At 45.5% G+C, this 288,358-nt stretch overlaps 2 protein-coding genes and 1 long non-coding RNA gene across 4 annotated transcripts; 2 read left to right on the top strand and 1 right to left on the bottom strand.

Moving 5' to 3' along the window:
• Positions 1 to 118,589: 118,589 nt before the first annotated feature.
• Positions 118,590 to 263,118, top strand: LOC144138660 (follicle-stimulating hormone receptor-like). The gene is made up of 16 exons (XM_077671048.1): positions 118,590 to 120,060; positions 196,779 to 196,853; positions 205,542 to 205,616; positions 208,702 to 208,776; positions 209,197 to 209,271; positions 213,751 to 213,816; positions 215,773 to 215,841; positions 220,549 to 220,623; positions 228,101 to 228,347; positions 230,753 to 230,984; positions 234,601 to 234,701; positions 237,389 to 237,710; positions 242,493 to 242,580; positions 243,556 to 243,845; positions 246,107 to 246,368; positions 262,443 to 263,118. Exons 1-16 carry the CDS (start codon positions 118,790 to 118,792, stop codon positions 262,687 to 262,689), a joined length of 3,570 nt encoding a protein of 1,189 aa, XP_077527174.1. The 5' UTR covers positions 118,590 to 118,789; the 3' UTR covers positions 262,690 to 263,118.
• LOC144138661 (uncharacterized) lies at positions 198,977 to 201,239 on the top strand. Of its 2 annotated transcripts, XM_077671050.1 has the most exons (3): positions 198,977 to 199,799; positions 200,046 to 200,359; positions 201,080 to 201,239. In XM_077671050.1, the coding sequence occupies exons 2-3, from the start codon at positions 200,046 to 200,048 to the stop codon at positions 201,237 to 201,239; spliced, it is 474 nt and encodes a 157-aa protein (XP_077527176.1). In that variant the 5' UTR covers positions 198,977 to 199,799. The 2 variants fall into 2 exon arrangements, with proteins under 2 accessions (XP_077527176.1, XP_077527175.1); XM_077671049.1 differs by having other exon boundaries at positions 198,978 to 200,359.
• On the bottom strand, positions 248,211 to 258,078 carry LOC144138663 (uncharacterized). Its single transcript, XR_013315930.1, has 3 exons — positions 257,394 to 258,078; positions 250,768 to 250,852; positions 248,211 to 248,539 (listed from the first exon to the last, which is right to left on the bottom strand). It is a non-coding gene; the product is annotated as an uncharacterized LOC144138663 (long non-coding RNA).
• Positions 263,119 to 288,358: the final 25,240 nt, after the last annotated feature.

Genomic DNA, 288,358 nt, shown 5'->3' with positions numbered 1-288,358 from the left:
GTGCTTGTCCGCAAAATTATTCGATAAGAGCTTCACCAGCAGTTCCAGAAGGTGAGCCCTAATTCAGGGCACCATCCTTGTATTGAGCTCGATTCAATGCACTACCAGTGCGCCGTCCTGGACGAGCCCTCTCCTCCTGAGCAGGCTGGGTCGTGGCCTGGGCAGAGCTATAGAGATCGCTGGAATGACTACCCCGGCAACTAGAGGACCGCTCTTTTCTTCCAACATTTGGCTAGGTAGCCCTACTTTGGATAGGACAATTGCCCAACGGGCCATGGTCGGGCTACTACCGCTTCCAGAATCCTGTCACCAGCTCAAGTTCATATCACGGATCACCACGATGCCTTATGTGCTATAGCTGCGGTCTACGCGGCCACGTTTTCCGATTTTGTCAGCGGCGCCAGGCGCCAAACAATGCCCAGAAAGCCTACGAAACATTATTCCCAACACCTCGCGACATGAAGCATATACTGAATTAGATGGATCTTAATTACGAACAACCGTCGCTTTTGCAGTAAATGGGGTCTGGCGCGAGTAGTATAAGCAAAGCCGACCCGCGGTGAAGACTGTAAGGCCTTTCAACAAGAATCCCTTTTTCGAATATGGTCTTTGATTAGTAATACCCTTCTTTCCATCCCCTCTCCCCATCGCACGGCATACGCCCTCCCTGCACCAATAAAATAGTTAATCAATCAATTTCTCGAATGTTTGGAAAATTGGGAAAGTCGTGCACTATCCGAAAGAAGCCGCGCGTTGGGATCTCCATCGAGAGTCGGCGCTCGAATGGGAGTCAATTTGCTGGCTTCTAGTTCTATGACACTTATCCTTGCGAATGGGAACGCCAGGCAACTTCGAAGTTAGCATCAGCGTTCGCGGCTTTAAGTCAGGAAAGTTGGGCTGATTTTCTCGAGGCGGCTCTAGCATTCTGAATCCGGCCTCTTGTAATCATTCAGTGTGCTGCGGAACGACAAAAGCATGCATAGGTTGAAATAAAAAAAAGTCGGCGACACAGCGCTGATTATCAACATATTTTTTTGTTGAGGAAGTATGGGGTTTAGAACTCCGGCAAATCCTTCGCTCGTCTGGCAGTGAACCTATTTTTCATAAATAAACAACTGGTAACCAAGTCTTTGTTTCTTTATTGATTCCGTGTTCCGGTAATAACAAAAGAAAATTGGGGAACACATACTCACTCCAGTCAAGGTAAGGCACGTAAACCGCAAAAAAAATGGAAAGGGGCGAGCACCCAACGGCATTTTTTTCATAAACGCCAATATGTAGATGAGGAGAAAAAATCAGTGAAGTCTTTCAGGCCCCTGAAAAAGACTCCCTTCTTTGAATACGGTCAATGATTAGAAATCCTCTTCCTTTCGTTCACCTCCCCATCGCCGGGCACACGCCCTCCTTGGACCAATAAAACATTTAATCGATCAATTTCTCAAATGTTTAGGGAATTGAATGTTTAGAATGTTGAGAATGCTGGCTCAAAAGATTCATCTTTCTTGGAGTTCCACCTAGGTGCTCAATTCGACTCGCAACATGCGAGCAGCCGCCCCAGCCGCAAGCATATCCGTGCCTTCGAAAAATAAAGATGGAGGGTTTAACTATTTCGACAATCAGCGGCACCACCAGTGAGTTCTGCATCTTTTCACGCTCCGAATGCAGTGTCATGGACAAAAGTTTAGAGCAACGAAAAATAGAACGGAGGACGAAGAGTGGCGACACGAACACGCACTTCTCCGTGTCACCACTCCTCGGCCTTCGTTCTGTTTTTCCGCCGTGTAGACATTTCTTCAGTCAACTGGAGTGTCAACTAACGCAAACGTTCACATTAATTAGGCAGTGTCACAAATTCGTAGGAGGTAAGTCAGCTTCGATCAGCCTTCCGACTCGCAAATGGTGATCGGTGATCGTATATTTTCTATTGGCGCCGAATTACCGGTGGGTCGGTTATTATTCTCATAAGACCTGCCGTTATTGAATGTATTATTTACAGCAAAATTGTACACTGCTAGGAGTCGGCGTATCATATCCGGCCGCTGAGCGATTTATTTAAATCCCGAGCATCGTAAATCTCTGCGCCATACTTTCAGCATGCGGGAGAACATTCATAAAAATGTACAAACTTTGCCTAGAAACTTTAGAGCCAGTGGAAGAATTTTCTCCAACAATGAATTGATATGTAAATTTTAAGCCGACTTTAACGGTATCGGTGTAAGCTTTGTCATTGTGAATGGGTTTTACCACATTTTGTGTGAGCGTGTGCAGCGTAGCAATCTACGCGGGGAGTGTGGTTAGAATGACAGAACGAATAATTGCATACTTTATTAACAACAGGTAGAGTTGTTAGGGCACCCGCCCGGTGGAGGGGATCCCTAGTCCGGGTTCCCCAGGCTGCGGCTGGCTGCGTGGGCCCTCTGCACCATATCCAGCTGGAACTTAGGGTCCTTTCTGGTCAACCCCGCCGTCCACTGTTGTATCGAGGGGTTGGGGATTGAATGCAGGTCCGGTGTTTTTTGGCACTCCCACACCTGATGGTATAGGGTACCGGGCGCTGGCCAGTAGTTGCAGGTAGCTCAGAAACCCCTTCTTTGGATAAATGGCACAAAGAAGGGTACGGTGTGAATACGTGTTAGTTTGAAGTCGTCTCAAAGTTGTTGCTTCATCCCTTGTGAGTTGGTGGTGTGGAATGGGGAAAATGTGCCGTTTGTGTCGGTAGTCCGCCAAGATATCTGTGTAGCGCAATATAGGTGGCAGGTTAGGTAGAAGAGGTGGTGACTGCCCGTGAGAGAAACTGCCCGGCGTATGTAAGTAAGCGCGGGCAGCGGCGTGAGGCGCCTCATTCCCGTCAAGGGATTCGTGTACTGGCATCCAAACTATATAAACTTCGGGAATGCTCGGTCTTCTTAAAACAAGGTAATGTGCCGTGTAAGAAATTCGACCGTGTAAATAATTTCCGCAAGTTGCCTGAGATTGGCGGAGTATGGTGATTGTGAATTGGCAGTGATGATGGCGTGGGCTATCGTGGCTTCTCCGGCAGTATCAATCGCTGTGGTATTGAGTGTGCAGGATGGGAGTTCTTGCCCCGTTCATTCACTACACAAGTTACGTTGGCGGGATGGTGCGGATAAGGGGATGCGTCAACAGAGAAGAAGACGAAGATCTCGATGCCAGCGATCGCGCTTTCATCGGGCTCCCGCTTCAAACTGCTGAACGCCCCGCTTCTTCACAACAGAGCCCTGCCGAACTCATCACAGAGGCAAGTGATCGAGGTCTGCACATCGGGATTTGGAAATCCCGGCACAGCGGCCCGTATTTTTCGACAAACCGACAGCTACAGCCCCCCTCGGGGAAAGTTCCGGCCTAAGCCTAACTTCCAGCCATAGCACCAGCGGAGCGGCTGTTGCCGCCCGCTCTCCGCCACCATGGACTCTACCATCCCCATGGATTCTACCAACCAGAACGTCGCCTCGCATTACGTGGAGGCTGGCACCAACCCCCATCCTTGGCAGTTCCCTACTACGGCTCCTCACCAAGCTACGTCCACCACCGTGGTTCTGAAATTCCTGGATAACACCAAGCTATCTGCACTCAACTTCGCTCATCTATGCCACGCCATACTCCAAAATGCTGGCCTGACTAAACTAGAAAGGAACGATACCTTCATCAAGCTTCGAGCTTCACAGAACCTTCTTGCCATCGACACATACCGCCCCACTGCTGCACAAAAGATCATTTCAATGCAAGAAGTCCTCACCAACGGCAAGTGCCATGGAGTTCGATCTTACGTAGCAAATGACCCCTCCAATGCTCGTGGGGTAATTCATGGTATCTTCACCGACGTTCCAGACGAAACCCTGCGCGAAGAGCTTCACATTCCAGGCCGCAAGATATTAGCTTCCCAGAGACTAGGCAAGACTAATACCATATTAATCACAGTTGAAGGCCGTAACTTGCCCCGACATGCTACATTTTTCTCCGGCGTTTACCGCATCTTCCCGCAACAACCCCAGAGCAAACAGTCTCATCACTGCCACGCAATAGAACATCGCGCCGATGTTTGCCCAAACAAAAATGAGTACGTACGATGTGCGAACTGCGGCAAGCAGTTTCCCCCAAATGTAGACCCCGCAACGACCCCCCATGAATGCGAGGCTCACTGCGTAAACTGCCATGGAGAGCACCATTCTTCATCCGCAAAGTGTCAAGCACGCATCGACGCTACGACAGCTCTCCGCGCCCGCTTCCATGCCACACAGCGACGTCGCCAAGAACCCCCACCGCAACGTGACGACGCACAAGCATGGCCAATGCTCCCTACAAGTAACCGCTTTGACCTTCTGTCCCGGTCACACGAACGGAGCAAGAGCCGGGATCATTCAAAACACCGGAGCCGTAGCCATCACCGCCGTCCGGGCTCATCGAACAAGCTTCATCCACAAACGAAGAGGCATGGGCAGAACAAGGTTCACATCGAGGCCACCCAACCGGCTCGCTCCACTGTCCAAGCCGCGTCAATTTCCCAGCCCCATCAAGATCCGCTACAAGACAAGCAAGATCCGCCACAGGTGAGCGGCCCAGCTAACCCCCCCACTCCTCCCCCAATTATTAAACCCCCGATCCTCAAGATACCCACGATACACCCAATATACATAAACACAATACAAAATTTGCAACCACCATCCCCCTCAGCAATAGCACAGCAGGTGCCCGAGATCATTCAACAGTCGCTCCCAGGCCTGTTACAGCAAATACTGGCCTCCCTTATTCAACAAGCTTTCGCCCCTCTCGAGAACATGCTACAACAATTAACAGCGCGCCTCCAAGTCGTAGAAGAGGAGCTCCTTCCCCGCAAGCGCCATACCCCTACCACCGCAGAGCCAACGAACGCAGAACATGTTTAAGATGCGCCACCAATCACCTCCAACCCCTCAATCACTCACAATATGGCAATGGAACTGTAGAGGTCTCCGTCGAAAACGCAGTGCCTTACTTCAACATATGCTCATCACCAACAACAAACTGGATATTATTACCTTGCAAGAAACTAACGCAGACTTTTCCCTCCCGGGATATGATCGCTATGTTCAGCCAAGCATTATCCCAAATAGGAAAGGGACGCAACCGCTATCCAGCCCACAAACCATGACAATTACCTACGTAGACAAGACGCTCCCCACCGTCCAGCTGGATACGACGCATGTTAATACTTCTGAAAAAGATCACGTAGCTACTACTACGATGGTTGACGGTAATAACATCACTATTGTAAACTGCTATTGGCCGCCCAAACAAACAACTGCCACGCTGCCCGCCTTCCATACGATGTATAATGCAGCTCGTAGCTCAGACACGCTCCTATTGCTTGGGGATTTCAACTCTCCCCACCCCACTTGGGGCTACACTCGAACGTCCCCTTTAGGGCGTAAATTGGACGAATTTGCCAGCCTCCATCAATTCACCCTTATGAATGACACCACATCTCCCACGAGGCTCTCCCACCATCTCCCACCACATCTCCCACGAATACACCGTCCAACGGCTTCACTTAGCGATGGGAGGAAGACCACATGATATCACAGAACAGATCCGTAACGCACTGTACCCCTCTTGTAGTACCACACGCATCGACATCATTTACAGAGAAACGGCCCCAGAAGATGAGGATGAAGGAATCAACTCGGACTTTTCTTCCGGAGAACTAAACATGGCACTGCATCAACTCACTCGCAACACGGCCCCGGGACCCGATAAAATTACATACGGAATGATCCGCAACCTGCCTGACGAGAAACTTGCAGAACTTCTCGACCATATCAATCGGGCTGGGAGATCAGGAAACCTACCCCCCGAATGGAAAGAAGCTCATGTTACCCTCATTCCAAAATCAGGAAAACCACCCAACACACCCGCCAACCTCCGCCCTATTTCCATGACATCGTGTGTTGGAAAACTAATGGAGAAGATGGTGCTCGCTAGACTGGAATGGCACCTCGAAAACGATAGCCACCTGCCAGCCACAATGGTGGGATTTCGAAAGCATGTGAGCACACAGGACATTGCCAAGCGCATCCATGAGGACGTATACGCACAGCCAAGTGCAGCCGAATTACGCACCATCGTAGAGTAGATATAAAAAAAGCATTTGACAATGTGCTCCATGACGCGATACTTCTCAGCCTCAAGGAAACTAGACCGGGTATCCGTATTTTCAATTACGTTAAAAATTTTCTAACAGACCGAACCATCTGTATCTTGGGACCCGATGGCAAACTATCTCGGCCTTACCCACTTCACAGAGGCACACCACAAGGGTCCATATTATCACCAACGCTCTTCAATCTAGGGATGAAAAATCTCCCCGACAAACTGAACGCTATCCCAAATCTTCAACACGCCATATACGCTGACGACGTCACACTCTGGTGTACAAAGGGTAGCTCCGGCGAGCAGGAATACACGTTACAACAGGGTCTCGATATCATCAGCTGGCACGCCCATGACCGAGGACTCACCTGCTCAAACGAGAAATCAGAATATGTAGTTGTATTGGACAACAGAACCAAGAAAAATAACCAATATCGCAACCTAATTAAGCTGACAGTAGACAACTTGCCCATCCCTCGCCGTAGCCACATCAAGGTTCTGGGCTTCATCGTCCAATAAGACGCTAAAAGTACAGAATGGGTCAAATCCATCATTGCCCAAATTAACCAAATTCACCAAATGCTCCGCCGCGTGACGCGACACCGTCAAGGCCTCCAAGAACACGAATTACGCAAAGTAGTGGAAGCCCTCGTGTTCTCACGCGTCATGTATGCATACCCTTTTCAGCGCCTTACCAAGACACAAGCCAACAAAATCGAAACAGCCATCAGAAAATGCATCCGCATAGAAATGGGAGTGCCTCTCTACGCTCCCACAGCATTAATTAATGACGCTTCCCTCCACAACACTCTTGAAGAAAAATCCTCAGTTTATCATGAAGCTCAGCACCACCGACTAACAACTTCAATGCAAGGGCGGGAGATTCTTCGCGCCCTCGGGTATCCCACCGACCACCTCCCACACATCACGCCCTCGCCGCCACCCTAGGAAAGCATACCAAGAATCACTGTGCTACCCATAACAAAACACATGAGTCAAGCCACAGATCAAGAACGTAGAGCATCTCGCGCTCAACATCTGCCCGAACCAATCCATGACACCTACTTCATGGACGCCCGTTTTGTGAAACATACAACGACTGCGGCATCGGTTGGCCCCTACACAGCTCACGTACGGCATCACGTCAACGTCTCCTCGCCCACAGCTGCAGAGACTCAAGCCATCGCAGAAGCCATTACACTTCACCAGCATCGGACCGACCACATTACAGTCCGCACGGACAGTCAGGGAGCACTTCGGAGCTTCGCCTCGAATGACATTCCATCCCCTGTCCACACTAGCCTGACAACATACATGCACGCTCATCCTCACCTACACGTTTTCCTCGAATGGATCCCTGGCCACCAAGGCATACAGGGTAATAACCGAGCTCACGCTCTGGCCCGTTTCCCGGGCAGCCCTCAGCCGTGGCCTGAGGAATGCAATCCAAAAGAGGATAGAGCAATGCACCATAAAAGGCGCCGCGAACATCTCGGCAACCTCCGCAAAGCAAGAATGGTACTTCCCTCCCCATCTAAATTCATGACACAGAGACACGCTACATATATTAGACAGGCGCAGACATTGTCCCTCGCCTGTGATCTGTTCCTCCACTACATACAAAAGTCACCAGGCCGTCCGCACTGTCAGGTATGCGGTGGCTATCCGGACAATGAACATACATATTGGCGCTGTGTACGGGCGACCTCGTCTTCCACATTTCTTTCGACCAACCCCTTCCCCCTGATATTCCCTACTCGTGGTATAGCTGGGCCGCTCCCCCTGAAAAACCTACGGGCAGCCCTGTGGTCCCTCTTGGCTGCCCACATTGAAACTCTTTGTGCACCTCCGCCAAGCCCACCACCGTCGGAGGACCGTGGAACACCCCCTTCCTCCATGGACTGATAACTCCGCGGCTCGGACTTGAGCTGCCTAATAAAGTTTCATCTCTCTCTCTCTCCACATAACAAGTATTTAGGACGTTTGCATATCTGGCGGACGTGGCTTGTGCTCGGGAACTTTTTCTGGCCTTGTTGTACTGCCGATGCATATTTTTTGGTATTGGTGCCACTCGTATGGGCTGTCGAATCTTCAAAGGTATGTTTATTTTCTGATCTTCACCCAGTGGAGTCGTATAACCTAATCTCTGAAGAGTTGTTCGCACCGTCGTTGTTTTTTTCAGGCGCTCTCTCTGAGAAGTGGTGTGAGCGTCTTGTAATTCCTCCCAACTGTTATGTACGCCTAATTGTAGTAATTTAGATTATGTCTTCCAGGGCATCCTGAGTGCAGTATTGTAGGCTTAGCGAATAATTTTACTTAATCTGGCTTTTTCGTTCGTTTTAAGGGCCAAGGACAGTGTTCGATAGGTGATTCCACTTGGAAGTACTGCTTGTAATATTTTGAGCGTGTCAGGTTCTCTGAGGCCACATCGACGATGTGCGACGCGCTGAATTATGTGTGTCAGCTGGCTGACAGAAAACGGTTCTAACTCTTGTGTCTTATGTCACTGAAATTATCACAAAACACAAAACACAAAATATGACAATTAGGTGATAAGGCGACACTTCTATTACGCCGAGATTCGCTTTTAATAATTAGGTCAGAGTGAAATAGGAAATATTAGAGAAATACTGCCTGCTGTCAATACGTGGCCATGTACGGAAGCAGCACTGTTACTAAAAATGGCTGGAACTGTTTTTTTACCGATACTATCCGGACACAAATTATGTAACAAATAGCCACACCGACGACACTGCATTAAGCATCACAGCTTCGCTTGTCACCTTTTCTACCTAAGATTTTTTTCGGAAGGCTTTGCTGTTGATCAGATTGCGGATATTTTTGGAACGAATGAAGTCATATTTACGTATAAATTTCACCTGCAAACTTCATCCCATCAATAAAATTAGGCGTTCACGAATTCAGACTGCCAAGTTCATTTATTTTTGTAGCTCACTTTATTGTCAGCTGTTTACGATAGAGCAGCACTGCAAACAGACAAGATAAGAGCAACATTTGCTAAAAAACAGCGAACAAAGGCTCAGTTGTCTCTGCATCAGTATGACGTTTTGCTACCTTGAGTAGCAATCACTTGTTGGATTCTTGTTCGAAGGAATACATAAAGAGCCTAAGCCTAGCCTTTGTCCATCTTAATGCAATTCCTTGCTGATTAACCGCGCTCCACAAGACGAACGCTGAAGCCTTACGCCGTCCTACCTTCGACAGGGCCACCTTCATCCTTCCCCACTCAGGCTCGATGATGCTGATAGATCCTTAGGGATGTATTGAAGTTGGTGCACACCGCGGTCAATCAATAGTTTCTTGACACTTTTGTGGTAGTCGCTCTTCGGGAACGCGCCGCAATGATATCTGAATGCATCCTTGCAACAGGCGAATCTTCAATTCGTTGAACTGCACTGAGTGCATCCTCGTACAAGACGGCCCACACTTTTGCGGCGGTCCTTCCGCTTGAGGCCACTTCTCCTATGTATTAAGGCTCGTATCGAGGGCTGAAATGACGCCACACGCGACGTTTCCGGTTCCAGACGGCGGCAAACGTCGATTCGTCTGAGAAGGCGACCTGCTTCCTGTCGTCGACGATTCGGGTGCTGTGCTGTGTAGCAAACCGCAGACGTGCTATCTTCTTGTAGTTAGTCAGAAAAGGCTTTTGCACAGCGACACGGCTCCTCAGTCAAGCGTCAGCTAGCCTGCTCTTGACAGTAGACATTGAAGCAAAACCACCTACAAGTTCGGCATGCCGCTGCGATGTACCGAATGTGTTGGCGTAAGCCCTCGCGAACAATATTTCGTCTTCAATGGCACTGGGAGCTAGACGGCGAAGATCATGAGGGGCGTCAGAAATACATCTTTCGTTTCTCCAAGCCTGAATAATTGGTTTCACAGGGTTTGTTGACTCACCTGCTAACTGACGATTTCGCTCTGCCTATAAGATTTCTAACACAATTTCGCAATCCGGACACGCTCGCTGTGAGGAAGACTTGACATAAAGACAAGCTGAAAGGAGGCGAAACAAAAGCACTACAGCTTAGACGAAACACGAAACAGGTACATAAATAGTGCCGTTGTGCTTTCTTCTGCCCTTCTGTCTTGCAGTGTTGATCTGACGCTGTGACCAAATGCGAGGTGTACCCTATGAATGGTCATAGGATAGAAATGTCATTGATACTTTTTTATTCATAACGTGTTGTTTTTTTACGGCACCTGGAGGTTGTTATTTATGTAAGGCCACCAAAGCTGCTCAGTGATCTATTAGTGACGTGGTGGAACTTGTCCTGAGGTATTTCTCAGCGCGAGGCATTGTCAGAATTGGGAACAGAAACAGCAATTAAGAAAACACAACCATCCTGCGTTTGAGATATATTTCGCAATGCTCTTTCATTGTTAAACTGAAAGACATGCGCAAATGTGTTGCAGTGCATTGCAGCCAAAACTATAAAACTGGTTATCGCTCGCAATGGGGTAAGCCGTAGAAAACACTTGAGAAGTTTCACTTTACTCCACCGTCAAAGAAATGCAATGAGTCATCGGACACATGGGGTGTGCTAACGCTTCTCGGAAGAGCTCAACCCTCTCTATTTACTTCTTGAATGCCTCAAGGCAAGGCGCCAACGCTGCTGATGGCGGAGCAGCTGCGACGGCTGCTCGCACGTTTCGAATTAAACTGAGTGCTGTAGTACATCGCAACTACCAAACGCTCTGAAGTAGTTTCTGCACTAAAAACGACCTGGAGAGAGAAAAAAAAAGAGAGAGAGAGAGAGAGAGAGAGCAAGAGAGAGAGAGAGAGAGAGCAAGAGAAAGAGAGAGAGATTAAGATGTAAAATATTATTTACGGCTCCGGGATCAGAAACGCCTCAACAAATTTTTTTCTCAGGCGGCCTGAGTGGGCCTTCAGGGAAGTCGCATTGCAGGAAGTAGGAATTTAGTTTCCATTTAATACGCGACGACAAAAGTTGTCTTTTCGCATAAGGTGTCAGTTAGGTTTTCCACCATAAAACACCGTATCGCAACTTCCTCTTCTTGGTCATGTGCACTTCTTTTGTGTGCCTTGCTTGAGACGTAGCTTCTTCGCTATTTAAGAAAACGCTCAACACTTAACGATATAGACAACCCGGTCTGTCTGCATGTGTGTAACGCGTTATGTGTAAAACGTGCACCGCGCCGGAAAATGCTATCACCAAAAGCCGTATGACGTGTATTATGCTTTTGCAAAAATGTATTATCAGAAGGGCATTATGTCATGTAGCAAATTCGACTCTAATGGGCTCAGGGCATATCCGTCTTCATCTATACATAGGATACAATAGAAATGGTTATTAGCGTTGTTTTGATGAGCCCGAGGATGCAGGTCTGATTATCGGCCGCGGTGGCTGCTATTGTGATGGAGGCGGAAAGCGAGGACGCCGTGAGTCGAGATTTAGGCGCACGTTGTAAACCCCAGGGCCTCCACGATCACCTGCCGGCGCGCCGTTGCTACAGGACCGTCAACACACGAGAAGGCTAGCGAGCGGGGAAGAGATGGAGAGATCACCCAGAAAGGGCCCGTTCGGCCATTTTTGGCCGGCTCGGCCGGAAACATTACACAGGCCGGGTGGTTCCTACAAAGGCCGAAGTGAAAAATACCCGGATGTTGAGACTTAGGCGAATGATCAAGGGACCAGACATCCGATTTTTTTAGAGTATTTTTTCTCTATCCCAAATGAAAGAACATCACTGAAAGCACCTTAACGAGAAGCGGTTTTGCTGATAACGCCCTAGAATTTTTATATCGAAATTTTTAGATCTACGAGCCGTATGTGTCCACCAAAAATATTGCTGGCAACCATGACATACAGTAGCCCGGCAACATACTTTTGTCTGCACGTTTAGTGAAAAACGATATTTAAAAACATGTCCCCAGCTAAAAAAAGTGTGAATCGCAGGCTTTCTTATTCCATTAATGTCTTTTTTTCAATTCAACAGTCTATTTTGCATGAATGCGCCATCTGGTGGGATAGACGATAGGTAGAATCTGGCTTCACGTTGTGGATGTCGGAAGTTCGATTCTCCCCGGGCGCGGCGTTTGTTTTTGGCGTTGGCGTATGTGGAAACTGAAATTAAATATTTTGGCAGAACAAACACCCCTTACTCAGGCAGAATTGTAAAAGGTCCTTCACTGAGTCTGTTTACTGAACGATGCCGTTAATTCTTAGCGTGGAGGCTGAGTTAGCCACACTGACAGCAACCCAGTGACTGCGGGCGGCGTGTGTTAAAAATTTTAAAATTATGCCTAAAAATAAATGTACAATTTAAAATTGTACAAATACTCGTGTTAAAAGGTGTTCAATACGTAAATAATTGTTTCAGCAGTTGCTAGGTTTGCAGGTCCCGTGACCGGGACACATATTGTAGTGTCAGGGTTCGACACTACGAACCACCACCATTCTGATTTCAGAAAGCTTGCTGCCAAATTAAAATTATTTACGCCAATTTGTTTATAAATTGCTCATGGTTGTCGGGTTGTATAAAAAGCTGGCTTTTATATGAGCTAGAGCACATATAGGCGACAAAAGTGCTTGTCATTTTAAAGACCCGTAGGTTGTCCAAGTTATCCGTCAGCTCTGCACACGGCTTCGCTGATTGACTATTCGTGGCTGCGGCCCGCAACTTCGTGGGATTTGACGAAATTTGTCGTCGGTGTGGCGTGCAAATTTCCGGCTCGTTTCAAACTTCAACTTCCGGGCTACTCTTCGTTTACTTTATATTTTCTCTTTTGCAGCTTTTACATGTGCGAGGCCCACACTTGGATGCTCACAAATAAACCTCTGAGGCAGTGCACTTGGCCTCGAGATCACCGATGATCGACTCATTGCTCTGCTGGCATGGAGATTTCAATGTATGTTTTGGTCAAATAAATGAGATTACCAGTTTTAATTACTACACTATACTCCCATTGTGCCGAACTCATTTCAACTGAACTAGCGTATATGCCAAGCAAAATGGGATACCACGGCGAGCTGGCCAAGTTGGAAGCCATCCAATGCGATGGGTGCGCAAAACAATACAGGACAAATAAGAAATGAAAAGGACCATCGCACTTTCTGGCAATTGAAATTTTAATAATTCGACGAAAGACCTATATACTACAAAACAGCGGAACATCATCACAAAAAATTCTCTATAGCGCACACACCAAGCTCGTGTAGGCTCCGGACATTACAGGGTGGTGCGAGGATAATTGGAACACTTTTAAACATTTTCCTGAGCGAACCGCCGCTCTGTTCGCGCTCAAAGTTGACACGAAGGTCGCATTTTGCGGTCTATTTTGTCTGACACCGAGACCAACGACGGTACTTACCTGTTTATTCTGAAAAAAAAACGATTTTCGCCTGTGAGAATATGGCGGCTGATTTGGACTTGCGAGCCAGCGCAACTTGATGTTGGAACGACGGCACCACCTGGGGTATGCACAGCGAAACGCACATTTGGGATTCATGGTAGGAAGGAGCCAAATGGTGCAGCAGACGATCAGAAAATGCAGCTAGGATGCAGCCAAATGTGCTAGCAGACGATCAGAAAACTCGCCTTCACATTTTCTGATCTTCTGTTACATCGTCTGATGAGTGCATACAAGGGTATGCACTCATGACCAAGCTCGGACTGACAATGCGAGCGTGGCGCTCCTCTTAGCCAGGCGCGCAGTGAGCCACGTGGCCAGACAGTGACCAAGCTGTGGGGAGCGCATGCGCCAAGCCGCCGAGGCGGCGGCGGCGGAGCCCGTGGTACCAAGTCACGTGGTGCGGTGCCAAGACTGCGGCTGAACTGCGGTCAAATGCAGGTCGAAGGGATGGCGGCGGCGAAACTCGGCTCTGCTATTTTAGTGAAGCTTTGCTTTAAGAATAACATAATACAAGATGTCTTGTTGGAAGTGTGCTTACGGGAAGTTACGTCTGCGCTAAATCAGAACTAGAACCACAAGGGCATCGGTAATTTAAAAATAAACTCGCCGATAAAGATAGACAGAGTGCATTCAAAGCGAAGTTTCTCAAAAGGCAAGCTCATTGCAACGCAGGATTACAGATGAAGGTATCGTACGTACAGGTGGTGTTTTTAAGCCTTTCTAAAAGCGCCCGGGCATCAGTGTTCTCGCCTCTACCGAAGGTTGTAAGCTGCCCAAAGAACGGCTCAAATCTGCGTCGTTGGCATTACGCTGAGCATAACTAGTTCCTAGGCAATAAGGCCAGAACGCATTTCAAAGCGCAAGTCTGACTCGAGTTTACGTAAGCATAATTTGTTTGGCATAAGGTAAACTCGGCACAAAGAGTTCTCAGGCGAGAAGTCAGTGCATTAGGAAAAATGCAAATGTGAGTCTCTCAGAATGCAGACGTCAGCCTTTCTTTGGTTAGGTAGTTAGTAACATTGGGCAGAAGCGGAAACACCCATGCAAGGAATATTTAAGAACCGTTCTTTGCAAAGAAAATAACCGCACAGTGTATTTGTTATACGTCACTGCGTTTGTGCAAAAATCAACTTAGCTTTCCCGAAGCTTCGCTTTTCTTGGGCTGGTTTGGGCTTTTCCGGGGTGTTTTTTTTTTGCTACGTAGGTCTTCTCATTGTCAGAGATTTGATTGATTATGGCAGTTAACGGGCCGACGCTACACAGGCGATGAGGTGTGCCGTAGTGGGGGGCTCCGGATTAATTTTGACCATTACTGTGATAGTATTTGTATGATACGCTGCTTTCAATACCTACATGGGACACTTCGAGCTCTTTTCCTGTCATCTCTTAGTTTTGTCGTGTGCTTCGGACTATATATTAAAGGTTATGCCTCAAATTCTCCAGCAAAGTGATTTATTTCAAAGAAGATGCCGATAGCTCGACAAGCAATTCAGGATGCGCTGAAAACCATTACTTGTGGGAGTTCCTTCTTACATTTGGGGATCCACTTGTGCTGAAGACAATAAAAAAATCTATTTGGCCCTTGACACTACAAGCAACCTCATAATTTCCGGCTCGCCACACGTGTTACTTGTGCAGTAAAACCCATCAGTGAGGTCATCAAAACCATTTTTCCTCGGATTTCTCCATCGCTTGAGGGGCGTCCTTCGGTCCTCATGAATAAAGATTCGTCCAAGATGAATGATGTTTCTAGGGTTTCATTCTTTGATATTGCAAGGTCGAAATGCATAAAACGCTACCGCACTAGGTCCCTAATATTTTAAAGAAAAAACGTTACAAATCATGCAGCCGTTTAAGGTGAAAGTTGAGGAAGTTCGGATGAACGCTGCCACTTTACTCCACTTGTCGGTGTCATTTCTCTTCATGCACCGTTATTTTTAGGGGCGAAGACCTCTAGGGGCTGGGGCATTTGTCGTCTTCTGTCGTCGTCGTCATCGTCGTCGTAATAATCGTCGTCTCATGTAACACCGAGACACTGGTTTACGCCTCGCGCTAGACCGCTGCGTAACGGGTACTAACAACTAACGGGGCATTCATTTACGCCTCGCGCTATAACGCATCATGCATCAAAAACACGAGACTTTAACAGCAAAGCTGTATACTTCTACTGCCAAACAGTTTCATCTTAGTTGGCAAAAGGCCATGGAGGCAGGAATACACTTATCACTGCGGGCTTCTCCTCTAACCACGTTTCGAGTTAGTGGAGATGGCCCGGAATTATATTTTTCTGCGTTGTGGTCTCGCTGATCATACAGATATGAAAGCGTGCCCATGTTCTGGGAATAAAAGTCTTCTATAAATTGCGGTGCTCGTGAAATGGCTACTGTTAAGACTGTGGATGGCATCTAGAAAATAATGATTGGAAGAGGCGAGTCACCACAGAGAAGCGATGTAGTTTCGCAGTTCCGAAATGCCTTTTATTTCCCCAGTACGATCGACTAGAAGTGAAGCCTAAGAATGTTAACTTTATAATACTGTTTTGTAAGGTTAGTAGAATTGACTCGTTTAAAACTAAGGAACCTACGGCGTCCACAGAGGTTCGTTTGTTCGTGCATTGCACGCAGTAACCGGGAAGGTGTTTCAGAAAATCATCGTTGGTTGAACGAGTTGAACATCCAATTAGAAAATGGTGTTTCTGACCTGTTAGTTTGTACTTCACTTGGGGGAGAAAATACGACTTCGAAATTGCTTCCCTTTGATTTCACGAAGAAGGTACTCCCGAAAGGAACCGTAGTCAAGGCAGTATCAGTTGTCTATGGTTGGAGGGAGGCGCCATGTGGCTCTCACAAGTTTCTTTGTTTAGTAATGTCACCGAACTACTAAATTGAGAATAACTGAGGAGCTCTTCGGCGCAGATGTGTATGCGTGGCTCTCATCAGGCTCCCAATGGCTCTCACAGGCGTCTTTGACAAGTTGGACGGCCCAGAGTTGAATCTCCGGATTAGAGCTGCGTGGTATGGCCTCCTATTCCTCACTGTAATTAATACTGCGACCAAGTGTAGCTGCCTGTGGGAAGTGCAATAGCATGTGTGCTATGTCCGCTCGTTCCGGGAACTTGTGGCTCTCTAGGGGTAACGACCTGCGCAATAGTACTGCAGAGAATCGGGCTGGGATATTAATTTGTCTTGAGCAGTCGTCCACCCTGGATTCTTGTTTGGTTGAGGAGGTGTACGCGGGTGAGAAGCGGGCCCGGGTAAGCAAATAGAGGTTGGTGATATCCCTGTGGGGCACGACTGTCTCCGCGCCCAACAGGAACAGCAAAATGACCCACTCCGAGCAAAGTTAAAGCGATCGCGGTAGCTAAACACAACTGCCGACACCACTGCAATTGCTATGAAGCGGCTAGATATATATGCTGTTCATGGCGAAGGCATTGTTGCAGAGGTGAAGACATGATTACGACAGGCCTGCCAATAGACGTAGAGGAGAGCACAGGTTAAAATAAAACGCATTGATTTCGAAACCCCGCAAGGCGAATTCATAAATGGGCCTGGATTTTCGCTTTTTAATGTGTTGTGGCCGTGTTTACCCAATAAAAATTTTGGCAACGCCAATGTAGAACTGGCCTGTATGATGAAAGGCCTGCTAATTTATTTTTTGGAGAACTCGCTTAGGACGCCTTACGAGTAATTCCCGGTGTTTCCTAGTAGAGTCCGGCCTGACAGTGCATAGGCTCCGACAAGACAGGGATGTCAGTGTCACGAAGCCAATATCCGGTGAAATTGGCCGCCTCCATGATTGCACCTCCGGTCCCACCAACGCCGAATCTAATCAGGAAGCTGTCAGCGCCGTGTCCCACGGAAGGTTCAGGGATTAGTCCCCGGCGGCTCCACTTTGATCCCGCATTAGCTCTTAGCTGAGGTGGACATAAAGAAACATGCCGGGGAGCTTTAGGCCCAACAAAATTATTGCGGCACTGGCCTTGTTCATTCTACGAGAAGTGTACACTAAAAGTAGCATCAAGCTTCAAAATCAGAGCCATCGTTGCGGCGCACAGCCTGTTTTTAACATGCATTCAATGTTCAACATAAAATAGGCATTCCAATCTCACCTAAACATAAAATACCTAAGCCTTACAGGGAATCTTGATGGCGTTTTTTGTGTGCGAATTGCTGTCACTAAATTTCTCGGTCATTACATAAGCCCAACCTATGTCGTTGTTCAGTTCAGAGTGTTCCGTCACCAGAATAATTCCCGTCTTACCACGTAAAAAACTCCCTCCCGGGTCGCCAACCATCTCCCTAGAAGTGGATGGCCACCCTATTGTTCCAACTCAGCAGGTGAGAATCTTAGGCATGCTTCTACAAGCGGATCGCTCCAACACCAAACTGCTAGACCGACTTAAGCACACCACGGAGCAAGTCTCCCACATGATCCGCAGGGTCAGCACAAAAACGAGAGGTATGAGAGAGGCGGATGTGCTAAGACTTGTCGAAGCCTTTGTAATCTCTAGGGTTACTTATGCCCTCCCCGACGCTGTGCTGTCGAAGGCTGAAAAAGACAGGGTAGAAACTATCATACGCAAGGCGTACAAACTGGCGTTGGGACTACCTGTCAGCACCTCGACACAGAAACTCCTACACTTGGGAGTTTATAATACCTTGGATGAACTCCTCGAAGCTCACCATATGAATCAATTATTACGTCTGAGCTCCACCTCCACCGGCAGGACAATTCTGAACCAGCTGTGCCTGCGCTCACCGCTTCAACATCCCCAGGCCGATTCGACTAACCTTCCGCATGAGATCCGCCAATTCATTGATGTGGCCCCACTACCCCGGAACATGCATCCAACGCACCATCAGGATCGCAGAGACGCCAGAGCTAAAGCTATCTTCAAACGGTACGGCCAAAACGCCACCACAGTATACACAGACGCAGCCTCCTATCCCGGGAGGAGAGCTATGACTGCTGTTGTGACTACAGCTCAAGCCCTCCTCACAAGTGTATCAATTCTTACTACCCATGCACAACAGGCAGAAGAAGCGGCCATAGCCCTAGCAATTGCTCAAACCCCTGCAGAGATCATTATTACGGACTGCCAACAAGCATGCAGAACTTTCTCCAGCGGCTTCGTCTCACCCCCCGCCACACAAATTCTGCTGCAGAATCCTCCACAACACCGCGTAAGGATTATTTGGGCTCCCGCCCATGCCGACGTGCCTGGCAACGAAGCTGCCCATCAGCATGCCCGCGATCTGACACACCGGGCTAGTCAGGAGTTCGGCGAGCAGCGGCGGGACTGTCCCCTTTTGTCCTACAAGGAAATCACGCAGCACTACCGCCTGCAGCGAACCATGTACCCTGCTCCACACAAAAATCTAAATAAAGAACAAGAACACCACCTTCGAGGTATCCAAACCAATACCTTTCCCCACCCAACTAGAGCCCACATTCTGGCTCCCACCCTCTACTCCTCGCAATGCCGCTTCTGTGAGGCTCCGGGCACGCTTTACCACATTGTGTGGGGCTGTGATAAAAACCCTGACCTACCCCCTCTGCCCTTCCCCTCCCCTGAGCACTGGGAGAGAGCACTGTCCAGCTCGGACCCTGATGACCAGCTTTGGCTGGTGAAGAGAGCCCAAGAAGCCGGACGGTCTCAAGGGGTCCTGGAATAAGGACTCTTCCCCAAGGCGAACTTCTTCATAGGGACGTTTATTCCTCCTCCTCCTCCTCCTCCCTATGCTTGGGGTTGCAGAAAGAGGGCGTGATATAAAAAGATAGCGTTTTTTAAACCAGGCCTGTATGGACAGGAAAATGTTATGTGTTAAATGACGACTTCACTGAGAATAAAACGGTTGGCGCAATTATTTTCTTGTGAGTAAGGTGGTGAATTGGGCTAGTTGGTTCTGCATGCTTGAAAACTGCGCTTGAGGTTACGAAGGACACACTTGAAAGGAATACAAACGGACGACGTGGACAGCACGACGACGTGGACGACGTGGACGTGGACAGCATTGCGCTCGTGCTGTCCACGTCGTCCGTTTGTATTCCTTTCAAGTGTGTCCTTAGTAACCTCAAGCGCAGTTTTCAAACATATTTTATTGTGTTTCGCCTGTTTATGAGGGCTGAAATCAGGTGGTAAAAAAGCATATCACACGGTAAATCATGACAGCGTTCCACATCGGCTTAAATATACTTGTTATCACGATACCAGTCCTTGCTGAAAACGCACTGAGAGAACATTTCTTTTTCGCCTCACAACCTAGACGTCTGGCACATGAGGTAGCACAGCTCCCCCACGTCTCCGCGTATATTACGGGAAATTTTTGTTAAGCACAATTTAAAACGTTTTCTGCGTTCTAATGCTGTACCATGGGCTGTCGTTGCATCATTGAAACTTTAAGATACCTTTACGCTGTCGATATCTCTACACTAGCGTTTAAGCGATCAAAAACGTTCTTCAGTCAGCTGTTTCTGTCCCATATAAGAAAATAGCACTACTCTTCGAAGTTTTTTTTTCAGAGCCCATCTTTATCTGTCACAAAACGCCGGTGTGGAAAAATGATGCACACGTACGCACAGTAGTGAACAATTGATATACAAAACAAATATATCGCTCCGAATGAAATAAATGGAATATTCCAATTTCTATGCGTCATATATATGCGCGGTTGAAGTATTTATGCGCGATGCTTTACCGCAACACTCAAAGACGGGTCATAAGACTTGGGGAGGAAGAGGTACCGTATTTTCGGCCTTCCATATCCAGTTACGATATTTACATGGCTGCCATGAAAAAGCCCACGTCGTCTGCACACGCAACATCATCTTCGTCCTCAGTGGTTGAGAGCACAGCGGTATGTTCCACTACCCTCCTTCTTTGTCTTCCTGGGACAACTTGCACGAGTTCTTAATTCTATTTTGGGCTCCCGACGGCAGTACAACATTGTGCTTGTTCTTAACTCAAATGAAACTACCAGTGCACAGTTGATGCGTGCAGCTCCCACTTTTGGAGCTGAGATGCGAACGTGGTGAAATGGAACGGGAAATCGAATTTTCCCCGACGAGAATAGGGAGGCAGGGGAACATACGCTGTACAGGTCAGGCTCACTAGACTAACTCAGGCCAGGCTAGTGTAGCCCGATCTGTTTGTCATCTCACCATTGCGGTGTTGATGTCTACGTCAGGACGGCACACCTCCCAGTGACGCACGCAAGGTTACAATTCGTAGATGGTGGACTGGACCTGGACAACAAATAAGGGAAAATAAATTGAGGAAATTGACAAAACGACCAGAATACGAATAATACAGAATAAAAATACTGAACGCGTGAATGCGGCAGACCCAGCTATAACCTTCTGAAATTTTTCCACTTTTTCCCTTCACAGAAATGGAGGTTTGTGCGTCACTGGACTGACAGCACATTGAAAAAGGGATATTCAGAATGGTATAGCATAGCATATTCAAAACGGTTTGAGAGCATATTCAAACAATGCACGCTCGGTGGTTAGAGTCGGTGGCGTCGTCTGTTTAACTCCTCCACCTTTCGGCAAAAACCTCTGCGATTCCCATGCCCTGCAAACGACAGGGGTTTCGCATGTACTACTACCCAGAGCGGTTCTTATACAATCAAATCAAGTATGAACCCCATAATTTCTTCTCTCATTCCTCTTCTTGAGCTTCACAACCTGACGGCCCATTCGGGATGCATTCTGTATATCCGATGGCTGGCACAATTCTTTTCTTCTAACTCACATGGACATTTTTCTATTCTTTGACGCCCATGTTCTCTCCAATATTTTTTCTTAGCAAACCTTCCTCCTAAAGTCTCGGTTGGCTGGCCTAATTTTTTTTTCAGGTCATACTCATAGGCACATTTCCTCCAGACGTAGGTACGAGCAATCCTCAGCTCGTGTATACTATTTTTTTTATTATTTCTGATTCCATGTTTATAACTTAAACCATTTTACGAGTGGATTGTAGCCTATATTGAGTTTTAGCCTGATTTGTCTGGGAAATATTCAGTAACATATTGACAAAAAAACATAGTTGTGGCGTTTTGTAGCACTCGCATAACCTTGCTTTCTAAAACCACTACCTAAATTGTGCACTAACATTCGGCATACAAATATTCCATGCCTTAGCGTAACTCCTCTAAATAAAGCGAAAACACACATTTAATAATTTGCGCCAACGAGCCACATTACTATTGTGACGTGGCAATGAAGGCACTGCTCGTAATAAAATGTGTTGACAGGCAAATACGAGCTGGTAGCTAAAGCAGCAACAGTGTTCCAGGTACAGCGCGCACGTCCGCAAGACTCTCAGCGTCGTCGTCGTCTCTCTCTCAAGGCTGTATACCAGCTTGGCAGTGGCGCATATTCCTGGAGAAGAGGTTGGCCATAACTCAACACCTGGATTGCCAATGTGCAAGAGCCCGTGACATAACCCCCGGCGGCGAGAGCACCGACCCGGTGCAAACGACGGAACAAGGTTAGAGGCAGCTTGGATCGCGGGAATGATACAGCTTCAGACGGGAGACGTGCACAAGTTGCGACGTTGAATGGGATGACGACGAAGGCGTGAGGGGTCCACTTTCGTAGGTCACGGGAGTTACCATACGTAGGATGCGGTAAGGGCCCGTGAAACAACAGAGCAGTTTTTCAGAGAGGCCGACGTGGCGCGATGGGGTCCACAGGAGGACTAAAGTGCCAGGGGCGAAGTACACATCGCGATGGTGCTGGTCATAGCGCCCTTTCTGGGGTGCTTGTGCTGTCGATATCCTGGCACGGGCAACCTGTCGGGCCAAGTCAGCGTGCGCTATCGCGTCTCGTGCATATTCGCTTCTCATCATCCCCGAGTTAGGCAATACGGTGTCCAATGGCAAGGCAGGGTCGCGCCCAAAAATAAGAAAGAAAGGAGAGTAGCCAGCAGTGTCGAGGCGAGAAGAATTGTAAGCAAAAGTAACGTAGAGTAGTAGTGCGTCCCAGTCACGGTGGTCGGCGGACACGTACATGGCCAGCATATCCGTGAGCATCTTGTTGAAGCGTTCAGTAAGTCCGTTTGTCTGGGGGTGATAGGTGGTGGTAAGGTTGTGCTTGGTACGGCAGGAACGAAGGAGGTCATCAATAACTTCAGACAAGAAGTAGCGCCCACGGTCCGTAAGCAGTTGACGAGGAGCACCGTGGTGCAAGATTACATCATGCAGGAGGAAGTCGGCTACGTCTGTGGCACAGCTGGTGGGGAGGGCACGTGTGATAGCGTAACGCGTTGCATAATCGGTGGCCACAGCAATCCACTTGTTTCCCGACCGGGACAAGGGGAAAGGGCCAAGCAAGGCCAATCCTACACGAAAGAATGGTTCTGCGGGGACAGCGATTGGTTGAAGGGTGCCCGCTGGAAGCAAACGAGGCGTTTTTCGGCGTTGGCAGAGGTCACAAGCCGTAACGTATCGCCTCACGGAGCGGTAAAGGCCCGGCCAGTAAAAGCGCCGACGCACGCGGTCGTAAGTCCGAGCCACGCCAAGGTGACCAGCTGTAGGCGCGTCCCGAAGCTCGCGGAGGACGTCAGAGCGGAGATGCTGAGGCAGAGCAAGTAGCTCGTCAGGCCCGTCCTCGCGAACGTTTCTGCGGAACAAGACGCCATTACGAAGCATAAATGCACGCGTAGAAGGGTCGGCCGGCTCGGAGCTGAGACGTTCGATGATCTTGCTAAGAGTCGGATCACGGCGCTGATGGTCAGCAATGTTGAGCAAGTCCGACAGAGCGAATACGCCGGGCGCGTCGTCATTGTCTCGAGGGTCAGGGGGGTCAACAGGGTGACGAGACAGGCAGTCCGCGTCCCTGTGCATGCGACCAGACTTGTAGACGGCCGAGTAGTCGTATTTCTGTAGCCGTAAGGCCCAACGACCAAGTCCTCCGGTGGGGTCCTTTAGAGTGGAAAGCCAACATAAGGCATGGTGATCCGTAACTACGGCGAATGATTTACCGTACAAGTACGGACGGAACTTGCTTACAGCCCATACAAGTGCGAGGCATTCACGCTCAGTGATAGAATAGTTGCGTTCCGCCGGGCTCAAAAGGCGACTGGCATACGCTATCACTCTGGTGCGACCGGCCTGTTGCTGGACCAATACAGCTCCTATGCCATGCCCACTCGCATCAGTACGAACTTCTGTCGGAGCCGTAGCATCGAAATGGGCCAAAATCGGACAACGGGTCAGACGGTCAATGAGAGTGGAAAAAGCCGTGGCTTGCGCGGAGCCCCACGAGAACGAAGTATCGGTCTTTAGAAGATCCGTGAGCGGGCGGGCTATGTCAGCGAAGTGCTCGATGAAGCGGCGGAAGTAAGAACATAGCCCAACAAAGCTGCGAACGTCCTTCGCAGATCGAGGGACAGGAAACTCTGACGGCGCGCACCTTGTCAGGGTCAGGTCGCACACCATCAGCGTCTACTACATGTCCCAGGATCTTAAGTTGTTGGCCACCGAAATGGCATTTGGACGCGTTGAGCTGGAGGCCGGCTCGGCGGAAGACCGCAAGGATGTCCGAAAGACGTTGGAGGCGTGTCTCGAATGTTGGGGCAAACACGATGACGTCATCCAAGTAGCAGATGCACGTCGACCACTTGAAACCACGCAACAGCGAGTCGATCATCCTTTCGAATGTCGCAGGCGCATTACAAAGACCGAACGGCATGACCTTAAATTGGTAGAATCCGTCCGGCGTCACGAAAGCGGTCTTTTCGCGGTCCATGGCGTCAACAGCAATCTGCCAATAACCAGATCGTAGGTCGATATACGAGAAATATGACGCACCGTGAAGGCAATCGAAGCATCATCTATACGAGGGAGCGGGTAAACGTCCTTCTTAGTGATTTTATTCAAATGCCGGTAGTCAACGCAGAAGCGCCACGAACCATCTTTCTTTTGCACCAAGACGACTGGTGATGCCCACGGACTCGAAGAAGGTTCAATGACGTCCTTGTTCAGCATTTTCTCTACCTCGTTTTGGATGATTGCTCGTTCCGTATGAGACACCCGATATGGTCGCCGGTGTATAGGGCCCGCATCGCCGGTGTTGATGCGATGCGTTACCTCCGAAGTCTGGCCTAACGGGCGGTAGTCCAAGTCAAAGATGTCCCGGTAGGATGCCAGTAGCTCGTGCAGTTGGCGAGATTGTGAGGCGGAAAGGTCTGGCGACATCATCTTTGTTAAGTCATCGCAGGTCGGCGGATGACCTTTCGGACCGTCGGGCGCACTTGATGAGATATCAGTGGACACAGAAGAGAGCTGGCATCCATCGAGGGGACAAACAGTGGCCAGTGACATTCCCTGTGAAAGCACTTGGCAGGAAGGACCAATATTCAAGAACGGCAAGCTTATTTGATTTTGTGTGACCGTGACGACTGTATGAGGAAGCGCCACGTCGTGTCGTAGGAGAACATCAGTCAGAGGGGAAACAATGTACTCGCCGTCCGGGACAGGTGGGCACGGGGACAAAGGGACGTACGTTATGGCTTTTGGAGCTAATCGGAGGTGTTCGGCAGAGCATAGACGGTGATGAGGTTCAGTGTCGGTAACAGGATCGATCGGCAGATCCAGACGAAGGATACCGGAAGCGCAGTCTATAAGGGCGGCGGGGTCAGTAAGAAAATCAAGACGAAGAATAATGTCATGAGGGCATGCGTCCAGGACGGTGAATAGGACGGGAATTTTGTGTCCTGCGATGCCAACTCTAGCTGTGCAGAGACCTGCTACGGTGGGCGTCCGACCGTCGGCGACTCGTACAACGTTGGAAGGAGCAGGCGTCATTACTTTGTGCAGGCGGCGGCGAAGGTGCGAGCTCATGACCGAAATGTTTGCACCTGTGGCGATTAGGGCGTCCACACAAATACCGTCAATATCAATTTCCAAAAGATTGTGTTTCGTCGTATTACTGAAGAGAGGATTCTCGGGCCAGGTCGGAAATGCAGCATCACCTCCGGGAGCTGCATGAGCTAGTTTCCCGGAGAGGTAGCGGCGTAAGAAGCAGACGGGGAAGGGCGGCGGGGTTGGGGCGAACGAGACTGGCGACGCTGTGGGGACGGGGAGCGGCTAAAACGGGTGCCTTGTGGACTTCCGGAAACGTCACGCTGCTGGTAACCAGGCATGAATTGGTGGTTCCTGTCGCTGGAGTAGCTTGTACCAGGAAACCTTGGTGGCGGCGGCGACGACCAACGGTAACGGCAGTAGCGAGACACGTGCCCAATGCGAGAACAAGTAAAGCAGATTGGCCGGTTGTCAGCGGTGCGCCATTCTGTAGGGCTGCGGCGGCGGTAACGGGGTGGGGCGTCGTAGCGGCTGGGCATTCCGCTCCGTGGAAAGGTAGTGGAGGAGCTAGCGGGTGTGTGCGAGCACGTCAGAGCACACACAGGATGAATGCCCAGGTTGGCAACTTCCTCACGCACGACTGCCTGGATGAGGGCTACAGTCGGGGGATTTCGGGCATGGTCGTATTGAGGCGCAATAGCCGGAGCCATGGCCTCTATTTCGCGGCGCACTATCGTCGTCAGAGGGTCGGTATGAGTAGCCAGGCCATCGGTCGGCGGTGGGCGGGGGGGGGCGTTGCCGCATCCGCACACGTCGATGTTGCCGCGGTGTGAGGGAGGCGGGTGAACGATTTCGCGACGCGACGACACTTTGCTTCTTCAAACCGGCGGCATTCATTCAAGACGCACTCAACGGTGGTGCAGTCTTTGCAAATCAGCAAATTGAAAGCATCGTCCGCAATGCCCTTAAGGATGTGCCCAACCTTGTCGGATTCAGACATGCTGGGGTCTACTTTTGAGCAGAGCGCCAAAACGTCCAGAATATAAGCCACGTACGACTCGGTAGAGGACTGGACGCGAGAAGAGAGGTCTTTCTTTGCGGGAAGCTGGCGCGCCACGGAGTTACCGAACAAATCGCGCAGTTCCTGCTTGCATTGATCCCAACTGGTCAGCCTGGCTTCGTTGGTTTGGAACCACACCAGAGCGGGTTTTTTCAGATTTAAGGGTAGATTGGCCAACATGAAAGTGTCATCCCACCGGTTGTGGGTGCTGACGCGCTCGTACATGCTGAGCCATTGATCAATGTCCTCATTGTCAGCGCCAGAGAAAAAGCCGGGGTCGCGAGGTCGGGAGACAATGACTATCGGGTGGGTGGATGCCGGCTCACGGGTTGGTGGCATCGTCTCGCGATGGATGATACGTCCTCGCCGAAGCTCCGTGTTGTGCCAAGACTGGCCGGACAGAGGTAGGGAACTTGCACCTCCACCACAAGATGTGACGTGGCAATGAAGGCACTGCTCGTAATAAAATGTGTTGACAGGCAAATACGAGCTGGTAGCTAAAGCAGCAACAGTGTTCCAGGTACAGCGCGCACGTCCGCAAGACTCTCAGCGTCGTCGTCGTCTCTCTCTCAAGGCTGTGTACCAGCTTGGCAGTGGCGCATATTCCTGGAGAAGAGGTTGGCCATAACTCAACACCTGGATTGCCAATGTGCAAGAGCCCGTGACACTATGTACGTGTGAAAGTTTTGATATGTCGCTCCATACCAGAGATTCGTAGGCTGTCTAGCTTGAACTCGAAATATTTGTTTTTTTTTTCTGGCCAGCGGAAAACATGCTTACGGTTGACGTGAAAAAGGCAGAATGCGAACTCGCATTTGGAAAATCAGAGGAATGTTATAGCTCATGCTGAAACACTTCTGCATACACCCACGTTCTATTTTTTTACAATTTCTGGTTGCTTCGTTCCCACAGGTAGCTCTAGGAAACACAAAACGCTACTGGTGCCTTCATATGCCATGAACCCGATTAGATGCTGAAGAGGCACGAATCATGTGGCAGTAAAAAAATGTGCAAATAGAAAGACAGAGCCAGAGAGAGAGTAAAATTTTGTGGCAGCGGACAGTCAGCCGAGGCCAATAATTTTACCACAAGGCTAAAATAACCCTGGCGCGCGGTGTGAGGTATTGAGACTACATACAGCCTCGCCATGCGAAAACCAATTTCGGTAATCTTGATCTCTCTGTGATCAGATTTATGACACCTTGGATACAATGCATTTTTCGATTCGACTGCGCAGTGTACTGATGCACTTAGTGCTAGGACGCATATACAGTAATGTGCAAAAACTAAATGTTTGGTGCTGCTGCAATATTTAAAATATTGTGCTGACATCCGGCCAGGAGACCGTATAATAAAACTGACTGCCCCACCAAAATTATATGCACTACAGTTTGCTCCCAGGTCAAAACCAGAGACCGTTTTCGTAAACACGATAACGGTTTTTCTCTAGCCAACATGTGTTCTTGGGGTTAAAATTGGGACAGAACGAGTAACTGCAGCACCAAAACCATAAAAAATGGAGCGACTAGAAATTCAGAGAACTACCGTATTGCCTACCTTCATTTAAGTGCTCGCGGGTTAGTACCCATACTACAATCAAAGCCCCTTTCTAAAAGAAGATCGCCAAACGCAAAACGCTCTTTCATGCAACCACAGTCAAATTCAAAGTAAAAGCTCCAAGCTGCTTTGACAGGGTATAAATTGCGCAGTTGGATAGAGGTCGGCTTTGTTAAGCGAAACACCCAGGTTCGATTCGGAATAAGACTTTCTTCTTTTGCCTTTGTATAAATCCCCTGCGTAAGTATGTTTTTCTGGAAATCGTTTTGGGCGTGTCAATTTGGATTTTGGTCTTTCACTTTGGAATTTGAAGACATTGACATTCGACCAGAGAAACCTTGGCTTTACAACCATCTTTCCTTCGCCCGCGGTCATCCACATCATCGAAGAATGTTGGATTTCGTGCTGTGCGTTTCGAGGACACGTTTCCATCAGTGAAGCATAAACAGCGACCCTCTAAAAAAGTGGAGGGCACATTGTGGTCCTTGAACGACGGTGTCCACATCCTGTTGACTAAAAAGTATGCTCAGTTCCACCATGTTCAGAATTGGCAAAACTGCTGATTTGGTTTTTTTTTGTAGGTGCTCACATAGCATCTTCGATTGCCAACTCTGTACGCCCCCAAAACAAGTGAGGGGGCCCTGTATATCCTTCCGTTACTTCTTTTTTTTCGATTTACTTGTCGTTGTTGTCCTATGTTAAGATTCGGTAAATTTTACAGTGAGGAGCAAGCTATTTTGACATCTTTTTAACAATCTAAATTTATTTGAACTTACCTTTGCTCAATTGTATTGATCGCATTTTCACTTACTCTCTTTATTCTTAATTTTCGCCTTCAGGCAACATATAAAAACTGTCTGTTTGCTGTATATTTTTTCATGGTTTTGCATTGTACGCATCACCAAGGCCAACAGCACTCAAAAGTTTCACCTCTTCGAAACGTTATTTCCGGATATTTTGCCTTAAAAGACTGCAAGATGCAAAATCAGGCAGCTGAAACACGTGTATCGGCGGCGCGCAAACGACCATAAAAAAATGGCTATGGCTTAACTCAGTTATGTCTTGGTGTGCGTAGCGGGAGGTACGGTATTGGTACTGTTTAGCTTGGTTTTCGGTTACGACCCTTCCCGAGGCGTGCGGCTCGTTCTTCCTCTATCTCCTCGGCTCGCTGCCTCCTCTTGGTTTCGTCCGATGACAAAGCCTGACGCCGAAGCCCACCGAGCCGGCCCTTCTATATATACGATCGTTTCTATTTTAACACAAAAGTGTTTTATGGCAGAATCACCCAAGGTTTGATTGACGTCATATCCGTCACGGAAATTACATCGTCAGAAAAATGCGGCAGCGCTAGGATTCGAGCTGGGTACTCCGTCACCGCAACGGGAGGTGCCAGGCGTTCTAACGACTCCGCTACGAGGTGAAGCACAGACAGACACATGAACGCACCATATATCTTTCCTATAACCTCCTTTTGAGGGTACCGCCGTCTAAGAGAGCGCAAGCGAAGTAGTGCATCACGATGCAAATGAGCGCCGAAATTTGGCGCCAGCTGAGCTCGTTCCAACGCAACCGTATGTCGCACATTCCACGGAGCAGGGGCAGGGAGAAATAGATACCCTATATAGCAGGGACGCAGTGGTCGCACATTTGCGAAAGCGACGCGTGAGCAGGCCGTCTCTCGCAAAGCACACCCACAAGAAAGCCCTGCGAATCATGCTCTTTCGGTGCAGCGGACCGTGAGTTCACGGAACGATTCGCTGGCAACCCATTCGGTATCGTTCGCATAGCTTGCGAGCGCGTATGGTTTCATTGATGTTTCCGCAGTGCCCCGGCGCCTGCAATCCAGTGTCTAATGTTGATAAGTCTGACGGTGCCACACCGACGAAATATAAATAGCGATGTGCAAGTTCATATCGATGAACAATAAACATTCAACTGATTCTGTGAAGGACCATCTCACTTTCGGGTTTTACCGATTCCTATGAAAGAGGGGTCAGCCACATTTTTTATTAGTTTCAGTAATGTGTTCCTTTTTTTTAATAATTATTCTTATTTTCTTTTTTACTTCTTTAGTTTTGTTATTTCTTCTAATTTATTTCAATTTATTTTAACCGCCGCTGACGGCTGCGCCGGGTAGTGTATCGCTACGTTCCCTCGCTGTCGCAAGTTCCCTAGGAACCGCTGCTGGCTAGAGAACCGAAGTTAGGCCACTGGTCACAGCGAAACGGCGAGACTACGGCCATTGTAGCTCGTGCTACAAAAATCGGAGATTTTGAAAACAGTATTAAGAAGAGCGCGGCCATTGCCGCCAGGCTGAAGTGACGTGCCAGCCGGCCCTGTGCGGCCGGGTGGCCGGGCCGGACCAAACCTCCTCGCAAAGCTTCCCCCTAGCCGCCTACATAGGAGTTCACCCAGCTGGCGAGCCGTACAAAAAAGTGCGCGCCGGCCGCACTGTTACTTCCGCTACGTGGCTGCTTGCACGATCCGCCCGCAGGTGCACCGTCGCGTGCGACGGTGCACTTCACTTGCAACTTCGACTTTATCTGCTGCGACTTCGTCATCAAAAAAGTCAATAAAGTTCCACTTGGGTCGGTATTAAGTGTGGTTTTGTTAGTGCTTGCACACTAATCAAGGCTACTCAGCACGGAGCATTTTGTACTTCAGAACGCAACCCATTATAGAAGAACCGTGAGTGTTGGGACTGCTGTCCTAGCCCGGATAATGCTAAATTTTTTTTCAAGCTTATATCCGTCTGGCTCAACCAAAATGGTGGGAGTAGAAAACGAAGGCTCTGCAGAACATTAGCTCTTTTTCGTACAGAGACAATCTGGCTACCTTGGTGTAGTATTCGGCCACAACGAACAAACTAAAGTTTGGGTTTGGGCCAGTTGGTTCATATTTAAACTGGGAAACAGCGCTTTAAACGAGGACAGCGAAGAAGGAGACACGCTAGTGTCTCCTTCTTCGGAGACACTAGCGCTAGTGTCGGAGACAGCGCTAGTGTCTGTGTCTCCTTCTTCGCTGTCCTCGTTTAAAGCGCTGTTTCCCAGTTTAAAAACGAACAAACTACAATCCATGCAGTTCACTAGAATCGACAGTTGGGTTTGTCGGTTCCTGTACGTTGGGAATTACCGCTAACAACTAGGACGCCGTCGTGCGTCTGCTCACCTTTCGTCCTCGTCCTTAGCGTTATTTCACTATTAGCCAGTAAAGTTTACTGCTTTTAGCTTCCGGCAACTGCGAAACCTCTTCTCAATGCTGTTTGAGGTCATATATCACATGCCATGTAGTTGAGGGGTGGCGGAGGGTGAATAGTACCTTTGTCAGATCAGTTGTTAAGTTTCAGATCGGCAGAAGCTAGGTTTCTGATAACGCAGTGTCTAGAGTGCCGTCCAACGGCACTCTAGCTGATCTCTGCACGCATGGCTAGATTGCCGTCCGACGACATTCGAATATTTAAGGCTAGGCTAGCACCGGCCGAAGCGTTTGTCATTGTTGTGCAGAGGATCCGTCTTAGCTTCTTGATCCCACGGGTGGTGGTTCGACGCCGGCTCTTGTCTTGTTTTTTTTTTTGCATCTTAAAATTGAACTTAATTTTTATGTCTTAGGTTACTTTTAGTGTTTTAAATTATTTCTTTGTGTGCGTTAGGTTATCTTATGTTATGTTGAGGTTAGGCAGCCTGGCTTTACGTTATCTAGAGTGATTTAGTGCCAGACGCGTCAATTTTGTCACAAAACGCCGGTGGACGTCGATATAGTGGAGTGCTCATAATACTGGGAGATGGTGCTCTAGACATGGCCTTATAAAGTCTTGCAGAAGAAGAACTTTTAGAGTTTTTTTATTCCACAGTAAGAATACAATATCTGCAGTCAAAGAGACCGAAAAGGGGGACAGGCTATAGCGGTCCCAGATATCTGCACATCACGCCTTCAGTATAGGCCTGCTTGCTAGAACAGTTCAATGAAATTCGGTGTTTTGTCTGCGCTCCACGAACTACCTTTAGCACATATCTGCCACTGAAATGGACAAAGAAATGTGGTGCCATACAGCCTGTTCGCAATAAAAAGTACTACTCTCGACATACAGGAGAGTAAACATATAAAAAACGAAAGAATTAGCTGCTGAATACCACAAAGCTTTCTGTCTTTTCAGCACAACGTACTCCCGCCACTAAAGCACTCAACGAAGCTTGGAATTCCAGCCTGCTCCAAGCCAAAGTAAGTAGCTAAAGCCTTAAGCGAGGCATACCTAGCCATGCTAGGTGACCGTAAGGTACGCTGGGCGAGAAAACACAGGAGAGTGGACTCATGCCGGTATAGCTTCGTCCAGGCCAGGCACCGCAATGAGGCTACTGCGATGCCAGGTCACGCGTCGACTCGGCCATAGAAGGAATACAACGTGGTAGCAAAAAAATCGTTCGAACCAAAGCCCGTCGTCTCTTTTGCGTTGTGCTGGCTAACAAAGGAAAAGTACTGTATCTCGACTGAAAGACAATTCCCAGAAACCACTGAAATTTTTCGTGGGCCCCAGATGGAATACTAAGAACCGAAGCGCTATTGTATGGAAAAGGGCTATCTAAAATGTCTGTCACGTCTTCAGGCAATAAAAAGGACCCTTTTGAGGCCGGTGGTCTTCGTAAATAAAATATTTCAAGGCTAACTTATTAAACAGTGGTTCTGTGGGATTTATAATATCTCCCCTTGCTGCCAGGTGAGTGGATAAGTAAATTCACTTTTATCCCCTGTTTAAAATGCGGGGGACACAAATTCAGTGTGTACACCTTTGAGATCACATGTACCACTCCTCGGGACTGCCGATGGCGAAAGAGAACTTCATAAGGAGTGCTCATGTAGTCGCTACCGGCTGCGGTTGCACTTGAATGCAGAGCGGGTCTGGGTTTCGGTGCTTTAACTCCAACAGAACAAATCCGTCCTCCACGTCACGTGTGTTCCCGTCTATGGGGACTGCAAGATACCGGGAGCACTACATAACTGGACGTTTTTCTGTTCACGGGTAGAGCGGCAGACACATGTGAATCATAGCAATCCTGCTTCGAACACGGAACGGGAAAATATCAAGCAGGATGGACACGCGCGGGAGTGGCCGATAGCTGAACCTGTGGCAAAACCGGTAGCTAAACCAGTTCTCAGCGCGGGAGAGGCGCGCACAGGCGGTTCCTTTTCCAGGCGACCACTTCGCCTCTAAGGCAATTTTTTCAAAAAACGTTGCCGCCTCTTGCATTCCTGGAGTAAACAACACTTTAGGTTACCAAAACGTATCTGGAGAATAGGGTAAGCAAAACTTTTACCGAAAAATATAGGCACACGTACTTAAAAATACCTGTATATACGTTTTCCCTAACAACCAAGTGCAAAGAATGTAGCTTTTATCGCTTCCTTGGATGTGCAGCTTGCAAGAATGCAATGAGCCCGGTCGATCAAAAGAAACAGCCTTTTTTTTGCACCACACGACTCGCGCAGTGCTCCTAAACGACTCCATATACAGCGAAACCCCTTTCACATGTTTTTCACTGGACGGGGAAAACAAAACGTAGCAACCAAGAAATCTTAGCAGTGAGGAAACCTTAGAAAATGAACTAAAGCAGCGTAGCTTTCACTTGCAACCACGGATTTCTGCAAGTTTCGCTTTCGAACCTCAAAAAACTCTAGAATGTACAATCGCCGCTTTTTTGCGATCGCTGGAAAACACCACTCGTGGCAAAGCAAGGTTCCTAGCGGTGTCGGCCATCTCCCGCACTGGCTGCTTGTCTACTGCGTTTACTACGTCAAGCCTTTCCTTGAGAGAAAGCGCCTCCCGTTTTCGCAACGCTATGAATGCACGACAAAGTTCGCGGGTGCAAGTTAACGGTGTTCTCAAACCTTGATGCGCAGGATGACGAGAGCGCGTGCTATTCATGCGGTGGTTCTTTTATAGTAAACACGAACTTCGGGCATTCCGAAGTGAAATTTCCGTTCTAAGCACAGTGATGATGGTGACAGCATAGAGTAACATAGGTCGATCTAGTAGTGATGAATCGCACCCGCATGCCGGTTCATGCAGTTAGTTCCGTAGACATTTTCTGATGGAGGCGAAAAGCAAAAACGCCCGTGTGTACGAGATTTCGGCGCACGTTAAAGATCCCCAGGTGGTCAAAATTAATCCGGAGCCCTCCACTACGGCGCGCGTCATCGCCTGCGTTGCGTCGGCGCGTAAAGCCCTACAATCAATCAATCAATCAATCAGTTCCGTAGACATGCCCGCACAAGGCTCGTCATACTTCACAATGGCAGTCCGCGCATGTTGCCAGGGCGGGTTCGGAGTGTCGGATTGCATCGAATTATCCGGGAACGTACTCTGAGCCACGACGTAAGAGTGAGGATTCCATGGGACTCCATGCGAGCTGCGTTGTGACTAGAGAGAAGCAACGTAGCAGCAGGGAAAACATAGCACCGAGGAACATAAGAGTGGGGTTCTACAGTATCTCGGTTTATCCCACTCTGCCATGTTGCATTAGCCCTTCCGGGTGGTGACGGACGCTACACGGTAAGCCTAGACTTACCGTAAGCCTGGCGACGGGAGTAAAGTGGCACATATCATTTAGACCAGCCCCCCACCATAGGTTCTACGCAGCAGAAAAGCCCCGCTTTCGGCTTGACGGACAAAACGTTTTCTCTTTGTATTCGGGCAAGCGGCTACAGCCACTTAGCATTAGCCCGGACCTGCGTTGCAAGAAAGAAAAGGGAGGAAGCGTTTTTCGAGGGGTGACACCGCGGAACCTACCCATCTTGATGTGATAGCTCGGGGCTACACTATCACGCGACACAAACAAAGACACCGAAACAATCCGGCATGTGAGCTGAATGATTCTCATTTGTACAGATTTAAACGAAATAGTTTCGTAAGTTTGAGAGTTGCGAAAAAGATTACGGAACTTTTATCGTCGCTATTTTTTAGAACCAGTGGCTCCACTTGTCTTTTATACAACCTGTTAGAACACAGCCGAATGGGTATTCACCAATTTAGAAAACGCAGTCCCATTCGTGACAAGCAGTGCGCAAAAGGAGGCGTTCTACTAGCGGCCACATGCTGTAAATGGTTTGTACATTTTGTTTTCCCGCCCTGCCAACCAATCCTTAATGTATCTCTGACCTACGACCCCTTCATTCCGCGAGGTCCGGGTTACCCAGGAGGTGCTGTCGAACACGTTCAACTACTAATTTATTCAGCTACAGCAACAAACGTCTATGATGTTTAAAAATAAATGCTACGAAGGAAGGAACGCAGGACAAAATGGACACTACAAGTGATGAGGCCTTGGTCCTACGCTCGGCAGGAGTGTCTTAATTAAAGGAGCCATGAAGACAAAATACAAGTTGGGATTATTAGAAAGAGTGCTTAGTCCCGATAACAATGATACCAATACCATCGCAATCTTCGAACAAATAACAGAAAACGTTTGAAGCAGTCGCGACCCCCTAGCCAATTTCCCGCAACTTTTCTATGACGTCACGGAACCTTGTTTGTGCGATTGGCGGCCTCCTAACTGACCTATCGCGACCACACAAGACTGGACGTCTGTAATGGGGCCTCTAGTTCCATTTGATCGCATCACTTGAATGCTAACGTGCAGTTAACGCACTGAAAATTATGTTTTATTGTTGGCCCGTATGACGTCATTCTTGCTCATAACACGTCACTGTGGCGCAAAATTTGAAAGTTTTTAAATACTTCTTGCGTTTTTTTCGTTAAAAAAACAACTTTTGTGGCTGTAATGGAGCTGAGTGAGATACTAAATCCTCGTTCTTTCAAATTAAACGAAGTTGTATTTTCTCTTCACGGCTCCTTTAAAGAAACAAACAACCTTTTTTTTTCAAGTCTACTTTCTTAATCAAAAGTGAACGGGCATCACCTAACACACGTTAACCCGAAATGGTTTTGCGGATAGCACCCTAGAACTTTTGAAATAGGAATTTCTAGATCTACGAACCATACGTGATCCGCCGAAAGGAATGCTGGCAACCATGACAGTTATCCGCACGGCAACAAACGTTTATCTGCACGTGACACTAAAATAGCTGTTTAAAAACTTCGCCCCCGCTAAAACAACACTCATATGCAACCTTTCCTATTCCCACGTGGATTATTTGAATCGCGTGTTGAAATAGATGGAGTTGCTTTGACACGTAACATAGGGCCACGGCTAGACACTACATGTCGCCACCTTTTAGATGTTAGAAGTGTTAGGCCGGGCTCAGACTGTTGCCTCAACTGTCGTACAAACTTTAAAGAATGACGTAATTTCCAGTCTCAGCCAACAGAATTGCCTGGCGGGCCGTTTTTTACGTCCATAGATCACGATATGGCTTTTACGTTTGTAATGTGATCATAGCCTTAGGGCAAAAGTAATGTAGTTTCGAATGTTTTTGTAGAAATTCCTTTCGGTACTCCAGTATATAAAATGATTGCTTTCACGTGGGTTAGAGGACGGGCGCTTCACGAAAATATGCTCTCTGACTCTTTAAAATGAAGCGAAAACTTGATTCCTAACTCACTGGGGCTCTTCAATTTACAGTCTCGGACTCACCGCGGACTCCCCGAGAAGCAGTCCGACATTCGATTTTCCCATGTATCCCTATGGCTCCGCGGAATCCTCGGACTACCCGCGGACAATCCGCGGTGAGTTCGAGACTGTAAATCGAAGAGCCCCACTGCTAGAAGGCGCCATGTGCTGTAAAAGTCAGGGATAAGACCTATTGTATGACCCATTCAATGTCTCTAACCCCAAAAAGCAACTATGCAGTACAGATATCATCGCCGGGGCAGATCATTACAATTATTATAGAATGACAAGCTGCGCGTCTGCGTTAGGTGAACTAGAACGCTCTTTTGTTTTATTTTGGCTATAATTCGGCTCAAAGACATACTTCCTCTCTGGCGCGTGTGCATCAGTGTGCATTCTTTTAGGGGCGAAGCTCCTTAGGGCGTGGGTCTGTCCATCCTCGACGTATGTATGTAGCCACCTCTAGTTTAGTTCTTGGATTGTTTACTAGATGGCGTGGCTACCTCTAGTTAAGTTCTTGGATTGTTTACTAGACGGCGGGGAGCGTTGTAATAAAATCCGTTCGCTGTTGGCGCGCGCTCGGAGTCGCCCGATGGATAAGGCTGCAGATGTGCGAGCCCGGAAGGCAGAAGCGCTCCGTGAAGCTGCGCGACGCCGCCGCCAAGATCCTGCCGTACGAGAGCGGAAGGCCGAAGCGTGTCGTCTGGCTGCACGACTACGCCGCCAAGATCCCAGCGTTCGAGAACGAGAGGCCCAAGCGTCACGGCAACGGCGCGAGGACCCTGCCGTACGCGAAGCGGCACGGCTGCGGCGCGAAGAGGATCTCCAAAACGTCAGAGAACGGGAAGCGGCGAGAAAGCGCGCGTATCGGCAGGCAGACCCCGATGCAGTGAGAGCTCGTGAGGCGTCTGCAAAACGCATCAGGCGAGCTCAGCCCCAAGGTGCCGACGCGCGGTTTAAGCGAGACTTTCTAGACGTTACGTTCGGACACAGATGTAGTGGGCGAACTTTCACTGAAGAGTCACGGTTTTACCGATGATTTCCCCTCAGGAGCTTCGCCCACTCATCATCATTCACCCCGTGGATATGCTGTGAATTTTTTTCCACCTCTCCATTGTTCCCGTGGCTATTCTTCCTTACTTAATGCCGTCGTTTATCGCGGAGTGCTTGCACATATTTACTCAAAAACTGTGGTTTTTTCCCTGGGTCATAAGACACGAAATGGGTAAAACACGAAAGTAAAATTTGAAGCGAAACCTGCATCTGAGCATGAATTGCGGGTTGGCGGCTGTTTTGTGGGTGGGATTGGGGAGTGACATCCTGCTGGCGGGTCGCTTCGGCAGAAGTGTACTGGCGTAATTTTTGTGATGGATATGACGTCAGTAAAATCTCTGGTGTATCCCGGCATAAAACGCTTTCGTGCTCAAATATAAAACGCGAAAACGAGCAACCCTAAGTATAGCGTACTCTTTCGACTAAAGGTTGCTTCCTTACCAGAAGACCCTTTGTGAAGATGTGCGCCCTTTACAGGCTGTTTGCTTCCTTGTACTGGCGTCATTTCCGTGACGGATATGACGTCTGTGAAATCTTTGTGTATCTAGGCATAAAACAATTTCGTGATAAAACACAGATCGGCCCAACCACACGCGAGCCCTCTGCAGAACTCGTCCACTTTGTCACATTACGCACCCGCTTCCCTCTCTCCTGTAGTGTCATTGATTTACTCCCGTTTGACTCTAGCTCTATAAAGTCGTTTTGTTCCAACATTACCGCGCTCCGGAGCGCGTTTCGAGTGCAAGTTTATTTTTGGTTGTGAACCCTCTTTCTGCTTGCACCCTGAAATTATTTCATGACGTACAGACGCATACTTAAAGGGCGTCAATTACTCATTTCCCAATGTTGTGGCATTGTTTTGTGTGTTCTTTATGTTTCTGGTGACGCTATTTTTATAGTTTCTGCATTGTCAATTCAACACGTAAAAACTAGCGGTAAAGTTTGTGAAAAAAAAACTAGAATGTTTATAACACTCTCGACATGTGTTTTGTGCTTGCAGTATACAAACAGGATATTTGGAGCAGGAAAGCAAGGGCATGACTGTCCGATGTAGTCACATTTTTAATTAGAGTCGAAAACAAAATCTCAGGAATATTGTACCCAGAAATAATAAAGTTCCCAGTAATAAAACTTCTTTACATGCTGAGAGTTGCGTAAAGTCATAATTACGTAACACTTTCGAGCTGCTCAAAATTCTGCCAGGCATATTTATAAGGATACACCGTCCTTTTTATTCGTAAGAACTAACCACACCCTAATATAATTCCCGTAAAAGTTATTACTTCCGGAGATGTCACCCCAGAGTGCAAACAATATGGTGGGACAGCCAACGTCAGCAGCTATTGTCTAATGCAAATACATACGCAGGTGCGTTAGAGAAGAGTTTGAAAATGAATTTTATAAACGAGTCATTTCGTACAATTTTTTGCTCGCCAAACAAGGCACATTCATTCACATACCGTCAGCACGCTCTAAAATAAGAACGCTAATACTACACGTATTTTGCTGGGGGTGTACTGTAACATTGTTGAAAGTACCAACACAGGAAATCCTAGGCAAAGAGTACATTATGATGCCTATAGACGTGATCTCACGTTACCTACGGGCAGCCAGCTCTTTGAGTGCAAAGCAAACCCTTATACTTTCTTTTCCGTCTTTGGGGGACTTTCCTTCGGAAACGCAAAAGAAGTTTCCCCGGATTCTTTATTTTGTGCGTTAGCAGCATGAAAAGAAGCTAAAGACTTCCAGCCAAGCAAAGACAGGAAGACAGATTTTGTTTGGCCAGTATTGTCGTTGATGAACTAGGTCAAGCTGGCAGGAATACGCAGACGGGTTCTTTGAATATTTGTCACAGGGGTAGAAAAAGAGCCTTTGCCGTTCCATCCAAATATTATTCCTGTTTACATATCGCGCGGGAGTAGTATGTGGCCAGATGAAAGGTAACTGCCTACGACACAGGTTCGCATAATGTAGAGGTTCTGGAACGTGTTTGCAGCTCAAAAAGTTGGTTTATTTATGTGCATGCAAAACTCATTACAACATTCGAAGGGAAAAAATTTACATCACTATAAAATGTGAAGGTGGGCGCAGGTGTCATTCTAGTTGGGGGTAAAATACGTGCGAAACATTAAGGAGAGAATATGAACACTATAGGGATTTCACGCTTTAAACTTTAAAAGGGGAATTTGTGAAAGACCAAGAGAGGAGATCGTCACTTTAGTTAAATGAGTGAAAGACGCCTGCTGTGAAAGCGACTGCCATAATGGCGTAAGCATTAGCGTGAGGTAATGGCGTACACGGTTCACCCTGAATCACAGCATTAGTGGGCTGTCACAAAAATTATTGCTTTTTTAGTGCTACACACAAAAGAAAATAATTGGTGATTTCAGTCGATATTGTGGTACCTTAAATTTACGGCGAACGATGTTCACAACATACGTTCAAAACTACAAGTGCGAACGGCAAGTGCCGGACTGCTTTGTTGCATAGTGTGTACGACACATTTAAGCGCAACATCGCACTGACGCTCTTCTCAGAAGACTCGTAGCGTATACCGGTTGGCTTGCGTTCTTTTTGCGATAGCTTCTCATTTTGGCATACATAAGTTGCCAATGTTGCCAGCGTTTTCAGAAATTTCAGTACATGTTAATTTATCGTGCTCGCAAAAACAATAAACATTGCTTTCTTCGATATTAGTATAACAAAAACATTGAGATTGCTGTCTCTGAACCAGTGGCTTCTCAACATTTGTAAAGAGTGTATATACAGCGAATTCTAACACCTTCTACCCTGCACCCCAAACAAGATGAGAATAGGTCGACGCAGTTTGAATTGGCTGCATTTTCACTATTTAGAAATGTTGAGAAGGCACTGATAGGCGGAACTAAAGGTGGCCGCTTCATCTTCAGCCGGGCGGCACACCGATCGTCGTCTTCATCTTCCTCCAGGTTTAGCCACATCCCTTCACTGGGACTCCGCTTCATAGCGGCTGCTTCAACAAGGAGGGCTGCTCCGTGCCGGATCCCATCGCACGAGCGGTTGCATCGTCGGACCTGACGGAGCAGCTGCAAGCCGTCCAGCAGCTCGAGGCGGCTTTCGCCAGGCAGAAGCCCGGGGAGGCGCCGACGGAGGCCTCGAGGGGACATCCCCGAAGGCCCCTCGCGCGCCGAACTGGCGGACGCCTGCGGGGCAATGCTTCGAGGACGCCTTAGGCAGCGTCGAGAGACGGGGTGGCTCCGCGGAGCCTTTGCTCGTCCCTCCTGCAGGCGAACATTCAATAAAGTCTTTTCTCTCTCTCTCTAACAGTATAAACACCCTGAAATAAAACAAACACGGATAAAGGTGCCTGTTGCATAACCTCAACCCATTGTTTTCCTATTTCTGAAAATTTCTGAAAATGTCTGCTTTCGCTAGTACGTATTCGATATTTATACCCCATTCAGTAGTCTACAAGTTTGGCTGAAGATTTTAAAAATTTTACATAAAACTACACACGCGACATCCCGGGCACGAGAGGGTGACCACTTCTCCTTCCCTTTCTCCTTAAACTCAAGCAAAATGTTTTATCGCGCAAAGCTATAGTTACCCGCATGCGGATTCTTCTCCCTAACCCCTCAGTATTTTCACGCTACTGGTAAGTTTCGGATCACATTAGCTCTGCCGCGTTTCTCTTTTCCACAGTTCCAAAATAGGATAATATTTACCTCTCGCAAAGTAGCCAGACTAATTACACAAACTTGCGCTGCCGTTGATAACATACACTGCTTGAGAAACAGGGTGACACCGGAACTTTTTATGCCAAAACAATGCCACGCTGTCCTCGTCAGGGCCGCAGACAGAGTTTCTACAGTGAAAAGTATTATATTTTCCCGCACTCTACCGCAACGTCCCCCGTTTACAGCCACTAAGTGTGCGTAAGGCCTACACCCGAAATACAAAAAGTGCGATAACAAAGTGGGCCACTGCGGACCAATAAATCATTTACGACACATCAGACGCAGTATCTGGTTACCGCAGTAGGCCATTACTTGGGAGCAAAGCCTCGGCGTTATTTTTCACCCTGTAGCGCTTGAGCGAGATGAAAATCAACGGGATACTTGCCTCTTTTCTGTCGCATAGACAGAGAAGAACTCATCTACGAGGGAGCCACCAAGCGACAAAGAAAACTAGCAGCGAGTTTTCCTATTGCGGAAACTGCGGTTGCTCAACTTTGTCAGGGTAGAAGTTCAATTACCTAAAATGGTTTCAGCGCAGCGTCCTTTTTTGTTAAACGCCAAACTTAGTAGTGTGGTCTTTTATTCTCATAGGCTGGTGAAGTCCGTGCTGATACCACTACAAAGCCTCGTGTGGGGGCTGTACTTTACCGTTTTTATGTCCCAGCGTAGTTGTACCGGTACCTTCAAACACAGTAATTTGACTTTTGCCGTGTGTCGCAAATGTGGAAGTGATAAAATATCCAGCTTTGCGGAAGTCCTAAGTGGTAACAATTTGAAAGTATCCTTTTCAATTACTTAAGCATGAAAGACAATTTACAGGCGTAAAGCACCTGTCTCAATTAACACAGTAAGGATGGCCGTAGAGTAGTCCGTTGGTCACTGGCATCACATGTACAAATCCTAGCGGGTTGAAAGAAGGATAACAGTCATGGATGCTGGGAATGGGGAAACTGGCCATAAATCACACCACTAGTCATGTTTACACGAGTAATGCTTTTTAACAGGTATTTGCGACAGAATTTTATCCGCCTCACTTGAGCGAATTCCAAGCGTGCTGGACTTCAACATCAAGGTGAACGTTTCTAAACCTCAATTTCAGTTCTCAGTAAAGGTTAAATTCTCATGGGCAAGACACCGTGCCCAACACAGAGAACCGATTGAGAATAGAACATGCCTAAATAGGAGGCATGCATGAACAAGTTGGAAGAAATCAGATAATGATGTTGTACATCTACAAACAACCAAAGATAGACGCCAAAACTCATAAAAGCGTCCCGCAAGGGCGGGAATAATTACATAATAGGACCCCTGCTCCCGAAAAAGTGATGCGAGCGATTCAAATGCCGCCTGGAGCGAGGCCTTACGTGAGGCGGCCTGGGGAGTAGGTCCAACTGCAGTTGGTCCTAATCAGTGTTGTACACGTTCGTCCAGAATAGGAACGAAAGCTCATTTCTTCTTCCTTGCCAATTTTGAAACGAGTTCCCGTTACAAGTTCCTTTATTGCGAAAGGAACGCGTTCCAGTTCCACTTCGAAAATTGGAACGTGTCGTTACATTAACGTTACAATTAGGTTTTTAAATTAAAATATAGTGTAGGATAATCCTGGGTCGAAATTAGGTGAGACATTTAAAACTCACATCAAACTACGTATATTATATAATTATTAACAGCACCGGCAGCAGATTATCTGTAGATAAAGATAATCAAAAGAAACGCTCCTAGGGAATTTTTTCAGGGAGCACCGGACAAACTCCAGACGGCTCGAGGACATTTCGGCGCAAGATATTTCGGTTCGGAAATTTCGGTGTACGGACATATCCGTGTTGGGACATATCGGTGAACGGGCGTTTCGGTCACGCACATTTCAGTGTACGGACATTTCGGTGTACGGACATTTCGGCGACCAAATTATCCGGTGCGTGCCTGTTTGCGACAGCCGTTATATTTTTATTTCCGCTTAACGTGGGTTATGGGCAACAATCTGGAGCCGTCAATTTATTTTTTTGATTGATGCCATGTTCGATCTTTGCCAGGTATTTTTAGAAATTCTACATTTATATATATATTTTAATATCTGTTCCTGGGGACACCTGTTATGCAGCCGATTGAATTCTTTAGCACACGTTTTTTTTTCATTTATGACAGGTTGTTAATTTATATTTGCTCTTTTTTAGCTAAGACAATTACCCGTGTTTACGATCGCCTCTTTTGTATTTTTTTAAAATTACGCACCCTCAAATTACATAAATTACATGCACACTCTCAATATCCAAAAAGTAACAAACATTATCTAGCCCCCCAGAATGAAGAAAACCTTATGAAGAGTATTACGTAGGCTGGTCTGCCTTGCTAAAATGAATTCGCGAACACTGGTCTAGGATATTGTCGGGGAGGGAAAACGGGCCTTTTGGAAAAGAGTCGCAGGTTCTAATGTCCTAAACGCTGATTAAGCGCGTACCGGTTGTGCATACAAATTCAACCCGTTGTGTTCGGGACAACCAACCTTCGTTTAATGTTTACAAGCCTACATTTACCACATTTTAATTCTTTGTTCTAGCGCCCCCCCCCCCCCTCCCACCTCCCGCCTGTACTCTCGAATCTCGACCAGATTTCTTTTTCAGCCATAATATTTCCGGTTTCCCCTGAAAATCCTACTGGCGTGGTGGAGTTCACGGTCTCCGAAGCGTCACCGCAGTGATTTCTTATATATTTTTTTAGAACATACTGCTAGCCTCTTAGTGGAGGCTTTTGCAGGAATTGGGTGATACATTCAGAACAATGACATTGCACACTTCGCGTTTAAAACAGAGAAGAAGCTTTACATTCACCATGGGCGCACGAAACCTCTATAATGTGACACAAAAAGCCACCCAAAAAGCCGCTGAGAACACAATGGCCCCTATCGTTTGCTGGCTACGCCCTTCCGCGCGTCACGGTCATATCGACGGCGCCCCCACTCCAGGAATCGCTCTTTCTGCGCCTTCAGTCGCCCCCTTGGGAATTGACTCATCAAGTCCCGCATATCATGGACACCGCAGGTATACATCGCTTCCTCCCATTATCAGGAGCAAAAAAAATGAATAGGCTAGTGTGACGAGAGCGGCAACAGTCGTCTTCAAGTTTTGGAAGTCCAGTGGACGCAATTGTGAAGAACAAGTGACACCCCTCTCTCTCTACTTAGGGGGATGATTGCCGGCGGGGCTCAGCTTTCCTCTCCCATAAGTAACGCCACCGTAAGTGCGATCGTTCGTTTGTTAGTTTTAAGTAGAACTGACACCGAATGCAACAAAGGCGAGATTGATTGAGAGAATAATTAAAACGAAATGCACACGCGCCTAATCGACCTCGTTTTTCTGTTGTTGTTTTTTTTTCGCGGAAGTTTTGCTGGGGGGGGGGGGGAAGAATCGACTAAAAGCAGCAGCGTCTTGCACCGTTCGGTGAAGTGAAAGGATAGCGCTTTGGTAACACTTAAAGTATTAGGGATGTTCACATGAATCTTAAAATAACAAAAAATAGTTGAACGGATCCAAATTAACAACGTTAATTTTTACCATCTGCTACAGAAATTGGGTTTCACGTGGCAATGCTCCGCCAGGGTTTAGCGTTCGTTTCCACGAACGGCGGCGCAAGCACAAGTCTCGAACGTAAAATCATATCAAGTAACGAAATTACAATATTAAAGGTAAAATGTTCAAAGAATGCCTGGGACATCCCCTCACCCAAAATATCTTGGCCTAGATGTCGTGCACCAAAATGTCCGTGCACAGAAATGTCCACACCGAAACGTCCTGGACCGAAATGTCCGACACCGAAATGTCCGGATACCATTTAGCAGTCCGTCCGTTTCGTTGGCTACGTTGTTACCGGGTCGTCCGGAACCGGTCTGCTCCTGAGCGCGCGGAAGGGCGAGTAGGAAGGGTGCGGAGGCACGGACATGGCGAAGGCAGGCCCGCGGAACTAATCCTCCTACCGCGACAAATGCCCAAGTGCCCAGCAGGGTCCCGGACAACCCAGTAACAACGCATATGACAGAACGGACGGACTGCTAAAACTCTCTATTCTTTCTCCGCCAGGGAACAATTCTATGGGCCAGACGAGCCTTCTGGCCTCCCCAGACAAACGATAAAGGGTGAAAAGCATTCTCGCGGCTACGCTATTCGCCCGTCGAACCCCGCGTAAGCAACCAGCATGAAAGCAAGCACAAGCTGTGGCCTGCTGCGAGGTTATTCTTCTGCATTTCACTTTCGAGGAAGCACGTACCGCTGAAGGGCGGGCAAACTGACCATCTTATAGGAAGAGAAACGCAGTAGCGCTTTGTGGATTTTTGTACTCGAGCCTTGGCATCAAAAACAGCCAAATCCTGGCGATGTAACAGCAGGAACGCCGTTCCTGCCGTTCCTTCAGAAACGTAACGAGTTACCGTTACAGTTCCACCGACCCTTAATAGAACGGTGGCATTCCTCCGTTCCTCCAAAAAGGAACTAGTTCCAGAAACGCCGTTCCTTGTAACGCCGTTCCGTAACACTCTGGTCCTAATTGCGCACCTTTGCGTACCTTTATCCACGCCTACAAACCAAAAGCAATGCCTGCTGAGCCATCACCAACAGCTAATGTTCATCGCTGCTACGTGCGCTGATGCTAAGCGCACTACATCACCGAGAAAACCAGGCGACATTGCGATTTCACACGCTAACACCAGACTTCCTCAGTGCCGGTGTAACTAGACTTGCCACCGCTAGATGCATGCTAGCTGACACACTGATTCTCTGCTTTTTTGTATCTAATTCATATAATGGCGCATTACAGACGGAATCTTCACTCTAGTAGGGACATTCAAGGTGCAGAAAGTAGTAGGCTGACAGCTAGTTATATTTGCTTAAGAAACACGACTGTATATTCCTCCTAGCACTTGCAAGCACAGCCAGTCACTTTGATGACTATACATATACCCAACAACATGACAGACAGACAGACAGACAGACCGACAGACAGACAGACAGACAGACAGACAGACAGACAGACAGACAGACAGACAGACAGACAGACAACGAGACAGAGAGATAGATAGATGGACGTGCGGACGGACCGAGAGACGAAGGGACGGACGGACGGACTGACAGAGAGAAATATGAAACTTTGGAGCTTATGTAGCCCAAGAAACACTATAGGATTTGAAATAAACACTGGTGCCCACACAGTGTACTTTATGATTCACTCACTAAACAGGACGATTGGGGCGGCAAAGAAGGAGTCTACGAGTTCACATGAGAGGGCTTCTCTAGTCATAGGCAGACCCTTCGTTTCGTTCACGCATGGCTCATAACGCTTGCGGGCTTGTGAAATTGATCTATGCGCTAGCTTAGAGCCTGTTTGTCTGTTGTTTTTGTTAATAACTGGTGGCCCCTTAGACGCCCATTTCCACACTGGCTTGCCTGACCTATGTGTACCATTCCGCATTTAAGCGAATATGGTACCCTACTGTAGTTGCACAATACACATACGCTATAGCACACTTTGGTGAAAAAGGATGTCTTGTCCGATGCTTTAGAGTTTAGAGGCAGGATCTCATTTCCAAAAACGTTGATTGAATGGGGTTACAGGACAAGCAACTCTCTCCTGAACCGAACAAAAGATATAAACATGAACCAAGAAAAGTCGCACACGATTAGACCGAGGCCCACTATATAAGTAAGAATTGTTACAATCCTTATACAAGTATTCATTGCATGATTATTCATTGCGCAAATATAAAAATGAGTACGCTATTTAAACGTCTAAAATATTTACACAACACCACATGGAAACCCATACCTCCATCGGTAGCGAGTGATTTCCCGCGTTGTTGTGTAAAAATTGCTGTAATAATATAAAATTACGGCTATTCCACTATGCGAGAGTAGTGCACTATTTGAGCCGTATAACTTCACAGAGGATACTTGTGAAACAAAATCACAGCCATGCCACTATGCGAGGGTAGTGCACCATTTTAGCCTTCTGTAGTCCATGAAGCCGCATGCCTCCCGCCAATTTCGTATTTTTTAATTCCTCTGATGCCCTGGGGCAAAATGGCGCAATAAAAAAACTTCACCGAAGATACTTCTGAGAACAATCAAACGAAAACGTAAACACAAAGCACGTGGTGTGTTTTCTTATTTGCGTACTCAATCACACCGGACATTTCGTGGCAGTAACCATGATTGCCTTATGACCACTGTGATACACACTCATATTCTGGATACTATTTCGCCTTTTTTTGAAAGTTCAAGTCTATACGCCGACACCACATGCTCGTCCGTTTCATTGGGTCCCGGTAGCAGCAGAACTATAGCACCTGCTACAAAAGTTGATGGTGGGCCATCCGGCTGTTCCCCGGATGTTGACATTACTATTCTCGACAACCATTACAGGCGCAGTGCCATACTGCGCGACGCACTTGAGGATTGTACGAAGATACCTCTCAAGACCACCAGAAGCCGCCTAGGGCGATATGTACATGGCGCGCAACTCCATCTTTTTTACGGGCTCAACACGTCCCCACATACATGATCATCGTCTTATTCATACTTATCATATAATTCCCGAACTCCGCCGAACATTGCTGCCCACACGCGTCGTCTAACGCATACTCGTGTACACCTACCAGACGAAACTGCACATGGCGGTCAATCACAATCACCTAGTATTCTTCGACATGACAGTATGCGTCCGACCAAGAATGCATGGTGGTTAGGTTATAGTTATTAGTTAGCAGGCGGTAGGGCAGCTAACATGCAGTAGGCTTAATCTCGCTCCGTCCATGGAAACATGCCAGGATGGCGCCCTGGTAACGCACCGTCTCCTAGTCTGAAAGCCGGGGTTCTGTTCCCAAGCGAATCAAACGTGTTTTAAGTGCAGAGCACTTCAGTGCTCCCCTTGACGTCGTAGGTCGCTCGCTGGACCCAAGTAGAGCGGCACGGCGTTCCGTCCTCGCGGCGTAGGAAAGAGGCTTCGAAAGCCAAGCGTTTATATAGCCATAAGTCTTCGAAACTCGTGAACGGCTGGCGCTTGTCATACGTCTGCCCATTGTACAACAGCAATGGGCGAACCTGGGTAAGTAAACTGTTAGAGCAAAGGTACCTGTACCATCAAAAGACACCTCATATCACGTTTAAAATATTTTCACCTAGCCAAACATAATGCAGGTTTTTTCGTGGGGTGAAATATGTTGGAGCGAACTTGTGCTCCAACAAGTAGCGCAGGCGAGTAGCGCAGGCGACTGCTACCAAGGAGCAGTCAACAAAGTGACGTGCGCAGGCGAATTTCGACTAATCGAATGTCGCGGTGTTTCCCTTGCAAGCATTTATCTTCCGGCTTTAATCCTTCGAGAACCATCGAATCAGATATAGAACTTTGCTGAGGAAACAACATTTTCGTCTAGTGGCGACAGGTGATGCACTTTTCCTATCAAATCAGTTAGCCTGCGCGGCGTACAAAAGAAAGACGGAAACCCGCGCTCCATTAGTAACATAGATGAGATAGATGGGCACGGCCAAGCGCTGGAGACAAAACATAAAAATAAACAAACCAGGGCGTATAGTTAACGGCAACATTTAAACCAAATAATTTCCCTTTGCTCAGATTACAATACTAGACAACGCGGCAATCTTAAAAATCCCTGTTCCGAACCCGCTATAATTGCTCCAAATATTCTATTTTACAAGAGCTGTGAAGAATTTGAATAATTTAAATAACCACCAGGCTAAAAAAACCACCTTTTGCATCCTTTGCCAGTGGTCTGGATTAAGACAGAAATAATGATTCTGTATTCGCTATGTTTTGTTTTCGCACAACGTTGGTGATGTTTTATCGGTTTGATTTGGTTATCGGTAATTACTTTTGTAGAAGGGTAGTTATGATTCATTGTTTGCCTTGAGTTATATGGCTGCTTGATATTCTAAATTGCGAGTGATTGTTCCATCTTTTTGGCTGGTGTCATATGCTCATCTATTATTTGTGCCCACATACTAAAATCCCTTCATGGGTTTTGTAAATAATTAAATACATACATAATTAAATGAATTTATAAATGAACCAAATTTTTATCACTCTCAAAGCGAAACCTTTCTGTTGTATGCATGTCTGAAACTTGGCAATTTTCACGTCTTGACAGACGGTTTTGCTTGACGAATCACCGCGATGAGTTTCCTCACTGGCTAAATGACCGCCATGATGGCTCAGCTGTATTCATTTCAAACGCATTATTATCACAGTGCCAAAGTCATATCTCTAAAAAATGTGCTAAAATTGCATAAGTCCCAACTGAATTTGATTGTGTTGCGCTTCTGTTTGCCGGAAATACTATCATAGCATCCACCTCATCCGTTCAGCACCTGCGTATTCTACTGACGTCTGCAGAGAGTTCTAATAAATCATTACTACGCTGAACATTGAAAACAAGATATGAATATTGTAGCAGGTATTAATATTGGCATCGCTGACCAAACAGGTGGCACGCGCTCCACCTACTAAAACTGCTTCAGGGGGCCCCCGATTCCAATTTTAATACAATCAGTCACTCCGAGCGTGCCACAGGGTCCTACCCTACTTATTAATCCTATCTTATCTAACTGAGTTTCGCGGAGAGTTTGTGTAAATGTAGGTTGTAATATTTATTTATTTATCAATACTGTAGGTTACAGCCCGTATACAATCTTACCTCAGGAAAATGGCAGCCAAAATACATTTCCGACATTAACAAGACCCTTATTTGACTCCAGTAAAAAACCGAACCGTTATCCACTGGAAGGACGTGTTAAAGGAAGGTTTCCTTGGTACGGAATTCCGCTTATTGCTATAAAAATAGCCCAATGAATTAGTTTGGCACCTTGGCTAGCTACTGTTGATAACGAATCTCGGTCCTCAGAAGCCAACAGCACTCCAAAAAGAAACCCCCTTTACAGCGCAAATATGAGCTCGTCAATTTATTGTTCCTTTTGAAATGCTTGATCAGAAAACCGGTAAAACTCAGTTGACCGTTGAAACATGCTAAATAACTATTACCAAAATAAAATTATTCAGAACTAGAACACTCCCAAAAGCTGGGAACTTCTATAAAAGATAGAGTGAATAAATATTTTTTCTTCGTTGAAGAGAGGCGATAAGCATTTCCTAAACTAAGAGACCACCAATTTCTTATAGCTTAAATTATCGACGTTACAAAGATCTTAACTAGTACAACGGAGTTTACTAGCTCGTTCAATAACTTCTTTTCCAAAGTTATTTCACTAGGCACTAGTAACAATTCATGTGTCCCGAGATGACTCGTTACTTTTTATTGCCGTCCAACTTCAGCTGACGAAGTTGGTACTATCCGTTCTAATTTGGATAAACCAGCAATGGTTTAGATTTCATTTACCCTTTTTAAACAAACTTGTTTCGTGGGACGTGTTTGTTGCCCTTGCCTGCATAATAATTACATCTCTAATACCCGCGTTTACGAGCCAGAACCCGCGTTCTTGTATGGCACGTGCGGATAACACCGGCCTGACAGCTGAAAGAACAACCTCACCATAACCGGCCGAAGACCCTGACTTGCGGGGCCTTTAAAGGGGCCATGCGGACAAAATACAAGTTTGTTTTATTCGAAAGATTTCGTGTTTTAAATTGACACCAACGCTTGTCCGGCACCGAATGATGCCGTATTCACTGAGGAATTATTCAATTTAAGTAAAAAATGTGATTCCCCCAACAAATGGTGTGTTTTCGGGACGCCAGCAATGAAGTCATAAGTCCGCGTATTCAAACAAACCTTCACGGCGTCATTCGACTATGAAGCCTTGCTTTCCGCCAGTCCTCCCAGATGGCGCTACCATACTTATCCATGGACCGTTGTCCGCCGTTTCTTTGTTTTCTGCCGTATTTGCACCTGGCTTTTTTTTTGTTACTGTAGGAAGTAAGCGCTTCGTGAAACATGGGGTATTCTCGACACACAGGGTCACATAAGACAACGTCGCTTACTCCAATCGGTCAGTGTTTTGTAAGACAACTCAAAAACGGCGGTCTGCTGTGCAGCTGAAACAAGCATAGTGCGCCCAGTAGCGACACTGCGCATCGGTACTTCTATGTTTACGTGTATTTTCGTAACGTTCATTTTTGCCGCACCATTTTTACTGCTTTAAAATGAATATGCATTACATTTAAGGGCAAATAGCCCCTTCGGCAAGATTACAAGCCATGCCTAATTAGCGTTAGATTTTGACGGCCTCAGCCAACGCCAAAGCTGGGCTCATATGACATGATAGGTTCTGTTGCGGGAAATGAGCTAGTGGGAAACATGTCCATTCCCTTTTTTCCTAATTATGTAGCTTGTTTGAAGGAAGTGTGCGTGAAAAGTGGTGTCAGTATGATTCTAACGAGGCAGTCTTTCGAATGAACGAAAGCTGTATTTTGTCTGCATGGCCCCTTCAAGCTACGCATGCACCCCTTAAATCTGGTGGTTGAGATGCCGAGCGGCGAGGGAGGAGGACGGAGCAGCCGCGTAATCGCCGGCAAGCCGAGCCCGAGTGAACCAACTGCGAAATTAACCAACGCCCAGTCCGAGACGATCGATCGAAACCGCCAATGAGTACGGGCTAGGTGGACCACTCACTACTCACAAACGTGTCCGTCAGCTTAGGGCAACTTTGGTGTGGGGAACGATGGCCCAGCCATGAAACACAAAAATATTCTCGCATTGGAGGTCGCGTAACGTTAGGCCGAAAATATAAAGTTAGGCTTAGCTTCGCGCATTGAGGTATAAGGTTTTCAACAGGTACTTATTAGACAAGGCAAATGGCGTCGCGGGTATGTGGCAGCCCTCCGTTCGGCTTGATGTCATGCTTTCAGGACTACGGCCCTCAAGCAGCACGGGCAAGTCAACGTCTAATAAGTATAACGTTGCTTGAAATGTCCCTGAGGTCAATTTTAAGGTTGCCGAAAGTTAGCTAGGCCTAAATATTAGACGTTGGCCCTAAGTCTGTTCTTGAAGTAAAGCGTCGACTACACAGGAAACTCTTTAAAGTCACGTTCTGAAGTTGTCAAGCCTGCGTGCCTGCTCTGTTCGAGAGATACGATTGTTCTATTGTGGCTGCCTGCTCACGTTCGGCCACCGCTAACGTACAGTTTTTTCTTCTAGCAACACTCAGTGTTTCAATACGTGAGTTTGCTATTTTCGGGCTGCTTTTTTATTGGAAGCGAAGTTTGTTCGAAAGTGCCAACTTCCCCAAGTTTTCGAGAAAATCGATTACTAGTATAGTAGTGTTGACAGAAATTTCTAAGAGAAAAGAAAAGAAACTACTTGAAGTATTCAGGATTACGATACTCAGTAAAGGGAAAAAGTAATGACAGCGATGAAGCCAAGAAAGTCAAGCATGGTGCAGCCACCCCGAAAGCCACTGTGTCAGTTTGTTGACAGCTCCGTCGTCGAACCGGCGTGTTCACTTTTGCTTCATAGGGTTCGGCGAGCTCAAACACTTGCCTCAGTATACTTTCTGCTCACGTCGATCCTCTGGGGAGGATAGGGTGCTTTTATTTCCACGGATTATTTGTCAACAGGAAGGTCCCTGAGGCTCCAGTTAGGAGGTGGCGTCATTTTCTTCTCTCGTGCTATGTTCGTTGATGTCTTCGCCCATTGTGTGCTAGCTTATAATCCTATACGTGAAGGGTAAGAGAAATGAGAGAGGACCTGCGGCAATGCGTAGACCATGGCTAAACCACTCGAAGGCTTTTAGCCCGCCTGAAAAGGAGGTTGGGGGCAAGTTTTTCGGGTCACTGAAATGTGTTGACCATGTAATAAAGAAGGAAAGTACGGTAGTGGTAAACAATAAAACCGTAAAATTTTCTACAGTGAACTCGTGCAAATGTAAAATCGTAAGATCCTGGAACGAGCCAAAGAGGTTGCTATTTTACGAATAGCTTCGACACAGTATTTTAAGCTTTCGTTACACTTACAACACCCGGAGATCAATTGAAGCGACTAAGTATAGTAAGGATTACAACTGAAACTTTCGAAGACCATTCGGTGCTTACAAAAGTGTCTTGATGAAGGCAGACACCACTCCTCTACCAACTGTACCTCAGCTCCCTTCCCCGTTTCAAAAGGACGCGTTGAAAGCGATGGAAATACCCCAAAGCTGGCTCCAAATACATGCTCCCACTCTCAAACGAGGCACTTACTCCAAATTGCAGCTGTGTCTCCGGATTATGCCGCTCTAGTGTTATAAAAGACGGCCTTGCACTGTTTCTGTCTGTCTGTTGGTATGTATGTATGTATGTATGTATGTATGTATGTATGTATGTATGTATGTATGTATGTATGTATATGTGCATGTATGTGTGTACGTATGTATATGTGTCTATGTGTGTATGTATGTATGTATGTATGTATGTATGTATGTATGTATGTATGTATGTATGTATGTATGCACGTACGTAAGTACTAAGCACAGAAAAACTCCCACCATACCAAAACGACAGATTGCAAAATCTTTCTCTTATGCGGTGAGAATGCGTAAGCGCAAAGTTATGCTGCCAAGTTCAGTTGCTGTTTTGTGCTGTAGTTATTAACATCGCTGTGTGCATGCTGTCGCAAAACGCGCAAGGCGAGAAACCAGCCAAGTCTCGATTTTTACGACCACTGCTATTTCTTCTGTTGTTACTGTGATTAGAGGATTGGCGAATACCACTTGTCATGCCTATATTGACGTCTAACGTTACTAATCCTGAAAGTAGAGTCTATCGCTATTGTTTGTCAGTTAAAAATATTGTACGAGAACGTGCGCTTAATGGTTTACCACAATGGATCTCGCAACGTGATTCGAGACGTAATGTACTGCCATCGCATGCACGTGCCCATGGTTATGAAAAAAATTCCCCGCATTTCCCCGAGGGGAAGAATGTGAAAGTGCGAATGCACGAGTTGAATTTGCGCGGTTCGGTAATGTTCGCGAAAGAGAGATCACACACACACACACAACTACAAAGAAAGAAAGATGCATTTATTCACAGACACCTATTTGTGTGGTTGTTGTACTAGATTGCTAGAGCGGACATCAGCTTTGAAATTTCGTGTCAGTACTCCTTTAAGCGGGTGCATTAGCCCTTCTCACGCCCGATTCCTGGCCAATCCCCCACGTGGGTATGTGCCATGTCAGTGGCCAGGCAGCGCGCGCCCATCTCCCCCCGTTGCCAAGGAAGGCGAGGAGATTCCTGGCCAATCCCCCACGTGGGTATGTGATGCGGACATCGCCGGTGGACGCAGGTTCAGGGTCGCTTAAGAAGTGCATTGCACTTAAAAAATTGTACGAGAACGTGCGGTTACCGGTTTACCACAATGGATCTCGCAGCGTGATTCGAGACGTAATGTACTGCCGTCACATGCACGTGCCCACGGTTATGAACTGCCGCCAGCAGTTATTCTGAATTAATTTAAACTTTGTCATCATCAGTGTTTTCCTTTACGCCCCATGGCGCGTCTGAGCCCCATCGGAAAGAATGGCCAGCGAATGCCCGCACTCGCAGCCTACAGAGATCTTGCGTTTACTTTGTTCTTATTTGGGCTGGGAAACGGGGCTATTTTCGCCCACTGACCCACGCAACGCGTCAGTGATTGGTGCCCTCACCTTTTAAACCCCATTACTAAACAAAAAACACAACATCCGATTTCGCTCATTGCATTTTTGCAAAAAATGTAAGACCTTGCAGCGGCAGCTTCTGCGCTAGAATATAAGTATAGAGCGATGAATTCCACAGATAATTTCCAAACAGACAGAACAGACTACTAGACTAAACTTTAAAACATAAAACCTTCCGTGCAACATGATCTTACTCTATCCGCCTCGAGCGCGGCCTGTAGGGGCGCCACTGAAATCCCCCTAGCGGCCCGTTTCGAAAGCAGGCGCGGGAGTCCGCGCCCCGCTCCCCGGTGCCGCCGCTGCTTTTGCGGCACGTTCACGACTGAGATTTACCTTTTTGTGGGCGTTTGAAATTCATGTTTGTGTGGAGCAGTCGCTCTGTTCGCAAATGGGGTGTGTTTACGAGAGTGTAATTGTTTCCGACGCGATCTTAGTGTGGTATTTTTGGTGGGTATAGGCGCCAGGTGTGTGCGTCGCGGAACCCGCGTATGATGGAGCCGATTGTAGTTACACTGACCTGAATTTACTAGCCGTGTCTCCGTAACCACCGGTTCCTCAGATGTTCATGCTACGGCTATGCACTACGATTTAAATCGGTTTTGTGCGCTTTCATAATCAGCAGAGTACTCATACCTGACAGCACACCAGTTACGTTTGCCAATATTATACCTCAGATATTGATCACCACCACTTACAAGCCAGTCTGTGTTAATTTCGGTAATATTCAACAAAAGTACGATGGAAAATGCATAATTATACTCGGGGATCAGCACACGACAGAGTCGTCTTGTCGTGAGGTGCGCGCCCGCAGACCTTCATTTGCTACATATATCCTCTGTGAGCAACGCGGAGACGGGCTTACAATATAACCTGCGTCCGCAACTAAATGCTTCTTCGAAATATCGTCATATGGCACAGGGAGCCTGCAGAATAAACCAGAAACTGAAATCAGAGGGCCTTATCACATACCACAATCTTCCAACGACACATTTCATCGCTTGTTGAACAGCCTACCCTGTATACTTCCAAAACTGCGTCCGCCGTACGATCAGCTCTTCGTTGAAGTAGAAAACAAAAGGAAAGTGAACGGGAGATTTATGTGTGGGATTACTAAAACGTTCATCGCTTGATTCCGCTCCGCATTTGTACACGGCGTTCCCCTCCCCGCCCCCGCACCGATTTCTCGCGAAATAGCAGTGTATTTCGCGTATAGTTGGTCTAGTGAAACCTACCTGGCTTAAGTTTAGACGAACGTCTTTAGCATGCCAGAAGCTGCACTGTTTTTTTTTCATTTCCGTTAGAGCTATTATGTTTCTAAATTCCGCATTGGCACAGCATTTATTTTTCTGTGGTTTCATTTCCTTGGTTATTGCTACATGTCGTTTGTGGGCACATGTTTAACGACGCACAGGCTTGGAATATACTTTACATTTTCGTATGGTTTATATTCTTATAAAAGACATAAATTATTGTCAGGGATTGGGTAATCACATCAGCGAAACATATTTTTCTGCGGATATGCGAAACGAAGCCCAATTCGCTGTCCACGCTGCAAAATGAAGCCAACCTCTCATTGTGCCAGTATCAGGTCTAAACGAGGCGTCAGTAGAATTCATTTGTGCCTGATGTTTTGAAGGTGACATGGGTGATATGTTGCTGCCGTCGCCGACGCCCGGAAAAGCGGCGACGAAGCGCGCAGAACCGCGTCCCCGGGTAGCTCTTGCAGGCGATCGCGTACTCTACGAAGACGCAACTGCTTTTTAAGTGACCTAAACGTACTCTTTGCCTATAGTCGTCACCGTAACAAGTTCTGTTAGGGCGCGGAAAGGCGAAAAGAAGCGAAATAGAACCAAAACACTGCACGAGCCCCTATAAGTCACGCAGCGCAAATCCCGTCAACGCCGCGGAGAAGCGGCGGCAGGCGGCGCAGCGATCGCGAAGCTCGAGGCGTATACAGTCCGCACGGGTTTGACGCCTACAGGGCAGCTAAGGTGTTTTGGCGATAGCATTAGTATGTCTATATGTTAGTCACTTCTGTTGTTAGACGTCTGAGTGGTGGCCAGCACAAATGCATTTTGGGAGAATATTGAACGTGCGAACACTCACTGAAAGTTTCCCAACACGTTTCAGGCAGCCGTACTTTTCTTACGAGAGTGCTGCAATATGTCTGATGTTTACACAATTTAGCACTAGCCACCGCAAGTAGGTTCCTGTTACACCTGCCAAACGGAGCGAAAGCTTCGGCCACACAGCTCTTTAACAGCATAGTGGTCGTAGAACTGTAAGTTCGCCGTTGCAGGAAAAAAACCCAGAAAGTGCTGAATGCTCGGAAGAACGGTTTCGCTGCGACTGCTGAGCGTCCCTGGCACGCGAAGTGGCTTTGGCAAAAAAAAAAAAACCTCCAGCGCTGTCGTCAAACGCTACTGCGCATGTGACGACAAGCTCGTAACGCTAATGCTAAAATGAAAAGATAGCCTGCTTGGGAGAGGTCACCACATTCACTATAAGTCATTATAGATAATTGGATACTTGGCTGCGAGCGTGGAAATCCTTCTGAGACGGCTTGCAGATCCTGCCATCACTGCCTCGAGTCGATGAAGAAGATCTGGGGAAGTCTACGATGCTGAGAATGACTTTGCATCCACCACTCACCCCGAAGAAGACGACGACCTCTTCAATGCATATCACGACGATTACTAGCACTGCAACTACGCAAATAAATAATGATACTGAAACTTAATTATGCATTCGGTTCGGCACTGCTTACGTACAACAGCTTCGCCATTCAAGTAATGACCTTGAGTTCAAGCTCTCCTGAAGTTTCTTACATTCGGTATCTGCATTCTTCCGTCTCGAGTAGTTGGAAAAATGAAAGCAACCTATGGAAGGAGAAATTTTTCTGCAGATGTACCCGCGTAGTAAGAGCAAGAGCAACCGATGTTCAAAGCGTAATCCTCAATTAGGATGTTAGCGACATGAACGAAACGCCTCCAGCAAAGACCTGATGGCGCCCTTCATTACAAACCACCAGGTCTTCGGCATGTTACCTTGAAAACGTGAGTTTTTGTGATTTGGGGCTGCTAGTGCGAGCAATGATGATGATTGATTGTAGGGTTTAACGTGCCGACGCTACACAGGTGACGGGGTGCCCTAGTAGAGGGCTCCGGATTGATTTTGACAACCTGGGAATATTTAACGTGCACCAAAATCTGGAAAACATGCGTGTTTTAGCTTTTCGCCTCCCCTCAGAAAAGCAGCCACCGTGGCTGGGAACCGAACACGCTTCCTTGTGCTCTGTAGCGCAACGCCATTTACCACTGAGCCACCGCAGGGGGCGAGCGGTGGAATCGCTATTTCGTGTTTAAGTAATCCAGAAGTTGCCAAAAATGTTCACCCCTTACTCTGATGCACTCAGCGAACAAACAGCTTGAAAACGTTTTCGGTGAAGCTATGACCGCGGAAGCTAGGCAACATTTAGCGCTTACTTCTCCACTCCGACATCGTAAATTGGTCTCTTTGTTCGCTTTTTTTTTTAATTTCGGCATTCTGGTAACTCGTGTTGCGTCTGTTTCTTCGCTTTGTTTCTTTTTCCTACGGCGCTAATTACGTTAATGAGCAGATTGGTGCACGCCACAGCTTTCATAGACTCAGGGTTCTCCACGGATGGTGTGCACCTGTTTCATATATTTCATGTTTCCAATTCATGGCTTTGTCAAGTGGGAACGTTAACCTTCAAAACTCCCGATTCTTGGCTAATCCCCCAAAAGCGTATGGGCTGCTGAGAAACAACTCCTATTAGCAACGACATCTTTTTTTCACCCCTGGAAGCGTGCGGAGATAGCACAGCGGTGGCGCACTAGGCCGCTGTCGTGGCCAGCCTAATATGTATATCCAACGGTCTCGTACTTCAGCTCAATAAATTTCTCAATGCCATGAGAGCGCTGATGACACTTCATGTCCCTGACGTAGAAAGATCATTTTTGTTCTTATTAGCTTGCGTGCTTATCACTGTTCTGGTAAAGAAGTACATCTATTGGGCCTCCTCGGATGGTCCGCAGGCAGTCCGAGGACTGCCCTCAGACAGGAGGTCTCATATGAACACATGGAAAAAAATTCCCCGCATTTCCCCGAGGGGAAGAATGTGAAAGTGCGAATGCACGAGTTGAATTTGCGCGGTTCGGTAATGTTCGCGAAAGAGAGATCACACACACACACACAACTACAAAGAAAGAAAGATGCATTTAAGCGGGTGCATTAGCCCTTCTCACGCCCGATTCCTGGCCAATCCCCCACGTGGGTATGTGCCATGTCAGCGGCCAGGCAGCACGCGCCCATCTCCCCCCGTTGCCAAGGAAGACGAGGAGATTCCTGGCCAATCCCCGACGTGGGTATGTGATGCGGACATCGCCGGTGGACGCAGGTTCATGGTCGCTTAAGAAGTGCATTGCACTTAAAATCTAATGCCGTTTCCCGTCTCAGGCAGTCCGCGGACGATTCGGTACTGATTATCGATTAGGCCCAATTTCATAATACAGCACCGGAAGTCAGGCAACGGCACGCATTCTGTGCTACTTCCGACTCGTTTACTTTGTACGCTGCTCAGAATAGGTCAAAGCAGCCAGCCGCGGCAAATGTAAAAGCTTCTGCTTTGCGATTACGGTTGCAATGAGTCGTATAAGCAATATTCCACTTGGACAACCTAAAGCGTTAGTATGAATCCAAATTTCCGGCCTACACGCCATTTCTCAAACAATTTTTCTTCACCTGCTACTGCTGCAATGACAAAGGCAGCTGGCATGTTTATAAAAGAAAATCAGAAACCTGGGGGTCTTTATGGGGGGGGGGGGTCAAAATTTCAGAGTTCTGTGTTTGCATCTGCGCAATGGTTGTGGGATGGCTACACGTTACATTATAAAACATCTTCAGCAGCTACCACAGCAAGTACTGTATTATTAGAGTCGATTCGAGAGGGGCTGTAAGGTAAGCGGATAGCGTCAAAAGGTCGCCTGAAACCTTGCGCCTTCAGATACATCTTCTAACAATTATAAATGCTGAGAAACACCCACCGTTACCACGTTGGTATTTTCCTCCTGCACAAAAGATGATATTGCCACGCATCTTGACTGAAATGATATTGCGCGTTTTAAATCCAACAAAAACAACCATTCATGAAGCATATATGAAATGTCGTTTGAATAGTTCCTGACTGCTGCATATCTAACAAAAGAACTAATACGGGCCAGTTCTCACCTAATTGCACTATACAGAAATAATACTGTTAAGTGAGTGTGTCCAGTCTTTTTCTCCCTATAACCTCTTGAACAACTCTGTTTTTCTCCACTTGGGTTACTGATATCTACTACGAAGCGGTCCAAATGGCTCAGCATTCCGGTGTCTTCGAATACTACTATTGGACAGTTTTAGCGTAACGGACAGCGTACACTACGCTTGCGGCAATGAGTGCCGGGACTGGACTGGGCATTGGGGCAATCGTTCTAGTGGCCGGTGGCCCGCCTCGCCGTCGCCTCGCTTTCTCTCCGGTGAGGGGCAGTCCGCCCCGCAGTGCCGGCGCGCCCATGCGCAGTTGGGTTCCGGCACCCGCCGCCATTAGCTTACCGTACCCTATCCGCTATGCTAAAACTCTAATTTTTTTCGTAGTAGCTGCAATCACCACGTCAAATGTGCGCCTTAGCAACCATGTTACGCGCCGCAAATAGAGTATTTGAGAAATTGTTTGCAACAAAGTTCATCTGTAACATTGAATAGTGAAGCACGCGGGCAGTGCCCAAATGCGGTTGTCTTCGTCCTCGTCATGAAGATGACCTTTCTTGTCAAGCACATGAGCTTCAATCACCTTAGTTATATGCTAAAAAATCATGCCGCTTGAATATCCAACCAAAAAGCTCACCAGTACACTTCCCAACTTATGTACCCGAACGTCCTTTTCGTTTTGAGATAAATCAGGAGCTAAACTTCGGACATCTGAGCATAAGGTAACCCATGACGTTATTGTATAATGGATTTTATAGTATCGGGAAATAAAACCACTTCCCTTACGAATTATTGAAGAAACGTTGTATGAATGTGCCATCTTTAAAAACATGCTAAGGCTCCGCTCTCATGTGCTACATTAGTTTAGTAATGTTTCAGCGGAAAACCTACCAATTTTAGGTTTTAACTTGCTGACTTTCTTCTTGAAACACCACCTAAAATAAAAAAAAAACACTTCAATCAGGATCCAACCCTTTCGAAGTTGCATTCGCCAACTTTTGGGTGCCGCCACTTCTGTAGCAGTAACAAAACGTTGGATGGGAAACAGGATTCCTGACTTACAAATTTACAAGTCTGAAGCCAAACGAATTATCTGCCTTGAAAAACTTTTGACATGAGCTTTTAGAGTGGTCTTTTCAACTTTCAACTCAAAGTGTTTTATCAAGCACTCTTTATGGAGCGTGGTTGTCCTGCTTATTTTTTCCGCGCGCTTATTCTTGCGCCTGGTGTCCCCTTGGGAATACCAGACCTTTGATCCAGTGTTGGTCGGCTCCTCGCGGGAATTCATCTATAGAGCCCCGTAGAATCGGAGGATCAAAGGCGGTGCAAAGAAAGTCGAACGGGCCCGTGCCTGAATTTTTTTTGACGCCAGCAGAATGCTTACAATTACGTTTGCTGCGTCTTTTCTCCCACTTCAAAAGTCTGAATTCGCAGCGACACCCGTATTCGCTGAAAGCTCAAGCAAGGAAAGGGAGCTAAAACTCAGGAAAACATTTTATGGTGTTTGTTTGGTTTGCTTAAGCATATGAAAGATACTGAAAGCCAATAGCACAGGGGATAACTTCAAACCTGGTGTGTAGTACATCCAAGTCAATGTGTTTTTGTTTATTTGAATTTGCAATTTTCATCCGGAATGGATCTGATTTTTCACTGGATAGATTCTGAGTGCAAAAAGTTCGCTTTCCACCTAGAGGGCCATAGAAAGAATGCCCCACAGTTGGTTTTCAAGCACCGAAACTAACTACACTAGTACACAGACGCACGTATTTTGTAGCAAACGAATGAATAAAACGCCGAGGATATAAACAAGGTGTTTTGGGACACTGTTTCGTTAATGGAACCAAGAATTCGCGACAGCAAAAGAGCAAACTTCCCTGACACAGTGGCTATGAAGAATTTGAAAATGGTCAGCATAATCATCCCAGGCACTTCCGAAACTGACTTTTTGTGAGTTTTCACTGCTCGTAGCTGTCAATTCACCCAGATTACAGCAGAATGAATACATATGAATGCAGTTAAAACCCGATCTAACGAAATCACCGGGTACAGCAAGTTCTTTCATTAATATGAGGATGCCGTTTACAAGCTGTTCATTCTATGAATTCGATGTCTAAAGGTAGTACACATCCCGACAGTTACCATGGTTTACAACGCTGTAACTTCAGCTGCCGCGGTGCTGGCCTGCCCATAATTCAACAAGGCACTAAACGTCCTCGCTGAAGATGTCAACAGTAAAACGCTAGGGGTTCTTTGAGAAGATAATTTATTTCCTGCAAAAAAAGCCTGTGATTTTCACCTGCATGCACTTCGTTAGACTGGGCAGACGATCTTTTCAATGCATGCAAGCGCGTTTAACGCGTCCGCAGTTCCTTCATAGACCCAAGCAAATTGCCTGAACAAGTCAAGAGCGTACATTGCCTGTCCTGGAGCGGGCAAAAAAAACTTCCACAGTCTATACGTCGTTGGTATCTTCTGACACCCCTTCCGTGCCGGAAACTAACTGTGCGATGTTTTCATCGTTGAAGACATCCGCCGTGCCGCCGTGTCGGCGTCTTCGTCGGTGCTGAGATAGGCGTAGAAGCTCAGATCTGATGGCCCCTCGTTACCGCGATGGAGATGTTTCCAGGAACTGGGCGGGATTTCTTATTCTAATGAAGGACATTCGGAATTGCTCCTTTTTAAAGCGTCTCTGTTTCTTGAACTACGTTGTTAAATCGGAAATGGCGCTGAATTTATTCCGTTAGTGCGAGTTCATAATGGCATTGACCCCTATAGACACCTACGGGGGAATCCGAATTGGTGCGTTTTACCGGGAAATTCGTAAGATAGGGTTTCGTTAGATAGAGTTTTGATTTTATATGTTCACCAGATTAAGCAAAAAATGCGAAACTTCCACTATATATATGAGAACTAAACCTCTGAAAGTTTGGTGTCTTTTTCTGTACGTCTTGTTGCGGCACCGACATCTTTATTTTTATCATACTTTGCAGCGCAGAACAGCCCCACTTCGCATACGAACGGGCATGGTGCTGGTTCGCCCTCTAATACCAACAATAGTGGGCCACTGGCAACAAAATCCCAGTCTATAAATTCTGCTCAGGATGAAATATTCTGCATTGTTGAGTTCGTTTTGAAGGGTCGTAATATTGGTTTCCTGCCTTGTCCAAAATAACATTTTCAATAGTTCATTTTTACACTTCTGCGCTTCATGGAGCAGAAGACTGTAACAAAAACCTTGAGATTAAACAAACAAACATTTTGCGGAGGTTGAACAAAAAAAATTGCATTGCATTCTAAATTTTACACATAAAACAACTAGCGCTTTTTTCCACTCTTCGCCAAGATGGTAAAGCGCTGTTCTACATCTTTTCTGTGTTAGCAGTGGCTTGGTTCGTCGTAACCCCGAAATTGACATAGTTAAAGGCATATCCGATCATGAAATCACGTCTCTTACTGTCCGTGTAAACAATGTGAAAACGACGCGCAATGATTCCCATGAGATCTCAATTTTTTCACGTGCTGATGATGTCAGTTTTAGAGACAAGTTAAACTTTACGTTTTTTGATTTTGTGTCCCTTTGTGAATCGCCGACTTCGACGGTTGCCAACATGTGGTGGTATTGTAAAATCCTTGCTGATTGTTGTATAGCTCGCTTTGTGCCCACAAAAGTGAAAACTGTTAGACTCTCTAACCCATGGAAGATGAAAGAAATAGTCAAACTGCAACGTAAAACGAAAAATATTAGGAAACAGCTCCGCGTGAAACCCCTGGCGTCTACCCAGAACAAGCTATCTGCATTACGTCTGCAGTTAAAAAAAATAAAAAGTGCAAAATATACTTTTTCAGCACCACAATAAAAAACTTTCTCCTTTCGTCCCCCGCAAAGTTCTGGCAGTTTCTATCACCCAACAAGAAGCATTCTTCATCATCATCATCATCATCATCACCAGCCTATCTACGCCCACTGCAGGGCAAAGGCCTCTCCCATTATTCTTTAATTAACTCGGTCATGTGCCAACTGTGACCAATTTATCCCCGCAAACTTCTTGATCTCATCTGCCCATCTAACTTTCTGCCGCCCCCTGCAACACTTGCCTTCTCTAGGGATCCACTCTGTTACTCTTAATGACCAGCGGTCATCTTGCCTTCGCATTACATGCCCTGCCCACGTCCATTTCTTTTTCTGAATTTCTACTAATATGTCTTTAACACCAGTTTGTTCCCTGACCCACTCCGCTCTTTTCTTGTCCCTTAATGTTACACCTATCATTTTCCGCTCCATTGCCCGCTGAGTCGTTCTCAATTTAAGTTGAACCCTCTTAGTGAGCCTCCAAGTTTCTGCCCCGTAGCTGAGTACCGGTAAGATGCAGCTGTCATACACTTTCTTCTTCAGCGACAATGGTAGGCTGCTATTCATTATCTGAGAATGTCTGCCATATGCACCCCATCCCATTCTGATCCTTCTAATTATATCTGCCTCATGGTTGGGATCTGGGGTCACAACTTGGTCTAAGTAGATATATTCGCTTACCACTTCCACTGCCTCGCCACCTATCTCAAACTGCTGTGCGGTCCCGAGGTTATTGATCATTACTTTAGTTTTCTGCATATTAATTTTCAGGCCCACGGTTCTACTCTGTTCGCTTAGTGCGGAAAGCATGCTTTGCAATTCTTCCCCCGAGTTACTTAGCAAGGCAACGTCATCAGCAAATCTGAGGTTACTGAGGTATTCTCCATTAAACCTTACTCCCACCTGTTCCCAATCCAACGTTCTGAATACTTCTTGTAAGCATGCTGTGAATAACATTGGAGAGATTGTGTCTCCTTGTCTGACACCCTTCCTTATAAGTATTTTACTGCTCTCCCTATGGAGGATGATGGTAGCTGTAGACCCATTGTAGATATCCTCTAGTATTCTTACATAATGCTCATCTACCCCCTGGTTCTGTAATGCCTGAATGACTACTAGGGTTTCGACCGAGTCAAATGCTTTCTCGTAGTCTATGAAGGCTATACATAGGGGTTCAGTATACTGAGCGCACTTCTCTATCACCTGATTGATCGTGTGAATATGGTCCATTGTTGAATAACCTTTACGGAACCCTGCTTGTTCTTTAGGTTGACTGAAATCTAAGGTTGCAGAGATTCGGTTAGCGATTATCTTGGTAAATAACTTGTAGACGACTGACAGTAAGCTGATCGGCCTGTAATTTTGCAAGTCCTTCATGTCGCCTTTCTTATGGATTAGGATGATGTTCGCTTTCTTCCAAGATTCCGGTACCACTGCGGTCATTAGGCATTGCGTATACAGGTTTGCCAGTTTTTCAAGTACAATTTCTCCGCCTTCCTTCAAGAGGTCTGCTGTTATCTGATCCTCACTAGGTGCTTTGCCCCCTTTCATTTCTTTCAAAGCCTTCCTTACTTCTTCGGTCGTTACTGGTGGGATGTCTATCTCCTCTGAACTACTGTTGCGTTCGGCATTATCCTCTTTGTTCCGGCTACTGTACAGATCCCTATAGAACTCCTCGGCCACTGTGACTATTTTATCCCTATTTGTGATGACATTGTCTTGCTTATCCTTAGGTGCATACATCTGATTTTTCCCCACGCCAAGACGTCTCTTCACTGCTTTCAGGCTACCTCCGTTCTTTACAGCGTATTCGATTCTCTCCATATTATACTTCCGTATGTCCGCCGTCTTACGCTTATTGATTAACTTCGAGAGCTCGGCTAGTTATATTCTGTCAGCTGCGGTAGAGATTCTCATGGTTTGCCGTTTCCTGATTAGATCTTTCGTCTCCTGTGAAGGTTTACCAGTATCCTGTCGGGCCATAGTGCCCCCCACTTCTACTGCACACTCCGTGATAATGCGTGTAAGGTTGTCGCTGGCTTCCTGTGTCCTAAGCTCGGCTTCCTCGTTAAGGGCGGAATACCGGTTCTGCAGCGCGATCCTGAATTCTTCTACTTTACGTCTTACTGTTAGCTCATTTATCGGCTTCTTTCGTACAAGCGTGTTGCGGTCCCTCCTCAAATCTAGCCTAATTCGAGATCTTACCATACGGTGGTCACTGCACCTTACCCTTCCGAGCACTTCCACATCCTGCACGACGCCAGGGTTATCGCATAATATGAAGTCTATTTCATTTTTGTGCTCCCCATTCGGGCTCCTCCAGGTCCACTTGCAAATCTCCCGTTTACAGAAGAAGGTATTCATTATGCGTAGGTTATTCCGTTCTGCAAACTCAACTAGTAGGTCCCCCCTGCTATTTCTACAGCCCAGACCATAGTTCCCAACTGCCTTGTCTCCAGCCTGATTCTTGCCTACTTTAGCATTGAAGTCCCCCATAACTACGGTATACTGTGTTTTTACATTAGCCATTGCCGATTCCACATCTTCATGGAAGTGTTCCGCTACTTGGTCGTCGTGGCTGGATGTGGGCGCATAGCCCTGCACCACCTTGAGCTTGTACCTCTTATTGAGCCTAATTACAAGACCTGCTGCCCTTTCGTTATTGCTATAGTATTCGTATATGTTGCCAGCTATGCTTTTGTTGACTAGTGATCCCACTCCCAGTTCTCTTCTGTCCTCTAGACCACGTTAATATAGGACGTGTCCATTTTTCAGCACCGTAAGGGCTTCGCCTGCCCTCCTAACCTCGCTAAGCCCTTTGCATCCCATTTAATGCCCTCTAATTCCTCGAACAACACCTCGAGACTTGCTTCGCTAGATAAGGTTCGCGCGTTAAACGTTGCCAGGTTCAGATTCCATTGGCGGCCTGTCCGGATCCAGGGATTCTTAGCACCCTCTGCTGCGTCACAGGTCTGACCGCCGCCGTGGTCAGTTGCTTCGCAGCCGCTGGGGACTGAGGGCCGAGGGTTAATTGGCGTATTCATGGGAGGTTGTGGCCGTTACTACACCAGGGTGGCCAATCCTGCTCTGGTGAGGGAGTGCATTACCGGCAATGGTCGCCGGGGTCAGGCCGCAACCGAAGCCCCTTTGCGCAATTCCATCAATACGCGGATTTTTCTTTTAATCCGGTGGGAATTGTCCGGCACCGGGATTCGAACCACGGTCCTTCCGCACGCGAGGCGGGTGTTCTACCTGTACGCCATCGCTGCGCCTCCGCGCAGCGATGGCGTAGAAGCATTTTTACAACCTTCCAAATAACGGCGAAACTATCACGGACCGAAAAGTACCTGCGAATTTGTTAAATCAGTTCTCCTGCTCTGTGTTCACTCATGATGATGAGGGTTACGCCACCTGCTCAGAAATTTGTTTCCTTCCCGCCAGTTCCTAACGTCTCGATTTCAAAAAGCGTTGCGCTGTCTCTCTTAGTAAATTCTGATAAGAAAAAATTCCTAGGAATTGATTGTATACCAAACGCCTTTCTTGTGCGATACGCCGAAAGATGCTCAAAATGTTTGCGCATAATTTTCTACTCATATTTATCTCGAGCCGAGTTTCCTCATGGCTGGAAACTTGGTAAAATTACCCCTATACTCAAAAGGGGCAACCAATCAACCGTGTCATCATTTCGTTCTCTCCTTGTTGTGTGTACGCGCCAAAATCTTCGAGCATATCATATTTAAGCATCTCGTGACCTTTTTATCCACACACAGTGTACTTCACAATCGTCAACATGGCTTCCGTAGAGGGCGATCTACAGTAACGCAGCTACTGGAGACAATCCACCATTTCGCATGAGCACAAGATTGTCAGTCAAGTACACATAATATGTATTGGTTTCAAAGAGGCCTTCGATCGTGTCTCCCACCGTAAACTCTTATTAAAACTCAGACGCATCTTTAAAAATTTAGCCTCATGGCCTGGATTAAATCTTACTTTAACGTTCGGCACAATTGTGCAAGTATAAGTAACACAACCTCCACACCCTCACTAGTTAATTCTCGCATTCCCCAGGGCTCGGAACTTGGACCGCTGCTTTTCCTGGTTTCGGTTAATGACGTCTTCTCACACGTACCTGTCAAGATACAAATGTTCGCTGATGATTGCATCCTTTATCACGAAATACACAATAATGCAGAATAAACGCTCCTAAACGAAGCTCTCACGAAAATAGACGAATAGTGCAGCACTGGGCAAAGGACTATAAATGTTAAAAAAACTGTCTATATGTCTCAAACAAGAAAACATAAACCTTTGCAAGCTTCGTACTTCATTAAAGGCGAATGCATTTCTTGTGGTAACAGTTTTAAATGTATAGGAGCCACAATTTCAGCAGATCTTAGGAAGAGTGCACGTGTTTTGAATATCCAAAATAAAGCTATTCGCAGGCTTGGTTACCTTCGACGAGCAGTGCGAACTTGTCCACCAGATTTCTAAGTACACGCATATAAAACTTTCATAAGACCGCTTTTATAATATGCGTCTATCATGTGGGACCCGTGTACTGAAGAGAATATATCCATGTTCGAAGAGCGTCCACAGAAAACACATCAGATTTGTCTACAGTGCTTACGGTTCGCAAATTTCCCCTTCAGCGCTTTTAAATCTAGCCGAGCTTGAAACCTTGCAAAACAGGACGTTAGCGCGATTGCCTGAAACACTTACATCTACTCTAGCATGAAAACGTGTGTCTTGCTACAAACGCATATCTAATCTGTGTCGATGAGCGCTCGACCCGGGTTTTCCACACTAAAAAACTAGCCGAGATTTACAGTTGAACTAACGTCTCTCAAAATTCATTCTTTCCGCGGACTATACGCGAGTGGAACCGACTACCAGCAAGCTTGATAGACTGCCTACCACTGCATCTTTTATGCACACGCTTAAGAAAACTTCGGCATGCGCACACGCTTACCTTTTCTTGCTTATATGAGGCGTGTTTGTGGGCAGGGTTCAAGAACATGTATTGTTACGCTTTTGTTCTCTGGTTGCGATGGCTCTTTTTACGCGTAGTGCAATTACGGGTTTATATACGACTGGTGTAGTTTTTTCCGCCCATGGAACGCGCTTTCCTGCTGCTGTTGGCAGCATTGTTCTACTTTTTTTTGGTGTTACCTGTGTACCATCACACAATATGCTTTCGTATGTGCAACGCGCATGTCCCAGTTTTTTTTCTCGCTATTTTTCTGTGTTCTTTTTGGTGCAGTCACATTGTAGACAACGTTTGTTAGGGCCCAGTGTGTCGTGTGTTTTCCTGTCGTGCATTGTTTTATCAGCTTCTCTGTACTGACCACTCCTGCCTAAGGCTCATGGGTGACCGTACTTTATAAATAAATCAAAGAAATAAATAAGTAGGAATGTTAACTCCTTCTCTGGAAATTTAGTTTTTAGCCATGCTTGTCATCACCAATAACAAAAATTTAATTTAGGCTTACGTACTTTGAAGGGAATGTGGGATGTATCAAACTATTGCCTAAAGTTAGTTTGAGAAGTGTGTACAAAGGAACGGTTTCGTTAATGTCAATTGCAGTAGCAAAACAGCGGAAGTAGTAACGCAGACAGAAGAAGAAGAACAGATATAAAAAAACTTAACAAGCGCTAACCTAACAATCCTAACAACCCTAGCTCAGCGCTTGCCCTGTGTTTTTTCTCTTTGTCTACGTTAAAATTCGCGCTGCGTTTCTACCGTGATTGAAATAGTTTCAGTTGGGAACGCCTGTAAGCATGATATGTCAAATATTGCTTCTCTTCCGGAGCGAAGCCGTTGTCTTTACGAAAAGATGGGTCGCGGGGTGTCCACAGCAGAGTCAAAAATATTTCACCAATCACTGTTTCCGCACAAGTCTTGCAAATAGTGTAATTTAGTTGGTAGAATTTTCGCCTGAGTTTAATTATTTATTTGTGAGCTATACAATGGTGGAGCACAGAAAAAGTGGTTCTTGAAACAGCTTTCTCAAGTATAGCGGTAGAACACTCGAAGGCGAAAATTTGGCACAGATCTGTCTGGTTGGGATGCTCTGACTGAGAAACTTAATTACCCACTACAAACAAAGGCCCAATCACTTCAGAAACTGATGCTTCGGAACCGGCTCGGTTCCTTCCTGAGGGGTGACTGGAGGCATGATGCAGCAGCGTTTGGTATTCTTTCAACGTGGTTGTTCGCTCACCAGGCTATCCTCTGTGGAGCCTAGCCCGTGGCTGTACACAGAGAAGGGAGTTCCAACAGAGTGATTAGGATTTTGAACACCAGATAATCTGAAGCTTTTAGTTCTGCCCTGTAGCGTTACGAAAAAATACTGAGAAAAAAGTCCGAGCGCACGTGAGCTTGCACCTTGTGAGGAGCGTTGGGCGTCAGCCAGCTCCACCTTCGAGAACACTTTGCCCAACCATTGTGGTGGGATCTCTCATGTGCACGTCTCCTCGCCAGTTCACGCGCGTTCGCGTCTGAACTAAGGAGCACAGACGCCGACTTCGCGCAAGAGATGTGGACTTCACGAAGCTGGTTGCCGCTGGTTGTAGTGAACGCCGCCTGTATAAACATTGCCTAATGCGTCGCCTGCTTTCCAATGGGAGGGGTGGGACGCTTAGTTCAGGCACTCATCCGGTATGTGGCGCGCTCCGGCGGACGTGCCGCCTTAGGTCACTGCTCGCGAGTCGCGAAAACTGCACCCACTTCTACAGCGTGTGTCTGTCAGCTTGCCTCGAAGGCGTGAGAGCGCCGCCTGGGGAAAACTAGAAAAACTGTCAACTATTTTGCATAGTTTCCGAGAAGCGGCGCTAGGTGGTGGACATGAAAGCACGTAGAAAGCCTACGGAGCGGGAAAGGGTAAGAGAGAGCAACAAGAAAGTGGCTGTTTGGCCATTTCTCGTTCACGCGTTAGGCAAGGATTAGACAGGCGGCGTTGTTCTGGTGCGTGCTAACGTGGTACAGTTTGGGAAATATGTGAAAGGCTGCGGACAAAACGATGCGGGCCTGCCAGTTTTGAGGGAAAAGTTAGGAATACTGTGTGAGGTGCAACAGCAGGATCTTCGATGAAGCAAAAAGAGCCGGCAGCTCTGCTGTTTCTCCAGCCTTGCCCAAGTAGTAGAAGCGGCGTCGATTGTTTTGGAGTAGGCTGTGCTCGAAAAACTAATCAACCACGTGGGTTTTTTGGCGCTTTTCATACGGTTCAGTTTGAAAGAAGCGGTGAGCCCGAACCTGTCAGTTCATTCTTGTCTATCACCGTTGCCGCAGACTGAGTGGCTGCAAGCCATGCAGATGCGAGTGTCAAACTCAGTGGGGAGTTTCATATATTAGGCGCTAGTTACCCCATATTCATTCCTCTCTATGTTGATTGAATGCTGGAGTACTCTTTTATTGAATTGAATAGCACACACAAATCCGCGCAACAGCTTGGTAGGCGTTTTGCCATCCTGCGTAAGTACGCGCGTAGGCACACCCAACCACAGGTTGCCAAAATACATGGAAAAAACTGTCTTGCCGCTTTTAACCACTTGTTTTTCCTGTGCGGTACTTCTGGGAAAAAATGAGGAATCTGGAGCAATCCCTCTGGAATTTGGCGATCTTGCACAGTTATCGGCAATCAGAATGACTGAGCCCTCAAAAATTAATTTACGCTCTCGTAATTGCTATGACATCTGCATATGAAGAGTTCGGTAACTTTAGTAATGCGCTAGAAACTTGTATGACTGCTCTTTATTTGAGAATGAGAACGTGGGTTTGGTAACCGAAGGGTGAAGATAATCTTTGAAGAAGCGTGAAACAATGGACCGCTGAGTGAGAAATAAATGCATGTGGTTTTGTCGCTCCCCTAAAGCTTTAAAACAAATAAAACAACAGAACTTTTGTGACTAGCATCGGTGCTCGCAATCTAAATTCTTTGGGTCCCCGAAACACAGATTTCCGCTACCGCTTCAATATTATGCCCGTCAGCAAACGGAAATATTCAAAACCTTTTCCATTACCACAAATCCAGTGAAGGCACATCTGTTTTTGTCACCCTTGCATTGATACTACACCATAGCAGGACTTTTTTTTTTAAGACAACCGTAAATATGAATCGTTCAGAAACGCGAGCGGTGCTGGCCTGACCGAAATCGAAATAAGTCAGCCGCGTTTGCGGAGCCAAGAGACAATGCCTCGCCCTCTGTACTGCGGCTGTAGATTTTTAAAGTTTTTTTGCCGAGAAGCAACTATTTTTCTTGGAGCGGCAAATGGGAACACGGCAGAACACCTTGCCCAAAAAATACTTCCGACTCAAGCTTTAGTCCAAACTGTGAACCTGTTTAAAATTGGAGATCGAAATTGTGCGTTTTTGGTACATGCGGATTCTTTTGTTTCCCAGCAATTTTCTCGGGTCATCTCATTCCTGGGCGCCTCACTCCCACGGTTGTTGGTGCATGTGTGTCAGATACCGGGCCACCAACCAGGAATTTTACACCAACTGTTACAAGTGTTGGCAGGCCACCCTGCTAAGCCTATCTCCCAAATAGAGATTGCAGTCGTCGAGTTGGTGAAGACACGGGCACGATGCACGAGTTGTTGGTCATCATGTACGAAATGCTTCCTGAACCTATTTCTTGGTTGTGGTTCGAAAAAACTTACACCATCTTCCCGTGGGGAACCCTGATGAGGATGCGAAGCATCATGGGGGTTCCGTGCGGTTTCATTGTGTTGCCGTTATGTTGAGTGATCTGGTATGTAGTAGCGCCTGAGGGAATTCCGCGTCCAGGTCCACGCCGGTGGCAAAAGCACGCAAGTACTGTTGTGTGACGGTGAGCAGGCGGTGGTTCTCGAGGCGCCGAAACTCGTCCATCATGTTCTTGTCGATGTTGTCGTCTCTGTGGTATAATCGATAGTCTCCGTCAGCGTTGGTGAGGTATAATTTGTTGACGTTGGTGCACCGGCTGAGAGCAACGTGCACACGCTTTTCTTCACAGCTTTATCTTCTTATCCTTCTTCTTCTTCAGCGGTTGCCCTACGGGTAGAAAACGACGGTGGTTGAATGCGAAGCTATTTCGTGATGGATTAGCAACGTACACGCCCTCCTCTTCGCAGCTTTGTCTTCTTCTCCTTCTTCTTCAGCGGTTCCCCTACGGGATAATGACGGCACTGGTGGAACGCGAAGCTATCTCGGGATGGATTCTTTGGTTGGCCAATCCGTAGGGGCATCCTGCCACAATCATCATCAGAGGCGCTGCGGACGGGGCACTGACAAGTGACATGCCCCCGAGCAAGAGATGCTTCGCATCTAAGCGTTAGTGAGATAAAGGTTGTTGACGTTGGTGCACCGGCTGAGAGCAACGTACACGCCCTCTTCTTCGCACCTTTGTTTTCTTCGCCTTCTTCGTCAGTGGTTCCCTATACGGGAAGATGACGGCGGTGGTTGAACGCGAAGCTATATCGTGATGGATTTTTTGGTTGGTCAATCCCTAGTGGCTTCCTGCCACAATCATCATCAGAGGCGCTGTGGACGGGGCACGGACGCTGGAAATCCCCCCGAGCAAGAGATGCTTCGCATCTAAAATAAGTCTTCACAAGCTTGACAGTCGAAACGTTGCCTTACGCAAAGTAAAGTACATTGTTTTGCGACTACTCCACATAAGACCACTCAAAGCGACCGATGGTGCAAAGTTGCTGTATACGACAGTGCCCATTTTTTGATTTAGCCAAATCATGCATATACGCAACGACATGGCGCGAGTAAGAAGACCACGCATTGGGTTGGTGATTCTGAAAGGTCGCTAGGGCTACCAGCTACTGGTAGCGTCTGGAGAATAGCCGAAGACGAGCGCCATATCCCAACCAGCTGTCCTCGTTGTTGATAAAGATTTTGAATAGATTTTTGAGTATGCGCGCCTTTCTTAAAACCAGTACAGCGAAAATAAAAGTGTGTGCGGGTATCTATGTGCCTTTCTTAGGGATAACAGCCGTCAACGCCCAAAACAAATAAATTCGCTTATACTTTTCATTTACCTTCCGTGTCACGTAGTGTGGTGTGGTTCTCTGCTCTATTTATCTTGAGGCAGTGGAATGGCTCGTGTTATTTTTCAGCTTCAATCGGCACTTCCTAATCCACCCTGTTTTTACTGCAGTGTAATTGTTTTTTTTCTCGGTATTGTATTCACATTTTTATGCGGTATACAGTGTAACATCGCTCATACGTTTTTCAGCGGACCAGAAAAAACAGAACATAACAACCAAGAAAACGCAGCAGTGAGGAAACCTTCTTAAATAAACAAAAAAGTGTAGCTTTGACTTGAAACCATGCATTTCTGAAACTCCGGCTTTAGAACGTTACAAATCTCGAGAATGTAGGCTTTGCACTTCTTGCGATCGCTGGAAAACTCCACACGTCTCAACGCAAGGTCCCTAGCGATGTCGACTCTCTTCCGCGCTGGCTGCTTGTCTACTGCGCTTAGTACGTCAATCTTTTCCCGAAGAGAAAGCGCCTCCCGTTTTTGATTTGTGGTTGCAAGTTCAACCGTATTCCCAAAGCTTGAAGCGCACGATGACAACGTGAGCGTGTGCTATAGGTGACCCTTAAAAAGTGTAAAGGCTCACGGGTACGTCATCTGTTCCCGCCACTTCCGGCATTCCGAAGTTAAACTTCCGTTGTAAGCGCAGTGATGATGGTGATAGCCTCGAGTAACATAGGACCATCTAGTGGGGACGAATCGCAACCGCAACATTTGCAACTTCATGCAGTCAGTTCCGTAGCCAAGCCTGGCCAAGGCTCGTCAAAGGTCACAATGGTGGTCCCCGCATGTTGCCCGGGCGGCTTCGGAGTGTCAGATTGCGAGGCATGATCCAGGAACGTACTTTGAGACAAGTTATAACAGTGAGGATTTTAATACATGGGACTCTATGCGAGCCGCGCCTGGACTAGACAAAAACAACGTAGTAGCCGGGAAAAGGCCGCACTGAAGAACGTAAGTGCGGTGTTCCACTGTATTGATATCACTTTCTTTTATTTACAGTCCTTCTAATGCATGCTTATTTTTCTGTAAAGTGCAGTTGCAGGGCCGGCGATATTGTACCCAGCCTTGTTCCGAATTAACATGCATGTTTATATTTCCTGTTTCTGAATTCACCAGTTCTTGGGGGAAGATTTTTGGGTGTTATTTTTTTGCGACCAGCAGCCGGTGCGAACGCAGCTTTCTACGGTTCTCGTTTGAGAAATTGAAGCTTTTCGGGGGCACAAACAGGAAGCCTTAAGGTAATCCTACTTCTATCGATTGGACACTGAATTGAAAAAAATTGCCCCCACCTCCCCGAAGGGAATCGTGAGGAAGTGCGAATGCATTTCTTGCGCCGAGAGTACACGGCGTAGTAATTGTGCCATCACCTTGAGAGGCGCAGTACCGGCGAGGGGGAGCTGTCAGGCGAGGGGAGAGGCGCGCGCCGAGGGTGAGTGCAAACCTCACTGCACTGGTGCAAACCTCTGGGGGGAACGTGCACCGAAACGGGGGGGGGGGGGGCAGGTGGGGGCAAACCTCACTCCAAAGTGCAAACCTCACTCAAAGGTGCAAACCTCACTCCACTGGTGCAAACCTCTGGGGGGAACGTGCACCGAATCGTGGGGGGGGGGAGGTGGGGGCAAACCTCACGCTCCTCTCCGCTCCTCGCGCCGTTGCTAGGGGGAGGAGGAGGAGCAATGCGGACGGCGGAAGGTTCCGGGTCGGTTATAAAGTGCATTCGCACTTGCCCCACCTCCCCGGCGGACGATTCAGGCTCGCTAAAGAAGTGCATTCGCACTTATTCCTGGCCAATCTCCCACGTGGGTATGTGCCATGTCAGCGGCCAGGCAGCGCGCTTATTCCTGGCCAATCTCCCACGTGGGTATGTGCCATGTCAGCGGCCAGGCAGAGCGCGCCCATCTCCCCCCGTTGCTAAGGAAGACGAAAAGCGCCCGCACCCGCAGCTGTTGCTATGCGGACGGCGGAAGGTTCGGGGTCGCTTAGAAAGTGCATTCGCACTTAAAACATTTCCCTCCCGCTACTTCCCAGTTATTGATAGCAGCGATGGTGAAGAATTCGGTGTCTCCGCACTCCGTATGTGGTCATGGCCTATATATAAGCTTCACGAGATTATTTCCGTCTGCGCCTCCGATTTTGTATCACGCCCTCACCCAATCAAAAGTTTTGGTGATGTTAATATTGGCGCATATACCTTTTACATACATTATCGTTTTTGTAACAGCCTGGACATTTGAAGAAGCCAGAATTTGTTTTCGGAGTAATCCAAAGGCGTTCAAAGTTGGAATTGTTCGATATAATTCGTAATAAAAAATGGACACCATCCCGCCCTGCGAAAGTGGCTGCCCAGCGCAGCTGTTGTAAAGCACTACACTGGCCCTATTCTCGACTGGACACATTCACAGTGAACTGGGAAAATGCCGGAAGTCTTTTCTGCTTGGCTTTAAATTTTGGTCACGTGCTTCCGGTTGACACAGCGGTTGTGTGTGCTTTCGTCATTTTGAAGTTTCATGACGTTTACGGGCGCCAGCTCTAACGTTTGCCTTATTTCTCTTTACTGAAAGCGTATAAGTCTTGGGCGGCAATGAATAACTAGTCTAATTGCACCGGCCATGACAATGAAGGCCCGTCTTTGCTAATCAAAAACAATACGGCTTGTATGTCACGCTTTCTCTGTGATTGTCTGAGAAGGCGTGACGTAATTTAACCCGTTGGCGGGAACAAACACGTCACACATTTGTGACTTCAGCCTGCTTAAGAGTGAACTAATGTTACGGAACAGCTCGAAAATGGCGGCTGCTGCCGCCGTGAAATAGGGCAAAAAATTTCACCGACCTTCGGCGCTGTGAAAGCCCCGTGAATTTGAAGCACGTGCAGTTAGGAATGACGCGCGGTTTAGAGCATGTTTTCTACCGAAAGAAATATTACTTCTGACTATTTCCAAGTAAGCAATCACGGAGCATACAAATAACGTGACGTAGTTTGCTTTTATGTTTGGCAATGAAAAAAACTGATTGTTTGGCGTAACAGCAACATAAGAGGGCAGTACAAGACTCTCCATGACAAAGAGAACCCAATGCGTGGCATTTGTCCACACTCCTCCTAGTAAGCTGCTGGGTCATAGATCAAACTCAAGAGAAAAATAACGAAGAAAAGTGACTGTTTTATCAATTACGGCGCTGATTGAAGTCGAGCATGATGAATGAGGAAATCGGCGACATCGATGCGATCCGCATTTATCAGGCGCAGCGCTTCGCTGCCCTTATGCGTCATACTAGCGATGTTCGCAACCGCCTTTTTCTGTGATCACGCCTAAACTTGTAACATGGCAGCAGACGACAGCGTGGCGTTGGTGGCGGCCGGGAAGGTGATGACGCAACAAAGTTTGATTGAAGCAGGGAGCTCAACTATAGTGCTAAAATCGATTGAAAGAAATAAATAGATATGGTAAAAAAGTTTGTGTCATGTTCTTCAGTTCAACATCCCCCTTTCGCTCGCTTTTGGATCAGCGTTACTCGGTCGCCTTTTGGCGTTCACGCCATTTTCGACCTGCAGAAATGTGCTTGTTTTGTCAGCCTCAGCTACTCCCTATTTTTTTGAATACATGCCAAGGGTTTTTTATATTTTAGGCCTAATATTTGATACCTTGGTTGTGATCTTCATGAGTGAAGCGTCAAATTTCACTGCATGTCCTCACAGCTATACGTGCAACACGTCACTGATTGCTTACGTTGTGCTTGCGCAAAAAAAAAAAAAAACATAGCGAATTCACTTTGAATTGATGGAGTCGAGGATAGGGCCCTACATGCTGAATGGGGAGCGGGGTACGAAATGTTATTCGTAGTCACGGCGGGCTTCTCGCTTGCACTCGGATTTTCTGGCGGCAAATGCTGGGTCCTGACGCATGCGTACGGCGCATTGGGTGCTAACTGCTGGGTCCTCGCTAGCCTGACGCATGCGCTAGCCATCAAACGACGTCAACGCCCCTCCCCATTCGAGATAAGTGCAAAATTGATTTTTTTTTCCAGCGCTTGAGGGTGGTGGGGCATTGCTCACCGGCGCCTTATCATACTTCATGCGGTTTCGATGCTTGTTTTGTGGGCTTGTCTTTACACAAATACTGAGTTGAATGCTGCACGCCTGATTAGCCAGACTCATACGCTTGGCGTCTTAGCCGAGAACTTCTGGGTCCTGCCTGGGTGTTTTGAACACGAAGCTGTTCAGAAAATCACTCGAGTTTTGTGTCCGCAATTAAAAATACCAATAAAATGCCCAGCGCACGAACGCGTGAGCGCGTGCCACGCGGCGATCTCCCAGCAGGTACAAAGCGAGATATGCCGAGGGCTTATGTGTGCATGCCTCGCGTCGACCGCCCAGCCCATGTTTATCAAGCCATGCATACCCACTTAGGGAGAAGCGCCAAGATTGCGGCGACCACCCGTGATAAAAAAAAAACTCCAGCGTTCGCCCTAACCATGGCAACACTTGTTCAGAAAAAGAAAGACTGCAGCGTTCCCCGTAATCGCTGCTACACTTACACGGCGCGAGAAAGACACGTCAATGTGTACGCCCGCCCCTACAAGGCGATGCCCAGTGATTATGAGTTCCAAAAAATAAAGAAGCTCCCAATTAGAGCAACAATGGCGGAGTTAAGGTCACTGCGGCAGCGAAGAAGCAACTCGACTGCAGTCCTGGGATTAAGCCGTTGTGATGGTCGTAAAGGTTGCGTAGAGCTTCGCTACCTTCAAGCATTCCGCGTTATTCTGAGCGTCCTTCATTCTTTGTCAAGGACACGGGATTTTCCGACCAACGAGGGACTAACAGATACGTTCTACAAACAGCGGACAAGTTAGACAGGAGGAGAGAAGTTTATAAAGTACTACCCTTTGACTATCTGAAGACAGCGGACAAGTTAGACAGGAGGAGTGAAGTTTATAAAGTACTACCCTTTGCCTCTCTGAAGAAGGATAAATAGCAAAGCTTGGCACAGTGTTGTAATGTTCGCGCTAACCACCGCCGCCCCAACCCGCCCTTCTCTTGTAGCATCTGCCAGTAGCTCCGTGCACGCCTGCTCTGGTGCACGCGAGAAAAACTATTTTTGGCTCCCTCTGATGCATCCTTCCTCCTTGCCTGTGTCGGCGGATGTGTGAGTGTTGCTACATCATTCATCTATAAACCCAACCAATCTCTCTTCACAAACTTTTCTACACTTAGTTTTTCCCTAATGGTATAGTGTTGCGCCAGAGATGATTTGTGCGTACATGGGCCTGCAAGATTTTTTTTTCGCATAGATTTAAAACACTTCGCTTTAGAAGAAACAGTGAGCGCTGCCCTCGTCTTGCGCAGATTGTTCGCTGTTTTTTATTATGATCAGTGTTGACCCCTTGATAGGAAAATTAACAGAGTAGGGCATGAGGGTTAGTGATGGCCAACAACAAGGCCAGAGAGAGTATACTGCTGGCAGGCAGCGTCTTTGGTGGGTCCGCAATACGGGCTATATAAGCATGTCTCAAGAGCCTCAAATACCGTGCCTAGCTACTTGGAGATGATTAGCGAAACAACGGAATTCTATATTAGGTTCCCACTGGCCCGTATGCAGCAGCACCGTACATTCGTGTAGTGGTCGCTGTACCCAGGCAATCTGCCATTCGGTGCAATCAGTTTTTCGAATTTTACATCACCAATACAGTAACAAATCATGCATCCTTCGTCTTAAGACAACGATGGCTGAAGGCAAAACCTTCTCCTGATGGATTCTTTGGTTAGTCAATCCCACACTGCGAGTATGCACTACTCAGAGGTAGGTATCACTTTTCTAGAGCACCCGCAGCAACTTTTATGTGTGCACTCCGTAGGCCTAACGTTTGGGTTTGGGGTGTACGGCAGGATTCCACACCTGAAGGCTTGACGTTCGCTTCGACAATGTTAAAATGGAACCCTCGAATACACGCCCACAACATAACGCGAGGAATCGAGGTTTGATTCCGGCCAGGGGAAGCGTTTAAATGCGAATGCATTTCTTAGTCGGGGGTTGTCGTGCTCCGTCGGCGTGCGCCTGCATTCCTCCAGCGCGAGCGCACGTGAGCGCGCGCCTGGTAGTTCTGCCTTTGTCGTCGTCGTCGTCGTCTCGGCGCGAGTCGGGGGTTGTCGTGCTCCGTTGGCGTGCGCCCGCAGGTGTTATCTGTCCGCGCTCCTCCTCGCCCCTAGCAACAGCTGTGGCGCGCCTAGCAACCGGAGCAGGTGGTAGCTCGGGCGGGAGTAGCGGAGGGCAAGGGGAGAGGAGGAGCGCGCTGGGGCGTGTGAGGGCGCTCGCACCGCGGAGCTCGGGCGGAGTAGCGGAGAGTGAGTGGAGAGGAGGAGCGCGCTCGGGCGCGTGAAGGCGCTCGCATCGCGGAGCTCGGCAGGAGAGAGAGCTCGCGCGCGGGGCGGGCGTGTTGCGCGGGTCTCTCTCTCCTCTCCGCGTACCCTCTCTCCGCTCGCTGCGCTCGGAAAATGTATATAAATGCAGTGGAGCGCACGCCTCTCTCCGTTACTGCTTGCCGCAGCGCACTCATCGGTGCACCCAATGCATTCGCATTTCCACACGATCCCCTTCGGGGAGGTAGGGGGAGTGTTTTTTTTTGTCTTTAACTTCACCTACGACCATTCGTTATCATCGTCAGAGAAAGTTGGCTTTCCTTCTGGTCGGAAGAAACATTTTACAGTCGTTTTAAGCTCGACTACTTGATCGAGAATGGGAACGCAGGCCCAGTGGGTATTCGAACTGCCGCGAAGGGAAAATAATAAGCCTGCACGGAGTGTTTCAAGTCACCATACTGTGCGAAAGCAACACAATTACGCGCTAACACACAAAGAAAACAGTATACGTGTAGGGTATGCGCACAAACGTCCCTTTAACACTACACTGATTCATCAAGTGAAGACCACAGCTGGGACCTGAACCTTGTATCGTTGGACAATAAAATGCTTGAAGAGAAAAAACAGATGGACATTAAATACTTCAGACAACTAGTTCATCGAAGGTTGCTAGGCGCACTTAATATGTATTATAATTGTTGCGAAAGGTAAATGACCCGCCTGCATACAGTGTTTCAAAGCAGTACCATGTGTAAAATATTGCGCCCTTCCGTTTATGTACGACGATGGTTGAACGCGAAGCTTTCTTGTGACGTATTTTTTGGTTGTCGTCTGAGCTTCACAAACCGCTTCGACCATGTATAAATGGAGCAGCCGGATCGACGCCGGCTTCAAAACACGAAGGACCCAGGTTTCATTCAGGCCACGGTAAGCGTTTTTTTTCTCGTTCACTTCAAGCACAATCACTCATCATCATCGTCAGAGAAAGTTGGCTTTTCGACGGGGCATTTTCGCATTAGAGACGCCATTTGTTAGAACACTAAAGTTTCGCTAGAAAAGCAACACCACTGGGCGCTAACACACAAAGAAGGTAGTATGTCGCCGTACGAGAAAGCTCTCTTTGAACCTCTGCCTACGTCTTTAGGACATTGGAAAACTTTATTCGCTTTTTTTTGTAGGGAGAAAGGCAAGACAAACATCGGCGTCCGTGCAATTCTTTTGCGCGTGGAATAAACGATCATCTTTAAGCGAATAACAGCACGAAAATATTCTTCACGTCGTCGGTCAGGCTACAAGCCGCACTGCGTAAGCAATGCCATTCGCCACTTGTTTCGTGTTTTGTTGTCTCGCAGAAGTATTATGCTGGGGAGCAAATTCCGCTCCACCAGTAAAGTCGTACATCTCTGCGAGCACTGGCAGGCTTTCAGGGCTGTCGAAATAGCGAACGGGCGGGCAGGTGCAACAAAAAACGGGGCTCAAGGTGCCGCCATCACCGGCCTTTGGTCGGCGTCTGTAACGCGAACAGCCAGAACCTATTCCTCTCGTGCAAGGTCTAGGTGCCGAAACCCGCCCCGAAGGCGACAACAGCTGCTAGGGCGCTGCACAAAAGCGGGTCGAAAATCCAATTCCATCGTTTTTAGTCAAACAAACCTGACCGGTTTGTTCGCGATCGCGTTCTGCCCGTGGCTGAGTCTCCCGGCGGTGCATTGTTTCACGCCTTCGGGCCGACTGCAAATTGTTTTATTCCGCAAATCTGAGCTACGCAATTTTGATGCCTGAGGATCTAATCTAAGAACGGTGTTGCGGGAACCTTTTTAAAACAGTTGCTTCCTGGTAAACCAAGCAAACGCATCCGTCACCTTTGATAATACTGCTCCTAACTCTTACAGAAATAATATGTCTAATAATCACCATACAACTGCGAAGCTGAAAGTAGAATATAGTAGAATCCTTTCGGCTTACGGTGAAGTCGCATCGCATATTTCTTGCGAATATAGCCGGACAGTTTACACCTGGTTCATGCGGAGTTATGGGGGCGGAAGAAACTTTTTGATGGGGTAGCTCAATGGTTTGAAAAACTGCAAAACGAATACCGTGTCCTGTGCAGTTTGTGCAGACGTTGTTCTGGAGACCAACCACATTGAAAACTACGACGCCGAACTTTGAGTAGGAAATCATGCAACTGTGCCTGCAGTTGCACAGTTTCATGGTTGTGGGAGTATATAACGTCACCTGGAAAAAGCGGCAACCAAAAGCTTTAGCTGTGTCAACTTTCTGCTCCTGCATTCCGTCTTTTTCTTAAGGCACACTCCCGCCTCAGCGTTCTCTCGCACAATTTCGTCGAGCGCAACTGTAGTAATAAATATGGGACGCGTGTAGAAGGACGCTCCAAAGCGGGCAAGTTGGTGTTAATCCGGGAGAGATTCGCACCTACTCGAAGAGCTGGTACTTGCGAACGCAATTACGGTGACTGAGGCTTTCCGTTATTTTTGCGCACATTTGCGGTTTTGTTCCGGGAGACGCTCCTTTAATTCGCCCTGTTATTCCTCCGAGCGAACGACATGTGTCCGTCCCGTAAGGTGTTAAAACCTCGAACGACTAGATCTTTATTCTAGCGCACAAACATATAAGTGCCCATTTCCCTCCCGTGTAGTTGACATCTTACTGTCTGTGCAGCACACCTACCCAAGCCCAAACCGCGCGACCAAGGAGGGCAGCTGACAGGTCGCATTGAGCCATAAGATTTCCAACTTCAAATCTGCCACCAGCACAGCGGGCATGTCATCGGGAGCAGCATGAAGCCTAGCTGTGCCTGCGCCCGCCCGTCCTTCCACTCCGAGCTCATACACGCATAAACCTGCAACTGTTCGTGGGCGCGCGCCTAGGCATGATATACAGAGGACAAAATGTCAGTCAGAAAGCCTTTCAAGCTGAAGAGAAATTACTGGCTCACGTCGTCGTTCCAAGCAGGCAAGTGGCTCTGGTAAAGGCTGGTAATGGCGCTTGCACCGTTATCAGCCGATTCCGCAACTTGTGAAAGAGGCAGCTGGGGGGGGGGGAGGAGAAGGAGAAGAGTATAACAATTGGGGAAGGACCCGGTGGCGAGGAGGAGCGCCGCTCCGGCGGCGAGTAACGCAGCATCACCGGAACGAAAACTGGGGGGGGGGGGGGGGGGGGGGGTATCTGTACGCTGCTTCCAGCTCAAAAACCAAATCGGTAGTTTGTCATATTTTCGCGTGTGGTACTGTCATCTTGTCATACTCTTGTCGTGATTCTGATGTGTTGTGTGTCGTATTAGCGCCCTAATTTTCATGCACCGTCATGCCGAATTCCTGCCTCGTCGTGATCCTGATGTTCCACGAGTAGTTGCACATGTTTTGATTGTTATTGCCCCTTGTGAAGATTAGTGTAAATGGCAATTCTGTTGTCACAACAGAAAAATATAGAAAAACGAAGCCAAATGAAACAGTTTCTGGAAAAAAAATGTGCGGAAAGATCCTGTGCAGCTTTTTTGTATCGTACTTTATGTGGACATATCCTAGGGGAAAATATTTGTTGCGTACATCTTAGCACGACCAGCAGGCATGCGGTACGGACAATTTGTTTCGACAAGATTCTCACCGCTTCCGTACAGGGGCAGTACCTCCAAAACATATCCCGAAGATAACTGCGGTTCTCACCGCATGGATTGACAGGGAATGGCTGTAATGACAACTTTAACGTTTGCCGGGCCTGCAATTGAGGCACCCCGGGCGACCTTATAGAAGAGTACCTCCAGTTATGGTGAAAACACCGCAGCGTTTGAGGTTGTTGTTTTTGATTAGTGGTCCCTTCGATGGAAAAACATTGTTTTCGCAATAGAATGGCGGCAATTCAACGCACAGTATAACCCTCTTGGAGCTGCCTTATAAAAAGTCAAGCTTTCCCTGTGAACTAGTGCGCGTGTACAGGCGAGCTTCGCGTAAAAAGAAAGCTTGCCTGCGGAAAGCCAAATTTAATTGTTTTAAGCAGTTCAAAGAACGGGAATGCTAGAAAAAAAAGCAATGGTTGTCGAGCAGGCAGTTCTGGAAGTGGTTTGGTTTACGTTTACGTTTGCATAGGTAGCAAATAGTCGACTAAAGAGCAAATTTCCGTTCTTTGCAGGTATTATAGGTACCGAATGGTACAACCGGTATTGATTGGTGCGAATACTGTGCATTTAATACCAGCAGTCGCGCTTGGCGGAGCCCGCGGTCCCTACAGAGCAATTTTCTCCGTATGCTTGCTCGCATTGTCGCTGGCTGCTATTGGGCACGCCGCTATCTATAAAGCCGGTCGTGCCGTAAATAAACTTCCTCCGCAGACGGTCATGCTTCACTGCGCAATGCTCAATGTTGGAAAGCCAGCCTACAAAGACAGATTTCGCACTAGTCCCGTGAACATCGTCTTCCCTATAAACACAATCGCCCTTCTGAGAAGACGGTTTTGGGGCAATATGGGCCATCAACTTATGGAGGCCTGAGACCTTTTTGTGTATCATGAAATTTTTTCATACGGTGAACACAAGTCCCCTAGTTTTCTTCCCATAGCCGAGTTTTCGCTCCACACGGGATCGAGAACTGCCAGGATTACATATATCCAGCTTCGGTGTAACAAATACTGGTAAGCAGTCTGTCGCTAGCGCGTATGCGAGGTGCGCTTCAGCCAGCGCGTGGTTATGTACCGCGGACAATCCTTTAAGCGTTATACGGCATGGCTACCAACACGCTGAAAAGTTGGCGGTGGCTGCAGAAACGTTGTGTATTGTTTATAAAACTATTGAATAAAGATTTTATAGATTTATTAATCTAGAGTAACTAAAACTACTTTTAAAATTTTTGAGACTCTTGCAACCTGAAAAACACAAAGCATTTGTTGTCAGGAGCCACAAGAAGGGAGGTGTAACGAGAAGAACACTTCCAGCAGTAATGATGGCGGCCATGAGGGCATCCGATTGGAGTGGCAGATTTCATTTTGGTATATATACGTATGAGACTCTATTCCTCTTAATTGTACAGAGTTAATCATTAAATTTGTGGAGAAGGAGTATCAGGATCACGAAAGCCCTGCAAGAAATGTAAATGTGGGGAAATTTTTGGTTTTGGCAAGTCCGACACTTTGATCTTAATTAAGCTTTTTCAGGCAATCAAGTCTACCAGTTGCCAAAGTGTTTACGCCTCTAAAACCTGTGGTTAATACGCGGATTTATTTCTGAAGCTCCCGGGCAAAGTGGTTTGTGCTGCTCGCACTTCATTTGATACTCGTAGCTACATATTTTCGCACACTTAAAGAAATCATTTTTGTTGTGGCCATTTAATTGTAATGTCAAATACTGGAAGTCTATGGCGGGAAAGTAGCAATGTTTCCACTACTTTCTCAGCACGTCCTGAGTAAACCATGCACAACTTATAGTACGGGCGATGCTCTCAAGTATTTTTAAAATACCGCGGTTTGCGTTCACTTCCGCTTATTATTAGTATGTGTTTTCAAGGGAGCGCACCACTTTATTCCAGACGAAGCTTGTGCGCCGACTGTATCTCGAGCTAGGCTTCGTGTTTCTTTTGAAGCAATGTGCTGAAACACTTTCCTCAATGCGTTTGTTGTTTATAACAGTTGTAGCCTTTCACGTCAGCGGTCAAGGCGCTGAAGGAAGGCGGATTTTGTTCCTGTGCGGGGACCATTGTTTCTAGATAAACCATGCACACCGTTTCGAACGCCTGTGTCAATCGGAAGCCAGCTGACACTATAGCCGGCCATTGGCTCCGAAGATGGAAGGCGGCTACTTAACGGCACTGTTTATGCACTAGCTTTCCATCGAGCTGCGTGATCAACATTAACAATTTTTAAATACCATACATATCACAAATTGTCGCAGCCTTGCAACAATGATACGAACCTTGTGAGATAAAACAAAACGTGCCAAGCTTGCTTAATCTCCGAAGCTTTGATGTAATTCATGTGAGCGGATTCCATCCTCACCTTTGAACTCACGCGGCATGCCTTTGAGTTAAACTCATGTTATTTTCTAAGTCGAAACTTTGCGAGTGCGTGCAATCCATCGGCTAGTATGGAGACGACGCGGTAAGAATGTTTTTCGAGTCATAAGCAGGTGGTTTCCTGAAAATGTACATATGATTCGGGATGAAAGCCTGTTCTTACAAGTGCTCGGTCTGGCACGTAGCTATCAGAGTTACAAGTTTGGGAAATTTATAAATTAACACGTGGCGGTGCTGCTTCAGTGCTAGACAAACGATTCTTCTAGGTGACTACTATACGCAGTGGGCAATCGGTGCTTGGGCTGAAAGTCTACCTTTTTCACGAGGAACTACGAACTTTCACACAAGCTGGGCATAGGAAGGTTAACTTAGAACTTTGTTTGAGTGCAAGGAGTTCTTATGCATGTGTTACACTGTTCCGGTCGCGCATACCGCCAACATTGCGTACCTACGTGCGCGTACCCGTCTACCGGTTAACAGAAGGGGCGCATCTGTTTTGCCGTGATCACTTGTTTAATGTAACGTGTCAGGTGCTCGTGCTTTTTTGATTGGCATAATACTTCCTTAAAAAGAATATTAGGGCAACCTATTTTACAGCTTCATGGACGAAAAAAAAGGAAGATTGACTGGTTTGGCCGGCAATAAATTCATCACAGGTCTTCATGCAAACTTTCCTAGCTATGCTCTAGCAAACGTAATGACGGTACTCTTACTGGCGTCAATACAGCTTTTGTTTCAAAAAGTTGAACATTTTTTGGCACTGAAATCAATTTATTGAAAAGTTTGAAAGAAGGCGAAACAGAGATGCTCCCCGCAGAGGACCGAAAACCTTGGACCTTATGTTGTTAGAAAGAATACGAAAATTTCTTTTTGCAGCTGGTGCACATGAGATTAATTGGCTTCTGAGTGACGCAGCGGAGCCATTCCTAGACTGATTGCATTTAAAATAGGTATGAACAGACAAGTCCATTACACCCCATTAATTTCCTTAGCAGGCGTTACCCATGGCTCCAGTATTCCCGATCAGCGAGGAACCACCTGATTAGATATCAAGGCGCCATCACGCATTACCGTCTTGCCCACCGTAACTATCTGCCCAGCGCATCACCAGCTTACAAATGAACAAGTGTCAGTGCGTCTGCGAGGTTATGACGTCACTCCTCTGGAATCCGCAAACCGGCGAATGTGCACACCCAATTCTCTACATAACTGTACTCAAATTGGGTTGAATTTCTGATCCAATCCAATCCAATCCAATTCAATCTAAATCCAATTCAATCCAATCCAATGCTTCTCGCGCTTGCGCAGCACGGCCCTTCAGGGCCCACGCGAAACTGCTCAACCTCGGCCAGTGTAGTTTACGCTACAAAACGCTTACCACGGTCGGAAAGAAACCTTGGACCCTCGTATAATGGAACCGCCGCTTATACGATTGCGGAATCAGTGGATTCAAGGCGCGCAGCACTTTCGTTGGGTGCGTAGCGCGGGCTTTGAAGTTGAGTTTCTCTTAAAGGTTTGTGATTTTGGATTCCGCCCTTTAGGAGGTTAGATTAGCGATTCTCAATTAACTCAGTTTGCATAGAGAAAGCTTCGCTTTTTAACCAACCTTCTCTTAAGAAAGGGTCAGACCAAAGAAAAACCTAGTTAATTAAGCTCCGCCGTATCCTCCGTCTTCGCATCTCAATTCGTACGGTGGCCGAATTTTTTCTGTTGTATTTGTGCATATATATGATTAAATTAGGATTGCTTCATACAGACATCAATTGAGCGAAGAGTGCCCTTTATCAAGGTTAGGCATCACTCAGCACCCATTCTCCAGAACATATATCAAAAAGTTTTGTTGAAAAAGAAAACCAAGGGGGAAAATTAGGGCGTCCTACTTCGGCAATAACGAAACCGGCTAAGAATCTGAACAAACATTCCGCATTTTCTGAGCGCCGCTGGCTCAAGGGAGTTCCGACGTTGAAAAACCAGGGAAACCTCGGCTCTTGGGTGGATGATAAATTATTTGAAGAGCTGTTGTAATGATGCCAGCGCGATGGACCCCGTCGGGACGATGACCCTCCTCCCTTCTCGTGGCTTTGTTGAGTCCCTTCTCCGTGGGCCCAGTGATTGTGGCCGCCCCCTGCGCCTGAGAGCCGGAGCCCTTTGGGATGGCCTTGCCAGCGGCCTTGTTCGCGGCGTAGGGGAAGGCTTTTTTATTATTCCTGACTTTCGGGGCCGGCAGGGGGGAGCGGAGTTCAAAACTCTAATTGGTATGTGGGCTGCTCTGCGCAGGCGGCTTCGCTTGTGACCGCACGCCCAATTTTGACGAATTCACCCCGAGCTTTGGCCGAAAGCGGACGCTTTCTGACTTTCTCCCGTAGTAGCTTCTCGGCACCAGAGCTCCACAAATTATAAGTGCAGAGCACTTTATGAGCTCGCCTTGTCGTCGTAGCTCGTTAACGGTCGATGCGACTGCCGGAATGAGGCGCCGCAGCGAGATAACGAACTCAAGTAGAGCTTTCACTACCGGCGTCAGGGATTCTCTCTAAGGCTTCGAAAAACCACGCGGTTTAAACATTCATAACCATTCGAACCTCGTGAACCGCTGGCGCTTGTCATGCATCTTTTCCTTCTTTAGCGCAAAAAAAAACTGCAGGTACATTTCAGGCAAAATCTGTGAATATAACCGGCAGCCCTCGCGTTTTTAGTTAGGAACGCTCGTTGGGTTGGTTATTACGATAGTAAGGAAAAAAAGCGGCCGCACAAGAAAAATATGGCGCGTTCGAAATGACGCCAGACGCACAAAACAAAAATTACGCGCTCGAAATGACGCAAAATAGCTCAAGCAAACGAAATAAAAGCAAGTGCAAAAAGAACAGATTCCCGCTTGCTCAGTTTCCGGCAGGGGGCGCACGAGCACTGCGAAGGCGGGAAATTTGAAATGCATTTGGTAGCAGCCGTGAGCGGACAACGGCGTTGCAGCCAAATAAGGCGAATCACTGCTCTGCACTTCCTACAGCGTTCAGATTGAGTGAAACGGCTTTACTTTTCATCCAACTGCGCGGCGGTTGGGCACGCTATCGGCCTACGGGATGTTCTGCATACGGATCTCCCTGCGATAGCCCTCGTACTCAGCAGCGCATTTTATAATAACCCCGTTATCCTCGCTTTTTATCGTTCCTTCCATGTCTCCCGGGTAATGCCATAAAATACTTGTAAATATTCTTTTTCTGCATAACCTACCCCGTGCGTCTCGTCATCTGGGACTTGATCCCCTCCACGGCGACCTCAGCAAACTTCACCAACAAACCAACCTTTACTGCTGTCATTGACTGTAGTCAACATTGTGGCGCTCATATCCACTGCACTGGGAAGTCGCCTCCTCCAACATTTGAGCCACTTTAGCTCTTTTCTTTCAAACTTCACCATTAACCCGCGAATTTTTTTGTTTTCATCCTGTACTGAATTGTTATTTTTGCAATAATAAATGTTTAAATTTAGAAGAAATTTTTATTTGACAAACACAGGACTGACAACAATTGCGTAAAATGCCTTCAGTTATGTGCAGTTTAGGAAACTCTAGTTTTAACTATGTGCCAAAAGATTTAGAATATATGTTACAAAGTAGAATGTGCTATGCCAGACTGATTTGAAAGTAAGGCGACTCGCCCTCTCTGTCAAGCCAATTTCCTATTTGCCGATTCAACCACGTTTGGTGTTAAGGCGCACAGAATTCATAGAAATTAAATATTCACCGGGAATACAAAACAGCGCCCACGACAAACACAAAAGAAAGTGAACAACACCACAGCTGCACCATGGTTCTGAATTTTTGGTTAGTCCTTGTCGATTGTGCTGCTTTATATTCTCCGTCATCCCACATCCACTCGCCCAAAGTTTTACACAAAATAAAACTTTGCGCATAAGTTTGCCAGAGCATCGTCAGGAAATTTTTTCTCCGTAATTTATTGCTCTGTTCTTATCTGCAAGTAATACAACTATAGATCCTTCAAAGACTCTTGGGAAATTCGCTCCCTTGTAAGTGCTTATCGCTATCTGAATATTCCGCAATATGTAAGCCTTGGTCTCGTACAGTTATCTTTTAATGCAGGGGTGAACTACTAACACATAAAGACAATGCTTCCTCAGTGTAACCTTTCCTACTTAAACTTTAGCCTGTTCTTTTCTGGAGATCAAATCATCCCTGATAGCATAGCCAATACGATATCAACACATTTTACCGAGTGTACCATCACCTAGGGTATTGGCGGCCTCATTTCCGGGATTACTCTGGCCGCCTCATTTCCGGGAATAATTTCCGGGATAACATTCAGGATTACCAACGCTCTTCTGAAACTAATTACACAGGTTTATTAAAAGAGTGAATTGGGAAGTCATTGCGCTACTCTTAATTTACGGAAGACGTCGTCCGCTTATAAGAATTAGGCTAAAATCTTCAGGCAATGGTTTACGCATTGTATGCTGACGTGCAGCTATTAGTTCATAGATAAGTAAGAAAACAATTACCACTGGTAACTGAAAACTGCGAGAATTTCCCTGAGCCCATAACCTCAAATACTGAGCGATAGCGGTACATGAATATATGTTGAAAATGTTTTCACAGCATAACCTAACATTAAGCATTGGATTAGTATCCACAAGTTGGAACAGGGGTAATTGGAATTTCATGGCAAACCTTCTTCGTCATATTCCAACCCCGGACGTTGGACGTTTGCCAGTGCTATTTTTAATTTCTCTCGTCGGTGCTCTGCTTACCGCCAGCAATGTTCGCAATCATTCTTAGTCACTTTGCTGCATTTTAAAAGCATAATACAAAAACATCAAAGCCCCTTTGCTAAGAAAAATAGGATTAAAACGCGAAGCGTGCCCCAATGCAACCCGAGTCAAGGCCAAAGTGAAAAATCCAAACTGCTTCGACCTTCTTAAAAGGGTGCAGTAGGATAGGCATCGCCTTCCTAACGCGAAAGCCCCAGGTTTGAATCTGGCCTGTGTTAAAACCGTTGCGCAACTTGGATTTCCGGCAGGGCGTTTTGGACGTAACCATGGACGCCACCAGTCCAGCGAGGGACGCTATCCTTGAGGCAAAGAAAGCTGCTCTTGTCATCACCATCGTTTTGTTAAAATAATTGTGAAGAATTGGCTTTCCTTCAGTGCGTTTTACATTGACGCAGGACGACATCAGTAAGGCATAGGAAGATCCGCTTTAAAAAACATGTTCCCTGTGTTACCAAATATGATATGCAGCCAAGTTTGACTCCGGATAATATATTACGAAAAAGTTAGATCCAGCTTGGTACGTTCTAAGATAGGTTATTCGCAGGGTACACCGGGGGAAGAGGGAGCCCCGGGAAGTTACACTGGGAGAAAGGACTGACCTCTCCGTAACTCACCCCAATGGCCCGTAGGGAAAGCAAAGCGGGTGGTGAAATGGTTCGCCCAGAAAAGTTACACTGACCGAAAACTCTGGCCTCTCCGTACCGCGCCCCGGAGGCCCTCCGGGAAAGTGACGCAGGTTGGGAAGGAAGGCGCACGTGGAAACACAAGTTTATGCATGTATCACGTTCGCTACGCTTAATGATTGCGGCGTATTCTGCAAGGAACTTTGATATGTGGAACGTATTTTGGTGCGTGCCATATTTCTTGAAGAACTCGCCACTGCTCACTACTCACAAAAATCAGGAACTACGCCAAACATAAGAAAACCTTAAAAAATGTCACACGCAAGTTCATTTCATCCTAAGGCAGCCACCATGCATGGGATGGGATGCACCTTTTTTTCGAATGGCATGGTTTAAATAACATGTAAAGAAAGAGCATGTAGCATAGAGTCACCTGAAAAAAAAATTATTGTGAAGCGCTCAACTCCTCAAAGTATACCCGTGCTTAAGAGAATTGCGAAGGCACAAAGCCAAGTAGCGGTGTGCCTGAAAACTTCAGAAGTAGTATCTTTGCTGCTAGAACACTTCTTGGTGAGCGTAAAAAACAAAAAACAAATAGGTCTGGTAGACGACAGAACCCATAATGCACACTTTTGCAATGGGGTATTTGCAATAGGGTATTTTTCGCTTCTTAGGCGAAGCCCCAGAACGGGGCTAGCGAACCATAAATCATTCTCTCTCTGGAAAGGTACTAAGTATAGTTCACTCTTCGGCATTGACAACACATCCACGTTCTTTATCGTGACTCGGCAACGCGGCATTCCCAGGCAACATCGACGCTCTGGCGGGGTGCCTAAAAATATTTGCCACAGCTGCTACGCATCGGCTTCCCCCCACCTCATGCCTGGGCAGTCAGACATTTCATACATTTTTTTCAAGCGGGTTTACGAGGCTACGAGACCGCAGTAGCAACACAGATGGGCGGTTTCCGCTCTTGGAAGCGTGTGTGCGGCTCAGCAAATATGCTTCCGGTCAAGTTTTGAGTTGGAGTCTCATCACAGAGGTTCACGCTGGCGTTTACTCGGCGAAAAGCAACTACAAAAATATTACTCACTCGATCAAATAACAGAGAAAGAGGGATTTTCAACTAATTGTCGTAAATGCACGGGAAAAGAAGGCGGGACTGGTTTGAAGGCACTAGCATTAAAGACACTACCGAACAAATATTCATTATGTGAAAGTATGATGAAAACCCCTAAGCACACTAATTAAAGCAAAACAAAACACTAAGTAAAACAAGCTCTTAACGAGAAAATTATGAAAGCTTACAAAAAAAAACAAATCGCACTTCACTTAAACCTCTACCCTCTATTACACCTATCTATGCATACGAACCTTACACCCTACTCACTGACAGGCTTGGACGTGTCGCTGCCATGACGAAGGGGTAACTGCAGACGCAGTTTGCCTGGCGTCGCTGTGCCTGGTGGTTGTGGGGTTGGCGTCATCATTGCGCCGTGCATCGCGAGCTGAACCGTTGGTGGAGGTCCTCCTTGTGGCAAGAAGCAACACGGATGGGGGCTGTCCCTGTTGCTTCCGGACGCGCTGGTGGATCCAAAAGCGTCACCCCTGTGGGGGCCGCCAAAGCATCTGTTGACGGGGTGTAGACGCTGAAGCAGGGGACCGGCATTCACCACTGAGACCGCCAATGCACGTGCGGGTCGTGCTACCAGGAAGCTGGATGCAACGCGACGTCCGCCACCTACAATCTACGATTGGGTGGTCTGGTTAATGGTCTGGCGGCGGCCGTCGACATTGCTTTCTGAGGTCTCTCCGGTAAGGTCCGCCTCTCGTACTGCTTCCTGCTGCGGCGTCATTGCGCTCCTCATTAGCAAATCTGTCCTGGCCTAAATCCATTACACCAGGAATGCCGGCTTTCGGGAATGAACTCCTTTCAATTGAAACCGAGTGCTTATTCTCCCCTACCTCCAGTTTGTTAATCGCGTCACTCCATGGTTGGCTCGACTGGCGGTCAATTTAAATCCGCAGTGTTCATCTTCATCTTTGGCCCTTATGTCACGCGCCATTTTTTCTCACTGTCTAATCAGGAGATTACTCCTCGCGAATCATGAAAATATGACCAGTATCACTATTCATAGCATTTAAGATGTGGCTAAAGGTAGGTAGGGGCTGTGTGGTAATAAGTAGACCACTCTCTTGAACACGCGCAGAAACAGTATACCCTTCAAGTACACAACCAGTTTGTAGTTGCTTTACAGTTAGATAAAACTAAGCTTACACAATAGCACACCAGATCAAACAGAGATAGCGCACGCCATGTACAAATTTATTGATTGATTGTAGGGTTTAACGCGACGACGCAACGCAGGCCATGAGGCACGGCGTAGTGGAGGGCTCCAGATTAATTTCGACCACATGGGGATCCTTAACATGCGCCGAAATCTCGTACACACGGCCGTTTTTGCTTTTCGTCTCCACCACAAAATCGGCTGCCGTGGCCGGAAATCGAACCCGCATCCTCGTGCTCAGCAGCGCAACGCCTTAGCCACTGAGCCACCGCGGCGTATTGCCATGTACAAACAAATATCGACATTAATATGCCGATGAATGCTGGAGTTAAGGATTGCTCACAATCGGGTCTTCTCCCGAAACAAGTTCAGATATAAGGTGGATCGCTCGCCGACACGACGGTAATAGTCATGCACAATATAGGGGCTGATAGACGCGAAGTCTACTGCTTCTACACGAGGGCTAGAGGGCCAGGGTGGCGTATGGGGCAACGTTTTGACAAGAGGATGGATGGGATGACAGGAGCCAAACTGATAGCTTAGGAGAGTCGTAGAGTCAGAGCAGGGTGACTAGATAATCGCATTCTCACTCTATCTCACTTTAGCGTGTTCTTTATGTTTCTTTCCAAAATCACACCGTTTAGCAAAAACATCAATGCTAATACGAACAATGTCTCGGTGTTAGCACCGTTTCCTCATTATGGCCACTTACAGCCCACAAACAATGTTCACTGGAATGATATAGTGCATGTGTAAAGCGGCCTGGACTCGGGGCCCACCCACCATTACATTAACGTAGCAATTCGAGGAGTAAGTGCAGCGCTCTGAACCGTGACAGCACCCAAACCCCACTGTACATGGCAAAATAAAAATACAGCTTCAAAAGTGCTATCGCGCCCTCAGCGTGAAAATAGCAGAGCACAATTTCTTCGGTCCTGCTCAGCAGGCGTCAATCGCTAATCAGAGTGGGGCCCACGCATTTCCATCACTTCGCTGGTTCCCACGCAGAGGGAGAAAAATCAGCGTTCGCCTATTCAGGTCCACTGCAGAACGAAGGCCTCTCCCATCCCATTGACCTCCCGAATCTCGTGTCCTGCGCTGCTCGAGTTCACTGTTTACCTCGGAATTTCCTCATTTAATCCCTTCATCGAGCATTGGCTTTCCCCTTCTTCTACACCCAGCCCTTGGTATCCACTCTGTTACCAGAATTGTGCACCGGTTGTCGCTTTGTCTCACTACAAGCCCAGCCGAAGTCCATTTCTTTTTCTCTATATGAACTATGATATCGTCAACTCTAGCTTCTTGTCTGATCCAGGTAACTTGTTTCTTGTCCCTGAGTGTTATTCTTAAGATCATTGGTTCCACGGCTGGTTAGACCGACCTCCGTTTGCTTTCCAGTTGCTAAGTAAGGCGTCAAGTTTCAGCTCCATATGTCATCACCGGCAGTATGCACTGGTTGTATAGTTTTGTTTTTGAGTGTTAGGGTAGGTTAATTTTTATTATTTGGGAATGCCTGCCGCGTGTTTCCCAGCAGTTACGTATTCTGGGCCGTATTTTACTCTCGTGGTTGGCGTCAGCATGAACCGTCTGTTCGAGGTAGTTATATTCTTTCACTCCGTTCAGCGCTTCGTTTCTTAAGCTGAAGATGGCGCTTTCGGCAAGCTTTTTCTTTATTTCTCTGGATTTATTCATATTCTTTTAGCGCCACGGTCAGGATTTCGGACTGCAGTTGCTCAAACATTTTTTTCCGATGTTCCGCAGTCTCACTCAGCAAGAGTATGTCGTCTGAATGCCTCAAATGGCTTAAGCATTCCCTCTAACATACCCTGTAACATTCTAACCTACTTGGCCCCTTCTAACATACTGTGCATGCATGACCCAGAAAAACAGTGCTTTCTACTGCACTGTCCGCGCAAAGGTTTCGCATGTAAGCTCCCCGCCCAAAACATACGTATAGAACACAAGCAAATTCAGGGACGCTTGCACTCATGCGCCAGGCTTAAATGGCGAAGCAGTTGTAGGAGCGCATTGCCGGGAACATAGTTAGGTTTGGGTATTGGTTTTTATTGGCACAGAGCCGGAGCTACTAATCGTCACCGTATGCATCGAAGAGGTCGTCGTGTTCTTCGCTGCAAGTGGTGGATGCAGTTATCCTAAGCATTGTAGACTTTCACCAGCTCTTTGTCATCGACTCGAGGCAGCGGTGGCGGGATCTTCAAGCCTTGTCGGGAAGGATTGACACACTCGTAGTCTTGTCTTAAATTATAAATAATGGCTTCAAGAGAATGCGGCGGCAGCGGTGACCTCTCCCTAGTAGGGTGTATTATCACTTAGCATTAGCGCTGGAATTTTCTTTGTTACGTGCGCGGTAGCGCTTCACAAAGCGCTAGAGTCTTTATTTTATTTTATTTTTGCTAAAGCCGCTGCACGAGGCTGGGACTTGGCGGCCACCGCGAGGCACACGCTCACAAGCGCTTGGCATTTTTTTGTAGTTTGCCTGCCACGGCGAAATTACGGACACTACAAGCATCTACGCTGTTAAGAGGCAGAGACCGTTTCTTGATCCATCGCTCAAAACTGCTCAAGAAAACTGCGCAGGATAAGAAATGAAGGCGCAGCCACCTGTTATAGAATTGTGGCCATAACCTCATCTAAAGAGAATGGCTATGCAACGGTGGTACGTGCCTCCTATCGTACGCGTAAACTTACCGCGTACGCACAGGAATCTACGACACAAAAGCTTTGGTGTGCTTGGCCCTGTGCTCTTCTCGACCGAGAAAACAACTTTCTCCGCTGTTACACTGATTGCATTTTTTTAACCCTGGGCGGTTTGACTTCTTCCCGCTCTCCCCTTATCGTCAGGCGTTCCTCCTCCAGCGGCTTAGCTATTCGTGCCAGCTGTCCCGTGGCGCCAGAACCCCGAGTACGCTCGCAGCTAATGATAGCACTCCGAAGAGTGCGGTTGTCATCGAGAGCAAAAACGTATTGCGCTCGCGTATGCCTAATTATAGTCGAGCGCGGTTCCTGTAGCTCGCGCATCTGTACAATGTCCTTCAGCTCACTGCCACTTCTCTAGGACTTTCCTCGTCGGCTGCAGTCAATTTTCCCTAAGCTTCCTGTGGCAACCGCGCATTTCCGACAACTTCGGCGCGCTTCCAACTAAGTGTACATATCCCCACGCAAAAAGAGATACTATACGGCACATGATCACGGGCGACCTTAGACGCTGGCGATGCTTTGTGTTGGCTTGTTGCTACGTTCAGAGAGCCCACGCAAGGGCTAATCTAATCACTTGCCTTGCTACGAACTTTTTGGGAGGGCTCACGCGTATCAATTACCTTCACAACGCACTCCATGGGCTCTCGGAGGTTCGCAACGAGGGCTGCTTCGTTTTCGCGTTTCATTGTTTCGGGAGCCCTAAGCGCCCACGCCAAGGTGGTGACCACGAATATACCGTCACATTTACTGAGTGCGTAAGAACGTACCAGCGCAAACGAACACTTTCCTATGGCCCAGGCCTGTATGTCCGGTACCGTCGCCATCTTCGTGGAAGAGCACAGGCGTGACATTTAGTACAATATCTTCTCACGTCCTTGTGTATTATTATTCCAGTTTTTGTTACAGCCTAGCATGGGCTGTGTTAGAATTTTTTTGGTGCAACCACACCAAAAAAGCGCGATGCTTTAATTGACACGTTATGCCGGCAAAACAATGCATAACCGGTCAACACATGCGATCTTCATAGCAGCAGAAATGCAGATGAGTGGAACCGGCACAATTCACAGGAAAAATAAAAAAATCAAAAACTTTGTGACGCCTCGTGCTAGCAATGAATGTTTGCATATTCGGTTTTGAAGGGAGCACGCTTGAAAGGATGTTCACCTAGAGCACTTCGTCGATAGGAATACCTGGGGCCTTCATACGTCGATACGATTTCTTAGATCTCCCTTACTTTATGTCTTCCTAGCTTTTCGTTTGTGTACTGCACTGAAGCTTACTTTAAAAAAGCTCGTTCTATCACAGAACGGCTGTATACAATGCTTACACATTATTTGGAAACGCCCGTGTGTACGAGATTTCAGCGCACGATAAAGATCCCCAGGTGGTAAAAATTAATCCGGAGCCCTCCACTACGGCGCGCCTCATCGCCTGCGTTGCGTCGGCGCGTTAAACCCCACAATCAATCAATCATTATTTGGAAATTTTCAAAATGTCAAAAAAATTGAAGGCGAAGTTTTATACGGCCGATATTTCGTATTTTTCTTGTGCTTGCGCAAAAGCCGCTTCCTGCAAATCACTTTTCGCGGAAATACTAAGCGGAAAACTGTTGTTTTATTGTTTTGCAAAGGAAGGAAGGGTGTAGAAGGAAGGCAGGAAAGTTGACCTGTGTAGAGTCTTGTTTGCTATCCTGCACGTGGGAAAGGAAAAATAGGCAAAAAAGCGAAAAGAAAGAATGAAGAAAAGTTGGAGCAAACACGTACGCCCAGCGCTGATGCACTGACACTGATTGACACTGGAGCGTTCAGTCTATAGTCTGGTGTTTAAGCTCGTCGCCCGTAGAAAGCGTAAAAGTTCCTTAGTCACATTCTGAGGGGATGACCAAGAGGGCCAGTGGCACAGAATCTTCTCCTCCGAGAATGGTCGCAGATAGTCCAGGCTCCTCAGAGCTGACGACAGCTTCTTTCTTTCACTTTACCTGATGGCAATAGGACATGGCCCCTAAGATGACTCCATCTTACCTCAGAGTGTTATTTACTTGTAAGGGTTAGTATGTTCACAGCGAAGCTTCCAACGTTGCAAAATTCCTGTGCGCAATGGATACGTGGACTTCTGCAGGAGGGAAAAGGACGCTGTCATGTTTGTCCGCTAGGATAAACCTTCAGACATTTTTTTTATTACGTAATCACAAATTCGTACTCGGTACTACGACCAAATAATGATACCAAATATTTGTGGTCTCCAAAGATATGTGTCATGTGTCATCCGCGCCTTCACACGGTCGAACGGCTGGTAATTTTACAAGCAAGGGTTTACGGTTTTGACTTTTTTGCGAGGCCAAGCGCGGCATTATTGCTCCGATAAGTGCTGCGCTCGTAGTGTGCATTGCGGCGATTGCAAATCAAAAATAGAAAATTATGTCTTACCGGCATCTTCGGCGTCTAAGACGACATTGGATGATATATAGGAACAAATAACAGTGTTGATTTGTTCGCGTTCGCTTTTTCAAATACTCATACGGACAGTACGGTTTTTTCATATAATCGCATTCGAAAATTGCCAATTTGTAAAATAGTTAGGGGCGATTTTTGACTTCCCAGCTGAGTTTCATACCTGCAGCAAGGCGCAAATAGTACAACTAAAGTGAACAGGAAATGTGGTGTAATTGAACTTATCTGTAGTGGCTCTGATAAAACACTCTTGCCGCAAATCATAAGAGTTTACATAAGGCTGGAGGACGCTGCTTCATTCGTCCCATTCAGGTCACCAATAGTAAGACGAAAAAAAGAAAGCCAGCAAGTTTGTCTTCGCGAGGATTTTTATTTGTAGAGTGGCTGTGCAGAGCTCCGCTTTTCAGCGCATGCAACCTTTCTTTCTCTTTTTGTTACATTCCAGAACACAGATTAATTAAAAGGTGATGACGTTACATGAAAGTACATGGCCCGTTTAGAGCAAAAATAAAATTATTTGAGTGATTGATTGATTGATTGATTGATTGATTGATTGATTGATTGATTGATTGATTGATTGATTGATTGATTGATTGATTGATTACAATTAGGCGAATTGGCAGAATTCCGCCACAAGCTGCAGCTTTTATTTACACCTGAATACTAAAATGAAACAAATACAGACATCTCAACTGTCTGACATCTCAACTGACATCTCAACTAAGAGACATCGCAACTGGATGCGCTTGTGTCTGATTATGAAATTGCGTTTTATCCTCGAAGACATCACTGTTGTCTGTTCCTGTTTAGGAACAACATTACGGACCTTCACTAATAGCCTTCACTAATAATGTGAACCAAGGTAGATAGTAAATTCCAAAGTTTGCATTGAAAACGCCCGGCTGATTCATTGCAGATAATCTCGCACACAGGAGGTGCTTCCGAAGAATAGGGTGGACCTTGTTAGTTATTTTAACCTGCTTACGTAGCACTACGAGGAAGTTTGAGAACGTGTTTGGATGACCAGATCCGCAAGCTGTCGCTGCACACAGTTGCCACTTTTTTTCCCCGTAATATCCATTTTTACGATTCATGCGATAGGTTACGTGCGAAAATTCTCCTTCGCATTACTTTGAAGGTATCAGCGGACGCAATAAATAGAATGTATGTCGTTTGCCTTCTTTGATGTACTATGCACCAAACAGTCCCTTGGTACTCAGTTCAAACTCCTCTTGATGAGGATGGAGCCAAGCTTCTACAAAACCAAACACGTTTGCAAGAAGATCACCTCCAAAGGAAGTGACCAGCGAACGTGGAACGCAGGCGTGCAGCAGGCGTGTTTAGCTAACGCAGGGACAAACCAGGATTCCCGAAGCTCCACAATAGCTGGGGAAACACTATCAAATACTTTGACGCGCAGAAGTGAAAACGGGGCATGTTCATTATACTCCCGTCTTTAGACACGCTACTCATACGTTTTGATAGCCTTTCCAAACCCAGCCACCACGATGGCTGATCGTTTTTGTATTTCGTACAGAAAATTTATGTTTGTAGTGAAAGATTTGGTTAGAGCATGCTTTTTATTTATTTATTTGTTGATACTGCGATCTCGTAACGAGACCTTAGCAGGGTGGGTTACATCTTTGTAACGAGTACATAACATGACACAAGTTATACAGAAACATAGTCGATGGCAGGTAATAGAAAGAAATCAACAACAATCAAAGCAAGTGCGACTCGAATAAAGATAATGAACTTAGTGAAACAACATCATTCGCCAGGTCATTCCAATCTACAATGGTACGTGTGAAAAAAGAATATTTAAAACTGGAATTGGAATTTGGAATTGGAAGTACCAGAAACGGCACTTTTTTTCGGTGTAAAGACCACGGGTCTACCTAAAGGTACGTACTCACTCGCGGAAATAATCACGAACTGCGCCGCGCGCTGAGAAACGCCGCCGCTTTTTGAAGGCCGCACTCTTGGAATCGCGCGTGCGCAAAAGCGGAGTGGTGGCCGAGGGTACCGGTCCTAAGCCCTCTCCTACGGGGGAGCAGGGCAGAAACCATTCGATTTTGCATTCTTTTAGAGGCTATCGGCACTCTCATCCTCAAAGCTGTTCGTTCCGCCAGTGACTCACGCTAGATTTACAGCGAGAGAGAGAGAGAGAGAGAGAGAGAGAGAGAGAGAGAGAGAGAGAGAGAGAGAGAGAGAGAGAGAACAGACTTTATTGTCATACCTTTTAAGACGAATGTACCGTGCGGAAAAGTCCGGTATCTTCGTCCCATTAGACGGCAGTCAGGAACCCGTGGTCCGTGGCGGCGTCCTCTGCCAGTTGGATGACAGCAACTCGTATCCCGGGCAGAGAGCTGAGCAGTGCGGCCTCCAACTGCTCACTACTTCTTATATGTATTACTTGTTCAAAGGCCCGTGGTTTATTGGGACATTAAAATTTACAGTGAACATAAAGACAATGCAAGCTTGGTATTTTATTTAAAAAATGGACAGTCAGAGTTAAATTGCGATTATTCACAGACATCTCGAATACTTTAGCTGGATAAAATAAAAAAATGGCAGAAGAAATCTCCACAAATTCAGAAAATAGCCTACTAATGCATAGCATTCTTGTGCCGCTTGTCTATAGAGTGTGAGTTATTCACAGACAACTGTGGCTGTGAGTGACAAAAGACGTTGGGGTATTTTATGCTTTTTTAGTTTTCTTTTGTTTCTTTTCGCCAATAATGTAAATGTATACCATTTTATGGATGAAGTGCCTTTACTTTGCTAATTAGGTATCCTTTCGACAAACTATGCCGCAGGGAAGAGTTCGTTCATTTTTGCTTTTTTATGCGCAGTTACATCCTTTGCGGACTTCTTTCGTGTATTTTCCGATTTTGGGGGGAGGTTTATATAATGAATATTTTTTTACTTTTTCAGAGTATTTTTGTGAAAATTTTATTTTCTGTAGTTTTCTTTTTCTTGATTTTTCAATATCCTGTCCGACCGATTGTCTCTATTTACGCTAATATAACGACTACAGGTGTCACTTTCGCCGAATATGTGCTTTTGACAATATTTAGGGCCTTAAAGGTCCGCCATATTTTCTATTTCTGGCTCGTGTTTTCAACTTTCTTTTTATTGCAGACATTTTCTTTATTTTTGGTTTTTTTCTGGGTGGGTGTATAAGATGCATAATATTCATTTTGTCAAACCATTAGTCTCAAAATTGTACTTTTTATATTTTCTTATTTTATATCGTTTTTTTTTGTAATTCTGTTCTACCATATATCACCATTCGCGGTATAATAATTAGTACGGCTGTTGCATACGCCGAATCTGCATTTTTGTGGAAAAGCACGGCGTTACACGGTCCGGTATTTTTGGGTGCTCAGCAATGAATGCTGCGTATTTAAACCACAACTCAAAAGTAATTTCCTTGGATTGCCTAAATAACATACCAGAGACTTCTTCACGCGGTTTGTGGCAGACGACAGTACTTAGAGGCAATAAACAGTGCGCTGCTGCTTTTCTGGGTGAGAGAACAGAAAGGACAAATATAAAAGCCTTTATTGACGTCAAGGACGACTCTAAGCCTTTCGGGGAAAGCGAGTTAGAGGATGGGTAAGAGGACGTGTGCTTTTGAATTTCTCTTGTGAGCTCTCCGGAAGACGGAAAAGTCTCACGGGTATCGTGTTAGGAAGAGGTATCGTTGTTGGCATCGTTCCAAACTGCTCCTCCAGGACCGCTTGATAGCCCCAGTGGTGCGCATATGCGGTGCACATATATAAACTCCTTCCTCCGCACCGACACATTCCTACAACCCCTAATCTCTGCCAGCAGTGCAGAAACACCGCAAAAGAAATTAAAAAATTAGCAGTGGCTTAGCTCGGCTATGCCAGGAAATTCGTAGCACGAGCTAAGGTTCAGTTGGTTATTCTTAGCTTTCTTGGTTGTCTAAAATAGGCTTGATTATAATGCTTACTGCGGCTTCAATTACACACTCACGGTACACGCATTATGTGACACATGTATATTTATCAAGCGGCTCTGGCGTAGCGTCACGAATCGCCCGAGAGCTAAGCTGGTTCTACAGGCGCACGCCGGTGTTGCTGCGACACACGAGCCATTGGTTGCACACCCGGCCACCCCTCGCATGCTCATCAAGTGAACCGTGCCGCCACGTGCGGAACGGAGGTCGGCGAAGACGGTGGGCGCGTTGGGTGTGTGAGAGACACCGTGCAGCGAGCAACGTTCTGTGCGCCCCGTGACGTCACTGATCCTCGCGCGTGCGCACCATGGCTCTCCAGGAGCCAGGCGAAACTGCTCAACCTCGGCCAGTGTAGCTCACGTACAAAAATTTCTCCTGAACCTTGCGCAACGTGGGTTAGCCGCTTCTCTGCTTAAAGTCTCAAGTGCTGATGAGGTACGTACTTGCTAACATGTAAACACCGATTGCTAGTCCTGCAGAAATGCTACGCCCTCAGCACACATTGTTACCCCCAGTACCACTGCGGAACGAAAGCTGTCGTCCACAACCTTAATATGTTTTTACACAAAATAATTCGTTATGTAAAATTGTCTCCCCCAAACAATCCCAGAGTACCCATAAACGTTCGCATCTTTGACAGAACTGCCGTGTTTTAATTGCACTCGTCAAGTCTGGGGATCCTGGTACGCCCACTTGATCGCACCGAATTATTGCCATCGTGCGATTAACACACCGATTGTGATTGTTTACTTAGCTCGCAATGAGCTTCACAGCTGCCTTTTCATGTTTGTACATTAAAAACTTGGGAATATTCGCGATAGTTTTGTTACTCCGGAGAATTTTTACCGAGTACCCCACAGCTGGAACCACTCGTGTAACGCCCCGCATTTCCAGAAAAATGCAGATTTCGTGGCACTAACACCTGTAATCTTTATAATAGCGTGAATGCATGTAATTCTTCCAACAAAAATTTGAAAAATCACAAAAAGGAAAACAAGAAACCGAAGTTTTCAATAAAATGATCTGAAAATAAACAAATCTGCAAGTTGTTCCTCTGCCCTCCTTAACAAAATCGTAAAAAAATACAGGAAAGAAAACGTTCGACATACAATTAAAATACGGTGCTAAATATTGCCTAATCGCGTAACGCCTTACATTTCCACAAAAATGCAGATTTAGCGGAAGTAACACCTTCCACCGTTACAATAGTGTAAACGAATATAATTGATCAAACAGAATTCTGAACAACCAGGAAATAAGAAGTGAAGAAAAAATAAACTTTTCACAAACATGATCTGACAAAATCAGAAATACACATCGTATGCAAGTCTTCCAAAAAGCAAACATCAACGAAAAAAAGTCCGCTAAAAAAACGTTAAAATACGAACAAAAGATAGCAGAAATGGCTAACCTCATAACCCCAGGCATTTTCGCACTGAAACATATGTCGACAGAAACCCGTGTTTTCCTTATAATGCCGTAAATGGAGATAACTGGTCGGACAGAATATTCTGAAACAAAAAAAAATACGAAGAATAGAAAAAAAAACATTGTCACAAAATGATTTGACAAGTCAAAATATGCACATTATACACCTCCGTCGAAAACTGAAAAATAAACAAGAAATAATGCAAAAGAAGATTGCAAATACGTATAAAAATAGCGTAAATAAACCAAATCCGCCGTACACATTATTTTTTTGAAAGAAATACATTCCGCGATGTAAAGGGACTTCATCGCTGTAATAGTATACAAGGTGATTTAGGTTAAGTGGACACGTTTTTTTGTTTTTAAATCAAACGCTTAGACGTCCAGTTAAGGCCACCGTTACAGTGAGGTTATGCCCCCAGGCAGACACAAAATTATGTGATAATTGGTGACGTGAGTTGCCTAATCAACTAAAATTGAATAATTAACCTTTTAGTTGCTGCAGTAAGCTGGCATGTTTGTATTGCAAGTTAGAGGCAATCGTATTTCTACGCAGTTTCATTTGGCGGAATTCTAGCGCCTCCGCACTCGAGCTGCCAAGTTTAATTGCCACTCGCATGATTATGCATGCAAGACAGTGGGGACCGGCGCAAAGCTCTTCCCTTTGGTGACGGTGTTTAATTGGAAATTGGTGTGGAGGCCTAGGCAAAAGCGATAACGGGCACCCTTTAAGTCTTAAATGGCATTATCGCGGTCTTCATAACTCGGAGCTGCTATCGAAACGCAGAAAAAATAGGAGGAGCGTTGCGCAGGTCTTCACTGTCTACCATGCGTAATGATGCGAACGGCAATTAAACTTCGCAGTTCGATATTTCTGAGTGCGGGTGTGCTAGAAGAATTCGGCCAGAAGAAACTGCGTGAAAACACAGTTTCGTCCAACTTATTATTAAAAACATGCCTGCTTACTGCAGCCACTAAAAAGTTAATCATTCAATTTGAATGTATTAGGCCACCGACATGAATAATTATTATCGCTCCACTTAATTTTGATCTCCTCGTACATTTACATCCTTGGCCACAAGAAACAAAAAAAGATAAAAAATATTAAAATATTCCAACGTCTTTTGCTACGCATAGCCATATTTGGCTGTAATAACTCACACCCTAGGCAAGCAGCACAGGAACGCTATTCTTTAGTAGACCTTTACGCTTTAGGATTGATGGCCTCTGCATTTCTGGAGATTTTTTTTTTTCATGAGAGAACGACGTTTCGTTCGATTGCCGGCCGTGGCGGCCGCTTTTCTGATGGAGGCGGAAAACAAAAACGACCGTGTGTATGAGATTTGGAGAACACTAAAGATCCCCAGGTGGTCAAAATGAATCCGGAGCCTTCCACTACGGCGTTCCTCATCGCCTGTGCAGCGATGGCGCGTTCAGCATCATGATGAACCAATCAATCCAAACGAGGGGGGTGTCCCGCTTGCTGTTTCGAAGCACCGATTCGCAATGTGGTCGGCGCAAGTTGTGGAGGTACCGAACGTCCGATACATGCTGCGCAATCTGGATGCTCGATTCATGGCCTTATTCTGAGTCTATCATCTACTCTATGTGGTTCCTTCACTCGGCTGAGTTGAGGATAACGGAACACCTTCGCACGCGAAAATCGCTTTCAAGGATCTCCTTGACCGGCGGTTCGAGCGTAGGAGGTATTCAGAATACGGGCTTTAGAATAAGCGCCCAAGCACAGGTTTCCTGGTGCGTTTGAAAACACGGCCAACATCTAAATGCAATGCTTTGTCAGCGCTGTGACCTTTCATCTATAGTTGCGCCTCTTCCACCGTGTCGCTGCCAAGAAAATTCGGTTTGCCGGTTGCATACCTTCGAATTTATTGTGGGTACTCCGCATTCCATGTTTCAATAAACACGCGTAAGGATTGCAGCAAGCGTGCGCGGCCTATATTGACTGACAGAAATAGTCCAATGTAGAGCCGCACGCAAACAGAACTTCGTCTGGTATACGCTGGGCCAGCAACTTGCTCAGCTGTGCGCAGCTGTGGAAATGGGGAACTAGATAAGTATACAGCGTCGCCTCAGTGAGCAGGCATCCGATCTTATGGCAGTGCGCAGTCTTAAATGTGCGAAAGCCCAGAACATGTCCGGTGCTTTTGCACCTCGCAGTCGATTGACGCCGCATTGATCGGAGGCTGTGCACTTCATTGCTCGTAGTTTTTGGCCCCCCCCGCCGCCCCCCCTCCCCCCTGTGTACAGGTGTACAGCACCACCCAAATGATTGGGGGGGGGGGTGCTGGCTGTTTTCCTGGTGCCCGTGAGTACAACACATTTCTTCTAACCCACCCTGTTAACGTATTCTTGTAATACGCATGTTACGGATTCCAGGTCTCCAACTGTTCGCGTCTTAGAATGAAGGTGTCCAACAGATTTCCCGGCAATTATTTGGGGCTCACGCCGGGAACAACTGTAGAGAGATCACCCTTTAACTGGTTCTGCGAAAGGGAATATAATAGTTCACCCTTTTGCTTTGCTTTTTAGGGGCGAAGCTCCTTAGGGCGTGGGTCTGTCCATCTTCGACGTATGTATGTAGCCACCTCTAGTTTAGTTCTTGGATTGTTTACTAGATGGTGTGGCTACCTCTAGTTTAGTTCTTGGATTGTTTACTAGATGGCGGTACTTGTATATGATGAAAAGATGCGCTTGGATTGTTTACTAGATGGCGTGGCTACCTCTAGTTTAGTTCTTGGATTGTTTACTAGATGGCGGGGAGCGTTGTAATAAAATCCGTTCGCTGTTAACGCGCGCTCGGAGTCGCCCGATGGATAAGGCTGCAGATGTGCGAGCCCGCGAGGCAGAAGCGCTCCGTGAAGCTGCGCGACGCCGCCGCCAAGATCCTGCCGTACGAGAGCGGGAGGCCGAAGCGTGTCGTCTGGCTGCGCGACGACGCCGCCAAGATCCCAGCGTTCCAGAACGAGAGGCCCAAGCGTCACGGCAACGGCGCGAGGACCCTGCCGTACGCGAAGCGGCACGGCTGCTGCGCGAAGAGGATCTCCAAAACGTCAGAGAACGGGAAGCGGCGAGAAAGCGCGCGTATCGGCAAGCAGACCCCGATGCAGTGAGAGCTCGTGAGGCGTCTGCAAAACGCATCAGGCGAGCTCAGCCCCAAGGTGCCGACGCGCGGTTTAAGCGAGACTTTCTAGACGTTACGTTCGGACACAGATGTAGTGGGCGAACTTTCACTGAAGAGTCACGGTTTTACCGATGATTTCCCCTCAGGAGCTTCGCCCACTCATCATCATTCACCCCGTGGATATACTGTGAATTTTTTGTCCATTCTTTCTTCGAGATTGTTCATTCTTTCTTCAAGAACTAAAATACGCCTCACCCAATTTCTCCCAGGCATCTTGTCATCGATGTCTGTTGAAGCGCAGAGATGTGCGGCAGGTTTTCACGGGAAGTGGTTGATACTTTCCGCTTCTTACGAACTCGTTCCTGGTTTCAGTATGTCCCCAAGTGCATTTCCAAAGCCCTGGGTTCTGATATTTCGGAATTCATGAATATCGTGTGCTATACATGCGGCACCATTGACAGGACGTCTAAAATAAAGTGAATAAAATGCGTTCTTTTTGGTGTTTAAATGTTTTTTTTACAAAGTGGCGCACTCATTATTAAAACATAGATCTGAGACCGAGATACTTTAGGAAAGGCCTAAAAACCACAGCGTCTTTTAGAACCCAAATGCAATAAATCGCTGCTCGGCAGACTGCACAGATTCTGTCGTTTAAGGTATACATATCTTGCCATTCTCTTTTGAGTATGAGGTTTAACGCGCCGACGCTACACAGCAGTGAGGCACGCCATAGTGGAGGGGTCCGGGTTAATTTCGACCACCTTTAACGTCCGCGGAAATCTCGAACACACGGGCGTTTTCGCTTTTCTCCTCCATGAATATTATTATACATTTCTTTTGGAAGAGCGGTGCCCGCGACCGCAAATCGAGCCCGCTTCTTTGGGCTCAGCAGCACAACGCCTTAGCCACTGAGCCACCGTTCTAGGTATCACGCCATTCTCAATGCAGTTACTCCCATTCCGTTGTGCTGAGCATGAGCCCCATGCCGTGCTTGTTTTCAGCGGTACATATAGCCTTTGTAGGTGCCGAATATGTGACAGGCAAGCCGACCCACCTGGACAACAAAATCTTACTTTCGTGAAACAGCAGACTGTGACCCATTGTAAATGGCGTGCATATTACTTTAGACCAATTACCTGACTTGAGCCCTCTTTTGAGTGCTTGTGGGTGTCTGCCTCATTTTTTACTACAAAGGTGTGTTATGCCGGGCTAAAGCTAGAGTTCACCGATGTGATATCCGTCATGTAGATGACATCGCCAGAAACTGTTCCATTGTCCCGGCGGCGCTAGGGTTAGAGCCCACGATCACACTGGCCCCAACGGGAGGTGTGACACGCTCTGTCAACTGGGCTATGAATTCAAGCATGTATAGCTCTACTAGCGCTCCTTATATCCTTCCCTATTCAGATGGTGCTGCGATCTAGGATAAGTAAAGCGAAGTAGTGCGTCATGACGCTAATGAACTCCGAAAGTTGGCGCCTCGATAGGGCAACGATCCATCGCCGATGCTGTGGGTGTGATGGTCCCGTGCATGGAGCACGAACGTATTCGTCCACCGTGGCCCCGCATAAGAAAACTGTTGCATTAAGGCAGAAAGACAACGACGCCGACTGGCGAATGTCGCTCTCCTGAGAGTTCGGTGCAACGAGAGACACACCAGCGGGGAGCGGAACGCCTTCAGGCTTTCACGGTCCCAGCTACGAACTCTGCCTCTCGCGTTCCACAAGCCGAGCTCGTCGCAGTGGAGGCGTCTGCCGTACACGCCACAGAGCAGGACCGAAGTGGTCGCACCTTTGCCGAAGCGACCCTCCAACAGCACGTCGCTAGGCTAGCGCACCCACAAGACTGCTTCCGACCCGCAAATAAGCCTCTTTTCGCAGTAGTTGACCGTGACTTCACCAAACAATTCCTTGATAACCCGTTCTGCTTCGCTCGCACGGTTTACGAGCGCCTGGTGTTGGAATTTGATTTACGCAATGCTCCGGCACTTGTACTCCAGTGTCTAATGTTGACGCGTCGAACCGTGCCTTACCAACAAAATATAAATAGCGATGTGCAAGTTCATATTGCTGCAAAAGAAACATTCAACTACTCCTGTGAAGGCACATTTCACTTTGGTGTTTTACCGACTCCTATGAAAGAGGGATCGAGCGCATTATTTTGTAGTTGTGTTTACCCCAGTTTTTCTGTACCCTTCCTACACTTTACCATCTACTGTTCGTACTGTCCTCATAACAGCGTAGCTCTTCGATTCAATTTGGGCTGAAAATTTGCTGTCATAAAAAAAATTCATTCAGTACTCAGCAGTCCTGCCTGAGTTTCCCTCACGCCGAGCGCATGCGTCAGGCTAGGCAGACATACAGAGTAGAGCTGAGCATTCGTGTTAACATAAACCTCAAAACATGCATGAAAACCACATGATGAATGATAAGGCGCTGTGAACAATGAGACCCCCGCCCCCCTCCCGATGTGTTTCTGGTAGTGTCGATCAATACGCCAAGCGCATGCGTAAGGCTAGGCAGGCGTACAGCATAGATATGAATATGCTGTATGTGCTCACGTTTACTGCGACAGCCTGGTAAGCCCGTATTGCTACATTTAGCGAATTTCCATAGTGTATAATCTGTGCAACCTGTGCGATCACGCAAAAAAATTACTAGTACTCATCAAATAAATCAACATCAATATTTCGGAGACTGCGATAGCGTTAAAATATAATGTAGATAAGTGTGAAGACAATATGGTAGGTTGTGTGGCAGGCCCGAAGGATGAATGTTTTTTTTTCTTTTCGCTGATGCCACCACTTGCAGACGTTACGCTTTGCCCTTGCTGTAATCAGTAATATTATGCATTATAAGGTTTCTTGGTGAAGCGCTACGCGAAACTGGAAAAATATTTTCAGCAGCTGGTATACAGCATATAGATTACCACAAGTGTGGGAGAAACCCGTTTATTACGATAACTAAATGCGGAAAAGTATGCAAATGAAGCCTATAGACAATATATGAAGAGGGTTGGGGGAGAATATGCGGGAAGTATAGAAAGAAAGTTTAAACAATTCTGGGACACTTAAATATGCTTACGTGGTTTGAAGGTGAATGCCTTGAGATTTTTAAATACAACTTTGCTGCCACATCGTGTTTCGCGCCTTATCTTCATTCTTCATCTTTAGACTGGAATTACTTTGTCCGGCAAACTGGCCGCCATTCACGCTGCAGCTTTTACATGTCCGCGCTCTCCTCCGAGTGTACTTACTCTAGGCACATGCTGCCTATATATTGGTCTAATTCTTGTTCCATTCTGGCACGGTCCCGGTCTAGCGCTGAGGTTATAGCACTTCGCTGCTGCTGTGGCGACATCGTCTCAAATCCGAGAAAAACCCAATTTATTTTCTCTTTACAGCGAGGGCCCTCTTGGCACCATTCATAATGACGTCGACCAGGACAACGGTGACTACTACTGCGTCACCTCTCGCCTCTGATGCGACACTTAAGGCTTCTCCCTAATAATTCGAAAGAAATGAGGACAGATACAAAAAAAAAGGAATACCGGGAGCGGTTTTGCTGGCGCTCCCTGCGCTGTTCCGCCTGAAGCGCCGAAAGCGAGACGAGGGAAGAGGATGGAGGCGGAAGAGGGAAGCGCAACAGCGGAGGGGCAGAGAGTTTGGCAGCGTCGTCGGAGCCGCGGCCGGAGCGCCTCGGGAAACGGCTCGGGTCTGCCGGAGAGTTCGGACGACCATGCTGCCGCCCCCGTGCGCTCCGCCCTCGTGGCTTCGCGTTTCGCTGCTCGTTATGCTTGTGCCGGCTGCCTCGCTTACGCGCGCCTCAGTGAATGGTGTCGAAGTTGTGTCTGCTGGGGACGTGCCTCAAGACGGACGTGCGGAGGAGATGTATGGATCAGAGGAATGGAGCATGAGGAGTACGGCGTTCAGGAGTAGTGCCCGTGGAGAAAACGGTTAGCCTCATATGTTTGTTTCAAACGTTGAGTTGAATGACAAAATTTGCCATTTTTTTAAAGTGGTAAACACTTTGTTAAAAGGATTGCTTTAAGTTCCGTCATTATAAAGTAAAAATGAAGCAACCTCACACTAACGCGTAAGACTTGAAGGTAGCGAAGCGGTATCCAAACTTCACGACCATCACGACGGTTGAAGTTTACGATGGCCGCCGATTTGCTTCTTCATCGCTGCCGCGACTACCTTGACTCCATCATTGTTGCTGTAAGTGTGAGCTTCCTCCATTTTTTTGGAAATGATAATGCTTGGATATCACCTTGAAGGGGCCTACGCTATGACCGCTATGACGTGTCTTTCTCGTTCCAAACAAGTGTTTCTATGATTGCAGCGAACGCCTGTTTTTGCGGTGATTGCGGCGAACTGCTGACACGAAAAATTAAGACTTGCTAAACAGCTTCGCGGTTAAAAAGTTGCGCGAGAAGGACGTGGGACTCGAAGAAAAGAAGACCTAAATACGAAGCGCTGCGTCTGTGCGCGTTCGTTTATGCTTATTTTCTCTGTTTTGCACTTTCGTCTAGTATTTTCCAGAGATAAAACAGTGAAAATATTCTTGTCGGCTTGTCTTTGCCACCGCTTTTTGCTGCTTGGTGTTGATGTTGAAGGAAAGAATGAAACTTACTGAAATTAAATAAAAATAGTGATTTTACCCTGAAATTGTTTTGTCATTATATCAGTTATCAAATCAACAATCAAAGGCGCCGCAATTTTAGAGGTTTTCTAACAACCCGAAGTTATTTAAGTGCCCTAAAGGTATATTCTCTAAAAATTATTTTGTGTCCACAAATGATTGCGACAGACATGTGTACGTATATGCACCACAAGCTTTCATAACGGGTTTGGTAAAGTTCCCACATTTTTCCACGTTGCTTTTTTAACTGCCCCATCAGGTATCCGAAACGTAGAACGTTTTCAGTTCAACGGCAACTTTTTTAATAGATTTCAACGTAGGAGCCGTGATATTTTGGGAAATGAATGTTCCGTGTTCAGCTCATCACGGCCATAGAAAAAAGCGTCACCGGAATAGTAAAAACATAAACCACCTGAAAGAAACAAACAAAATAATTAGGTGTGTACATTTTGGAAAAATGTCGGTTGCAGAAACAACAATAAAATAAAAAAAGGCTTACTTTACGTAAACGGTATTGCACTTCAGCGTAAGGTTTTTATTTGTCAAGATATAAAAACTACATAACTGCGAATGTGTTCATAAAAATGATTAACCTCCAAGGTTGTTATGAGTGTTTTTTACAGCTGCTATATTTTCTTTGTAACGCTTATGCCGTTATTCTGCCTTACATTGCACTTTGCAGTCTGCAGAGAAACTTCCTCAAAACGTTGTTTTTAATGTTTATTACTTGGTGACAAAATATTTCACCGACACTACACTGCTGAGGACGGTCAGTGTAATGGTTTTTCACGGTTTTAGGTCATCTGTTGGTCGAGTAGGTTAAAAACGACAAACGTTTAGAGACAACCAGAAAGGAAGTAGCGGTAGGTGAGAAGAATTATATCGGAATTTTTTATTGTTATTCGCTCTCAATCTAGGCCCCAAGAAAGTTACACTGGGCCCTCTACTCAGTGCAACCCTTAGCAATAGAAGTTCACGCTGTTATGCAGAATGGTTACCGGATGAGGCGTTTTGATGTTCGTAACTGCTGACCTGTTCTATATAACTTTGTTTTATTTTTTGGGGTGGAGGTCGTATTTCGACGAATGCCATTCCACAAATACTTTGAAAGTGACGAGTTCATATCAGAGGGCAGCGTTCTGAGTAAAAACATTTGCTGGATGCATTTCAAAATTTCTTGCTTGCTTTGTTTCGCTACCCTGTAAACAAAACATTCAAAATTTTGTGAATTGGCAGTGTTGTGGAGTTACGGCAGCACAGGCGAATGCGTGTATTTATAACAATGAACACGGCCGCGGAGGCTCAGTGGCTAAGGCGCTGTTCCGCTTAACACGAGGGTGCGGGTTCGGTTCCCGGCCGCGGCGGCCGCTTTTCTGATAAAAGCGAAAAGAAATGCAAAAAAAACTCCCGCGGTTACGAGACTTCGACGCATGTTAAAGATTCCCAGGTGGTTAAATTTAATCCGGAGTGCTCCAATACGGCGCGCCTCATCACCGTCGTTGCGCAGCGCGTTAAACCCCACAATAAATCAAATGGATACCAATGGGGTTGAATGTTCACCACCAAAAATTCATTGCTCCTTGTATATCCCTACATTTATAGTTTCAAGTACGATGAGAACCATCGGGCCAGCCGTGTTCCCTATTCTGTTTGTGTGACGACAGCATTCAGAATAGATGCCATGAGCTGAATGAAATTTTTGCATGAATTCATATGCTGCCAGATACGTAAAAACAGTCAATCCTACGTCCGAAGCAGCGCAAGTTTTGTGCACAAGTAGGTTACAGCTGCAAACATGCCAAATTATTGCAGAAAATAGTGTAAGAATGACGAACAGTGGCGTTATCGGCCAACGTAGTTTATTTTAATAAAATGACACTTCTACACGTATAGACGAACTCTACGCACCAAAGCACCCAGATGTTTGTAACCGTGCAAGGACATTTTCAAGAAACGTCGACTCGCGCTCGCCTATGTTCTCTGATGTGCAACCCAAATGCTTGAAGTATTGGAGTTCTTTTTACAAACAAGCACCACAACCACACGCAACGTAAAGCAGCCGAGTGCACATGTAGAGCTGTTGTTGGTTACTACAGGTTTCAAAACGATTTACGTTAGACATAATATAGGAAGGGGTGTGGGAACATATATTTTTATGTGTGTGTGGGTGTGTGTGTGTGTATGTCTTCGTGTGCGTGCGTGCGTATCGTGCGTTTCGGAACAAATGAACTGAACCAGCACCGTTAGCAATTATATATTGCTTCTTTTATCGCCTCTAGAGGGAGCGAATAGCCAATTTTTTATACGTAGGCATGGTATTTAACACGTAGCGAAAATACTACTTACGATCCAAATGGTATGACAGTTTCTTTAAACAATTTTTTAATATAATTGGTAATGTTGTATCTCGAGTACCTTTCGAAGTTAAAAAGAATGTGATAATAACCCAGGTTATTCTAATTTGGTACGATAACACAATTGTGACGTTGGGTTTTCATTTACAGGCCAATAATGATACCGTAATACTCGCTGAAATATCCGTTTGGGGGCAGTGGGATTTTCTTGATTCTGAAGGCTTTGACTTTTCTAAGTGCATTGCGGAGTGTGCGAAGAAAAGCAATAGGTGATTCCAGTTATGCAGGCCCATGAAAACTACATTTATTTAGTTTATAGAGACGCTTTTCGTCTTGTTATTACGATGTTATTGCTGAGGTCGATTCTGCGAGCATGAAGTTTTGCTTCACAATGTTAGCTTGAAAATACTAGAGCGTGCGTGACTGACAATTCGCATGGCGCTGTGTTCTGCATGGTTTGTGTTTTATTCTTTCAGTTGTCTGTTATGTCTGCTTTCTATAGCAAAGCTTTACGTTTGATACCACAATAGAGAAAAGTGACTGCTGGCTGCACTACACATTGCACTAATCGTAGCTGCACTTAGGTTAGGAGACTACAAGTGAACTCTTGCAGCATAATCGAAAGAGTGAGGTATAAGAGCCATGCGGAGTTATTCCTGCAATGTCCTAGGGCCATGAAGGTGCCAAATGAATGGAAAATGCGAAGATGATCCTAATTCGCAAAATGGCGATTCCCACGACCTTGAAAATTTCATAGACTTCCAGAAATGTAGGGAGAAGTCTCCTTTTAAGAGAAAGTTCTCAAACATACATCGTGCTAATGGAATAAACCAGGTAATCAAAAATGTATAGAGTATTAGGAATTTGTATATGTGGTCTTTGTTGATTACCAAAATGCATTTGATTCAGCGAAAACGTCGGCCTTGGTTAAGAATTAAGGGATCATGAAATAAGCAAGCCCCTACGTAGCACTGTTCCCGGATAATTCCGAAGATTGCACGAGTGCAATTCTCCTACGCAGGAGGACTAACATATTCTACATCAAAAAGGGTGTCGTTCAAAAACTTTCAATAACACCGCAGTTCTTCACACTCAGTAAATAGGCAGAAATCAAGAAACTTAATTTTGAGATACTTGAAGTGTTTAATGTTTGCCGATGGCTTTGTCGTACTCATCTAGTCCCGCCAAAGTGGCGCAACCTAATTTTTCAGCTGCACTACAAGCGCCTGGCTGCGCGGTTAAAAAAAACACAAAGTTGTTGTTAAGCAAGATAAAATATTGACGCAAAGAGGTTGCCTCGTCACCATGGTGTGCGCATGTTTTCACTCACAATATTTACCGTCAATTTTTTCTTCGCCAGTGTTTTGAGGTACCCAGGTATTTTTTTCAACTCTGGCTTTGTGTAAAGTTTCGGTCTCAAAGTTTGTGTGAAGCTAACGCTGATTTCTCAGTGTTCTCGTTGTTCAAATATGAGGTAGCGCTTCAAACCAGTACCTTGCAATTGGCGCATACTGATGCTTTTTTGTTCGAAGTTTAATGGCGAAACCTCCTGTCTTCTGTATTCCGTTACAGCCGCGAGCTTCTCCACGTGCTGATTAGCTGTCGGCAAGTGTTGTACCAAATGTTTTAACTTCGGCCTTGCTCCCAATGTACGCGATAGTAATTGGCCGTTCTCTGCAACTGGTTCTAACAATACTATTATAGCTATACGCCACTAAACTGGTGTAACAAGTTGAATTCCTCACTTTGCTTCGAAAACTCGTCATCAATGCTGTTCACAACCTTAAAAGAATAATAGTTTTGAGTCTGTACCATCGTGTCAGAGGCGCTTCTGGGTGCAACATTTATCGCTCTCAATCTTATGGTTGAAAAATAGACTCACAGTGCTGTCTGTCATTGCATTGCAACTTGTTGAAGAGTCTTAAAGCTAAAACTCTCCTTTCATCGCTCGTTCATTCGTTCAAAAACTAAGGCAGCCACAAGCAACACACGGAATAAATCACTGTGAGAGGGACTATTCATTGGTATTCATGGAGACAGGCTCGAAAATGACCACACTTTTACTCTGTGGTGAAGGGTTAGCCAGACTTTCAATAAACCAACGCCCGTCCTACTTAGGCTTGATAATTAAGTCAATTTTGTCTTCCAGGTGTCGCTCGAGCTTTCCGAACCCTGTGCCAGTGTAAGGTGAGCCGTACACTCAAAATCAGACCCGCTTTAACCTCGTAGACAGTAACTGTAGAGAAATGGATGGTGAAATTACCGAAGACTGTTTGGCAACCGTCTAAGTTATTTCCAGAATTTTAAAATTAAGGGAGCGCCACCTCTTCTCGCGGTTTTCTTCTCGCCAATTATCCTTTTGAGACAACGCAATATTTTTTGTGAAATCGAGCAGATGCTGCTGCAGTAAATGTATGCAATAGTACTCTAATTGTAACAGTGGAGTGCAAAAACCTGCAGAAAATGAATAAGCTCTCCAAACCTCTACTGTGAGAAAGGATAAAAAGTTCCGTCATCATTTCTTTATCATGGTGCAGCTAGACTACTAGTGGAGGCAGCATGTAGAAATCCTACTCCCCAAAAAACTACAGCTCACAAGTTTTTTTTTTTGTTAAAGCTTCGGAAACTACGTTTTCGTTCTCAACGATACGCGGCAACTAGTTCTTGTTGCTGTTCCGGTTCAAATCCGAGGGTTAAACACCCACGTCCAAATTGGGAAACATTACAGTTGTGTAATAGCACTAGGGGGGTAATTTCATAGACACGTAAAAATTGTCCTTGTGAATTACGTTACGCAAGGTACATTCAGTAACCCACTTTCCACCTTTAAAGATAAGAGGAGGCCTGCCCTTTAAAAAGCATAAACAAGCTCATAGCCGTTCCAACTCATGCTCTTCTATGGTTTCGGATTCAATGGTATTTTACGTCTGCTATGGTCATGAAGTCGGAGGTGGTTGTTTTAACTTGTACTTTACCCCCGAGATTATATAGAGTAATAGCGACATTTTCAGTTATTTTTAGCTATACGTTAGTTAGAAATTTAAAATCGTGATTTGGTCGCGTATCTTACCCCACTTATTTCACTTTTGGCGAAATTTTTACCATAAAACTTGTATTATACGCACTTACACCTTGCTATTATAAGTTGCGCTGCTTTTAAAATGTACCAGTATTTCAATGGATCCATTTACAAAGTTCGAACTTCGGTGTGAATCTGTATAGACGTAGGCGTAGTAGGTCGTAGGCCGATGCCAATAGTTATTGGGCATGACGCTTAACTGGAGAGGCGAGGCAACGGGTCAAATTCTAGGAGGAACGGCTGATTGGCTCTGGCAAATGGGGCGTTGGCACACACTTTCAACGCCGTGGTCATCGAGTGGTCGGCTGTCCACAGAAAAACGATACGTACCCGTTACTCAGAGAGTGCAAATGTGAGAGAGGTGGACTGCTGAAATCGTGAAACCATGGCGCATACATACAACTGAAATTACTTTGCTAATCGCTATCCAAGCGAGAAGTCAACGCAACGCCTTCGTGTGTCTGTTTGTGCCGATATATTTCTATAGTACTCCGAAGAACGGACGGCGCAGCTTTTTGGATTTGGGATTTCATGAATTGAAGTGTGTAGCATTGGCATATGGGTAATTACAGAGCACTGAACTCTGTCTTTTCTGGTTTGTTGCAGGGGTTCCCATGACTGATTGGAACATTGTGCCCCGCAAAGACGTGCTGCTCGTTAGAAAAGGCCCTGCAGACTTAATTACTTCTCGCGATATTTACCAATCTGCAATTCCGCCTCCGGCCAAGAACAAGAAACTGTGGCAAAAAGGCGCCCAGAAGAAAAGATTATCGTCGAATCGTCAAAATGTTCGAAGCAGAGATGCTGAGTGGTTGATGAAGAAACATGACCTTCTTCGTGAAGAAGGCAACATCGGTGTTACCAATATAAAGAGCAAATTGGAAACGAAACGCGATGTTATTTATCAAAAACGTCAGGTGGGGGCGACAATTTCTTCAGTAAAAATTGCGAAACTCCTCGACGTAAGAGAGCCAAGAAAATACCCAACATCCCTGAGTAACTTCGGAAATCCAGATACAGATCGCACTACGCCTCGTTCATACGCCATGTTTCCACCCAGCATCGTAGAGAATACCTTTGGCCCAGATTCACCAAACTCCTTTCCATTTAAATGGCAGGAATCAAAATCTACTGAACAAGAAATAAGGCGTTACAGTGACTCGAGCCAAAAAAATTTAAGTTTGATGACGATAAAAAAAGAAGTATTTGTCAACAAACCTAGTCACAGAAAGGACAAAAAGATTGGTACAGGATCGGTGACCACTTCCGGTGTTAAGAAATCTTTCACTCAATTTGAACCGTGGAACAACCCTTATAGAACAAGGAAAACACAGCCCGTTTCTGATGAAAGGAGTTTCCACGGCCTTTCAGAAGGTCCGAAAGATCAGCGGAACAAGAATCACGCCGACGGTTTGCTGCTTCGAGAAATGCCAGTTCCATTTGGTCTATCACACAACCACGAGTGGAAACGCACAGAAAAAACAAGCGGTCCAAACATATCCACCACACGTGGCCCTATACCCGCAGACTTCCATATTCCGGCTCAGCAGAAAGAAATCTTGTACACAATTGACACGGATACCAACTCTAAACAAGTACTAATGCGGAGGAAAAGATTTCCTAGAATCCCGCGCAGGCCTGCACGAGCGATACGAATGGCTCTGCAGGAGCGAAGAGCCATTGGTGAAAGAAGGCGCGTTTCTGGAGCACTGCCGCCATCGAGTGACCAGAGGGTGTATGGAAGGAATCTGACAGTCACAGCGACACCAAAACCTAGAGATCATCCTCCCGAGGTACCGTCAAAAAAACATGGACGGCCGCCCGAACGAGGTTTCGCCGCGTTTACCGCTCTTGGAGGCACGAGAGGTGGCGTAGACTTTCCCTTGCCATTCACGGAGTCAGTTCGTGTTGACGGTTGCCGCTGCGTGGAATACAACGGTCCGAGCGGCTCTTCGGGAAGCACCAAGACTACGCCAGTGGCATCGAACGACTTAGGCGGAGAACCGCGGGCTGCCCTGGAGTGCCACTGCGTAGGGGCTGCTGTGGAGGACGTGCCTAGAGATCTAGGAAGTGACGTCGCAAAACTGTGAGTGTATTAGCGCTGACGTTATTTTACGCGTGGCAATTTTTTTAGAGTGCAGTCGGCTACTTTGTCGGTGCAATGTTTTAGTCAGGGCTTTTCAATAATGAACCTTTAAGAAAGTAAACAATTAGGCTAAGCAGGGGAGACCAATGGTGAGGGGCACAAAAGCGCTGTATTTCAAACAAAACTATATGGTATTGCGCAAGTTGGTATTCATCTGTGGGGGGCATTACAGCTAGAAGGTAGACAAAGACTAAGAATGAGAAGGAACACGGGGCAAGCGCTGTAATGCGTGACAAGGCTGAGTACCAGCTGTGGAACAAAAAACAGTACTTGCGGAGGGAAGCGCAGAAGTGCAACATTTCTTGAATATAGGTTGCGCTTTTTTTGGTCAAAGAAGCGTCTTTTGTGGCTGTGGTGGAACTGAGTGACTTGCCAAAACACCCTTTTTTCAAAGTGAAACCAATTAATTTGTGCGTTTCTGGCACCGCACATTGCAGGGCATTGGTCTTTTGCGGTTTTTTAATATTCTTTTTTCATTTGATGTTATCTTTATTTTTTCTGGCTTTTATTTGGTTCCGTATTTTCTCTCAGGTAATTGGTAGTTTCGCTGAGTGTGAAATATTGAGAGTTCGGTCAAAGCAATTTCGGCAGCGTTTTGTGATGACTTGAGCATTATTACAATCGGTACATCCTCTCACATCTTTAAAAGAACAAAATCGCTACTCTTTCTGGACAGTTATTGCGGCATTGTGTGCTATCGAGAGTAAAACCAATATGTTATTCTCCTTTTAGTTTTATGTGTCAATACGCGACACTGAATGTAAAAAAGGTCGCGTGAACATTGTTTTTGTCGTTTTTTTTCTCGAACCTCTCTTTCTCGCAGGGGTGAACTGCGTACAAATTCAAATATTGTGAAAATTTAGAGTGGTAGTAATGTGCCAGCATTCCAGGTGAACTTCTGACCCGGTACCCCTCGTCCAGATTTGCCAAAACCTAAAAGTAATACAGTGTTACAATACCTAAAGAAAACCATCTTCATTCTTAAAATACGGTTCCAAGGGGGTATTCACGCGATAGAAACCTTTTAGGTTGCTGCGAAACGTTCTCCGCGATTCGTCCTTAAGATATAAAAGTCCACTCAGCGGGCGCTTGCTTGTGAGCCCTAAGTAGCATACACAGGTAACGCTCGTCCTTACAAGGACATCCCGGTGCGTAAGCCAGTTGCTGCAGGTCACTGGCAAACGTGATAGCATTTATCTCAGCTACGATAGCATGTAATTTGGTTCGGAGGGAAAGCTATCAAGGTAGAAATAAACACACATCATCAATCTAAACATGGTTTCTTAGTCCCCTATCACTTCTAGAGTCTGCAATGCAGCCTGAACTATGTAATTGCGAGTACCTGGTGCCCGTAGAAAAAAAAAATCTTAAGGCCTAAACGACAAGCCACCTTTTCACAGTGACAACATAATAGACGTAAATTAAAATGCAACACGAATCAAGGTATGCGGAACATCACTGGTAACACAAAAACAAAACAAAACTTTTCCGTCTCTTCACACATCGGCAAACAGAGCAATTGAAACTGGGACCTGATCCTGGATTGTGTACATTGTGCCCTTAGGAAATAAGTAAACGCACATTCAACTGCAGTTTCGTGATCAATAAACTAATTTTTATTAAACTCAAGTGAAAATAAGGGCACATCCTAAGCTCTAACTGGCCACGAATTGATGTCTAGATAATGCCTGTTTGTATTCGCACGAAGCGAAAGTTTACAAACGTTAACACTATCCTTTTACATTCTTTATACACCTATACATTTAAGCGCGACAATTATTCAACTAAGTGAGCCCGGCTTTCAACGCACCCCCTCTGTATTGTACACAAAATCTAGAAAAAGGTATTTTAATGTCCACCGCACAAATTACGGAAAACAGATGTTGATATTTCACTGATCGTCAACCCTGAACGAACTGTAAAAAGAGCATCACTAAGAAGTGATAAAGGAATCTTGTAGTGATTTACATACAATTTCTGTAAACCGTGCAAAAGTGTACGTAGGAATATGATTAAGTCATTTTCTGTTTTGCGTCATGTGTATAGTGCAACTGTTTCTTACCACGCATATTTTTATACTCAGGCATACTTGGTTTGGTGCAACGCACATTGTACTAACGTATGCATTTTTTTTTTTTGTCTTTCCTTTGTTGTTTTGTTTCGTCAAGTATTTTATTTGTTTTTTTAATCTCACACAAATTATGCACACCACATCATTCTTGTTGCAGAGCCTGGTATTGTTTGCCTTCGTTATTTATATCACAGTTCCTTGTCCGCGAGCAGCTGCCTTATGCAAATTTACTGTGTGGATTTTAAAGGCGATACTCTTTCTTGGGCTACTAGTCAACTGGAAAATTTTGGTCTGTCTGTCTGTGACTTGATTGAGCCAGCCAGCCAAAGTAAAACCGATGTTGTGCAATAGTCTTATATACACACAGCTAAATGTAAACGTATAAGTCCGGTGTTAATGTTCGTACTTGTCAACATTGTTCAACAAGAACAAGACACTACACAAATATAGGGCAGAAAATCAATACATGAATGGCATTTGCAGAGTTTCTTTATAAAAAAAATTACGATTGCTTGCTTTTTGCGATAGCAAATAAAATACTAAATCAACTGCGCAAACCCTCGCCTGCTGCTGCCCGCTCTACCACCCGGGATTCAAATAAATCAAAAGGCAAGAGCGACGAAAAATTCGACTAGATAGGTTTCGCGTTGCGCTTGGAACGCTCGTGGAGCAGAACAACGTTGTTCTATATACGTTGTAATCGGGTGCCTCGACTCACGCGTGTCTCCCCCGTACGGCAGCGCTGGCATTGAGGTATTCGATTTGGTGCAGTGGAACGCGGTAAATTTAAATGGACTTGAGCAAACCTGTAGGGTGTTATCTTGGAAGGAACGAGATTGGAGAGGAACAGCATGAGAGGTGAGCGGGAAAAAGAAGGGATGCATTAACTTGCCAGGGGTGCCAGCCGACTATCCTTTTCCGTTGACGTTTGCAACGAAAGGAGCAGATACGAGGCAAATTCTGTAACAATCCGCGCTTCCCCCTGTGTGCCTTCTAGGGGGCACGCACCCACGTCAAGCCCTTTGTGGGTTTTTGACCGCGCCCCAAAGCATCCCCGGACGTTTGAATGAACTGATTTGATTTGATTTGATTAATTTGGAGGCGTTAATTAGCCAATGAAGACCACTGACTTTTGGCTTTGCTGGGCCTGTGTTTTAAGCATTATAATTTTTACGTCCTATACATTGTGCTAAAACAGAGAATGAGCTCAGTGTGCTTTTTTACACTGATTTAAATCTTTTCCGCAAAGCCTTTATAATACCAGTGAACAACCACACTCATGGCATAACCTGTAGGAATGCCTTTGGTGAATGACTGGGTGATAAAAGTTCTTACGGTGGCCTTACTCGGCTCTCTGTGTCATCAAACAAGTGAGAACAGGATGACCACGATTGAGGCAGACAAAAGTGAATTTTATGTTCCGATAATTTTTGTCTATTTAAATGGTGGACAAACCTGACGTTGTAAATAGTGCAAAAGATGACGGCGCAAAGACCACACGTACAAAATATTTCTCTGTGATAACTGCTATCCAATGACACAATGCAAACACAATATGCCGAGGGCCGGCTGGAGAGCTCCAATTTCATTGTCCGGAAGGCGGCACGCGACAAGGTAAGGGCTTGTCTGATCGATATCACGGAAACTGGACTTGGGGAATGTGCCCTTAATTGATGTCCGACGCTCTTCAGTGCTGCGGTATCTGTCAAGTTGCAGAAGAACGGCGTAGTTTGCTGGTCTTGTTTGTTTGTCGGCAGTTACGGCATTATCAGTATTTTGGGGGCAGTCCAAAAGTTTTTTGCGACTTTGCAAAAAAAAAGTAGTCAGCTGCTTGGGAGTAATGAGGCGAACGAAACATCAACTAAAAATTGGCCGCGGATGTGTTAACTACACTGCACATGTCGTCGAGAGATGATAGCATTCTGCCACCGCTGCCAAGTAAATGCCTCTCTTCTTCGCTTAACCACCTCTCATGCTCTTTCCCTGTCGGATCGCTCCTCCCACAATAAATACGAAGGAGCTTTGCTAAAATTACTTCAAATCAGCGGCATTACGCTGCTCAGTCCACCAAGTGAAACTTTGTGTTACAGCTGAACTTGGAATACTTGAAGCACAGTCACGAGGCCCAGCCTCCCGTAAGCTTTTTTTGGGAGTTCAAAAAATTTTGAATACGAACATTTTACTCGCTATCGCGAATATCGAGCACATATTTAGTTTCAATTATTAGAACAATTCGAGTACCAGTTGTGCATAGATGATTTTTTCAAACATAGCCTAACATTTTCTTTTTACACAACAGTTTTGACAAGGATAAAACATGTTTTCAGATTTAGTGGTTCGGTAAAGTTCTGGCTAAAAACGTCGTTTTCGGGAATTTTTAATGATGATTGTTCGGTTTAACGCGCCGACGCGATGCAGGCGATGATCCCGCCGTAGTGGAGGGCTCCGGATTCATTTTTACCAACTGGGGATCTTTAACGTGTGCCAAAATATAGCACACACGGGCGTTTTTGCTTCTCGCCTCCATCAGTAAAGCGGCCGCCACGGCTGGGAGTCGAACTCGCGTCCAGGAATTTTTTTTTGTTTTGGTGGGATGGCTGAGTCAAGTTACAGACAGACAGACAGACAGACAGACCAACCGAAAGGCAGACAGGCAGTACAAAATTTTCTTGTCTAACTAGCCCAAGAAACACTACCGTCTTTAAGACAGGCATTCGTAGCACGTGGACCACGAGGAAGTGCGGGAGAGAGTACAATGTGGAAAATGCAGCCCCGCAAATTAACTTTTTTGTAAAAGTGAGTATCCTGGAGTATTCATCGAAGGTACCGTATACTCTTCGAAGAGTGTCCACGTCGTAAAAAGAAACGAAGGTCATGCGCTTTCTGTAGTTTATTTGCTTGTTTATCGCGATTATCTTCATTTTAGTACCTGCGCCTCAATGCACAAGTACCATGCCGTTGTCGTCTCAGTTTTGTAATTGTTTTTATGCTTTTCGGAGCGTGTTCGAGAGCGCTTTACGAGTAGGAGCCTTAATAGCCGTTCCCAAGGGCCTTGTCTGTCGTAAACCGAGGCCCTCGTAAAAGACCACCGGTGGCTCACACCCTTGTTTCTGAATGGCTCGCCATCGTCGCCTAGGCCATTTACTTCTTCGTTGCCCTGCGGCTGGGCCTACCAAGCGCAAAAACTGCCCCGTACACTACCACGTGCCTCACTTTCTCATTCAACAACGGGAACCCTGTATCGCCACCCTATGGAGAAACTACCTGTACTCAATGTTGTGGGGAACTCGGCGCCTAAGGAGAACATTGTTCTCGACCACGTTTGCCCGCATTTCGTTCCTAAGTGTTTTGGTTTCTTCGAGAAATGCGTGTAACAAAAAGTAGCTTGAAACCAACCTCAGCTACTAATACTGAGATAACGAGCGCATATTTAAACAACCACCTACTGGAATTGCAGTGGCTGCTGCTACGACAAGAGAAGATGACTGGAAGTCGAGGCAATGAGCAAACTTAAAATTTTAAATAATAAAAAAATGGTAGGGGCATACACATGGGCGCACATATATAGAAAAACGCCGATATATACCTCAGGTTGTTTCACTGCCCGTTTGCAAACAACGTTTTTGCATCGTTTCGCCATCTTGTTGCCCACTTCCGTCGCAGTTCAACGGAGCGCAATTCTTGCTGAAAAGGCACCAAGTAGCCTCATTTGTCTTGGTGTACAATATCTAATAATTACAAAATGCGGAGGAGACAAACGCGGTTATGTTCTTAGTTAGCTCTGTCTGTTCAATTTTCTATGTGTAATATAGTTTATCTGGGCGTATTGTGGGCACAGCCATCTTTCGCGGTGCTTAGAGCAGCAGAAACGGCTGCAGGGCCTACAGAGAGTACAGCAGCGCTGCGCGCAAAACCCCGTTTCTCTTGGAACTAGAGCGCCTCTGAGTAAGCCCGGAGGGGTAGGGTGAAGTTCGCCTTCAGGCCGGCTGTCAGTCCAGACAGCCGCCGTCTCCGGTGTAACTGCGAAAGATGGGAGCTTTCCGCAACTCTGTAGATGGGTGTGAACATTGGCAAGTATGGCCAAACGATGGGCGCTATATTGGTATTGTTCTACGCATTTCATTGCAAGTGAGCAAAAAGAGCTTTCGGCAACTCCCGCTTTTTTACAGACGCTTTGCAAAATATGGCCCTACGTGTTGCTTCATCTAGACCACCGCATCAACAAATATATGACAAATGGCCGCTACAACGATTCTATATTCGCCACACGATATATTTGCTAATTGTAATAAGTTTTTTTTTTCTGTCTGCAGAGGAGTCAGAGACGGTAAACAACTCCAGATTGATATCAATGCATGAATGTCTGCGGGATGAGTATTTTAGAAAACAAAGCGTTAGCTCAGTTCCCGAGGAAAATCTATATGACAATTGGCCGTTAAGGCAACTTTACACAATGCCGAGGTTCATCTACTCTTCATAATAGGTTTGTTAACGAAAAGTGACTTCGTCGCCTGTATTCCGCGAGCCAGACAAGTTCGCGGTTAATCCCCCTTTACGGAAAGGAATGGCTGATGATTTTGTCTTCTTTCAGTTTTTTTATTTTTTGCGCAGTCGCGGTGCGTTCTGGGTGACGTACTTGCATGAGTATTTTTCGGTCCCAGTGCATCGTTCTTTCGGAAAGAGACCTGTAATATTTTCGTCTTACAAATTCCTGCTCAAGAATGGTATTGAGCTACAGACACTTATGGGCTGCGGTTCTTTGTAATCACAACTACCACGGTATCAATAAGAGGTCGGAAGAATTTTTCATGAATGGCAGTTGAAAACAATGCGATTTATACAGATTTCTCCTCCTTGTTATTCCGAAAATTTATTCTTCACATGGGCGCACATGACGGCCAGCGACTGCTCAGGGGTCGCACGCTATGGCAGTCGCAGGTAGTTAGACAACAAAAGCGAAGTGCCCAAATCTGGAATGGTGCCATCTATATCTTACTGGTCCCTCCATAGAGTTATTGATATTTCCGTTCATGGGGTAGTGACGGCTGAGTATGACTCCGCATGCAAATAAACCAGTAGCCACATCGCTTTAATAAACACTCTTATGAAGGGTCGTCTCGGCGATGCAAAATGACGTGCGCATCAGCGTTGCATATGATATAAATTGTATCTTGCTGCAGTGGTCGGTTATTTTATACCTAAAGCAATTTCTTATGTCACTTGTAATCTCGTGACTGCGTTGCTTAATGCAACGTCTAATGACAGGAGACATCCTGCCTTGCCCGACTCACCGCCCAGTTTAAAGTCAGAAGTGCGCGCATAGGCTTGGCTTGACTTGTGGCGCGGCGTGCTCCAAGAAAGATGTACACTTTCGTCGGGGGGGGGGGGGGGGGAGGGGAGGGGGGCAAAGGGGCGCTGTTTACTGGGCTCCGCTAGCGTTCGTGCAGGTAAGCTCCCCTATGGGAGCACAATTTCGCGCCTATCCGCCATCTTCAGTTCGAATATAGTGCGGGAAAGCCACCCGTCAGGGATGTAGGAGCCACGCGCCGTGCAGCGGCGGGAAAAGTCGGCACTTGCGTGCGCTGCCAAACACAGAGTTTCTTAGTACGTATACTAGAGCGGGTTTGCGCCTGATAATACATGTCGTCGTGGGGGTTTATGGGAGGACCCCCACTTTTGGCTTGAGCTTGGCTTGGCCACTGGATACTTAAACGGTTTTTGTGGGATTTGCTTTCTTCACTATGCATTGCAACGTGTACGAGCTACGAGGAAGCCGAAAGGCCAAAATCCTCCCTGTTCTGTGGTAGCCGTGTTCGGTGAAACAGGAGGCAGTGCGTGATCCTACCTGAAGTTGGTCACGCAGCAGTCGAAGGACGTATGACTGAGGGGATAATATGCCACCGAGAAATTTGTAGCAGACGAAACAAAAAGAAACAAAACGAATTCGACGAAGACGAGATACGATAGATGCGGGCGCCTGTATCCGCCCTCTTGCCATCGTCCACGACTGTTTAACGCAACGTTTTCTTTTTTCCTGTTAAACTGCAGCTGACGGTCGGTGCACCGGTTCATTACAAACGCGACGTTTTCATAGGCCCGCTCAAAAAACTTTCCAAACTCTTCAAACAACCTAATATTTGAAATATAGGTAAAACTAATAAATTAAGTGTTTCTAATGAGAGCTTGAAATGGGGCTAGTTGTTTTTTTACTCGGAACATTGGTGGCACTCGGAACAGTGCTCTTCATTTGTGTGTGTAAATCTTCTTCCCGCCTAGCGCCAGCAATGTTCCGAGTCTCTACTGAGTTCCCCCCCAAATATTAACATTGTTCGTAACTACCACCTTGGCGCGCAGAATAGCAGGCACAACCTTTACGGCAAAAATGTACTTTACTTCCTGTTTTCTTACTTTTAAAACATGGTGTCTTATTTCCCACTTGCACAATTGCACATCATTCTTCACGTTTTTGTGCCCTTTTGTTTAAATTTGCGGTCACCAAAACTTTTATATCCCAGCCAATGATGAAACTAAGGCAAGCGCATGATGTAATGGCGGCTCGTGACGACACAGACGGCCTTGATGCGAGCCGCATGGACGCTAGCGCCAGATTCCTCTCTAGTGTATACTGTAAGAACTCTATGCTGCCAAGTGCTCCTGGCGCTAAACTGCACGGGGCCCCAAAACCGCTGACCTGAGCACAAATGGGAAAGGAGTTGGGTGCGCAGAACTAAAGGTAGGCTTTGTTGTCACGGTAGAACCGGTGGCGCGGCGGCTCGTGGAAATCCGACGCGAAACACTGGCGGTGCTCTTACGGAAAATGTGGCCTCCGCCAACGACGTACTGTACCAAGTCTCCGGAGCAAGGTTGTATGAAGGAGGCAAAATGGGCCGTGGCGACAATTGCAGGAGAACGACCGGGTAATGATGCAGTGAGAACCAACATGGACTACAGGCTTCGTACCTACGACGTCGAAAGAGAGGGTAGCGGCTTATAATTTGCTAGCGTTGGTACCCACTGCCTTCCCTGTGACTGCCTCTCCTTCATTGCCGTATCTTCTTGCTTCATTTTTTACGTACTTTTCACGACTGTCCTTCTGCCTATCCTTCACTTATTCATTAGTGTTGATTTTATAGTTGGTGTGTCCTATCTGCTGCCGCACCTCATTTTCTGGCAGTGTACATATTATCTTTTTTATTCCCGTTTATGCACACCTTTTTCCTTTATTTATTCACTTTATTTCTATTTATCCAAAGTCCAGTTTTTCCTTTTCTCTCAGTTAGCGCCCATTCCCTGGCCAACCCCCCTGAGTGGGTATGAGCCTTTCTTTTGGCACCAACCAACCAATTTTATACAATATTACCTAGAGAGGAATCTCACGCTAGTGTCATTTCTTGCTCTACTCCTTGCAATCCTGAAACTTGATCCGGCGAATTCTTCCGTGGTGCTACTCACCGACTCCTTGTCCGTGTGCATGGCTCTCTCCTCAGAAACTTTACATCCTATTGTCAAAACGTTTTATTCCTGCGTCCCCACTCACGTGCGGGAGATTCGGCTCGTTTGGCTGCCCGGCCACTGTGGGTTAACCCTCAATGAAACCGCTGACATATTAGCTAAAAAAGCTTTGGCTTTACCGATCGTTGAGGTTCTTCCCCAGTTTTCTTGCGTGTTGTTGGCGCGTTATCGCCAATACCTGTTCAATCAAGATGCCTCCGATCATGGTCTGAACACTTCTCCTGAACTTGAACACCTCAGGTACCGCTGGGAGAGAAGTTTATGCCAAACTCGCTTGTGCGAAGTATTGCTAACTTCTTTTCGTTGTGGTGTGCCACCACTTAATCGGTATTTATGCAGGGCAAATCTCATAACCTCCCCTTTGTGCCACTTTTGCCAAGAAATTGAATCCGAAGAGCATTTCTTTCTTTTTTGCCGCCGAATTTCTAACCATTGGAGAAGGCTGCTGGAGATTCCCCTGCTACGTCTTGGACTGCCTTTAACTGTACCGGTGCTTTTGTCGTTTGGGGGGACTAGGCTGGGCCGATGCCATAGGGACGTGTGCAACGCCATCCACTCCTTCATTTCGGAGACAGCTCGTCTGCAGTCTTAAAAACATTCCGATTAGGCTGACTTTTACTATAGTTTTTCTACTCTTCTCTCTGTTGTTTTTTTTTGTTTTTCGTGTTTTCTCTCTCTCTCTCTCATTAACCTAGACCAAATTCTTTCTTCAGCTCCATTATTTTGCCTCGCATGATTGATTGTAATGAAAACATAACTCTTCTTGGCCAATCCCCCTAAGTGGGTATGCGCCATTTTTCGGGCCACCACCACCACCACCAACGTGAACTCCGAGACGGCGCTTACGCTTCACTGGGAAGGATGGGCCGAAATAGAGCCGGAATGGCGTGGGATCGAAAACTGGCCACGGCTGCGCTTGTTGCATGTTTGACCTAAACAACCCTTATCGCGCGGATTGCTGTTTACAAATCACACTGTGCACAAGAAATGCAGCTGCTAAAAACCGGTGCTGCACCAAATACAATGGCGTGTTTAGATAAAATGCTAAGGCGGTGTCGAGGAGGTTTGGGGAATACGTCCGCCATTTGCAAGGAACTGCTGCGAAACGCGGACTTCTTTGAAACCATTGTAAACGTTCCACCCCCGGTAGTACTTATTCTTGCGCAAAAAAATGGTCCTTTAAAAAAAGAAACTGCTCACCTTTGGAGAAGATATTTAAGCATGAACTCGTGAGATTCATATCGCTGCGTTTCTATTGCCAGGCGGTCCGACCGCTCTACGCCGTCGGAGCCGGCGTTCGCACGAAAAGAATGGCCGTCTCAAGCAATTCGCAGTTTGTGTCATCTTCGAATATAGATTGCTCTGCCGCATTATCGGAGCCGCAACTCCAACTTTTCAGAGAAATTCTACGTATACAGCGCCCGTCGTCTCTGGTGTCCCGCATGCTCTGCCGGCAGTGAATTGATGAACCGTCAAACGCGCAGGTTTATATATAGAACGTTTCACTCAGCGCGGCGCTACCACGCGTGCGACCTTCAGTTAAAAGAGAAACGTATTTCCGAACGCTTTTTTTTTGCCACGCAGCATAGGCAAACGCGTTCATGCAAGTTGACGACAAAAACAAAACTGGCTGTCCAATCGAATCCTTACTATTTCCGCAACCCACCGAGTGCCCATACAAACCCACTTCAAAATTTGTCGTCCCAAACCGATCCCCTCCACCGGGAGAGAGCGCGCAGCTATGGCCGCGTACTCCACGGTCAAGTTGAGAGGGAAAGATTACGCGTGATTTTTAATATCGCGTGCGTCCGGTGACAGTGAGCAGATTTTCATCATTCTTGCGGGACCAAATTTCTGGGGCAACATAATTCACTCTTAAACGCATCCCGAATAGCCAGAGCAAACTGCCGCCATACGGGAATGCATAGTAAAACATGAGCATTTTGATTTGGCTGACCGACACGTCTCGCTACAGTTTAGGCTATCGTTATATATCTTGATCGCGAGACACTTCCATCCTGCGCAGCGATGGAGTTAAAAAACGCTAGTATGAAGCGGCACCAAATGCTGCGTTTGGAATATCAAAATTGGGCATATCCCACCAAACATTTGGACTTGCTGGATGTTTCGGACTTTTCCGAGGAACCGCCAGTTGTACAGCCGGTGTAATGGCTCACGGATTTTTTGAGACTGCTCTTTTATTCGGACTATTTTGCGTTCCCATCCCGGTCCGACAAACCTGTCGGGTACTTTAGGTCCTATATTCGGAAAGAGAGAGAGAGAGAATGGCTTTATTGAGGTAAGGAGGCCAGATGCCCTGGAGGGAGAGAGGTCAAAAGGTAGGGGAAAGAGCAGTTCAGCAGTGCTCCCTGTTCACACAGTTCTCTTTCTCTGCGTATTAATGCGGATGTTCGCTGTTTATATGTGGTTCACAGTTCACTAGCTTGTTTTCTTTTCAGTTTTCGCGCAGAGACCGGGCAGATGGAGCGTGCTTAGTGCACTCTAGGGGAGTCGGACAAGCTGCTACACCATTTTAAAGAGACCATTCTCAAGAGCGCATTCAGTAATCAATTCAAGGGTTGGTGGATCTTCCCGCACCCGGCGTATGTGTTCGGATTCGGATGTAGGTACCGGGCCAATGGCTAAAAGCTGCTCATGGCCTCTGTCGAAGGCGGGACATAGCCAGATTAAATGAAATAAATTTGGTGTGCCATCACAACCACAGTGTGGGCAGTGGTGGAGCTCGGACCCTGCAGGGGCTGTCCATTTGTAAATGACGTGAGGGGTGTAGGCCGCATTGGCGTAGACTTTGTTTGCGAATATTTCCCCCGAGCGGGAAAGAGGCTTTAGAAGGGCGAGGACTCCGTCCGGTGTCGCATCTTGCAAGCGTTGTCTGCTTAGTTTCTTTAGATACCGAAGCCGAAGTTGCCAATCCGACTGGAGGGGGGGAGTTGGTGCGTTGGGAACCGCGGGAGGTGCTTGAAGTCGCTCCCTGGCAGCAGCGTGTGCCGAAAGGTTGCCATGTGCACTCATGGTGTGTCCCGGTGTCCAGGCGATGCGAATCGTGAAGCCTTCTTGTTGTAGGTCGCGTACCGAAGTCAGAATTCGGGTCGCCGTGCTATTAGGCGCGAACGCACGGTTCAGCTCCCGAAGTGCGACGTGGGAGTCCGTGATTATTCTGAACTTCTTAATGGAGAAGGTGGAGGAATGTTCGCCAATGTGCCGGATTGCTCCCAAAATTCCCAGGAGTTCCACTTCTTCCACAAGCCCGTATGTATTGGAGACGTGACGGGATCCATTTATTTGGGGGATATCTGTAGAGGTCCAGGCTATGGCCGCCGTTCTTCCGTCAACCGCAGCGTCCGTGTAAATGTCTGCCTCATAGTCGGCCTTGTCGTTGACGAGGGTTCGAACATACTGCTCTCGGGCAGTTTGATGAGTTCTCCTAATTGGTCTGCGACGTGGGATGCCGATCGAAGGTCGCTCCCACGGAGGAATGGGCGGTGGAAAGTTCATTTGGTTAAAATTACTTTTTAGTTGATCCCATTCAGTAAGCACTCGTCCCTGAGGAGAATGCTCCACATGATTCTGAAATCGCAGCTTTGTTTCCTCTATAAGGGTATGGAGGGGTGGAAGGGGGACCACTTGATACAGAATATCGACTCGCGTGAAGTTAGGTAGGCCACTAACCGCACGGAGAAGATGGCGATGTAGCTTGTGAAGGTCATTAACATGGGACGGACGTAGATCATACACTGGGAAGCCGTAGCATAATCGTCCAAGTGCCACTGCGCGAGCGAGCATAGTACAAGCGTGTTGGTGTGCCCCACCATATTTACTGGACAGCCGGGTGACCAGGTGTAAAGTAGGGCGCCAGGTCTTCCTAAGTTGGGCTACCCAGTGTTTCGGGCTGTTGCAACTGCTAACGGGAAGGCCCAGCAGACGAATAGTGCCATTGTGAGACTCTATTAGAGTGTCTCCTACTTGAAGAGAGATGGTTTGGTCCTTATTCGTTGCACGTTTACCGTCGACACTGAGCAGTTGCGTTTTGGCAGTGGATAACTGGAGCTGGAAGCGGGACAAGCTGTTCTCCAGGCTGAAGATCGCCGCTTGCAGTTCACTCTGCATGGGCTCTTTGGAAGGGAAATCGCTGGCCTCGGTCCATATCACGACATCGTCCGCGTAGAAAGCAAACCGGGCGGCAGTGTCTTGCTCCAGAGTACGAACCACGCGATTCATCGCAAGATTAAAAAGTAGGGGCCCCAAGATTGATCCCTGAGGGACACCCCTATCAAGATAGTAAGTGGTAGGCTGATGTGTCTGGGGGTTGAGACGAATCGGGCGGTGCTGCAGGAAGTTCCGAACCCACGCTTGAGCCTTCTGACTCGGAAAGGCAAGTGCGAGTTCTTGTAGAATGCCTGATTGACTAACGTTGTCAAAGGCTTTATGGATATCTAGTGCAAGGACATAGTCAGGCAATTCCTTGCGGGATGTCCTATTAATGACACGTCTAAGCAGCCACAAGTAATCATGAGTGCCAATGTGAGGACGAAAACCTGTGAGTGCAGGATGAAACCAGCCTGTACGCTCGAGATGATAAACAATCCTATTATTGATAAGTCGTTCAATAACCTTACAGATGACGGGCGTTAGTGAAATAGGACGGAGGTTTTGGGGATTGCGAGAATCCTTGCCGGGTTTGGGAATAGGGTGGATGATGGTGACCCGGAGGGAGTCAGGGACCTCCCCTGAGTCCCATAGCTTGTTCACCAATTGCAGTAGAACATCTAGGCCTTGCGGGGGGAGATTGCGGAGGTCTTGCCACTTGACAAGATCATGGCCCGGCGCCGACTTTGGTCTTCCCTGCGAAATGGCGATCTGTAATTCTCCCATGGTAAAAGGGGAATCAAGTTCTTGAAGTGAGTTGTCGATGTCGATGACAGGAAGAGCCAGGAGAGTAGAAGGATCATCCACAGCATGCGGAAAAAATGTGTGGATAAGGGTGTCTTCCACTTGACGGTAGTCCTTTTGAAGACACATCTCGTCCAGTATGGGGAGGCGGGTCTTGGCACGACCACTCATACCGCGAAAAATGCGCCATAGGCGAGCGAGTCCGGTCTCGTGGCCAAGTTCTTGACAGAAATTGTGCCAATTCTCACTTTGAAGCGTAATTTGATATTCCCGAATAACACGGTAATGATGTTTCAACTGCATCAAATGATGGTGACGTTTGCCCTGTGTTCTATAACGCTTCGTAAGGCGTTCAGCCTTGCGAAGAAGTTGAAACATGTGCGTATCCAGGCGGTCAACTTCAGCGGTACTGGTGGTTGTTTCAGTAGCGAGCGAACGGGTCATGTTCAAGGACGCGACGAAATCATCCAAGGTTGAATGGGGGCGAACCACAAATCGCTCGCGAAAAGAGTTTCAGTTGACGCGATGGTATGTCGTGCTCGTTCTTAATTTCTTGCCGTTAATTTGAAGCAGTATCGGGTAGTGATCACTTCCCCAGGTACTGTCCAATGTGCGCCATGTCTTCACTGCTCCGGGGGTGGTGATGGTCAAGTCGGGTACTGTATCGCCCTGGGAATGGTGGAGGCCAATACGGGTGGGGACTCCATGTTCATTGCGGAGTTGCAAGTGCCCGAATTCGAGGGTTTGCTCTAAGAGCCGGCCCCGGCGGTTCGAGGAGGAATAACCCCAGAGAGTATTTCGGGCATTAAAATCCCCCCCTATAATGATGGGGCCTGAAAAATTAAGAGAGAGGAGATGCGGTATCCAATCATACAGATTGGAAGGGATGGCGCCCGAGTTCGGTTTATAATACACCGACGCAATCAACATAGGTTTCCCGCCCGGGGGTGTAATACGTGCAATGATGACTTCTCTGGTTTCATTGCAAGCGCCATCCCAGCGGTGTTGTACCGCTCGGCAGGAATTATGCACTAAGATCGCAGCCTGTCCCGGGGTTTTTTGATTATGGCATCGAGTATAATGCGGTATAGTTGGATCCATGAATGTGGTGTAGTTGGGTATCTTGCAGGGGCCTCGTGTTTCTTGGAGTAGGAGGGCGAGAGGACGCAGAGTTGACACCTGGGATTTTAGGAGCGGTCCGGACTGTAGAAAGCTACGGCAGTTCCTCTGTAAAATGCACCGATTTGGGGTGTGTACGGAGGACATATTGGATGTTTAATGCTTCTTTTTTCTTTTCGATTCACTCGGAGAGGGCGTTAGGGGACAGGGGACTTGAATGCTTTGCTTCACTAGCTCCATGAACTGGCGAAGTTCTTCTTTAATCGAGGTAACCTCGCCTTGGAGGGCGACTATCTCACTTGAAGCTCTTTGCCACTCCTTGTTACTTTCGAACTTGATACGGGCGTCCCGCTGTGTAAGCATCTGTTCGGTGATGTAAGTTGGGCTAGGCTCTCCAGTTTTCAGAACTGCATCAAAATCGGGCTTGCGACGACTCGTACGCGAGCGACTACGGCGTGTAGGCGCGGACTTATTCGGTGCTGGAGAGACCGACTGACGGCGCGTTGAGACGTTCCGAAGGGCTGTGAGCTCCTTCCTCATGGCTGCCATCTCGGCGCGTAGCTCAAAGAGGGTGCGGCGAAGTTGAGAATTTTCTATCACCAACGGGTGATTGTCGGGCAGAGAGACAATTGGAGACAACTTCGGGGGGGTTCCTGTTACAGTAGAAGCCCAGGTGACGCCCTGTGGTGTAGAGCGTGGGCCAGTTGACAAAGCCGCGTCAGGGAGTTCTTTCTTAGTCGAAATTGACCTAGTGCTGCGCTCGTCCTTCTTGGGCATGCGACTCGGGCAAACCTTGCTAACGGCAAGGTGACCGGTTTCTTTACATGCGACGCAATACGTGGTAGAACCGCATTCCGCGGTCTCGGCATGGGAGCGGCCACACTCTTTACACACCCTCGGAGATGGACAGAACTTGGCCATATGTCCCAGACTGTGGCAGTTAAAGCACACCAATCTCATTGGTCGGTACTCAGCTACTCGTACCAATTCCATGTAGTACTTGACTGTTTTAGGAAGGGTGGGGGAATCAAATGTTAGAATTGCTCGATCTGTCTTTCCGATTTTCTGGACCTTAATGACATCTGCTTGTTCACAGCGTAACCAGTTTAGAATTGTCTCGTTGCTATCGGCAGGGTCGACTTGTATGACACCGCGAGTAGTGTTCCTAGTCGAAGGGGTCAATTCTACCACCACATCGATTGTCTCAACTTTGCCGTTAAGCCGGACGGTGAGGTGGTCAATTTCCGCGAGGCGAGCAGCATGATTTTCATCATAAAGTGCAATGTGAGCACTATTAGCCGCGTCATCGAACGTGACCGCGGCCATTTCGGCCAGTTCTGCACTAGGAGCTGTGCGTCCGATTACCGTGGCTATAGCTTGGCGGGGAATTTTGCTTATTCGGACTTTGTTGAGTGGTCTCAATTGTAGGGTGTAGCGAGTCCGACTCACCCTGTCTGTGCGAGTAGGCCTCTTCTTCTTCGGCAGATGGACGCGCTGCCAGCCGTCGTCGTCGTCTTCTCCAGTTGTTGGCTCGTCGGAGTCTTCCATGTGCCCTTCAGCATCTTCGGCATCTTCTCGGTTGTCCATTTCTGAAACGTCATTGCAGGGCGGTGCTTGGTGTGGTAGGGAGGCCATTTGGATCGCCGATTCGTTCTGGAGAGCACTTAGTCCGTAGGCAACCTGTTGCGGCGTAGTCTCGTGGCTCATCGTCGTCGTTGTCGTCCGCGCTTCGTCGTTCCTTGCAGCTGGGGTGGCAGCCGTGGCGGCCGCTGGGGGCGCGGCAGCTGCGGCCGATGGAACACTTGATGAGCGTCGCAGCCGGGCCTTTAGGCCTAACTAGCGGCCTGCCGGGGGGTACGGTACTGGCGGGGTCGATTCCGAAGGTCTGGTAGGCTTGATCGGGCCAATCTTGGTGTCGATCAAGTCAGCGCATACTCATAAACATAACAAAACCAAAAACGGTGCCAGGGACGCGTTATTTACGCGCACAGAGCAGAAAACAGCGGGAGCACATGTGGGGCGCAACCGCTCGGCGTTCCACAGCACGTGCCTTCTCATTCGGAAAGAATGTTTATGTTGTTTCAGCAACTTACAGAAAACTGGGCACTTCAGAATGAGGCACTCAAACTCTTGTAACTTTTTCTTCTTGCCCATAGGCGGCCCGTCACCACTATGCGTAGCATAAGAAATAAGCAGTGGCTTAGCTCGGCTATGCCAGGATATACGTAGCGTGAGCTAAGGTTGAGCACCCGTACTCTAATTGGATTGGATTTCAATCCAACACAATCCAATTCAATCCAAATCAAATGCAATCCAAGCCAATGCAGTCCAACCCAATTCGATCCGATTCGATCCAAACCAATCCGATGCTTCTCGCGCTTGCGCAGAACGGCCCTTCACGGCACACGCGAAACGGCTCAACCTCGGCCAGTTTAGCTTACGCTACAAAAGTGAAAGCTAAGCGCTCTGTTGTTCGTATTTCAATGTATCGTTATACTCCAGATGAGTACATCATTCCCTCGCGTGGATACACGGAGTAAAAGTGTTTGCATTATTCTGACACCATGGTCTACCAACGTCTGGCGATTAAAAATGTGTGATTTTTATGTGTTTTCCACCAATGCAACAACCGGGTGAATTTGTGGCGCCAATGAGTCCGTGTTCAGATCAGTAAATGGAATGGACACGTAAAGAAGCATCGTGGAAAACCACGCGGAAACGCTGGGTGCCAAAGCGCCAAACCGGAACGCATGGCTGCTTTCAAGTTATTCAAACACACTGTCAGACGCATCGGGTGCCCCTAATTAGTTACGCCTCGCCCTGCCAAGGCTGGTTCTGAAGCTACGACAAAGTAGTTCGAACAGCGAGCCGTACGCAAAGGGCGCGTGTTTTATTTTGACTGGCCGGCTCGTAAACCCACACGGTGGTACAAGTGTCTGTCATTAATCTTTCTTTCTAGTTTGCGTTTTCTAAATGTTGAACTTCCGTTCCCTGCGGCGTTTATTTTTGTGACTGGCGACCGGGCGTTTTTCGCTGGAACGTCACCTTTATTTGTGTCCGTATCCTAAAAAACACGCTTTTGTTGAGAACACCCGTTTAAAATCGCTTCTCTAGCTTAGTCACGCTCACACCTTTGCCCTCTTTTGCCGCTGATGTTATAGATAGCGCTACTTATGTCACTTGTGTTGAGCGCGCAGCTCACGTGCGCCTTGCGCACTTTGCAATGCATTTATGGCTGAAATTGTCACTGGAAAAATAAACACAAGATCCCTCGCGCGAAAAACAACAACGTGACGTTATTGTGAATGAGCTACCTTCCATTCAAGTCACATAGTGATATTTTAACGCGATAGCGTTATTAGGCTCATTTTTCGATTCCTCCGTGGCTCATAGCCGTCCGCTATCAGCCGTGGTCATCAACCGTCCACGGAAATACGTAACCACTGCCACCTGGAAGTTACGACAGAGGCAGCAAGATTCGAGGCCTCCGCTGAATCGTAATGAGGCGCAACGGTAACTGAAGTTTGGAAAGAAGGACAGTGATACAACGGCGAATACGAAAGCAAGGACACGTGTTTTCAGCAGGTGCCGCGTTGGCGCTGTGAAGTTTGCTCTTTGTACAGTCGGTGTAAGCATGTTCGGCAGGCACCAAAGCGTGTTGACGACAGAAATTCAAAATTAAAAATTTCCTGTATTTCATTCGCCGATGCTACACGTGGGCCACGATGCGCGCCACCATGGTAGACTCCAGAATAATTATACTACCTCAGGATCTTTATCGTACGCCGTAATCTCGACACACTGGCGTTCCGTTTCCAACGTCCATCAGATAAACAGCCGCCGCGGCTGGGTATCGAACTCTCGTACGGAAATCCAAGCAGCGCCACTCCTTATTCACTCAGCCACTGCGGCGTGCTTTTCCTTTTCACCTGAACTTATCCGGCACCAACATTGGGTGGCCTAACTGCAAGAGGGGGAGAAGGAATTTTGCCAGTAACTCGGAAATCAAGAAAGGCATAGATTACAAGCAGAAAAGAAAGAATATTAAGCCCACTATAAGTTTTCAAAACACTTTTCGATATTCACACGGTTTTGTCTCCGCTACAAGCTCGGTTTGGCAAACGACAGATGGCGTCACGCGGCCAAGTTAAAAGTCACCCTGAATATAGGTACGGATGTACTCCAAGAGAACAATCGCACAAACAAAACGGTCAAACGAGAGCAAAGCACGAAAAAGAAAAAGAAACAATAAGATTGATGCAACCACTGACCATGACCCGAATATTTTAGCGCCCACAGTACCACAAATTTACCGGCATCAAAGAAGGAAAAAAACACCATCATCAGGACAGCATATGAGGCAGTTCTCAACCTCGCAATCCTAACCGTGAGACGAACTAATGACGGTTGGACCGCCGTGGTAGCAGAATGGATATTCATAGACGGGTCTAGAAGAAGGGGAAGGCCAATTACTTATTGGAGGGATAGAATGATACTCTGAGCAAAGAATGGACTCGGGATTCGCAGGACAGGAGCGGCTGAAGGTTAATAGGAGAGGCCTTCGACGTGCAGCCGTGCTAAATAGGATGTTGGTGATAATGACGGTGATTATGTCCCAAATTCCTGTCGTCCTAACGCATTTCAAGAAGTAGGAGAAACTACTCTCGTAGCAGCAAGCGAGCGGATGGAAAACGAAAATCGGGAGGGGCATCCCATAGAAGACAGGCACTCCTCTTCCCTTTTACTACTAAGGCTGAGGCATTGCGCTACTGAGCACGAGGTCGCGGGTTCGATTCCCGGCCGCGGCGGCCGCTTTTCTGATGGAGGCGAAAAGCAAAAACGCCTGTGTGTACGAGATTTCCGCGCACGATAAAGATCCCCAGGTGGTCGGTATTAATCCGGAGCCCTCCACTACGGCGCGCCTCATCGTCTGCGTTGCGTCGGCGCGTTAAACCCTACAATCAATCAATCAATCATTAACATTTTTCTCTCTTTACTGGGCTTGGCGTTCTTAGACCGCCGAAATTACGTCATTAGGCTGGTATAGCGGCTATCGCTCGACCTTCCTTCAGTTGTAGCTATGAACGCATTGGAGAGTAACTTTAAAAAGAAAGCCACAAATGCAAACCAGCAACGGAAGCTGCATCTGCTGCGACGAGCAAATCATGCAGTGCGCTCCGTTCTGGCGATAACTAAGAGGCGTTTTAAATGCAGAGCATTTCTTAGCCTCGCCTCTTCCTGCGTCGGACGGCGTCCACAGCTCCGCGTCCGCAGCAGGTGCGCCTCTCCTCCTTCCCGCCTCTCTCTCAACAGCAGCTGGCGCGCGCATGCCTCGTAGTCAGCCCGTTCACTCCGTCGCGGTCTCGGCGTAACAGGTGCGTGATAGCACCGCGTTGGGGCGTGGAATGGCGCGCGCTGCATGCGCATGCACGCTCTCCCCCCCGTACCGCTCTCCCTCTACAGCGCGCGCTGCAAATATAAAGCGGCTAGCGGTCGCTCGTGCTTCAGTCACTGCGTTGCTCCTTCCTTCCTTGGTTGACGCTCGCTCCCACGTTTACTCGTGTCTGCTACTCCAGCATCACAGAAGAAGCGATGGAAGCAACACTGCCTTCAACCAGTACTGAGGACCCAATGCTGTGCATTTACTCGTGTTCCCCTCGCGGGTAGGCGCGGGAATTTTTTATTTCCTCCGTCCTGGGATCTTCCATTTTTTCAGTGGGCCCTACTATTGGCGCAGTCTACAGGGCGATGTAACTGCGCATGCCTAACAAAGTGCACAACGTGCATTGATCTTATTAAAGAATAACGGATGAAAACATTTACAGCCTTTGGACAGAGTGAAAGTAATAATTAGAAGTTATTTTTTTTCACGTATTGGTCGATGGTATGCACTGCGGGGAAGCTGACACGCAGGGTTGTCTTCGAGTGAACCACGTACAACGGTTCACAAATGAAACGTTACGATGAAAGTAGGAACTAGATCACGCCAGTCGAAGGATATGGTTCGTGTGAATAACGTAATGACAACGTCGTGGTATACTTGGATAGTCACACTAAGAAACCTTCTAACTCAAACAAAGCCATGGGATGTTCAGGCTGACATGGAAATGAATTCCGTTATTTGTGTGTTTCGGTTTATACGTCCACGGTATCATTTTATTTGTAGATGACTGTTCACTGATGTCAACCTTAACAAAATTAGGCAAGTGAAAAATTAAAGCACTTCCACTCAGTGGAAAGCTGTCGGAAGTGCAGAGCAGTGATTCGCCATAATGGGCTGCAGCGCCGTTATCCGCTCAATGCTACCACCCAATGCAATTCAAATTTCACGCTCCGCTGTGGTCGCACGCACCCTACCTGAAACTGCGCGAGCGGGAGTCCTGTTCTTGTTGCGCTTGCTTTTCCTCCGGCACGTGCTGGCGCTGCACTGCCACGTTTTTTCGCTTACTGTCGTAAAAACCAACCCAACGAGAGTTCCTAACTAAATTAACGCGGGCGCTGCCGGTTAATTGCGTATATTTTGCCTCAAATGTACCTACAGTTTTCTTTGGGCTAAACAACCAGGAGATGTAGGCCAAGCGCCAGTGGTTCAGGAGTTTCGAACGCCTATGACTATATACCCGCCGCGGTGGATCAGCCGCTAAGGCGTTGTGCTGCTGAGCACAAGGTCGCGGGTTTGATTCCCGACCGCGGCGGCCGCTTTCCTTACGGAGGCGAAAAGCAAAAACGCCCGTGTGTACCAGATTTCGGCGCACGTTAAACATCCCCAGGTCGTCAAAAGTAACGCGGAGCCCTCCACTCTGGCGCCCTCATCGTCTGCTTTCTGTCGGCGCGTTGAACCCTACAATCAATCAACAATCAATCAAGCTTATGACTATATAAACCGATTGTCTTTCGAAACCTCTGGAATACGCCGCGATGACGGAACGCCGTGTGGTTTCACTTGGGTCCAGCGAGCGAGATGCGACGACACGGCGAGCCCCTAAAGTGCTCTGCACTTAAAACATGTCAGTCCGTGTTATTCCCACCAATACCCCAAATACCGTGACCTCATCTGCGTAAAACTGCTCAACTGCATTGACTACCTTCAACGCAGATTTTGATACCAAAATTTATTTTAAATTTGAAACGTGTTCACACACTTCTGTAGCTTTTTCTTAGCTGTCTTCGATAACATAAACTCAGTTTTATAAGTACTAAGTCACTGGCAGGATTTGAACTAAGCTCACAAAACATAGCGGCACACTGGTTCGCCGGATAAACCACACAGTTAATATATGTTGCGTTAGGTAGGGCTCCCGTAAGGTCTAGGTAATGCCCTCAATTCATGAACTCATTTTTTCCCGTCGGCACAGCACGGACGCAACTGGAAGGATCTATTGAACACTTGTGCTCCTAGAAATCGCGGCTTGACAAGAGATTACCTGTCATTTATTTCAGCAGCCATGACTTTATTATCTCCGCATTTATGGGTATAAATTCTTTCACTCGCTGCTACTTGCCTTTACTGTGTTAGAATGCTTGTGTGATTTCGTTACTCTCTTCAGTCTTTCTCTGCAACTCGGGTGCATTAAGGGTGGTCCAAACAAACCTTCACAGTGTCGGAAGTTGGTGATATATTTGCAGCACGCGAATATACTGATGATACTGAAATATGCTCGGCATTGTTGAAACTTTTTGTTTACAATATTGGCGTCCCGCTTTTTAGCAAACCATTAATTATTTCGCGATCAAGGTATAAAAAATGGCGTCTACTTTAAGAATTATTTTGGTGATTCACGACCACTGCGTTGTCGCATCAGGCGGTGAAACAATCCGGTCGCTGGATTGTTCGGTTTGTGATATTTTGTAGTACAAAAACCGACAAGGGTGGTATAATTTTTTTTTTCCGCACAGATCTCCTTCATACAAGCACGGCAACGTAGTCCCAGCTGCTTTGAGCACCAGGCCCGACTAAAATTGCTCGGCGATAGGCGATTTCGAGTTAACAATATTTTTAAGGACGTAACAAATGCGGAACTCTTTACCTAAGAGTTCTGCGACAGGTCTATCCAGGAGCGTGCAAGGGAGCCGGTAAGCAGTCAGCCGGTATCGCACGTTCTTCTAGTTCCCGCTCTTCTTGACACTGTTCTCTAGTAGAGTGCGGTCCACTGTTAAAGGAAACCAGCTAGCACGTGACCGCAGCGCTCCGCGAAGCACCTGCGCCGAGATGTGGCGACAATCGGACAGAGCCGGCGCATGCGCACTGACCGAGTGACGCGGGAGATGCCTCTGTCTTCCGCTATGGCGCTCCGCTGTGCCGGTCAACTTGGGATAGCTGAGCAATTTTGCACTCGAAGGATGCTGAGCGCCACGGCGACGCTCCGTAGCAGACGACAAAGCGGCTTCTCCCGCCTCACGCACTCAATGCGCATGCGCCGGCTGTCGCCGATTCTTGCCACATCTCGGCGCAGGTGCTTCGCGGAGCGCTGCGGTCACGCGTTCGCCGGTTCCCTTTAAGAGTGGACCGCATTGTATACATACACTACACGGGCGATGGGCAAAACGCCATTTATGATTTAAAAAATAGAGCGCGACTTGGACAACGACAGTAAAGGACGAATGGGCCAAGCGACAAGTGCTTGAACAACGCGACGGGACAAGTGCTTGACGGGACAAGCGACGGGAGAAGTGCTTGAACAAAAAATGTTCAAGCATTTTTTTTTCATTAAATGCTCCAGAGAGAAAAATATCAGAAAAAAATGGCTGTACCTGCAGAAAATATTGTTTTTCCGTTTGCTATTCATCTACCCGACAATTAATATGTTCCTACACTATTGCCCTAGGGCGCTTGTCCCGTCGTCCTTCTTTACCGTCGTTGTCCAGGTCGCGCTCTATTTTTTTAATCATATATAATGCACCAGTTTGCCCAACACATTTGCTTAATGAAATCACCATTTCTTGAAGCTTGCACTGTAACCTTGAAAGGGTAGTCCTATTTGAGCAGCCCGGGGCAATTATTTTTTCTATGCTGCAACTGCGCCCGAAGGTGCTTATCTGTAGTGATGCAGATTTCAGCATAGGTTATGGCGGCAACCCAGGAAATATAATACAGGGCTTCAAGCCGGGCACATTATCATTTCCGGGCCGCTGGGAAGAACAAATCATTGTTCGTAATCAGCTCCTGCCGCTCTCCTGCCTGCGGCTCGCCGATAAGACAGGGTAAAAACTCTTGCTCTTTCGCAAGTACCGGCAACGCCGCCTGTATAAACCTTGCCTAACGCGTGAGCTAAAAATGTACAAACTCTCCTACCCTTTCCCACTCCGTAGCCTACCTGCGCGCTTTCACATCTGCCAGCCAGCGCCGCTTCGCGGAAACTGTGCAAAATACTTGAGTTTGTCTAGAAGTCCGCAGGCGGCGCTCCTACACCTTCTTGGTGTTCACCATGCATGTTTAGCTTGGTCTGCGCTGGTAAAACCACCTTTCCCTCGGCTGACGCAAAACCACTTGAGCTGCCTCAGGCTCAGGGCTTGATAAGGAGTCGGCACCCCACGCCAGACAGCTGCCCTTTTCTCTCCCTGTTACCCCACCTTAAAAATCTCATCGCATCCCCGCAGGCTGAGTTTGCTTTGCGCGCTTACCTACTTGGATCACGGTCTCCGAAATTTTCTCAGTGAGATATCCCCCCTCTGTCCCCTCCACATCGGTACGCACTTTCAAATTGAGGACTGTACTCTAGAAGCGCCCAGATAGCATGGCTGGACCCTCAACTGCTCATCCTTTCGTTTTCTATAATCTCCTGACATTTATAAGCACGCGATATTTTTTGGAAAGTACATGTAGCAGTGAGCGCTTGAACAAAAAATGTTAAACATTTTTTGAAGCGAAGTTTTTTACCTCAACCCCCCCAAGGGTTCTGTCGCGACCGTTGGTGTCACCAGAGAACTCCTGCGAGCAAATAAAAGAAGTTACTGGCACCGCCAGGAATCGAACCTGGAAAGAATGGAGAAGCGGAGCAAGAGCCTGTTGTCTTACCGATTGAGCTAAGAGCCCACGCGGAGACGGGAAGACAGACGGTGCACTCATCGAGCACATCTGCGGGTTTACCCCATGTGTTTTCACTGAATGCCACGTGATAGCGCCACATGACCTCTCGCGCCGCTGTACGCTCCGCCCACGGAGCGTGTAGCGGGTGCGTGCGCGCCTTGCCCATTCACTTGGAGTTAGTAAAAATTAAAGGAATCTCACACCAACGCATGGCATCTCAATTCTCCTCCGTCTCTGTTACCGATCTTGTCGCCTCCGTCGGCGGCGGCAGAGACAGAGAAGCATTGAGATCGCCTAACACCGGGTTTTAGCTTCTTTTACTTTATACGAAAAAAAGAGTTTCCACTCATGTGTTTCACCAATACAACTCAACCAACCACCGTTCATGAATCATGCATTGATTTGACCTTAGCAAAGAATATCTCTTTGAAGTAATAAAGTGTGCAGAACCATTTCACTTGTCTCTGGTTTCACTCTTCGTAGGTCCACGTGTGTGATTTCCAGTGACGTCGCATGGGCAAACATTGTGGGTTGTCGTCTACAGCTTCGCCTTCCAACCACCTTCACAGGGTGGTATGGCGCGCTTTTTTTTTAATAAGTGCTCCAGAGAGAAAAAAATATCAGAAAAATAATGGCTGTACCTGAAGTAAATATTATTTTTTCGTTTGCTATTCGTCTACCAGACAATTATTATGTTCTTACACTATTTCAGTTCGCCCTCCGCCAGTTATCTTTAGAAAAATGCAGAAGATATGATGCGAGTGACCCGTTGAACGAGATCCGCTGTGCACCCCAGAACTAGCGCCCCGTCACGGCTAAGATGTGAGCAAAACGGCTCTTGAAACCTGACAAGCAAGCTGACAGACACACGTCGTAAGAGTGGGTGCAGCGTTTGCGACTCGCGAGCCGTGACGTAAGGCGCGCCACATAGCGGATGAGTGCCTGAACTAAGCGTCTGTACCGTTCGCATTGGAAAGTGGCTGGCACATTAGGCAGTGTATATAGAGGCGGCGTTGGTACAGGATTGTCCTGTCCTCGGTGGCGCGAAGGTGGACCACGCAACGTGATGAATTTGGCGGTAATGTTACACACCAGTTAAATTTAAAAGAAAGAATCACCGGGGTGTGCGTTCTTTTTCTTGCCTTATTTCAGCGCTGAAGAACCAGCTGTTTTACAATGACAACACCCTTAAATTTAGGTCAAACGTCACCTGTTAAAAAGGTGCTTGCTGCTTTAAAAAGGCCCGAAAAAAATGATCTGTGATAACGCGAACACCTTTGGTAGATTTTTGGTCCGAAGGGTTTGCAAAATGGAGAGCCATTTTTAATTTTATGCGACTACGTCAACCATCTTCAATTTTTTTTCGGACGAGTTTTCACGAGGCTGTCACCGTGTGTAGTTATTTATTTATTTTAAGAGAATAGCCCGCTTTTAACAAACTTGCGGTACTTCAAAAAAAGGTATTTAGGGTAACACTTATCTCTGCCTGCACCTAGAGCTACTACGCTTTCTTCTCAGAAACAAATCATGCTCATCTGTCGCATTCTTACTCTTCTAGGGAACTATTTCTATCATTAGGAAAATATCCGCAGTGATTTTGTATGAATTAAGAAAAACTGTAACCAATCAATCATTAGTGTACTTTTTATGTGTTTAGCAAAGGGATTGGAGAGCAAGACGCGCTTTTATAATTTCTGTGCAAGTCACACGAGGCAGGGAACACGAATGCGATGCTTTGTTTTCTTGGAATAATGCATTCGACAATATCAGCGATGCACACCAGTACACCCTGAGAAACGCAAAATTCTCCTTTCTTGATCACGGCTAAGACGATACTCGCCAAACACATAGCACCAGGTTTAAGTGGCGTGTTTTGAGGGAAAACATGCACAAGAAACCTTCCTTTTTTTCGGCGAGACATGGTTCTTTATTCCAAGACTCATGAAATTGAAAAGAAGCCTTGCCGGGTACACCGATCAGTATATGGCCTAATAAAACGATATGAGAATAAATGGCCAAGCCTTTTGAAATGGTGTTGTAGTCGAAGCAATCAAGTTACATTAAAACGCATATTTTATAAACAGTCGTGTTTCATGTTTGCAGCCTCATTTAACTTGCTGATAGTAGCAATCAGTCCAGAAATGCTGGCTACTGGGTGTGCGGGAAACTGTATTTATTTTTTCGCCTGAAGTAAAGAGTGAGAAAAGAAATGACCGCGAAAAATTATTAAAACATTTTGTCTAAAAGCATGAAAAGCCCAATAGTTAATAAAGCGGGTTAGGCTAGTAAAACTAAGAAGTCATGAAAAAAAAAAAAACTTAGCAAGAAAATTAATATAGCCCACTGTTAACACGCACGTTATGTTGCAAAGGTTTCACCGTACTGATGACAATTATTTATTTTTTATATATTTAAATATTTATTTACTTATTCATGATACCTTACAGGCTCATGGAGTGGGGCATAGAGTAAGGGGGAGCACCGAATTACAACACAGTTACCGCACAAATTGTAGAGACCGGTAGGAAAAACTAGCAATAAATACTAAGTCAACTGCATCTCACACAAACACGCACACGCACACGCACACGAACACACATGCACACATACACACGCACGCACGCGCCCACACAGACCCACATCCAGGCACGCACGCACGCACGCAGGAACACACACGCGCGCACGGACGCACACGTACACGCACACGCACGCACGCGCGCACACCCACACGCACACGCACACACACACACATAATTACTTCCAAGATAACACGCTACAGGTTTTCTGAAGTCTATTTAAATTGACCGCGTTGTACTGCTCCAATTCAAGTGCCTCGATGCCAGCGCTGCCGTAGGGCGGAGATGCGCGTGAATCGGGGCACCCGACTACAACGTATAGAGAACCACGTTGCCCTGCTCTACGTACGAAACCTATCTAGTGGAACCTTCCATTGCTCTTGCCATTTGAGTTTTGGTATTCCGCCAGGTAGCGCTTCCAACAACAGGCGAGGGTTTTCGCAGTTGATGTAGCATTTTATTTACTACCGCAAAAAGGGAGATCCATATTTTTTAAATAAAGGAACACTGCAAACACCACTCATCTATTGATTTTCTACCTTATAATTGTGTAATGTCTTGTTCTTGTTGAACAATGTTGACAAGTGTGAACATTAACACCGGATTTAGACGTTTACCTTTGGCTGCAAGTATATAAAATTATTGCTCAGCAACTGTTTTACTTTGTCCGGCTGGCTAAATTGAGTCACAGACAGACAGACTGACAGACCAAAATTTTCCCTTTTAAGTATCCCAAGAAAACCTATCGTCTTTAATAATAGGCTGTTTTAGCATATCGTTACCGTGTTTGCGTTACCGTTTACCGTGTTTGCGGGAGTCGACTGCGCAGCGCGAGAGTTACCGCGAACGGTAACTTACCGGCACAGGCTTCACCGTCGCCAGCGGCTTCCGGTAACACGGTAAACGGTAACGCAAACGCGGTAACGTTATGCTAAAACTGCCTAATAGAGTTTTAGCGTAGGGGCTACCGGAGACTCAAGCTACGCCCGCGGGTTACCGGGACCTGACTGCGCAGGCGCGCCCGCGATGGGCGACGAGTTTGCCCCTCAGCGGAGCGAGTGAGCGAATGGTTTGGCATGGGGAAGGCAGGCCCCCGGAACTAATCCACCCTACCGGAACAAATTTCCGCCTGCCCAGTCGGGACCCGCTACCCGTCTCCATAGCGTTAGTGGACGGGACCCTCTATGATAAAACTCTCTAATGCAGGGGTTCAAGAAACTCAGTACCAGGAAACGTTGGCGCTACATCTTTCTGCATATATACCTTCTCACGCAGCACGAAATTTTACGCGGCTTATTCTTGAGGGCACGGCCGCGGTACGACGATTTCGCTCGGCGTCTATCTTTGCCGGTACCCTCAACCACTCGAACCTGTTGCGCTTTTCGCCCCTTTCCCTTCCCTCCCCCCGCAGTAGGCCCACGCGTCGAGAGTATGCTCTGTCCGCCCGCGCTGTCATCTGCTAGCTTTATCTTTCGTGTGAAGGCTTCCTTGAGCAGGACCGTCTAGTGACGTCATGCGACGTCACAGGTCCGGCTGCGGAAATGTTCGTGGTGTGAGTCCCCCTTAAATTGCGTCGTAAGTAGCCAATTGATCGAGATGGTTTTGCACAAATGGTAGAGATGTGGTCAGACCAAGACAAATCAGGAGTTAGAATGATACGAAGATATTTGTATGCCGACGTTCGAATTAGTGAGTTGCACGAGGTCGCGGGTTCGATTCCCGGCCGCGGCGGCCGCTTTTCTGATGGAGGCGAAAAGCAAAAACGCCCGTGTGTACGAGATTTCGGCGCACGTTAAAGATCCCCAGGTGGTCAAAATTAATCCGGAGCCCTCCACTACGGCGCGCCTCATCGCCTGCGTTGCGTCGGCGCGTTAAAACCCTAGAATCAAATCGAATTAGTGAGTTAACTTTTAACGTGTACGGGAAGTCGGAGTTATTACGTTTACGAGTAAAAGTCATTACTTTACATTTGTTTAAGTTTAGTGTCATTACCCATGTTTCTAACCAGGTGGACAGGAGATTAAGATCGTTTTGGAAGGCATGGTGGCCATCACTGGAAGGTATTTTACCATACATAATGCAGTATTCAGCAAAAAGCCGCACACTAGGTGTTAAAATTTTTCCGAAGTCATTCACGAATGTTAAAAATGTAAAGGGCCTACGACGCTTCTTTGCAGCATACGAGAAGTCACGTCTGAAAAGGGAGACGTTGACAAATGTAAACTGGTGACGACGCGGGATAAAGTTTCGATACCATGATAGCGTTAGCGGCGAATCTAGGCAAAGGGCTGATAGCTTTAATATAGACGTGAATGGGCGACCCGATCAAATGCTATCGAGTTGTCAAAAAACACGCCGTCAGTTTGAAAATTATTCTTCATGTTAGAAGGCAGATCAGTAACGAGCTTGAACTGCGGGTTGCACAACACTTTTCTGAAGCTATATTGGTGAAAAAAGAAAAATACATGTTATTTTTCAGATGGCTGAACACGTGGGATGCAATGAAATACTCGAGCATTTTGCAACAAACACTAGTTAACGAAATGGGGCAATAGTTGTTGGGGCAGTCAGGTTCGCCATATCTGTGAATGGGTACAATTTTACATATTTTTTATTCACATGGTAACTACGCTTACGGTAAGGACTGACAGAAATTGTGATATAAGATTTTGCTTGTGATTCCAATCGTTCTGATAAGTGCTTTAGAGTTGATGTTGTAAAATTTTCTTTTTGTTATAAAATGTTGTAACAGAAATTTTTTTTATTTATGTTACGTAAGCTGAACATGCTCCTTTTCCAAACATGGGCCAATTACCACTGGTCTATCTGTTCAGATTTTCTCTACGAGCAGCCGGGGCCCGTTCTAACGGAATAAAAAGCTCATTCTAAAAATTCACAAGAAAGCACTGCCTAATGGTTCCTTTAATTTCAGCTGCCCGTAGGCGAAATGTAATGTTGGTGTTTAAAGGTATTTTAACGCTGATGATAGGTGCTTCCTGTTCACGGAAGGCTATCTTATTTCAGTGAATAGTCGGGGAAAGCGGATCTCTATACGAGCGAAGCAGCTCGATGACGGAAGGGGTCATTAGCACTAATGAAGCTTTTCTCCTTTCCTTTTCGGAAGGAGCTCATACATTAAAGAGAAAGCTGTGCAGTATTAAAGTGATGAGCAGAACTCAGACGAAAGCCTGCAAGAAATACTCGATGCGAGGGTGTGCTTTACAGCAAAAAACTGTGCTCTCCCCAAAAGAAATTGGTCTGTATAATAGCGACCTCCTCATTAGGCCTTGCTGATAGCATAAGCGCTATTCAAAAATAAAGCCACCGTGTCTGTAGCATAAGCACTATTCTAAAATAAAGTACTGCCCGTTTATCTTTTGTAGGGTGTGATGTTTGCAAAACACATAACGTATGGCTGTCATATGTAGGAAATAAAATGTAATCTTTGAAACTGTACACTTGCCTTTAAAATGTGCTCCTCGTCCCGAATGTTACGCGCATTTTGCAAACTTGGAATGGTAAAGTGCGTGCCAGATGCAACTGCATTTCGAGACTTTTCGCGCGAATGTAACTTTACAGGGACTGAAAACCCATTTTTATATACCCTGGTTAATAACAAAGCCACCCTTTAATGTAGTGCGCTTACCAATGAAAATTTCTAATCAACTTCGTTGAAACGATTTAATTTAGCAAGTAAACTTTTTAAAAGCTGAAAAGGAGCGCCACGTACTCTGTAAACAAGTCAGTATAGAAAACGCATACAAATAGCTCCATTTGTTTCAATGCGTAATTGAAAAATTATATAAAGGAATAAGAAAGAAAACATTTTGTAGATCTTCCAGCTGGGCGCAACTTTACCAATACTTCTTTTCTTCTCACGTACAGTAAAAGCACGGCTCACTTACCTGTTTACCAGCAATCCTTTCTCCAGCATACTTAGGGCTGTCAATAAAAAATAAATCGGATTTAAGTAGTTCTAGGGACCTACAACGTAAACCGTTTCAGATCAACGTGCTTAAGAAGATGCCCTTCAGTTTAGGATAGAGTGCAACTGCTCTACGAAAATCGGTTTCTGTTCCTCTAATCGTACCCTTCCTTACATTGTCGTGACATCGGAATGGACAATTCACCAACGCATAGAGCATAGCTTCGGAGACTTGAGTTTTTAGCTAGAATTTCCCAAAAGTGTGGTTACTGGGGAAAACTTCTTGTGGAAAATTCCTTGGGGTATTCCCCGAAAACACCCCAAGGTATTTTCAAAATTTTTAAAATTCTGCTTCACACCGAAGGCAAAATCGGTGAGGGTATATTCTGCCTCACCGAGCAACGTTGCGTCTCCCTTGTTTTTCTTCCCACAACATGCTCGGTGTCGAAAAAAGGAAACGAAGAAGCCAAATCGACATTGAAACTATGGAGGGATGGGGTATATTAAAGTTATGAGGTTATACTCATTTGTAACACTCTAATACAAGAATGTTTGCGAATGAGAGGGAATCACGTAGTTTTATTGTTATACTTTTTTTTAAATAACGCTATTTGTGTTACTTTGGCTTTGTGCATCACCGAGACTCTGCGCTTTGGCTACTTGGCATTCTTATTAACAGGAGAGTTCACCCGGTACTGTAATATAACCCAATTACCGCTTTAAAAAGTCACGGAGTTATAAACTGGCAAAAAATTCGGTCTTTCTAGCGCCGAAAGTAATAGGTTTTCCTAGCGGCACGCGAAGGTCAATTTGCTATAAAATAAAATCTGCGCCAAGTTTTTTCTTGTAAAGCAATTTCAAGGCACTTAGATTTCCGCATTCTGGTCGCACGTTGCAAAGGGCTAAGCCTGAATACGCCCCTCTGCACAACCCCTTGTGAACTATCCGATCTCCAGGTCATTCCGTGTCCATTCACAATTGCGGTGCTAAAGTGAACATTATACGCCAAATAAAATCTGCAGAAGTTCATCATAGGTTAAAGCTGCATTGCGCATAGCGTGATTGGTGATTAGAAGCAGACACATCAAAGAACACTCATTTCGAATGTTCCGATGGGCGCAACGAAGATTGGCAAATGTTTGAGGTCGACTAATCTCGTAAGTGAGTAACGGCTTTTTGAACCATGAGATGGCCCTGGACGCGGACCTCTAGTGCTGCAATATTGCAGATTTCGTACAGAAAACAGGGGCTCCTGTTTTTTCAGGGGTGGTCAGAGGTAATTCATTGTGGCTTAATACATGTGACTATGTAACTATGCAATTCGATTAAATATGTAATCGAGAGCTTGAAGGCGGTGTTCGTAGACCGATACCCAGGTCCCTGTTATGACCCTACCAGCGTGTAAGGTTGTTTATCTTTGGTACAGCACATACCTCTGCATGGTACCAATCGAAGTTGTCGCACTTGCAGTGGGACCCCCAGTAGTTGTTCTTGGGGGAAAGGTGAAAACTGTACGTAGAAATCTGTAGTGCCATTTAGCTGGTCGAAGCGAAATTGGAATGGTGTCTTGTGTACTCAAGGTGACTGCTTTTTTACTGTAAAGCGAATGCGTTCCAGCTAGTCTGACATTGTTGCACCACTTATAAAGAATGGGTTCAGAGAATATTGGTGAGAAATACGCAGTAAAGTTTAACCCAAAAGCTGGACGTATAATAGATTTTGGATTCAGTCGATGCTTTGTATTTGGGAATAATAAGGCGAAAACCTTACGTGCCCCTTTCTGCGAAAACACTGTCGTCGTTGCTGTCGTTGTTGTTCTTGTATTTGTCCTGTCAATAACATGGCAGCCGCTGTAAACAGCAAGTAAACGTATATGTGCGACCCAACGGGATTCGAACTCCGGTCTCCACAGTTGCCGTTTTACAACTTTTTACCGCTGTCGTTTCTCCGCATGTAGCAAGTGGTAGAACAAAAGTTGTTCCCCGGTACTTGTTGGTTTGTTTGGGACGCGCACCAACCTAAAGCTTGGCGAGGAATCGGAAGCTTTGAGCGGTAACGGGCCGGTTTCAGAAAATTTACAAAACAAATTTGAATCATAAAAATGGTGAATAGGGTGTGCCGTGTTGCGCCTGATTGGGATGGCACATGGAGAAAAAGCTGCAACGATGAAGAGTAAGGAATTCTTTTGAAGAATTCCTACAAAAAGACAAAGAATCCAAAGCTGGCCCGCAAATACCACGTAAAAGTAAAGAAGTGGTTCTTCCTGTCTTCTTTCTTTCTGTATTATTTCTTTTTTTACAGAAAGGGAAGCAAAGGCTAAAGGCTCGAAGCCTGACTAGGGCCCCTGCCTCGGGTGGCAAAAAGCGTGCGATCAAAATGAACTATATTGCACACACAGTCACGTGTACAAAAGAAAAGTGAGCACAGAACATACATTTGCAGTCATGCGCCTTGAACGCTTATTGTACAAATACTTTGCACATAGTAAAAATAAAAAAAGCAAATTTTTGATGCGACTGCATCTCATTCACTCGCCTTGTCCCTCCATACGGCGTCGTCCGTCCACATCCCTCCCCCTACACTATAAAAAAAATAGTTAGCGGCGTCCAATTTTGATCCCACGACCCTGTGGGCGGAACGCGAGGTACATGGTGCTCTTTCCACTGCGCCACAAAACCGAGACAGAATCAAATGCTACGAACGCGCCTTATATTCTTGACTCATTCAAACTACGTCAAGATGCTACTAATACAACGCATGACGGGGCAATGATTAACACTTGCCATAAAAGAAAAGAAGCTCCCAGTTACAGCAACTATGATGGAGTAAAGGTCCTTGCGACAGCGAAGCCCGAAGCATACCACTTAGAGAGATTGACCGAGATTGGTCAATAAAACATAATAATAATCATAAAACATAATAATCATACGCGTTCCCGACACGTTTCACGCGATTTTAGAATTAATCCAACGGAAACACCAAGTGAATCCCACGATGCGTCGCATCTACACAGGGTTCCCCTCACGGGGAGGTGGGCGCAATTTTGACACAGGCTATGAAATCACAACACTCGCGACTTTTTGACTGCAGTGGAATGACTGAACAAACAATGAAATGCACACGAAACACGGACTTACGTAAAAAAGGATATTTGATGATGATGATGATTGATGATTGCTATTGGTTTCCCCTTTGTAGCGGAGTGGTGACATGTCACCTTACCAAAGAGGACTAATATACCCATGTTTTACACTCTTGGTTTATTACTAGCACTGCTTAGGGCAGGCACAAAAAGCTTATTAAGCACAAAATACCTTTTTTTCCTGTTACAGGTGGTAACTGTACTAGGCAATATTCCCCTCTCTGCTTTTCGTCCACCGGCATTCTAATCTTCTTTTCGTCCCCTCGACACTATTTATTATTTCGCTGCAACCAATTACTGCATGCGCCAGTAAATGTCAGCTATGCGCAATAAACTTCTTTTACAAGACATTGTAAGGGGTATTTTCAGCATCCGTTGCCTAAATTTATGTGTTACCGAACTTTGTTTAATAAAGTGGGTATTTGATAATCTGTGTTTTGCCAGCCGTACTTTGTTCCCTTTTAGACACTTATCTATGTTTTCTACGAAAGGTATGTTCTGTGGTAATAACAGGGTTGGAAGGATTGCATAAATTGTTGTCCTTAATGCATTAAAGTAGTTTTTGTCAGTATACTTGACTTGCCTTAGGAAATCAAATATTTAGAAAGAGCTCATGTGAAAGGACGTTCTGAATCCTGCCGCAGTATTTTTATAATATTCTTAATACCTCCTTCTGCAACAAGAGCAATGTGTTATGGTTTTTCTTCGCAGTTGTGAACCATAACAAGGCGCAGCAAGAAAGCATACAGAAGAAAAAAAATATTAGAGCATCATTTTTACATATAACGGTATGATATGTGGAATTTTATATAGACAGCATACCGTTTTATTCAGTTCAGCTGTTATTTTACACACATGTGCATTCTATGAAAGATTATTTTCAGACCGAACACCTAAAAATTTCTGTGCTTTTGATTGCTTAATTCTTCTGTTTCGATAAATCAAATTGAGTGGTTTATTAATTGGTGTGAATATCAGATAACTCCTTTCACCTGTTAAATTGTAACTTATTGATTTGCAGCCAGTGGGATAGAAGCTGCATGTATTCGTTGACCGCAGGCTTGAAAGGTGTGAGCGATATTCCCGTAAAATATATTGCTTTCGTGGGCATACATTATTACTTTGGGGGAATCAGGTATCGTCTGTGGAAAATTTATATATAAATTAAATATTATTGGTTCGAGTCTCGATCCTGCGGAACAAAATTTATTTTTCGAAGTTTAGCTTAGGGTATACCGCTTACTAATACATGCTGATACCGGTTTGTTATGTAGTCACTAAAGAATTTAGGGGAATACCTCGAGTAGTATTGGGCTCAAATTTTCTTAGAAGCATTTAGTGATTCATCTGAACAAACGCGTTTCGTAGATCAAGAAACAGGCCAATAGTGTACGGTCTGCATTCAATGTTTTATCTCATTTTTAAGGTCCGGAAATCCCATCTCAGAAGACCGGTTTTTCCTAATCCCATACTGCGCATCACAATAATATTATCTTGAAAGAAACACACACAGCGCGGAAAAAAAAAACAGGACGAAAGACGGAGGGATGTACAGCACCAGCGCTGATGATTTCCCAACTCGCCCAACTTTCGGTGTTACTTCAATAATATTATCTTTGACTAAAACCTTTGCAACCATACATTTAGAAATTTTTCAAATATTTTGGATAGCACAGGCAGCACCGACATTGACCAAAAATATTAATGGTATTATCATTTTCTCCTTTGTGAAATGGGGTGGCCCTCGCTATTTTTATTTTATGAAAAAATATTCCATTCGTGATCATCTTTTTAGCACTATTATATTATTACAGAATATAACAGATGCGATCCCTAACGTATTTTAAGGGGTCTACCTATATGACATTCAACCCATCAGCAGTATTGCGTTTGGGGTCGTTTATTATATTTGCTATTCCTTCTGCTGTTGTAGGAAAGAGTAAAAAAATTCTCACATTTGGGTTTGCCAAGGATAGTGGGCAGTATGCAGTGGGCCGGTCTAAGTATATTCCCCACTTTATATAAAATATTGATTACGTTGAGATACAGTGTCCGCGTCAGATATCGTGCTTTGTGATGTTACAATTATGAATGCGGTGTTTTTTGTTATTGTAACAGTTTAAATATTTACTCCTCCACAAAATGTTTTTGGTTCCCTAGCAGGGATGAAATAGGAATTTGTGACATGCTGATTAAGGGTGGCTAAGTTCGGTGTTAATTTCATTCCTATATTTTTTGAGAGCTTCGTAATATATCGTGTTTTGACGATGCAGCGATAAATTTTTTTTTTCATTTTCTTGAGTAAAGAGGGATTAAACCACGGCTTTGGCATCTTTCGCTAAAATTTTTAGCTGTTAGTGTTCTTTGGAAATTCTTTTTCATAACAAGCCTTGAGGGGGCGCAAAAAAAGACTAAGCTTTATGTCAGGATCACCGAATACCGATTCCCAATTTAAAGCCCCAATAAGTGAACCCGTATTTCCTTCACATGAGAAAATGCCACATTAGAGCAATGACGCTATCAGTAGCGGATAGCGCTACGATTGTGCAGGGCAGCTCAAAAAACAATGTAAGCAGAATCGATCTGTGATGGCGATCCTAAATTGGGAAGAGCTTCCTGGGTACGAGTAATTCTAATGGTTTATATGACATGGTGTTGCATAATATATCGAAAATCAGTTGATAGTTTTTATTATCACGGTCATCGCCTCGGGAACAATTGGTAATGCGAAGGGGAAGGGACTGTGTTTGGCAATGGTGCCAAACACAGTCCCTAAACACGTCTTACACTAAAAGCAGTGCTGATAGCGATTTCGAGCACCCTTATAATTTCTTAAGCCAACTGGGAGTATCTAGGTAAAAAAACACACGCCCCTTTACTGACGAGAACTTTGTAGTAGCAGTTGTTTCGTTCCAGTGCGTGTGAATGGGTGTTTGCAAGTATGTGTGCGTGCGATCCAAGCTTTAACCTGTGTCAGCTTTTACGACGTTGATGGGCAACGCTTCACACAAAATAACCTAAACAGGGAACTCTTAAACTTTCGTTTCCCAGTTTCTTCAGATCCCCGTAAAAACAATCGGGATACACGGTTGTATCTGGCATTGCAGATACAATGACGAATAAACTAAAGTAGCCACATTGTTCTAGAGTCCAGACAAGTCAACTGAAGAAGCATCAATCACAGCACAATGTCGATGTGATGCGGTTAACCCTCCTGCTGTGGTGTGACGGGTACTTCGTCGCACGTACTTTATTTCCCCTTTTCCCTTCTTCTCCCCTCTATCCAGTCTCGGCTGTCTTCTTATCTTACGAGTCAAGTGTACTCAACTGAAAAAAAGTGTTTCTGTCTATATTCCTGGGAACGTACATTTCTTGGGTACGTTGTTACCTTCTGTTCTAGTGCACAGCACTTAAGCGTCCACTCCTGTGATTTCACGGCACCGTCGTCCCTCATTGAAATCGAGAGACCGAAGGGGACGGGGAAGACGAACGAGATAAAATGAGCAGAAAAGCGCATGGGGAAAGTATGGTGAAACTGTGAGATGGAGGGCGGCATGCCCGATACGGCGAGAGACATCCTCTCAGGCAGGGGCGCTCTACGACAGAACTCAGAGAATGAAAGGGCCACCAAAGATACAACGAGCAGGAAATCGGAGGATGAAATGATAGCTAAAGCAGTGAGACATGTTCGAGTCGCAGCATACGCGCGCCTTCGTGCTTTCACTGATGTCCTGCGGACAAATTTTGCATTAGAACGTACTGTAATTGTTAGACAACTTTTTTAATGGAAGTGTTTTGTTAGTGGGACCTACGGCGTTCTGTGAAAAATGTAATGCATTACTTATAACAGCAGTTTGCCGACCGGAATGTAATACCATCTCCGGGGACTAGCGCGTGCGTGGAACCGGGCTAGTATTGATTCAAAACGGTTACTCTAAATTCGTGACAAAGCAACGGTTCTATAAAGAAAATACACGCATAGATCATAAAAAAGAGTGCAATAGTATACCTTTGCCGTATAAACCACGTATCGGCGTACATTTAACTCTTTTGTAGACGCGTTTTGATTGATTTAATAATTGGTTGATTGATTGATCGATGAATTAATTAATCAATCAATCAATCAATCAAGTATTTAATAATTTTAATTAATACTTAATTCATAATTTATTAATGTTTCATTAATTAATTATTCAATTAATTAATTATAATTTATTATTTGATTGGTTAATAGATTACATGATTGATTGAGTGATTGATTGATTGATTGATTGATTGTAAGGTTTAACGCGCCAACGCAACACAGGCGATGACACGCGCCGTTGTGGAGGACTACGGATTGATTCGGCCACCTGGAGATCGTTAACGTGCGCTGAAATCTCGACAAACAGGCGTATTTCTTTTCGCCTTCATCAGAAAGCGGCCACCGCGGCCAGGAATTGAACCCGCGTCCTTGAGATCAATAGCAAAACGCCTTAGCCACTGAGCCACCGCTGCGGGTTCGTAGACGCGTATATTTAGGGCGGGATAAATCGTCAGATGGGTCCGTTCTTCTTTTTGCGATTTGGGTCTTCAAAGATTTGGCGACAGTTTGGATGCACTTTTCTTGGATTGGCAGGAAGCTTTAGAAAAGGTTTATTACAGTAAACCTTACAGAAAGGTTTATTACAGTAACGAGGAAAGGTTTATTACAATAAAAGGGCGAAGTAGGAGTGAACAAAGGAAATGAGCCATGTGTGGCCATCCCATTCCCTGAGGCCCCATTTAAAACAGAACACGTGGAAAAAATAACGCCGATTTCGATTATCTCAATGCAAACGTGTGGATACGAAATTACTGCGTCACAATTCGTTTGATATTCAATCTAATGAACTCAGTTCTCTGTGACAGAATATTACTTTTGTGCCTCTGAAATGTCCGTCAACCCAACAAAACGGAGTAATACGACTGCCAAGCACAAATGCAAGTCGTTTCCAGATATAATAACGGTCAACAGTGTTCTTCGCGCGTTAGAGACATTCAGACCACACGACCAAATATTGTTCATGTTGATGCCCTACACTTGCTACAAGCATAAAATGTTCTCGTAACTTGAAGCGTCGCCAAGAAGCAGGAGTAGCCGGAGCGTCCAAAAAACCATATGTGGTGGAAGACAGACAATGAATTAAAAATGCTCCGTAAACCTATCGGCCAGTTTGGGTAGCGGCTTTGACCGACTCTGGCTTTCCCCAAGTGGATCTTCGACCTGCAATTCTTAACGTCGGTCTTTTACTAAACGAAGAGTATTTCCGCAATTGTTGCACTTTTTTGCAATCGTCCAATTCTTGCTTTTAAAAGAAAATACATTCTTCCAGACAGAAACAATATAGTACGTGGCTTACGTGTCACCGGGACCACAAGGACTCGTAATTGGTAAAGGGTGGCACACTAAAAAAGTGGAGAGAAACGGAAAACTTTCCGTGAAAAATTACTGCTTTTATTTATTGACACTCGGAATTCGTTGAACTGAGGTGGCGTTGAACATTGTCGTTTACTGAACTAGCGGTCAAAAAGACATTGAAAAGGAACGAGGAGTACAATTTTATCGGTTTTAGTACAAACTAGTGTTGTGGACTTCAAAAAGGCACGACATTGTCAATCTTGAGTAGAGACGCCCAGACCGAGGTTAACTGGCAGTTTTTGTATGTTATTACGGCCTTCTAACTGTTTCAAACTTCAGTGAGAAGTTTTTCTGTACGGTTAGACAGCTCGCATAATTGTTTTACGAAAAGAATGCTACTCCGAAGCTTGAAAAGAAAGCATTCGGTAAATTCCCCGAGTGTTTACCATTCAAACTTTGAAAGCAGCATTGTTTTGTAAAAGCTTTTGAGAGATGGTTATGAATTCTATATAAACTCTCTGGAGCGTCGCCTATTGCCTCCATCTCGCATATGCAACGCTCACTAAAGTAGACGTAACCAAACAACTAGACGTAATCAAAGTAGACGCAATCGAATAAACGTGTACTGTGGAGATAGTAGCAGCAAAAAAAAAATTCACGCATCTCCACGAAGTTAATGTTGACGAGTGGGCGAATCATTGGGGATCGTTCTTACCGTAAATCACCCGTGGAGTGCTTACTGCTGGTAAAACAATTCCCCATCCAATCCAATCCAATACAATTCCTTTTAATCCAATGCAATCCAATGCATGCAAATCCAATGAAATCCAATCCAATGCTCCCCGTGCATGCGCCGCACGGCTCTCTAGGCGCCCTCTCTCTCTCCTCCAACTCTCTCTCTCTCTGTCCCCCCCTCTCTCTCTCTCCCTCCCTCCCTCCCTCCCTCCCTCCCTCCCGCTCTCTCTCTCTCTCTCTCTCTCTCTCTCTCTCTCTCTCTCTCTCTCAACCTTTTGTGAACGTTTATTTTGTGCTTGTTAACCTTTTCTGAACCTTTTGTTCACAGATGTTTTGGTTTACACGGCGCTGTGCGTCTCTCTCTCTCTGTCTCCCCCTCTCTCTCTCTCTTTGTCTCCCCCCTCTCTCTCTTTCCCTCCCTCCCTCCCTCCCTCCCTCCCTCTCTCTCCCTCCCTCTCTCTCTCTCTCTCTCTCTTTCTATCTCTGTAACCTTTTGTGAACCTTTTATTTTGTTCTTGTTAACATTTCGTGAACTTTTTGTTCACAGGTGTTTCGATTTGCACGCCAGACGCCGGACAAGCCTCGGCCTTAAGGTGCTTCTCCCCTGAAAATAACAAAATTTGCGTGGAAAACAACATAGCTAAGATAGAGGTTTGAAGATGTGATTAGTGCCTTCCAATTTTGTTCTCCTACTTCCATGAGCAAGACTATGTCCTACGAGGATTCACAACATTTTCTGTACAGAAGTTGGCGGACGTGTACGCAGAGCTAATCGAACACCGAAAGAAAGCTCAGGAGAGAAACTTCCGGGAGCTTTGAAGTAGTCACTTTCGCCTGTGCCTAGGACTTGAATATTCATTTGTGACACTTGTTTATGCGGTTTCTGGTTGTGCGGTGTAGTGTGCTTTGGTTTAGAGTTTTTCGTGCGTGAATAATTGTGGGTTCGGATCAACTGAACAACGGCTTTCCCTTGTCCATCTCTCTGAGCTGGTCGATACGCCACGCGACAATGACAGATATATATGTTTTTTTAATGAGATAAATTGTTCCAGCTTCCGTGAGCTCCCAACTCGCAAAGTTTTTCGAGACAAGAAAAGAGTCGACATAGCGCCCAATGAACAACAGCACAGCAAATTAAAAATCTAGCGGCACCAGAACGAGCACATTCACAGGTGACTTTTTGTGCTGTTCACAAGCACAATGCGTGCAACATGAGAAAGCCTTGTTGGTTAGTGATGTGTGAATACGCAGATAGTTTCACAAAAGATTCAGACGGCTAAAAAAAGAACGAGTCACTATTGTATAGTACATGACTGTGATAATTCGGGAAAGATGTCGTGCATCATTATAGCTAGTTCTGTGCCTCGCGTGTTTTGGATTGTTTACCCTCGTTCCTGGAGGCTCTCTCCCTGGAGAAACACTTTTTCCCGGAGCCCGATCCTTTTCAAGAATAATAGTCCCTCCCTCTGCTACAATGGCTATTCCAACAGAAGCGGTGCGTGCCCAACAGAGACATAAATAGCTCCCTGTCCTGAATGCACCGTTTCGAAGCGCAATCAAAAAGGTTTTAGGTGCCTAAATCGGCTTTCAGCTACGCGGCGCTAGTTTTGGCAGTACCTAAGCCGCAGGTATTTTTACCTACTGAATTTACAGCGCACCTTTATTGCTTTCTTACTCGTGCGTGAAAAAGTCAAGTTTTAGACGTTGAACTCTGAGGACATTATCTTTCCTAGGGACCACTGGAATGGGCTAAGAGAGATGTCTCATCTCCTACTCGGATTCTTGCAGTCCACAGGACTAAGTGAGATGTGGTGACATTGTGTGTCTGTTATTTTAAGACTAAGTGACGAGTGGTGACTTTGCGTGTTTCCGATGCCGTATTGGGGACGATTAGGCAGAGCAATTGCCGGCAGCTATGCAAGGCTAAGTCCGCCTTATTCACCAATACCTAATTCATACAACTCTGTGTCCGTAACTGTTTATTAAGGGATGGAGAGTGACACTTTCACGGCACTTTTAGCGAGTGTCAATAGCCTAACGATACCCCTGAACGAGGATTATTTGAATGTACAAAACTGCACCGTCTCGGCTAACAGAATGCGCAATTCCTGATAGTATGCACATTTCGGACACCTCACAGAGAAAAATACCCATCTGTTTCTTTTAACTCATTTTTGGTGAGGCGGATGAGAAGAGCTAATTTATTTAAAATGAAATCTTTTATAAATGAGGCCCAAGGGGGCTATCAGGCTAAATAACCGGAAATTGCGCAAGGTATAGAGACGCAATTCATAGGTAGCGTCTTCAAACAACCGATGTGGATTTAGGTTTTGTACATCAAACAATACGGAACAGTACTTCTAATCGACTGTGAGAGCTTTTTTAGATTAACATAAACATAAATGAAAGATTTATTTGTAAGCTAGCTGAACAATGCTCTATGTGCGATTTTCATTCATAAATTACATTACTACAACAAACAGTGATTTCAAATTTTTTGCATTGGCTGCTTACATCGAGAAGGAATATTTCTTTATACCGTTTTCTCGCACCCCCTGTAATTAAAACAAGCGCTTAAGATCACCGAAATGCCGTTAGTTTGTTCTGCATTGTCATATTACAAAGGCGAACTAACTTGCATCAAAACGCACGCCAGAAAATAGACAGGCGAAACGAACTAGATTTCGTGTTTAGTGCTGATATTACTTATAAATGCCGGTCAGTTCTGTACTGAAGTGTGCTGCATTCTGTCAGAATGTTTGCTCCGTTTAAACAGATGCATCAAACATGTGTATTCAGATGTTTGCTGGTCTACTAATTCTATCATGGAAACAAATGTCTTAATAATATTTGAGAAAAACCAGAGCCCCTTTCTTAGAAAAAAGGTGTTTTAAACGCCAAGCTTCCTACTATGGTATCCGCGTCAAAAGTTCAAATTTGATTTTTTCAACCGTGGCAGATTGGCGCCGTCGGATAGACGTCGGCTTCAAAACGCGAGGGTCCCATGTTCGATTCCGACTACTGGACGCGTTTTTTTCTTAAGGCGCTTGGTGTGTTTTCGCTGATCATTATCATCGTTTTGTAAAACCCATTGCTTAAAGTTGGCGTTCCTGCAGTCCGCTTTCGCCCGACGGTCAACGCTATCAGTGAGATATAGAAAGCGTCGCTTTAAAGCCAACTAACAAGTACGACGCGTACACAAAGCGCACAAACCACAACACACAACCCGGACAAGCAACTGACGCTTAAAAAAATGACAGCATCAGGCCAATGCTACTTTTTTCTAGTTTCGCTTCTATTATTGCGCTCCTAGAGGCAGTGGCGCTGGGGAAACACTCCTCCCCTCTTTTTTTTTCTTTCCGCTTCTCTCCGGCGCGACTGGGGGCGCGCATGCGCGATAACGGTCACCGCAGTTGCTTCCGCACGGCGAGGCTTCGAGGCCGACGCGCGTCTCATGTAGTGGGCGATTTCTCGTATGTGCTTCCTCGGACATTACGGTGCTGCAAATGGGACGCCAAGAACACGAGGATGAATCGTAACGCGAAGTTAAGTGCCGTTAGCAAAAGGTGAGGACCTCGTTCGTATGCACTACGTGAAGCTGAGCTGAAGGATAGGGTGCTGTGCTTGAAGACAGACAACCTTGTCTGTGTTGTATTGGTCATCGATGTTTCTCGCCGCACGTCGCGTTCGCGCACGTAACGCCAATAAAGTGTTCAAGTGATATTCCAGCTGGCGTCGTTACTGCTCGGGCGGCGTGGCTTCGCGCCGTCGGAGCGAGGCTTGCCTGCGGCGGCGGTTGCCGGGTGGGAATGGGGGGGACGAGGAGGGGGGAAGGAATCCAACCGGCATGAGAGGAGAGAGCATTACCTCTCCCCCACGCAAGCTGCGCGCCCTCGAATTGTTGCCATGACAATTATAACGCCTTCAAGGCCAATATGGCGGTGGCGTTGCTAGGGCAATAACAACGCAGTAATGTTTCCCCAGGCGGACCAGAGGAGAATATGGCGCTAGTGTCACAATTAGCCCGGACGCTGGGTTGAAGGCTATGAGACCGCGACAGCATCTCCCCTCCGTGGATGAAGTTGAGGGAGCGGAGTACAGGGACTCGAAATGACATCCAAGTTGCACACCGAGTGACATCCGATTCGCGCTCGTACCGTCATTCGATTTGAGCAGCGAGTTGCACCTTGATTATTCCCTAAATGAAACTGCAACTCACAGCTCAAATTGAATTTCGCTTGATTTTCGCTTGATGGTGGTGTGCGCACGGATCGACGCGGACGGACATTGGGAGGTCCTAAGGTACTCGAACCGTTACAGGCGACGGAGTAAGTAGTTTGACTCTCGGGTACTAACTCCCGTTCGTAGGCCAATGGGTACGACGACTGACCCTAACTCTGTATGATCTACCAGACACACGCTTCGAATCCTGCCTGTGCCTGTGTGATTTTTTGCGATTGTAAATGGTATGCGCAAAGACGTGGACGAACATTGTGCGGTCCTAAGGTACTCCGCACCTAAAAATCACCAAAATTATTCGCGTAACCTAAAGAAGATGCATGCGAAGTACTCTTTGCCCTCAAAAGAACAAAAAAAGAACACGTATGCTCTTTTTGTCTCATGCCACCCACTTGCGTCAGCTGATGAATTTTCCCACAATGGGTCGATTTTAATTGCTATGTGAGTTTAAAGTGACGCGCATGTGTTGTATGATCTCTCCTATTTACTTGTGTATCGTTTTGTAGCGTGAGCTACACTGGCCGAGGTGGAGCAGTTTCGCGTGGCTCCTGGAGAGCCGTGCTGCACATGCGCGAGGAGCAGCGACGTCATACGGCGCACAGAAGGTTGCTCGCTGCCCGGCATCTTCACCGACCTCCGTTCTTCATGTGGCAGCGGTCCACTTAATGATCATGCGAGGGGCGACCGGGTGTTGAACCGATGGTGTGTCGCAGCACCACGGACGTGCGCCTGTGGAACGAGATTAGTTCTGGGGCGATTGGTGACGCTGCGCCAGAGCCGCTAGATAAATATACATGTCACATAATGCATATACGGTGTTTGTGTCACTGAAGCAACAGTAAGCATGATAATCAAGCTAATCCTAGACAACCAGGAAAGCTAAGAATAGCCAGCTGAATCTTAGCTCACGCCACGTATATCCTGGCATAGCCGAGCTAAGCCACTGCTAATTTTTTTTGGCTTGGTTTTTAATCCAACGGTACTGCAGGCAGCGCTTGCACCGCGGCATACCCATGCACGCTCTAACGGCGTCGACCATATTTAGGTAGGGTTTTCCTGGTGATGCAATAATTGTGTGAGACTAAGCAGTGATCCAGTAAGATTTTACGTGAAAAGGAGTGCAGAAATGTTCCCCACAGAAGCATCAACTATTTTTTCTGCATTTTTATTGCGTATTAGTAAACGCATCATGGCAGTTCAACGTATCAAACTCCGTAAGGAAGTAACCGGGCGAACCGTGGAGAAAAAGGCGTGCAACTTTCGTTAAATCAAATATAGCATAAAATTACAAAGTTTTAATAATGGTTTTAGCTATTGTTGGATACATTTGCTTGTGTTGTCTAGAAGCAGTGACACCCGTAGAAAGAGGCCAAGATTGATTGCTTTGTGCCTACCTTTTCGGCGTCAGGCGTAGCCCGCCTAGGACTGGACATTGCTTCCTTAACAAGCAACAAAGTTCCTGGATAAACCCAATTAGGACATTTCCTAAATAAATTCAGTGAAACTAATAAAACGTTTTTTTTGTCTTCACATTTAGCGTAAATCTGGTTCGCTTGTAGTGAAAATTTTTAGTGGTTTTTCTTGCGTAACTTTGACGATGAGGGATGGTATAGAGGAAGCGGTTGGCTTTACGGCTAATAAAATTTACTCCTTCTCATAGTTGCGCTAAACTGTAAGCAGCTACAGCTCCCAATGAAAGCCTTTGTGAGAGGGTGGTGATAAATAACGGGTGAAGTGCAATGGTCGGTTTAAAAGGTTGTCAGAGTTTTAACTTTTCGCTCGGTAATACTTCTGATGGATGACTTGTCCAGTCTGAAAAGAACTTGCATTGCTTTATTTCGGTCAGATGCCTTTTAGGCTGAAAAGTAACGAGGAACTCCTGGAACAACGTAATAAAGCACACCAGGGGAGCGGAAGCGGCAGTAAATGCAAAAAAGGCGCATTGCCAACGCCGTGACCGGAAAAGCTTTTATCTTCCTCGAAACAATCAGCCGTAAAAAATCTAACCAGAACAAGGGAAGTTTTTGTTTGCTACATTTTTGGTCCACCGAGCTGCTCAAAGAGGTGCACCAGTGGTACGGGTAAATATTTTCTGAAAGGCAATTTACAGGTGAGCTGTTTTTTTAGTTTTGATGTAGAGAGGAATTGCAGATATACTTGCGAAATTTTTAAACCACGAATTTGAAGAGAGAAACAGAGAGAGAGAGAGAGAGAGAGAGAAATTGAAAAGAGAAGGTTCTTAAAAAAAATGAGATTCACGTGATACACCTAATACGTACAAAATGCATGTATTACGTAATACACACATGACGTAATGCGTATACGTAATACATGCATGCATACATGCATACATACATGCATACACGTAATAGATACATAATACATAAATAATGCCCGCATGCATTATACGTAATGTGATAAACGCAACAATCACGATTATTTTAAGCCTTTTCCTGTACAGTGTGCACCACACGTTTCTAAAAAAACAACTTGTATTTCAACTAGCTACACCTAAAAGACGTTGTAAAATATGCTTCAGACAATGTTGTCGAACAATAGAGGCTGCTTAGACTTGAGATGGGTGGCTCTCCCAATATTATAATATACCTTACGCCTACGCTGCTGAATGACGGCAATGCCAAACGTTCTGTTGTACTGAAGTGTGTTGGCTACTCTCAAAACGTTTGCTCCGGTTAAACATATGCATGAAATGTGTGTTATTCAGTTAACCACATGTCATATATTTCAGCGAAAAACGTCCGAGCTGTGCTGCTTGAACAAAAGCCTATCGAATTTTCGTAGCTCTGTTATTTTATCCCAAATTCCTCTACGCTTGTGTGAAAACACGTGTGCCGTCAATAAGCGACTACAATGATAGGAACCGACTGTTCTGCGTTTTCATTATATTGTTCATTATTTTCGCGGTGTTGAATGCTGCACCATAAACAATACAGCGTTCGAAAGTTGGTTCACCTGTTGCCTTCTTTATAATTTAGTAAATCCCTTGGCTTTCTACTCAAGTCAAGCAGTTTAACAGCCTACTGACAGGGTTTCTACCAACAGGCACTCAAAAAAGCTCGATATACTAGACGCAAATCAACATATATTTGGTTTATACCGAGGTGATGGAGTTGAAATGGACAGGCACTATTCTAGCTGCAACCATTGCGCTGTCTTTTCGCACCCCATGCGTTATTCGACAAAGTGTTCTCTCTATTTTCTTCAGGCTGAGGGAACCGGGCATAATTATAGTTAACTATGAGGTCGCTGATACCTTGGAGGTAGGTGGAAAGTTACCCGTGAGATGAAAAATTGTCACCCACATTCTATGTGGGACTGGTATCGTTGATAGTATTTTTAAAGCGATCACTCAAATAATTCGGGCAACTTAAGTCCTTGACAGATGCAAGGGTTCCTCTGGAAGACCGAAGTACAATGACAGGGTTATGAGCTAAGGGAGAGAACAGCATTAGAGCCAACGTTGTGCCTTTAACAGGAAGCTGGAGCAAATCTCCACTCAGTGTCACATATCTTAAAACCGAAGCAGCATACATTCTAATATTGGCACCTGAATTTGGGTGAAGGCCTCACTCGACATGGATGATATGCCTAAGAAAAACAAGAGATTTATCATTAACCTTGGGTAAGGGCACAAAAAGCTGGCGTAAATCAAATAAAAGGTACGAAGTTTCCTTGAAACATAAATGGCGCACTGCTACTAAAACAAATACTATGTCTAGGTTATGCATACTTATGCATAATAAAATTATCCTGCAGTACGTCACAACAGAGTAGTTTAAAGTAGCCTTGAGGATGCTGCAATTGGTGCACTGGAAGAATGTTTAATTTAAAACTTGCTCTTCATACAGAAGTATGACAAACGTCATATGGATAAAAACTGCTTTGTATACAGTGCTTACAATAAAATCACAAGCTGACGCGAATTTATTTTATAAGCAGCTGCCGGTTCTTAGCACTTTTGTAATCATTTCCATGCCTGTGGCATGGTAAATTTCTCACGTAAAATCAACGTTGTTCAGAACTACTACAATTGCAAAGGACAACTGGAGGGATTGGCGATATTTCTTTCCTTAGTCAAGCGCCATGTTTGATTTTTGTTTGCACGTTGTGCGAAAGCAAGCGGCCGGCACATATATTTAAAAATTAAAAAAAAAACATTCACCCCTTTACCTAGCGACGACAAAATTTTGAACGCGAAGCCTTCTCGTGATAGATTCTTTGGTAGGCCAATCTTACACTTCAAGTATGCGCTACTTTGGAGTTGCGCACCACTTTCCTAGAATACCCACGCCAACTCTCCGGAGTGCATTCTGTGTAACTAACGTTTGGGGGGCTGCTTGGCGTTCCATGGACAATATTTGGAGTTGGGCCGATTTGAGGTGTCAAACCCAAAGATGTGACGTTCGCCTGAACGTCTTGAGCCTTAAAATGCGAAGCGGGTACACGTGAAGGATCCTTTAAAAAAATCATGATTCCTCGTACTTGTCTACAAAATTTTGAGCTAGGATTGCGACGAAACTACATAGGCAAAACTGGACACTTTAAAAGAAGAATTCAAACGCACCAGAATGATGTCAGAAAAGACAATGGAAGTTCGAATGCCTCGGCGAATTATCACCTGGCTACTAACCACGTCATCGATTGAGATTCCGCAAGCATAGTCGCATCAGAGGAGCGTCTGTGGACCCGACTACTTTTAGAATCAGTGCATATTCAAGCAACTAAAAACACGATTAGCCTGTCGCGGGGTAATCTCCCTAAGATATACATGCGCCCCCAGCGCCACTGAACTTTGAAATAGTCGCGCCCTTGCACACCCATCTTTATTGTGAACAAGAGACCTGTAGTGGCTCCGAAACGTCTTTATTTGTTTATTTGTTTTTTACAAGGCCAGTGCCTGTTTGTGTTTCATCTGAAATGGGAAGTTAGGCCAAACGTGTTATGGCTAACAGCCTTACGGTACGCAGAGCAACGCCATTCTCATCGTACTTCAGCCTGTGGGTAACGGCTGTGGATGTTTTCCTCACAGCAGGAAGTTAGGCCTATTTACGTCGCGCTGTAGCATGTCAGCGTCACTTCTTCCAATGCTTCAGATTAACCTTCTGCGGAGGGGGCGTAACCGAGCTGTCACCAAGATTCGCAGGGAAACGTTTTTATGTTGCTACTCTTCACGCGCAATCATCATCATCGTCAGATAAAGTTGGCTTCCTTGCAGGGCATATTCGCGTTACGCGCGCATTCAGGGAGAACATTACAGCTTCGCTTTAAAAATCTCACTAGTGTAAAACTGCACTGAATGAGCCAAGGTTGAACTACCGGGAGGTATGGGGCAATGCATTCCCATGCGTTACGACAAAGCGCTCCCGTAGAAACTGTGTACGCTTTGCTAGCCTCGAGAAAACTCCCCATTCAGAACGTAAAGACCACTGCCGACACAACACGCAGATCTCTTCATAAATAATGTATATGCCGTTGCTCCAGATGGAGCCTTCCTTTTGTAAGGAAACAGTCTCGCTCAAAACCAGCGGTCCGAATGTAATGATCCTTGACAACTTCATGGTTGCAACACCCGAGAAGTAGAGCTTCTAAGCCGTGTCAGTTCCAGGGTCGCCTGACATAATTTTGAATACGCGAATCGCGGCATTCAAAAAATGAACGAATTGTTAGTTCGCAGCGTGAAAACTGGTGCTCTCGGCTTAGTCAGGCTGCTACAGCAGTTTAGGGCGTTGACATGAATCTAATTCAGTACGACAAAGAAGCTCGTTATGTGGTACCTTTAGTATTTGCAAAGAAAAAACAGATGTGGTGATTTCCTGTAAAACGAAGGACATCTCATACGAAAGGTCTACAGGGGTAAAAAATATGTGTTACGAGGATGGACTCGGGACACGCGTGGCTTTCTTGTGGTCACCGAGACTCGGGCTTTGTACTTTGTTTGCGGCGAAGCTTGCCGCGACCAATGCATTTATTTTGCCTAGCGGTCTGCGTCCGCGTCACTGCACTGCACGTTGTTGCCTTTTTTGAAGAAATCGCAGTTTATCACAGAGTTTAAAGTCTTTTGTTTTACCAGAAATGGGTACGCTGTACCGGAATGTCTGCAAACTGGATCTCCCAAATAAGCAAGCATCTCCAGTATTGCCCGTAATGAATTGTATGTTAAAATTTGTTAGTAGAAAACTATTTCAAATGCAGCAAATTCCAACAATAAACAATGACACGTCGGTGTGGTGCAGTGGCTGAGGCGTCGTGCTGCTGAGCCCAAAAGCGCCGGTTTGATCCCGCCCGCAATGGCTGCTTTTGTGATCGAAGTGAAAAGCAAAACAATGAGTGTGTCGAGATTTTCGCCGACGTTGAAGGTCTCCAGGTGATCAAAATTATTCCGGAGCTCCCCACCACGGCGCCGCTCATTTTCTAGGCTTAGCTTCGACGTGGCAAACGCCACAATCAAATCAAATCAAATTATAGTAAGCAATTACGCTGCACAAAGTTCCTACGGCTGCCTACTCAGCATTCAGCGTTCGTCCATATTTCGGGTGCGTTCCAATTTCCCCTTTAGACTGCTTCGTTGCCGTTTACGCGGACAGCCCGCCACGTTAAGCCCCGTTCCAATTCGAACGAAGCAGTCAACGAAGACTGCTTCAAGTAGCCGGCATCGAAGTCAGCAACGATGCAGGCTACCTTCCTGTCTAAACTAATAAGTGATGCCAGCGCCACCTTTTATATAAAATGTTTTAACGAAGCACTTGTCCTTTTATTAAAATACTTATTATAATTTACTGGTGGCGAAGAGGTCGGTTTAGTTTTTAGATGACGTAATGTTTGTAATAGTAACGGTAATATTATTTACGAGAGCTGCGGCTAGCGTTTCTCAACATGTCTGGTACGCGGCTGTCGTTTGCGTTGGTGTTGCATTTAGGAGCGCAGCTGCGTTCCAATTTTATTCCTTTAGACGTCCATTAAGGCTTCTTTGTAAGATGTCTACCAAGCTGTCTGTGAGTTGGAACGCAGGCTTAGAGTTTCGTCGTTTCCGAAACAGTGTATTTTAATTAACCCGGTATGTTATAAGTGATCGACCTCGCTTTGCGGACGCGGCTTTATGTTTTTCAAAGGTATGGTCAGCTGTTAATTGCCAATAATTTAGTTGTAAGGCTTTGTCTTCTCCGCTGCTGTCTATTCAATTTGTTTAGTTTAGCAGAGTAGCTTCAAATGAAGTACAAATGAGTGCCCACTCGTATCGTGCGGTGTCACCTTGCCCTGAGTCGTATACACAAGGACTGTTGCTAATTCAAAAATGGTGATATTTTAAAGAAAATCAGAGCTATACCTTTCGCGCCCTTACTTATTGGAATGTCCGTTAGGCTGGCGGGTGGTTTAAGCGTTGACGTGAAATAGACCAATACGACCGGTCCGGTGTTCTCTCAGTGGTATAGTGGGTTGGGTCGGTGTGTTACAAAGACAATACGACGCCTACGACGTTGCAGTCAAACAGAAAGATCTATGTTTGCCCGCGAAAATAAAACTGGGGTTCTTCCAAGTGTCATTCCGCTAATTGGCTAGAAAGTATCCTCAATCGCAAATTAGAAGAAAACGCGTTTTGTTTCCTACACACCGTGGACTGCCCCCAGGTTCGCAGGTCATCCTTCTCCACAGAGTAGAAGGGCACTAATTTTCTTTTATTCGTATGCATGGTCGGTGTATTTTTATTACATCTGTTGTAAATTCTTTGTGTATTTGTTTCTTTAGGGCTTTCTATTTTTGTCTTTATCCTGTGAATGCGACGTCTACCACATGTTTTAAATTTGGTTAGTTCGTTTTTCTTATTTTTCATTTTACATTTATGCTCTTTACCGGTTTCAAAAACTTCCTTGACCCGTTTATACTCTATCTTCGCTATTAAGATGATATAAGGCGTTAGGTATGGCAATTATGCATTTCTGTACAGATGCAGGGCTTTACACTGTTGTTGGTGTGATGCACTCGACAAACATTTTTCTGCAGTAAAAGAGCCCCTGGAAAACGGGAAACTCGTGCGCATTTGGGTGGGTAATCTCCGCTTTTGTTTCCCTGCCCGGCACCGCAGGCAGCTCATCTCCCGGCAAAAAAGTTTCGGAAGACAAGGCTACGGGCACAGCGAGAAGAGACATGGCAATCGTGCTGACGAGGGTCGCTCATGCTCACATTCTACCGGTCTCAGAACAGGCGCTGTCACTAGACGTCTCTCGCGCAGTCTGGAGCACGGAGCTCGATCTTTATAAACAAGCGTTTTAACTACTGTACATTCGTTTTGTAAAAGCGCATGTGTTTGCCTCAGCTCCGCTTCGTTCCGTCAGTTGCGCTGCCCTTACCCTCAAAATGTAAGATACTTATCACTAAAGCGTACAGGTATCTCATCACTTTTCAAATCGTGTTATTATGTTGTCGAACGGGGCCGGGGTTTATTGCCAGTGTTTATTGGTTGCTTGAAGATGGTAGTAAGGGAAACCGGAACTTAGAACGCTATGCTTGGTTTTTATGGTAGTATCATTGGAAATATTAAAAACCTCCTTGTTTTTCGGCAGGCATGGCACTTCAAGACATTACAGAACGTACATCGACTAAAAATAACCAGTGACAATAAGATGGATCTCGAAGGTGACTGAGAGGATGCGCGTGCATGTAACTCAAGGTGTCTCGGATTTGTTGTGTTTGCAGGGCGAAATTTTGCGTAAGAGAGCGCGTTGAAGTGCGCCAAGTACTGGCATCTGCAGGACTCACGCCAAACATTTACAACTAAGAATGCTCCAGAGACGGTGAGGGGCCTGCGCGCCCATCGTACAGCGTCTTGGTGCGTCCCGTCGTCTTATCTGTACGCGTTGTAAAACTCAGTGTGCAGTGACCGCAGTGGTGAGTAAAATAAAAAAGACGCGATGAGACGCTGGAACTGCAGGACAACCAAAGAAGCAATTGGCAGGCAGTGCTGCTGCTGAAGCAAGCAACTGCAATTCTTGGGACTGCCATAAGTCAAAGAATGGTCGGACGGTATGCAAACAGCGGACTTGAAATGAGAGTTGCGGTTTTGGTAAGCAGAAGCAAGCCGTGTGCATTGGAGCCAAACCTTAATTTTGTGAGGCAGAGAAATAAAAAGTCCACTAATTCTTAAACATGCATCCTTGAAACTTCTCTAGACTTTTTGCGACTAGAACCGTGTCCAAGTAGCCTCATAAAACACAAAACCAGAAAAATAGGTGGCCTTTACTGGTTCAAATGAAGCTTTTGGTTAAACTAAAATCTGCATTACTATTGGAGTAGGCGAATGCCACAAAATGCTTCGTTTTCTCAAATGCAATTGTCTTCTGAACACTTTATCAGTTTGACCTTTTTATTGGGAAACCATTATAACTCTAATGGTTCACAACCTGGTACGGGTGACGTGGCTACAAAAGGCGAAAGTATACGGAAACTTTCAGGAAGGCTTAAAAAAACAGTTTACTACTGCTTATGCTTAGAGCTTTGTGACCCATTGGGTACCCGCCATTTCTCGTTCAAGGAAAAATTCTGAAAAGAAAAAACTAACCCATATAATTAATTGTCGGAATATTAAAGAATTCGGTGTTCACAATTGAAATGTGTAAATAAGCATTACTAAAATTAATTTCGAGTGTTAGATCTTATCGAAGGTGCGAAGCTCATCCGTTGCAATACGTCTTCCCCATCTTCTTCAAATTCTGATCGGGCTGAACGAGTACATAGTTGGTGAATTCTAATTAAACATCACCACTTTGCGTCAGAGTTTATAAAAAAAATCCTTCGCTTAAAAACACCAGAATAACCACATTCACTACTGATTGTCTTCTCTTAAGTCCAGTCCAAAACTTCCTTTTGAGACCCGAGTGAGGGCACTTGTACGTTCAAGTCACCTCTGGGAGCGACTGTTAGCCAAAGTGAAGCTGCAGGCAAACCTCATCAAGAAAAACTGTGCACGCCGTAAATCAGCTTCTTGTCCTCTGATTTCGGACTTTCGCGCTCCTTTTACTGTCGCAAAAACGAAAACGAAATTAGGTGAGAATCTTGCGCAATACCGCAAATCAGCGCAGAAAGAATTGCAGGTAATCATTCACAGCAGCAAGCACAGAAATTATGGAAGCGAACTTCGTTCCCTGGTTGGGGCGAGTCTTTAGTTTGGTAGACAATGCTAACACAAAAAAGAACACCCAAAGTACTAAAACCTGTTTGAGCCATCCCGTATGCAATGAGATGTGGTCATTCAATCAGATGGCGTTTGATTAAATACGTGTGCTTTCAATGTTCTTTGTTTCCCATCGTTATAGAAGCGCCTCCAGCACCTCTCCGACAACAAAGCCGGAAGGGAGCTGTACGTTAGCTTTCATTCATATGTTAGCAGAAATCATAGCTCACTCATGAAGTGCAGTGTCATCAGAAAAAGTTCACCCATAACATAAAACTTGTGGAGCGCGAGAGCCTTACACCGGAAGAGCTACCTGGCCCGGGAGAAGGCTAGACTCAGTAGAGTCCAGGATTAGGGACCCCACTCATCAGCGACACCAAAAGTCTCGTTTTTTAATACAAATTTGTTCCTCCTTCCTCTCTGTTTAACTGGTAGAGACCTGAAAAAGGAATGTTTCGAGCCCTTTCCCGCACGTGTAATGAGCTTTTCCCAGTTGACCTAATGCTTATTATGAACCACCTCCGGTTTTAATGGGCATATATACATTTGATGCTTGAAGCCAAAGGAAATATTTAGTGTAAGTATCGATTGCTTTTGGTATTACAAAGATAAGGCTTTGTTTAGACAGGTACAATTAAAATTGACTTGCCACGTGAAGTGCTCTTGGGATTTAGTTTGGTGTCGAAACTGCACATCCGATCGAAATGGCAAACTAACCCACCCTTTTGAACCCCGACACGCATAATGCACGCTGGAAGAACTCCTGTAATTGAAAAGAGCGCGTCACTTATTTTTCAAGCAGCACCGAAGCCTAATCACTTTGGGTTAGATTTAACTATAGCGCAAGAAATGCTGGTACGCGAAAAAGAAACGCTGCTTGATGTTGTTACGTGACGGGAAGACAAAGGACGTGAAACATGAAATGGGTGAACGATGTATTTACATTTGGTACGTATCGGCCAAGACTGAGCCTGCGGCACCTCCCCATCGTCTTCTTCCTCGGACGTTTCGATTTTACCAGCATGTGTCATTCTTCTCGTCCTTGTCGTCGTCTTCTAACAATATTTGAAGCAAAATTTCACTTCGTTACTTGCTAAAGAATGCTAGGGCTAAGAATGGATGCCGGAACTTTTTGTTGGTGAAATCTAATATTGGACGTAACATTTGACGTAACTCTGCCAAGATGTCCTAGCCCACCGCATTTCAGCGCTGAAGCTAAGCGCTTGACAAAATGTCAGCAGTAAATATTTTCTGTTTACGACGCTTGCAAAGTTATTGGCTACAGCTGTGTTGGTCTCCCAGAACAGCCCACGCAGGAAGCGCCGCTCATGAGGGCATCAAAATCGCGCTGCAGTATCAAATTCCATTTTTGCATCAGCGGATCTGCGACCTGGCGCATTTGGCCACTCTGATATGGTTGAAACAAGCCGAATGGTGTTGGCGGTTTGAGTTTACAGCGGCGCACACTGTTTTTTCTATTTGTTTTTGTTCTTCTTGGCGCAGCTCGTAGAGCATGAGACAGTCTCGCTCTTTATGTTTTCCTTTTGCCTTGCTTTTACCTCGGCTTTATGTGATTCCCCTGACAATCATTTATATGTTTTAATAAAACACTTGCTTTGCGCGAAAAGAATGACGGTATGTCATTTCACGTAGTCCTGTTCTACCTTCATCATCATCATCATCATCATCATCACCAGCCTATCTACGCCCACTGCAGGGCAAAGGCCTCTCCCATTATTCTCCAATTACCTTGGTCCTGTGCCAACTGTGAGCAATTTATTCCCGCAAACTTCTTGATCTCATCTGCCCATCTAACTTTCTGCCGCCCCCTGCAACGCTTGCCTTCTCTAGGGATCCACTCTGTTACTCTTAATGACCAGCGGTTATCGTGCCTTCGCATTACATGCCCTGCCCACGTCCATTTCTTCTTCTTAATCTCTACTAATATGTCCTTAACACGTGTTTGTTCCCTGACCCACTCCGCTCTCTTCTTGTCCCTTGATGTTACACCTATCATTTTCCGCTCCATTGCCCGCTGAGTCGTTCTCAATTTAAGTTGAACCCTCTTAGTGAGCCTCCAGGTTTCTGCCCCGTAGGTGAGTACCGGTAAGATGCAGCTGTCATACACTTTCTTCTTCAGCGACAATGGTAGTCTGCTATTCATTATCTGAGAATGTCTGCCATATGCACCCCACCCCATTCTAATCCTTCTAATTATCTCTGCCTCATGGTTGGGATCTGGGGTCACAACTTGGCCTAAGTAGATATATTCGCTTACCACTTCCACTGCCTCGCCACCTATCGCAAACTGCTGTGCTGTCCCGAGGTTATTGATCATTACTTTAGTTTTCTGCATATTAATTTTCAGCCCCACTGTTCTACTCTGTTCGCCCAGTGCGGAAAGCATGCTTTGCAATTCGTCCCCCGAGTTGCTTAGCAAGGCAACGTCATCAGGAAATCTGAGGTTACTGAGGTATTCTCCATTAACCCTTACTCCCACATGTTCCCAATCCAATGTTCTGAGTACTTCTTCTAAACATGCTGTGAATAACATTGAAGAGATTGTGTCTCCTTGTCTGACATCCTTCCTTATAGGTATTTTACTGCTCTCCCTATGGAGGATGATGGTAGCTGTAGACCCATTGTAGATATCCTCTAGTATTCTTACATAATGCTCATCTACCCCCTGGTTCCATAATGCCTGAATGACTGCTAGGGTTTCGACCGAGTCAAATGCTTTCTCATAATCTATGAAGGCTATATATAGGGGTTCAGTGTACTCAGCGCACTTCTCTATCACCTGATTGATCGTGTGAATATGGTCCATTGTTGAGTAACCTTTATGGAACCCTGCTTGTTCTTTAGGTTGACTGAAATCTAAGGTTGCAAAAATTCGGTTAGCGATTACCTTGGTAAATACCTTGTAGACGACTGACAGTAAGCTGATCGGTCTGTAATTTTTCAAGTCCTTCATGTCGCCTTTCTTATAGATTAGGATGATGTTCGCGTTCTTCCAAGATTCCGGTACCATTGCGGTCATTAGGCATTGCGTATACAGGTTTGTAAGTTTTTCAAGTACAATTTCTCCGCAATACTTCAAGAGGTCTGCTGTTATCTGATCCTCACCAGGTGCTTTGCCCCCTTTCATTTCTTTCAAAGCCTTCCTTACTTCTTCGGTCGTTACTGGTGGGATGTCTATCTCTTCTGAACTACTGTCTCGTTCGGCACTATCCTGTATGTCCCGGCTACTGTACAGATCCCTATAGAACTCCTCGACCACTGTGACTATTTTATCCATATTTGTGATGACATTGCCTTGCTTATCCTTAGGTGCATACACCTGATTTTTCCCCACGCCAAGACGTCTCTTCACTGCTTTCAGGCTACCTCCGTTCTTTACAGCGTATTCGATCCTCTCCATATTATACTTCCGTATGTCAGCTGTCTTACGCTTATTGATTAACTTCGAGAGCTCCGCTAGTTCTATTCTGTCAGCTGCGGTAGAGATTGTCATGGTTTGCCGTTTCCTGATTAGATCTTTCGTCTCCTGCGAACGTTTACCAGTATCCTGTCTGGCCATGGTGCCGCCAACTTCTACTACACACTCCGTGATAATACGTGTAAGCTTGTCGCTGGCTTCCTGTGTCGTAAGCTCGGCTTCCTCGTTAAGAGCGGAATATTGGTTCTGCAGCGCGATCCTGAATTCTTCTACTTTACGTCTTACTGTTAGCTCATTTATCGGCTTCTTTCGTACTAGCTTGTTGCGGTCCCTCCTCAAATCTAGCCTAATTCGAGATCTTACCATACGGTGGTCACTACATCTTACCCTTCCGAGCACTTCCACATCCTGCACGACGCCAGGGTTATCGCATAATATGAAGTCTATTTCATTTTTGTGCTCCTCCAGGTCCACTTCCGACTCTCCCGTTTAAAGAAGAAGGTATTCATTAGGCGTAGGTTATTCCGTTCTGAAAACTCAACTAGTAGGTCCCCCCTGCTTTTTTTACAGCCCAGACCATAGTTCCCAACTGCCTTGTCTCCAGATTGATTCTCGCCTACTTTAGCATTGAAGTCCCCCATAACTACGGTATACCGTGTTTTTACTTTAGCCATTGCCGATTCCACATCTTCATAGAAGTGTTCCACTACTTGGTCGTCGTTGCTGGATGTGGGCGCGTAGCACTGCACCACCTTCAGCTTGTACCTCTTATTTAGCCTAATTACAAGACCTGCTGCCCTTTCGTTAATGCTATAGTATTCTTCTATGTTGCCAGCTATGCTTTTATTGACTAGAAATCCCACTCCCAGTTCTCTTCTGTCCTCTAGACCCCGGTAACATAGGACGTGTCCATTTTTCAGCACCGTAAATGCCTCGCCTGCCCTCCTAACCTCGCTAAGCCCTATTACATCCCATTTAATGCCCTCTAATTCCTCGAACAAAACCTCTAGACTCGCTTCGCTAGATAAGGTTCTACCTTAACTGTGCTCAAATCTGATTGTGCGCGAGGCACTTTTGACGCGCATGAAACTTGTCAGATCTGAGAATAGTATGACATGGTTTTTTTACATATATTTCGTCTTTAGCTGGCTGTTTCGAAAAGCACAAACGAGGAGCGATCGGTCTTTCCTAGCGCGAAGAAATGCTAACGAACATTTGAGGCGTATTTTTTAAATGAGAGAAATCCACAAACCGAAACTAAGTCAGATAAAACTGCACTGAAAAGAAAAACTCGGCAACTTTCCCCCAAAAAAGAGGTTGCAAGAAAATAGGTGAGATGACGCCCTGCAAACGTGTACGCAGATCGTCGGTCGTATTAAAAATGAGCCATTTTCTGCTGTTTCACTGGCCAAAATGAGCCAAATATGTTTGCTCAATGGGAGGTTGCTTTTTGCTTGACTGTTCATGCTGTTTTGTGGGTGTTTTCAGGAGTTTTTGTTTTCTTATCGGAGATGGCTCGTCATGAATTCAGACGGAAATTAGCAGATCGGCGATAGGTATGTCTCCAGATTTCGACAAGGAATGAATGGAAGGAGGGAACAAAATGAAACTGAGGAATGTGAAAGAATGATGTTATTTTGTCTCCCCGGTCCCGACGGAGTAACTATGGTTATATTCATTTTTCACACCCGGTAATTTACGACATAGCCGCCGTTTACAAGCCCCATCAAATGTCCGCCCTCCCCCGTCCGAGGGTATGAACGACTTAATTAGGGATAAGAGGATATGAGAAGCCGTCTTGTGAAGCGTTTTAAAAATTTATAGCAAGGCAGTGAAGAGCGTGCGTACTTCGTGAGTGCCTTCAGGTGTGCCTAAGGAAATTATCCCACGGAAATATTCGTACACAGCTCCTACTCGTGCAGCGACGACTCACCTGCTTTTCATGTATATAGATCCACTGTTCTTCAAGCCTGTTGCATATTTTTAATGCCTTTTCTGTCACATTAAACAAAGGTTTCATAAGAATGCCGCATGACTTCAATGCTTCAATTTATTATGCGCTAAATTCGAACTTATTATCCCAATATTGCTCCAATTCACCGCATACTATTTAAACACTTGTGGCCATAAACGTCCCCTAGCCGACATGCAAAACATATCATATAATAGCTTTTAGTGCGTTGCATTAATGTCCGGTAACAAACTTCCGCTTTTCTGCCGAATTCGCTTAGGCGAGTTAGGCTCATACCGAAAAAAAAACAGCCCCTCATTTTGTCTCAATCGCCAAACAAATACCTACTAAGCTGACAATGAGACGGAAATAGGTGACAGACGTTTTGCGAACGCAAACAACACGGTCATTCCTGGCACCTTTTTTCAGCAGATAAGAGGCCAGGCCACTGTTAGTTATATGTATTTTTGTTTTTGAAGAATTGGAATAATTAATTCCAGAAAAAGAAAACATTTTTGCGTATTTTTGTTGCTCCTCTGCTCTTGTTGCTTTGTACCGCTAAAACCGACCAACATCGACACAGATAGGTCTGATTCTAGTTTTACGGCATGCACCCTAAGCTTACTTAGTTGTAAGCATTTATTTCAGGCCCATTGCAACAACAATCCAGAACTAGAACATTTTCAACAGTTTTTGAAGGCTTCATTATTGTGGGTAATATTGGAACTAAAGAAATGACACTTTTGGGGCGCAATTTGTGCGAGTGGGATTAGCTTTTTGTATACAAAATAAGTTTATTGTTTCCGCGAAGCTGGAATGTTTGTGGCGCTGTACAACCTGCACTATATAGCTCACTTCAGTGGGCACCCTGTGACCATACATTGGATGCCTGCATATTGCGGTACCCTGAGCAACGAGGAAAGGGATGTGCTAGCTTGCAGCGGGCTAGGGCTGAGCAATGTAAGGAAACTTTTCTTCGCAGAGCATGAAACCGCAGCGCTAGCGAAGGAGCGCGCATTAGGGCAAGGAAACCGGCCTTTCCCTGAAACTCGGCACCCTTTCATGCACCACATAGCCTCTGGCCTCAGAATGAGGCTACCAGAGCGGGTACTACGTCGGCTTGAATCTCTTCACCGCCGGTTGCGTCTCAACGCAGCACCCACAAACTCCTACCGCCATCGCCCCGGTCTAGTTGCAAATCCTTATTGTGACAACTATGCATTTCCGGAAATAGTTGGCCGCACCTTCTAGAGTGTCTAGCGTACATCCAGGAAAAAATCACATCGCGCAAAAGATCGAGAGCCTCAACTGCGGATTTCTATCTTTGAAACCTCTTCTTGGGCCCTGGCCTTCTTGGTCATCTCAACGAAAAGAGCTGGTTACCTTATTTGATTACTTACAGACAATAGCTGTCTAACAGACAACCGAGAACTTTACCTCGTCACCTATGAAAGCATGTAAACTTTTGTGTCAACCACTCATACTGTCATGTTGATTTTTTAACTTCTTTTTTACTTTCTCTTCCGCCCTACTTCTTCAGTGCCTTTATTCCGTTCTCCCCATACTCGCAGAGTAGCATGTAGGCGAGGACATGCCAGTAAACCTCTGCTGCCATCTAATAAAGGGATTTCTCTCTCTCTATCTACACGATGAGGATGGCCTAAATCCAAATGTCCATATTGTCGTTAGAAATATCCCCGTTGTTGCAAAGCAATACTCCTGACTAGACGAATGTTTAAAACAGCCAAAACGCGTCTGAATACTTTGGGTCCGCTGAGTTTCAATTCTAGTCCCAGTCTTTCAACAAATTCAGAAAGCGTGTTTGTTCACGGCTTCGATGTACTATGCTGGGAGCCAGGGATGAGCAGGAAAAGATACGTTCATGGTTTTATTTCCGGTATTCTACTGAAGAACAAATACATCGTGAATAACGTATTGTAAGCTGCAGCGCCGCTAGGGATAATTGAATTGCTGACTGTACCAGTGGAAAAGGTCGTTAGTTTACGTCAAAAGATGTTCAAGACAAAAACACTTTCACATTAACTGAGACAAATTTTAATATTTTTCACTGACACTATATATGTAGCGAATATGCGGTTAACTAACGTCTAAAAGGAATATTTTTTCATCAGGGTATGTGTACTTTAAAACAGCATGTCCTTGAAAAAGCACCGCATACAGCGCTAGCTTGTGATATTGCTAATACGTTTTGATAAACAACAACGCTATTTTTTTTATTATGGTTATGATGATGACCGATTTTCATACGTATATTTCATTTGGCTGCTACTGCTAGAGCCGTTCTGACTTCGAGTATTGTGAAATAAATGAATTGAATAAGTAATTACAATTGCAGAATACCTCCTTTTGACCGCGCGGGATCTGTATTCCATGGTTCCCTTGTTTCTGGTATCACAAATACAGATAATGTTTTAACGGGGAATACCAGCCCATAACAAACGATTTAGTCTAAACTTTTTCGTTTCTCTATAGCAATATGATCCTGTCGGTGTTTCAGCAGTAAGATTTTATGCTATGCATTTTTTTGTACGTCTGATCTCTGGACCTCTTATATGGGGACGAACGTCGTCCTACTTCGGCTACACATAACAACAAAGAATGTGTGCTACAAGCGTAGTGCCATTTGCGGCAGTCTCCGCCGTTAAGGTTGGCCAGCGTCTTGGTGGTAGAAGTAATACCCACGCCTGCCAAGCGTCCGGTCAAAGATGAGTTTACGGGCTGGGCCCCGATTATCCTGCGTTGGTGACTTCGCAAACGCGAGGCCCCAGCATGCTGCCCACGCGCCTGGTTTCTTCTACGTCTTGATATTCGCGGAGGCAAAAAAGCGATTACCCCTTACGTGAGCCAAAGTAAAAGTGATGAACGCTGTTAATAATGGCTATGAAAATTGGCCCAACTTGCTTTCTGAGTACATTTTCCTCATATATCTTTGCTGCATGACGTTGCTACGGACGATGTAGCTCGATTTGTAATTTTGTTGTACATATTTCCAGCGATTTATGGCAGGCAAATGACTTAATTCGTCAATACCAGTGGAATGAGAAGCTGGTGAAACTGGTGATTTTCGTTGCGGGACCACTGCGCACCATAACCAACGTGAACGAGGACGTATTGCCTAGTACTAAAAGAGAGCTCCCTTTCCTTGGCCTCCTCTATAAATTTGGGACGTCAGGAGTCTATTTTCATTGAAGGAAATGTGCGTAACACCCTCGTAATCTTTTTCGTGCTGTACATACGTTTAGGCAAATAAACACGCAAAGCAAACAATGTGTAATTGATGTGTATTATGACTACAACAAGGGTATTTATCACTGTTGTAGGCTGTGGTCAATGTATATGTACATTCTTGTGTTTATTATATTGCCCTTTCTCGTTTTTAACATTAATTACGCCTTCACCACTTGGACGATCTTTACTCGTGGACTATAATGAATCCATGGTGGGGTCGCAGGAGAATGTGTTTTGGCGGAAATAGCCAACCCTGTACGCTGATATTGAAAGCTTCGAACACGGCGGCTGTTCTATTGCAGAGCCCAACAGAAAGTTAGTTTGCTCTCATAAACACAGCGAGGTTTGGCAGGGGAACGGCAACAAATTTTGGCAGTGCTTTTTGCTAGACAGAGAGAAAGCTTACACTGCAAACGTTTTTGTTTCTGTCAACTAGGGCGAAACTAGTTCACGTGTTTGTTTTAGTCGTATGCAGCCCAACCTAACCTTGTTTTTGTATGTACAATTCATCACATAGACATGTCGGCATTATATGCGTTATTTACATTCTCGCACTTTTTTACTCTACAGCTCTGCATTTATACATGATTACATTAGGCATACTTCTTTAACGTGGGTATTGTGAAATAATTAGTTAACTATACATAAAAAACTTATGTTTAGGGCACACGGAATATCCGACGGACAGACTCTAGTTAGGCGGTGTGCCAAGAGAACAAAATATTCAATGAACGATCGGAATGTCACCACGTTTTCCAGAAAAGCTCCTGTAACAAAGTAAGTAATGGAATAAGAAAAACTCCATAACTTTTGCACGGGGTTGTATTCTAATTTCGAACAAAGATTCCCTGGAAAAAAAGCTAAGTACGAATCCTTTGATCTATCACAGATCAATGACACCGGGTTACCGAAGGTGTACATAGTGAATTGTATTTGGTCTTCGACTTAGTAGCGTCTCTTAGGTAGGAACGTAGTCCTACAGGGGAACTTTCTGCGTCGCAATCATGCAAATAGAAATTAGGTGCAGAGAAAAAAGCACGTTCCCAATAATACCGTATGTTTATAGTAAACAAGGGCGATTGGCAAAGAAGCTTACTCATGGTAACCGAAACAGAAAGAATACGTCATAAATAGAAAATGTTGAGGCTTACAGCGCAAACACGGGCACGGGAAAAAGAAGGAAAAACAACAATATTTGTTTGTGCCCCTCTCCGTGTCCGTACTTGGGTTTTGCGTTCGGAGCATGACTTTAACCAGCTAGGTGGTACTGCCAGGCTTTTGTTTAAATTAGTGACGGTTATATTGCGATGACGTATGCGTCATCGGGTATTGCTGGAACCAGTCATTACTCTGCATGGAATAAACGCGCCGGATTTTTCTCAACCTTTCCTGTAGGAATATGATTGGTGCCGTGCATACGGTGATGGAGCCAGAATCGTCTATATTTGGAGCTGCTGTAAAACAGGGAGGGGGCACACCCAGTACAGGCTTATTCAGTACAAAATTCAACACTAATGCTTTCTCATTCACTACATCTTAGTAAGTGCTTAGGGGTCAAGAATTTTTCATTCATCGCAATATCAGGCTCGACAACTTGCAGTTTTATACTTTTTATTATTCTCGCTTTCTCCTACTTAGCCTCAAGCTCCCATCCGTGTACGTTATTTTTTCCGAAACACTTTTACTTTGACCTTTTATTCATGCCACGCATTATTTCGGTCGCTGCGATCCATCCCTATGTCGTCACAGGAGTGCATAAATGTTTCCATTTCTGACAGAGATTTTTTTCGCTTCCAAGCTACATTGCGAAAAGCCTTTGATCGAAGCTGCACATTGTGGAGCTGCCATTGCTTTTTTTGTGAAAACAAAATTGCCTCAGTTTGCCCTAGTGTTGCAGGGCGCGAAAAACAGCAGAGCTGGCGGTACCACTCCCTTTGCTGGAGACCCAGCTGTCGTCCCTCACATGAATTTGCGAACTTCCCGCTTAGAGTTCTCCGTGACCAGCAGTCCCGAAATACTTTGTTCGCAGGCGTTCACATCTCACCCAAAGTGGACCGCGTTAGCATGCGGTAGAACCCGTGGTAACAGACTTCCCGAAATCGGCGTCTGTAGTGTGAACACGGCGCCTGTGCTGTCCACATTAGGCACGAACGCATGTGAACTGGCGATGAGAACAGCACGCGTGAGATCACGCTACGAACGCTGGAAAGGGCATTCTCGACGGTCGACCTGGAAAACGCCGGGGCTTTTCACGGGGGGCACGGTCACGTGCTCTGGATATTTTATCTTTGTTCTTAGCGAGCTCCTCACGGGGCGAAAGCCCACGCACAGGTCTGGACGGTGCCTGGCGCTTTTCTCTAGACGCACCCTCATTTGCTCTCGGCTGGTCTCACTTTCCTTGTAACTGCCGACGGCGTAACGCAGCATCAAACAGCTCTGCTGAAGCCAATCGATAACAATAAAAGATGCAGCGCGTGTGTGCGTGTAAGCTTCTTTAGGAGTTCTGAAGTTTTCATCAAGAAAGGCTGAAATGCGATAACACACCGAGTGCAAGTAATGCTCGCCATTACTAAGGCCCTTTTTAAGCTTTACCCTGCCTCAGGGCCGATAAAATGATTCAAGCAACAATTTTACAGTTGTATCTACAAGCTCTGGCGAGGCTAATCTCGCTAAAATATTCTCAAATGCGATATATGTGAAATTTAATGGTGCGTAATGTCTGGTTTCAGAATGGCGATGGACTGCAGGCTGATTCTCTCGTCAGAAATCGCGTCAATTAAAAGCGTAGGTGGATGAGCCCTCAATTACTGCTTCAATTACAAGGTCTCATGGAAAGGTAGCCGGAAATGCTCGTGATGATGTTGAAAAAGTACACACACTGCGGCTTTACGCAGCATTCATAAAGTCGGAAAACATAATGAGCTAGAGCACTTCAGGGTAATAAATGTGTAAAAAGTATAAAAAAAGCGTTCACCGGTAGATGCCGCATTTTAGAGAGGGCATGCGCCATATTCGTAGCTTTTTCTTTGGATACGCTTCGAAGCAATAAGAGATTGGGGTTATCATGCGCTGCCATCGTTTTTTATTCTCTATCACGTACCCTAATTAGCATGTTCTAATCCCTGCCGCGTCTTCGCAAACAGACGGTATAACTGCCTAAGACTGCAAAATTCGCTTTTTGTATGTCTTCAAATTCATGCATCTGCCCTTATAATATACATTACCGCGAGAAACGACAACTTTATTCGAAAATCTAGATTAAGAACCCTGATTCTCCCATTTTAGGTTGAAGTTTTGTGCAGGCGAGACTTTAGAAATTTTGCCTTCAGAACCCCTCTCGAGATTGTTTTTCAAAAAGAGGTTTTCGATTTGCTAGAACGTTTGAGCCTTCAGTAGTTTCGGATATGACATCGCAAAAACAAACAGCCAGGATGACATTTTAACAACTTTAGACTTCAGTGCATATATATTAGGAGTCAATGCATACACTGTTTGCTTAACAATGCCGATGTCGACCAAGAATCTTCTGAGAGCTTGCAGAGTGTGGTGAGTCCTTTAAGTGGCCGGCCGATCTTCTGTTTGTACATATACAGCAATGACGTACGTTTTTAAATGTGTTTAATACCGTATACAGTCTCACATTAGGCAAATCACTCTCTCACGTCCCTTATACCCTCTTCAAAAGAGTATCGCAACTAGATGATCAATGATTCAAATTTCAAGTGCCTATGCCTGCACCCAAAGTTTAATCTCAATCAGGATCTGCTTGGTAAAGCTGGCGTGTACAGCAACTGATTTTGTTGGCCCAATGTTGGCCCAACCTAACGACAAATCTCGTGCATTGGACAAAAGCGATCTAAGAAACAAAATTTTTTTCAGAGATGATGCACGGGTATTTCAGAAACCATATTGGAATGTGGTTTAATGTGAAACCCCATTGGAATGTGAAACCTTCAGCTGTCTGATTTCTAGTGGCTCGCAACAGGTGATATTAACATTGAGCATGTATTCCTCAGCGCAGACGCGCATAGCAGGTGCCTTATACCGTTCTCCCTATCTTGACAAACCTCACTGATGTCTATATAACATACAGAGAACAGCTTAACATCTACTCGCATGGCTGAACTTCTGTACGTCTATTGCTTGTTCATGCTTATATATACACTTTGGGATGGTCCCCGTCCGGGGCACCTTGAGTAATCTTGGTGACGGTATTGGCGACACCGCGGACCCCGAGCACCCTTACTGATGGTGTAATCTACCGTGGCTAGGATTTTTAAGATGAAAGGCAGAAACCACAAACGGTACCCGCCGAAGCCCAGGTCAAGCTCCGGAGGATGGGCTCCCTGTTTGTTTACCAGAGAGGGAGCTCCGGGATCTCTTCCGCTATCAGGGTAAGACTGACGAAGAAAGTACCCCCGTCCCCTGCTTTTTTCTCAAGTTTATGGTTTTTTAAAATTTCTCTAACCCAATGATCGGCTCCCTAAAAGGGGCTGCACCGAAGTTTTGTTCCCACCCCTTTCGAGCATGAGAGCCCCCGAACCTGACAACAACCCTCACTACTTAGTAATCCAATTTCTTAAACAAGCCTCGCAGTCCGTTTTTTTTATTTCGAAGTTTTTAGAAAGTATTATAGGGGAATCCTCTAACGTTAAGAAGCTAAGAATCGGGGAGATCTTGGTCGAAGTACACAGTCAACAGCAGGCTACAAAACTCCACCAGATCCGAATTTCCGATCTTGACATCATGGTCACGCCCCACCACAGCCTCAACAGCTCGCAGGACGTGATCTCGGAGCCAGATCTAGCAAACGAGACAGAGGGAGATCTTATTGAAGGCCTACAAAGTCAAAATGTGACGGCTGTCAGGCGCATAACCATAACCAGAGACGATAAGGTAGTACCCACTAGACATACCCTGACATTTGACCATTCCGTCCTTCCAGACAACATCAAGGCCGGTTTTATCCAATGCTCCGTCCGAGCGTACATCCCGAACCCGCGGCGCTGTTTCAAGTGCCAGTGCTTCGGTCATGGTACTAACTCGTGTTGGGGCCAACTAACCTATGCCAAGTGCACCCAACAAGACCATCCCACCGATAATTGTAGCTCACAAGAACTCCTCTGCATTACCTGTCAGGGCCCAGACGCGGCCTGCTCCAAGAAATGTGAAAAATTTCAGCTTGAAAAGAGAATAGTAATCATCAGGGTCACAGAAAACATCACCTTCCCGTAGGCGCGAAAGAAGTTCACCTTTTTTCCCCTGGGGAGGTACGCCGACGCGGCTCGCCTAGACGCGGAGCAGCGTCTGGTTTCGGTGGGAACCCAGTACCACCAGTCAGACCTGGTCCCGCCCACGCCCCCCATCAGGTGGCCTCCGGCGGCCCGTCCCACCCCCACATCGCTCGCTGAGCCAGCAGCGGCTGAGGTGGCAGCCACGTCGGATGGGAATGCCACTGCATCCACTGCTTCCTGTCCACCGGTCCAAAGCGCTTGCGAGGGCACGGAGGAGATGGAGACGGAATCAACCGCGGCAGTTCCCACACCCGCCGCGCCGCGCCTGCCACCCGGGGCGCTTCTGACGCCCTCGGCGATCGCGGCTCCAACGAAGGGAACCGCAAAGGGAGGGGGGGGGGGGGCTGGTTCGCAGGGCACCCTCATGGCTTCGGATGACGACATAGACGTCGAGCCGTTCCGACTTGCATCACAGCGAAAGAAACGGTCTGTGGCGTCCAGGTCAGCAGAGAAGGCGAAAAAAACCCTTGCAAGAGTCCTAGCCCCGAAAGACCTTACATAATTAGTCACACTGCAGTAGCTCTGAAAACTTCATCATTGGAGAGAAAATATTGTTCAATGGAAATGCAGAGGCCTTCTTAATATTCTTGACGATGTGTATCGGATCCTGCATGCTAATCAGTCAAGTGTAATGTGTGTCCAAGAAACACATTTATTTTCCAATCACATAAATTCCTTGAACAGTTGAATGTATGCAGGGAGGACAGGGATGGCTGCACACACTCTTCGGGTGGTGTAGCCATATTCGCCCAGAAATCCTTAGCATGCTATCACCTTGAACACTGTCCTGGAGGCTGTAGCAATCCGCACAATGATATTTAATACGTTGATAACGGTAGGCTTCATTTATATTATTTCCAATTTTGAACTTTCGAGCTGCGACTTGTAGGCGCTGGTGGAATCTGCCGGAACCAAACATTTTCATAGGCGACCTTAATGCGCACAATTCTCTTTGGGGCTCTCCTCGAACGGATTGCCGAGGTCGCCTAATCGAGAAATTCTTTACATATTCAAAAGCATTCCACTTCAACAAAATAAGCTCACATACGTACATATTCAGGAGCATGCCTCTTCAACAAAAATAAGCCCCCATACGTTAATATAGGACTTAACACATTCTCATATATTGACTTGGCTATAGGTTCCGCATTTATCTTTCCTTGTCTATAGTGTGGCAATGGCACGGACACATACGGTAGTGACCACTTGCCAACCTGGTTAACATATATAGGCGAAGGCCCAAGCAGTCTATCTTCCCATAACAGGTTCAATGAAGCAACAGCAAACTGGAATGCATTTACAAATACATCTAAACTACACTACTCATCCATAAGACGCGTACACGTTGAACAAGCAACTCAAGTACTAACGGCAAACATCCTTGACGCCGCTGGAAAGTTCCTTCCCCACGCCTACGCTGTCCTGAGCAACAAGAGGAGGCCGTGGTGGAATGAGGACTGTAGACGAGCGCGAGGCGTGGAGCGTCCTTTGTCGGTACCCCACGTCGAATAACCTTCTTCCATTCAAAAGGCCAAAGGCGATGGGAAAACGTGTGCGCCGTGAGGCAAAGCGAGACAGTTGACGTTCCTTGTTAACATTCATAAACTCATACACCGATACAAACAAGGTCTGGACGTATACGAAAACTCAAAGGACATCAGACACACAGCCTTCCTCTGGTTAGTACAACAGGGGATACACTGGGAGGCCAAGCTAACACACTTGCACAACACTTCCAACACGTGTCCAGCTCGCCACACTACACAAGCACTTTCATGAAACACAAACAATTGGCCAAAAAGAAGTCTTCATTTGATAATGACGAGTCAGCTTTTTCTTATTACTCCGAGTTTTCACTTGATGAACTGAGGGCTGCTCTGAGCACTTGTAAACCCTCAGCTCCAGGCACAGACAACATCACATACAATGATACACCGCCTACACTCAGACACTCTTCTAGCACTCCTGCACCCATATAACAAGATATGGCTTTCGGGGCAAATTCCAAACTCTTGGAGGGAGGCTATTGTTGTAGCTTCCTTGAAAGAGGGGAAGGTCCCTTGCTCCCTGATAGCTATGGACCCATTGCCCTGACCTGTGCAAGCTTCTCGGGTAGATGTTAAACCGGAGGCTGGTGTACTTTTTGTAGTACAATAGTCCCCTCTAGAGCTGCCAGGCAGGCTTCAGGGTTGGGTGATCTACCAACGACCAACTTGTTGCATTGGAATGTTACATAAAATATGGATTTGTTCTTAACCAGTACTGCCTTACTCTGTTTTTCGATATTTAAAAACCTTATGATACAGCCTGTTGGTATGGCATCTTTAGTGGCCTTGAGTCCTGTGGTGTGTCGGGTAACATGTTGAACACCATTTCAAGTTACATGCCCCAGAAACATTTCGTGTTAAGTTTGGGCCATCGCTGTCCCTGATACATGTGCAGGAAAATGGTGTGCTACAAGGTAGAGTTTTAAGCTGTATATTGTTCATATATATGATAAACATCTCCGGAAGGCATTGCCACCAACCGTTTTCTGTTCCATCCAAGTAGATGATGTGCAAATATCTTCTAAATCACGTAACCTGTCAATTTGCGAACGTCAAGTACAGCTCGGTGATAAGAAACTTGCTGGCTGGGCGCACGTTAACGGTTTTAAATTAAACCCGGGCAAAATACCTGTGTTATGTTCTCACACAAGCGCGAGAGCACAAGTTTTAAGGTTTCTTATTTGATGAAAAACTTACGGTCAACCCACACATCAAACAACTTAAACATGAATGCCTCAAAACCCTAAACATACTCAAGGTCCTCTCCCCCCAATCCTATGGTGCAGACAAAGAACTGCTTCTCGGGGCCCTTGCCGCCTTAGTCAGGTCTCGGTTAGACTACGGCTGTGTCGTGTATGGGTCAGCAAAGAAAAACAGCACTAAAGATTTCTGATTCAGTACTCCTTTTGGGCCTTCGCCTTGCGTTTGGTGCGTAACACACTAGCCCGGCCCAGAGTCTATACTTTGAATATAACAAATGGTATCTTGAGGACCAACGAACGTACATAAACTTGCACTACGCTTTTAAAATTTCATCGCTGGATAACCATCCTTTTAAACCTGTTTTTAATGATACATGCACATCACCACTGTTTGTAAATCCCCAGTCTGTTCCTTTGCCATTCTCACAGGAAGCTTCGGATTTCAGCAACTCCTTTTAAACATTTGCATACCTTCTTTTACTGACGTTTTACCACCCTGACAGCTTCTACCTGTATGTTGTGATTTGTCTTTCAAAAAAATTGATAAAACCAGGGTACCACAAACTGCAATTTTGCAGCACTTGTTGTCCCCGCATGATAAGTGTCAGTGTGCTGCGTTTAACAGTGACCCATCAAAAACTGCAACCATAGTGTCTTGCGCTGCTCATGGGCCAAACGTTGATGCATACAGAACCATGAGTCATACACCACAATTTACTCAGCTGAAGCATATGCCACCTTACCCATTGCACAACACATTCTTGAACACAAAATTTCAAAGTCGATCATATATACAGATTCCTTGAGCGTTGAGCACGCATTAGCATCACACAAACCATGCAAAAACAGAATTGTCAGTATGGTCCTCAACACTACCATGCCAGTATATGCCCAAAAGCTCTTTCTTGTCTTGTGCTGGGTTCATTTCCACGCTGGGATGGCCTGCAATGAGGGGTCTGATGAGAGGGCCGCTGCCGCCGCACTCAGGAACACAGTCGACATGACAACGCTACCACACAGTGACCTTAAGCCAGAAATTCGACAATACCTTCGTAGAAAATGGCAAGTACCGTGGAATGAACAGGCAGATAACAAACTACACGTAATAAAACCACACTTGGGATGGTACACAATTGACTCACACAACGGACACACGGAAGTCGTCTTGGCTAGGCTACGGATAGGGCATACCCATGCAACGCACTCGTATATGCTCACGGGATTTTCAAGGCCCCAGTGCAGCTGGTGCGGAGACGCCCTATCTGCAGTTCACGTACTCATTCAATGCAAGGCACTTGACACCACACGACACAAACACTTCCCACAAGTATACCGAGGACACATCCCGTTTCACCCATGCTACTTTTTAGGATACGAGCCCATGTATTATATCAAGCGTGTGTTTAGATTTATCACTGATGTCAAGTTTTTGCATTTCATTTGTTATCATTCATCAAGAAAACCTGGCCATTTACACCAGTTATCTTCATTACCACAACTTTTACCTCGTTTATTTTTACTGAAATAATTTACTTTTACATTCATGCCACTGAAATTAACTAACTATCCTTTGGCTCTCTTTGCCCTCAGTCGGCCTTGCGCCATAAAAATCCAAACATTTTTACTTAGGGATTGTCGACGGACACCCAACAAGTGGCGGACAAACTAGGGGCAGTTCTGCCCATCCTGGAAGCGTTCGCTTCGAGGCAGGATATATACACACTGCACCAAAGTTTCCTAATCTAAACATAAAATTGCCCAAGAACTGTTACCGGACTTCTCGATTAAAATGATTGTAGGTGCCACTGCACTGTCTTCTACAATATAAATAAGACTTTCATTGATATTATTAAAATAAGCTAACTATAAGTTTTTAAATTCATAAACTACAACGACATTCATTTTCGCAGAATGGAAAAAAAATGAGCACCGACACCGCTTCAAGTGAAAAAAGTAGGCTTTCTATGTACGTACTTCTCTGCCCGATTACGCAGTGTTTAAAGGTGGTTTAGCTGTTCTTTGTAGAAACATGTCTCTGGTTGTACAGGGATACATTCCGTTGTATACAGGCACAGGTGTTTCTCGTTTAAAATGTCAGGTAATTGTACCACAATGCCTTGATTTGTTTTTTTTATTCTCTGCTTTTTAACCGAAGTACGCATTTTTTTTCATTGTGAACTGTCCCAAGACTGCCGTAATAATCTCTTCAGCATTGCGGATCAGCATATAAAACATGTCGGTTAGCTGTACAGTTTCAGACGCCTGACACAAGTGCAAATTTGCCTCGTCTGCAGTCCTGTTGAATATTTGATAGACGCATTTTTAATTCGCGCAGACTTGCAGACGATTTGTTTTAATCCGTGCAGACACCCCGTGCGCACGCAGAAAGAATGCTTCTTGGCTGTACAGAGGACATCTATTGGTGTCTAGTGTGGAGGAGATGGGGCAGTAAAGTTTATTATAGCGTGACTTATGTGCTGAAGTCTGATACACTGGCCTGCGCTGGCCACCCGGGCCCTCTCCACCGGGCTACGCTGGCAGGAAATACCGGAGCAGGACAGATGTGCCACCCACTGTTCGTATGTAACTTGGAGATTAGTAGTAAGGAACGAGGTTTGGTGACACCCCTTTACCAGGCGGTATAGGATGCCAGGGTAGGGGCATTGCTTTCCAGTGGTGGTGTAGTGGAAGGGCTGTCGAACAAAAACCAGTCCATTTACGTCTAATGCTCGGTAAAATAAAGAAAAACCAGTGCATGTGATAATGCACGTACGTCTGCTGGTAATTCTACAATGTTTGTTTTAAGTTTGTTTTCTGTGTTATAGCTGTTCGAATCGACCTAGTAATGCAAGCAGCAGGAAACATTAAACTTTGACGGTTTATTACGTTTGTTCGAATATCACCTAATATTTAAAGCTGAAAAATATTTATATTGTTAATGAAAAATTAAAAACTGCATATAGGCCTACGTCTTTGACCAGCCGCGGTTGTTAAGTGGCTAAGGCGATGTGCAGCTGATCCCAAGGAGGTGGGTGCGATTTCCGCCCGCGACGGCGGCTGTTTTGATGGAGGCGAAAAAATAAACGTCCCTGCGTTCGAGATTTGGGTACACAAAAAAGTTCCCCAGGTGGTGAAAATAATCTGGAGCCTTCCACTGTGGTACACTTTATCGCCTGTGTAGCGTCGCTGGGGTAAACCTCATTCTCCAATCAAATCCTACGTCTTCGCACATTGTTTTCTTAACAGTGAACGCATTTATGATATCGGTGCTGAAATGGCGCAGAAATGTGGCTAATAGTGCGTTTAGATGAGTGCATTATACTGCTTTGGGCTGAGTGAAAATAAGTAAAAGCTACAGCCTAAATTTCTATATCCATTACCAGTAAACACATTGATAAAATATTTATTCGTTATGAAATTCCCATATGAATACAGGTAGCGAAGGGAGGGAAACGTGCTTCTCAAAGATGAGTTATTCCAGAATAGTTAAATTGGCATCTCAAAAAACTGTAATGCGCATTCCAACTTCTTCAAGTATCCATTTTAAATATTCACCTTTCAGCTATTGGCCATACTCAGTCATCGTTACTTGTATCTGTTGTTTATTTCAAAACATGTGCTCTCGCTTCTCCTGAATGAGACCATTTCTTTGATGAAAACACTTTTGTGTGTATTTTAGCGCTATAAGTCAAGTCGCTGATGAACCCAAGGGCATGCGATGTTTTAACCATCCCGTTCCATGTAATTTTAGCTCTACATGAGTAATGATCGTTTACGCATTACAATTGGGTACTGGGAACGACCATATCTTTATAATTTGGTGGCGGCGTAGACTACAAAAAATGGCGTGCGCGAGCTTTATATTTTAAGCCAAAAAAAAATTCTTTATGGCGCGTTCATGTCCTTATTTTGGGCAAAATATGCCTTAAATGTGCTTTGCTGAAGAACGTATGCGAGAAAGTTTTTCAAAAGTAGAAGCTCGACGATGAACATTTTGGGATGGGGAATGACTTTTGCTTGTATTTTTTTTGGTAAAGACTGGCTTGTAATTGCCACAAACAATTCAAGCTTTATGCACAGAATCTCTTGAAATAAAAGGGTACTATACGTTGTCTATAGAACGTGGTCGCCTTTCGATTGGTTCTCTTTACAGAATCTTTGAAAGAGCCGGCGTCAAAGCACTGCAAAAGGATTGCCTCCAGTTCTATGCTCACCGACTCCTGGCTCTGTAAGTAAGACTTAACATGAACAAAATAAACTTTGCATGACCTTTAGTGCTTCCTTTTTCAGATGAAGCTGTAGCGCCATGGGGAGAAACTTGTAGAGTTTGGTCGCTTCAAAACGTATTGCGTGTTGCCACTATAGTTTTACGAAAACTAATACTCTTGACACTAAAACGTGAATTGTTGAATGACCCCATGTGTTGATGATGTACAACTGGTCAAAATACGTAGAAGATGCACATAACAACATGCTGTCATGAGAAGATAGTCAACACTGAGCAGGTTGCCAATGTACCGGAAAACGGTGTCAGTTAGAAGAGCCCTGGAATATCAAGGCATAAACAAAGAAAAAAATGTGAACGGGTGAATGTAAAACAGTTAAAGAACAAAGTTACAAAAAACGAATTGCTGCTTACAAGACAAGGCAATGAACTGCCAGATGGTGTTCTCTCAAAGTTGTCATGTCAAAGACGCAAAAAATAAAAAGAAATAAGGCGCCAATAACTAGAATATGTGGCATCTGAGCTAATAAAAGACGTTAGAAAGGAACGCAAAGACCACAAATTTGTGCTAACAGCTAATGAGCAATTTTGAAATAGGTGATCTATGTCAATAACCACGGCTACCCGGGCAGTGAAGGTATTTCAAACCACTTTTAGGAACCTTACGAAGTGAAAAAACGAAAGTAAGGACTGTGATAGGAGTTCTTTCGGCGGGTTTACAAGAATTGTTAACGAAAAAAATTGCCGCATATTCCACTAGTTGTGCAAGGCTGGAGAAAGAGCAGAGTGGGTGGCCCCTGCACCTTCCTCGGAAACCCGGCTGTTGCTCCTCACATTTAGTTTCTAACATTCCGTTTAAAGCTCCCCATGACAGGCAGGCCTGGATAGTTTTGTCAGCAGGTTTTCACATTTTTCCAAAATGGACCGCGTTAGCACGCGCTAGAACCCGCTGCCAAGTCCAAAGCCAAAGGCCGCGCTACGAACCAAAAGCATATTCTGTGCGCCCGAAATGCTATGATAGCTCAATCCTATAGACGCCGGTTTTGTACCTTGAGGGAACGAAGTTTGGTTGCAGCCACGGGAAGCGTTTTTGTCTTTCAAATTGGGTGCACGTGTAGTTGTTCGTCGCCGCTGCTAACCCTACACCTCTCGGGCCTTTGTGATGGCCCAGTAGTTCCGTTGCCACTTTCACGTCGTAAAGGTCCGTGTTCGATTCCCGGTACCTCTCTAACCCCGTTGTTTTCTTGAGGCATTGAGTATTTTGGTGCTACGGAAGGACAATGCTGGGCCTAAACAGCAATAACGTTAAAAATTATCAGCGCTTTGTAGAATGTTTTTTCCCCTAGGTATACGGTACTAAGTTGTTTCCTTTCGTGACAGTTTTCATCTGCGGAAGATCTAACACAACTAAGCTGAATCGCATGCATGGTACAAAACCATAAGCACTATGAACAAAAATATTGATCAAGCTGTATACGCGGGCAGACAAACCAGCATTACAGCAAAATATTATTACAGAGTAAACTGACGGAGTATTTTAATGAGCTAAGGCACTGAAGGAGTGTTTCGGAGGATTGACTACAAGTACTTATTCTGAAGAATAAACATAACATAATTAAATAAACCATGGCTTAATTTTGTCCCACATATCAAACAAAACACATTTTACACGTTTTACTGTTTGAACATGGTGTAAAATATTTCATATGCATTTAACAAGGGCTCTGGGAATATTGAGGCTATGAGCTGTTTGGAGTTACATATTTTAAAGGTGATATGCATGACCAGGCCGAATTTATAGCGGATACATTTTAAGAAAACCTTGCGGTTGTGGGGATATATGCTGGGTTTTAGCGCATTAAGCGGTTGCAGTCAATTATACCCACAGAAACATGACGCGTAGAATATATGAAATTTATTGCCAAAACTAACTCACAGCAATAACGTAAGATGTAAACCCTCATTTATCCAGAAGACGATACTCCACTGCAGCAACTGCCACGCAAATTTATTCCACCACTTTTGTGGTGTCCGGCCGAGCGCCGCAGTTTATCGTCAGGACGATAAGGCGCATGCGCGCCAAAAGAATAAAAGGCGCGCACCGCAACCTGCCAAGCGCTTATCTCGACCAGCCACGCCCTGTCGAGCATGTGGAAATAAACGTCGCTCACTCATGGAAACTTGTCTGCTCCTTCGCACGAACCACGTTAACACGACAACTGGCGACGAGGATGGTATTTGAAGGCGTCGTTCTTCAGTTTGGAAGGCAAGTGTTTCCGAAATTCGCTCGGTGAAGAAGACTGTGTTTTTGCAGTGTGCGAAGCCAGTGGACTGTCATGACTGGAGCCGAGGCCGCCGGTACGCACTTCGTTGGGCGACTGGGCCAGTTGGAACCTTTCGACGAGTCCGTCACCGATTGGGCTTCGTACGAAGAGCGGCTTACGTCGTTCTTGATTGTCAACCGGGTACCCGACAGCGACAAGGTACACGCTTTCTTGAGCATTATCGGTCCAAAGACCTACGGTTTGTTGAAGTCATTGACAGCTCCGGAACCGCCTTCTACGAAGAGCTTCGAAGCCCTCAAGAATGTTTTGAGCGACCACCTGTCCCCGAAGCCGTCCGTCATTGGAGAGCGGGCGAAGTTTCACCGGAGGTGTCAACGAGAAGGCGAGTCCATAAGTAATTTTGTGGCCGAGCTGCGTAAACTGTCGCAAACGTGCGAGTTTGGAAGCGCCCTTGACGAGTCGCTTCGGGACCACTTCGTGTGTGGCTTGCTAGGAGAAGACATTCAGCGAGTGCTTTTCACTGAGGATAGCAAGCTTACGTTCCAGAAGGTGGTGGAGCGCGCTCTTGCCATGGAAGCAGCCAAGAAGAGTGCTGCGGAGGCACGGGGCAGCGACGCCACAGTCGGCGACGTGCACAAGGTGCAAGCAGAATCGCTGAAAGCAGGTAAGACCTGTTTTCGCTGTGGTTCGCCGAAACACAGGAGTGTAGCGTGCCCTCATTTGGACGCAACCTGTTTCAACTGTGATAGAAAAGGGCATATCCAGAGAGCCTGCCGAAGTGGTGGTAAGACTGCTTCTGAGAAAAAGCGGGTAAAAAGTAACGTGAAGACACTGGAGGTTGTGTCGAGGAAATCTGCGACTCTGTCTAAATGGCGTGTCGGCGGCTCAACACGACCCTGTCATTGTGCAGATGACCATCAACGGCGTCTTGGTGAACATGGAGCTCGACACGGGAGCGGCTGTTTCCGTCATGTCAACGACGCAGTTCCGTCAGCTTTTTCCTTCGGCGGTACTGGAGCCCACCAGAGTAAAACTTCGGACATACACAGGAGCACTGGTACAACCTCAGGGCGTCTCTTTGGTCAACGTGCAGCACGGCGACTATTCTGCAAGTCCCCCGCTCTACGTTGTGGACCACAAGGGACCCCCTTTACTGCGCCGGGAGTGGCTGCACGCCGTCCAGCTGGAGTGGACGAAAATCTGGAACCTGAACAACATCACAAGGTCAGGCACTTTTCCTCACATCGGCGCAAAAAAAGGCTTGACGCATTGCTGGCGAAGTACCAATCCCTTTTCAAAGACGAGTTAGGCACGATAACGGAAGAGCGAGCCGAACTTTTTCTTAAACCTGACATGAAGCCGAGATTCCTTAAGGCAAGGAATGTTCCGTACGCGTTGCAAAAAGCTTTCGACGCTGAACTGGCTAAAATGGAAAAACTGGGAATTATATCGCCCGTTACGACGTCAGAATACGCTACTCCAGCAGTACCAGTAATCAAGCAAGATGGTAGCATACGGATTTGCGGTGACTACAAGACGACAGTTAACCCGTGCCTTGATGTCGACCGCTATCCTTTACCGAGGGTGGACGACCGGTTCGCAGCCTTGTCGGTAGGTAAGCATTTCTCGAAGATTGATCTAAACCGGGCCTATCAGCAAGTGCTCATGTCGGAGTTGTCAAAACAATACCTCACGTTGAACACGCAGAAAGGATTGTTTGCTGTGAATCGATTGGCGTTTGGAATTTCTTCCGCACCTGGGATTTTCCAAAGAATAATTGACACCATGCTGAAAGGCCTACCCGGGGTTTGCTGCTACCTAGACGACATTTTGGTGACGGGTAAAAATGACGAAGAGCATTTCACCAATCTGGAAGCTGTGTTAAAACGACTTCTTCAAAGAGGCGTCCGCGTCAAGAAAGAGAAGTGTTCGTTTTTACAACAGGAGCTTCGCTACCTCGGACACAGAATCAGCGCAGAAGGCATCTCGGCAACGACGGAGAAGGTTGACGCACTCCTCAAGGCTCCAGCCCCTAAAGACAAGCAGCAGCTGCGGTCGTTTCTGGGAGTCGTCACTTTCTACGGCAAGTTCCTTCCTAACCTAGCAACGGTGGCACAACCATTTTTCGGGCTGTTACGTAAAAACGCCCCGTGGTGCTGGGACGCGCGTTGTCAGGAAGCGTTTGCCAAGTTAAAGAGCTTGCTTGCGTCTCCACCGACTTTGGCGCACTACGACCCGTGTAAGCCGTTACAGCTATCATGTGACGCATCGCAGTACGGTCTAGGCGCAGTCCTTTCTCATGTTTTCGATGATGGCAGCACAAAGCCAGTCGCCTTCGCATCGCGTACCCTGTCCGATGCCGAAAAGAAATATAGCCAACTTCAGAAAGAGGCTCTTGCAATAATATTCGGTGTCAAAAAGTTTCATTTCTATGTTTACGGTCGTGCTTTCACTTTAATCACCGACCATAAACCACTTCAAACAATTTTGGGCCCGAAAACCGGCATTCCGACGATAGCAGCAGCGCGTTTGCAGCGCTGGGCAGTCACGCTATCAGCTTATCGGTATTCGCTCATCTTCAGAAGGTCAAGCGAGAACGCCGAAGCCAATTTCTGTTCGCGCCTCCCGCTTTCAGTAGCGAAAGATGAAATGCAAGAAAGCGAAGAGACTTTTTATTCATTGCGGTTGCAATCAATGCCAGTTTCAAGCCACGACATCGCCCGAACAACAGCTTTGTAAAGTGAACGAGTTCGTAAGTGTGGGGTGGCCGTCGTCTGTGACTGAAAAAGATTTGAAGCCTTTTTTTGACAGACGCAACGACCTCACAGTTCACCAAGGCTGCATCATGTTCGGGATGCGAGTGATCGTGCCGGAAAAGTTGCGTAACTTGCTGCTGGACGAACTCCACGAAGGGCACCCAGGCATCGTGCGCAGCAAACAACCGGCCCGCAGCTACGTGTGGTGGCCGTCCATCGAGGTGGACCTCGAGCGCGTCAAGGCCTGCGTAAGTTGTCAAGAGCAGCGTTGCGAGCCGTGCAAAGCGCCCATGCATCCTTGGTCCTGGTCAACAGCACCGTGGCAGCGCGTGCATATCGATTTTGCTGGCCCCTTTTTGCACGCAATGTTTCTTGTAGTCGTGGACGCGCACTCCAAGTGGCCCGAAGTTTGTATTCAGCGCTCGACTACTGTGGAGGCTACAATTGACACTTTGAGAGAGCTGTTTGCTCGTTTCGGTTTCCCAGAAACCATTGTCACAGATAACAACCCGCAGTTCGCTTCCGAAGAGTTCAAGCTTTTTGTGAAAGAGATGGGCTCTCGTCACGTGCTTACAGCACCGTATCACCCCAGCTCTAATGGGCTTGCAGAGTGTTTTATTCAGACGCTTAAGAACGCACTTCGTAAACCTAGCGGAACGGACACGTTGCATCTGAGACTTCAAAAGTTCTTGCTTGCCTATCGCAACTCGCCTCATGCGACAACAAATGAGTCACCAGCGAATTTGTTACTAGAACGACGGCTGCGAAATCGACTCGATGTTGTCAAGCCAGCGGTGGGAGGAAGGGTTGCGTATAACCAGTTCAAGCAAACCGTGGCGCGCCCGCGTCGTGATCGCGACATGGCAGTCGGCGACCTAGTGATGGTTCGCAACTATCGAGGCAGGCCAAACTGGGTTCCTGGTGTTGTTGTGGGACAGTCCGGCCCTGTGTCTTTTACCGTTCGTGTTACCACATCCAGAGGCAGCTTCACCTGGCGTCGTCACAAGGACCAGCTGCTCGCGCGGACCACGGATCCAGACCGCGGAGACGCTGACCAGGAGGGAGACGAGTTCCTGGCGTCTCAACCAAGCGCCGACCCGGTGACCCCCTCCATCCTTGCCACCAGTGGGCCAGCCGCTTCGCAAGAGATCCAGACGGCGGGTGCAAGACGCTACCTCACTAGAGACCGTCCACCACCGGACAGATACCAAGCTGGTGTCTAGCTTGTTAATTTACCCAATATAAAAGGGGAGGGATGTGGTGTCCGGCCGAGCGCCGCAGTTTATCGTCAGGACGATAAGGCGCATGCGCGCCAAAAGAATAAAAGGCGCGCACCGCAACCTGCCAAGCGCTTATCTCGACCAGCCACGCTCTGTCTAGCATGTGGAAATAAACGTCGCTCACTCATGGAAATTTGTCTGCTCCTTCGCACGAACCACGTTAACACGACAACTTTCACGACCAACTGTCGCGCTGTTCCGTTTCCGTCTGGCTTCTCCATCAGTAAAGAAGGTTTAGGTTTCTCAAGTCAGTTTATTTTAGTGTTTCAATGGCGCCATCTATGTTAAGCTTCTGTTAGTGTTGCCCTTCCTGGAACGCTGTCACATAGGCTCCCTCGCGAGCGCGTTTTTTTTTCTCGGTCAAAAGAATGTTTTCAACACATATTATTTATTTGGTAGAAAGAAATCGAGCAGTTACGCATTCTTAATTAGACGAACACTGGCCATACCATGTGTGTATTGATGATTTGCCTCAAAGATACGTAATGTTTGTTTTTTGCCAAACAATGTCGCTAAGTGCGAAGTGTGTTTTAAATATAGTATTTTCGCAAAAGTTTTGCCAATGTGAACTTCTCTTTCAATTATTCACCTTAATTTATGGTCGAGTAGCTGAATAGTGGGGCAGATAGAAATGACAACAAAAATGTTCGCGTTTCAGAAGGCTAAGAAAGAATATCGTCTTTAAAGGAGCCATGAAGACAAAATACAAGTTAGGTTTATTAGAAAGACTGCTTAGTCCCTATAACAATGATACCATTGGCATCGAAATCTTCGAACAAATAACGGAGATATGAACGAAAACGTGTGAAGCAGTCGCGACCCCCTAGCCCATTTCCCGCAACTTTTCTATGACGTCACGGAACCTTTTTTGTGCGATTGGCGGCCGCTAACTGACCCGTCGCGAAGACACATGAGTGGACGTCTGTAATGGGGCCTCTAGTTCCATTTGACCGCATCACCTGAATGCAAACGTGCAGTTAACGCACTGAAAAGTATGTTTTATTGTTGGCCCGTATGACGTCATTCTTGCTCATAACACGTCACTGTGGCGCAAAATTTGAAAGTTTTAAAGTACTTGCTTTTTTTCGTAAAAAAACATCTTTTGTTGCTGTAATGGAGCTGAGTGAGATACTGAATCCTAGTTGTTTCAAATTAAACGAAGCCGTATTTTCTCTTCATGACTCCTTTAAAACACAAGAGCGACATTTTTTGAGGCGCGATGGGAGTGCGCGAGTAGTTGTTCTACAACGCTGCAGGGGAAGCCGTGAGTTTGCCCGGTGTTAATCGCTGAGGTGCTGAAATGTCTTGCGCCCTGTTTTCGGCTGCCATGTGCTTTGACCAAACGTGTACCACCAGTTTCTGTGTTGGCTAAGGACGGTTCATGCGGCAAGTACGCAAAACACCTCCGCGCCAGCGTATCAAATGACAGTGGAAGACATATGGGTTCCTCTGGCTTTGTATGAGGCCTGCCTTATCACGCTTATGGGCTATTGTATCAGGCCTTGCGTTACTCGCAGTGGTACTTTGAAGTTTTCTTTCTTTACACTCACCATAAGAAAACGCCAAAGAATTTGCCGAGTAACGCAATTGAAACGCGTTTTTTGGAGATTTTTGCAGCACAAATAACTCACTGTATAATTCTGACCATCACTGAAAGTGTGTGAACCTGAGACATCTAATCATCCCCTGTAATTTATAACCCCATCATGCTAAATACGTAAAAAAGCGGTCTTTTGAAGTTTACACGAATTAAAAACTGCAGTGCACCATTCCTGTGTGAGCCTTTATTAGGCCTACAGTATCAATAAATAAATATCTAGGCGGAATCTCTGGAAAATTGTTTTTAAGTGTTATTTTGACGAGTATACTGCCCCGCCAAGAACTAATTTTGAAAACGAGTGCTCACAACATGCACCATTGAATGAAGCCTTCCAGTTGGATAAACCAGTGCACGTCCTTTATTCTTTTACTTATCGCCTGTGCCCCTAATAAGGAGGTCGGTAGCTAACCCACTCCATCAGCCCTACGGCAGGCTAACAGCAAATAATAAATAAATAAAAAACCTGAGGATAAAAGTATTCTGTAAAAAAAAAACAATTAAAGAAAGCAGCCGACACTCAGCAAAAGCAATATAACCTCGATTCGCACAGCTTTAATTTGACGAATCAGACAATCACCATTGTCACGTACACGAATGTTTTCGGGAAGGACTTCTGAGTTCAGCAGTGCGTCTACTAACCTTTACCGAGGCTCGAATCTTGCCCGCGGTATAAGTAATCTCACCCCGATATTTTATTGTAGAGTTTAACTTGGTGGCAAGATTTTCATTCGCGTGTTTGAAGGTTTGTTACAGTAAAATTTTAATTGCAGGCATCTCAACAGCGTGCGATTTCTGAGCACCATCGAGCCGGGGATCTTCGATAGCTCCCTGCAACTCAGAGAAATGTAAGAAAACTTGTAGTGTTTGCTAATCGTTGCATCACAAATTGAAATGAAAGCAAGCGGCTCCCTTCACCAGTATTCCAAAAGCGGTATTCTTTCCAACTGCCATGCGAAATGTGTGCTCTTGTATCATTGAAGCAATATTATCCTGTGCCTTATTTATCTTTTCCATACGGCAAAACTTTCGCAGATTTGTTTTGTTTGTGATGTACGCACAACTGCATCTGAAATTAAAAACACTAGTAAACACGGGGATACTTAGTTACAGCGCCATCCCGATGGAAAGGTATATAACAAAATTACGTCCCTGTTTCTACCATAGATTGAACGTTATCGGGGCATTTTGCGGCTTCTCAGAATAAACCCACGTCCAATTAACAATCAGTGCATGAAGCCAAATTCTGAGTAGGTTGCATTTCTAGGTGTAATGGTTTTACGTTGCAAGTCCCTGCAAAATTCTGGGAACCAACACTTTGATTGACCCATCGTACAGATCTAAACATGTGACTAAAATAACGTCGCAAGTTTCCATATGCCTAATTATTCAGGTTATCAAACTCACCTCAAGGGCATACGGACAATTAGAGTCAGACCTTTCGTCGTGTAGTGCTCTTGAACGTGAACCAACGTTGTGTTTGTTTATCTAATTGTGATAAATACGAGGTAAAAAGCTACAGCTAATGTATTTTATGATTCAACTTGATGGAACAACTAACTCCCAATGATCGGTTCCGAACAAACGAGCCCAACAGTTTGGAAACAATACTTCAAGAGCTGCTTTAATATCGTAATGAAAATTCAATCCATATTCGCAATCATATTCAGAACCCTCTTAACTCAGGAAGGCTAAGCCTGAAATTATCAAAAATATGGTTAAAATGGCAGTTGGTACAAACAAAGTTCCTTGGTGAAGGTGCATACTTCGAGTTCCTGTATTAAAGGAGAGCTTACACCGAATGTTTGTCTTTAGGAGCTTTTTGATTTCTGGTGTCGCTACCCCCCCATAAAATACAACGCTGTAATATAGCGGGCAATGCAAGGCAGACTATGAATTACAGCGCCATTGATGGGATCAGTTTGGTCTTCGGCTACTGAAAGACCTGGAGGAGGTGGCGGGGGCTCTGTGGTGAAGTTGTCGTGGATTTGTTTCTACCTAACAAGACGCCACTGTTTCCATTGGCTTCAAAAGCACCAAATTCGTCCTTTCGCGACAACCTGGGCACCAGTCTCCCGTCATTAAATTAAAGGAGTTCTGCCGGTTTCGGGCAATGCAAAGCTGCCCAGATTTGGGACCAATGGGGTGGCACGGAACAAAAGACTACAAAAGCTCCACCTAAATAATAATTTTGTGCTTTGTTTTTCTCCTACACATCCCCGTTCGATTTCGTTCTCGACTAATGTGCGTGGCGCTTGCTCAGAGCATAGACGCAGACCAGTCACAGTTTTACCGGCTGGAAGCAGTCACATTTCCAGCCTGCCAAAGCCAGTTACACGTTACAGAGCGGTTGAGCCGCCCTGTTTCCGGGTGTCCTAAAACTGCCGCCATTTTATCAAACTAAATTGATTCCGAGAAACATTTGACGCCCATAATCGTCGGAAAACATGTTGGCGTATTTAAGAAAAGCCATGTCAATTTTGTTTCTAACTAAATTTTGTGTGAGCACTTCATTTAGGCTCAATCCTCTCACAAAAAGACAATTCTTCCCTCAATGCAGTCATTTTTTTTTAAATTTTTTACCATACCCACTCACTTTGTTAATAAAAAAAGCACCATAAACCAGATGATAAAAGTGTGTAACGCACAGCTACCTTCATTTAGGCAAGATTAAAACCAACAGATATTTGAAAGTTTTTCCAACCATTCCCAGCGCCACAAGTCATTCCAAAGTAGATACCACCGACCGAACATGTTTCTTTCATATCCTTCATTCAAATTTGTTGTAAATTTAGCTTCACAGATTTATATTGCAATGTAAACCGAACCTTCGCTGTATTACAGCTAGTTGTAAAAAAAACATCTCGTCTGAACCGAGTGAGTTTTTACTATACAATGTGACCGATGAGCCTGTAACGATGGCTCATTTGGTAGCACAACACTATAAGTTATATTTTTGTGTATTTTTAGAAAAGTTTCTCCTACTATTCTAATAGAGACACGCAATTGCTTTCCGGTCTATTGATGTTTATTCATGCTTTGGCAGTGACAACAAGTTTCCAAATATTGGTGCGTGTCTCGTATTTGTGGCACGGTAATGTTTACCTTCAACACGGTGTTGGTGACCACGTATTCACCTTTTATTGTTTTAACCTGCCTTTCCAGCGGCGGTATAACCAAGCCTGTAATGTAAACATTTTTTGTCAGTGCGGATGCAAATTTGGGAGAATGGGCGGAGTTATGAATCGAATAATTGAATAACGCAAGATACTAGTGCACGTGAGTGTATTCAATTCGGTCGCATAATATTTTAACCAAGATGGTCAATGTGGAGACAAGTTGTTACAAGGAAGAACGGCACCTAAATGAGAGTTTGTGTTATAGGTTATGTTTATTACCCCAAATAGAGCAAGGGTGGTAACTTTTGCAAACACACATTGTGTTTAGGTGTGTCGAATCGGCAGCAGGTGGTACACTTTGCGGAACACCATTTTATTCATTTCCCTTCATAGAAATATTTGCCCCTCATATTTTTTGGTAAAATTTGGATTAAACAAAAAAGTAATTACTGCAGCTTGAAGTTGCAATTTCTATCAACCTAATTAAGCAACAGTACAATCACACCTAATGGCAGAAAATTCAAAGTCATTACAAAAACCGGTACCCCGAGAAAGTGCTTTGCACATTGTTTTATAAATTCTCCTTTGTAATGGCGTCTGTTGAGGGTGAATCGAAGCCAGATGTTGTTGGATATAAACTTCAAGCTGAAATCTTTATCCTAGCTTTTTATGAACCGTTCATTGAAGCAACTGTGGACAAAAGTGTGACACGTTTTAAATTTGTTTAGTCGATGGCTTCGTTTGTCAACGTTGCTTACTTTTGAAGGCCATTAGAAGCAAAAGATTGTGTCAGAAATATTTTCTTCTCTTTCAGATTCATTCAGAAGGCACCGCGGCTTCACAGCATTGGTGAAGGAGTATTAAAAGGGCTCCCAAACCTCAAAGTTTTGTAAGAAAATTTACATCTGATGCTTGGATTAGATATAGTTTCCGCGCAGGTGAAATGTTTTCGAAGTTATAACAACTTTTTTATTGATGCACCAACGCAACAGCTACGTAACAGCAACCGCATTGCGGCGTCAATTACGATGCTTCAATAGTTTCGTAATAGTCCTTGTACTTGCAGTATAGGCCTTGCATAAATATTGACTGCAACATTGATCTTCAGATTCTTTCAACACGTTGAAATTTTATTCCTTAAGCACAACGTGATATTTTAGCAAACAATAGTTAGTGAATCACGCGTGAGACATAAAATAGACTTTTTGGCAAAGCGGGAATACTGATCGCGAATCCCAACCTAAACATTCGTAGTGGTTTATATTCGAAAAGCAAAAAAATATATTTTGCCACTTCTATTTTCCTCCAGAAGAATTACCCATTCGGGTCTCAAGTCTGTGCCTCCTATGCATCAACTACAGCCGAAGACGCACGTTGAAATGATGTGAGTATGGAACTCTCTTGCAAAAAGGCTTTGTTACAAAGCGAACGTCCTTAGAAAGAAAAACACTAAACCGGAAATTTAAAGCTTCGAATGTGGGCCGAGGAAATTTCCATGCTGCAATAGTGGTCTTACTGAAAAGCGAAACACGAATGTATTTACGCCATGACACTTTTTTTGTTATTGAAGTGGCGCATGAAGAAGATATATATATATATATATATATATATATATATATATATATATATAAAAGAGAGAGAGTGTGTAAATGAACCTTTATACGAGCATCTTATTGGGGGGCAAATTAGGTCCTCAAGTCAAGATTTTAAGGCTTTCGGGAAACAACGCTGAAGAGGCCTAGTTTGTTTCCTCCAGCTTCAGAAACAATATATTCTGCGATTTTTTTTCTGCAGGTGATCTCCTCAACATGCCATGCGACTAGTTTAATAGAGATCCAACCTTGCATTGCAAATGGAAACTAGCACATTTCAAAACTATTCAAACAGTGGCAACTTCTTTTAGTCAGCGTCAGTTTTAGGCAATTTTATGGTGTCCACAAAAAGCATTTCAAAAATGTAGAACGAAGCATTTACGTTCACGGCGCTGAGTCGTGGTGAATGGCTGGTTCTGCCTCTGCTGCTGTTCGTAGACAGAAATGCCATATTTAAAATGAAACATTCTTGATCTCCTGTTCTAATCTCACTGTCAACACGTGACGGGAAAAGAAACAACGAAATATAACGAGATCTCATTAAGGCGGACCCCCCGGCAAGTTGGTACTGCATGGTAGTTGGGCAAAGCGCAAAATTTACACAAATGAACGAGGGAGGCAAACTGCGACAACCTATTGTCCCTGTTGTCCTCCATCGTCGTTTGTGTAGTTTTTGTGCTTTACTCATGTGCCATAAGGAGGACAACAGAGGGCTGCCACAGCAGCAATGAATTCCAAAGAAGTTTATTTGTTTTCAATCATTATCCTTCGATGCAAAAAAAAATAATTCCCGGAATTCCGTACTCTGGAACTATAGTATAGGGTATACCAATGCAATTAACCGGGAGTGTTGCGCTTCTAATAATAGATACTGGTTATATCAACCAGTATTGTCAAGCTTAGCACAGTCCAGGCGCTTGAATTATCATTGATAGAAAAAATTCGCACGTCGTTTCGTTGTAACAGACAACGCCGACGCCGCCGGTGCAGGCGGTAACCTGGTCGAATAATCGCCCAATGAGACATTTTCAACTTTCGATTCTTTCAAACTACCTGGTACACCGAGGTGAAAATACCGCACCTTGTTTCACGTATGTGGTCGTTGGTATGACGAAGAAATTCCTTGCTAACACTGCTTTTGCAGTCATTGATGGGCCGATGTTCTCTTATCGGATCACTTCGTTGAGTTTGTTGCAAATATTGGGCTGTCACACTGATGATTTACCTGTTCCCGTGTTTTGATTTATTGATCAACTTCCCTACGTCTTCGACGCCTTAAGCGAGCATTAAGCAAAGCAGGCGCAAGGCAACGCTTTATTGTACTTTTTTTCTGCAAAACAAACAACATTAAACAAGCGCGAATCCATAAAAGAATTGTTTAGGCTTAGCTAAGCTAACTTTGGATATGCATATGCACATCGACGGTTGGAACTCCCAGGCAGGTGCGCGTAGCTCTTGCCAGCACGGAGTATATGACCGTCAGGCTTGCAGGCGAAAGCTGATGTAGGGCCGGCAGGCTGTAACGCAAGAGGCCGACAAAAAGGGCTTTATATAGACAAAAGAGTGAGAATACAGGATAGCCCCACAAATTTACACGAAGCATACGCAGAATGCGCACAAAAAACAGAAGCCGCTCTTTCAGTCGCCGAATATGTGATATGTAAAGTGAAAGCTTGAATTACCCTGGTTAACATCTTGCTTTCAATTGGCTAACCTATGATTTAGCTGTTTGGTTATACTATTCGTCCGAAGCCCCCCCTTTGTGAGTGCTTGTGGCCAAGCTTCGGCCGTTTCAAGCCAAATGGCTCGCTCTTCTACCGTATCCAACGTTACCACCGCCCGCTGTGGCACTCCGGACCCACTCAAGTGAAACAGCTGGCCGGGCGACATCCGCGGTATGGTCAGCCTCCAGCTCCCGCGCAAAACTTAAGAAGACGGCCAGGCCTCGTACTTATCCATGGCCAAGCTCGCATGCGCGCGGCGAGCAACGTGCTGAGGCGGCTGCCCAGCTGAGGAGAGCGCATGCGCTAAGCCAGCAGCGACTAAGGCTAGCGAACGCGGCCATCGGCTTGGTGCGGCCCGGAGATTCGCGTGATGCGTTGCCAAGGATACAATGCAGCTGAGGTCAAATTGAAGTCACATCACCCGCGACGGCGAAACCGCTCCGCGAGATTAGTACAGCTTTGCTTGAAAAATTTTATTAGCTCTCACAATGTTTTGCTCGAATTGTTCTACACGATGTCACTCTGACCGTTATCTAACCTATAGATGGTATTCAAATAAAAGTTTAGCCGCCGATTTCTTCTCGTGGAAACAATGATAACCGCCATAACCCCACCATATCTGCGCATGCGTCCGCATCTCGCCGAGAAAAAAACAGGCCCCGGCGTCCGTCATCTGCACCATTACCACCCGAATCCGGCCGTGGCGTCAAAGGCAACAGATGTGAATAATAGCAGTGACACTACGTGGTGATGCTGTACTTCCCCTAGAGAACTTCGCATCGCGACTGGAGAGCGTAGCCGTGGTTGCTGCGTGTTCCCAGCGCAGTTGCTTGCGAACACGGAGATCAACACATGTGCGCCCGCACCTTGCACACCGCAAGTCATTGAGTACAAAATCCGAAGATTTGAATGCTCTCAAGCACGCTGTTTGAGATAAGGGAGCAGCGTTGCAGTGCGCACTAACGTTGCTGTGCGCGTTGTTAGCTGCGAGAGTAGCGACATCTATGGGGAAGCGAACAAAAGAGATAACGCTTCCCGACAGGTCAGCCATCAGTGGTCCATACCAAAAGACGGCAGCTGCATATCAGCTGACTTGTACCGATGACTTCACTCGTGTTTTGCGACAGGTATGCTGTAGGGCGCTGCGCCAAGTAGTAGTTGACGTCGAGACAGTGCTTTAGAGTTCGGTGGTAAGCCTTCGGTGTGCGCCACCATATCCGAGCCCGCGTGTTCCCATTGCTAAGGCGACAAACATAAATGGCGGCATGCGCGCCATGACAGTGAATAGAACCTATGGGTGAAACTGACAATTACAAAATTTTGAAAACCAAGTTCCTCTTGACACTACTTCCTATAACATCGCATCTTTATTCGTTGCCGTTATCTAAGGCTCACGTAAGTTGTGGTGATATTTATTCGGAAGGCATTATCAGATAATGAATGGCAGCCTACCATTGTCCCTGCAGAAGAAAAGGTATGACAGCTGCATCTTATCGGTACTCCCTTATGGGGCAGAAATTTCAGGCTCAATAAGAGGGTTCAACTTACATTGAGGACGACTCAGCGAGCAGTGGAAGGGAAAATGATGGGTGTAACATTAGAGACAAGACGAGAGCGGAGTAGGTCAGAGAACAAACGGTTGTAAAAACGTAGAAGTAGAACTTAAGAAGAAGAAATGAACGTGGACAGGGCACGTAATGCGAAGGCAAGATAACCGTTCGTCATTAAGGGTAACAGAGTGGATCCCTAGAGAAGGCAAGCGTGGCAGGGGGCGGCAGAAAGTAAGATGGGTAGATGAGACCAAAAAGTCTGGAGGGATAAATTGGTCGCAGTTTGCACGGACCGGGATGATTGGAGATTGATAGGAGAGGCCTTTGCCCTGAAGTGGGCGTAGATAGGCTTGTGATGGTGATGATGATGATGATGAATGTACGAGAGCGTGATTAACGTTATTACCGCGACTTATTGTATTGTAGTGGTTCGTTTCAACGTCCGGAGAACACACGTTAGTTCTTCGGAACCTATGGTGCAGGACGTAAAAAAGGAAATCCTTACTCGAGGATACGTACTGCCGCAATTAGGATTCCAAGTAGTTTACAGATACTGTTGGGATGGAGGTGCAACAACAAAGGAAGCATTAACTACACATGTATGTGAACACGTACTACAAGGAGCTCCAAACAGAGAAACTTATACAAACGTGAAGATATTGTTATTTACGCAATATGATGTTGCATGCCGATCAATATGCCCTCGCACAATAACAGACTGGAACGAATTGCTGCACCATAATTTTGAGTCTGCAAATGTACTAAAATCTCTGGAAAATTAATTTGAACTGTGATTCATGTTACTTGTGAATATTTTGTATACCTGTCTGTTTGTTTTTCTTTTTTTTTGTTTTATTTTCTTTCTTGCTTTCTCTGCACGTGTACGACTATGTAATTGGTTGTATCATTATCGCTGTTCCACCTCCCACTCCTGCTTGGGGCGTTTTTTGATGGCCTGTAGTATTTTATAAATAAAAATAAATAAATCCTATTTCAGTGACCTGGACAGCAATCAGATCAGTGTGATACCCTCGGGTGGAATCAAAGTGAAAGCGGGTGCGGTGTGAGTACCCCCAAAACTCACGTTGTATGCTATGTGTTGTGCTACTGAACATATTTTTTCTTCGTTTACGGCTTGTTTCAGAATAAAAACATCGTTATTTCAGTCGTTACCCCTGAGAAGCTCTGTCATGTTTTCGGAATTCGAAATGACTTCGTAAATTTTACTGCACCTAGCAGTCTTTGGCTGCTTTAAGCAGTTTGTAGCAGTATTCAGGTATACGGTTTTGTAGTACAGCTGGGCTAACACAGATTGCAGGCAGACTTTCTGGCATCGTATATATCTGGATTACATTGACGGTGCTGTTACTTTAAAGCCAAAATAATTGTTGCGTTAGTGTGTTTTCAATGGTAAAGCCAGCATAAGAGGTCTCCTCAGAACAAAAATCATGCGCAATGAAAATCAACCCTAAGCAGCTTGTTTTATGTTTTTTTTTCCCGGGTACAAAGTACATTGCAAACTTCCACGCAGGGTTCACAAAGAAAATAAAACGGCTCAAAACTTGGACTTTCCAGCACACGTGTCCAAATATGATCGCTCGGCTCTCACAATACCTATTAATTACACCTGTTTTACGCCAATATATAAAAACAGATCACACGTCACACTGCAACAAATGCTCACTCCCGGTTTTAAACTGGAACTTCTTAAGACAGTACTGCTTACTTTTTTTTAATTTGTTTCTCGTAAAGGAGCCATGAAGACAAAATAAACGTTTGTGTTATTCGATAGATTTCGTGTTTTATCGTGCCCCAGCGCTTGTTCGAATGCAAACGATGCTTTATTCACTGAGAAATTATTTACTTTAAGTAAAATGTTGAGTTTCCCGCTAAATCCTGCGTTTTCGTGGTGTGCAATAACATCACAGGAACCGACCGCTCTGCAGTCGATTGGGAAGCCTTGTTTACCGTTAGTGAACCCAGATCACACCGCCATACCATTGCAAGCCGCTTTCTGCCTTTGGTTTGTTTTTGACCGTATTTAAACGTAGCTTGTTTTTGTTCCGGAAAAAAATCGTTTCGTGAAACATAGTGCTCGCTCGACAAATATGGTCACATAAGACACTGCTGCATACGTCAATCGGCCAGTGTCGTCTGAGGCAACCCAAAAGCGCCGAAGTCCTGTGCAGCTAAAGCAAGCATTATGCGCGCAGTACCAACTGCAGCACGGATCGGTGCTTCTATGTTTACGTGCGCTTTCGTAACTTCCACTGATTGTCCCACCATTCTTACGGCTTGAAAACAAATATGCCCTAAATTTGAGCGCAAACAGCTTGTTCGGCAAGTTTATCAGCTCTGCCTAATTGGTGTTTGCTTTTACCGCCTCGGCCAGTCGCAGAGCTGGATGGAATGACATCATAGGTTTTATTGCGGGAAATAAGCTAGTGGGTCGCATGGTCATTCCCTTTTTTCCTAAATATGCAGCTTTTTTGAGCAAAGCTTAGGTTCAAAGTTGTGTCACTATGATTCTAACGAGGCGATCTTTTAAATGATTCAAACTTGTGTTTTCTCTTCATGGCTCCTTAACGGCTCCCATTGAAAAACAGATGGTTTAGTCATGGCACTATCACGTCAACAATACGGCGTCCGGTTCGCCTTTTACCAAAAGGCTCATTTCTTGGTCGTTAACGGATTCGTCATTAGCAAGAAACCCAGTGCGAAGTCTCAACAGCCCTGGAATTACATCAAGGAAACGTTGCTTTCAAGAATTTTGTATTTTTGACGAAAAAGCTGTACCACTAATATAGAAACTGTAGTAATGCAGATTATGTGATCTAGTAGCATGGTAGGTAATATTTCGTTGATAACCTGCCTAGCCGAGATTGCGGAACCACTCGTGGATTACGGGATTAGCAACAGTTCTTGCATGGAATGGCTCCTACAATAGCCGTCACAACGAAGCGCTGAAGCAGTGAGAAGCTGCAATACCCTGTTTTACTTTTTTACATGCTTTCCTGAGGATCCTCAACTACAATGTTATCAAGGTGGTCCACTCACACGCTTTCAATGGCTCTGCAATTGCGGAATTGTGAGTACCATTCTCAGTCCCTACCGGTAGATTTATCAAGCTTGTTTGCCTTTACGGGAACCCCTTAGTAATATTATGCTACCAGAAACGTTAAAAAGAAGTGTTCAGCGAGTAAAGCTGACAATTACCATCTATTGATAGGGTTTCATCCGTGTCAAAACGCCATAATAAAATTTTTGACGATAGCAATGGTTCTCGTCAAATACAAAAGATTGCAAGTTTCAGTTAAATGCCTTGTCCTGGATGCTTGTACACGTGCCCGCCAATGCGTATCATCAAAAACTTTGACACAAAGGCCTTTTTTTACCATGATAAAGACGTACACACACGTCTACGAGTGCATAATGTGCTTACAACCTTTTGAATATTTTAATTGTTTTTGCAATTCTCTCGTTTCATTTGGGTATTGGAACTCTTTATGGCTCATAGTAATCAGCTGGTAACTTTTGGCAGTCCTATATAAGAATCGTATGGTATTTATTGGTGAAACCGTGCCCATAACAGTAAGTTATGTTCTTTGAGACTTAGAAACTGATAATAATCACAAGAAATTATGCCTTGAAATAATAAATACACTAAACTCCGGTTAAAACAGACTTGGTTAAGTCGAATTCAATGATTAGGACGAACACTTTTGCACTCTTGTAACGTCCAAAATGCAAAAAAAAACCTCCGCTTAAGACGAATTTCTGATAGTACGAACACATTTTCACGTTCCCTTTAAGTTTTTCTGAAGGGGAGAAGTTGTCACATAGGCCCAGCGTCTGAGCCGCAACTGTGAAATATTACTGACCCCTGCTCTGCTCCCAAGAGACGCATGAACATCAAGCACAATAAAAAGGGAATGGAAAAACCTAGCTTACCAACTAGCAAGTCTGGTTCTCTGGTTACTGATGAGGGCTAGATTGGGAACAAAAAAGACTCCGCCGAGATTTCGCTTCGGAAAGTTTCATTGTCAACAGCCCGCGTGTCGTATTTCGCTCGGCAGGCTTATATTCTAAGGTAGTGCTCCACTACTTGTCGCGCCACGTGGCAGCAGCAACTTGATGAACAGCAGTTTTATGCACCCAAATGAAGAAAAACAACGTTAATCCGGCTTTAGGCATGGCCGCTAGATGGGATGCAATCAATGAGAGAAATAATTCATAATTTTCTATCTCTTCAGAGGGTAAACCGGAAGATACGAGAGTTGTATATGTGTTTTGAGATAGCTAAATATGAGTCGTACGCATTCTCAACCTATATTTCTCAGCTCTTTTTCACGCAAAACGTCCCTCACACGGCGCACGGAAGCAACTTATGAACAGCGACCCTGATGGAAAAGTGGAGATAAAATAAAGTGCACGTAATCCGCAAGGTCTTTCCGGTCCGTGATGGTGCTCCTTTGAGGAGAGAATTAACGACCCCGCGGTGCCGAATTACGTTGTCAGCAGCGAATGTTGCTCTTGGCACTCAGATTTCCCGCATTCTGTGGTAATGCGACGCGATTCTTCGCTCCGCGTGGCAGCAGAAGCTTCATTTATTGCGAAAGAAGCACGGACATGACGCCACTGACGAAGAATAAGGAACATTCAGCTGTAATCATGTCCAGTCTACGGGACATTCCCAATGTGAGAGTTCATATGGGTGCGCCAATTCTGCATGGCGGAAATTTAAACAAGACTTGTTGAGCTAGTTGGTTTATGCTTATTGGAAATAATAAAAGAGGCGCTAAGCAGACGAAGACAAAGTAGAAACATGTACCGCATACAGGCGTGAACGTCTAACTGTTTATTCATAAAAACCATGCTTACTTATACACAGGCCAATAGTACAGAAATAAAATTACTGCCAGGAATCAACATTTGCTCACGTCTATCAGATAAAACAGTAACAGCATTTCACATGTCGGCACGCACACGCACAACTGATACTACATACACATAATCATGACGACTAACACACATTCTACACTGGGTGATTATAAGCTGTCTTTATTAAAAAACGGCTTTTTATTATGATTATGTGTATTTAGTATATGTAGTATCAGTAGTGCCTGTGTTTTCCAACAAGTGATATGCTCTTACTATTTTATCTGCTAGCCGTCAGCAAATGTTCATTCCTGGAAGTAATCGTGAATCTGTACCATTGGCCTGTGTATAAACAAGCTTGGTTTTCATGCATTAACAGTTGAAAGTCTGCTCCTGTATGTGGTATATGCTTGTACTTTGTCTGTTTATCGCCCCTTTTATTATTTCTAATGAGGAAATTTAAAGCTACAATAAAGCTACACCCGGTCGCATTGCATTGATACACTAACAAAAGAGAGTAAGCATTCTATTTTAGTGAGCGGATTATCTTCCTCGCCCGAAATATTTTTTAACCACTGCTTAGAAATTACGTAGGAATTTCTAAAGTATATAAAAAAGACATCTACAATAAACAGCACCATCTGGTTGTTGAAGGTGATTGCTAAACTTGCCGTGTTTTATATTTAAAGCAAAATGGTGCGAAGAAGTCAGCTTGTCTATGATTGTATTGTTGATTTGTTGAACAAATTACTGGGGTGTGTTCCGCTTCGTCCACCTTATATCCGTTCATACACTTAACCTTATAAACGTTTCTTCTAGAAATATGACTGAACGGTTTGTCTCTGTGAAGTCATATCGATAACGCTACGCTTGCCTTGTTAACCTCGCTGTTATTTTCTCCGCATTCCTTTTTTTGTTCTGGTCTTAGCAAGACAAACCTTTACCATATTGATTTGTCTCTAAAGCAGCATGTTGAACTTTTTATCCCTCTGTAAAAGACTTCATGACTAACGCTCGAATTCCCTTAGAACTAGTCATTTTGTTACTTTTGTACTGCTAAAACATTTTTAATTTTCTGGGCGTCTGTACACGACTTTAGTATATTCATACGCAAATTGAAGTTCTTGTTCGCTTGGATATGTTATTTAGTGTAGTAATTTTGTTTAATTGTTATACTCATGCAAAAAATAGAAAACCTGGGGGCACCACCTTTCTGTATAGATGTTACAAACATGAGCGTCACTTTTCACCCCATGCTGAGTTAGTGCCCCTGGTTAGTGGTGCTAAGTTTAATGTTGCCGCAAGTATTATGTCGCCGAAAGCTTGCGACCATATTTCGGATCCCTAGCTAATCTTCAACGCCTTTACCTGACGCGGGGATCTGCTCTAAGTGTTGGGCGATGTGGCCGCAGACGATGATGTAGAAGTTTTTTGCATCCTTTCAATATCTCAGGAACAAATTACTCTCATTAGACGTGCTTGCGCCAATTATTACAGTTCCCACTGGCACTGTGGTGAATTGCCCGCCACACATCATCCAAGCACAGGTAGGCCTCACCGAGTTAAAACCGGGCCAAGCAAAATTTTGCCCACGGCTTCTGGTAACGCGGTTTTCCCGATAGCTTCCGGCCACTCTGCTTCGTTACGCGGATCTCACCTGCTGAGCCAAGTAACCTGTGACAAATATTCAAGCAATAAAATATTGCATACTGCCTTCTAAGCTATTCATGCAATGTCATACTCGACAGCGTGGTGCAGCGAGAGCGTTAAAAGCAAAAACGAACATCAGAAATCCCAAAGCAAACCACCGTTTGCAACGTCTGTAGCACAATCTCATTATGCGGACTGTGTAGCATTTTGAGGAAGACAAGGACACTTAACCCCACTATCAGTCATCAGCGGTGTAACATACAACATTTGTTTAATACAATTACAGCCGTGAGTGTATTGCTCAAGAAATTTTCTGCCATCGCTGGCGGGGTAGGGAGGTGTATTCGTCGACAAATTCAGACAAATACACGGTCGAAGGCAAGCGGTGAACGGCAACGAGCCCTAATTAAGCTACTCTATTATAATAAGGTCAGCAAAAATTTGTAGTTATGATTCCTTGCTGTACGTTGAGTGTAGAACCATGTGCGAATCTGTGAAAGAAGCTGTGGTAACTCTGTCCCACAATAAAAAGTTGAATGCGGTGCTCGCAATTTCTCTTGGTTGATAACTTTGTCGCGCTCTCCTTGCACGCAGCTTAGAGAACTTTGCAATGCTATAATACTTGTAAAGGTAATGCGGAATGATTTAGTTGTTTGCGAACGACCAGGATGAAAACCTGTTAGACACGAGCGCCGTTACATTGAACCGGTAAAAAGTCTGTCATAATTGAGCTTTACTAGCTGCAAATAAAATCCATCTTTTGCCTTTTGCGATATAGTTGTGTGAAAGCTTTCTCAAGCGCTACGTTGCGCTGTTAACCCACCATGGCACCTGCCACCTGCGCCCATCCCCCGTCCATAATTAACAAGCGTGCTGGAGCTACGTGCAGGTCTCCGGACATCTTCATAGGTTTTCAGGTGAGAACGCGATGGGCCATATACAGGACTCCATAAATTCGCACATATTGCTGTTGCCGGCCATTCAAAACTAAGTTCCTGACTTTGGAGACGAATTCTCTCGTTTGAACTTTCTTCTAAAATTGGGAAAACACTTTGGCGGCTAACAGGCATCCCAACAGTACAGAGGATAACAGTACGAAGGAAAATCTACTCATAGCTATAGAAAAGGTCAATGTAAGCCACTTGGGTATGGGCAGCTGTCGCACTTCTAATTTGCTGCAACGGTTATGCGTCAATGGTTCTCTTATTGTCATGGTGATTGGTGATGGTACGCACTCTGATTTGATGTGTTGTTATATACCATACAGACGACTGCGTGGGAACCGCGGTCTGAAGACGATCGAAGATGCGGCCTTCGTTGGACTTTCCAATCTCATTCGAATGTGAGTTTAGAGTCAATTCTCTAGTGGAAGTGACTTACATTTTTTTTAAAGCTACCTGTGTCACTGCAGTACTTCAAAAAATACGCACTTGTGTTTGGCGAAGCGCCCATTTTATGCACATAGATGGAACACCTTCGACGTATGGAGGATGTGACGAAAGATTCTGTCACCCATGGAGAGTTTAACAACGTGACATGGCGAAACGCACAAACAATTGGACGCAACACAAAAGCTAACTTTTAGCATTTTTTATTCTCCCCTTCGGAGACTCCGATGAGACTAATAAGGTATTGATACAGTGCTGTCTGGAAGGCTTCAGGCTTTAAAAATGTGCTCTATATTGAAATGAATCATAATAAATATTTGATACAAAGATCTAATTGTACTACAGGTTTTTGCAAGCCTGCACAAATTCAGTTTTTTAGGTATGCGCATTCTCCGAGAGATGAGCGCCCGAGGAGACTGCATACTCTGCATAGGCGGAAGATATCAATATGAATTGCTAGCGGTAGTACGTGAAATTGCCCGGTTGGCCACTATAATAATGACCCTAATGGGTATAACATTTGTTCAGGTATTTCTTACTTGTCATATATAGGTAGTTCATGGTGAAGTTGTCCTCAATCAGGAAGTCCAGCCTGCACTCAATGCATGGGCTCCGATCAGAGGCGTGCGGTACTGGGAAACGCCTGGAACTAGTGTTTGATTATAACCCTCGCCAAACCGAATTGTACCAACATGGTGCGCTCAAACGACTAATTACCCATGATGGGAAGTGTTATCTCAGTAGTTTTAAACTATATTCATCAGTCACATTTTTCTGATAAATTAAACGGCCTCCTACGCGACCAGGTAGTTGCCAAAAGTCCCAAAGATGACGAGCGCTATCGAAACGTGAGAAAACTGAACTGAAATCCACGTCCACAGAGGTGTAACCTTAAAAATCCCGTTCGACTCTTTATACGCGTCTTAGAACCAAATACTGAAATTGTATTGTATTAAAGCTAAGCTTTACTACTTTCTTCCAGCGATTTCGTGGAGGATGCAAAACGTGACCTTTTGACCGGGGACACACCCCCGGCGATACACCCCTCTCACCGCATCGCGTAATTTGACGGGCGCGCTGTCAGCGGTGCGCTTAGAGTTGCTCTATATAGTTCTTCTACAGAGAAACTCTAGCTGCGCACAAGGTCCCGTTTGCGACTTAGAGGTGGCTGCCACTCAGCTGATCGGCAGCCAACCAAAACCGCCGCCTTCCAAGCATGCACCGCTTGGTCGTGTCGGGATATGGGACCTATTTTGCGCAGCTATCGCCGTGTAACAGGAACACCACGTTCGCAGAGAATGACAGCGAGGCCGAGCCTCCCTCTGTGAGCATTGCACAGGAGCGAACGATCTTGAGCCGTAGTCGGCAATACAGCTGTATCAAAGGTTAACCAAGCGAAACTAATTTTCAGCCAGACTAAGCCAAGCTTTTGCTTTGCATATCCAAGGTCAGCTGAGCTAACCCGCAACCATTTTTTTGGACAAATGCACGTTCAGCATTTGCACACAAAAACGAATTAGATATATCAGTGGGCTGTATAGTTATTTAGGAAGGTGTAAACACACGCCAATTTCTCGAACTCCTGATTCTCCCTATTAGGTGGGTGTTATGGGAAAATGTTGTAGAACAGTGTTAAGATTCGTGAGTGCTTTACCTATATCAACAAAAAACAGTTCAACATCTCAAATGGCCTGCAAGAAAAGAACAAACACTTTAAAGGTTTACTACCGCTTTTTACTCTCTACGTGGTTTAATTCTTAAAATTTCTGAAATATTGATCCCATGCATTAAAATCACAATGTGCTGATAAAATTGGAAGCCGTTTGAACCAGCTGCTTGGCTAGGCGTTGAAATCACCTGTTAGGCCTTTTTGGCTCGTCAAGCGTGTCATTTCAAAAAATTCTAATCGCCTTTTACCGCAGTCTCTGGGCGAAATCCTTGCTATGGGTTTCGTGCTGCTGTATGAGTAACACTTATAGCAAAAATCAATTGTGTAACTTAATCAGTGAAAGACTTATTGGAGAATATTTAAAAAGGCCCATTTTGTTCTGAAACCCCGAATTGCCCCGACAGTGTTGTTTAGGGCGAAATTCGACATCTTTTTAGATATTCTTAAGGGCTGCACATACCAGCAATAAATTCGATATGTGAATGGGTGACCCAGCGAATAATGAATTTACGAAAACACTATTTCCACCTTTTTGTCGGTTAGAAGCACACTTTCCAAAAAACTCGCCTTAGTGAGTCTCTACGCCATGACACAAATGTACTTCCAAAATTTCAAGTCTCTAGGGCTAGAAGTTTCGGCTTTGCGTTAGTGAGTCAGTGATTGAGTCACAAGTCGGGCACTTCTCATTATAAGTATTGTTTGGTCATTAAGCGCCCATTGTTTCATTGGTAGATTTTTTGTAGTCATCAATTGTTGTTTTTATGACATAGTTTTAATTGCTGGTTTACAATTAGGCCGGCAATAAAATTACTATGCCTTTCCAGCTGTTTTTCTGCTGAAAATGTATTCTTAATATTATATGTGCATACATTCAGAAGTGTTGAACTGGGTCGTAAATAATGATATAGGAAACAGGACATATCTGAAAGTTTGAAGACGGCGCTAATATTGTTGTTCCTATATCAACCACTAGATAGGTATTTTTTCACGTGTATTTGCCGCAATAAAGATGTGACTGCTACTAATCACACCTGCTAGTTGATATATATCTGAACTTTTTAAATGTAAAAGATTTATGCTAGGCCATTTTCTTGGTCGATGGAAAAACCGGAGATACCTGTTTGTCATAATTTGGCCTCACTCAAACGTCTCCTAACTTTCAAAATATATTGTTAGTTATTTAAAGGGTTTTCTTCACTAATACGGTGAAGCTTCCCTGCCCAAACACAATAAAAACAGTTAGCTATTTTCTAAGCACGGCATTTTAGTTAATACATCACACTTCCAGTAATTTACGTGCTTCATGTTGATTAAGCAACGTAGAGAACTATTAGTCAAGCATGGATCATGAATCTTAAGCAGTGAGGCCAAAGCCCAATTTTACAATGCCAACGGGTGCTACCGAAACTCTCTTACTATATCCATTTTTGTAAAATTAAAATTGTCAGCCATATTAGTAACGAACAAAACTAGTTTTCAGTGATAAATTTGGACATTTTACATTGAGAACGTTTAGGATGCCCAACGGTTAGGATGCCCAGTTCCTGCAAGGACGAACGTAAAGAAAAGACAACCCATTGACTTCGTAGGCGTACTCTGCTTTCTTTCCAAGTGCTTTCGTACTTCGCATTTCCTTTTCAGCGTGCATGGCAGTAGATCAGCAGCTTTGTGTGTTTTCCTCAAAACAAGTCGTTTTCAAGGGGAGCACTTAAGACGCGGTGCCATCATAGAAAAGGGGGAGCCGAATATAAATGTTTCAACGGTGCTTCAGTATACAACGTTGTGCGTCGCTGAAACGTTGATGCGAGGTCGGACGTTCTCATGCACTCAAGCATGCGCTATGCCCGTCTTGTTGACCGTTGCGATATCTCACTGGTGCGCACAAAACTGTTACATACAGCAGCACCGTTTTGTGTATTCTTATGGTAGCCTTATGTTCCAAACCTTGCTATGCGAGCGGGAATACGATTCGTGCTTCGGTGCACATGCTCCCTAATAAAATATCAACTTTTCTGCTGTTTCTGTGGCGGTCCTCGTGCCCCGGCGCAGAGTGAATTGCCGCCAAGTGAATGTCTCCTTACATATTTCTTATCCTGCTTACTTTGGGTAATACGACGAAACATCAACCTCTTTGAGCCCACGACTTCCACGTGCTTGTGATTTCTTGCAAGAAACGGCCCTCGAGACTATTCAACTAGGTTACATACGCTCTGGTTAAGAACGTTTTAGATAGATGTAACTTTGCATAGGAAATAGGAAGACACCATAAGGAAATCCAAGAAGTGCAATTGTGTGGTTCTAGATCCAGATTTACCTTCCCGATACATGTCGGGGCTGGGTAAAAAGCAGCGCAAAATCTTCATAGAAAACATGTCAGAAACTCACCTTACCTGCACTGATTAGCCTCAAAAATAGCCTGGCGCTTTCTAGGGTGTTTCAAGGACGCAACGCCTAATAAACGGGACGCTTTATTGACGAGAAGTTATTGTTGACCTTGAGGATATTGCTGCGGAATATTTGTTCTACTCTAAAGATTAGAACTATCTAGGTCTTGTAACCAGACAATAGGGCGCGCTTGATAGTACAGGCAACCTAATACGGGCAACGGAAATTTCTGGGTGCTGTTACGCCGGTTTCTTTCCTTTGAAGGCGAAAGCAACATGGCAGTGGGAATTTTTGAAACGAGCAGGAGCCTCCGACTGCAGCTGCCACTATCGCATGCCACTCGTTACAAGTGTCCATCGACCTTAATGTACCTTAAAAGGTGCGTGTAGTGTTGCGTAGGGGTAGTGGAGTCGTTAAGAAACTTGTTTTTTACCGCCTGTGCCTGGGTTTTACTCCATATTTGGTCATGCGGTTTAGTTGAAGCCACGTGGTGTTTTCCCGCCATGAGTTGCTCAAAACGGGAGTTTATTGCTGCAGGGGGCACCTCACGTTGTGTAAGAATAGAGTAGCTAAGAAACTTCCCTGTCAGCACCTGTCCCTGGATTTCAATGAGGTTAGTTCATTCCCCGGGGTAATTTTCCGGCAATCCTTTACTCAAAACAGCGAATTTACTGTCACAGGGGGCACCTCTTGTTGCGCAAAGTGGAGTAGTTGTTAAAAACGTCCCTCTCACCACCTGGCCTTGGGTTTTACCTTTGCTTCTGCCATCAGGTTTAGTTTTAGCACATGGCACTTTGCGGTCATCCGTTACTCCAAACGGCGAGTTAATTGTCACTGGGGGCACCCAATATTCCCGTAATACGTATTTAAACATCACCATACGTTGTCGTTTGGATGACGATTGCACTTGTAAAATTGCAAATGGTATGCTATTTTCGCCAGGTCTGCTACTGCCTTTCCGAAGAGAGGATTTAGAACTCCACGTTTTCCTCAATTCTCATGGCCACGAGTGGTCTATTGCCCCACAATGTATTTATGTGGTTAGATTGTTGTAACGTTTCATCATCATCAGCCCATTTTGCCCATCGCAGGACGAAGGCCTCTCCTACACCCTTTCCAAGCAGAAAGCACAGTCCCTTTAAAAATAGAATATGGTATCACTTCTGCTTGCACTGCCTCGAATGTTGTTACCTTCGGCTGCTGAATGAAACAATTGTTTTTTAAAGAAGTCGAAATCATGCGTCATCTGAAGTGCCCGAAGTTCATTCCCTTCTAAATAACCACACACGCTGAATTAGTGAGGATTCATTATAAGATTTTGCGGATGAGTAGTCTTTCTTATACAATGTGCGGTAAAGAAAACAGACTCCTTTTGATCAGTAGTGACTCTCTTTTCTGATATATTTTACAATTTTTCACTGTCGTGTGTGTTTATACAAAGCATTTCTAAACTGCCCTCTTTCTGTTCAAGTAAATTGTTTCGAGTAGCGCATCGGCGTCGTCCTTCTTCGTATTCGGGTCTTTTTATGCGGAGTTTTTTTGTAGCATTTCCTATTCATTTCCATTTATTTCTATTCTGATTTTGTTTAGTGCCTTCCTTGTCTCCGAATTTTCTTAGTTTTTCATATTTCAAGTCTTTGATCTTCCCTAATTTTCTGCCATCAATATAAAACTATTTTTAAACGTATTGTGGGTACTTCTGCAATGAGAAACTCCGGAACGTGAAGCTCGGAGCACAAGCGCGCCATGTGAAAAATGGCCACTTCAGGTATCAACATGGCAAACGTTAGTACTGTGTAAAAAGGTTGAGAGGAGGTTAATGGCACTCAAATGAACGATTCTCAGCAGAAACCAACAAAAGCGTCATAAGTAAACCAAAATGTCGCAATAATCCTGTAACAAAGCTATCAAGCTCAATTTGTAAAGCGCAGTTCAGAAAATTCAGAATATCGGAGAACTCGGTACTTTATTTGATGCCACAAATTTCATTTGTGACTTTTTTTTGCCATATTCGCCAAACAAATCACGCTTTGAGAGCCAAATTAAAAAAAAAAACACGTAGTACGAAACTATTACTTTGCTAGTTCGGGCAATCGCAAAGAGCGTTGCGGCCGTTGTTTGGCACAATCCAAACTCCTGCGCGGTATAGTGAGAGGCCATTTCCGGCAGCTTCACGTATTAATCTCTCGGAAAATATTCTGGATGGTCGGTCCTTTCTCCGTCGCTACTAGCGGGAGTGATTTGCCATGTGTGTGTCTGCGGGAAAATTTGCTAAGGGAAAGAGTTCACCGTAAATTCTAAACCATTGGTTCTTTCTATGTGCCTTATTTATTCGATCAGGAATGTGGCGCTGACTCTTTGTGAACTAACGATGCCTGCATGGGAGTGACGAATAGCCCGGGCCGTGTAGTAATATCTTGTCAGCAACAAAATCGATCCGCAGAGTGCACCAGTACTCGTGCGTTGGCTTTGACGGAGTCCCGGCAGGCCACCTAGCATTTCGAGCTGAATTCTGCGGAGCTACAGCGAATACCTGTACCAAGGAGCTCTGGAAGACGTTTCAAGTGCCTGACTAGCAGGGCGCACTTGGAAAGCCGCACTAGAATAACGGTGTTTTAAAGCACTTCCGTGCTTCAAGTTTCCTGTGTGCGTCTATAGCTCGAACAGCAAAACGGGGTTTTCATCCTTGGGCTCTACGTGCACCAGGACCAGTCCTCATATTTTTATCCATCCGTGCGGGTAAAGGTTGTGAAATTGTAACGCCGACAGCGTAATGCTTTCTGCATTGTGACCATAGGAATATATGATACCAAAAATGTTTCAGTTTTGGTCTTCGAACTTATTTAATATTGTACGTTTTGGTACCGTTTTGTTTGGTTTAATTCGGCAAATTCGAGATATTTTTCTAAAGCAAAAATGCAGCAACATTGCTTTTTTTATTGTCCAAAGAATTCGTTAATGCCTGGCTTTACATAAATATGGTCCTTTGCACATCGTTGAATATTTTTGTCCTTCTATTTCATTTTCGATCTTTTCGATCTTTTTCATTTTCGATCTTTAGGTTCCCGTTTTTCAACATATGGAAAGCCCACGAATGAAATTGGTGCTTGCCTTGGAGAAATCTTTTGTAATGGTGTCATTTCGTGATGATAAATGTTTTGTATTTTTGTTGGTATTTTCCTCCCAAAGGAAGCACGAAGATAACTGCGCTTACATGTAAACCTGCGCAATATTTGGGTCTCTTCAAATGCCTTCAAACAAAGCCTGTACTTTCCTCATTTGTAAGAGTCTGGTATCCCGCTTTTTTATTGTTGCATGTTCGACTTTTCCCGAAATTGTCATATTTATTGTGGAATTCTTCGGTTTCCTTTTTTCAGAGACTTATCCGAGACGGCTGTGGAGAGACTCCCTACCCTGGGTCTCGAGGGCCTAGAAGTGCTGGAAGTGCGTGGCACGCCATCACTGCAGAGTTTTCCATCAGTATACCACTTCCGCTACATCCGTGAGGCCCATCTCACCTACCCGTATCACTGCTGTGCCTTCGAGTTTCCTGAAACGCATAACCCCGAGGAACATAGGCGCTTCCAAAAAGACTGCGCGCACCACGCTTCCCCTCAGCAACACGTAAGCCACCGCTTGCCTGATTTCCTTGAATTGGTCCCCTCAGCACTCCGCGAGAATTTGCATGCAAGGAAAGTAATTTCCAAAGATACAATCGGTGACAAACTATTTTTGTTATCACACATACGTTTAGAAGAGAAAATGCACTGACGATTGCGATACTGATGATTGCGACTGTGAAAATGAGAGCGTCGACCATGCCGAAGCTCTCATTTTTACCCGTTTACACGCCCAGGCCCTTGAAAAATAAATATTGAAAGTAGGCGGTTGCGGTTATTTTAGGTGCGTAGTAGCTTAGGACCACACAATGTCCGTTCGCGTCCGTCCGCGTAGCATTTACAAACGCAAAAAATCACACAGGCACTGGCACCGGCAGGATTCGAGCCTGTGTCTGGTAGACCAGACAGAGTTAGTGTCAGTCTCTTACCCATTCGGCTACGACCATGAGTTAGTACCCGAATGTCAAACGGCTTACTCCCTCGCCTGTAACGGTGCGGAGTACCTTCAGACCTCCCAATGTCCGTCCGGGTCCATCCGCGTGCACACCATCATCAAGCGAAAATCAAGCGAAATTCCATTTGAGTGGTGATTTGAAGTTTTATTGAGGGAATATTCAACGTGCAACTCATGGCTCAAATCAAATGATGGTCGGGGCGCAAATCGGTTGTCACTCGGGCCGCAATTTGAATGTCATTTCGAGTACCCGTACTCTGCACCCTCGCCATCACCACGGAGTAGAGATGCTGCGTTGTTTTACCAAATTTCCCTAAGCCATAACTATATCTCCCGAAACAAAGAGCTTCGTTGAGCTCTCTCTCTCTCTCCCTCTCTCTCTCCCTCTCTCCCGCCCCCCCCCCTCTCTCTCTCTCTCTCTCGTTGCAAAAAGCCAAATTGTTGAGCCCGGCTTAGACATCACACAATAAACATTTTAAGCATTGAAGTTCCAAAAGAAAGTGACGTTTGCAGATTGTTATGCTTACATTTCGGGCATTATTCAAAAGTTCCACTAAACAGTTGCACACTTAACCGACTTTACCACTAACAGTGGCTTTCGAAGACAAAATAGGTTTAACCCTTGTAATGCCGAACGATTGTGCTAACCACCAAAGGCGCTTTGACGAACACTAACTGTTGACCTCAGCATGAGCTGTAGTACTTTTTTCCTGAACAAGTTTGGTTAGCTATGACATGTAGGTTAAGTGGGTTCCCGATATTATTTTTCTCGCTGTAGCTGTAGTTGTGTACATGCACTAATCAGGATATGCACAATCGTATTATCTCGTGTTGGGCATACTTTTTTGTGTATGAACTGCCGGTACAAGGGTATGTACAGGTGAAACACAAAGTAAATGGAGCATGGCATCGTCAAATTAAAATAATTTCGACTTCAGGCGGCTGCCAGCAATTTGTGCACCAGGATTTTGTTTCAGAATGACGATGTTGCTGGCTGGGCACAGGGCGGAGAGATCCCCTCATAATCTCCAACCCGTGCTCCATTTACTATTTTTCTCACCTGTGAATAACAATACCTGGTTTCTTGAACTTCATATTTCTCCTTTTTTCATTACCCAAGTCATTGTCTTACCGCTAATAGAACTGCGCAACCGTTCTCACCAAGTAGTCTACAGAGCAGGCCGCCACATGAAAGAGAGGTCCCTGGCAGATCTGCAGAAAAGAACGTTCGGCGGTCAACGTTGATGCTTCGCCGAGGTGGTGTTCTATATTCGTAAATTTTAAGCGTAAATAACAAAGGCGAGTAGTAGAGCGAGACGCACAGAGCCTGCGTGTCTTGCTCTCCCACAAACTCGTGTTTTTTCTAAAAATGGCTACACCGCGAATATAAAAAAGACACAGAAAGACGACGAGAGGAGCGCTGACTTCCAACTGAACTTAATAGGGGAAATCTTGCACCTTTTACGCGCACACTTGATTATAACAACAGTGAAATATAAATAAAAATAAAAATTACAACAAGAGCAACAAGACAAACAGATGTCCAGTCTGTGATAGCACACCACCATATCAACACGCATTCACGCAGTCGGCACAATCGACACAGGTGCCAAGTTATGTCATACCCGATGTACAGCAAGTGTTGGATAAGAAAACTCTCTTTTTGGGACAATGTGGCCGACGCCTCGCTCACACAAAATACTACCCTGCCTTTGAATTTCGTGTGTTTCAATTATTTCTTGCCTAAGCCTGGTTTCCGCCTCTACCTATCACCTCGCACATGTCAAACTGAGGTGTGCACCAGAAACATTTCGAATGCAAGGCTAAGAACCCATCATTCCTTCTTTTGACGTTTGTTTGTTCCATGTTTTTGGCTTGTTTGTTCGATGTTTTCTCTGCTATTTGAAGAACATTCGGTGGTTTGGCTATGTTTCACAATCTTATTTTTCTCGCAGGACTCTCTCGTGTTAGCAAGAAATACGGCGACGGCCAGTGATGCCACTGGTTCAGCCGTAGGTCAAGCTGTATGGAGCTATCTAGAGGCTCAGCTATTCATCACCCGCCGGTGGCTGTTTCCAATCCGTGAGCGGCCCGCCCCTTTCGACCAAGTCAAGAAAGAGGTTGATGTGCCAGCTCCAGGTCACATTGCAAGAGGAGCGTCAGTGAGACCTTTCGGAAGCGTCATGGGTCTGTTTTCTTTCATACTTTCAAATTAGGAGAGCATTTGGCACGGGTAGTGTTCTTAGGGAATTATTCTGCATTTCTCATTCGCTAGGCATTGATAAACATAGTAAATGTATTCCAAAAATACTATCAATAAAATGGTCTAGTATTATGGTTCTTAATTGATGCGCATAGTAGTCTGTTGGCGTTATTGCTGTGCCGAAACTCGCGCTCATTATTAACTGAATCTTAACTGAAACTGAATCTAGGGTTTGCGGAGGGCTACATGCTCGGTAAATGCTGCGTAAAGTGACCCTGCAAAACTTCTCCTCTTTTTTTTTATATAGTAAATGCTTTTAAAACATAGTCAATAAACACACTCAGTACCTAAACTAAGGGGTCACAAAGAAGTGTCTCAGCCACAAAGTTACTGCTCTAAGCCGGTAGAATAACTTCAAAAATAGCTCAAAACAATTTCCTCTCTTTTCCGGTCTTAGCGTTCGTAAAACGCACGAAAGCATCCTTACAGCGGCGTAGCGGCTATTGGCCGGCTTTCTTTGCGTTGGAACAAATGCATTCAGTGTCCTCTTAAGTATGGAACAACAGCAAAGCATAAACGGAACGGGTGTCTGTTGCGACGAGCAAATCACGCAGTGCCGCTCTTTGCTGGACATAACTGTTGTTTTCGCAGTGCTTTCAGACACAAACAAAATAGCGACAGTGTTTAACAGCTTTGCAGAGTCCCTTTGATAATGTAAGCAAATTGATTTCCATAAATCGGGTTCATTGGCGCATTACTATTTCTGCGTTTAAACTAATCTCCTCATGAAATATTTTTCCTACAGTGAATGACACATTCATTAGAGTTCAGTTCACCCCATCTTTTAAACTGCGAGAGGGAGTGTTTTAGGCGAAGTTTTATTTTAAATTAATACTGGCATCTCGTCAAGCTAATCAACGTAGTTATTGTAACGTTTTTATTCCTAATCCGATGTGGGCGACGGAATCCCATGTTTCTGGTGTTCTTGTTAAAATCAATATATACTGAGTGCCGAGCACGTTATGGGCCCATCATGTCGTTGTAGCTTGTCCGCGGTCATGGTATCTATCCACCCTATACACTCGACATCACGCACCCATACAGGGGCTTCGAAAAGGTACCCGCTGAAAACAGGTTTATTTGTCTGACGAAGCAGATACGTAGTATGTCTCGGTGAAACTATGCGTCAAGTAACAAATACGCTTCACAAAACTGAAACGCGTACAGAGAGAACAATCCAATAATGGCTGCCGCTAGTCAATATGCAAGCTGTAACTACTTGTACCACGCGGGGTACGAAATCTGCACGGTAGAAAGTGGTCGAGAAAGGCGAACACTTATTTAGGGTTAAAACACTGCGAATATTTGTAGGCACGTTACTTCTTAAACCGTTAGAGTTTCACACGTAGGATGGCGAACACTGCAGATAACTATGTACCATCTTTTTAGTAAGGTCACAAGGCTAATATTCTAACGTATCAATTTTCAGAAATTTCCTGTTTACTTTGACAAAGCGGCGCACGACCAACGCCGGAGGAACACCTCCTGCCACAGCGTGGCTAGCTGCCCTTCCAGATGTTCTAACGTACACGTGCGCAAGTGCGGCAGCACGGACAACATAGCTTTGTCAGGGCGGACCACCCGGAGTGACGATACAACGCCAAGCCTCCATTCAACCACACATAACAGAAACGTCACTAGGGCATCGCGCAATTTTGTCGGCTACCGGACGCGTAGTTCAAGAATCCTACACATTAGCATCCAAAACGTCGTTGCTACACAACACTGAAAGATTGCATGTCTCAATCTTTAATTTTGCCTTTAATCTTTAATTTTGACGGTCTTACGCCCCACGCTGCCAACTGGTCTCTAGTGGGCAGAAAACCTCAACCACGTACCACCCGATATCTCTAACGTCCGCTTTGAGAACCGAAGTAAGCTGTCTCTATAGCGCGCCTTTTTTGGAGCGCGCTTTTCGACGAAAAGCCAAAAGGATAATTCAACAAGAGGTTTTATTTGCAGAACCATTCGGAACTCCTAGAAGCACTGGCTGTATCATATATGTCCCCATTATTCATTGCAAAGAAAACTGCACGTACTATCGGCGTCAAATGAAACGCGAACACGAAATTATGAACCTGAACAGAGAAATGGCGGGTTTTCTTTCCATGCAAGCCGAAATGACGCGTGGATTAGTTACAGAAACAAAGTTGGGAAAAGTGAATTTCCATATATACCAACAGCATGCCATTATATGTACTCTACGAAGAGTATTTTTCACTTTTGCTCTTCTGGTTCATAGTTTCGTGTTCGCGTTTTATTTGGCGCCGATAGTACATTTGAGGCAGAATATATGTACACATCCGGCAGTACAGACGCTGGCTTAGTTAGGAATGCTCGCAGGTTGGTTTTTACGATAGTAAGCGGAAAACGTGGCCGCGGAAGAAAAAAAGTACCTGTTAAAAGGGGCGCAGAAGGGTTCCAGCATGTGCGAGATTAAAACGAGCACAAATAGAACACGCCTTACCCTTGGACAGTTCCAGGAAGAAAGAGAAACAAAAGATGAAGAAAAGGACGCTAGCTGGGCCAGGAGAAGGTGCCCAAGTACTGCCAAGGCGGGAAAAATGAATTGCATTCAATAAACCTTTGTTCAATTTATCAAGAGAGGAGTGAAACAGGAAAAGGAAAAGCGTGAGGGGTGGTAGCAACGAGCGAAAACACCACAGTTCCTCAAGCGAAGCACTGGGCCGCAATTGACATCCCTTAGGTTGAGTGAAACTGCTTTAGCTTTTTTTTATTTACACTTTGCTGTAGATATTTGCTGCGTCCGAGGACACAAAAATCAGATCACATTCGTTTGAATGTATTTCACCGTCACGTGGAATTTTCGTAGCTGTCGTTGTTGGTTCTCCCGTGATATCACGTAAGTGGTTGTCGCAAAGCATAGCCGTGTTAACAGCTTAGCGAACAGCAGAGATATCTTCAAGTGACCTTGGAAAACCAAACAAATACACCTAAAGATCAGCAAGTTACTTTTGGGCAGTGAAAGTTCAATTTACCTGCTTATTCTTGTTGTCCAGAATGTAGAAAAATGGCAGAGTCGTCGTTCGTGTTTATGAGCCGCAAAGGAGTGCGCACAAGGGGCAACTCGCGCATTCAATAATATCTAGACATCACAGGGGATTGCGCGGCTGTGCGATGTCTCAGTATTCTTAATTTTCTTGGATGTCGTAATGACATTGTGTTTTTTATTCTCTTTGAAGGTTATTGGGAAAGAATACAACTGCTCCCAGGCAGTTCATTCAAGGCATGCCATGCTTCTGTACATAGGGCGCATAGGGCGCTGAACAATGTTACTATTAACTTGGGGAATCAAACAAAGCTGTTTCCTACGAACTTTTCTTTCTTTCACCCAAAATTACTTGCTTTAAACACTGGGCGTTTGCGGAGATGTGAGAAAACATGCAAATAATGTAGGAAAAACTGCTAATTTATCGTCACACTTTAACTTTTCCAGGAAATAGGCTAATACTGCTGATATGAACAGTCTAGATACTTCTTATGCTTGATTATACCTTTTTCGTATATTTTGTTCACCAGCTACGAAGCTAACCAAAAATGACGCCAGGAACAGTACAAGCCCCGCACCACCCTTCGATGGATTTTTTCATGGAGAAGTTAGACCTCAACGAAACATGACTGTAAGTGTTAAAATATTAATGTTCTAAATATTCTAGAAGCCGGGTCAAGTTTCAAAACAACAGATGTGTTCTGCAGCCACCAGAATGTCCCACGCGGCCGAAAACTAAAAAAAAAAACAAAATATACACCAGTTCTGGCCCGTCTTGTTAATATAAACGTACGACGACTCGTGCTGTTTCATTAAAATAATTGGGTTTGAAACGCAATGACGCGTTTCCTCCCCCCACATAACGGCGAATGCTATGGCTGAAACTATTAATAATGCATTGTGCTTATTGAGAACATGGTTGTGTAATGTTTATTTCAAGTACAGAGTTTTTTTTTTCCCGAACGTAGGCAGCCTCTCGACTCAAATAAAATTTATTCATCAATATCATCATTATCATCATCATGCCAGAGCGCGCAACACAAGTTCGCTTCGTCTGACGACCTGCCGAACGCAGCGGATAATTTTCGCACCGCTGTCCAAAGTCAGCGGCAAACGTGCACCGACATGCTCCGAAGCAGTGCCAAGGAGCCGGCTCCCGCTTTCCCTTATCGGCGGATAGTCTGATGCAACCCCTTCGCGTTCATTCATCGAATTCAAACCGCGGCCAGCGGAGAGTCCTGATAGGAGAACTTTGAACTCTTCGCGGCTGAAACAAATTCCCGAAAATAAAAAATCCCAATGCGCACGCGTCGTGAGGGCGGCAATCGACGGAATTACCGAGGAGAGACTTGCTCTCGCGTTTGGGCGAGCCTTAAGTATATTGTATATAAATGATGCGCTACCTAACCTTCGCGTCGACACCTTAATCGCTCAGATTTGCGGAGTGCTGGTAGGGCTCCGCAAGGCACCTTCGCAACAATGTACAGGGTGACGTTTAGCGTCGTCAATTAGGCACCCATTTTATACTGCCGAATAAAATTTTCCAACGAGCGATCGGAGGTGACAAGACGCAGTCTATAGGTTCGTGCCGTATTTCTGGCACGCCAAAGAGTTTTCGATGAATAGCGTGCATTACCGGTTCCAAAGCAGGCATGACCAATGCGTCAATATAGATAGAGCACTACAGGCTGACTGTCACGAACGCTGCTTATTACTGTAGTCGGACATGCGATTTCCAAATAAAAGGTATTTAAGGGAAACTCACCTCATCACATTCCAATGAGACTGACCAATTCATGACGCACGGGCTTACAATGCATTGTTAACCGAAGCGGTTCAGCATTTTGTTGATATGTTGCTAACAGACTAGTTTGCTTGTTTTAGGAATGCATCCCTTCTTTAGTGAGATAAAAACAATCAATGCATTTTTATCAACGTTTTACTAGAAGCGGCTAGCTGTCTAGCAAGGAAGATATTTTTTTTTCAGCCTAGAAGTGACATATCTCTAAAATAAGCACACTATATCGTTGGGGACATTGAAATGTATTTTAAAGCTTTTCGTATTGCTCAATTATACACTTAAACCTGGGTGTAGCGAACCTCTATATAACAAATTCTTGGATTTTACGAAGTTTTTCAATTCAACAATACCACCCCCCTTGAAGGCCATGTGTTTGCGACCTCCATGTAACGAAACGTGGCGGCAGGTAACCTTGATGTAACGAAGTCATCGAGCTGACCAGTCAGTGTTTTTTTAACTTTTAGACAGATACTGGCCGGAAAAATGAACTAATTAAGCGAATCCTAGCACCACCGTAAGGAGGCTGCAGCAATGAAAACACGAGGATCGCCTAAACACGAAATTCGTCATGATGATGATGATTTCCGGAGGTGCTAGCACCATCCCGTGGCTAACGTCCCAGTGACTTCTGGTTCTGCATGTGTAGCGGGACACCGCCCCAGCTAGCAAGAGTAGCTACCCTTCACGTTTTTTTCTCCGCCGCACCGCAAGCTACTCTGCGCTTCGCTTGTGAGTGCCGTTTCGCTTCCAGACTTAAAGTGCTAGGCCATCCTGTACACGTCTCCACTTCTATCAGTGGTATCGGTTCGTCAATAATGAGTGCTGGTGCTAGAAAACAAAAATGTTTTTTTTTCAAAAAAAGCGACAGTTTTAAATGCGATCTCATCTGGCGACTATAAAGAATGTTTCCGCCTGGTATAGTATCACCCCTAGCCCCTCCTCAACAATCTTGAGAGCGGTAAACAACGTGAAGTTCACAAAAAGACACCCATTCAGCCTAAGTTTGGTTTTTGTAATCCGCTAAGGCGCCGAAAAGTGTGAAAAGGCCAAAGTGATACTTAAGATACGTTTATTTATACGGGGGTAAATTCCCTTGCTTCTTTCGAGCGCCCTGTAGTGCGTAAGCTCGTGTGAAAGCAGGAAGCGCAACCCACTCAGTTTTTCGCTATGAGATAAATGCGCAAAGGGTGAGTTTACCTGCACTGATTTTTACCATTTTGGCTTCGTTTTCCGCGAGCGTTCTCTCGAAAGCAGCATGTAACGAAAACCTGTATATAACAAAAAACTGTAAACTTTTGTCAGCTTCGTTACATCCAGGTTTAACTGTAGTTAAGTCCGTGGGTCATGAGGTTTAAGTCCGACAGGAATTGTACGGGTGAGTCCCTCTTACATTACACCACTTCAACTGCGGTAGTCCCCCATGACTCCGGTGGTGGCTCAAGTACAGAAACTAGGACAATTTTGTTGCCTGCGGTGCCTTTTTTACGTTGAACGAATGATTTGCCATTCCCTGCAAGCTCCAGGTGGTTTGCGGAGCTCTGGCCAGCCACCACGTTCTCTGCACTCCAGCGCCGGACGCATTTAACCCGTGTGAAGACGTGATGGGTCGGGCTTGGCTTCGCTGCGCCATCTGGATAGTGCTGGTCGCAGCTCTGGTTGGCAACAGCGCCGTCATGCTGGTGCTGCTCAGCTCACGCTTGGGGCTGAGCGTGTCCAAATTCCTGATGTGCAACCTGGCCTTCGCTGACCTCTGCATGGGAGCCTACCTCTTCCTTCTGGCGGTCGTGGACGCGCACACAGCCGGTGCCTACTTCAACCACGCCATTCCGTGGCAGCACGGTGAGCGCACACTTACCCGCGCACGTTGTATAGACGAAACAGTGTTTATGTACTGATATTAAAGACGGCAGTCTTTCTTCGCATACTTCCACACAGAAATTTTGGTCTGTCTGTCTGTCTGTCTGTCTGTCTGTCTGTCCGTCCGTCCGTCCGTCCGTCCGTCCGTCCGTCCGTCCGTCCGTCCGTCCGTCCGTCCGTCCGTCCGTCCGTCTGTCTGTCGGTCTGTCTGTCTGTCTGTCCGTCCGTCCACCCGTCTGTCTGTCTGTCTGTCTGTCTGTCTGTCTGTCTGTCTGTCTGCCTGTCTGTCTGTCTGCTGGTCTGTCCCTCGATTCAGCCGCCCGGCCAAAGTTAACGTGCGTGGTTAAAGCGAAAAGAACGTAAACTTCAACTAACGGTCTATCGTAAGATGACAATGGGAATATAGTAAGCGTAAAGAGTATGAGGAATGTAAAGAAGAGGGTAGTTTGAGAGGTATCGGAAGGGGCATGAAGGGGATAGGGACTACATGACGGGGCGTTTCCTTTAGGTAAGCGATTAGAGATGGGGAAGTCTTGTCTTGTACTTGGGACCGGGCCTTGGGAAATAGGAGATCGGTGGCCGTTGTGTGGTCCAGGCGTAGTGAGGTGAATGCTGTAAGCAGTTTGTAGCGAGGGCCAGAGTATTGAGAGCATTCTAGTAGAAAGTACTGGAGGGTTTCTTCTGCTGTGCAGTTGCGACAGTTGGTACTGTTTGAAAGGTCTGGCCGGTGTAGGTGGGACGCAAATTTCTGGCAACAAACTCCAAGCCAAGTAGGAGCCCAATTTCTCGGTGGGATAAGCCCTTGTATGTGAGGGGGTGGAAATGAACACTGCCAGCGATGCGAGGGTCTGGGTGGGGAGAGGAGAGCTTTTTTGAATGATAACACGGGCCTTGTCAATCCGTGTGACATCGGTGTAGGGGGTCGTGACGACATCATGTTCTTTGTTAGCTAGGGAACTGCACTTGCTTCCCAGGATGGCAGTGTGGGGCGGCACTGGAAAGCACTTCTTTCTTTGTTTTGGGGGGAGCAGCGCTTTGTTTAGGAGAATTCTGATGGCCGAAGAGGGTTTCTTTGAGCGGGTGAGTGTGCGGAGGGCAGGCTGGGTGCATAAAGTATGACTGCTTTGTGTATCTCGGGTCGGTCTGTGATGAGGTCGCGGGCAAATGGAGGGCTGCGATCTCGGCCGTTGTGGAGCTTTCATTGAACTGGAAGCGCCAGAACATTTGTGCTCCGTTTGCGGGGATAACGCAGGCTGCTGCAGCTGACCATCTTCCAGTGAGTACGAATCTACCAGTGAAACCCTGGTGTAGTCGGTAAAGTGATACTGTAGACGCTCTTCAGTATCCAGACGCAAAGCACCGTGCGCGGCACCGCGCTTGGAGCGGCCTCCGGGGAGTGAGGGGTTAATCTGGGTAATTTTAGTGAAGCGAGGGGAGCGGGAACATAGTGTGCAGGTGAAATGACCTTGCCAGTAGGATTTTCGAACTGCACAGCGATTTCCCCTCGCGGGTGTGTGGTCGATTCTTGAGGCGTGCGAGCAGAAATATTCCATCATTTGTTTTGTGGAGTCCCCCTGTGCGGCGTAGGGCACATTTAGTTACCAGGAGATCAAGGGGCCAGGACTCTGCTTCAGCAATGATTGGCCCAATGTGTGAGCTGTTGTCAATGCTGTTGCGGTGAATTCCAGAAAGATTGACGATGTGGAGGGGCGTAGGGCGATGAAGAACCCCCGAGGGCTTCAATTATGCGCACAACCCAGCGCAGAGGACAGCCTCCGCTTTTAGTTGGGAGGCTATTTTCTGGGTTAGTCTGATCGTGGCAAGGATGGCTGTGTCAGCGGAACGCCAGGACAGATCTTGGCCGCTGAGAAGGCTGAAGTACTTGACCTCTCTCCTCCAGGGGACGTGTTGGTTTAAGAAACAGGCTTGATAGAGGACCCCGGAAGAATAGGGCTTAAGATTTGGTGGGGACTGTGGGTAGACCGAGTAACGTGAGGCGTATGTTGACAGCATTGATTGCCCTAATGATGGAGGCTTTTAGATTGAAAAGGTTGTCGGCGAATCCATTAGCCTACAACGTGATGTCATCTGCGTATATGAAGATGCTGACCATGCAGGCAAGTTCTGTGGGTATACAGGAAGAGATTTTCGATAAAATAAGGGTAAGGGAAGGGGCAGCGTTTGCTCCCTTGAGAAACTCCGGTGACAACTTTTCTGGGGTTGCTGAGCTGGCCACAGGTTTTAACTCAGAATTCTTGGTTGCTCAGAAAGTGGCGATTGTAACGGTTAAGGTGGCCAGTCATGCCGAGCAGTTCTAGGGCTTCGATTATGCTGTTATAGGGGAGAGAGTCGAAGGCAGCCTCAACGTCGATGTGGAAGACGCGGCCTGATTCTGAGTTGGGCTTTGCTTCCTCTATAGTAGACACAAGGACGGTGATGAAGTGACCAGTACTTTTGTTTTCCCGGAAGCGCGTTTGTCGTTCCCGCAATGTCCCAGCTATGGTGGCTATCCATTCCAGGCGATTTAAAATAATGGCCTCGAGAATTTTTACAACAGCTGATGAGGGCTAAGAAGATTTTTGGGCTGGCTTTCGGTTTTTGAGGATAGGGACACTGATTGTGAGAAGCCAATCAGGGGGTAAGGTGACAGATTGCCAAATGTTGTTCCGGGCATCTTTAGGAGAGAAACATGGGGGGCGTCCAGGCTTCTTAGTGCCTGGTAAGATACCCTGTATTGGCCGGGGGCACAACGCCTCTTTGGGGAGTTGAGTGCGGTTCGGAGTTAGGACAGAGTGTTTCGTGTGTTGTAAAACTCGTTAATCCATTCCGCATCACGCTTATGGAGGAGAGAAAGGGCTGGAGAGGAGTTAAAGCAGATACTGAAGAAGACGTTTATATAGCCACAACCATTTCTGAACAAATAAATCTGGTGGCAATTATCATAGTTGTCAACATTGTTGAGCAAAAGAAAAAAAATTATTCCGCATATCTGAGGCGAAACATAAATACATAAGTGATATTTGCAGTGTTTCTTTATCAAAAATTACATGGATGGCTGAATGTTGTGCCAGCAATTGAAACACTACAGCCACGGTGGAAATACAGTTGGCTCTAGAAACGAGAGCCATCTGGCAGTGGCCCTGAAAGCGCATGATTTGTGTTTCCCAACGCCAGTGCCAGGTGGCACCACCACTATGAACCGAAATATCTACGGCCGCACATTGCGCGGCTCTTGTTTCGTGTCTCCATTGCGGCCGTTGATGCGATGCCATAACTTTTTTTCCTCGTTTTCTTTACTGTCTCTTTAACATCTCGTCTACGCCACCCCTTCTCACATCTTTAGTCTTTTATCCCCTCTCACCTCTCCCCCCGCACTGGATTGTGTGCAGGTGAGCTCCCTGCTCAGCTGAATAATATACCCAGTGCACTTTCTTTTCCGCTGTTCCAACGAATGACTTGTCTCTCTCTCTTGGTGTTTATTGCCTCCATCAGGCAGCGTCGAATTGCGTTGTGTGCGGAGTGCACATAGCTCTCGAAAGAACGGCGCCAGACACGCGAATTTCTACTCTTCAGAGACCATGGCAGTGGTGTTGAAGTGCGTGTTGAAGACACACAGACATGCCCACAAAAGGCACAGAAAACACCGAGAATGACATTGCGGCGGAAAAGCGCCGACGTGCTGACGCCTGCAGTCCCAAACGTGCCCGAGTGGCTAGCGAAAGGCCGGTAGGCGAGGCTCAAACGGAGGCAGCACACCTGGCGCGTCCCTTTTCAAACCCTTCGGCGACAAGATGATGAAAACTAAATATCTTTAATAACGGATCCATTACACTTACGCCAGGATGGAAATGGTAGGGCAAGAGCACTACGGGTGGTCGGGGGAAAGACGAGGACTCACCCAGCAGTGACGTCACAAGACTATCGTCTTTCGACATAGTTTGCAGCGAAGCAAGTAGATACGCGTCTATTTTTTTTCCACACACCATTCCTAATTGACTTTATTAAGACAACTCACTCACTGCGAAAATATAAATTTGTATTTGTCTGGTATTGTAACACAAACGCTAACGTGTTTTCAAAGTAATGTTCGTCACCAGTTTGCCATAACAAATAATGGCTACAAGTTATTCACTTTTATATAATTTCATGCAATTCTTAGTAGCTGTCTTAGGCAACACCTCAATCAGTCTTTGAAACTTTTTTTGTGTGGCGATATGTATTTTATAATCAGCTTCGTTAGAACAGTGATGCAATTTTCATGACTTCGAAACTCAATTCAATCTACCCGAATGTCTTTCTGTTAGTGAATTCTTGAATTATTCTTTATTTTATTGCTGTTTTGTTGAACCAATTTCATGTTAAATCTATTCTTGATTAAACAGTATCACCATTATGTGCGTAATTAGGTGGATAGTTTGAGGACGTTTCGCGACACTGCTGAACAGCACGCTAAAACGGCAAATCAGTGCCAATATCAGATGAAAGCCCTGCACGGACATGTAATTGTAAAAGCTTCGCACAAGAAAACAACGCTTACTTCAAACACTAAGAACTAAGCGTTTTCAGATTTTATTCAACGTTCTATATGTTTATGCTTAAGTAAACATGTTACTGTCATGTGCGTGCTGTAAATGGAAGGCATGCCTCCGCATAGAAGAGTACGTCAATGTTATGTCGCGCATCGTGAGCACATTTTTGCGTGGTACTACTACACAACTGGTGTTAGATTTTTGGATTTTGACGTTTCATTTGTTGACTGTGCAGGCGCTGGATGCCAAGTGGCTGGATTTCTCACGGTCTTCGCCTCAGAGCTGTCTATCTTCACGCTTACCGTCATCACGCTCGAAAGATGGTATGAGTACTTCGTGTGTAACTGTCCTCAACCGCACCAACTGTAAATTGGAATCCTAGGAGGCCACAAGAAAGGTCGTTTATGCCCTCCGCTGGATTTCGGTTTATGCTGCTGCGTACGAATTGTGTTAGCGCAACAGCCATGGTATAAAGACACCCACGCCATTACCACGGCGCTGGTGCAGCAGAAAAACACATTGTTGCAACTAATATGATAAAAAGTATGTTCACTCCTTCACACCACCAGTCTTAGCATATGGCAGTTCAAGTGGTCATACGATAACCAGACTACCCGATGGCACAGTTGGCGATTTTCCCGTATTCACAAAGTCAGACTAAGTTAACACGAACGACTTTTGCGCCAAAGAACGACACTATATATGTGAGTAGTGCAGTTTCTATCTCATGCTTGCTGTTCTTGGAAGTGCGAGGTTTATGAAACTGGCCGTAGTATTTCGGGCCAGTCTCATATTTTGCATTGTTTGATATCACATACCAGAACCGAGTATGGGAGCATAATTTATTGTCGGGCACACCTTTTTGAGCGTTTGCTCAATCGCACGTAACGATTGGTCATTGAGATGAACCGTGGTTAAAGGCATCAAAGCAAATTTCATTGCACCCTACAGAGTTCTATATACCGCATATGTTAAGCTCTTATAAAGTATTTCTTCACGAGCTGTGGTTTGGAATATAAGTAATATACCCCCTGCCACTTTGCTAGGGTTTTGACGCAGAACAAGTAACCTACCATTTATAAACATACGGTAAGCTATCAAACGTGACGAGATGGGCGGAAATTTTCATGTCAACAATCATCAACTTGCTGTAGAAAGGCCATCATGGTTACGCGGTAGCGTTTAACAGTTTCAACACAACTTTGAACATATTCTTGCTTGCTCTGTACATAAGCATAAGAGGGGCTAAGCGGCAGGCTTTCACTACAGTGAACTACAGCTGGCGTTTTTCGTCACAGGTACGCGATCACCTACGCCATCCACTTGAACCGTCGCCTCAGGCTCCGCACAGCGGCTCGCGTCATGGCAGCGGGATGGGTGCTGTCAGTGCTGGCCGCTGTCCTTCCTATCCTGGGCGTGAGCAGCTACACGCGGACGTCCATCTGCCTCCCCATGGAGACCAGGGCTCCCGCTGACCTCGCCTACTTGGCCGGTCTCTTGTCGTCCAACGGGATCGCCTTCCTGCTTATATGCGCGTGCTACGCGCGCATGTACGCATCGATCGCGGGCCGACATGCCTCCACGGCTGGTGCGTCTTTCCTCTCTAAGTGGGCGCTGAGATAGGATGCGCAGTTATGGCTGTAAAAAAACAACTTAACAATTTCTACATTTTGCTGGCCGTTTATTTGTTCCTTGCCAAAAATGCTCATCTTCCCGGAATGCAAGATTATGGGCGCAATTGTAACAATAGAATATTTGTTCTTTTAACCAGGTACATTAAATTAATTTACTGCGAACAGATGTCTTTGCAGAGACTGGTTATTATGAACTAGCACACCCACCTTATTCCGCAGTTCTGCATTGTGTACCAACTGCTGTATATACATGTATAACTCGCAGGCTAAAAATCATCAAAAAAAAAACCTAGTATTTATCTATCTTCCGTCATAACCCTTATAGTTTAATAAGGGCAATTTTTAAAACAAAACAATATAAGAATTAGGGCGCGCAATGAATTTGCCACTTTTCTCGCCAAACAATCTCGAATGTATTTCGGTAAATTAACCTTTTACAGCAGCCCGAAATGCTTCCACCTGCAATATGGGTCCGATATATCGATCAGCCCCCCTAACGTGGAAGCTTAGTTGCGAGCTGAGCGCCCGCGATCAGGGCCATATTTTTTTTCAAGACCTCTCTTTCCTGGCCGGAACTTTTTGCGCTCCGCTTTGGACCTCTTCATTTTTGCAGCGCTAACTAGCACAAACCATGAACGTGTTGAAGCACTCAAAAACTTTTTGCAGTTTTCCCGATGCAAAAGCAATAAACTGTCATTAGTTCACATTGCAGAATGGAGCGGCATAGAAAAAACTTTAATCTTAGGTTGACTCAGCATGTACGTGGTCGAGATTTTAATGAAGCGAAAAAGCCGGCGTAAGCGTTAGTGTTGCGACAGCGTCCAACGGATACCATGCGACTACGAAGCGTTGTATAGTAGGAGCCTCGCAATATTAATACAACAAAAGACCACGCTGCTTGGCCTGCACGAAGTCACGTCGAAGTCAGAGCACAGCTGTGGCTGTTGGGGAAGCGCTCGGTGACGTCTACAAGTTCTATCGAGTACGCGCTCCGCTACCTTACGTAATGATACAGCAGCCCCAATTACCGGCAGCGCAAAGCTACAAGGAGCCATCAGGGCGGTCAATTCAACAGTGATACGTTAACATTCACAACTCATGCGAGTTGCTAAAGTGTGCTTGGAGTTTTTTTCGATGTGGAACTGGCACTTCCAAATTACTGCGAGAAAACGTTTTTCTTAACCCTGCCGCGTGGTTTAGAATTGGTCCTTTTATTCTCACGTAATGTTTGGCCAGAACGACACGGTATCAACAAACAAAAAATTTGGATCATTCACCACTGCTGCCCGATCCTCATAGTGCCGCTACGAGTGCAAAGCTACTGTTGTGAATCAATATTGTTTTTTTTTGCAATAAGAACTACTGTTAAACGCTTTTTTCTAAATATCGAAGTTCTCTACGTTTTTGCAGGTCAATTTCAGGTCGGACTTTTTCAACATTACAGAAAACACAACATAACTTGAATTTCTTTGCACATCGTACGTTAACCACTCAACTATTAGGACAAAAAAAAATCACCTTAAATGCTGGCTAGCCAGGAAATATAAATATAATACTTTGAAGCACTATATTCTAATAGAAAGCGAAACTGCAGTTGCACAAATATTTCTCAGTGTTCTGTGTGTAGCCGCGCTTACAAGCATTACAAAATTTTAACCTAATTTTTAAGAAACACAAAGTTTAAACACAACTGCTTCGTTTGAGTAGGCTAAAGTACTGTACAAAGGGCAGCTGGCTGAACAACCTAAAACTACGCCATTAAAAGCAGCGTACTTGTTCCATCAGGTTGAATAACGCGGCTTCGCTTGTTTCGAAAAAGGCTTTAAAATGTATTCAGCAGCGGTGAAAAGTTCCCAAATTTATGCGCCCACTGGCCAACAGATGTTCAAAGAAATTATATATGTATCTTGCCGAAGTTCCATCTAGGCTCTCTGTAGCGCCGTAGAGGAGAGCTCCGTAATAGTTTTGACAACCTGGCTATATTTCCCTTGCTCCAAAATATCGACAACTGGGCGTTTTCGCTTTTCACCTCCATCTGAAAAGCGGCCATCGCCGTTTACATGAATTCCGCGTCCTCCGGCTCACAGCAAAAGTCCTTTGCCACTGAGCCACCTTGGAGGGTGCCAAGAAGTTGTTAAACATGTAAACTTTTCGAATGATAAATATTCAGCCTTGGCTCTCGCTCACCTTACACGGTGCCTTATGTGTACTGCAGGGGATACTACGGTGGCAAAGCGCATGGCGCTGCTGGTGTTCACCGACTTCGCCTGCTGGGCGCCGATCGCCTTCTTCGGGTTGACGGCAGTGGCTGGCTACCCGCTCATTGACGTCACCCACTCCAAGATCCTGCTCGTCTTCTTTTACCCGCTCAACTCTTGCGCGAACCCCTTCCTCTACGCCATCCTCACCAAGCAGTATCGGCGAGACCTGTTCGTTCTACTCAGTCGATATGGATTCTGCACCCGCCGAGCACTCAGGTGATTCATGATCCTAAAACCTGCGAAAAAATCGGGTAACATAAACGGCCCCTTAGATACCAGAAAATCAAATCCTAAATATCTGAGAGGGTGGGAATGAAGTGCGCACGCTTTGAAGATAAGTGATGCTCACAATCGAGGGCATGAAATCTTTGCACCCGCTGTCTTTTTTCACGAAGTTGAACAAAAAATGCTAACTTCAGAATAAAGTGACAGGATGCACGCTTTTGTCCCTTTGGAAGTTTGGGGTCAGATCTTTGTAGAAAAGACGACGTTGGTTATTTTCGTCTCAATGACATTCTAAATTTTTGTAATTTTACCACTGGAGCTCAAAATTGTAATAAATCATAAATTCATCTAAAAGAATTCAACTAAGAGTCAACGCAGTTTATCAAGACGTTTATAGGTTTTTTAGTATAAAACGTGCAAAATAATGAACCAAGATTGCTAATAAAACATGTATGATGAATTCCGGGCATGTTCGCGCAGACATGCATAGTCACTCTTCAGCCACAAACCTTACCAACACTACGCAGTAGCATACATCATTCGGGGAATAGGGAACTAGAGCCAAAATCAAAGCAGGGTTAACATAGAATCAAAGCAAAAAAGTGTGGGAAAGAGTTTCGTTTTTCTGAGCCAACCTTCTGTGCGCACGTTTTTGATATTTAGTCTGTGGCCAATTTTGTGAACTGTGTTTTGCGGACCTAGTTTCACATGAAATATGTAAACACGTGCGTGGCATGAAATACAGCTTTTACACATGTGTAACAAACGCCACTTTTATGTTTTGCTTGTAGATATGTGTTTACGGTGAAGTTAAATATATTAGAAAACCCGCCTGTTGGAAGAAGGTTGCCTAAGAACTGAAACATAACTTAGAGGGAGCTAGAACAAGTTTATTACAACATTAGTGCGCACGTCAGCCAACGTAATCTATTTGCGGTCAGCCGCAGTTTGCAGGTCCATTTGTGGAAACGCTTAAAATATTCCCTCGTCTTGAAATTTCGTATGCAGTGGGATTTTATGTCAGGAATACGGCTCGTAGAATGAATTTGACGGTATTTGCGAAATGCTTATTGTTCACATATTGACAACCAATAGGAGGAGTTATAAGTACGCCATTTTTACATTGGCGTGACTATCTTCAACTGAATAATGAACGTTTAAATGGATCATATCGGCGCTAGCATTTCAGTAATTTTGTCCAAAGAAATTACAGCATAAAACACAAGAATTCTAAAGAATCTTAAAAATTCATTGAGTCAAATGGTCATATGAAGAGATCGCGCTTCTCATACTGGCATGGTTTTGTAGGTACTACAGTCTCCCCGCCCTAATATTTGTCGCAGTGTGTGAGTAGAGAGAAATTGCCTGCGTGCAACCGGCCTACCTTCGTTTTTCACGAGCCATGTTGCAGCTCCAGCCGTTTCAATACTTGTTTAAACACCTTCAGCAAGTTAGAGCGACTAGGAGAAATCTTACAATGAGCAAAAATAAAATTTTCGCACTTCGGGACTCGAAAGACAAAATAACAAACAATATTGATGATATACTAAAGCAACCGACCCTTATGAAAATTTCTATGTCCAGTCAAAAGACAGTCTGCGTCCCGAAGGAAACAGACTGCGTGCGTCCTGTGTGTTTCCTCTGTGTTGGAATTTCGCCACCGACTTTCTGCGTCCTCCAAGTGTCCCGTGTGTTTCCGTCCTCCATGCGTCCAGTCTATCTCCCAAAGGCAACACAGACACCATACGGCCTTTGTGTGTCCCCTATATGTCTTGAAGGCAACAGACCGCATTCGTCCCTTGTGTGTCCCCTGTATTGAAATTTCGTCACCGACTTTCTGCGTCCTCCAAGAATCCTTTGTGTTTCCGTCCTCTACGTATCCCACAAGCTTCCACCTTTTGAGTGCCCTTTGCATGCTGTCAAATAACAGCGCCCAACAGCCAGCTGCATGTGGAAAATGTCAGCCAGCTCCACAGTCACTGTTTCATGCTGCAGTTGTTTCTGTAAGAGCAAGCTGACGAAAATCACATGAATCACATGACTCTTGCAAACCTGACTATTTTATTCAGGTTGGATCCATACGTGCTGCTGCCGCCTGCCACACCAGGTGTCCCCTCATCTTTACCCCTCACAGGACGGGATAGCCACTGCCACACTTGAACCTGAAATGACAAACGCATTCATCGCATATGAAGGGGTTTAAACAAACACGTCTCAAACATTTGCTAGTTATGCTTATAAATATAAAGGAGTGTTCCCATACAAAACTGAACCAAGTATCCTGAAAGAGAAGGTACAACTTCTAGGTTGCAAAATTAGCCACAAAATTTAAACCACATAAATTAACTAATGAGCTTACGAACATCCATAATGACATACTGTTACATAGGCAACACAACCCAGAACTAAGTACTGTTTAGATTCATGGCCTCCTCATGACGGGCATTTATACAGCCTCGCAAGAACATTTGAGAGATGAGATTATTGCAGCAGCACTGTGGGAACAAAGCAATATTGGGGGGGGGGGGCAGGGAAGGCAACATAAAATTGCATGAACATGCTAAGACAGGCATTGATCAGTCGTCATCATGAGTAGTTGCTTGTGACTACGCGTTCTTTGGAACCTATAAAGGCAGCAGTTTTATTGTGCATTTCCTTTACGAGACAGCACTTGCATTGTCTAGTTTTTTGTCTGTGCTTGCTTACAAAAAGCAAAATGTACATCACCATGAACTGACCATCCTCTAGGTTGGCTCCTCACTTTTTATATTTCTTTGTGTCGATGGGTAGCAGACACAGGAACTGAAATAAAAAACAACCCTAGAAAACCGTGTGGATAGCACACTTGCACCCATTATTGCACGCGTGCCACGTGGTCACTCATCCCAACAGATGTACAGTGCACGGAGTAACCCCCAAGCTGCGAAAGCTGGGTGTGGTCGCTCTGTACTTTGTGAAATACAAGCTACTAGAAAGATTTGACAGATAGCACAAACAGTGCAGGTGCGCCAACTTTGCACCATGGCACGAATTTTTCAACGCACAACAGAAAACGCACCGGTATGTCAGTGACACCGTGGAGGAGAAATTTGAAGACAAACCAGGACATCAGTGACAGTGAAAGGGTTAAAGCAGTCGAATACAGCAAATTTAATTTCAGGTTTTATGCTTACCAGCAATGAGGAAAGCTACCGCAGTAACTTGAGCTGACTGCTCTGTAACGTGCACTCAAATGCTAAAAACACACAAGCGTTTTTGTATATGTTTGCACACAGAGCATTCATACTGTTTGGAAATAGTGCAGGTTTTTCCTACTATAAACATCATAATATTGCCCCCAACCACGCCATTTGATTTGTTTACAAAATGTTTTCTTACAAGCACCTGGCTACACCCTGCAATCTTATCCTTTTTTAAGGGAACCGTCTTTTTCCCCTTTTTTATTTGTATGCTGCACCAGCAGTCTTGTTTGATATGGAAAGGGTGTTGCTTTGCGATCCCTATCCTAGCTTTTCCTGTTTTTATTGAAAATGTTCTTGATCTAAATGAATGAGTGCAAAAGAAACCCTGCGGCATTCAATTCGCCAACGCTCATCCATGCACGTCCCTTTGCTGACTCCTTCGAGGTTTGTGTTTTTTTATGTTCACTGCGGAGCACAAGTTTGCTCCGATCTATATTTTTACAAAAACCCTGCATTATCCGTGGCTACATAACAATATTCCAAACAAAGTCTGATACACAAACCAGAACCCCCCACAGCTCTTTCTTCAATTGCTGAGTACCCTTCTACAATTTGGATTATCATTATATTTGCTAGAGTAAATTGCTGTTTGGGAGGGGGGGGGGAGGGGGCTACGATGGCCAGTGAGACTCATTACACTACAAGAAACAAAGTGGCAAAAAGGCACGCAATACACCCTTTTCACTGCCAGGCACTAGTTGCATCTAGGGCATTGAAGTGAATTCACCTAAATTCTATTTCTGAGTGCATGGAATTGTTTCACTCATGTAATGTAATCCATAATATGACTTTTGAGTAGAAGTCTAAAGATCTAGTTCATCTGTAATAGGCGGTAGAAGAAAAATCCCCACACACTGTCTGTGGCCACCACGCAATTACCACAGTGAACAAGGGTGACAAAGTCGTTATTAATTAATTCATGGAGCAAGGACACAGCCCTGATGCGACAAAAAAAATAAGAAAGGTACCAGGAAGTTTCTCATCCTCATCGGTTCCTTATTTTTTGTCCCATCTCTGCAATGTTCTTATGTCTTAATCTCACTAAGGTACCACAAGGATGCCACAATGGTTTTCTATGTTTTCATGTTCTCTCAGCCTTCAAAATCAAGATTTTCATGCATTTCACAGCCGTAATGAACTCCACTTACAGGTCGTGCAGGATAGATAGAAACAGGAGGCAGCCAATTCTTCTGGTAGCTCACAACGTACATCCTCCATGTCAAACACCTGGTCCTGTAAAAAATGGAAGTTCAAGTAGTAAACACGCCGTAAATATGAGGTATAATGCCGTGAAATACCCTCTCTGACAGGACATGACAGAATTTCTTTTTTGTAGGTACAAAAAAGGCACCTTTAGTTCTTTCAAGCTAAAAACAAGTAGAGTGCTCACTGATTGAAACGCGACACTGCGAGCGTGTGGCCGCCAATACATGCAGCGCCGTCCATGGACGCCCGTGGAAGCTAGGTGTTACATTGTATACTGCGAGAATGAGAGCGTGTTGACCGTAGGCTTACTGCTTCCGGTTGCCAATGCGCAGGACTGTGGTTCCCCGTAGCGACAGCAGGGCGCTGCGAGCCTGGAGCGCTTGTAGCCAGGAGCGAGCCTCCAACCGTTAGGCCTGGAGCGAGCCCGACGGTTGTAGCCCGGCTGTGCGCGCAGCCGATTTCGCGACATAGTAAGCGCACGCTCTTGTTACGCGTGCCCTTCCGATGTGGCACAGTAGTGTTCATGTAATGCACAGTCACGCTCATCAGAATAAAATAAACTTCTGTACGCAGGAACACCAAACTTTATTCCAGGATGTAAACTAAAACAGGAAAGACACCTTTGCAGGCACGTTTGCGTGTGGTGCGGTGCATTAGTACTTCGTCGGCTCTCCTCTTTTTTTTAGTTTATATCATGGAATAAAGTTGGCTACTCCTTCGTGCAAATGCTCGTTTCATTCAGATAAGCGTGACTGTGCCTTACATGCAAATTATCTGTATCGCATTGGAATGGCACGCATAACAACAGCGCGCGAGCGCACGATGTCGCGACATTGGCTGCGCAGAACGCCAGGCCGCTACCATTGCCGCACAAACACACTCCTGCGCTCCAGGCTCGCAGCGCACCGCTGTCGCTGCGGGGAACCACTGCCCCGCTTATTGGCAACCAGAAGCAGCAAGCTTATGGTCAAAACACTCTCATCCTCGTGGTATACCACAACACCTAGCTTCCACGGGTGTCCACTGGTGGCGCTGCATGTAGCGCAGGCCACAGATTTCCACTGTGCAAGCATATTCTCTGGTCCAGAGGGTGCGAAACGTGGTTACGGCTTTTAAAGGAGCCATGAAGAGAAAACACAAGTTTGGTTCATTCAAAGGATTGCGTTGCTAGAATCATGCTGACACCATTTTTAATGTAAGCTCCACTCAAATAAGCTACAAATTAGGAACAAAGGAAATGGCCATGCGACCCACTAGCTCATTTCCCGCAACAGGACCTATGTCATACCAGCCAGCTCTGCAGTTGGCGGAGGGCGGCAACAACAAACGCGAATTAGGCAGAGCCTATAAGCTTGCCGAACGAACTATTTGCGCTTAAATTTAGGGCACATTCTTTTTACAGTAGTAAGAATGGTACAGTAGTAAGAACAGCAAAGGTTAGGAAAGCACACATAAGCATAGAAGTACCGATGCGTACTGCTGTTGGTACTGCGCGCACTATGCTTGGTTTAGCTGCACAGGACTGCGGGGCTTTGGGGTTGTCTCGGACAACACTGGCCGATTGACACAAGCAACGGTGTCTTATGTGACCATATTTGTGGAGTGAGCACTATGTTTCTCGAAACGATTATTTTCTCGCTGAACAAAAACAAGCCAGGTTTAAATACGGTAAAAACAAACCAAAAGCAGAAAGCGGCTTGCCACGGTTATGGTGGCACCATCTAGGTTCACCCCAGTCGAAAAACACAACAGGAATTTCTGTCGCACAACAGAAATTTCTGTCGCACGACAGGGATTTCTGTTGGGACTACAGGATGGTCTGTCGTGCGACAGAAATTTCTGTAGTACAACTACAGAAAATCTGTCGTACGACACGCATTTCTGTCGCACGACAGGGATTTCTGTTGGGACTACAGGATGGTCAGTCGTGCGACAGGAATTTCTGTAGTACAACTACAGAAAATCTGTCGTACGACAGGCATTTCTGTCGCACAACAGGAATTTCTGTTGGGAATGCAGGATGGTCTGTTGTGAGACAGGAATCTCTCTAGTAGGACGACAGAATGTCTGTCGTACGACAGAAATTTATGTAGTACAACACACATATCTATCATGCGACAGACATTGTGTAGCCCCACTACAAAAACCTTTGTAGTAGAACTACAAAATGTCTGTCGCATGAGACGTTTCTGTTGTACTGCAGAAACTTCTGTTGTGCAACACCCTGTAGGCACTACACAAATTTCTGTTGCACCACAGACTGTCCTTCAGCCACTACGATTGGATTCCGTAATTACTATTATTATCTGCCATGCGACCGAACATTTTGTAGTCCCTGCAGATTTTTAGTCTGAAAGAGAATTTTAGATTCATTGCAAAAGTGTCACACGACAGACCGTTCAGTATTGCTACAAAATCTCTTGCTTACCCTGTCGGCAAACCCCGCGTTTTCCAGCATTAGGAGAGCGATGGAATACGCTGGAAAGAACGAAATACACTGGAAAACGCAGAGCTGCACAACATCAACGTGGGGACCGCATTTTCCATCGAGAGAGCGACGTAATACGCTGGAGACAACAGAAAACATTGGAAAACGCCGCGCTGAACGACAGTAACGCGGGGTGGTTGCTGGAGAGCATCGAATAACACGGGGCCATTGCCTTTGAGGACAGAGCTTCAGACAGGGCGAACGGGATAGCACGAACAGGATAGTTAGTGTGGTACCGCTGCTTGGCTGGACACAGGAATGCCGCGCGCCGCTTAAGGGGTGGACTGGTTGTATTCCAGCGCCGCGATGGACGCAGATGCTTCGAAACTTGGTGTTTTCGGCCTGTGCGGTGCCGCGAATTCCCACTTTTTTAGCGTGCGCTGCACGAAAACAATGGTGCGTGCGAGTGACGGTCATCTCGTTGAGTTGCATCGCAAGCGTCTGTAGTAATGAAAGTTTGTTGCATTACTGACATTAGCATTCCGGCCGCGTTTGAAAAAACCTTCGCTACAAATTTGCAATTAACAACGCAACTTAGCACAAATCACTGTAATGTTGCAACATCTAAGCGTAGCCCCATAACCAAAAAAATGGATACATAAAGAACTTCGCCAATTCCTTTAATTCTTTGAGGGAATCGCAATTGAATATATTGTACTGTGGACAATCTTTGATAAAAGAATGAGGCAATAAGGGTAGCCCGTCGGCAAAGCGGACGCATAAAGGACAAGCAAGACATGCTTTTTGAAGACGTGGTGTAATAATTGCAGTGCACATTCTGACACGCATTTCTGGGTGTCTTTGAGAGCCCCATTGTTTCAACCTGCGTGCTGTTGCTTTATTTTTTTAGCACGCAATTTGTTTATTTTAATGCGAAACATGTGTCCAATCAAGCCTAAATAGTTAAAATAAGATTTTAAAAACAGGGAACCAGTTGCCGCTATCTGTGTGAAAAAAAAAAGAAACTGCGCCAGTGAACTCGTTGCATTACCGAGATGGGTTAAAAAAATAAATGTAGAAAGAAAGAAAACGCGCGCCTTCCCTTTAGCCCGGCCCTTCGAAAGAAGTTCGGGGAAGCATCGTCACCACTGAGGGCATGTCCGGGCGCGACAGCACTCGCGGGACGGGGAGACCACAATACGAAGAATCGAGAGGGGTGAGGAGGGGTCGCGAAACAACTTCTCGTGATCGGCCGGTTCCCTCCTTACCCTTCCTTTGTTCCCTCCTGCTTTTCGTCTTTCGGTCAAAATTTGGCGGTGGCAGCGTGGCCGAGTGGCTCGTTCACATTTAACATCAGCGCTTTGCCTAGCTGAAGTTACGCGTAACTTATTGTAAAAACGTGCATCTTATGTCTCCGCGAAGTATCAGCAGCAACATTTGAAGCTTCGGAAGCTGTGGTAAAAGCAAGATCGGTGGTCCGGATTTCAAGCATCTCGAAGTGAGGACTCCTCTATCCACGACTAACCATGGTGCTTGGAATTATTGGCACACTGATGCGAGTGAATACGACGAATTTCGCAGGCAATGTGATCTCGAATACGTGCGATGTGCTTCGACAATTGACTGAACTTGCAATGACCCCTGCGTGACTTCGGCAGGTATCGTGCGTGCGTACTCTTCGAGATAGTGCAGCACCACAGAGACGTGCGCTTTTCGCCACAGGATACCCCTCCACGTTTTGCTGTGCGAATGCATTGTCAACGGATCAAGGTTCACCAAGGCAAGCATTCCAGCTAAATATTGACTTTCCATTTTAATTCTCTCACCTTCTCTCACGTTTTGCTGTTTAAATAAATCAGGTTCAAGAAATATTTGTTTGCTTGTGTTTTAATGGTCCTAACTAGTATAAGGAACGAATTTTCGAACGGTTATTGTCCATGCTCGTTTAATAGTTTTTTTTTCTATCCGGGAGAATAAATTTGCTTTCATGAACAGATTGAGCGTCATTGACGGAACGCGCTGATGGGACGCGATTTGGTCCTGCTTCAGAAGCACGGCCAATTCAGCTGAAAAGTGCCCAAATGAGTCTAGCTAAATTTGCTAGCGCTACTTAGGTGTCCCTGAAGCAAGGACTTCTGTTTTTCTTGTTAACAGCTACGCGGATTTGTAATTACACGGCTATTAAAGAAAAAAGACCTAGTGCGAGCACCGGCCACGCTATTCGCTGGAGACCGCGTGGTCTCCGGCGTGTTCCAGCGTTACGTTCCAGTGGCTGCTGGATCCACGAGTTTCCGCGTGTGCAGTGTGCGTGTGCACGCGTTTGCGCGACTTCACATGCATCAGGCATGTGCAATCTGCGTAACATCAAACTTTTGTATTGCATGCATGAATGTACCACTTGTTGCATTGCTTACATTGCCTTTTGGTACAGCTTTCTGAAATCAGTTATTCACTGAAAATAATTTTAAGCTTGTTCCAGAAAGGCAAGAATTCCCCCAAATGCTTATGTTTATTGGTCATATTTTTATTGAAATTGTTATGCATACCCAGCATACTTCAGATACTTAATAGAAAAAACATCACGGGAAGTAAATTTCTTATGCAAAACAAGTTGAAATTCGAGACATGACAGGATTTACTACGAAAACAGACATGACAGGATTTACTACAGACTACAGAACAGGATTCACTACAGACTACATGACAGGATTTACGACAAACTACAGGACAGGATTTACTACAGACTACAGGACAGGATTTACTACAGACTACAGGACAGGATTTACTACAGACTACAGGACAGGTTTTACTACAGACTACAGGACAGGATTTACTACAGACTACAGAATGTCCCAATCCCTCACAGGATCATTCTGTCGTATTTTTCTGTTGTGTTTTTCGACTGGGACTAACGGTAAAGAAGGCTTCCCAATCGGCTGCAGAGCAGTCGGTTCCTGTGATGTCATTGCAGACCCTGAAAATGCACGATTTAGCGGGAAAACCAAAATTTTAACTTCAATTAATTAATTTCTCAGTGAATAAAGCATCGTTTGCATTTGGACAAGTGCTGGGTGCACCATAACACACGAAATCTTTCGAATAACACAAACTTGTATTTTGTCTCCATGGCGCCATTAAAATTATCTCTGAGGCACATGGTGAACGTCTCAGCGTGCCAATACCACCAAGGGGTAGGCAAGTTGAAATGCTGACGAAACGAAAAAACGGGATGGCGAAGGAGCACGGTGGCAAGCCCACGCCCTGTTTAATCTTTTTCGCACCATGATTGTATCCCCATCACATGCATATTTGTAAGAATCAACACGTTCAACCCATGCTCAACATGTTACAGTCAACACAATTTATGCAAGCCAGCTACAAATAACGTCACACCACAAAATAATTTCTGTCTGATCATGACGATGCTGGATGAGCTTAGGAAGGTGGAAAAATTTCTTGCAGTTAAACAGTGAAAGCTGCCCTGTGACTGCACCAGCAATGCAGGCTGGAACAGCATGTTTTCAAGCTGCGACGTCTAAACAATTATCTGGTCAAATGTTCACTGCCTAAAGACCTTGTGCATGTGGTACTACTTATAAAGTTGCTAGCAATGCTTAAATGTTGAAAATTCAACGTATATGCAACTCTTACGTATTATAACTACAAATGTAATGCAGCCTCCTTGCATTTCTCTACCCGTAAATGAAAACTACCCGTTAGAACAATGCTAAGCTGCCTACGTCCTGTAAAAGATATACTGTGGGTCAACTGCCTTCTAAAAAAAAAAAAATCGGGGAGTGGGCGTTTTGTTTTAGAACCATTAACGCAGTTTTCTTTTTTTTTCTTTTTTTTCATGCAACAAGCTTTAGCGGTCGAATCCATCCAAGCCAAGCGGCGGCCGCTGGGCCGTCAGCATGATAACATTTTCGCTGCCGGCAATGGCAAGGATCACTCACACAGCATACTGGCCGCCGCTCCTGGAAGCCCATTCATGTGACCGCGCCGACGCAGCCGGTAATTTACAATAAAAGAAGCGCGGCGAGCCGAACACCAAGGAAAATACTCAACACGTTTAACGAAACGGCGCTGCGGCAACGCGTAAGAAAATTTTAACATGCACCACGATAAACAATTACTTACGACAGAACACGCAGCATTTTTCACACGTCGCGTCGACCGACTGGAACTTGCAGTAGAGACTCTTGATTCACGTAGGCACGCACAACTTGTCAGGTGTTTTGTCAAATGGCGACCTCGATGTGCGTTTGCCACAGCAGCGCAGTGCGGCGACGACACAGGCGCTTTGCCAGCACTCACGATGTTTCAGGTGGCACAAGAGCACTAACACGTAATATTACGGCAGGAGGAGCACGTAGTAATTCACGTAACACCAGCAAATCGAAAACAAACCACCAAAACCACGCACAACGAACCAGCCACGTCTTTTCTTGCGCACCTATAACAATGACTGCATATATGCTAGCCTAGACTAGACTTATTACTACAGTTGGCTATCTAGCAGTCATAGATTTTTAGCAGCTACTTCGTTACTTCATGATCACCCCTGAAGCAAACTAGGCAGACGCCATTATAGTATTTTGTTAAAGTTGATAATAGCAAGCATATATATAATGGCAGTATATTTTCTTGATGCGAGCAACGTCTTTTGTTGTCGTAAGTTGTTGCTACTCAAAAGCAAATAAAAATGGATTAACAAACGAAGTTATTATCATCGTCATCTACATCTAGATTGACTGTTTTGTGTTTTGTTCAGCGTCCAAGCATTCACTGTTTGTGGGCTTTTCACAAACAGAACGGCCGGATAAAAAAAATTATTCTGGCAGTCATACGGAAACACACGCGCACACGCACACGCACACGCACACGCACACACACACACACACACACACACACGCACGCACGCGCGCGCGTGCTCACAAAAGCACCGTGCGTCAAATCCACGCAGGCAAACAATTCCCTCAAATAGAGGCTTAGCAAGACTATGTATGCTCAAATATTTATACCTACATTTAACCCCTCTCTCGGTTCTGTTTCGGTGGCTTGGAGGTTAAGTACTCGCCTGCGGACCCAAAGGAAGGTGGTTCGATACCTACCACAATACTCAGTTTTTTTTTTTAACCGTGCTTTGATTGAAGTTTTTCTGCCTTAGGTTATATTTTGCATTGTTGTTGCTCTCGTCTGGCGGTGTCCCTTTTTTTCTGTCGCAATATATTTCTACCGCAAGCTCTACCCCAATAAACAGTACACCGCTTCAGCATTTAGTTGCAAGGATAAGCCATTTTACAACGACCCTGAAGGAAAACACAGACTAGGACCATCGGAATCCACTTTTTAGGTTGTTTTTGTTTTCATTGCTTTGTTTTCTATTCGGCTTTTTGTTTTCTTTTTACTTTTCCTGGTCTGTATATTCTTCTCCCTCCCACTTTTTTTCGTAATGGGAGGGACGAGGCACTTCGAACAGCCTCGTTCAATATGTATCCTTCTTACGCCACTGTTTCATACAAACGTTCCAGTTGGTAATATATATTCTGCGAATTTATCAGACCTCACTAGCACGAAATAACGTATACAGTGTTGCAGAATTTCCACAAACCATCGGCGTTGTTTCTTACCATCTCTAGCCAAGCCAAAAAACTTAACCTTTCGAGTATAATTTAGGCTTACATGCTCGACTTTATGTTTACTTGAGGAAGCACAGCACGATTGTTTAGTTTGCGGCTCTTCAGAAAAAGAATGTAAGGCAACAAATAGTTATCCTTCCTCCCAATGTCCTAGAGGCAACACAAAAGACATAAGTCAGTCTTTTGACTTCATTTTGCCTTCAGTACATACATAAGCAACAGCATTACGGCAAACAGAAAAAAGAATTAAGACAGCAAATTCAAGTTCTATCTACCACCCTTTGTCCTAGAGGCAACACAGGGGAAACAGGCCAAAGTCTTTTGACTTCATTTTGCCTTGAGTACACACATGGGCAATAACATTGCGGAACTCAGAAAAAGAAGAAAGCAAGTCAGTTTTAAAGTTTTATACTTCTCATCCGAAATAAAATATCGTATACAAATTTAAACTTTGTCTTTACCATAGTACATATAAAGGTAACACATCATGGCTGTTTATCCGGCAGTCTATAAAAAGTACACAGCCTGCTTATGTCCTAGAGGTAACACAAAGGAAAAGTCAAAAGAAAGGCCACACAGTCAACATGCAGGAGACACAAAGTAAACAGAAAGGAAAAGTTCATTTTCATAAGGGGAGCAATTTTAGACGCAGCTGTATACTTGATTCAGAGGCAAGTTAACTTGTGTTAGGCAGGTTCCGCCGGTTACGACAGGTGAAGTGGCAACGGCACTCAAAGCAATAAAAAAGGGAAAGCTACAGCAGACGACGGCATTACAACGAATATATTGTACCTTGGTGGGTACATTGTGGTAATAAAAAGCACGGAGCTATTCTCGCAGTTAGTGGGGTATTTAATGCTGCCAAAGGCGTGGAAGAATCCGAATATAGTTCCTCCACAAAAGAACAGGGATGCCAAATAGCTTAAAAACGACAGACCGATCAGCCTTTATTCCTTTATTTATTCTGTGTTCCCCTGGAGAAAAACAAAAAAAGGTGGGGAACCTGTTTAAAGTTGCTTAAAGTTGCTTACAAACATATTTACTCATAGCATAAGTGCAACTTTAAACTCTCGACAGCCACGAAAACAGGCCGGTTTCAGGAAAGGTTTTACAGCTTCAGAAAATATTCACGCTATAAACACGGTAATCAAAAAATGCTTAGAATATAATACACCGTTGTATACGGCATTTATAGGATATGAAAGAGCATTGTGCTCAATGTTAAATTAGCAGTTTTAAACGTGTATGAAAAAGAATTTGATTGAATGTCAGCTTTAGCACTAATAAAGGTGTTATGTGATCACGGAGTCGACAAGACATATATGAGGCTCTTTAAAGATATACATGACGGGAGCACAGGAACTATAGATGGTATTCACTGAATAGCTTAGGTGTCACTTTCTTCGCTCGGCAACACTGGAAATGGCCACGGACATGGCCGATGCGCCATCGACATGGCCCGGCTTGTGCCACTGCGCCCGTACGCTGCAGAAAAGAAACAGCGGCCTGCGACATCTGCTCCGTTTCAACACTATTCGTAACGGTGGTGCAACAGATAGATCAATAATCGCACTCACATTCCAGTCGAGGCACTACTTTACATTCAGTGGGTTTGAGTATGGAACGTCCAACACACATTAGCTTAGCACGGACACACTCACATGGTTGCCCGCATGCGTGCTATATACAACCTATACGTCCCAATCAAATAAATTGTAAGTTCCCTATACAAAAGGGTGTCCGCGAAGGGGACACAATATCTCAGCAGTCATTTACAGCCTGTATGGAGGGTTTGTTCTACATGCTTAGTTGGAGCAAAACCAGGGTGCGAATCAGTGGGGAATATCTCAGCCACGTAGGGTTTGTAGACGACATTGTCCTATTTAGTCGAAACAGCCGGGATGGGCAGCGCATACTTTGCCAATTGTGCTCTGAAAGTGTAGATGCAGGCTCCAAAATAAGCACAAAACAATTGAAGGTAATGCTGTATAAGGATGCCACGAAACGTGACTTTAATGTAGCCAACGACGTCCGGGAAACAGTAAGCGACAAGTTCTATCTCGGGCAAGTCACAGCTGCTGATTCAGACCATGAAAAAAAAGTACCTGCAAAATAGGCGTGGGCTGGGCTGTTATTAGAGGAATTCCGATATCCTGACTAGTAAGATTTTTCTGTCACCCTAAAAGCTGAAACGTGATCGACACATTCTTCCAGTAGTGACTTACGGGGCAGAAACTTAGGGTCTGACTAAACAGCTCTAAGGGAAACGGATATCAACCAAATTGGCTATCGAAAGAAGAATGCTAGGGGCCACGCGGATGGAGAGGAAAACCGCCGCGTGGATTAGGGAACCGACTAAGGTAGAATATACTCTAGCTCAAATTAAGCGGATGAAATTAGCACAGGAGAGAGTAGCGTCATAAGCATGAGGGGCAACAGGTGGGCCAACCGTTTAGCAGATTGGCTGCCGTAAGCAGACCGTAAGCAGATTTAGCAGGCCGTAAACGCCGTAGGAATAGACCGAGAACTCCATGGAGAGATGATCTATGAAAAAAATTAGCTCCAATCCACGCTGTAAAACTGGTTGTACTGCGAAGCTGTGAATGACGCCCACGGCTATTACCCATACGGCTTCATTGAATTCACGCAAGTGGCTCTACAAAGATCGAAACCAATGACTCTGCCAGCCGTTACCTGGGATCCGTCGGGGCGGCGTCCCGAACGCATCGGCATTTCTTCCGATTTTCGTTTGAAAACGAAGAGGAGCGTCTTTCGAAGGGTAAGGAGGAGGCCGGCACGCGCGGCTATGCCGTCATCTTTCTCACTGCCTCCTTCTCAACCTTGTTTCCTGTGTCGCCTCCAAAAAAGCATCCTCCCCCCTCAGACGCTGAATCCAAACCACCGTCGGTCTCCCCGTCTCCACGCGGGGGCGTAGCTTAGTCGGCAAGACGACGGGCTCTCGCTCCGCTTCTCTTCGGGCCCGGGTTCGATCCCTGGCGGTGCCAGTAGTTTGTTTGACGCCTGGGATGTTTGTGTAGCCAGTAGTGTAAGGGAGTTATCTACTGATGCGGGCACGATAAGTTCCTTGCCTGGTTAGAGGTATACTACTTGTAGGCAAAAATTTCGTGCAAGCATAGACTTATGTAGCACTCGATAGACGTGGCTGGAGACTTTAGGAGAGATTTCGAATTTCAGCGGACGCCACCAGACTGATGTTGATGATGATGATGACAATTCAAGCTCGCAGGATATGTAAATAGGAGCCTGGTAGATATCCTAAGCATATAATCAGCGCGAGCTCATGGAGGACAACCCTGCCTCGTCTTCTTGCCCAAAGCCTCCCATTCAGTATGAACTAACTCGCCCAAACCCACGTTTTAGTTTGCTACTTCGTTATTAACATGTTTGCTAAAATGCGTGATGCACCGCAACAATTTGTTTTTCGAACTGTTTCAGTTTGTAGATCTACGTGAATTCTTTTTCAGCCCTGTTTTTATTAAAACTGGAAATATCACAGGTTTTGTTACATAAACTCTTGTGATTTCAGGTACAAGGATGCATCTTCCGTCACACAGAATGCCAAGAAGAGGCTCACAATTTTAAGGATTGAGGGAAATCCCCAGCAGAATGGTAGTGCTGATGCCGCATGCGAGGACGCACCGGTGGACACCCAAGAAGAATCGCACTGCTCGGTTGCGGCGTCAAATAGAGCCGGCTCACCACACCCCCTTCGCAATATATCGACAAAGCTAGGCTCGTTGGGCCACTGTGCCACTATATCCGTCAGCGAATGACAGGTTTAACGCAGTGAGAAACGACATGCCTGTGGTGTATGCGGTGCAAGCTTCGTGTGCAGCAGGATGCTGTATACTTACCATGGGACCTGAGTCATCTTTAGCTCTCGTTGTGTTTGGATTATGTATAAGCAACGGAGTGAGTTCGGAAAAATGTTTACCCGCCACAATAGCAGCCCACCCAGATCTCTGTTACAATTTCCCATGTAATGTATTGAATTGTGTGTGCAACAACTGCTAGGGCTAAGATTGACCCTGAATGAGTGCTGTGGCGCTAAGCATGACGTGGCGGGGTCATTGGCTCCTGGCCTTCGTGTGTAATAAAACTCCTGCACAACTTTTCAATACTGTAATTCTATACAGTAAAATGCCACTGCAGGATCAACTGCTTGTTTATATTTGTATACGTCCAACAGGCTTTTATTTCATCGGACTAAGCTCGTGCTGGGGCTTCACAGGAACTGGTATTGTGCTGCGCCACTATCGTCTGGTTGTTAAATAAAATCACAGGCTAAGTGACTATTTTATTCGGTCGTGAATAAATAATATGTTATGCTGCCTTTTAGTCTAGCAGAATATCACTTGCTGAGGTAAGCTTCAAACAACCACTTTTAGGTGTTATAAAACTGCGACGGTTCCTGCAAAAAACGTCCACGTTTTGTCTATTGCATCTGTAAAATGAGTAAGTAAACGCAATGTCGCTAAAACGTGGCGTATGCAGAATCACGTTATGGCTGCTTCATTGCCATTCATTTAGGCTTTCTAGCGATAGGCTCTCTCGCCACTGCAGTGGTCACCTCAATGGATCAACCACTCACCTGTCTCACAATCAAGATTGACTCGTCAAGGAAGCGGAGAAAGTAGCGATCGGCTTGGCTATAATCCAACCTACCGCGCTTTAAGTAATCCCCGAATGTCAAGCGGCGTGCAGAAGCTTCACGTCTGGTACAGTTTCTCCGACTGCACTATACCTTCTGAGCAAAATGGTCAGAATCATGTAGACCCTTACATTCTCCGCTCTCCCGAGTGGCGGCACTGCCCATGTCTTGGTTCCGTGCAACCACCAACCTTGCGCCAGAGGAGGAGCATACTTCGAGGCTGACTGAGACCAAACAGAAACAAAAAACATATTATAGAAAAAATAGGAAGACCTATCCCACGCCACACCTAGTTTGTCTAAAATGCAAGAAACTGAATTACGGCGAGCTGAAAATAACTCGTTACCATACTGCGTACGGCTAAATCATCTCTTTCCCACACAATACTCCACGTTTGGCGTCTACGTTTTGCGGCAATTTACACAAACTTTATCACTTTGCGTGGGAGTGAGACCGGAACACTTATATTCTTATCTTCCCCCGTCCCAACCATTCTCGTGAGCATTGGGATAGCGTGTTGTCCAGGTGCAGCCTCAACGACCAGATTATATTGGTCAAAGCAGTTGCCATCGCCATGATAAGCCATGGATTTCCAGACTAGGAAGCAACCCACCAAACCTTTTTGCTCAATAACACCTCTATTCTCTCTCTCTCTCTCTCTCTCTCAGTCTGTTTCAAATAGGTGTATTCCTCCACATTATTGTACTCGACAAATATAAGTGATTCGCGGGAGATTTGCACTGTAAAAATATATTTATATAGCCGCGTTTACCTGGTATTTGCCGCCGCAGAACCAGTGCCATTTTAAGGATTATGCTAGGGTAAGACATCATTTTCCCAGGAAAAACAGAGTGCTCGTTGCTGGCTGTGTTAAAACAAAACAAATCTGAGTAAACGTCACCATCTTCCTTGTGTTATCAAACAGCCTTTTTTCTCACGTGCACTGAAACCAACTCCAAAAAAGAAGGCTGGTATGCAAAGCCATGAATAAAGCCAAAAGGAAATGATGGTTTTTAAAGGGTCGAATATCGCAAGATATCAGCGGAAAACCTTCTGTAGTGTAAATTCGTTGTTTTATTGGTGTAAAGGAACAATATTGCAGGCTTTGCCGTTATTTTTCCTCTCAGCCTTTCGTAGGATAGGATTTTTCGTGGGCACCCAAACCTTTGGCACAGTGAATCTGACAATGCGTGATAACCGGCCAATAAATGGCTACTCGCTTACAACGCTTTAGCGTGCAATGCGGAATACAGCATTAATTACAGAAAAATGTGTTGTGGTCACAATGGTCTGTGTAGATGGCGCGATGTCGATGCAGAAGTAGCGTTATAGGTTGTTCGGTGAGCGAGGCTCAAGGCATTACAAACTCTTACAAGCACTGGGTTTCGTACGGACCTAAATAATTTCTGAGTCATTTTCTAGAAGTCACCCCATTTATTCATACATGATTCAACTATCTTTCGACTAAGCCTCTGACACAGATACACCTTCAGAATGAGAGTAATTATAATGTGTGAGTGTGTACCGTAAATCAAACTGCAAACTTGACTTCTTTCGCTACCTGGTCGAGCACTGAACATTGGAGATTTGTCATTTACTGTTTCAGAAAACACCATATACTGTCCACTAGACATACGCTCTCTCTCTAGTAATCGCAAACTCATTGAAAGAGCGAGTGACCGAGACAAATTTTGCTTCTCTGCAATCTGAAAGTATTTTTCTACGCCACTGCGCCATTGGGCAGCGTGATATCCCCTGTTACAAATTTTCAATCCTTTAGCGAGTGACCACTGAGGGCCTCTAAACAACACTGCTGTGTTATTGCAGGGACAGCCACATAACAAGAATCGTATCATCTAGGAGGGACGATATTTTTGACGGTAACTACAATAAAGTTATTCAAAATGAGCGATTACGGCTCGCTTAGTGCGTTCAATTCTACGTGGTTATGTGGGAGGTAAAAACGTTTAGCTAGTATTGACCAGTCAAACTACAACAAGGTGCTTATGTGTTGCGGTTGTTCCTCATTCAGGCCAAAGGAGAAATGCGCTTACGATGTGCTTGAGCAAGTTTGCCCTCATTGAGCAGGCACGCCAAGTTTATGTGTCCAGCGGCGTAGCCGCTGGTACAGTGAGAAAGTACGTCAGGGAACTTCATGGAACACTTGTAGAAGAACGAAAACATACTAAAGCGAGTCGGCATGGCTGCCGAGTTTCGAACCCTATTGGCATTGTTGAAACATTTTTAAAGCGTATGCCTTGCGGGTTCGAGGCATTTGCACTGCTCCAAAAGATAGATTTACTCTGTGAGAATTTTTGCTGTCGGCAGTGCAAGGCTGGAAACATATGGGAAGAAACGTAGTCGTAGTGTGGTTCTGTACTCGAGTCGCACTCTGGATAACCCAGTTCGGAATTGTACTTAGCTACAAGATAGCGTAATTTTATTTTAATGTAAGTTTAGGCAGAATGTTTTAAATGGCTTTGAAAATGAAAAAAAAAACTTCAGGCATCCGTACCAAAAAAAAAAAATCCCGCCCGCGTCTGGGGCGTTGGATTGCGAGATGCGTTGTATATCATGAGTGGTTGGTCTTTATCACGAAGTGTAGCAGGTAATCATCACGAGCCGCTCCAGGGCGCAAGCTTGAGAAAAAAATTCAGGGAAGCTTGGACTCACCCGCAAGACTTGAGTGGCGAAGCTGTTGTACGTGAGCATCTCCGGACAAGTAGTTAGGTTTCAGCATCTTTGTTTATTTGCATAGTTGTCGTGCTAGCATCGAGGAAGTCGCCGTCTTCGCTGCGTTAAGCGGATGCAAAGTCTTCCTCAACATTGTATACTTCTACCACCACTTCGTCATCAACTCGAGGCACGGTGGCGGGATCTGCAAGTCGTCTGGGGAAGGATTGGCATGCTCGTAGCCATGTCTGCAATGATCCATAATGGCTTCTAGAGAATGCGCCGGCTGCGGTGACCTCTCCTAAGCAGGGAGTATTTTCATCTTTAGCATTAGAGCTGGAGTTTTTTTACATGCGCGGTAGGGCTTGCCGAAAGCGCTGGGTTTTTTCTTTTTTTGTTTACTAAAGCCACTACGTGAATTAGGTACTGGGAGGTTGCCGCGAGGCACGCGCCCACGAGCACTCGCCATTAATCGCTCCTCGCGCTTTTGCCAGTTTGTTCTTTTGCTAGAGCCAATGCGCGTGCCGAGTGCTCTCGGTGGTTGCCGCGAAGCACGCGCCCGCGAGCGCTACGCATTTTCTTGGTATATTATCCTGCAACGGCGAGTTTACGACTTGTACAAGAGCTCCATATTAAAAAAGCCTGCGTCCGGTATTGGTATCTCAAAGAGAAAGCCGCCCCTTCGCGACGAGCTCCACAGCGCCAGCTTAATCTCTGCAGTACCAAAGCGTCCTCGATGCCAGTACACGCACATAATGACAGGGCGCAAGTTGAGGAAAATTTTGAGAAATGGCCTGTAGTTTTCATGTGAAGCTATTTACAGGCTTTCACGTGAAAGCTTTTACAATATCAAAATATTGAAATAGTTGGTGCAATTAGTTTCCAGGATGATTTATATTCAGTGGGTTTCTTAAAGGTAATAATACACAAACCATGGCTATGGTTCTGCACCTTCGGGTGGCTGAAAGTGAAGGACAAGGTGTCCTCAATGAGGTGTTTATTCTTTTAAGGGATGGTACGCAACTGTAGCACTTTTGATGCGCAAAAATCTAGTAAAATAACTTTGAGACATTACGTTATTCGCCAACGCAAGCTAAGCTGCTTTGCTTGTTGGAAGCTGTAAACAAAACTGGAGGTGATCGAAATAATAGTTCAAACGCCATGTTTAAAGTTCCGGTAGATGTAGCAGTTTGATAACAGGGACACTGTTACGACAGTAATTGCCGACCAACAGAAGTCCGCAATCTGCCAACTTGTCGTCCACGTGTACATAGGTTCATGATCTATCTGTCCAATGGGTGTTACTCCGCACGCGACCTAGGACCCGGGTAATTTCTGCATGATTAGGCACTCTCCCTAGGTCACCGTAAGCGTCGTTTGCTTTCACAATTGCAATAATTGGCATATTCAATTATGTGAGCATGACTAGGCACTCGGCCGTAGCTCACCGTCGGCGTCGTTTTCCACAATTACACTAAATGGCGCATCCATTAATGCAGCATGACTAGGCACTCGGCCCTAGCTCACCGTCAGCGTCGTGTGTTTTCACAGTTACAATAATTGGCATATCTATTAATGTCAGCATTACTAGGCACTCTGCCCTAGCTCACCGTAAGCGTCGTTTGCTTTCACAATTACAATAATTGGCGTAACCATTAATGTCAGAATGACTAGGCACTCTGCCCTAGTTCACCGTTGGCTAGTTTTCTTTCATAATTACAATAATTGGCGTAACAATTAATATCAGCATGACTAGGCACTCTGCCCTAGCTCACCGTCAGCGTCGTTTGCTTTCACAAATAAACTAATTGGTCTATCAATTCATGTCAGTATGACTAGGTACTCTGCCCTAGCTCACCTTACGCGTCGTTTGCTTTCACAATTACAATAATTGGCGTAACTATTAATGTCAGAATGACTAGGAACTCTGCCCTAGATCACAATATTTGGCGTAACCATTAATGCCAGAATGACTAGGCACTCTGCCCTAGCTCACCGACAGCGTCGTTTGCGCTCACAATTACAGTAAATGGCATATCCTTTAATGTCAGCACGACTAGGCACTCTGCCCTAGCTCACCGTCAGCGTCGTTTGCTTTCACAATTACAATAATTGGCGTAAACATTAATGTCAGCATGACAAGGAACTTTGCCCTAGCTCACCGGCAGCATCGTTGGCGTTGACAATTACAGTGAATAGCGTATTTTTGATGTCCGCATGACTAGGCACCCTAATTCACCGTTAGCTAGTTTTCTTTCACAATGACAATATTTGGCGTATCAATTAATGTCAGCATGACTAGGCACTCTGCCCTAGCTCACCGTCAGCGTCCTTTGCTTTCACACTTAAACTAATTTGTGTATCTATTAATGTAAGTATGACTAGGTACTCTGCCCTAGTTCACCGTTAGCTAGTTTTATTTCACAATTACAATAATTGGCGTATCAATTAGGGTCAGCATGACTAGGAACTCTGCCCTAGCTCACCCTAAGCCTCGTTTGCTTTCACAATTAAACTAATTGGTGCATCTATTAATGTGAGCATGACTAGGTACTCTTCCCTAGCTCACCGTAAGCGTCGTTTGCTTTCACAATTACAATAGTTGGGTTATGCGTGGATTGTTGGGCTCACTTCGAATTTAAGCCAGCGATAGGTTGAATAGTGGCTGAGAAGCTAATGTCTACGATCCAACATACCCGTATCTCGAGCTGTAAATAGTCTCTCCTGGGCTCCGTCTTTCAAGTTTTCTACTTCAAACGCGAGTGGAGCCGAGGGGTGAGAAAAAATCAATCCATGAATACAATAAAGCGCGGGCCGAAGGCCCACCTAAGGTAGGATGGGTGGAGGGTCGGGTGAACATCGATCTATCTGGGAGTCAAGAGAGAGTGACAATAAACGGCATGGCATCAACGCAAGGAAGACATTAAAACGTAATACAATAAGGGTGTCGAAGCGTAACTGAACCGAATCGAAAACCGGCGCAGAACCGGTATTTTTGCCGGAACTGAACCTGAAAGCCAACCGTTTTTTTTAATACGCTAAACCCGAACCGCCGGTATTTTTGCCGGAACTGAACCTGAAAGCCAGCCGTTTTTTTTAATACGCTAAACCCTAACCGGAACTAACCCGATTAATAAAATAACGGTTACCGGTTCACGACGAAACGGTTCTACCGTACGCTGTTGAATATGCGCGGTCAATGACATATGGTGCTTTTTTTGCACCATCCGTTTCGTAGCTTGTCATGCGCTTTCCCCTTTAAAGCAGCCAGCACTATCACCATCCCCTCTCCCGCTACAACATGAGGAAAGGTATTAGCACCAGAGTTACAATGTTATGCTACTGCGGGTAGCGCGAGTAAAGTACAAGGCTGAGCAAACGAAATTTCACTCTCTCGGCAGGCCGCAGGGAATATGAAACATCCACTTTTCCGGTACCTCGCTGCTACTGTTTTAAGGCAATCGGGCCGCAAGAGCGCAGCAACTCGCAACGGCGAAGACCAACACTCGAAATGTGCGTGCTTGTTGCATTTCATAACTTTGTTTAAAAGGCCGCACAAATGGAAAGTGAAAATACTTGACAAGTGTCACCCTCAAGAACTTCTTGGTGGCTGAGTCATTGGCTGCTGAACACAAGGATGGGGGTTCGATCACCGTACCCGGCTGCCGTCTTTCTGATGTAGACCTCAAACAAAAACTTCCGAGTGTCGAGATTTCGACGCATGTTAGAAATACTGAGGTGGTATAAATTGTCTTGCCGGCCGGCATTATACGGTGTGGCAGAAAGCACAGGAGTACTTCGTGGCATAAAACGCACTAATATATTTTGTGGGAAGTGTGTTTCCACGGGAAAACAAAAAAAGACCGGGCCCACCACATGGTTTTATATTATTCCGAGCCGAGATCCCACACAAATAAGTTCTGCTCCTTTTGCTGCCTTCACTATGCAGTAAGCAAAACACCAAAATGTACATTTTTCTGTAGACATCCCTTCCTTTGTCCGACCTTTCACAACCAAATATATCATCACCGCGAAAACAGCGAGCGTTGTGGTGGCGCGTATAAATCGTGAATGTTCCGGGAGTCGTAGAGTCGACAAGTTTCCGTGTTTGAACCTATCCGAATAGGGATAATAGATTTACCGGAGAAAACTGTTCGCGTGTCGTAGGCATTTCATCGTTTTGCAGGAAACTATCCCCCAACCTTGCAGGAGCTAGGTAATTTGTCTCAGAAGAAAAAAAACAGCCCTAAATCAGATGACACATGGGGAAAGGGAAGGCCGCTCCGTACTGTCCCAAATTGTCCTATGCCAGCGCTCAGCCCTTCTGCTCTTTCTGCTTTTCCGTCTCTTTCAACGCTGCTTTGTTTTGGAAGATACACGTTCACTGAATAGCCTAACTGCCTCACCTGCTACTTCTGATACTCGTTTTCAAGGAGAGGGTACGGGCGGTGCGGAGCTGCTGTCGATGAATTAAAATGACAATGAAGTGATTTGTAAACATTGCGGGATTACTAGCGCAAATTGTAATCCGGAATCCATCGGCCATGTTTCGAACACTCTGACCGCGTTTACGCGAACATATTTAGTAGAAAAATCAATTCGAAACTGCTGTCCTCCTCTCTGCACCCTCGCCCATTTTCTCTGGCGTTTTCGTGTGACGTCGGGAGGAGCCGAGCTCTCAATTGGCTGCACTACGGCACGGCTCCCCGGCCTACAGACAGAGTCAGTCGGCCCAGCGTTTCGTCCGCCGGCCGCCGACGGGTCGTCGCAATTCGTTCGCTCAGTTGAAACGAAGCCAGGACACGTTTGTGAATGGAAGAATGTGCCTTTCTTTACTTGGTTAGTTTGTACACTGTATCCAGCTCCAAGTCCAGGTCTCTCCACACAAGCGCTGCACAGGCGCACATGCGACGCTCCGCTGACTGTTACGCTAGTAGAAAATCCAAGGTCACTTGAAGGCAGGAGAAGAGTCAGCGAAGTTACTATAGGTACTAAGAAAATAAAATGAACTGAAATTTTTACCATACAGCGTAAAATAGGGAGCAGGAAGCACTTTTTTGCGCTGGGAGAACAAGCACAGCGGCCAGCAGCACGACCACATATCTGCGAACGCTTTTCCGTCTAAGAAATGAATTGCTAGACGCGAGATATTGGGGAAATTTGGGGGACGCTTACTGCACGAGCGCAATACAACAAATCGTCACCTAATCTGCTTGAAATGCTAAAACTAATAAAAGTGTAAACTGGTTATACGTTATGTACCCTATATTTCCACTGCCGTTAGCGCTGGCTCCATGGCCGAGTGGTTTGAATACTGTTTGAAATACTGCAGCATGTTAACTTTGGGTCGGTAATTAAAGATGGCGTTAAGATGGTCTACAGCAATTTTAATACTAGAATACTTGTTAATAAGGAGTTAACAGATAAAGTACACGTTCAGTCCTCAGTGAGACATGGGAGTCCACTGAACCCGCTGCTTTTTGCCCTTTATATGGAACCTTTCTGGGAAAAGATAATTGCAAGTAGTAGCGTACGTGGTTTTTGCCTGCAGGCACGCGAAGTAAAGGTGTTGGCATACGCTGACGATGTGGCTTTCTTCTGTTCAGACAAAGAAAGTGTCAGTAAGGCGCTGCGCATGACGCAACGCTTTTGTGATGTAACGGGTAGTCAATTAAACGTCAACAAAACTGTCGGGCTGTGGCATGGTGAGTGGGCAGACGTACCTGCTGTTTACGAAACCGTCCAATGGTTCAGAACGCCGTCAAAGTATTTCGTGGCACCATTGGACCAGTATTGCGAAAATACGGCGTACTGGGGCGATAGGGCTCAAGCCATGCGTGCACAAACTGAACAATGGGGTGGTAAAAAAGTGTCTATTTTTGCGCGTGCAACTGTATGCAACCTGCTTTTGGTGGCCAAGGTTTGGTATATAATGCAGGTTTTATTGTGTTCCCGGATGAAAGTGCAAAAGTTCCATCGCCTGTTAGCAGTTTTCGTTTGGCAGTCGGTTTTCGAGCGAACAAGCCGCAGCAATTTGTTCCGCAGACTTGGTGATGATGGTCTGGCGTGGCGTTCCCACACCTTTTTGTGAAACAGCTTGTGTCAAGGTTTTTCTTTTTAAGGAACCAGACAGACCCTTTCGTTCGGACTTATTTGCGAATGTCACTAGCGAAGGCCCTGCCAAATTTTGTTGTTTCGTCTGTTGGCTATGTAAGGCACAGTGGTATTGGTTTTCTGAGGGAAGTAGTCGTATCTTTCCGTTTTCTTACGGTCCGGTTTTCGATAGAATACCTGTCCAATGTTTCCCATAAGCGTCGTTCTAGAGATCTAACTGAATCCCTGTTCCCCTAACCAATCTACTGATCCAGATACCGGGACAGCACCGGCCACGACGTTTTAAAGAGGGTCAAAAAATGGCAGTGCGAGGGGCTGCAAAGACGTTTTTCGTTAAGCTCCACACGGACACCCTCCCGGTACTGACATGGGAAGATCGAAGGCGGCTGTTTTTGCCGTGGGGTTCAGGCTGCTTTTTGTGCAAAAAACCCGAAAATTTGGACACGTTTTTCTGGATTGCTGGCACGCAGTCTTTTTCTGGGACGTCCTTCAAAGAACTATAAAAAAACATTTCCCACTAACAGCCGAATGAATTAGATACCTTTCAGTAAACACGGACAGTATTTTATACGACCTGCTCTTTCTTTTAGGTTAGCACGCAATATGGCGTAGCAGAATGGACGTTCATCACAATTAGGTTGACGCGCGGTCTCTAAAAAGTTATTTTGTTGAATACGTCTGTGGTCTTCGAGAAGTGGTGAATAATGATGATTGTGATCATGAAGTTTTGTATTTGTTAATTGAGCTTAGTGTACTGCAAGTACAACATGTCAGCGCCAGCTTAAAGTTTGGCGGAGGTTTATTGTCCTCAACCTCAAAGATTGATTTTGTAATCTGTGTGTTGTTGACAAAATATGCAGTAAAGAAACGAACATCGCCCGTGGCCGAGTGATCTGGAGCGCTCGGTATGCTATCGGGAGTATTTTGCAAGTCATGAGTTCGAATCCCCGAGGGTACAGGCTTTTCTATAAGCTCACTTTTTCGTTTTGGGTCGATGTTTTCTGTACTGAGTTCACAATTTTTGGGCCGCCAACTGCTCCGCGAACTAGTTCACAGAACGCAAGCAGGCTGACACTCATGCGCTGGCGAGTTCTCGTTGGCGTGCTTTTGCCATAAGCACCGACTGCTTGCGGGAAGTGCGCAGAGGCCAGAATCAACAGACCCTTGGCCTGGTGCGAACACGCTTTTTACGATACAGGTAAGAGGGAGGCAAGCTCCAAATATGGGGAAAGAGCGCATGGCATCTGAGCGTCTGCGGGGATGCGGAGGGCGTTCTTACACTGCGTAGGCGTCGGCTAGTGATTGGTACGATTCCAAGCCGTCCTGGGAGACTTATGCATTTTACAGCCGACAACATGGAAGAAGCGTGGTACGACGATTACTGAGATATCGAGAATGCCCATCCAACGACGCGGTCAGATGTCAAGCATGTTGCTGCTGCTGAGTATGATGGTATATGCAATCAATCGCAAAAGTTTGTATACAACCGTTTTTTAGTCAATATTAAAAAGAGTGTGTTGAAAAGAACCCCTTTGTTTAGACACCTTCTCAGAATAAATTGAAGCTGTCACTGGAACTATCACTTTCTAAGGCCTTTCACTGGCAACCGATTGACTTGATACCATTAAAATAAAATGCCCATGTCATCTGCCTGTATCGATAAATAAATAGACATGCCCGTCTCCTTGAGCGCTCTTCCTTCAGTTTAAATACTGCATGACTCTGTTTTGGCTGGCATGCATTGTGATCCCTTCTCTCAGTCTTTCTTGGGCCTGGTTCAGTTTTTCAGTATCGCGGGGGAGAAGAAAAAAAATGATACACGGCTAATAAAATAAACATCATCAAGTGAATTTTGATTCGGCCTCACAGTCAATCTTTAAGGCGATGTACTTAAAATGCATACTTTTAAAACCGGTTTCAGCGACACTTCGGCAATCTACGCGGTGGCTAAGAAAAACACATTTCAAAATGAAGACTGTACGAACAATATCATGATTGTGCAACTTAATATTCGTCAAAAATGGTTACTTGCTCGAGGTTGTAATAACAAATCGCACGTAACCAAGCTCTTTCGGAGCTCCAACCCTGGTTCAGGAGCGCATGTATTTGACAAGTGAAGCCTGCGACTCAATGTTTAGGCCAACGCCGGTTTAGGCTCTCTATCACTTCGGTATTCTAGATGAGAAACACAGTACTTTTGCAGAATCTTCTCAGTGGCTAAACGTGCTACTATTTGTTTTTAGATACAGTCACTAAAAGGGAGAAACCAAATCTAGCGGCACGTAAAACTGAACGTATGTGTAAGCGGGTTTCGTAATGTGAAATGGGATCCGTTAATAAAGGCGCAGTAAGGCACACTAATGTTTCACAGAAGATGTATTGCGATACCTCTTTTTAGGTTAGTTTTAACGTTACGCTGCGTAATATGCATTGCTTCCTATATTTAGGTGCTAAATTACCAAATGGGAAAAAAGTTAAATGACAGCGAATCACTGCGACGAAGAGAACAAATTTCCTAACCAATTTAGCCGGCTTGCTTGACATCGCGACGTAGGTACCGTCGGTCTTTGCGCAGTCTTTCACTGTCGCTTTTTAGGAGCATTCCCAGAGCCCAGCCTTTATTGCATATACCAGAAGACCGCTGTCAACATATTTCCGCGTTTCGAAGCAGTCTCTTGATGCACATACCAAGGGAAACAATTGAAATCACTTTCGCGGGGCGATTACTGTCTTCATTTCATACTTAACAACTGAAATCGAGCAAGGGAAACGAACACAACGCTTCTTTGCACCACGTGAAGTGCCCCTCGAAAGCTTCGAAGTTTTAAACGACCACATATTGTTTTGTTCCGCTCTGTCTGCGTCAGTGATGCAATTCCATTGAGCCTTTGTTTGAAAGCCCTTTATTATGTCTTCCTACTATCGACGACAAGAATATTTAGCGCGGAGGAGTTTTCCTTTTGTGCAGTCATTCTAACCAACTGGCACTTTAATCGGGAACTGATGACACGGTCCCAGCCGAACTCCGTTCAATATCAACACGTCTTTTGTTAAAATTTCTCCGACTTCTGCTTTAATTAATCCCTTTGTCACTTTGTGCTGGACAAGAAATAGGGTTTCATCAAGAGTTTTGATTTTCGCAATGTATTCGGACAGTTTTGAAACGGTTCTGCCCGGTCATGCTAGTCAGACAAATGCGTGGAAGTAGTAGCAGGCAGTAATTAGTGTGGAGTTCTTTGTAATATATGTTCAATAAAAAATTCCTCCGCATACTTACTGCGGAAGCGAAACATCACGCAAATACCAGGAGTTGCACCCTCCAGACGTTACTGTAAGCATCCCTTTGAGTGTTCTCTCTCACTTCCATTCTGCCTTTGCAAACACAAAAGCAAGGACATTGTTCATTATGAATACTGCACATAAAAGACGCAAGCACCTTAATACGAACGAACTTTGTATTTGCATTATCAGCCGTTTTCCAAGTAACGTTGCCTACCAAGCTCTTTGCCAAATAGTGGTTACAAACAGTTCAGTACTGTTCTTGTTTCTGCTCAATTTTTTGCTTTTGGCGGTTAGCCATTCAATGCCAAGATGAGTTATAATTGCTATGAGGTTTCCCAAAAACAGTTTACTGGTCCGAACAAACTAAGTTAGTAATTCTATTTAAACGTGCGTGACGACACTTATTGTTAGATAAAAACATTATAGGCACTTCTTGCTTGTTACTCCCATTTTACATTGCGGTCGTGTTGTTACATCGCCGACAGTTACTGCAAGGGGATGTCACCACGACATATGCATTGCGCATGCCGCAACGTCTAAAACAAGGGTGTCGAACCGGAATTTTTTCGGGTTCGGTTCGGGTTCGAGCTCAAGCATTTCGGATTCAGTTCCGGCTTCGGTTCCGGAGCATCATTATGTTCCGGTTCTATCCTGTTTGAAGTGGTTCGAACCGGTTCGAACGGGTTAAAACGGGTTCGGAGAAAAAACGCAGGAGTGTTTTTTGCGTTTACCTTCTTTTAGTGCTGCTTTTTCGTTTCTTTGTCACGTCGGTATAAAAACTATTTCATAATGTAGGTTTCCTTGGGAAATGTGTTTTGATTTGGGCAATTTAAGGAGACCCTGAAACACTTTTAATGCGTAGAATTTTTTGCCGAGTACCCCCGCGGCCAGGACAATGCAATAGCCTGCATTTCCACAAAAACGCAGATTTTTAGAAAGTTTCGCCTGTAATCGTTTGCGTAATTGTGCAAATTGAGTTAATTGGGTGAAAAGAATTTTGGAAAACCAAAAAATAAGAAAAAAAACTAGCGAAAATGGAGAACCGTGTAAGGCCCTGTATTTTCTCAAAAATGCAGATGTGGCGTATGTTCCACATGTAATCGTTATAATAACATGAATTGAGATAATTATTCGGACAAATTTTTGAAAATCCATAAAATATGAACAATAAAAAAAATTTACGAAAATGGCGAACCGTGTTATGCCCCGCATTCCCACAAAACTGCAGATATGGCGGAAGTAATACAGTTATTCGTTATATTAGCGTAACTGGAGATAATTCAGAGGGCAGAATTTTCACAATTCTGAAAATTAGAAAATAGCAAAAATGGCAAAAATTGCACACCGCGTAACTCTCTTCAGTTACACAAAAATGCAGGTTTGGCGGGGGTGCACCTCCAATCGTTATAACAGCGTAAAGGCAAATAATGAGCCCGACAGAATTTAAAAACCCGAAAAATTTGGCTGTACAGAAATCACACTCTAGACAACTGGCATAAGAATGCTACGCATTAGTAGACCATCATCTGAATTTCTGCAGATTTTTGAACTTTTTTTTTTAAATCTTCAATGCTTGCAGAACGTAGTCAACCAAACACATTGGGTACTTATATTTTTTTTATTAATCAATCAATTTATTAATATCTCAAAGTGATACATGGGGGTTATATACAGAAGGAGGTCCCTAGGTCAAAGACTGTAGCGGGACCTCTTGCACAGAATAACTTAAAATACACTGAATAATAGCAGCAAATAAAAAGAGGGATGTGTACAAGAATGATGTAAAGCAGAGTCAATAAGTAAATTACATGGTAGCAATAACTATATACAATCAACCATACACAATATTAGGAGGTTGAATGTACTTCCGCCTAAAATTACTGCTCGATGTCCATCAGATAACTCGAAACCTTGCTCAAAAGAGTTTTTACTCTTTCCCGGTCTTCCTGTTCTTCGACCGCTAGAGTTAGGTCATTGCAGCGGTGGAGCGGCTAGAGGCTGGCTTTCCTTCAGCTGCAGCAATGAAAGTATTCGATGGCCACCTTAAAATACATTGGTGCAGCTTGCACAACTGGTTTTTCTAGGCTTTGCTAAGTTTTGTTAGGTTTTGCCATGTTCTTGCTAGGCTAGGGTTGACGGGTGAGGCCACGTTTACCCGAAGTTTACAAGGCCGCTGTGGTCGGTCACCCACAGTGACAGCGGCTCCAAGGGGGAAGAAGCTAGGTCAACCCCCTGCCCCCCCCCCTTCCACTGTTTTTCAAGCCTTGCATCCAAAGTGCGAGCTGCGCCAATTTTTTTGCGTTTTGTTAGCACGCGAAAGGCTGTCACCTTTAAAATAGTATAGTGAAGGGCACGCATGCGCATATGTCGCCTTTTCTCACACTCGAACAGGTGCGAAAGACGGCTTCACTGTTATTTATTTATTTATTTGTTTATTTATTTATTTATTTATTTATTTATTTATTTATTTGTTTATTTATTTATTTATTTATTTATTTATTTATTTATTTTTTAATTTATTTATTTATTTATTTATTTATTTATTTATTTATTTATTTATTTATTTATTTATTATACCTCAAAGGCCCCTTTTTACAGGGGTGTTTACATGAAAAGTGGGCATACACTAATAATACAGTGGTTGAAAGTCAGCACAGAATTTCTTCGATGGCTTCGCGAAAACGGATGGGACTGGAGTGGGCCACGGCGTCGGCGGGAAGATCATTCCAGTCTTTCGCTGTTTTGATAAAAAAGGGAATTCTGATAGGCACAGGTGAGCTTGTTTTCTCGGTAAACAGCCAATGGGTGGTGGACGCGGTAAGAGCGACGATGTGCTTCTTTAATGTCGTCGGGAGCTGTTCGAGAGTGATAGAACTTGTAAAACAAGCAGAGCCGCCTAACTTTGCGCCTTGTTTCTTTTGCAGGAAGATTAGCTTGGCGTTTTAGATTAGTAAAGCTTGTGTGATAGGAATCGTCAGAAAAAATAAATGTTGCCCCGCGGTGATGTACAGATTCAAGTGCATAAGATAAGTTACAAAGGTGATGATCCCAGAGTGCACACTCGTATTCCATTTTCCGTCGTTGATTGATTGATTGCAGGGTTTAACGCGCCGACGCAACGCAGGCGATGAGGCGCGCTGTAGTGGAGGGCTCCGGATTAATTTTGACCACCTGGGGATCTTTAACGTGCGCCGAAATCTCGTACACACGGGCGTTTTTGCTTTTAGCCTACATCAAAAAAGCGGCCGCCGCGGCCGGGAATCGAACCCGCGACCTCGTACTCAGCAGCACAACGCCTTAGCCACTGAGCCAACGCGGCGGGTCATTTTCCGTCGTATAAGTGTTTGATGGGTTAGCAATTTGACGGAACGGATGAAAAACAAAAACGCACATTTCGGCGCAAACACCCAAAAACGAGATTGGTATTATTGGTCACGTTCGTATAACACCCTATCCGCGGCGGCGCACCCTTTAAAAACGGCGCAGTGTTTGTCCTTGGTAGGTTTCATCTCCGTAGAAAAAGTCGACAAGGCGCCAGACATACACGTATACACTGCGTGCTTTGCCCCTTCCAAGGTTTCACGTTAGTGAGGATGGCCAGGGATCTTTTGTATTGCAAAAGTCAGAGCACTTCACAATTCAGGCATTCGGTAAGAGCACCAAGTTCTCTAACGGATGCTTTCTCTGAAGGCAGAAGTATCCAACGACAAATTTTGTTGAGCAACTCCCATTAGTCTGGCGATAAAATTGTGTTTGGAGGTTTCTAAAAAAAAGGCAGAGTTCCTTAAGAAAAACCTAAAAAAGAGGGAAACACGCACATTCGCAATGAGCCCTACGTGTGGCCAGTTCCCGAATTCAGTAAGACTGACCTTGATTTCAGCTCTCGAACGCTGCACAGCTCACTAAGTGCTTTGTATCAATGCACAAAATTTACTACACTGAATTTCAATTGCAAATTTGGCGCCATTCAACGCCATCTTCGCCTATTAAAACCAGCTACTTCAGCATGAATCTAAAGGCACAAAATGTGCGCAAGAATATATTTTAAATAGAAAAATAAAAGTTACAATGCAAGAAAAACATGCCTATACAACGCAATGTACAATCAGCACCATTTAAGTAGAAAAAGCGTTTAAAATATGCGGGAAAAGCAATATCGTTCTTCCACTCCAAAAAATATTGTCTCAAAATTGTGTTTTTTGGATGCGTAGTGAATTTCGCGGTGACCCCTCCCCGCTGAATTAATGTGAGAAGCTCCCGTTCCGTTCGTAATTGCTTACATTTCTGGATTTGTACGTACGAAAAATTACTGAACCTGAAACTATAGAGTGAGTACACAAAAAGCTTGCCCTGATAGTTTGTGCCTTTGACTCAGGCGTTGCTTTAAAGCTGCATCTTCGCAGTGCGTGCAACATTCCGCTGGGCGTACTGTGAAGGGCGTTTTAAGGACTTAAGAAGTTTTCTGTACTCGGTCACATACACTCTTCAAACCAGAGTAACTTTACCTATAAAATGCAACATAGGTTTACTTATCACTTTCAAAGTTGGACCATAAACTCAGCCGTAAAACTGTTGACGTCATCAATTCCGAATTTTACGTTATCCTATTTCAACGAGATAATCGACAACTACTTTGCTGAGGCACGGTATCTTTTCCAAAAAATTTCCAACGGCTCGCCCTACTTGTATTGATAGCGGCACGACGCCATCATAAAGCCAGTGCATTCGCTTTGAACGCTTTCTGGGAGCACTATCTGGCGGGCTGTTTGAAAGGACCCCAAAAAGTTTGGCCATGTAAAGTTTGGGGCAGCCGCACTTCAATGTGATGAATGACCGTCAGTCAATCCCATTCAGACAATGGCTCTAAGGCATAGAGACAGACCCCTGACTATATTCCTAATTTCCTCCTGCATAGGCGATTATCTCTATTCCACTTTCCAGTAAATAGGAGTCCACCTTCAAAATGTATTTGAATGGAATATATATTGCGTGCCCGTCGGCTAGAGTTAATTAAAGTGTGTTTCAATGAGTTCTCCTCCCTGCGTTGTTCACATGATTTATATAGTGTGGGTGAGTTATCGTGCATTTTACCTGACAATTTTTGCCCTTTGAGGATGCCCCAGATTTGTGTGGAATATTTACGAATGTTTTCTAACTATTCCCACCTCTTTTTAGGCTATGACATTCCAAGCTTCACAAAAAAGCTCTTTGCAAAAAATGCTTACTAGTACCAGAATTCAAGTTGTGTTGCATTCCGACATGTGTAAAGGCAGATATATTCATTCACGTAAGCACACACTTTCAGAGCTTTTTCATCATCACAGATATTTTCCCCTTAGCATCCAGTGCCTCCGAGCGCTCTTATAGTGCGCCGGCTTTGACAGAAACCGGAGGAAGTCGCGGAGGAACACAATAATTCAATGTTCACCCATTCTTGCAGCCACGGTAACAGCCAACACACACTGGCGCCCTCAGTGTAGGCTGGGGTCAACGCCACGATGTTGCAAATGAGTGATAAAAGTCCTATCTGAACGTCTCTCTAGCTGCTTTTACCATCAACGTTCAGATTTCCTCCAAGGAGTAAGAGCTGTGACGTATTGGTCTGCTTTCATCGAGGCTAGCAGGACCCACGCTGTTCAGGGAGCCAGAACGGGTGCGACACCTGCGACCGAGCACCCCAGCGTTAAAAGATAACGCCTGTCAAGTTTTGCACCATTCATACACGGCAGCAAGCACCTCTTAAATGAACGGTATAACGTGGTAGTGAACGAAATGGTGGAGTACTCATTCCTCGGTGGTTCCTGTCCTCAGCGGTTCCCAATGTCTCAGCACTCGGGTGGCACGCCTTCTTACCTGTGAACCCAAAGGTAAACAGCGCACCTCTGCAGCCTTTTCCGCAAGAAAAGTCTTTGCGGAACTGTAACCGCAAACGAGAGACGGAAAATTAATAACACCTTTCAGTGTCTGGCTGTTCACCGTTTCCACGCCAAACCTCAGTAGTAGCCTATTGGTGACGCTCTACTTACTTGAACGAGCGCAGCACGAGCAGGCCCGAAACGGATAGTTTTATCTGTCTTTCTGGTAGGTAGTCGTCGGAAGGAAGCTAATTGAGTCCGCAGTGTTCTGAACTGTTCTCAGTATTTGATAGAAGGGGATGGCTCAAAGGGAAAAGTTGTACGTACGAACTCACATACGCTCCAAGTACCCTGACCATGTGTACTCACCCTATCGATCAATATACTTTTTCTGAGATTGCAGCATGCCGAGCTCGACACATGTGGACGACAGGAGGTCGCCCAGGTCGTACTCCTGATATTCAGAGGTTCCTTCCTACAAAACAATTTAAACCATTTTTTACAAAACGTGTTTCCATAAAGGTCTATAGTGCATAAAGCAGCAGCACCATGCCGTTACTTTTTTTTCTTTTTTTCTTTCCGTTTCAAGAATCATGTGCCTAATTCATTGATGTTTTCAAGCCCTGTTGAAAAATAGCGAAATCAAAAAAAGAGTCCAGAGGCTATATATTGCCAAGAACCATTGGAAGCCCAGCAGGGTGCTCGTGCATTGTTCCGCTGCTGAGGCACCATTCTTGTATTCCCAAATATTATGCACGTTGGGTCCCGGAGCCACATATGCGTGTACCTGTACACGGACATCTTCTGCTCAATCTTATTTGGCTGCCAAAGTGTATCGAGAATCAGTTCTCATGATTAACTCAGTTTCACCATGAAGAGTGCTTAACGCTCAAATTTGAGTTACCAACCCATGGTCAGCAGTATTGGCAGGATTTCTCCCAATATTTAAAATCTCATCAGCTTACAAGGCTGTCAAACGCAGCGTTTTACACCCCGCCCTCAGAACATGTCCCTAGACTCATCCTGACTTCATCGCTTAATCCCCATTCACCTCAGAAATTTTGGGCAAAAGTTGGTGCAAATAGTAGAGATTATAACCATTTGCAATTCGTCCCGAGTACGTCTTCGTCCCTCGGCGCGAAGCCGAAAAAAAGTAGACTGGAGACCATGCGGCGATTACCGCAGACGTGACACAAAACTATCATGACACCTATCCAATACCCCATCTTCAATACTCCACCGCATCACTATTTGGTTGTGATGCCTGTGGCAGATAGGTTATGGTGTTCGGACTACGAATTGGAAAAGTCAACCGGCGTCTTGGTCCCAGTATACTCCGAGGGTAAACATCTTCCAAGTGCAGAAAATGTGCACCGTAAAATGCTGTTTTAGTTGCAGGAACACATAAGTTCAGGGAATAAAAAACTGCACTGCTAATATTTAATAACGACGGGAATGTGTACGAACACGCTCCGCATTCCCGCCTTTGTAAACCTCAGAAGCGCGGTGTTTTCACGCTCAAAATGTTCCAACTAGCCCACAAGGATGCCCCCCTGGAGTTGTTAAAAGTTCCACTTTTATAGGGCTTTCTTTATTTTGGTAGCAACTTCTGTGTTCGCGCTTTCAATATACTTCTGAAATTAAGAAATTGGTCCCTAAGATAATTTGAAAACCCTCTAAGAATCTCTGCAGATCCTTCAGTGTTTTAAATGCACTTCTTGGTGCAGGAAACCGAAGAAACACTCAAGCGGAACTTAGCTGCCGACATAATCAATCAATCAATCAATCAATCAATCAATCAATCAATCAATCAATCAATCAATCAAAGTTTTATTTCCACGAATGTTTTTACACAGGTGCCAAGAATGAATGATAACTGTTCGCGGATCTATACCTACAAATGCAAGTGCCCGACCGACTTATTCGATGTGGATATGCACGAGCGTGTGTGTATTGCCTGTGAAGGGTTTACAACGAGATGGAATTCTGCGTCCGAAAGCTTTTTTCTAGAAGAGAGTCAATATCCGCTACGGATGAATATAAACCCATACAAAAAAAAACGATTACCATGAGTGGAACCAGGTCTCCATCGTCGTAAAGGTTCGGGGAAACAAAGTTTTGGATAAACTGTTTTGAAATAAAACGATTGTGCGTCTCTTTTGCAGAAAATCAACATTTCAAACTGATGCAACATAAAAGGGCAATGATGGCTTTGGTGCTAGCTTAACTGTATAGAAAACACCATTAAAATCAACCTTCAATGAAATTCGAGTTTTCTCTCAAAAAACATCCTCTGCAAATGCTAAAAAAATTTGCTTCTATCCTTTACAGTTTTCGGATTTCTTTCTGAACTTTTTTTTTTACACACACTGGCACCGCGGACCCGCCTTGTTCAGAAAAGCACCACCTATCAATCACAGCAGCTATAAGATAATTAAAGCTTAAACACCAACGGTAATTTTCTTTTAAATTTTAGCTCATCTCACCACGAAAACATTCTTGTTTTTTTTTTACGTTTCCCCCCGTTGTCCATCAACGGTCCCCGGAATGACGGTGACACCCTGCGATCGAATTTTCGTGGCGTCGTCCCTGTGAACATGCTTCTTGGTGCAGGGGCTGAGCAAGATAAATTCATGAATGACCTCACGGTGGCTCGCAGCATCACGCAGGAGATTGGATGTTTTCAATCTTTCAAAAAAAGAACACAGGAAAACCTTCCTAAATCAATTCACACGTCAGCAGTTTAGGGGTTTTTTTTGTAGCTTTGGCATTGAAACTCATTATTTTATTTTATTATTGTCTTGCTGGGCGCTCCATGGGACATGTTTATTACGTCGGGTAAATTGCTCTCGTAGAAAGTTGATTTTTTCATTAAAATTGGGATAAATGCTGTACTGACTAAACTCAAAGTGGTCTGATAGAAGTCTTGTTTCTAGATGAATAAATGGCTGCGTATCTGCTTGCTTTGCTGCAAATGTCGTCGAAGGAAGACATTCCTCTTCCGCTCCTCCCTCGTAAATGCCTTTCTTCTCTTTCGGGGGCACCACTGACTATGTTCCCCTGCAGTGTCGCTCCTCCAACGATAAACACAGGGGAGGTTCCCTCGTGTGCGCTCAATTTTCCCGATGATGATGATTAGTGGATTTCTCTTTGAATCGGGGCGTCAGTTGTCAGCAACAGACTTACCTGTTTTATTACGCTTACTTTCCCAACTCCTAGCTAACCTAATAGATTTGCTTCCTCCCTCCCATCTCCCGCTCGCCCGTGTTCTAAACTCTTATCGCTCCCACACCCCTTTTTTCTCCCCCCCCCCCCGCTGTTCTAAATTCTCATCCGTATGATCCATCCGCCTGCGTACCCATCCCTTCGCTACTTTTCTTCCACCACCACTCCAGTCGCCGCTTCGTCACCTCCATGACCTTGAAGTTGAGGTACCCCTCACCCCAAATTCCAAAGCCTCCGCAAGCATCGTTTCCCCCTCACCCCGTGGTGGTCGTATCTCTGTGCAACCCCTGACAATACGCTCTATAGTTCTCCGATCACTGCTGCAGCATGCACTTATTTCATGCTGCTGCCTGCAGATACCCGTGCATGCCCGGGTTCTCAGGCTACCCGCTCGTACTTCGAAGAGCAATGCACTGCCTCTCGTATTGCCATAAAATCCTTCCTTCTTAATTTCCAGTTTCTCTGTCGTATAAGTTTCCAGGGTTTTTTCCCTTCCATTCTCTTTACCCAATTCGTCGTCCCTGCTGCCTGTACCTGCTCTTTAACTCTGCATCCAACTGCTCGTGCGGTATCTACTAGAGCCTTTTGTTACTGTTGGACTTCATTGGACACCGCCGCAAAAATGAGTTTCCCACGCTAGAGATTTTTCTATTTTTCTTGGAAACACAATAACACGGGCATCTTCTTTCTTTGCTTGCGGAAAAATCAAAAGTCATGTATTTTTTATTAAGAAACATTGCAAATACCAGCAATGTATTCATCTTTTAGCTCGAATAAGCATGTTTTTTTTTCTCTAAAGAGTGTTGACAATTGTGTGTTTCTAGATCTAGTGGTTTGGTAAAATTCCGTCTGTATATAAACTTCTCCTTCAAGAATCCAGTTAAGTTTTGAATCGAGAGAAAGCCGGTCAGACAGAACAAAATTTTTGAATGAGGTAGCCTACGGAAGACTATCGTCTTTAAGGGCATTCATCAGGCATAGTTTCTAACGAAGGAGGGGTGCCACAACCATTACGCTGGTTATTCGCATTTTTCTGAGAAAGAAATTTTACTCTACTACCGTGATTATTTCGGTCTTTCGTACTTAATATTAGGTAATTCACAGGCCTGATATATTTGCACAAGTTTTCCAATGTCGTAGGCACGAATATCGGAAAGTATTTTTTGGTTGTTCAATGTTGACATCACCACTAAGTATATTCCTAAGCAATTCCTACGGCAACAATTTTGGGTTTTCAGTGATGTCATCAGCTTTGTGAAATGCTTTACTAGGTTTGCTTTACGGCTGTGTTCTTCCAACAACTGCTGATAATTTAGTGATTACCATATTCAGTGATCATTTTTTACATATACCCTATCTTGTTGCTTGCTTGAAGCAACTGCGAATTTCAGCCGCAATGTGAACTCCGTCCGCGTGTTTTCGACTCAGTGAAAGTTAGGTTTCTTTCCGTTCAAAAGTTTCCTTGTTTATTTCCCAGAACACTACTAGTTTCGCTTCTCGCTGTACTTTAATTTACCGCCCGGGGTGGTACAGTAGCTAAGGCGTTGTGCTGCTGAACCAAGGACGCGGGTTCAATCTCGGCGGCGTTGGCTGCTTTTCGGATGGAGGGTAAAAGCGAAGAATCCCACGTGACGAGATGTTGGCCCTCGTAAAACAACCCAAATTGGTGAAAAATATTCCAGAGCCCTCTACTACGGTATCCATATACCCCAAGCGCAGCTTCGTGGCAATAAACCCCACAATCAAATCACCATCCTATAACCATTGATTTTGACCGCTCATGCATCCCGTACACCGCGATGTATATCACTTGTCATGAACACCATCTACAATATTCGAGCTTGCCGCTGGAGTAAGGACAATGGGTGTTTGTTCAGATCATTGCACTTTTTGCAGTTCCACTCTCTATACTTGTTTATTCTGGAGAAGGCATAAATTATAGCCTAGTCATAAATTTTGTTCCCGAAACACAGCTATTGTTTTACTGCAGCATGTTTTCGCAGCTAACAACCCTGCTGTTGAATTCCGATACACCTAATTTCTAACTATTGACACACTTAATTTTTACATTCTGCTTTGCAACGCTCAGAAGGGAACTTAACCACGGCGTGAAGCTGACCGTTGCCACTTAAGTGCCTTACCATATTGCCATAAAGTTGACATTTTTCGCGAACAAATGACAATTTAAGGGTTCTGAACACGATTAAAAATGTATAATTGAGCGCCTTGGCGTCTTGCTTCACCCCAAAGTTCTAAAGGGCGTCATCATCTTGGCGCTTTTGACAATGTGGTTCGTTATCCGCTTCCCCTTAGCGCTTTTGAATAGCTTCGATTTGTCTGCTACGCTTTGCGCAGCTGCTGGTTCTCTCCGCCAAGTATTTGGACAATTGACAAAGATGGCCGAATTTTCTGCCTGTCCGCTTCTAAACTTGGATGCATTTTTCCTCTCATGTACTTCATATGCGCTTTACTGGCGTCCGCGACCACGTTTCGCTACAACCAAGTTAAAGCGTATGCTATAGATCCGGTGGAAGTATGCAACACTAAAAAAATTGGCTCCAATCCACGCTGTGCAGGTGGTTGGAAAACAAGGCTGTGAACGACCCCAACAACAATTCCACATGTAACGCCACTTGAGTTCACGCACGTGCCTCTAGAAAGAGTGAAGCCAAACATTCGGCCAGCCGTTACCTGGGATTCGCCGGGGCGCCGTCCCACACGAAGCAGCTTCGGCCACAGCCGGGCTAGAGCGGCAGACACCGCCGCTGTAGCCCGTCGTCAGTCCGGAAAAAGAAAACGTGGAGGAGCGTCTTTCGAAGGGCGAGACAGCGCAACCTAGCCATCCTGATGTGCTAGCTTGGAGCTCCACCACCGCGCGACACCAGCGGAGACACCGAAACAATCCGGCTTGTGAGCTTAGTGATTCCCATTTATACCGATTTAAACTAAAAAAAAAAGGTTTGCAAATTTGAGAATTGCGAGAAGGCTGACAGAACTTTTATATTCGCTATTTATTAGAACCAGTTGCGCCGTTCGTCTTTTGTAATACCTGATAAAACCCAACCGAATTATTATACACCAACTTAGAAAACGCAGTCTCATTCGTGACAAGCAGTGCGCAAAAGATGGCGTTTCTCTAGCTGCCAGGTGTCTGCAAGTGGTCTCTACATTTTGTTTTCCCGCCCCGCAAATCGATCCTTAACATATTTTTGCCGCACGACCACTTATTTCCGGCGGGTCGGGGTTACCCAGGAGTTGCTGTCGAACAAGTTCATCAAGCCGTGCGAAAGAAGCGCGCAATAGACACGCAGCTGCGCCAAAACAGGCCGAACACCGTCGCTAAAGCAGACAACAAAGCCGACGGAAAGGTCCCACCGACGTTCCCGCCGGGGTGAGGATGGGCAACGCCAGGTAATTGCGCCCTATAACGGCGCCGTCTACCCTGTGATCCGCGTGTGAAAAGCGCCCTCCGCCTCCCCACCGTTTTGGGAGTTTCTTGTCCTGGACGCCGCGAAAGAACAGTTGGCTGGTAGGGGTACAAGGCTTTGGTTTAAAACATAAGTCTGCCACAGAACCCGATACCAGATAGCAGGCCTTGCGCTCAATGGGACATTTTTTGCTTCCTCGGTAAAATGGTCGGTC

This window comes from Haemaphysalis longicornis, unplaced genomic scaffold (genome assembly GCF_048455015.1).
Source record: "Haemaphysalis longicornis isolate Haplotype H1 unplaced genomic scaffold, Haemaphysalis longicornis Haplotype H1 scaffold_5, whole genome shotgun sequence".
In the NCBI taxonomy this organism is placed as follows: Eukaryota; Metazoa; Arthropoda; class Arachnida; order Ixodida; family Ixodidae; genus Haemaphysalis; species Haemaphysalis longicornis.
This window is presented reverse-complemented; position numbering and strand designations above follow the sequence as displayed.

Excerpts from the sequence above, each read along its gene's own strand:
- LOC144138660 (XM_077671048.1), top strand. The coding sequence starts at position 118,790 with ATGAAGAAACATGACCTTCTTCGTGAAGAAGGCAACATCGGTGTTACC. Across the intron at positions 242,581-243,555 it reads GTCATCACGCTCGAAAGATG|GTACGCGATCACCTACGCCA; the intron begins GTATGAGTACTT and ends TTTTCGTCACAG. Across the intron at positions 243,846-246,106 it reads CCGACATGCCTCCACGGCTG|GGGATACTACGGTGGCAAAG; the intron begins GTGCGTCTTTCC and ends TGTGTACTGCAG.
- LOC144138661 (XM_077671050.1), top strand. The coding sequence starts at position 200,046 with ATGACCATCAACGGCGTCTTGGTGAACATGGAGCTCGACACGGGAGCG. Across the intron at positions 200,360-201,079 it reads AACCTGAACAACATCACAAG|GAGCTTCGCTACCTCGGACA; the intron begins GTCAGGCACTTT and ends TTTTTACAACAG.